The sequence below is a fragment of the Pezoporus wallicus genome, unplaced genomic scaffold (genome assembly GCF_028554395.1).
Source record: "Pezoporus wallicus isolate ANWC-B61680 ecotype Strahan unplaced genomic scaffold, APGP_CSIRO_Pwel_v1 contig_3710, whole genome shotgun sequence".
Lineage (NCBI taxonomy): Eukaryota > Metazoa > Chordata > Aves > Psittaciformes > Psittacidae > Pezoporus > Pezoporus wallicus.
This window is the reverse complement of record NW_026640315.1, coordinates 957,384-1,245,741: the sequence shown is the minus strand read 5'-3', so window position 1 is coordinate 1,245,741 and position 288,358 is coordinate 957,384. Positions and strand designations below refer to the sequence as shown.

The window sequence follows — 288,358 nt, the reverse complement described above, 5'->3', positions numbered from 1 at the left end:
AAAAACAGTCTGTCATAAAGATTACTCAAAAATGGGGAGACTCTCTCTGCACAGACTATAGCCATTGTGCATCAGCAGGTGGCTCTATGAACTATGAAACCTTGAAAGTAAATCCTGACCCGCCCCTGTACCCACTGATGTCCATGGAGGTACTGAGCACCTCTTGAAAGGCAAAGCACCTCTTGAAAGCAAAGCACACCCTGTCTATGACTTTTCCACAGGCACATCTTAGGGTTGTCACTCTGCACAGTATTTAGTAGGCAATGAAAATTAATCAGTTACACAACAGTGGGCCAGAAATGCAAAACCAGACAGAAAAAAAAGAGAAATAGAAACAGCCTCACATAGCCACATGAGGAAATTAAAACTTGACTGGAAAGGAGCAAAAGTCAATTAGAGAGAAGATAATCAGAAAGAGAATTTGAAACAAAGGCTTTCATTTTCTCTGACATTGATTTTAAAATCCTGAAAGGACAAGCACAGTTTTAATGAATGTTATTTTAAAATAATTAATATATCACAACCAGGCATGTCAGAGAAAGATGAACATTACAGGCTCAGAAGTATTTTCTTCACTCCCTGCAGAGAAGTGCTTGATATGAAGGAAGCCAGAGCTGGAGGAAACTATAGATGTGTGTGTGAGATACTTAATAAAACAAGACTTTGGTCTCCTAAGTTTAGGTGAGATAACACAATACAAACGTTTGCCCTTAGAGTGCAATGACAGTAATAGAATGATATCTGCTTAGTAATCTCCCCAGAAAGAAATGCAATTTGGTTAAGGGAATTTTATGCACATATGATAATTAATTTCTGTAACTTTAATGAGTTGAAAGAAACACTAAAAATAAGATACTTGCTATGTACTTCTCAGCCCACCAAGCAAAAAAAAAAGGTTAGGTTCTCAAAGCAATAGGACAGGACTATGCTTAACCACTACCTCCTGAATGAAAACAAACCCCCAAAGCATCCTGAAATGAAAGAGAGGAGAGGGTGCTGAAGCAGATATTGCCCAGCATGTTCCCTTTGAAAATCATGTATCTGCTGTACAGTTGCCACCAGACACCAAAGCAATAAACACACTGGTAAGACTGGGATTAGTCACAGAGCTTCATGGGAAATTTGCCACAAATCACAAGAGATCTCAGTTTCATGAAAAGGAAAGATGAACTGGGAGGGGGGGAAGAAATGGAACAATATTAGAGAGCTGAAAATAACTATTTAAATATTAAAACCCAAGAAAGTGTCTCTTGCAAATAACAAACCCCACATAAATTCAGTAACTGGACTGAGGGAGGGTCAGTATTTCTCAGGCTATGGATAAATAAGCTAAGAATGCTGTGAAGACCTCAGGTAATTAGAGTATGCTGAAAAACACATACTCTTTTCTCATACAAGTTGAAATCATGACTCCTGAAATGAGTCTAAAAAGACACAGAACCAAGAGCTTTGCACAGGTTCCCATAGGCAGGAGATCAGTCGCTCAGACTGGGAAGGCAGCGACTATGTGGGATTTTAAAATGTTTTTCTTTTGTTTTTTTAACTCCTACCTTATTTCCATTTCCACCATGGCTGCAGGATGTGGTTCCACATAAATAATTCTGGAAATGGGCTGAAGAGATGACATCTGAGGTTTCGGAATTAACTGAATATATGCACAAAACTTTCCACTTCTCAGAGTAGACAGCATCGGAAGCTCCCCGTGGAGTACCTGTGAGGCATGAAGAGACCAGAAGCTGAATAAGAAATGTTTATAGCAGCTATTGTAGTCCCTTGCCATGCCAGAGGGAAAATTCTACCCTGTGCAAAGGACCAGCACAAGACCCTCAGCACACGGAATTTCCACATTAGCCCTACAACAAAGTGCTCAAGGGGCATCCTGGAGGCAACAGCCTGAAGATTTACCCCATGTTCCTCCTCCATGAGCACACGACCCACATTTACTAAGAACAGGCTAATTTCTCCCCTTCCTTCTCTCCTTAAAATCAGAGTGTTCTTTGTTCCTGGAAAAATACAGAATCATCAAGCAGTATGGATTGACTTAACCAGGGCAAAGCCACCAGATGTGATAGATAGCAATGGTCTCTGTCCTTAGGTACACCCAAAGTTATCCACCCCCTGTAGGTGCACAGAGTTCCCCCAGAGAGAGAAAGCTGTAGTGTGGAGGCTCCAGCAGATTACAGGTACCTATTAGAAATAACGGGTCCATATTTACTTGTGACCATAGAGGGTGCATCACACTCCGTATCTCACATTCTCCAGAGTTTAACTACTTGCATAGCAAGTCCCTAATTCAAAATATTATTGTGGTATATAGCTGCTACTCCTCCATAGCAATTCCGGTTCAGAGCCAGAAGTGCTTTACAGAAGAAATCCGCAGTGTGTCCATCTTGAAGGGAAACAGAAACCCAAGTGTTTTGAGTGGGGTCAGGATTAGTTAGCAGACCCACAAGTGTCAAGAACTATGTCACGTAGTTCTACACTCCTTCCTGTATTTTCCTAATTTAGAGTCTAAGTGGAAGAGCACTTCAGTTTCTCATTAGATCTCACAGTAAATCATACTGAAATATGGTATCAATTTTTTGTTCTCCTTGAAACACTGTAATAATTTCAAACTATTTTGGTACCACATGGGTTATCTTCCAGAACATGATGAGTGTAACTACTTCTGGATTAGAGTGTGTGTGCGCAAGTATCCTCATGCAATCGAATCTAAATTGCATCACTCACTGTATCAAATACAAGAAACCAAACCCAAAATTGTTCAAAAAGGAGAGTAAATATTTTACTGCATGGTTCACTGAAAACAAATACACACAAAGATAATTGACCTCTTCTAGATATTTGCAGAACATGGCTTAAAGACCTTATTACTGTTTTATAGGAAAACTAATTTTACTGATAAAGTACAGAACAAGTGTTTAACTGAAATCAGATCCTGCACAACAAGAAACACAGAAGGGAGAAGGAAAAGAATACAAATTAAGAAACAGGACAAAGAAAATTGTGCTGATTAATAGGAGCACATTCTAGTAAAGAAATAGATTTTAATCACAGCTATGAGGTTATGTGGGTTTATTCCAGTTTAAGACTGAGATAAAGCTACTGAAAAAATTCAGTCCTCTTACATGTGTTGAAGGTTTTAATTTTTCCAAGAGACTAATTGCTAGATGGCAGGAACCTTTTTGTATGTTAATCTCAAACTGACACGTATCAAAATAAAGTCACTTCAGTAGGTGGCAGGTGAACATTAATCTCGAGTGTAATGAAAAAGGAAGAACTACTCAAATGCCAAAGAAATGCCAAATCTGAGAAACTAAAATATTTCAAGGAGAAAGTACCCACACATCAATCCTTTCCCTTCACATTTATCCAGTATTTCTAGCAACAGTTGTACACCAAAGTGGAGGGAGATAGTTTCATAATATTTAATTCTACTGCATTCAAAGGAGCAGGAGAAAGGCATCCTGGCTTTGCATCGCTGTGCAGGTACCAAACCACGCTCCTGACCTGCAGAGCTGGTGGAGTGAAGCAGCGGGGAAATGCATTGCCTGTCCGCACACCATAATACATAAAGTTCGCTCACTGCACTGAAGCACATTCAGCCCTGAGGAAGCCACCAGTCTGCTCAGTATTTTCTCATAATTAAACCATATATTTTGCTGGATTGAAGCTGTGTAATTTAAGTGGGTCAGTTCACAGAACAACTCAAGTTGGAAGGGACTGAAGCTCCAGGAATGGTTGAAACCCAGATTTTGAATTAATGTTCATGGTATCCAACCACCTATTTACACTCTCTCTAGCTAAAGGTGAGCGCTTTCTAGAACAGGTCAGCTGCCTCTGCAGTTGGAGGAGCAGTGTGGCTTCAGTCATGGCTGTGTCATGCTTTCCACTGCTGCACTTCCTCAGGAGAGATTGAGTCTTGTTACAGTCTGCCTGGATTATCCACAAACATGTTCTTAGCAAGGTACCTAAATTCAAATTTATCTCCCCAAAGCAGATGGATGGAGCTGCTTACTCACAATGTTTGATCACACCCACAAGTGAACCCGCCAGGTCGGGCCTTACAAATTACTAACAGATTGAATCTAATACTGACAAGAATCTGCTCAATTCACATTCAGGTTGAGATAGAAGTTTCCCCATCGCTCACACAAACTGTAAACGCTGAAAGCCAGCTGTGAGTGCAGAGCCCTGCAAACATGCAGTCCTGCAAGCTTTAGGGTTTCTTCTGGATTTACTGTGGTTTGGTTTGGTTTGTTTTGTTTTTTAATATTCACAGTTCCCTCATTAACAGTTAACTTACATCATTAAACATTTAATCCTCAAATGTGTTCTTCTTACCCCAGGAAAAGTTAGGGTTTCATAAAGACTATTGCTACATGCACAGAATTGACACAGGTTTCGCAGCAAGCACATGCTCTTCTGCCAGGTGAGTTGTAATAATGATTACCAAGTAAAGCTGGTCAAGGTTTTATGCTTCCCAAGTATGTAACAGCAGAGGAAATCTATCTGCAAGACGAAAGAGTCTTGATATAAGTACAGTATCTCCAAAAGATGAAAGTGAGCAGATCTGAGCTTATTAGATACTTGTCAATAAAGGGGAAATGCACCTCATGCAGTTGACAGCAGGGAAAAAAGATGACTTTAATATTGCTCACCTCCCAGAAGCAATCCAGTTAGGCTGGGAGCAGAAATATTGGCACAAGCAGCAACGCTATGCACTAAGTTTGCCTTCAACTTTCAGCTTTCCTATAGAGTGCAGACTATTTTCATACTTAAGGCACATAATAATCATGTGATGCATGCTAGCAACAATCTGTAACACACATAAATATGCTTTTTGTTTGTAAAGTTCCATCAAACAATCCCCTGTATAAAGAAGTTGTACCTAATTTTGCACAGGCATTTGTGGAAATAAGCAATTCAAAAGCTTGAACATGAAAGGGGATTTTACAAGGCCTTTATTATTTTGGAGATTTTTTTTCGCAACCATTTAATCTTATATGTCTTGAGCTACTGGATGTTGCCCACTCTTGTCTCTATAAAGGCTCAAAACACTTTTTGCAGTAATATGAACCAGAATCTCCTGCTCCATAACTATTCATCCAGCCCTTTATTAATCTCTCCTTTCTAGTATCTTCTTTGCTCTTTCCAACAGTTTCTGTGCTGCTCCACTTCTTTAACAAGACAAAAAAAAAACCCCAAACTCACTCATTCTAGACCACTGATTTGTTTATGAGCAAAATTCATATGGTATTTTGAAGAGCAAAATGAGAAGACTTAGAAGCATTGGGATTTCTGGGTTTAATTTAAATAACTTAACATTTTAGATGTTTATAAACTGTTAGTGATAAGCTGTAGTTAGGCATATTACTGGTAATATTAGAATCTGTTTCACTTTCACAAGCATATATCAGTAAAAGTGGGGCTACACAGAGGTGTTGCTCAGTTACTCTGCACTCTGGTATTTACTGAAGATAAAGACAGTTCAAGAACCCAGAAAACAATTAGATAATAAATAATCTAGAAAAAAAGGATATTTTATATTTAATTCCACCGTTGTTTGTTTTCAAAGGCATTTCAAGCTCAACTTGAATGATTCAGTTTTCACCTCTCAGCAATGACACTACTTTTGTTCTTTCTGCCATTGCTAAGAAGATTTCTCTGTGAAAGAATGAGGGCCTTTCTGAATGAGTAACACAGTGATAGAAATTAGAGCTGATGCTTAAAAAAAAAGGAAAAACAATGAAAAACATTCCATTAAACATCATTACATTTTTTTGCCTTTAAGTGAATTGTGTTTCTTTTTCTCTGTCAGAAACCTACATTTGGAATTGTACAGTGAACGCTCTCTTAATTATGATCTTGCTCAAACTCAATTGAATTTCTCTCTGTCTCTATTCCTTTCTTTTCCTCCTGCTGCTGCTAATTAAGATAAATACGTCAGAAGTGCTATTGCTGAAGGGAAAGCTGTAACAAGTGTCACTGGTCCCTGTGATATTTCCCATTTTGCCATGAGCTGTCACCAATGATTTAGGACCCAGTGCCAAGGATTATATTAATCTTGATGAAATTAGCAAATGCTCTGTGATGTTGACACCCCTTGGTGCTAAATGACATTCCCTTGGCTGGACCATTACTACTAAGAGAAAAATACTCTTTCTTCCTCAGAGGCTAGTAAATGCGGGCATTAGGTGAATATTCCCTCTCTCCCTCCCCCTCCTGAAAGGTTGAAGGACAAATTCAAGCGTTACTTGCTATAAATGTTTAGGTTTTATTTTAGCATCACTGGTGAAAGTCTGTGACAGACTCTTCAAAGATATTAAAAAGCTTGTCTGAGGCTAATGGATGGAGGAAAAGAACACTATTATATTTTTGCTTGATAAAGGACCACTGTTGTATAAGGAAATACTGTGCAAGAAAGATTATACTCAGGGTACAATAAAAAGTTCGTGTTCAAGGCCAGGTTGAACAGAGCCTTGGGCAACACGGTCTAGTGTGCGGCATCCCTACCCACAGCAGGGGGCGGAACTAAATGATCTTAAAGGTCCTTTCCAACTCAAACCATTCTGTGATTCCGTGCTTAAAAATAGGTTGGGTTTGGGTTTTTTTCTTAGGTTAAAAGCTTCATTAGCTAGCTTCTAAAATCTTTTCTTTGCACCCATAGGCAGCTAAGAGGTCAACTTGAGGGATTTGCTCATCTGTGTGATCATCTATGATCATCTACATGCTCATCGACATTCCTCCAATGGGTATTTCTACCCCTAACATGGGTTTATTTGTGAACTTATACATGGCCAGAGGTACTGGGAACAGGACCAAAGATACCAATGTTTGCACAAGGTTTTGCATAATACGTTACACACTTCCAAAATTAACCCTAAACCTTTTAGTGTGATTTATATATGACTTGCCAGATGAATTAAACTCCAGTGAGCTAAGCTCCCCCCAGATCTTTATTCTCACTGAATAAATATGCTCATCTTATAGGACCAGTGCTTAATCCCTATGCTTAGAAGCATCTCATACCTTCTCCAGAGCTTCAGCTGGTTGCCTGTGAGCGTGCCCATTTGCAGGATCAGGGTTTGGGATTGCTGTGCTGATGCATCTTAGTACTGATGGGACCCTCAGTAAATTCTACAGTTTATGGATTTGCTGCCACTGCAATTTAAAAGCAGATGGTCCTCAGCAAGGTTGAATTAACATGTGTCAGCACAGATTTACACAAGGATAGCTGATAACTTCCTGGCAGGGGAGGAGGTGAAAGTTATTTTTAAATGAAAACCTGGGGGTTGTAAGGGAAATGCAGAATCAAGGGAGAAGGGCAGACACCTTTTCAAAAGGAACACAGCACTAAGTCTTACCTTTACATTTCTCATTTCCATCAGTCTGATAGCAGGAGGGATTCTGTTAGTGATTATCTTGCCAGTACCACCCTTCATAGAAGGTAAAAATGCTGTTCCTGCACTTGCAGGAACCTCTACTCAACTGTCATCTGTATAAATTGTTTTCCACTTCACATCTTTAGGAAACAATCTTGAATTATTCTGCATTTTAATATTAAATAGCTTTTATAAAAAAAGAATCTACATGTAGGTGTAGCAATACATAATCATAAAAATTCACAACACTGTAGTACTTGTAATAGTAACTTGCAATAATAAAATGTTCAGGAGCCTGAATAAATGGGTTTTAACATTTTTTGTTGGGGCTTTAAACATATAAACATACATAATGTCTGTAAAGGCTACAGAATGTGACCATGAAACCTAAGTTAAAGCAGATTCATCATGTTTAGTAAAAGTATCAGACATGATGGCATATTCTTACTTAAATTGTCAAATAAGACTCCGTATGGTATGTGAAACTGTCTGACAAGTAAAAAGACCCATGACCTATCCCATAGTTCATGTACTCTACTGAATAGCGGCTGATTTTCACTTAAAAAATAGCTAATGTGAAATACAGTATCTCACCCTGTTTAAGGCTTTCTGCTATGACTGATTAAGGATGCTATATTTGGTTCCTGAGTACATTAAAGCCAGTGATGATAATTCTTCTTAGCAATACTGCTTTAACTCAAAAGAATTGATTTTTCAAAGCTTTGCATTAGCATAGAAGAGAAATCTGTTCAAAACCAACAAGCAGTCAGGGACATTCACATACAGACGGAAATGTGCACATCAGTATTTAAAGTTCAAGTAAACTTACGGATGACAAGAAATATGCAGAAGTGTTTGAAAATATAATTATTCTATTGTCACACTTATTTTCAGTGGAAAAATGTGTGCATGCAGCTTTTATGATTCCTGGTCAAATGTGAATGAAGGGATCATCTAAGATTTAGATTTTGGGAGCTGGGTGATGCTGGAAAAAAAAATTCTTCCTAGGAAGAAATATATTCTCCATAGAAAATAAATGTCAAAAAGACGGGGGGGGGGGAGAGATTTAGGAGCTGACTGTCCATACAGAACCTCTCCACCAAATCCCACAGAGTGCTGCTCTATAGGATCTCCCATCCATTCAAGAAGACCATGCTTCACTACAGTAGGATTCAGCAGATAAATTGTCTCCAGTATTATGGTGACATATCTCAAGGATCTAACCCATAAGCAGGAATTTCAATATTGCATACTGAGATACTCCTAAGATTTCACAGCATAACTTTAGGTATTGCCACTCTAACACACAGCCACTTCAGAAGAAAACTTCCCATACGTCTGTCTTACGTTCAGACTATTGACGTTACTTATAAATTTCAATCCCAGAGTATTCCTTCTCCAGTGGACAAGATATAAAAGGCACTTATGGGACAAGTCACTTTCTGCCAAAAGGTCAATGCCAGCATATTAACAGGCTTTTGGAGAAAATCATCACATCAGCTTGGCAAATGTTTCCAGCCCTGGTCAGCATCCTGTATTATCTGAGCTCAGAAAGCAGCTGGACACTGTCAGGTATAAACTGTATGGGTGAGTAAGAAAAATTGTCACTTGTTCTACAGAAATATCAAAAATGTATTTAAGTGTAAGGATTTTTTCTTTGTTCTTGCATAGGAATGAGAGGTGATTAGAAGTTTCTCATCAGGAAATTGTTTCAGCAAAAGCTTTGCAATACATAGCATGGTTTTGTGGGAAGGAAAATGGATGCTGAAGTAAGATGAGGAAATAGAAAAGGAAACATTTGTCAATATATGAAGTTTTCCTAATGTCTGCAAGTGACACTGTGTCAACTGTTACCAGAGATTACTTAAAAGACATTTAAAATGTGCTCAACTCTTGCTATCAATACATCAGGAGCTAAATGCTTTTAAAAATGATGCTATTCCTTAACTTCAATTTTTGTCCAGTTCCGAACAAGACATTCCATCAATCATTCTACCAGAAGGAAACTCTAAGTGAATCTGAAGACACTACTAAGATAAAAGGATCTCATGTTTCATTCATAACATTAATATTTATACTAAAGCTCTCCTTGTACCCATGGAAAGTAATTAAAGCAACTAAAAGCTATTAGAAAATTCAGTTTATAAGAGAAAGTTTGTCAGCTTCTATTATGTCTTTTATCTGTGCAAGACTGCAACTGTCATAGAGCAATTCAGCTCATACTTCAGCACTTGGGGGACAATAGTTTAAAAGATACCAGTTATCTCAGAGGCTGCAGGTCCTCATGGAGCACACAGGTAGAAAGAGGACAGCTCCCACAGAGGCAAGTATGTGCATCATCTTTAGCCACTAATTAGACTGCACCTACCCAGGTAGTAGCTAATTCTTTAGCTTTCTCAACATCAGTCACTTCTAATTCTAGGCAGCAGCAGGTTGGTGAGCTGTCTAATTCTCCTATTAGTCTGCAGCATGTGCCATGACTGGCGAGCAGCACACAATTCACCGAGCAGGATCAATACTATCGATTGCTTACTTAGGGGGTGCATCAACAGTCACTCCCAATGAGGCCAAATCCACCTCCCTGCAGCAGCACCAAGTCCAGCTCATTCACAACACAGCAAATGCAATTTTGATGCCTTGGGGCACTGTGGTCGTAGATTTAAATTCTTCACACTGGCAAGAAAACCAAAACATACTGCAACACAGACACTCCCATTAAAACAACAAATAAGATCATTCTAATGATGCTGAAATACCAATGAGTTTATCATTAGTATCAAGAGCAATTTTTTTTTTCTCACAGATTAAAACCCGAGAAATTATCTTGCATGTCTGCCTAGTCTGGATATATTAAGAGTTGCAGTGTGCAAAAACTGTTACTTAGGTTTTGGATCATCAAGCTACCAACAAGAACCTAGAAACATTTAAAATGTGCTCAGCCAAAGTCCAAACCCAAACTTTGCAAAACTAAATGGGCTTGAATGTGGAAATCTGGACTGATCTACTGTAGGAAAGAATAACAAGTGGGGGGGAAGAATCACTTTGAGACTAGAAGCACAATTCAGTGACAGCTTTCAGTGTCAGAGCTGTGCTTTAATGTGGTTTTAGATTCTAATTATCACAATTAAGAGAAATCTACTAAGATTCCATTTTCATTTATAAAAAAAGCAGATCTCTTGCTGATTCACTTTGTTCTGTTTGATGCTGTGCTGGTGAGGCACAGTGAAAGAGGATAAGTAAATAAAACAAATGGAAGGAAATTTGGTTTCAAGCTTCTACAAAGAATTTCCAAGTGACATTTATGATTGTCACAACATATTTGTGGTTTTGATGCCAGGTTTTCTTTTGCTGTTTGAGTGCCATCTTTTCCCTCTACAAGCATCATCTTTCAGAATTGTCCATCTGAAGTTCACAATAAAACAGTACAACTGAATAAAGCCTGGCAGCTTTGTTTTAATACTGGATTTGCTCTGCAAAGACTAGATGAGCCCTAAACTCCATACAAATCCTACTAGGCACAAGCTCCACAGACCTGAATTGATCTGAAAAGTTCAAGAAATGTCACGTGAAGTGGCAGAACTGAACTTCACAAGTTGCTTCAAACAGCAGCAAAAAGGAAGGAGAGAAACAAAGAAAGAAAAGGACAATGACAACAAAGGAGATGCTGGTGCAACATCTGCCTATCACTTAGGGTACTTCATCCGCATCAGTTTGCAATACCCACCAATTTTGTTATTAATTCAGTCTAGAAAAACCTACTCCAGAAAGACGTTGGTAAAATCATCAGCTGAAGTTGCATGAACTAATAATGGCAATGGCCATCTAAAGGGTTGCACTCTGAACTTTCTTCTGTGCCAAAACCATGTTACATACACACCTTCACAGATTGAAAGCAAGAAAATGGACATAATTCATGGGTTTATTGGCTTAGTTTTAATGGTAGTAATCAAATGTCAGGCAGGAAAGAAAAATAAGCGCCATAACTTACTGATTTAAAACTAGCATGGATGGATGGATAGTATGGATACATGTAACTTTGAGGTCAGGTGCAAATCTTAACAGCCTGCACAGTCCCAAACAGCCTACAGCAACTTCCAGGATTTGTTCTTTAGAGATATTAACAAAGCTCCTAGCTGCCTTTCCCTCCCTCCTTGCTTCTCCTTCCGAGGCAATGGTCACAGGTAAAATACAGAACTCGAGTTCAAAGCACAGACAGCAGATGTACAGAGGGACTCAGAAGAGGAAAGACACTGCCTGTCATCTAGGATTTGGATCTGGTTGGACATTAAGGGGAATTGTGCAGCTTACCTGCTGGACTGACAAAGCACTTCATTTACACTAATGAATAAGTAGATGAGTAGACTATGAGTAGAGACACTGCCATGTTATTTGCCGTATTAGTGATTCTGTAGCGTTAAGTAGTTAAAGTACTTTTTAATTGTTCTAGGGTGTAATGACCACTTGTGAAAGACAAGATTTTGAGGTTTGTTTGTCTAGGGAATAGGGACTCATCAAAAATCAGTAGCAGCACAGAAACCAAGTCTACAAACAGAATAAATGTTAGAGCTTGGAGACAAAATTTAATGGGCATCTCTGCTACAAACATACCAAGTACCCAAACTATGAAGCGCAGTAGCGACATGACCAGTCATGCTAATGCTGCTGAGCTGTCCTGCAATAACAACCTTATGCAATGGTTGTATCTCTGTTACCTGTCAGACAGCAACTCCTGCAGATCTCAAGACCTCTAATTACTTAAATTTACTGCTTATCAGTTGCATCAGTGAAACTTTACAGAGCAGCCTGGATCAACTTGTAAAGTCATCTCTCTGCAAGTCATTCTTAAAGAACAATGAAAGTGCTTCTGCTTTGGCTCAGGGAACAGCTTTATCTCACTTTAGTTCTTAATGATTTCTCCTTTTGTAGTATTTTACACAATTCAACAAAGCCTCTGGTGCTTTTATTTATCCCCTGTGATGCAGTGCGCAATCATGATTATGAGCTCTATCATGATTGCATAAATAGAACACTTCAAACAGGTTTCTGGTATAATTCTACTTCCACAATTAACATTTTTCTCCCCATAAAAGAGCAAATATTTGCTTTAAGTTCTTTGCTTCTTGGTAATTTTGCTCATAAACCAATCTGCTGTAACAGGTATGAAAAACTATACATTTTTTCTTTTTTTAAAGAAAGTTAATGATATTTAATCTCTTTCACATACCATATTTAAAAAATAATCAGAAAACACTGCTAAGTTTTCTGAACTAAGTAGGACTGAAGTGTTCTCTTCAGTGCTACTCAATCAGACTGGATATTTCACCAAAGAGCAACAGAAAATATTGAACTACTTTGATTAATAAGATTAGACATAGTCATAAAATGAAATTTGTATTCCATAGTCAATCGTGTCATTTCAAAGTATCAAATCAGTATGAGAAACTCAAACTGGAATTAAGAACAATTTCTTGCTTAATCTCAAAAAGCATAAAATGAAAGCAAGAAATTCTGAAGCATTATTTTGGCTTTATTCTGCTGAAAATCGTCAACAATCTTCCAGAAAACATTTTTTTATTTGATGAAATTGCCATTTGTGATCAAAAACAGTTGTTAAAATTTTCAGCCAGCTCCAACAAAGATGTTTTCAAATATGTTCTCTGCTATTAAGTTCATTCCTTTGATTCTGTAAGATGACAGACAGTAAAATTTAACACAGATAATTATTTAAATTAGCCGTTAAAACTTAACTTGACATGCCATCATGGAGTCGGAAGAATATATTCAGCTATGCTTTTGAATCCCATCTACTTTGCCACTCAGTTTAATGTAGCTATCAAGCAATTAACATACCACTCGGATTATTCTGAAGTTTTCATTCATTCTACCAGACCTCTGCTGAAACATTTGATTAATTTACTTTACAGATTATCATTTAAAAGCCATTAAATTTACCATAGAAAAGACGGAGACCAAGTCTTATACTGAGAATACCATTAGAGTTCAACTAAATGCCACTAATTATTTTTGCAACAGTAATTACTATTTGTAAGCAATGTGAAGGGTTTCATAAAATTATTTAATTTTGTTTTAGGTGTAATTGCAACACAGCCACCAAGACATCACACAGAGCCAGGGGGTCCAGTATCATATGTGGGCACTAACAGACCTACCTCTTTTGGTGACCTCCCCAGTCCCATAAATCTTGCCAACATCCAGTTCTATCCTGATTCTCTGTTCTGTCCTTAGAATGGGTTTCAGTCTGTGGTCTGCTTCCAATCTTGGAAATCTCATTCTAAGACTTGAATGAAGAAAAGAAACATCACAATCTCCTATGCTATCTTCTTAGACTGGCAACAAATCTAAGTGGGCTATGTATGCAATTATCAGTTAATTAACAGGTATTCCTACTTTAGGCACACACAAATCAGGAAACTCCAGTCAATACTGAAGACAGAAAGTCTCAGAGAAGATAAGAAGCTGAAACCTATGTGTCAGTCTTATAGATAAACCAAGAGATAGTCTGAAACACATCAATTTGGACCGCTCACCCTCTCCCAATTAACATGTGATACAAGCATAACTTTCTTTAGCACAAAACGATAACCGGAGAAGCACTTCTGCCATCCAACATCTTTCAGAGAATGATACCTAGGAGAAGACTTAGAGGTAACTAAGACCCAGATGATGACTCTTGCTTTCCAAGGAATAATTCCTTGTGCACAGATGTGCTTGCCCTATGTATGCCCAGAGGACAGACTGTTAACTGCAAAAATGAAACTGTGAATATGCCCCATGGCATTTCTGAGGCAAATATCTTCTCCTCCTCCAAACGTTAGACACAAAGAAATGCAACTTGCTTTTAGAGAAGTTAAGAACCCTTGGAGAAAACTGTGTGGAACATCTGAAAAATCAAAACATTTATTTCAGTGTCTAAATTTATGTTTGTGAGGATCTGGCATCAGGCTTTATGTTTTGGAGGCCTTTTATTCTGGTTTTAAATTCTTAAACAATAATAAGTAAGAACAAGAAAAAGTACGTGAAAAAAGAAAGAAATTGTCCATTTCCTTCAGCTCTGCTCCACGAAGCAGGTAGCATGCTTTCTGATCACAATTAAAACACAACAGCAATGCATTTTTCACTTCAGCTCTATTAGAGAGAAGAATGTGAGAAAAGTCCCCTTAGGAAAACTGACTGGGAAAGAGCTTAAGATTTAAAAATCTTGAAGGAGGTGTTAAATCAAACCCAGCTTTTAAAAATTCACTTCCTCCATTATTTTTCTTTTAACTTGCAAACTCCTTTGCAAAACCACAAGCGTGTTGTTACAATCACAGCTTATGGTACGGTGTGATTTTACCTTTGAGACGCAGACTGTCATTGCTCGAGGAAAAGAACAAAGGCTCTAATTTTCAGAAGTGAACACACAGAATTTCTGCTGAAGCCAAGTATAGCTGTGGGCACTCCAGAACTCTTGAAACAAAATAAATCATGCTCAGCCACTGCTCACGGTGTTTTGCCTGTTTATGCATAAAGAAAAAAGGGCTATTCCCATAGGATGGACTAAAGGAAAATGTTCAGGTTTTCAATTATTTTATGTGAGGAATAGTCACTTCACCAAATGCCAAAGAACAGCCCCCCAAAAAATATCAAAACCCTCACCTTCATTCTATTTAGTCAAAAATAGGGAATCATAACACTGTTCAAATCCCATCTTCCTATATAAAGCCTCTACCCTTAACACTGGCTAATGCGCTGTGAGGATCAGCAGAGGCACTGGTTAGAGCTCACAGCTCAGTACCTAGGATGGGGCTGTGGATGTTCAGATCTGCACTCCATCGCCTCTGCTCAAGTGGCAGCCTTTGCAACTAGCATCTGCAACTCTCCTCTCCCATCAGCAAAGCACAGATGGAGACAAGTGCTATTCAGATTAGATCTGAGGCAGAAGTTCTTCCCTGTGATGGTGCTGAGGCACTGGCACAGGGTGCCCAGAGAAGCTGTGGCTGCCCCATACCTGGCAGTGTTCAAGGCCAGGTTGGACAGGGCTTGGAGCAAGCTGCTCTAGTGGAAGGTGTCCCTGCCCGTGGCAGGGGCTGGAGCTGGATGAGCTTTACGGTTCCTTCCAACCCAAACCTGTCTGGGATTTCTATGATCTTACCAGATCAGACAGCAAAGCATCACTACAGTTACATCCTTTTTCTAAGTGTTATTTAAGTGGGAATGCTTTTTACCATCACCCATGTATCCCAAGAAGCAGTGTCTAACCAGGGCACAAGTTTTTTGCAAATACCTTTGCAGCATCAGGTATTATTTCAGTAGTGACATTAGCAATTCCAGGTGTGTCACATATTAATTGGAAGAGGAGAAATAAGGTGAGGGCACTACATTCTTATGCTTGTTAATCTTCAGTAAGTAATGTGTGTTCCTGCAAGGTTGAATAAAACATAAGATTTGGATTTTAGATTAAAGTAGCCAGACAGAATCACTAAACCCAGACAATATTGAATTGGATCAGTGACTGTTTCTTGAAAATTCACCCAACGTAAGAGATTTCTCTGCCCATTAAAAATATGGGAATAAAAGATAATTTAAGATGAATTGATAAATATGATTTGTGTTCACCTACTTGGAATTATGAATAAATGCCTTATTTTTCTAGAGGAATACAACGTGACCTATTGGAGACAGGGGAAATTAGAACACTCCCACCCTTTGAAAAGGACTGTTTGAGGTGGGACAAGAGTGGCGGCACTATGAACTCAGCAAGATGTAAGGGTAGAGACTGGGTTACACAGAGGAGCAAGAAGGATCCTCCCCCTGCCTTTTGTCTCCTTTCCTTGCCCACCTCTCCTGCTTGCCACCTCAGAAGAGCACACGCTGTACCCCCAATTTAATGCGCAGCAGGAGGCTGAGGCAATTCTTCAAATTGAACCTGGCATCATTCCAGGCTGGCAGCAGGGAACACTGAAGTCTTTTTAAAAAGATTTGTTTATTTGTTCAGTTGGCATAAAATGAAGATACAAAGCTAAAAATAAACGTGTTGAGAGCACCACGTATAAAGACTGCAGGTAGTGCGCTGCTGCAGCCTCGGAACTGGAGGAGGATGCCTGGGGAATGATGCTGCTTCCCCCTCAGCATCATCTGGTACAGCATTACTCACCATTAAAAGGAAATGGGGAGGCAAGGAGTGAAAGTCTGTTTTGTTCACTGCCATGACAGGAATACTGTGCAGATAAGACAATCCTATTATAGAATTACTGCCATTCTCTTGAAGTCACAGTTTACAGAATGCCATTGTTCCCTGTAAGGGTGCTGAGGCACTGGCACAGGGTGCCCAGAGAAGCTGTGGCTGCCCCGTCCCTGGCAGTGTTCAAGGCCAGGTTGGACAGAGGAGCTTGGAGCAACCTCCTCTATTGGTAGGTGTCCCTGCATGTGGCAGGGGTTGGAGCTGGATGAGCTTTAAGCTCCCTTCCAACCCAAACCATTCTGTAATTCTAGGATAAATAAAACAGCTTTTTGAAAGAGAGTTGATAATATCATGTAATGACACTTTTAGAGCTGTTTGTTGCTGGCATGTGCTGTTGTGCATGAAATTCAAACGTTGGGTGATTATTAAAAAGATGATCAAAGAGACCTGTGTAAGAAAACAAAAATTTGAGTCTGTGTTTTAAGACCCTTATTAAATTGCCACCAAAGTCTAGGGAAAGGCTGTGTCCCACCCCCAACACCATCCATCCATCCCCCAAGAACACCTGAAATAGAAATAGAGGAGACTTTCCTATATGTGGGATCTTCACATTGCAATAGTTTGTCATTTAAAACTGTTGACTAAGCTGCAGTAAAACCTTTCCAGGACTAGGAGCCTTTCTTGCAGTGTGAATACTAACTACATCATCATCATGCCTCTGTTCACCATTGCCATAACAGCATTTCGTTTGCTTTTAGGACCTCAAATTTGAAACTGTCCCAAGATCTAAAAGAAAGGATGAATCAGGAAAAAAAGAAAAAGGTTTGAAAAATACTGTTTCTATAAATGTCTGTTTTCCCTCTTACTAAAAATAATTATCTCCAAAATCTTCTAATGTCCTCAAAGTCAACTTGTTCTGAAACAGAAGCCCAGATGTTTTATTCTGGCCAATGTTTTATTTCCATATTTGTTTTATTTCCATATTTGTTTTATTTTCAATAGGTTTTTCAAAGATTATACGATTTGATACCTCCAGATACCAACCACTTCCTCCTGCTGACAGGCTCACTGCATTCTCACTTTGGGTAGCCACTGGAATGGCTAAATCTAAGTATGGAAAGTTCTGATTATCTGTATTTGAACTGGGAGTTCACATAAACAACTTTTCACTTTAATTCATGGAGAACAGCCATCAACAAATCACTACAAGCAGAAATTGTAGGGGTTTTGTAACACGTCTGTAAGATATTTTCTGAGGGATCTGGGTCAGTAAATATTAGCAATTAATATGGAAGTGGCTGTGAAAGGCAAGTGGGGAATCAAAATATTATTCCAAACAGAAAAGTGCAAATCAGTAATTGTCTTATTTCATAGTATCCCTGGTGGATTTTTTAAGTTCAGTGTATTCGCACTTTCCATCTTTACCCAAGGAAAAGCTCAATATTAAATCCGTTCTAAATTATTTTCCTTTTATCCCCAGAATCCCAAAGTCTTAATGTTAGAAATGTGTAGATTTTTTTTTTCCTCTTTTCTTTTTTTTTTTTTTTTTTGTTATTAATGTGGGTGAGGTGCCCACAGAATTGCAAGGTGTCATCCCCTGCTGATCGCTTGGCTTCATAAGCATTAGTGTCACCTAGTAATCTTTCACATGGGTGTCATACGGAAGAGGATGCTGCATACAGAAAGATTAGGCTCCTTTACAAGGAGTGAGGAGACTGAGCAAAAATGGTACTTGTGCAGACGTGCATGTAAAGAAAACCCTTAATTTTATAGCTAGAAGCTAGTTCATGCAATATGTAGTAATGGGAACTGTCACCTCAGTATATTTTCTTCCATTACTCCATTTGCTTTCATAATGGAAGGCTTCTGCAGTATCAGCTTCAGATACTTCTCTCAGGTGTCAGTTTTCCTCCCTGCATGCTGATGAGCTTGGGAAGCTAAACCTAATAACTGAACTCACCCAGAAGTGTGCAGAAGTAACAAGAAAGGTCAGGTCCTAATTGGGCCTGTGTTTGAATAAGAACAGAACATGCAGTGTAGGCAACCTTACAGAGGCTGTGCACTGGGAGCTCAGTGTAGACAGAGCACAAGCCTGAGGGGTGTGGATAGCTTCTCCCCCAGCTATACCTGAAAATCCCTTCCTTCCAACCCATCCTCCTCTGGTTATTAGCTCATGCTATGTGTGCATACAAATACTAACTTAAAGAGTGATTTACTGGATCCTTGAAAATACAGGCATCAGGGTTTAAAACTGATAAAGTGAGGTCTGCATTAGGTTAAATTCTTGCTTGGGGTATGTCTGGTTTTCAGTGATTAATAACATTGTAGTGATTTCTCCAGTTCATCATTTGCCAAGAGATGAGGGAGCAAACACTCCTCACTGCACCATGTATAAGGCAAGTGGTATCCTGCAACTGCCAGCATCCCTGTCCCTTATGCCTTGAATTATGCCCTATTCAAAAAGGCACAAATGCTCTCAGCTACAGTGCAGATAGCAGCTAATGCAAAACGTTAACAAAGATGGCAGGGGGGTTGAACTAGGTGATCTTAAGGTCCTTTCCAACCCTATTCTATGATTCTATGTAATTTTATCTTGCCATACTAAGGGAAGAGTAGCAGAACCTGATTTCCAAAGGGGCTGAGACTGTAATGAACTCATCCATTTACTCTGCCCAGTTATGAACATTTCCATTGTGCCTTATTGAGACAGAGGATAATGTAGCAGTCTCCAGATCACTGTTTCGGAGGTCTGCTATTCAGTACTAACATTCAAAAATACATTTGTGTCAAACAGTTCTGTTGGATCTCAAAAATCTGAGACTGGTCCTGCTGGCAAGGGCCTTGTAGGATTTAAATTGATTTTTTCAGATATATGTGCCTTCCCAGCTAATTTATATTTTCTGCCTGGTTTGCTTAAGGGCTTTAGTTCAGTTACTGTGCAGTGTGCTCCAGAAATGTACCGTTTGAGGTGATACAACTGCATCATGTTGAGGAGATGATATTGTCTCCAATTCCCCACTCTGCTGGGAGCTGTTTTACACTGTTAGTACCACAAGCTCTCTCTGCTTTGTTCATGGGCTGTTTAGTACATTAAGCCCACCTGCTAGGTACTGCAGAAGAGCCAAGCAGTCACAGGGATTAGCTGGATAAGCCATACAAAGTCAAAGCTTGCCTAGACAACTGCCAGCTCCTGCTGTCAGACGTATCTCCCCCCTTGTGTCCTGTTTTTCTGTGAAGTCCTAAGAACCCTGATAGTAAATCGCGATCATTACCTCAGCTGTTTGCTTCTGGGGAGGTTTGGTAACTCTGGCTTTCTAATCTAGTTGAGAGAGCCAAGCTGATCTCCCAGTCTGGTACCAGGTGATTCTCATACAAGGATGGGATTTTTCAAGTTTTGGAGCTTCAGGTACTGGAGACTGGACATCTTTTTCTTTTCAAGTTCTACTTTTAGGCTAGATATGCACTGTCAGCCTCAGAAAAAACAACCACCGTGTTATACCACATCTGTCCATCTGCTGACTAAAGGTATGCCACTACAGAAAAAACAACAAAATCAAGCAAAGGCCATCCTACCATTTTTATATGACAACTGTGTTTTAATGGCACAGGAGCTCCTGTAGGTAAATGTCACCATTTCCACTAACAACCCAGAGAAACACTGATGAGAAATTAGCTGACTTCTGGTCATGAAGCCAGCTGGTATCCCTCCCTCTCCAGGTATCAGCCATCCCAGCAGATGCACACTGGGCTCAATGGATTTAAGGATTTACCTTTCACCTCCCAGACAGCCTGCCTGAAGCACTCACTGCCATGGTTTGTCCAGCTTGGTGGAAGGCCTTCAGGATCCAGAAATAGCACAGCAAGCTGTTTAACAATCCCTGACTTTGCACTCAAATATTATCAATATTTGGCAGCAAACTTCATTTAATTAACAATTTCTTACTTTAAAAGCAGATATATTCTTTTAATGAAACAACAGCCCTGTGGCTTTGAAGAATTCAGAGCAAGATGAAGCTGGCACCTAATGATAATTCTAAGCCTCATTGCACCTTCTTGCAAAGCTGTTCAAAAGCCCTGTTTCACTCCCTTCTCTGATCAGTGGATTGTACGCTGCTTTCAAGCTGTAATACACATTTTGCTTTTTGATGATGCAATGAAGAAGTTGATGTAAATAAGTAAAAGGTGATGTCTTAGAAATCGTACTTTTAGAGAAGGGGGAACTATAAGATCGCTTTGTAGGGAGCTGCAAAGTCTTTAAACTCTATCACGGCACACTTTTATAAAGGAATTCAATGTATAAAAAAAGTCAGAGATTAAGGTTTCAAAGTGTAAAAAAGAAAAGATGCAATTAGATTTGTAAAAATGTTTGTGAGAGATTATGCAGCAATGTCACTATGCTTTTTACTCTCATTTAATGTGTCATTAAGGCATATAAGATTCTTTCTTAGTCTACCTGTCAGCACTGTTATCTCTAGTATGGCAGGAGCCTTGAAAGCGATAGCAAGATAGCTCTGAGGTACCAGAAATCCTCAAAGACACACAAGCAAGTAAAAAACCCTACCAAAACCCAAATGCCAGACAATAGCTAGCATCACAGAAGTAAAACAAGTCTGGGTCATGAAATGCTGGTAAGCAAGAGCACGCTTTCTCTTCTTTAGATACAGCTATCAATATGGATGAAAATTCATTAGAGTCTAATCCTTTTAGGAAACTAAATTATCACAGGTTTCTGTCATAATCAATGTGGCAGATGGCTTGGTTTTCCTAGATAGATGACAGCATTCAAAACATTTTGAGGGAGTCATCTATTCACACAAAGCTCCAGGAGTCTTTATCTTAAAAAAGTTCACATTTCTTTTACAAGCTGCAAACAACTTCTCATAAAATTAAAGAAATTCATTATAATCACCAGATCTCTAAAGGTAAACTACCTCAAGTAACTGTAATTCCACTTTGATCCACATTAAAACTTCCATCTTGATGTTGATTTCTCTTAGACTCCACATGCAGTTTATGATTTAAAAAAAAAAGAAGAAATAATGACTGGTAATTAACAGTACATTGAAGTAGCTTAAATTCTCATCACCACCCACAAAATATTGCCTATATGTTAAATTATATTCCCGGAGTCTTAAGAGGTGTTTTCTTATGTACCCTTTGGAATAACCAAGTTTGAAACTGAGCTAAGCTAAACCTCGGGAGAAGGTCTCAGACTCCACAGACTCTACAGGCCACTTCCCATCCTGTTGGGGCAAAGCCAAAACGGTTAAACTCTGAAACACTGTTCCTCATGACTATCCTCAAGATCCTCGGTGTGTATAAAGTGGATGCAGTTTTGAATTCAGTTTTGTAAATCTGAATGCTAACACTAGAAGAGGACACAGACCCAGCCATCTGGGCTCTGAGTGTCAAATCCCCACTCACAAAACTGCTGCTCTGAAGTCAACTGCTGCCACTGCAGATGGGGCAGCAGCTATAGCCACTTCTCCTTTTCAGTTGCTTGACGCTGAAATAAAATGCAAACCCCCCTCTACTCATTTCAGGAGCTCAGAAGTGCGTTTCTCCCATGCAAAGGATTAGGATGGAAAGGATGGGGGAGAGAGAAGGGGAAAGAAAAAAGGGTTAACTAGCATCCTGTCAGCTCAACGAGGAGTTTGAAATAAACCTGTTTTCACCTCCCTGAGTAACAGATTCTCAGAGTTATATTAGTACAAGGATTTGCATAGATACAATTATATGAGAAGAGTTTAATTTTCAGCTCTTCCTAGAAAATTTGATAATTCACCCCACTTCCTTCTCATAGGTATTCGCTTTATAGTTCAATAATGTCAGGGCACAGGTCAGTCACTAGTGCTCTGCAGAACATTTACCATGAGACTGCTAATTAAATTAAACAATTTACGTAATCTCACTTTCCAGTTCTCAACCTGAGCACAAAGGCAAAGCAAAGAGAAAGAAATTAACTTCAAAATATGTCTCATAATTAAAGTTTAATTTTCATAAACATGAAGAAAGTTAACAGCATTCACTATCCCAAATTAAGAAGTCAGTCTATTCCCTTCGTGCACATATGCATATCAACTATTAAATTTTAATGTTGATGCAGTGCTAGCAGTTCTCTATGCGAAGACTCTAATCCTCACTCCAAGAATCATCTGCCCCAACACGATCCCCTCTACCAGCATTCAGTAAAGTTTGTGTACCCTTTACACTTGAGGAAAGCAGGGAAAGAAAATAACAAATTTAACATGGTTCAGTTCAGTTGAGCAGAGATAAAACACACCATTATTTTCAAACATTAATTCAAATTAAGAGCCAGCCTGCATCAACAACACATTTGCATTTCTTGCTTTCTGCAGACAGTATTGTAAGTCAAGAGATGAAGTTGGAAAAGATACTGAATGACAGAAGAAAGCATCTCTCCAAACCACAAGACTACAATGTAAAATTCAGGGTCCCTCACACTTGGACTACAAGTACTGCACATGTAAACATGTGCTGCCAGAGCGAGATCTTCTTCCAGTAAAAAACATGACCCTCAAAGGACTATACAACTCCTTACTGCAGGTAAAAGTCTGGAGTATCACTTGCTTAATCAACCAGCTCATGGTAGGATGAGAGTAAATCCACCAAATGCATTTTTCTAGAAGGGCAGTTCTGCTAATATGCTCACCCACTGGAACTTTCAGAATCAATACAAGCAGCCAGATACAGAGCTTTCTGTGGCAGATGGAGACTTGCCTCCCAGGTCAGAGCCATGACGGTGGAACAGAAATGAAATACCAAACAGCAGAAGAGAAGCAGAGTTGTGCAGGAACATTTTTCTTCTTGAATACACACAAGTCCTATACGCTTTGACACGGGAAAGACAAGCCAGTTTGCCTGAGTAAGAAAAACCAGATTCAATTAAGCCACTACTTTTCTTGCCTTGAGTTTCCAAAACTGTAAACATGGACCAGTGGCAACCCCAACCCCTTCAAAGATCAGCAGTGCAATGGGGGTTCCCCAAAGCTTTGAAATCCTCTGGGGGTTCCTATTTCAATACAAAATTGAGCAATGAAATCTAGAGATACTTTAAATAGTATATCAGTTTTTGCTTTAGAATGGAACAAGGAGACAGAGAACAACCTGATTTGTTTATGTGGTATGACCCTTTGAACTGTAGATCACCGCTGACTACATGACCATCAGGCTGCTAGGAGATGCAGCAAGGATCAGACCAAAAGAAGAGCATTTTTAGTGTTTTAGTTATTAGTTTTCATTACCCCCTAGTCAATTAGGGAGAGTTGGAACAAAGGTCAACATACTTCAGCATCGAATAGCTTGAGGTTTTATGCAAGAACAATAAGTAATTCCTCAAAACCTGACATAGAATTTACTTATTTCAACTAGTCAGAGCTTTGATTTTTTTGTTCCAGGTTGATCCATTAGATTCACACCATTTGTTAATAAAAATCTGTGTTCCACCCTTCAGGGATGCACAGTTATGTATTAGGAAATTATGCTGTAATGTTCCTTACTGTATGCTTCTGGTGCATCAGTCAGCCTTTTTGTTGCACTTTATCTTTAGTGTAACTACAGCCCCTGATAGAATTCTGCATGAGTCCCTGTTAAAAAATAGTGGCAATAAATTTTCTCCCCCAGAACGCAGGTAGGAATTTGGAGTCAGCTGTTTTAAAATTTATGAAAAGCAGCAGTAATTTAAACGTGAGATGGGAGCAATTTTATTCCCACTTCAAGTAATGATAATGTTCAGATTTTGCTTATTAAAATTAATTCTCTTCAATTATATTAAAATCAGTGGAATTGTGTGCTACTGTATTGATGGATAATAGCAATAAGTGCTAAGTATGATGTTTGAAACCAGTACTCACCCATAAGCAGGAAGCATAAATGCAACCACAAAGGCAAGAATAGAAAAAGGAAAACTCATCCCTCTCATAGACAAATGCAGAAAGTTACACACTAAAAACTGTACTACAAACAGTAAAGTTAGGTCTGCATTTTAGGTGAATTATGTCCTTTGATACTGATCTGATATTCAGGGACTTTCCAAAGCCTGGACAGATCTCAAACTTCATCTCCTACAAAATTTTCTTGCGTTCACCTTAAGACACAGCTCATCAAATTCCACTGTGCCCTTCCTTTACATAAAGCGAAGCTAAGAAGTCTGTTTTTCCTCCACTGTCATTGCAAAATAGCAGAGACTCAGCTTCACAGCAAATTGTATGGGTAGAGCTGAGGAGCAATACTTGGGAAAAATGTCTTCATCATCACAGTAATCTTTAAAGGAGCTCTGATTGATCTTATTTACAAAAGGCTCACATGGGTCTAGTTTTACTGACGACGGGAAAGCATGTAATAGGAGACCATAGAGCTAATGGAGGTAAAATTCTTCAATACCATGATCAATTACAAACTACCTTACATTTATCACAACTGACTGATTTTCTTTGAGCTGATTCTAAGCCCTTTATCTTTTAGATTTCCCTTCTTACTTTCAATATGTTTATTGAATAATTAGAAAAACCTTCAATAGAACACAGAAAAGAAATGAGCTGGTGGAGTACTTGTGCAAATCCAGCTGAAAACTGAAGCCCCTCTTCATAGATGAAATGATCCTCTGCAGTTCTGACATGGAACAGAACTGAATAGACAGGAAAGACCTGCCACAGACCTAGTTAGCCCTGAGGATACACTTTATTCATTGACAGCTGTAATACAACATGAGGCACAGACAGTTCGAAGAGTATGATATTATGGGCCATGTAGTCTCATCATCTATAGCATTCCATCTTGTTACCTTTTGAACAGCAGCGCCCATAGAGATCCACATTACTGTGAGGTAGGAGCAGACCCCTACAGAATTTACCAGGAAAATGATCACAAACCTTAGTAGAATACTTGCAGTTTAGCTGTTGAGCAGGTTTTACATGACTTAGGAGATCTCAGCCCTATGAATCAGGGTGCTACAAAAGTACAGCCATAGCTATATGTACCTTCACAGTCCATCATCCATCCAGACCAAGCAGCAATTTCTCAGCTCTGGTAGGTCACAGCAGTTCACTGAGCACACTGCACCTCTTCATCACTGCCTTTGCAATATGTGAAAAATAAACCCCAGGATTACTGGATTCAAAGGCAGGAATGCTTACTATCTGCAGCTCCAGAGACACTTGAGTTGTAAAGACACAGAACCAAATTGTGACAGTTCAGTTTACCCTTGAAAGCATGCTAGTACTTGAAACATGCAGAATTTAACACTAGTTGGAAAGTTTTCACTGGAAGATGACAAAACAGGAATAAACTTACAGATTGCATGAGCAACTGAGAACTCTTGCATGTTTTCATACGCTTGCAAGTAAAGTAAGTAAAGACAGCCTTTAGGCAAGGTAGTAGTCCAGAAATTAGAATTTCAGAGCTTGGCATTCATTAACTGAATTGTGGTATTTAATTGAAAACTAAAATGTTTAGATATGCAGGCTGTTCCTAAGCAACATTAGTCCCTTAGTCCCTAAAGCTGAGAAAAGACCTGCTAAAATGTACGTGTCCCCTTTGAAATGATCATTTATTGCACAAGGGTTTTCAGGCATGGTAAATTATTCCAGTCTTTAAGTTCGCATTTACCTCTATTTATTTTTTTTTTATTTGCATTTTACTTCTTCATGGTAGCCTTAGAAGAGTTCCAGTGTTATAAACTAATGTAGACCTTTGCTAGCATTTTCATTTACTTGCAGTGTGAGTTATGGACCCCTTCAATGATATTGAATGGCCAAATAATATGAGGTCAAACAGAGTTTGCCAAAAGCTAATGCATATCATATGCTAGACTGCAGAGGAAACTGAACTGCTATCATTCTTGCACCATACTACTATTTTATTTTTAATTATTTTTATCTTCTACCTTTGGAGCGGACAAGACAGTCAATAATACTGTGGGGGATTCATCGCACAATAGGCAGGCCTTTTTTAAGTAAGGAGCTCACTAATGAAAGCACTGCAGAATGATCTGTACATTTTAATGGACCTTGAACAAAGATTTGAGCTTTCCTTTTTTATTTTTTTTTTTGGTAAAACATCACATGAATTTTTATTAGTATATTACTCCAGCCTTGTTTTGAATACTTAAGGGTCACCTTCTTTGTCGGAGCCTGCATAATGGCAGAGGGCAAAGTGGAGTGGAATGACTAAATAAGGAAAGATGACATTGTAACTTCAAGGATAAGAACTACAAATAAAGTTCTGGGGGTTGTTTGTTTTGGGGTTTTTTTTCTCCCCTCTCAGTTTTTAGGCTTTTATTTTTTTATTTTCATAAAGTTGTCAACACCTCATGCACTATTATAAATGGAAAATATCTGTCATACTTTGGGACTAATCATTCATTTAGGTTTTTTTTTAGTATAAGATTAAATTTTGTTGTCAACGATAAGCAGTCTTCATAATTCAAGCTTTAAATTAAGTTTGCCTAAGGGTACCAAATAAGAGCTAATAACAACTTAATTACAGATGTGATTAAACATTTAACCTTATCACATTAAGTAAAGCCCATCCAACATTCTTCAGTTCAGCTGGCAACAGTAAGCCAAGAGAAAAAAAAACACTGCTTGAGTATAAAGCTCAATATACCCCAAAAGAAATGGGGGGTTTTGCAAACATAAGCCAAGCTCTACCACTGATACAGCCTACAAGTGCATAAACTTGCACCTTTGCATCTAGAAGGATCATGTAGAAATATGAGTCAACCTAAAAGGCCAAAGTGCTGAGCACCCTTGACTACTGCTGATGCATGGGTAGGTTAAGGTCACCCTACAGAATGTGCAGGTTGATCACACCCCAGAGAATGAGCTCCTGAGATCATAGGTAGGTAAGGCTCCGAGCTAAGGTACCACATGCTCCCTGACTGAAAGATTCCTTCAATGGGAAGAAATATTAAAGAAGGCAATTCATTTTCAAGAGCATGTCGCACTTTCAGAGCTTGATGGGATCTCAGGATCAGGAAAGAGGAAGGAGGAAGCACACAAGGAAGTGCTTTGGCTTTTAAAATATTAATCCAGATCGTTAACAGCCCGGTTGTCTCCATGACAACTGAGCTGGATTGCTTTTAAACGCGATTGTGGGATTGCCAGTTTTTAACCCTCATGAATAAAAGGGCATGGGAGAAGCCCACTTATGTGCTTTCAAATCTGGTTTTCCACAAGGAAGTGATTTAATGTACACGTACTTTTACAAAATCACATAAAAATTACTTTTTATTTAGTGCTTGAACCAATAAATGCAAAAGAGGTACTCCCAAAATGCTCAAATAAAACACTTTTCTGCAGAACAACCAGCACTGGAGTGTGAAAATCCCAGTGAATGTGGGCTTAATTGTAACTTTTCAAAGAGTTTTTAGAAAGTCATTTTGCAGCCACCTAAAAAAGCAGCAGTTCCCCAAGATCACTCATTACTGTAGTGAACAAAGATCCACAGCATCACACCTGCACAGAGCACAAGAAGGGGAAGTGAGCCCAAATGAAGCACCTCTTATTACAAAACACTCCTTAATAAAAAGAACAAGATGTGGGCTGTGGTACATGTCAGTGTTGCAGTAATTCTATCATGATTTTATTAAGTTCATATTAGCTCAAGCCACATTTTCCTCACACTCCATCATCTGGGCCAATAGGGGGAATATAGCAAACTGAAAACATGCTATAGGCATGCTCAACCTTAGCGAACCGAGATGAGCAAATGCCACTCTCGCTTCGAGAGGTGTCACAAGTTATGCTCTATCTAGACACACTACTTTAAAACACTGCCATCACTACATGACAGCCTCTCCTTTTATACCACTTATAAGCAAAACATCCTTTGGCCTATGCTGAGCGATGAGCAGCTGTAAGGGTTTGTGCTCCTCTTGTACCACTTTCAACTCCACAGAAAGTCTGTCTCTATTAAAAGATTTTAAAAATCAAGCCTACTTGATTTTCTCAAATGAATTTGCCTGAAAAAAAATCTACTATTAGAAATAATTGAAGATGCCACATAGAATTATTTAAGATTCCATTTCTCTTTCAATTACAGTCTGATAGATTCACTTTATATGAAATCTACGGACAACACTAAAAACCATAATTTTCATCAAATACCACCTTAACGTTGATGGAGCTTAATTGGAATCCATGCTGTCACAAATTACATAGTACTTGCCCTAGGAGTAAAATTACCCTAAAAACTGAGAGATGGCCATATAGAACTGCCAGAAAAGCTCCACTTCTTTTAGGCTGCAACACCATCAGCTCACAGCTGTTATAGATTAATCTGTCATTTTAATGGCAGCTTTGCATATTAATTTATGGTACTGATCATGCAGAGCACTGGAGTATGTAAGGGTTATCTTTGAAAACGAAATCCATTCAAAATATTTTAGCAATACCTGTCACTTTTTAAATTTTCACTGTACTGTCCAGAGTTGTTGCTCACAATATCTATTAGTCTGTTAGTTTCTGCTATGACTTATTCTTACAAGTGTCTTAGAGCCATAAAATAGTATCACATCCCACACACAGCAGCTTTATAAAGTCTGCTTTCTAATCCTGCTCATCAGGAATTACAAAGATAAGGTAAAACCTCATGTAAAATGTCATCCCCAATTCTTTATTTGTTTTCAAGTGTCTTTTAATTAGACATTGAGGTGTGAAAAATGTCAGAACCACCTGAATAGATCCCTGAATGCACTTGTGATTAAAATGATAACTATTTATTTAAACTTAAACCAACAGCATAAACTCCTGAGAGCTGAAGCAGGAAGCAATCCGTAAGACACCCCAAACACAATGAGTACTTCACAGGCTTCTTAAGAATGCTGCTGCCAGAGTAATCAGACCAAGCAGTAGAGAACTAGAAGTCAGCAGCTGAAATGGTTTGAAGTTGCTGGTAGCTTGTTCTCCAGAAGCTATAAGTTAGTATAAGTTTCACGGAATATCTACTATGTGCATATCCTTGTCAAAATATCAACTGATTACTGCTTGAGTCTGCCAGATGTTTCAGGTTGCTGAGGTATAAATTCACATATCCATCATAAAGAGATACGTGTATATATATATCATTTTAAAGCTGTCAAGAAGACACAGATTTAAAGAAAAGCATTATTTCATTCCCAGTAGATGAAGGAGAGAAGAAATAGCAAAAGAGGAGTCTTGTCTGCTATCACAGGTGGGTAGAGCTTGATGGTATTCAAGCCCCCACAGCTAATTGCCATAGAGATAATTAGCAATTCAGGGCAAAGGTGACATATGAGCAGCAAAGCTGCAGGTACAAATATACATTGCTGACTATGTGCACAGGACAGTGCTAGGTGCCGTTTTGCCCAGCCATTCACTAGCTCTCGTGTACAGTCCCATACCATAATACTGCAATAATCAGGCAATTTTTCAGATGTAACCCCCCCATCACTCATTATTCTACAAAAAACATTAAAGCAAAGAGCAATCAAGTCAGTCATGTCTCCTCTATGAATATACGGTACTGCAGCTTGAATATAGATATGCTAAAATTTAGTCTTGTAGCATTAGGATTTAATTCTAAAATGATTTCTCAATTAATATTAAATTCTTGACAACATGAGCTCTATTCCAACTACATCTATTAATGCTTCCTGTATGAATGGCAGAGGAATTATCAGTGATTAACTGCTGATTGTTTTGCCTATTCTCTTCATTTTGTTAACATGCAAAACCATTCAGCCTTATTAAAGCATGGTTTTGAGTCTCTAACTTCAGTCAGTAAATCAATATATTGCTTTTTCTAGGACCAAGGAGTCTGAATAGTAGTATCAAGCAATTCTCATGCAAGCAAACTAAGCGTAAATATGCTACTAAAGCAGACTATAAATTAAAGGTATGAAAAAGCCCTTTATTAGGTCCAGTTTTAATATTTTTCAGTTGGCTAGAACCCTAATAAACAAGGCAGGTGATCAGTAATTCCGTTTAAGTGACACAAGTGCCATTCTCTTGCTGTTATGCTTGCCCACAAATAAAACAAATATACTTGTAGATGGATCAGACAAAGGAAATGGTGTTCAAAAGCACAACTTTGATAATCAGAAATGAATTAATGCTCCTACAGTGCTCTAGAAAGCATCCCACAAATACTCTTAAAAATCAATTGAGCTGTGTTGATATGCAGTAAGCAGAGCACTTTGAATTTAAAATCACCGGTGCCCATTCCAATCCAAATGACTGCAATTAAAAGGGTGTTAAGAACAATCATAATCTGGTTCAGAATTAAATCCACCTTCATACCTTGGTTAAGGATTGTAAATTGAATAGAAGATAACTTCGTATTTGTAAGATTTGTACTGGTACCCGTTCCATGACGCATTTAAACCGATGAATTAATTCAGCACAAGGTTAGAAATGCCCTGAAATCCCACTCACCAGATACTTGGTGTAGCTAGAATGTTGCTCTGTTACAATGAGAAATACCAGCATATCCCAAGGTTGCACACAGCCTTCCACAGCACCCTAACCTATAGTAAAATAGGCCAGTAATTTACATATAACAGTAGTTAGAGAGGTTAATAGCTCTTCTACATCTGATAAAAATAACAGAGCAAGCTGTCATTCTTGCTGGGAAAATAAGATGAGGTCAAAATAAATTACTCTATATAAAATAGGTCAGAGCAGCCAATCCAAATGGTCTTTCTTGGCCTTAGGATCTATAAATTTTCTCATGCTTAGATTCAGTTTCCTCTGGCCTGTATTCAAGCTTGCTTGTAAACAGATTTTTACTGTGTCAATGATGACACTGATAAATGGATACAGTGCACAGGATAAGGTCTGAAACAGCTTTATCTATAAGAGTCCACAAGATTTGAGTTTAAGTAGCCCAAGATGCTTAATTATCCACACCAAGATTATTTTCTTCAAGCAAACACTAAGACACTGTCAGAGATCCACAGGACACGCTTGCCTCCTTCAATCAAATGGAGCATAAGTGTCTTTAGATGCCTAATTGAATTAACACTAATGCTTTGATTAACATTCCTTGCAAACGCAGCAATCCCACTGTTCTTGGACCAGGCCTGGGATTGTTACGATAATGCCATAACCTTGAAAGCAGCCAGAGAAAGTGGAACAGCCATTCTGAAGCCAGACCCTTTGTCAAAACAATGGCTTTATACTGAAAAAAAAACCACAAATGAGCTTGGGTCTTTATAGTATAGTTAGTGATTCTGAGAAATATTGGTCCGAAGCAGACAGGTTTTCCTATAGATCCATGACAGATGTGAAGCAGAGGGATGAGGAAGGCATTTCCTGAATAAAAAGGCAGCTGGAAAAATCAGTTCTTTCAAGTCTGCTTTATAATTCTGTATCTATGGGGAGTAGCCTAATCTTCAGAGCACACTAGCCAGACCAATTAAGACTCCATAAACATCACTCTGAAAAGGAGACTGTCTCCCTAGTAAACATCTAGTCTAATATGATCACATTTCAAGGCAAATAGAGAGGAATGAGAAAGGAGAATGCCTCTGTTTGATACATTTATAAATTTAAGTTTTAAACAGCCCAGCATAAAAGGATGTAGCTCTACAAAGAATTTCAGCAGTAGGGAACAAGCTGATGTACAAAACCTTTCATCACTGCATAGCTAGGGGTCATAAACACAGAGGCCTCAGGCTAGGGCATTAATTTCCCTAGCTGTCTAAAAGTGAGAAATGTACAAAATAAGCTTTTCACTGCATGTTTGAACAGTGTTAAGAGTCTGCACCAGGTCTGTGACTTTGAGTTTTAGCTTGGAGGAAGGTTTGGGGTGTTTTTGTTTGGTTTTGGTTCTTAGTGATCCACTTTTTTTACCTACTGGAATATGTCCTGCATTCCAAGGCAGCCTTAATGCAAGTCTGACAAAGTGCACTACTTTGTGTTGCTGTTCACAATAATCAAGCTCAGAATTTATTGAAGGGCAAAATGTACTGCTCTTCCTAGCTACATACAGGAGGCCTATAAAAGCATGCACAGCATTTCACAGCCATGGGACTGCCCATTATTGCTACCATGTATCTCTGGCAAGCAGTGCCTGCTGTTCTACACTCTTCATAAAGCTGCTCCTCATGAGTGTGGTATAAGAAAATTGCTACATGGAGACACTTCTGCTTTCTTTCCATTTAAGCTGCAGTAACAAACCTAACTGCAAAAAGTTTTTAAATTCACTTCCATAGTTTGCTGTTCCAGCCTCTTTCCTAATGATATTCCACTGAGACTAAAGAAAGGCAGGATTCAAAGCTGTTAGAGTGAGAGGTTTAAATGTCCAGTAGCTTGCAAATTCTAAAGATACAGATACAGTTCCCAGACACCACTGAAAGGGCAGGATTACCTTGCTTTTTGGCAGACTCACTCAGCATTTCACCTTATTCCTAGAATGTTTAATGGCATTACATCTTAACACTGGACCATCATTAGGCAAGGAACAGCAAATTTTTAAGGTTGCTATCAATTATCTTCCCCTGCTTCTTAGAAATGTAAAGTTAGGTTCATTTGCAATGCAACTTAGACAAATTCACTTGGAGCATTAGAAGATAAGCCAACATGGAGTTTGAAGTGGACCCAATATTGATATTGGAGAGAGTGCTGCCTGAGAATGGCTGCTGGACATGCCCAATTTGTACATGGTAATAAGACTATGAAGAAATTTAAATTCACTGTTCATAGAAGTAACTTAATTGACATTCTAAAGTGTTAAATCTGAACATACAGTAAGTGTAACTGAACTAATAGGATATGGCTGGAAGGAACGTGAGAATAATCACAGACTTGTTTAAAAGTAGCTGCCAGCACTCCTATGAAGAAAACAATAGCTTTATTCTATGACACATAACTGACATAGGAGAACAAGAGACTATGAAAACTAATGATTAGGTGATGTGATTTCCAGGAAACTCCCCAAAACAGTTTTCCTTTATAACCCAGTTCAGCTTTCCCTGTAATATTTACACTCAAAAATGTCAAAAGAGGTATAAAAATTAAAAATATATATATATACATATAAAAAAGAGGTATAAATATTAAAAAAATAAATCAGAAAAGTAGGAAAATGAGAGTTCAGGTTGTCAGCAAATTGGAGTAGAAACAATGCCCAGTATAAACAGCAGAGAACACAGAACAACACAAGACTGAGTATTTTTTAGGACCTAAATCAGCAGAGGTATTTACACTGCCACTAGTCTTAACACTTCCTTTAGTGAATTCTCTCTCATTCAAAAGGAATTCCAGCAAAAGAACCACTAAAAAGAACTGTTAACTTCTGTTTAAATGCATTGGTGCACTCAGATGCAAAGCAGAGAGTCAAGCTGTAAGCAAGAGCAGTGCTAAGCAAGTATAAGTGAAAGATGCTTACTTTGGAGTAAATGACTTTTTAAATTGCCCATCTTTCAAGAAACTTCAGTGATGACAAATTCTCCAGTATATTCCTCTAACATCCTTGCCCTTGTTAATTCTTCAGAAACATCAAGACCAAAGGCTGTCAAGTGAGCCAAAACCTGACAGACAGCTCTGTTGTGTGAGTCAAATGGCATGCTACTGCCATGCATTTGTCCCCCTACTGCATCTGTATTTGTCCCACAAACAACATACAGACTTGGGGAATAGCCATTCCTATGATGTAAATGTAGGTACAAGCATTTATTGCATTTTGTAGGCAAGGGAAGGAACAAAACAGCTGAGCACAAACACTAGTATTGCTGCCTCTAAGTGCTAGACCACCCATACCCAGATAAATATGGCACAGTCTTGAGTCATTGCCTTACAGCCTACTTGGCTGAACTGGTTCATTATCATAGTTTATTAGAATTCCTAATAGAATTACAGCACTTATGAAAGGTACCCTGTATTTATGCTTCTCATGGAAGTACCTTTTTTGGTCCAAGAAAAGGCTATTTTACAAATCCTCATGACAACATGAATGTAAAGAAGGCTTTTACCATTTGAACAGGATAAAAACATGTAGGTAATTTTGTCAGGCTTTCAAAAAAAAATAAAAAAAAAAAATGATGCTCTTTGAGAAATAAGTTGCAGTGATGCTTCGAATGTGTTGGCCAATTGAGTGGGTTTGCAAAATAAAGACAGATGGCAATGGATTGCCCAAATGTTTCATTGTGGGAAGTCAGCCATTTGCTGCGCTTCCAACACGATTGGATTGCTGTGCCATCCAACATGATCTTATTCCACTCGAATCCTCTACAACTCACATACTACCTGCTGCCCTGCTATGGGGCTATGTGGTATTAAGGGGAGTGTTGCAGGTGATCACTGTTCTATCAGCTATGGGAACAGAGTGGTGTGGGGAATCCTATACATACAGTTTTCAAGACTATATGAGAGTATGAGTGGTCAAGTCCCATTTACTCTGAAGTCACAAGAAGTTCCTGTGACTGAAATGACTGATTTGAAGAAATTTTTGTTTTCCTGGGTAATTTCTGCTTTTTTTTTCCTCCAGGCATGAGGTGAATCACGTGGACAGCAACTCAGAATTCTCTAGAAGCCCTAGTGTCCCTGATCTTTCACTCATCAAGTGACACCAGTCTGGAACCAGATTAACCCCAAAGTGTAAAACTACAGTTTGTACCTGGCTAAGAGACAAAAGAGTGCAAACGACAGCAGTAATGAAAGAAACTTTCCAGGATTCCCATCGATCAAAAGGCAGCTAATGCATGCACTGTCTGGGAAAAGAAACTCCCAGGCAATGCCATTTAGGGAACTAAACTCTTTGTTGCTGCTCTAAAGCAGCTTCTTTAAACAAATGTATTTTCATAAAGAATGAATATTGGAATATCAGTTCACAAATCTGGTTCTTTTCCAGTGCAGCACCACAGAGGTTCATTCCTCGATGATGGTATAATGCAGCTAAAACTTTTGAAGTGGACTATTCTTCCCATCCTTCTTTCCTTTATATACACAGGAAAAAAGAGGAAAAAGTTCCCAGGCTCTAAAGCCACATTTTATTACAAAATACGAAAAAAATAAAGTAGAAGATAAGTCCTTAAATATAAAGGAGTCTCAGGTCTGCTGTGGGAGACTAAGTAAATACAAGACTCAGAAACAACCCCCTCCAATAGCACCAGGAGGGATGCCAGTTTCTTCCTTTCTTGCTTTGCAGCACACCTTCCCTGTAGGTTTTGCTTTAGGTTGGCTTTGTGACCTGAGCTGACACCCAAGTTCCTCTTGGGGGATCACAATCTCTCCTTCCGGCAGGCTCCTGTGTAACACTAGTTCCCCTCCAACCTCCCTCCTTCTCCTTTGCCTTTCCCAGATCTTCCCTTCTCTCCTTCCCCAGGGGGACACAAAGCTCAAGCCAACAAGACAAAGCAAATAAGTATTTTCTCTCTCTGCCAGCTGCACCATCTCTAAAATATACTTATGGGTTAGTGAGCTGTGAACCAACCACTCACTATACCAGTAGTCTGAGACAAACTTACAATGTGATTCTACAAGAGCATGACAGACCTCTTCTCCTCAAGACTGCATGCATTTTACCCAATAATTGAGATTTCCCCAATAACTGGGTTTTCCCCAATTATTCCGCACAAGCCCATGTTGCCAACTGTATGCTTTGCCAAAGCTGCTGCAGTCAGATTTGAGATCTTTGTGCGCCAAATTCACCCGTAGTTTGTTCTGCAGATTTCTTCCTCTAACATGGCTCTTACCATCTTCAGGCAACACTTTATTTTTAGACTGCAGTCCATTCTTCATCCGCTTTCTACAGCCAGAATAGGCCACACTCTGGCATGTTTGATTTCTTCCCCATAACACCGAATAGCTCACTTATATGCTTTAAAATACTGTAGGCTACCTCAGGTTTTCCATTCTGAGTTGTGAACAAACCACTTGGGACATGGATCCCTGTCCATTGCTATCTCCAGGTTACAGCAATCACCTACTGATGAGCCCAGGGAAGTTCAGGGAAGGTGGTATTGCTGCTCCGCAAGCCAGGGTTGTGTAAAACACAACCTGCCATCCAATAGAGCTTTGTGGGAAAATGGCAGGAATCTATTTTTATGTGTGCTTGTACAGGTAAGCTCAGGTGGTTTCTATCTTCTTTATAGCGCTAGTATTTCTACACTGGATACGCAGCCTCAGTTCAGGCAAAATTCACACAGACTGGTACCCCATTCTCTTAGTTTTTCTTCCATATAATAATGAAGGACAAAAGAAGAAATGCAATCAGGAAAAAACAGCTTTTCATTTCAATTGCTTTTACATATCATTAGAATTGCTTTGCAGATGTCTCTCTTGCAACTTCAGGAAACCACGTAAATCATCACCTTCTCAGAGTAGTAATTCAGACATTGCTACCGCCAGGAATCCCTGGTGCAACCATCCTTGCATTAAACCATGGAAACTCAGAGTGCTCAATTTTGAGCAGCTAAGCTGTAAATCTATTGTTGCATTAAGGGATTTCCTTTTAGAAAAGAAGAGGTTTGTTTCTCTCTGTGATACAACTGAGCACTGGGATCCTTTAGTCTAGATGATTAACATACCAGTATAAATCTATTTTTTGCCAGCGATTTTCACTCGTGATCCCTGTGACACAATATGATGACCAGGATATTTCAGAATGAAACTGTCAGCCCATTCAAACAAACAAACTTTAAAGAATTGCAGAACAATAACGATGTTGAATCAAAAAATGATTCTTTTTCAAAGGAGTTCTGAATGTGCAAACATTATTAAAGATAGCAGATGTGCAGCTATTTTATGACACATATAAAACATTTTGCCTTTGACAAGATTAATGCAAGGGCTGAGACTTTCATACAAACAAGACCAAAAAAACCTTCCTATAAACATGTCACCTGCACTGCAGGAACAACCAAATATCTGAAATAAGCTATTCTTTAGGGAGAACAGGAATAAGTTGAAGATACTGAATTAACTGTTGCCAGCTTTGAATGTGATGGGAGGGAAAAGCAACAGCTTTCTCATGATGTTTCATATTTCACTGGAGTGTGCCCTGTGGAATCTGGTCATGTAGCAAACAGCCACATTCAACTCCTTTGACCTCTATCAACGGTATCAGAGGCCACATTACTATATTTTCACCGATGTTGCAGTTAATCAGATGAAATGAAGAGGATCATTAGGTTAATAAGGAGAACAAGGCTTCCTAATAGTAATAAGCAACAGATTGCACAGAGCAAGCTTCAGTGGATAAAACACAGTGGCAGCTATTGGCACGGAGCATCCACAATTATTTAAATCAGCCTCAGCTGAAGAAAGAATAAAGTCTGGTCTAACAAAGCACATAATGCAGAAACAGCCACCCTGACCTCAATACTCACATGCCAAATCAAAGTCTGACCTGAAAAGGATTCTTGAAAATGAACACAAATGACAACCTTGTTCTGCAAACATCTTCATAACTTGGAGACACTTCCATTATATTTCATAATTGAAATTTTTAGTCCAAATTTATCTCAAGGAGAAATTAAAAGTTGCCTGATTTACTATGTGTAGCTTAGCCTTGACTCAGACTCTATTCTTGATCATCACATTATGCAAACTACTCCATAAAGCTGCATAATCCTCTTAATGCAGCCCACACTGCTTCAAAAATTAAAAATCACTATTGTTTCCATTATCCTTTTAACTGGATGATGGCATGACTAATATACAGTATAAAAGTCAACTATTTAATCACACATAATCATCCCAGTTTACATTTTATTCATGCCAGGTATTTCTAAATTCAGATGTTATATTGTCAATTAACATAAAATTTATAGCTTTCAGCTTTTCAGACACACATTACCTCTGAATCAGTCAAATATTGAAGCATGATTGAAATGCATGGTAGGAATGCAGTCTAAGAATCAATAATTGCATACCAGAGACTAGATGTTCTAAACAGTTCATGTCAGATTGTTGTGATTTCTCTGTGCGTGTGAGAGAGAGAGAACATGATGAGCATTAGCCCTCTTAACAAGGCTTGCTGCACTGGCATCAGCTGCAACACTCCTGGGAAACCCAGGCGTTCTTTTCTCTACAAGAGGATGAAGGAAGAAAAGAATGAGAAGAGCTTCTACTCAGCAGCACATTCGCACCTGCCTTACTAAGTGATTTGATGAGCTGATTCCTATGCTAAACTGAACACCATATACTGTTGCAGAAAAGGAAAAGGCATCAGAAATGCCTCTAGCAGTGCTAACTCCTCCGGAGAAATTCTTTCTTGCTGAAACAATTCCCCCATGCAACATTACATTGATTCCATAAAGACATCATCTGGTCTTTTATAATATTTAAGTGACTGACTATATAAATTGTTTGGTTAAAGAACTAAAGCTACACATCCATTGTAGCAGACAATATGAGAACTGTACAAAAATACCCAGGATTAAGGTACACAGGGAGCTCTTTCCAGACTGTTAAAGGAGAGGCTAGACCGTAAGTTCTAAGTTAATGCTCAAGGGTCTTATCTGAGTAATTTTCTGAAGCATCTCAACCACATCTGCTCATTAATTTTTAAATAATTCTTAATACCTATTGATTTGCAAATTCTATTGTGGAAACAGTCCTGAGGTTTTTGTTTTATCTTTTATTGTTGTTCTGATGAATTTTCTGTTCTGGCAGGAAAAATTCCAACCAAACAAAACAACTTTAAGTTGCTGAAAAGTCAAGTTCTGACAGTTTATAACAACATTCTGCATTTAGACTTCAGAATTATGTCTTTGTTTTAAATGCAAGAGGTCAGTATCTCAATGAAATGTCTTGATTAACACAGTGCATCCTTTTATAGATTCAGTTCACAAACCATTCAAAGGTTTGAATCTTCTGTGCCTCCCCTGAGAAAAGAACTATTTTTCTAAAAGCTCAGATGTTCATTAGACAGAAAAGCCTTTTTATTACTCATCCAGGTTCCAAGCCCATTTTCATATTCCCCCTTTAAAGATCCACTTGCCTATTTTCCTCATGGTGAAATATTCATGGATTGCAGTTTATGCGATGGAATTAATTTAAGCAGGATGCGTCAAAGTTACTATAAAATATGGTAAACTATTTGAATGGTAGAGAGAACACTGAGTCTACAGAGGACTCATTTATTCAGGAGGAAAGTATATAAAACATCTGAAACACTCCGGTATTTAATAAGTTGAGATTTAAGTATTAAAATACAATTTGGAGTGAGGGAAAGGTAATATTTTTCATAATAAAGTGAAAATAAATTACACACAATTGAAATTGTAAAGCCATTGCAGAAAGCAGTAGTTATTAATATCTATATAACTCTGTTATTAGAAAAAACAGTAATTGACTCTGTTATTAGAAATAACTAGTAATTAGCTGAGCTAGAAAATTCCAAGGCAGTCAGATGAAGTCAGTCTTCTCCTACATGAAATAGCTGCCACCTACAAAACAGATCCAAACCCACAGATGTGTGGAATTGAAGTGAAATCTGAAACAAAACCAGAGGAAACCCGAAATGATCTACTGAGAAAATAAGACTGCTGAAGACCAGAAATGCCAAGAGCCTGTGATCTTTGACAAACTTGGTTTCTAAAGTTGTCCATCACATGGAGAAATACTCAAAGCTTTGATGTCACCAGAACTGACAGAATCAGCTGTCATAGATGGAGCTGCCATTTAACAACAACAAATCAATTGAGTGTGTTAGCAAAAACAAACAAAAACCTTGACTGGGTTAAGCTTACCCAAAAAATAAGTATTTGTAAGAGAAACATAGGGGTTTGGTTTTATTTTCTGCAATGATTGCACTGCATGTGTAGCTTGGTTTTGACAGACTTTCTACAATTAGGGAAGAATGGCCTTGTGAAGAAGAGGTTTATCTTTCACCTCTAAGATATTGTAGTTAAAATCTGGCTATAGCTCTTGCAGAGGCTGTGAAATTTGTTATATTGTTTATGCTGTAGTTGTCCTGGAAGTTATAGGCTGGTTCCAAGAATTACTGTGCTTACACTTCTGTAAAGCAGGACCAGCATATGGTAGCCCACACTCTGATAACTGCAATAATAGGGGATTATATTTCTGCAAGATACCAGTGTTGTTTACAAACTAGGCTCAACAGGCAAGATTCTCCTTTTCTTTGTGATCCAAGTGCACAAGTTTTCAGGTGTATGTGGACAGAAGAGAGCTCAGGTCAGGCCCTTTGGTTCTGAGGCCATGTCAGAGCAACCAGCCAGAGTTTCCCATCACACAGTGGTTACAAATGAGCTACCTTCCATTCTGCCCTACCCTCTGAACAGAATGAAGGGAGAAAAGGGAATTTTTTTGTGCTTCTGTCTGCACTCATTCATTACCTCCTCAGCCTGGTGCACTCCCTGCTCTCCACATTCCCCATCAACTGCTTTGATCAACTCTCTCAAAAGGGAGGTGAAATAATTGAACTTTTGAGCTTTTGTGCAGATCGCTGCTGAACACCCCCCAGCAATGTCCTCCTCAATGTAAAGGCATGATAGCTTCCGCAAAGTATAAAAACCCAACCACAAACAACCCAAAACCCCAAATCAGATCTGCTGCAACAGGGTGCCTGTCCTGAAAGCAGAGCTACAGAAGCTTAGATGAATATTGATGCAGTGCTCGAGAAGGAATAAAATCCTTCCCTGAGACTGAAACAAAGGAATGTCAGCACCACTTTGGCATAAAAGAATATATAATTTTTTGCTCCTATTTCCTTTCCTTTAAATAGGTGGAAGGTGGCTCTTAGCATCCTTAAGTACCTTTGTATACAGTTTCTATTTGCTCATTTGATTTTATAGGTATGGTGGGTTTTCAAGCTTTAATGTGTTTTGTAGGTGTAATAAATCCAAATAAGTATTCATAAAGAATTCTGTTTCCCTTTTACATGCCTGCACAATCTCTACCAGCATAATTTTACTTTAATATCTTCTGTACAATGCTACCACATAGTGTTATTGAAGAACTACATATTATCATTGACTTCTTCCCTCCAAACTATGAGGAATAAAATCAGCATGGTGTTGCCCATGTTGAATCACAGACGGCTTAAACCTGGATCTTGTTGAAAAGACACCTTTTCTCACAAGTTCTAGGAGTTATTAGACTGATTTTTTTTAGCTTGACAATAAGAACAGATTCAGCTTCAAGTTTCAGACACTGTGTGTTTGGTAGGTTTTAATTTTGTTTTGTCAAGAGCAATTTAAAAGTATGTATTTTTATTTTCTAACAGTTCACTCTGTAGAACTTTTCCTTTCTTTTTGTTTCTTGCTTTGCAGAGTCTGTTGAAATGAATAATTGAACTGTTTTGAGTAAGATTTTCGGTAGGGAAAAGATAATGTAGAACAACACAAACAGTTAAGTACAAACAGAGCAGAAAAATACACCGAGTTCGGTAAACAAGCACTGAAATCAAGTCTGCCTCAGCATGAAAAATACATGTGAGTTTCTAATAGAGAAGAACTCAAGATTCCCCTGTTTATGTAATATAAAGACAATGCCAAAGAGAAAAAGAGAACTGATACCATTTCAATGTACCAGACAGCACCCGCAACTCTTAGTGCACATTTCAAGCATTCTAGGGCTCCTGTGGGCCGCTGAACTGCACGTCTCACGAGTGATATCACATCAGCAGTCCCGCTTGGAAGAGCATTCAGACAAACACCTGAAAAGCCACCTAGCAAGTAACTCATCATATTGAGATAAAAAATAATGTGGGTGGCTCAGACGTGCCTTGCCCAGGTCATTCACTGTGAATTCAACAGGTTATTTTTGTTTGGTTTTAGATACTCTTCCATGCCCTGTGCTCCTTTCCCTCTTTCCTTAGCCTGGGGCAGGCATTGGTACAGTGTCTCAGCACTGCTGTTCCTCTGGGATTATTCAAAGAGTTTCCCACATAGTAAATATTCACATAAATTTAACACATTTCTTATTATGCTCAGCACCAGTAAAAACATTGGTCTGTTTTGCATCCCCCTGCCTTGCTAGCTTTCTAGATGCTCTTTCATTCATTAAGATGCCATAGACGTTCACAAGTCTGTTTTCAGAGCTAACTAGAAAATATCATTTCTTTACTTCTGAAGCTTCAATTCACTCTGGAAATTTCTGGTACCATTTCCCATAAAGAATCAGGAGCAACTAAGTGTGGTATGGTGGATTTGCTTCTATGAATAACTTCTGTGAAAGCCATTAAAATGCCAACAGAAAAGTCAATGTTTCCTATGGTATGCCTTTGCTGAGGGAGTGCTTCTGTTTCTACCACAGAAAAAGGAAAGGAGAATCATGCCCACCTCTCAGACTGGTATTTTCAAAAAGGGCCTTTCTTCAACTGAAAGCAGAGGACTTCTTTGGAAAGAGCAGGTTTGAAGTTAATGTCTGCATTTTCAGAGCAATAAGGGTTAATTTTTCTATTGATTTCTCAAGACAAACTGACTGCTTCATGTAGGGGATGAAGACAACTGTAGAAATGTTGTTACTGAAACTTATGAGGTGCACCTAAGGGCCGGTCATGAATAGATACCACTGTGCCATATATACAGGGTAGTGAGGTCTTCCTGCCCTGAAGATGTTCTGTAAAGAGGGAAAAACAGAAGTACATGAACTGACTCTGAAAAAAATCATCTCTCAGGTGGAGGGAGGAGTTAGTAAAAATCAGGTAAAAGAATGGAGAAAGCAAACAACAGAAGAGACGAAGTGAAACAGAACTGAAGGAAGAGCTGCAGTATGAAATGAAAAATGCTAAGGAAATGCTCAAGTACACAGCCAGGAACAGGGTAAAGTCCTGTCTGAGCTGCAGGAGGCCCTGCCTGGCTGCTCCTGCTGCTGTTCCTCCCTGCTGGGGACTGGCTGGCTTTGCTCTGAGCAACAAAATTAAGAAAATAAAACAGTAAAAAGGGCACAGCACAGCCTCCTCTGCAGACAGGATATTACCCAAGTTAGCCTTAGGAAATCACAAAGCATATACATGATGAAAATATCACATATGGTCCTCTTCTGGTTTATAAGCTATCTATCCTAGTCAGAGCTTGAGTAGTAGCAGCAGATTTTAAAGAAACAGCTTGGCTGGCTTCCCTTCAGAACTGCAATTGCCCAAGAGCCTTCATTCAGGAGAAGGAATTGCCAATTCCTTCATTCAAAAGGAGAAAGAATTCCTCCTACTTTGCCAGGCATGATTCAAACCAAATAATTCAAGAAAATATACATATTATATGCATCAAAAAGATATCCATCTCCTTCCATGAATCCCTAAAGCACCTGCACACCGAGTGTAAAACCCTTTCTCTCCATTCCACAGGTGGATGTTTTTGTAAGCCAGGGAAGCCTCAGCCACTTGCTAAAGCAGTAAATTATACAGTGGGAAAAAATGAGGGTGACAGCATCCAGCTGTAACAGCAGGCACACAAAATGTAGGTAAACAGTTTAATTACCCAAGCATTGTCAGCTCCACAGAGAAATTGATGAAAGATTAAATTTCCTTTTTAATCCCGCTTATGTTTCCCCCTTGTGAATATTTTCCTCCCAGAAGCACAACTCTATTGTTGAGGTAAATAACCACAAACACAGCCTGACCATTCTTCCTCAGCTTTACTTCGCTTCGGATCATCCCTATACCATCTCTAGTATTTTTCCTTTCCTTTTGGATGAACAAATGTGTTTGAGGTAAATCAGATTTCCCTTTTCTGGTATGCAGTCATGTCAAGGGAAAATAATTCTCTATGGAAGTTCTTTGCAGCTCATAAATAGGAGTTCAAGGCTTAAATTATCATGCATCCACCAAAACGCAGAAGTGCTGTGTTACCTACAGCAGCCACAGGCTTAGATTTGGTTTTGGTTATAGGGCTCAAAGGCTTCTAGCAACTTCAGCTGAAACAATGTCTTCCACTGTCCTTGCCCCTGCCAAGCTACTGCCACCCCAAGAGGTCCATCCCTTGTACATCTGGGCACTCGCTGTCCTCGCTTTTCCACAGCTCCTATCACACAGCAGCAAGCTGCATGCTGTAAGTAAGCGAAACCAATTGTTCAGAAGAAACAAGGCTGATAGCAACGCTTCTGCCAAGCTGAAGAAGCAGATTTTACTATGCAAATGGCAATTGCAGCAATCTTTAAAGAGAAGTTGTTGACAAGCTTTAGGCAAGGTAAAAACAGACAGAAGAAAGCAATTAATTTATTATTTTCCCCTGTAAAGAACAGTGTCTAGGTAATGGCCCATTGTAAGCATGAATAATACTGAAGCTGGAAGCAACATGGCATAATTTTAACATTCTGCAGCCTTTTTTAATCAATCTTATTGATGTTCACCACATCCATAAAGCTCAAAAGAATGGGTATACTAAACTTAAGGAAAATATAAGATCTCATTTTGCGCCTTTCAATTTCTTCATTATGTTGCCATAATGTCAGTGTAATATATTTCACCCTTTTGCCTCTCTTTTAGCATTAATTTTTTGATTCTGCTGTGATCATGTCTGGTTCTTGGAAGCAATAAGATGAGTTATGAATACTGCTTTAACTCCACTATCTGGGAGAGGAGCATGATGTGCTGAGAGGAAAAAATATTACATGCTTTAGGACTGGGAAGTCAACATTAAGCTGCAGGGTGCCTTACCATCTGACATACTGGCCTAAAGGAGCTGTGGGACACAAACAGTAAGAGCAACAGCTGGAACTGACAGAAATGGCTGAGTTCTACGTAGCTTTGAAGAAGACTTGAGCCAAAGATTTGCCAATTTAGCAACAGGTTACACTCTGCTTAATTGTGCAGTATAAAATGAGATCAAGAGAACTGCATTATTTCTAGGACAGAGAAGTCATAGAACATATTACATCTACAAACCCCAAACACTGGGGAAGAGCTATTGAACAGCCAGAGGGCTGTTCCTGTGGCAGTGTCAGGAGCCGGATGACTACCTCTGGACAAAGACTGCAAGACAATGTTTATTTAAGCCATTTTTTCCACAGGAGATACGCAATGTTCTAGTCTAAGGACAGGGTAGATAAGCAAGCTGTAATGGGCAAAATCAACACTGCATGTTCTTCTGAACATCATTGAACATCTGAACATCACTGCATCACTCTGTAGTTGACAGGTTTAACTACATTACCCACAGTGGAAGAGGTCCACTGGAGGCACATAGATATTTTGTTTATGGATGGCTCATTCAAAAGAGCAAAGCCCAAATCCCTACTCCAAATCAGGCACAAAAGGAATTTAAACTGGGGACCCCATATGCCACTGTGCTATAGGTCAGAGATAGAGTCTGAAAGACACTTTGCTGAAGTGCATTTCAAAGCTGGGGGGAAAAACAAGAGACTTCTTGTTATGCAAGGGCTCATCCCACATTCTCATGTATTCTTTCCATAAGCTACCCTCCTCTCACAAAACCAGGAGATCACTGCACAAAAGCTGAGATTTAATTAAGAAAATAAAGTTTAAGAAATTAAACATATCGAATATTGTTAAAGTTTTCTGCATGAATGGAATATCAGAATCATTTTAGAATTTCCTTGCAGTAGATGCAATAAAAAGGGAAAGGGACAAAACAAAATCAAGACACACACGCAGGGAATTGCTGATCTGATGGGTTCTGTTTTACTTGAAAAGTTTGTGGTTTACCTGCAAAGTTTTCAAAGTCATCACTGAGCATCTTATATGTAATTATTCAGGAGTTGTTCATAACCACACGCCTGCCCTCAATCTGCCTCATCTTAGTTTGTAATTCCTTGGGGAGAATGACACTTTTTTTTTTTTTAAACAAAAAAGCAGAAAACAATGGTTTGGAATCTTGCCACTCTCTTATTAAAAATGAGTATCTACGCCCAACTGGTTGTATGCAGACAAAAAAAAAAATCTGTGAATACATAATTTGAAGCAGAACAGCATGCAAATATATTCAACAATTCATCTTGCTTAAGAAGCCTAAGGAAAAAGGCACACTAAACAAAGAGCGTGTGAAGCATTCCAAAAGCATCCTGCTATGTTTGCAGTGATCGCCTTAGAGGAAGTGTAAAGGATGAGAATTAGATTACCCATTTCATAATGACTTTGGAAAACAGTGATCCAAAGAGAATGAGACCACACTTGGATGTTCACCATCAGTGCTGCTTACAACAGCTTGAGCAGCAGCTGCCCTACCCACCCAATTCTCCAAGGCTCTGTACATTAATCCATGCAGTCCCACCAGGAAAAGCAGGCTGAACACCTCAGGGAAGGAAGAAAAAGGGAGGAACTGTTTAGCCTAGCAAAAAAAGTTCACATGTAACTATAGCCTAACAAACTACAGATAAAAATTAAACCTTTAAGTGCACATCTGAATAATTTAAGTCCTCCAGACCTTCAAGTCAATATACTCCCATATACATTTACATTAATAAGATTAACTGCAGATTTTTACCACTTAATGAGTTTTTAAAAGAAAATGTGACATTTTGAAGGTTTATTTTTTGGGCTAAATCACATATTTAGTTTATTTTTCAATAGATAATACAGACAGGTAGGATTCTGTTTCCCATATTAAGCAATTAAGTTTTAAGGATTAGCCTTCCTTGCACTAGAAACACAGTTACAACCCAGTGTCTTTGGTGTAACATACATTATCCAGACAAAAAACCCGAACACTTACACATTTCCAAATTATTAGGTGCCAAAAACTAGTGCTTATCAAAGCCCAATTAGAAAACTAAGCTTTGGATCCAGCCTTAATAGAAGCTGTTTATCTCCTGTCAAGCTTTATATTTGCATTCAGAAATCCAATTCTTGTATAACATTTGTATACCTGTTACCTTTAGTAAGTAACCAGGTTAAGTCCTAAGAGACCTAAGCAGCAGTGTTCCAACATGTGCCATATCCATGTTCTCATAACTGCAAAGGAAAACCAAATGTGACAAAAGCCAGGCAACTCCTATCACCTTCTTCTGTAGCTTATCATATGGTAATAAAATGTTCCCAAAGCTTCACAAGAACTGTTCTTACTTAATGTAAATACATTAGTTCCCAAGACTTCAGTACTCAGCTTAGGTTTTCAAGAAATCTTTCTCATATAAGGCAGATGTTTGTAAGAAGGTTTTTCATTTGGATAAAGGTCACTAGCTACAGTTGGACAGGTCATTCTGTGCCACATAGCAAATTGTCTTTGACTCCACACAAGATTTAATATCCTGTGAATCTAAGCGTAACACGCTTTTTGTTTGCTTACAAAGAGCTTTATCACAAGCACGCACCAGCAACTACAGACAGGTGCAGCAAGACAGAAAAACCTCTTTCCTCATGAGCTCCAGGCAGTGGGCAGCATGTACTAAGGAGTCATAGTGTATGAAATAAAAGGGATGACTTTGACCACTTGCTCATAACATCCATCGATCCTGCTTTTGGCCCTCTCGGTCTTTTCCCATTTCCCTGTCTCAGTAACCAGAGATGATAACAGAAGTATCAAAGGGCCAGGGTATGTGCTTTAGCCAACTTTTCTCCTTCCTTCACCATTCAGTGGCTCTAACCAAAGAGCACCATTCACCATTTCAGTGGGTTGGGATAACTGAGTCTACATAATACAGGTGAGATTATAACCAAGCACGAGATTTGTCTTGCTTGGTTCATGACCTTAATGTATAAGTTTAGTTAGCCCTGCAAGACAGAGAATCATAGTAGGTTATGTACATAAAATGTAAACAGATTTCACATGTGCCTGGATATTTTCCAGTCTGAATTTAGGGAACAAGATGTATTGAATACTCCACAAGAAACTCTCTACTCTGGCTGTTACTGTCAGGATTGCACTGGCAGATTAGCTGAGAACAGAGGACAGTTTATGCTGCTTTTCTACATTATCTCAGCACTATCATCTGTTTCCATGAATCAATCTTAATTTTTCTTACCTTTATTGGATGGTTATATGGAGGGCAAGACACTTCTCTCCCATATCCCCTGACCAGTCTGAGATGTATTCATGTGAACATCATCAAACAAATGAGTAAAACCCATGGCAGTGACATTTGTGGTGTCAGAGGAAGCATATAGGACATCAGAATTTGATCTAACAACTCCTGACAGGTGTGGCTAGTGAAATGCTTAACCTCTCAATTTTTTTTTTTTTGCAGTCAGTGAAAAATGAACACGAGATCCTTGATAACAAAGGCAAAAGACAGAACTCATCGCCAGGTATTCCAGAGCAAGGGAAAACATGTAAGCTTCCATGATCATTTACTACCATTTTTATCCTTCCTTGGTCTTCCACACCCACCAAGAGCCCCTGTGCTGTTAACAAACCTTGTAAAAACTCCAGGGAAAACACACCAGTAGAAGAGGCTGAGTCTGTGCAGACAGAAAGGCCGTAATCCTAGATATGGTCACTGAGGTGTTATCAAACCCTGATATCCAACCCAAATGTTACTGCATTTTGATAGAGAAGTGAAATCTAACTGCAAGAGAAGGCTTTCTAAAAATTGCCTGATAAATGCAGCAGGACCTGTTTATCAGCAGCTGCAAATCCCACACATGTAACTGCATCTCCCACGACACTTATTTTAGAGCCCATAACTGTGAACACCAAGTACCAGTTGTGAAGCTGAAGGCCCAGAGGTTTTCAAAAGCAGTAAGCTGAAAGACACCTCCTTTGACTACTGCTAAGTGCAATAGTGCTGAAAACCACATCAGTGCACAAACAAGGCAATGGTTTATAGCAGGGTCGCATACAGAGTTTTAGGAGCTCATTGGCCATAAATCATTTAATCACAAAAACCACCTGGAAAGTAAAAGAGACTCATAGTTTGGAGCAATTTTGCAAAAGGCACTAAGAATAATCATATTATTTAATTAGGAGTGGTCTTTAATGAACTTGTATTCAATTTCAAGGTCTTATAACCACAAAGTATTCTAGAAGCCTCAGCTACACTCAGTCTTCAGGCATTTCATCTCAGACATTTTACAAGCAATCACTGATCTGTATTCCACTTGAGTTATTCTTTACAGCATAACGTACTTAAAAGGTATCAAAGTATTAAGTGTAGTACAACAAACACTGGAATTTAATTCTGTTATAGAAAATATTTTCATCTCCAGTCAAAAGATAAAGCAGATAGCAATTATGATAATAGTGCAGATTATACACTAGAGCACCCATAATTTACCTGCTACAATTTTACCAAGGCTAGTATTCTATAAGTCTCCATACTGCATGTCTATTTGCAAATTCACTGCTCAGCCTGCCCTGTCTGATGTTAAATGCATTTACACATATTCAAATGAAAACTGAGAAGTATATGACCATGACTGCCTATTAAAATGCATGTCTCAGCACAGTGAGCTTTTGGTTATTAGTATTACAGGGCACTATTGAAAAGAGGAGCATCGTTAGCCTCACTGTTCTGGACAGGTTCCAAGGCTGGTAATTGCTTTCTGCATACTAAAATCATCCCTGAATTTAGAGTCAAGACCTTGAGCTCCCAAACACCGTTAGCTAAAGAAGACTTTCCACCAGCTCACTGGAGGGACTATCATGTATTAAATGACTTACTATATGAACAATAGAGAGCAGTGTCACAAACCACTGTAGTGTATATACTGTGGAGATCAGGACCCTCTAAGCATGATTTAAAGGTGGCAGCCTGCAATAGATTTCTAAAAGGAAAAAAATGAGAAAAAAAGAAGAAAAATAAAGAAAAAAGGCACCTTCAGTTCTCACAAAGAGCCATCCTTAAATCTGTAATATTAAAACAGAAATACACCCACAGAAAAAAGGGCTTGGAAAAAACCACATGCTATCCTTAGTGACTTGGCTGCCACTCATCACATTGGTCTTGCTGACTTATGCTCTTGATTAGTTTAGTTTCTGCATAGTGGAGGAAAACTAAAGGACAAGAGCAAGATTTCACACTTCTTTTTCCAGATCTCTTGTTAATCTTGAAGCTTTTTTATTTTATTCAGCAACACTGAATATTCCTGAATTAAGTTTCACTTGAGCTAAAGATTCTACGTATTAAGAAAAATTCACTACTCAAAGGAAAAATTTCATTACTGTCTTCACATCAGCCCATCTGAGCCATCTGCTTGTCAGTGTAGGATGGTTCAATGCAGCTCATCTTGTCTAGGCTCGTCCTAGAAGTCAGGACACCTCTTCCAGAAAGCAACAGCAACACCATAGCTTAATATACCTAATGCAATTATTAAGGCTTTCTTGCATTCCATGTATTTTTAAATGATCTTTTTCCTCCCTGGTATTTGCTGTGATATTTTTATTATTTCTACTGCCTCTTTTGAAAGGTTTTAGAATTCATAAGTTCACTTATGGTGACCCACTGGGTTCACACATCAGACATCTCCTGTAGGGCCACAGCATTAGTTCCGCAGCAAACCATGCTGACCTCTCTGCTGATCTTACTTAGTCAGCCTCAAACGAAGTAAATCAGAACACTAAGGAGACTTGGTTCCCTTGTCTGCAGAAGGATGGGAATGACAGATAACGTTAATATTTTCTGACAACGTTTGTCTTCAGAAAGATCCTCTCCCACTCCTTTCCAAAGGATCTTGACTAGATCCCAGGAAAGGAAAGAACTACAAATACAAACCCATGAATTAAACAAACAAGCAGACAAAACCCAACTAAACAAAAACAAAAAAAACCCACGATACCCAACAATTTCTTTGGGAAACGGTGTAAGCCGTGACCCTCATCTTTTACCACCTAACATTTCCACAATGAGCTAAGAGGTGCGCAGGCCATGCCATTTTGAGTGGCACTGCTTTCAGAAAAATTACAACCTCTTTCAGACCAAGTATCCAAACACCTGCAGTCAGTTAAAAAACCTGAGCAGTGCCTATCTTGGGGAGCTCTAGCACATGAAGGAAAACTAAATGCTCTTTTTTTAAGTACACTTCCTGCTTATCTGGAGCTACACCTCTGAGTAAGAATAGAAGGAACTTACCTCATATTTGGTTGTACTTAAGATGATTCAGTATGCATATTGACAAAAACTATGCTAGACACACGTCCCTTCCATTACAGGGAGAATTATTGATTTTCCCCTGATTTGTTTCATTTTCTTCCAACTTTACAACACAAAGTAAGCTATTATCCAAGCAAGACAGCTGCTGCTCAGAGCAGCCACTGGAATAAAAGCATCTAATTTGGTACTAAGTATTCAGGATGATAACAATCACTGTAGTCCCAGCACATCTTGCAAGAGGAAAGAAAAAGCGTGTATGTTGTGGGAGGGCAGAAAATGCACATACTGACTGCCAAAATGTAACATCAGGGCAGGAACCCGTAATCATCAAAGCAAAGATGGATGTAAAGTAGCAGCACAGCTACTGTTAAGCTCTTCTTACCTTCATGAGATCAGAAAACACAAAAGGCTCTTTATATATATGCATGTATATGTGCACACAACTATAAAAGCTCACTTACTCTTCCATGAAAGCCTTTGCAGCCCTTGTAATCTAACGCTCCCTGTCCCCCCCCCCAGCATCTTCCTCCTTTTATTTTCCTGTTTCAAGTAGGACAAGCTCTGAATAGAACAAGCAGAGAGCATCACAGGGAACTGCACACTTCACAAAGCCTCCACAAGGACCGACAGGGCCTTTCCCACAGAACCAACCATATGGTAGCATGCAGCTGGGCGCAAAGAAAACTCTCAGCTCTCTGACATGCTGCACCAGAATTCAGAGTTCTCCATTTGAATTGTGCACTCTCAGAGTTCAGTTACCATTTTTTAAATGTGAAAATACACATTTAAAGAGGAAACCACATTTAATGGGACACCACAACCATTAAGACAGATTACTTACAAAGTAGCACTTCCTCCTAAATAGGAGCTTTTGAAATACCTGTAACAATAAAGTGTTGAGAAGACCATGCATTAGGTAACACTGCTTCCTCCCTGCCTCACCCACAAAAACATCCTGCTTAACAGCTTGCATTCTTCAACCATTAATTAACTTCTTATTTCCGGTTACCCATTGAGCAATGCAAAAGCAGAAAAGTAGAAATCCATGCCAGGACACCAAAAGCCAAAAACTTAAACCACCAATATCATATATGCAGTACAGAAAGTGTTCAATACAGTTAAAAAATAAAAGACAGACCCAAATCTCTCCTGGTTTCCACTTTCTGCTTCACTGACTAGATCAGTATGGCACTGAGGACCCAGGTGAGCCCAATCAAAACCATTAGCAGCTGCCCCAATACTTTGCCCTGAGCACTCCGTGATGGGTTTGCACTAGGGAAATACTGGCCCAGAACATTAACGCTGTAATTGCCACGCTACTGAGAAGTGTGGCACCAGCTTTTCGTAAAAGCTTCTCTGCTATGAAGAACTGTCCCATTTCACACCATGCAGAAGGCCATGTAGGACTGATGGTTCCACTCTCCCTGGTCGGCTTTGGAAGGAGCGTTTTACATTTCCCAGGCTGTATTTTTAACTTATGGTGTTGCTGAGCAGAAAAAAGAAGGACTCGGTGCAATTGATACATTCTCTTTCCCAAACACAAAAGTAATTGTCAAAATATTGCCTTGAAGTTTAAAACTCAAGTTTCCTTCCAGCACATTCAAAGGAGGCACCTACCTATTTCATGAAGAATAAATCAAAGATTGATATTTTCTTCTGAAATACAGAAATTGAGCTGTTCTCATCCATTTTTGGAGTGTTTTTTTCAGTAGTAATGAGACAATGACAAACTTAATGGCCATGTCTCTGTCCTTATGCCTCATAACATAGAGAAAAAATCTGTTTTCCAAGAGAAAACATCAGCTGAGGGGTTCATATGAATGAATTCATAAGAAGAATGGTTACAGAGCTTACAACAGGTCCAAAAAGTACACAGAAAACCAAATCTGATTTTATGGCTATTGATTGTATATGCACTGATAAACAGCTGAGTTTTAAACACACGTCTAAACTGGAAACTTCTAACAACAGCATACAGATGAGCCAGTTACAGCATTCTCTTTTTAACAGTAACTCAGTTCAGAAATGAAATGGGACTAATATGCAGAAAGAAGTACATGCAACATTTCGATGAGTGCTCACCCCAAAGCTTCATATTGCAGACCATTTCCAAAATCTTACATGACAGGGAGGGCTCTATTATAAAATGACTTTTGGAATATTTGCTCTGTATCTTTAAGCATTGCAAATAGTGAACGTGAAGTTTAGACTGCCACAGAAAATGAGCCTTCTAAGGACCTAGGTGGGCATTCCCTTGGGACTGATGAAGCCACACAACCATGTTAGGTGCCTGACTCTACTGGGAGCAGATTCCCAGACTATTTATGCAAATTGCACAAGGTGCCTGTCTGCATCTTTTCATGTTTTATAAACACCTCTGTGAATTTAGCCTTGGTTACAGTACAGAAAAAAAAACAAACAACAAAGCCAATTACAATAAGGCTTCCAGGTGGTGTTTTAGTTTTCTTCCTTTTCACATAAAAGTGGAAGATATAATGCTTTACCTTCCTTAAATGAATGTGTTCTAGAAGGGCAAAGCACTGTATCCTACACTTTTATTGGATTGGATCTCAGGCCACTCTCCAACAATAATTAATGAACATCGCCTCACTGCTCTTCTTTAATCTAGATAAGCATCAGCAATATTTTACACAGGAGGTGTAAAGTGCCTTGCCCAAGGTCGCACAGCCAGGCTACACTGGAGTTGGGAATGAATCAGTTCTCCTTTGCAAGACACTCATCCACAACTAAAAACACTGCTGAAGTAATGCTGCTCCTCTTAAAATATAAAGCCCTGTAAGTCCTTATGTGCAGCCTGTGAACAGCTTTGAAATCATTCCAAAGGGAAGACCCTGCATTTAAATGGGATGATCCCCCGAAGTGAGGTGCAGAGCTAAGGAGAAGGGGAAGTTTTCCAGAAGTTTTCCAACAGTGCTGCACCATCCCTTTCTTGCACCTGAGCATTTGCCTTGGCCCAGAAGATATGCATGGCAAGAAGTGTGGTTCAGAGGAAAATGAGTGTGCTAAAATACAATATATCACAGCACCCAGTAATCCCTCAAACAAAAGAATTCTGGCCCGCATTCATTTTCTATCACACCATTCTGCTCCTGGGTCTCCTTTCTTAAATGTGGTATTAATGGCCCCAGAGCAGTGAAGGGTCACTGGAAGTTAGGAGGAAATGGCAGATTTGGCGGCTTCTTTCTTGTGTCTATTTCTTGGAAATGAGAGATCAAAGTACACCAAAAGGGGAAAAAAAAAAAACAAACCCCAACACCTGTCTGTTTTATTTCCTCTCTCCTAGACAGCTTCATGATCTATATTGTTAATATAATGACAGAGCTTGTTCCATTCTTCAATTGCTTGTCACCTGAACTTGGCAGACTTCACAAGGCCAAAACCAGACAGAAGGCAGCCAGCAATTATCAGAACCAACCCCACTATCTTGCTAGTAGCAGAAGTAGCAAGAACAAATTATCAAATATCTATCTATATATTGAATTAAAGGGCTACAGATTAATGACAATATGCTTCTGCTATTATGTCACATCAAAAGCTACTATAACCACCAGTTTAAATCACTATTTTTCAAACAATAAAGAGTAAGTAAGTGTATTCCTTATGATCTTCCAGTCATGTTCTTTGTTAGCTGCACTGTCCCGTTACCTGAATAGTGCTATATTGATGTTGGGTGTGTAGCGCAAATAGGGTGAAAGCATTCTGCCATACAAAGGTAAAGCAGGAAGGCTTTATCTGCGTCCCAGCTAGTTTCTGATATCCAGGTTTATCCTTTTTAGCAGTTCCATGATATCATTCCACAGTTCCTTAGCAAATAACAAGACTAATAAATATCACTATGAAAATTCCTCACCTGCTAGGGGGAGAAATTTTCCCAAATAACATGGAAGTACTCAGTTTTCCACATTAGAGTTTTCAACTCATTTGAGCTGGTATAGCTGGAACCAGACTGTAGCTGTTGGCATTATTTACCACTGTTTACCACAAGCTAAAACTTTATTCACAAGAATAGTTCTTCATAAATACAAGTAGAGATGCAAAAAAAATTAGATTTAAGGCCCTATTGCCTCTAAGTGGGCTCTTTATCAATAAGGATTACTCACAAGAGCAGAAGGTGCCCAAGGAGACCACTAAGACTCAAACCCAGACCAAAGAGAAGAACAGGAGCAAAGTAAACAGAGCAGATATTTGGAGCTGGAGGAAAGTGGTAACAGAGGGTAAACTGCACCTCCTGCATTCTCAGCTCTCTACGAGGAATCAGCTTTACCTTTTGCTGGTAAAAGAGTCAGATTATTTCCCTGTTAGGACTGTCTCATGCTCTCGTGCCTTGTCTCCTGCAGAAGTCCTTCAGACAAGCTATCTCTTCACATGCATGTTAGAGGTAGGTGAAGGGTGGCTGCAAAGAGCTACTTCCAGAAGCTTTATGATGACAGAGATTTTCTCTTAATAGGAGAATTTCCCAGTATATTTCTTAGATCACCTTAAACAGATTTTGCATTGTGGGATTGCCACTAGCATGAAGGAAACTTACATAGTAAATTTAATAATTTGGTGTCGTATTATTGAAAAGACCATCAAAATGGAATGCTGAAAAGCCTTAAGGTATAGAAGACTAAAAACAAGGCTTGTCAAATCAAATGGGCCTACAGATGTTAACATTAATCTATGTGACATGGCAAAATTCACAGAAAGTAAATCCTGCAGATGTTGGAAATGTGATATCTAAGAGGATATTTTTTGACTAGTGGTAAGGAGATTCAAATAAGAAAAATGAAGTTAGGGTAGCTGCATTTAATGATTCACAGTTCTATTGAAAGTAAAAGTCTACAAACTGACCTTGTAGCTGGATTAATGGGACTCTGAGATATAATGAACACAAAATGCTTTCTACAGATTTTTACTCATTACAAAGCTCCCTTGAATCTGAGCGTTGACTAGTTAAGACGCTACAAGAAAGTGAAGCGTGAGAGAGGACTATGTAAAGTGGTATGCTGCTGGCCTGTCATCCAGGCTGATAATATATCACATCCACTCTCTAGGCAGCACATCTTAAGGACAAAAGAGGCATGCTTCACAATGAGAATAGTCTTCCCATAGCCACTCTGGAAAACTTCTGAGCAAAGTCATGGCTCTTGCTTTACTTTTTTATCTGGATTTTCCCCTGATGAAAACAAGGTCATGAAGTGGAAAGAAAGTAAAAGCATGTGGAAGCATACCTGGGCTTTTAAGTTATGAGATATTCAGGTAAGGTGCAGCTAATGATAATGCATCACAAGTCAAAAGCATTAAAAGAATGTATATATAACATATCTGGTAAAATATTTAATATGACTTTACTAGAAACCCTAATGACGTGTGGATAGTTTAAAGTGAACCATCCAGATTGTATACTGACAATTAACCAGCTGTGACTAGGAACAAAGGGAAAATAGCCTGTACTAAGGAAGAAACCACAATGGCATTTACATAATTTATATACATTCTGATTATTTGTAAATCAGGATCAGGAAATAGCAAAGCTATTAACTCCAGATAGGGTCACTGGGCAGTTGTGCTTATATCCAACGTTTCATTCTGAAGCAATATAAATCAGCGTAGGTAGGACTGACAGTCATCCAGAATTTAAGGAATAAGATGAATGACACAAAAGAAAGCAATCTTATATTTGCAAGATTCAAAGTTCCCCTTCCAACTGTAACCATCCAGACACAATGATTTGTTTTGGTTATCTGTGAAAGGATTGTATACTGATACTGAGCATGCCATGAGAAGATTTATAATCAGCAATGAATGGTGATTACTTCTCATTGGGACAATTCAAAGAATCGTGGTCAGTAAGGGCTTACCAAACTTTGACTGAAAGTGTAATCAGAGTGGAACCACTTATCCATTCTCTATAATGAATGTTTCTTACCTCTCATTGGCTGTCCAATGTTTGATTTAAAGCAGGAATTCTTCCTCAATTTGGTTTGCAAAATACAGTTGGCAAGATCAAGAAAGACATTTTATTCTTTCTTTTCTTGTGGAAACTTTCAGCCTTTGTACCACCTTCAAATACTGTAACATATTCCTTTTACCAATTTGTAATTCAAATAAGGTACCCTTTCTTCTCTATAGGCTTACACTGCAACAATACACATTGGTTAGAGATGTCAATGTATGTTTTATTACAAAAGTCTAACTAGGCTTTATCCATAATTTTCTAAATCTCATTAAAGGTTCTTTCATATTGCAGATAGGATAAAGTAGCGCTTTAAACTTTATAAACCTATTTCCACTAGTACAGGGAATCTATTGCCATCTGTAGTTACAGTATATGACAAAGGAATGCCTTGGGGGTGAGTCTGTTCAAATGCAGATAAGGTGCCCTGCAATGAATCACTGTCCTCTGGAAGTGACTAGCTTGTTAATAAAAGGTCAGAGATCATAGCATCACTATTTCTCCCATTTCTCCAGCAGAAAGAGCAGCAGTGACTGGATTTTCTTTATCACTTCCTTTCCTTTTCTTTCCTACTCACTGAAGTACTCTCAAGTGTCTGTTCTTGTTCCTACTGTCTCTGTTTTGCAGATGAGCACTGCTTTTTGAGACAGCACAATTGCATAGTATATTTCTAACTAGGTAAGGCAACTGTAGAATTGGGCTGTATGGATTTCAGACTTCAATGCAGGATGTGATTCAATTTCACTTTTGTTGCTAAGAATATGCATTTCTCAGTAGCACAAACCTTCCTTTTTTTAAATTAGGCTAATACCAAAAGATGTGCCTTGGAGGACATTTCTAATCAGGGATTATCCTCTAGGCCTGTCAATGACAGCAGGTTTATGGCTCCTGACTAATTCCACTGAGTTTACTGAATGAAAATATAATAATGAAAGTTTCTCCATATAAGTTACCAATTTATATGTGGCAGTTAAGGTTATGTTTCCATTTAAAACTTGCTCAGCCTCAGGCTCCACTTCAGTAAAGAACTGAAGATCATGACTAAGTGCTCTGCAGAACCATGATTTTGATGGGTGTATCTTGGCTCAGCAGTCATTTCACAAGCTAGAATTCTGTAAACACTAATCAGAGCTAGTTTACTCTTCTCATAAAAGGTTGTATTTGACCAGAGGTCTGGGTATACCCCAAAGCCCCAGGTATATTTTCATCATGTAAAGTTTGCAGTTAAAGACTCCAGGGCAGCCATTCATATTTAGACTGAAAAGGCAATAAGGCTACAAAAGGTCTAGCTAGCCAGGAAGTATTTCCCAACAACATAGTACAAAATTGATATAATCTTGTTTAAATTTATTAAATACATTCTAGAGACCCTGCTCACAGAACAAACCAACCCAGAACAGACAATGAGGTCCCAGAGATATTTCTTATTATTGCATTTTACAGCAATTCTTTCTCAAAGTGATCCAAAACCAGCAGGGTTGCAGAAGTCAGTATGATAAATGGAAACCTTTCCCTAAGAAATCTTGTTGATTGACAGGTGAGAGAGAAGGGGAGATACAGCAAAGCTGGGTTTCCAAATGAAGCAGCTGGTCAGTCCTTAATGGGTTTTATCAAGAGTGGGGAATTAGATTTCATTAACCTATACAGACACAGTAGGTACAATTCACCTGAGCAGAGCAATACATTTTATATTGTAGCAGGCTTACAAGATTGTCAGTGTTGTGTGAGTCTTGTCCTGGTACGAATTTCAGTGAAGAAAGGGAGATAATAAAGGAGAATCTTGAAAGGTAGTTTCTCTCACCTGCCTTTCAATTTCCTCGTTAGAAACTTGCATTACATCCCCAGCTCCTCTGACCTCATCCTACCCTAGAGAAATCTTATGATTTTAAAAGCTTCTTTCTAGGCTGGCCATCTATTTATTATGTAAGCAGAGAACATACTCCACACGACATCTGATCCTTCTGACACCTAAGAATTGCTGCCACAGAAGGCCAGCCTTTCTGTCTAGGAAGGAATTGCAGAGAATCTCTCATTAAAGCATCCTTTGATCTCAGTACAACTGTTGGATGAATCAATTGGAATGCTAGCTATAAACCCTTTGCAAGACAAAAAGGGTTAACTATTTTGGGACTGTGCTTCTCCTTTCTTAGTTTCCTCTAGCATTTTGGGACATTCCTCTGAATTAATACGCACCATGAAGGATATCACAGTCTGAGTCTCTTTTGCAATCATAGCTGAACTCGGTGCAAAATTTTAACAGTACAATTTTGCAGCACTTTCAGCACCTTTGTGCCATACCTGTATGAGGAGTAAAGATGTAGAGTGACTCTGAAATACTCATAGTTTCCATACAGGGAGATATACCTGACACTTTCCTTACTTAAAGTTTTAGAATGCATTTGAAATTCAGAGGAACGTGCAATCTACTCCACACTGAACTCATTCTCATTTATACAATGCTCCATTTATACCAGTCTGTCAGCTTAAAAGACCTTTGGAGTAGGAGTAATTACAGTTATGCACACTTCATGGCCCTATTATTCTGACAAAGTGGCATAAGGAAGCTCTGATGCAGAAGAAAATCAGGTCTACTTATTTTTTAATACAGTGACCTTAATATGGTTGTGTTTTATCTTCAATTCTGTCTCTATATCTCAGTCCTCTCCTGTGCTTTTGTGTGTTATTTCTATTGCTTGATACTATACTCAGTCTTCTTGGAGTATTGCATCTTCAATAAAATATGAGAACATTAGGGGTGAAGAGCAAGCTCTTCATTCAAGTCACATACTGAGTGACAGGTGAAGGAAAGCCTGTGTGTTTTGAACTTATGACATTTTCATCCTTTCAGATGTGCTTGTGGTTCTGCTCTGACTACAGGTCTGTTCTCAGTACTTTATTTATCAACAGCAATTCCATACTCACTGCATGATGAGTATAAAGTTGCTCCATCACTGTGTGATGCTCTTAAGTCAGCTCCTGTGACATCTCATAGTTTTGAACTGATTTGATTCTCCTTTCTGGCAATACTCCTTGCTTTTTGTCCTCCCCAGTTTTAGTAACTAGTAAACTAAGAAAAACAAATCCTTCTTACAGGGATCAGCCCTGTACTTGGTGGGAAATCTTTTGGACTTTCTTTAGCATTCATTCCATCATATTATATTTGGGAAAGCTCCCTAAAACTGCAAGAGAATATGTAGGTGTGCTGGAACAGGCTGTAGGCAGTCATATCAAGGGATGAAGATATCGAGGAACAGGGTTTAGGTAGCCATCTCAAGTAGTGCTCTAAGTCTCCTTGGGGTTTTAGGTAACATAGCAGGGATTCTAGGTAAACGTGGCAGCAATACCAGATCCATGAGTTCTTGGAAAGCCATTGGGAAATATCTGAAAAGCTCTTAAAAAATTCCTAGAAAGCCTAGATCAGTGAAATCCTAGAAAAGGTCTACAGCTAGAAAAGCTCTGGGGAAATTCTAGGAAGATTTTGTACTAGGAAGATCCTAGAACACATGGGGGATTCCCAGAAGGGTTCCACAGAAAGGAATTCCTGAAAAAAAAACAGTGGGGAATTAAAAAATAATAATAAAATAGGAGGGAATTAATCTTTTCTGTATCTTCAATAAGCACAAAACCATTTCTGGGTTATGCATCTTTAAGGAAAAGGGGAAAGTTATGCAGCAAAGAGACACAAAAGAGTGTGGAGCAGTATTTCTTAAAGTAGTGGCAAATGATAGTAGGGCTCAGCTGTGCTGGCCTATGGATATCAGAGCCTATCACCCAGACAGACCTCCATGCAGGCAGATGAAATAAAGCACAGGGGAAAGCACTGCCTCAAATGAGCAGAGCAAAGATGCCATGGGAGCAAAATGCAAGCTGGTTCTGCAAAGCTGGGTTATTTGCTAAAAAATAAAATCAGAGGTCTTTTCCTTCCGGTTTGCCATTACTTTCTAAAGAAGAGTGAGACCCTGTGACAGAAGCCTATTAATAGCAACTGTAACTTCAGTATGTGTAGAAAACAGGATTCAGATTCACAAATGAAGGGCATGAATTCTACAAGGCATATTCATAAAATCATATTTTTGTGATGCTTATGTAATGCATATGAAAGCTTGGATCCCTGCAGCATCTAAGGGCTCATATCTGACAATTCTGCTAAAGAACGAGGAAATTAATTATCATGCCAGAAAATACTGCAGTGGTGCTCCCCTTCTGCAGCTCCTGTATGCGGGCAGTTTCCACTCCAGCTGTTCCACTTGTCCCTGTACAATATTTGACTTTTTGTAAGTGGCCTCCCAAATATAGATGAATATTTCAGATTAAATAAAACTTGAAGAGAAATATATTGTTGAAAGGCCACTGTTTAGAAGAGATTTCAGGGTAAAATGAAGTATTAAAGTTACCTTATGCTGTATGAAGAAATAAAGCTTCTTCCTGTGTCTGAGTTCACTATGGGTTCTCTTTTCCAAAGCTTGCTAGAGGTGTTCTGGGAACAAATTTCCTCCACAAGATAGCTGTCCATGTAGCTAGAGTTAAGAGGGTACAGTACTTTCAGAGGAAGATATATGATAATATATATACACATATATCTAGATATATTCAATTTTATAAGTGAGCAATCAGATCTGCACTCATGGAATGCCACAGAAATCTGTTTTCCATGTGTGTTTGATAGTTTCTTATTCTGACTGGCCTTAGGTCTCACAGTTCATTAAAGTATGTAAATGCTCTATGACTTTATAGGTACATCTTTTAATACTCCACCAGCCCTGAAAGCACATCCATAAAGTAATCCAGTGAGGAACTGGTAATTAAAATAAAAAAGGCAAAAAATTATATTCAGATTTATTTCTGTTAAAGTGAATCTACATAGTATATTTACTTTGATACATATGTATATTCCTAGAATACACATAGTATTACATATTTTATAACTATATCTTAGGTAGTAGAAAATACCCTCTTTTCCATGTGCAGTTTGTGTGTGTAAGGCTCCTTTTTTTTTTTGCAAAAAAAGAAAGGACTCACCTATGTACTTCTGCTATAAGATTTTTAGACCATCCAGCCAAAGGCAGGAAGATGGTACATCTGATTCAGATCTGTATTTCTGGAAATCTGGGGTTTGATACTAAGTGAAAACTGGGTGTGAGCTTTAGTAGCCACAGCAAGCCAGTTCCATTACCCAGGAAGATTTAAGTGCCTAAATGTCTGTTTTGTGGTGTGTCATGAACACTGTTCTCACATCTAAACTGTTTCTCAGTGCAGAAAAATCAATATCAATGGCCTTGATTGTAGACATTTCAACAGGAGTTTGAACTCCGGTCATTCCTTCTTAGGCTAATAGGAATTTGTAAGGAATGAGCATGTTAGTTTTAGAATTTCCTATTCTGCTTAGGAGGTCTTGAATAACCTCTACTGTCAAGGCTCTGGTGCTCTACACTGCTATGCTACTGTAGACATTTATCAGCTAGCAGAAGAGAGGACTTGAACAGAAATGTATTGTTGAAAGGCCACTGTTTAGAATTTTAAGAGAGGAAATCAAGGGAGGAACCAAGAGATGACTTAGTTCAAAAGATTTGCTAAATGTGTCAACTCTTTAAAGCAAATTTAGTAAAAAAAAATATGTTTCCAGTTCTCCTTTGGATGACTTTGCAGTTTGCTGAACCACGCCATGCACGACACATTTAATATGTAAGACCAAAAAAAAGACAGGAGTGCTGAACAGGAGCCAAAGGATTTGAAGGCATGAATCATACTGAAAAAAAAAGTTTCTATTATGGTAAATAAATCCTCTATTACCTGTTTTCTTTTTTTCTCCAAACAGACTGAATATAGAAATGTTTCACTTACTCTGGCACTATTAAAACACATGGGTAGAATAACAAGTTACCTCCTTGCCTTGGTCTTCCAATTGTCCCCTTCTTTACCAATTCTTGTCACTATAGCTCAGTTCAATCGTTACAGAGCTTTCCCCATAATATTGTGATTTCAGAGTAATTCCTGACTACATCCATAAATTACCAACCACTACACAAGCTTGTGTATCTCTGGGGGAAACTAACCACTGAGTTTACATAAAAACCCTTTGCACAAGGGAAAATGACTGAAACAAATAGATGCAGCTTAAACTTGTTGGTCAATTCCTTTTTTGTTTTATGTGTCTGAGCTCTTCAGCTCAGACAGGGCAGCAGCTGCAGGCAGAATTTTCAAGGAGAACTCCCTGTTCAACATCTTAAAGACATCCTTTCTAACCTCGACGTTTACTTTTGCATTGACATTTATACCAACAAAGGGACTTGTGACAAGGCTGTAAAATGGATTATTTCTGTGTAACATGCAAGTAATGCAGAATATGTCTTATATGGTATTTCATAGAACAATACTACCATACAAATACACATTATGAAGCTGTTTTCTTCATGGTGGCAAAAGAAAGAAATCCTCACAGTGGCAAGATTGTAACGTCAAGGCATTCCTAATGAGCGTACAGAAAACAGAAGAAACGGAGAAAAACTTGGAAATAAATGTGAAGATAGATTTATTGCAGTGCTAACAGATTGAATGAAATGTGGTGGAAAATGCAACAAATTGGGAAATAAATATTGAACTTCTCAGCTGCTCAGATAGATATGACTAATATTTATAAATTGGAAATGTATGTAATTTGAGTTAGCTAGCAGAAAATGAAAGCCTAGAAAAGAGCAGGTCTTTTAGTGAGATCTTTACCAGTTAGCAGGCCACTCTGGTCCCTGAGGTCTTTTGACGTGATCTGCTAACTCACAGACTGCTTTGACTTAGGATTTTGCTTTGGTTTACATTCTCCTAGTGACATCTTCTATTTACTTAATGGAGAGGTAAAGTATGCAACGGTGACATCATAAACATTCAAGAAACAGAGTTTCACATTTTTCACTATATGAATTTAGGAATTTTAATAAACTCATTTGTAAGTGATTGTCTGTAGTGCTATGGTACAATGCATATAGAAATCTAATTGAGTCTAAGCACTTCCACTGTCAGTCAACAGAGCTGCACTATATGAAATTATTATGTGTGCTATTTGCTTTATACACAAATTAATTAACATTTTGGATAGTTGCTACCATGATCCTTTTACAGACTGCACTTAAAGTAAAACACATACCAAATGGAATTCAATATAATTGAATAATGTAATACTAGCCTCAGTCCATTTCCCCCCAATCAAAGATGTAATAGGTTTTGTAATACTAATTATTAATGGCTTGCAATTTGTAGAACAGATTTTTAACAGCTGAGTTGGGTTCCCCACCAGCCTGTGATTTTCAAATTATCTTTTAATTTACTGGGATTATAGATTTTAAAATGTGATGAAGTTTCTTTCCAAACACCTAATGCACTTAATAAATTTTGGGAATACATGGCTCATGTATTTTGTACCTGCAGCTCTACTGAGAAATTATCTTGATTCTATTCAGTAACATGGCATTAAAATAGTAAAAGCACCTCTAAACCCCAATAAAACTCCAATGGTTTTGCCAAAAAATATGCCCATTTATCTGAGCAAACTATGCAAGAGTAGTGGATTGATGGCTCTTGGTTTTTTCAGCAAAGTGCTCTAACGCATGCTGAGCTGAACCAAGCAGTTTATAATCAAATGCTTAATTTTAGTTGTATGCTTAAATACTTTGCTAAATGAAGACTTGTACTGGGGCACAAGTTAGTCCTTACAGCTCCAACACTTAGTTTATTTTATCACTTATTACCACTTTTATTATTTTAATGAAGAGGAAAAATTTCACACTATTCCTAATGAAGTGATTTACAATATCATGCATGTTTTTCTAAACACTTTCCAAGTATTTTGCTATATACCTATATAGCAACCTATATAGCATCTTAAATGAGGGGATTTGTTTTAGTGATACATAGCGCTAGGACAGAAAGCAAATTGTGGGACACAAAAATCACTTGTTCATGAAGGAGTTAAAGTATTCATCAAGAGGAGCACTTTGAAAACACAGGAAATTCTGATCCATCACTTAGCTGTAGGCTTATGTGACATTTACAACCACCATGTATATTTTGAGATAGTTGACAATGACATCTTTATGTTTTTGTTATCAAAGCTTCCATCTTACAATCCCCTTTAGTCCTGAGCATTGTTAAAAATGTGCCAGGGTTATGGCTGTTCATACCTTTCCTCTTCTAAGTGGTACAATGATCAGAGAAAGGCAAAGTTTTATGATCCCTTCAAGGTATTTGAAAATGACATTAAATGGCGTTTATAAAGATTTCTAAAAGTCACAAGAGCTTTATTTTCTTTTTGAGGATTTTTTTCCCATCCTTTTGAATTGTGTTAGATGCCAATTTCCTCACTCTCTTTCTAGAAAAATACAAAGCGTAAGTTTTGCAGGTAACGTAAACCTGCTGATAGCACTTGAAGATCAGCCATCATGAATGGTTTTATAAGTAACCGTCTTTCTTACCTGGTATTCATCTTCAGAATTTCCTGCAAGCAGAGACTGTTATATTTTTGCATCCTTGTGAGGAGCACCCCCATTTTACCAAGGAAAAGTGAGGGAGATGGAACCAATTTAGAACCAGGCACTGGTTCAAGTAATTTGCCCTGGAACATGGAAGCATTAGAAGGCATTCGGAGAAGACTATTTTCTCCTGACCTGTTGCAAATGATCACAAAAGTTCATCTCACACTGTAGCTGAAGAAGTGCCATTCAGGCTGCAGCTGTTCCAATCTGTTGGCTATAAACTGCAGTTGCGCTGTATGGGAAATGGTGCCTCTGGAAGACTCTTCCATAAAGACTTGAGTGCATGGTCTCTTTCAAGCACATGAATAATTTCATTTGCTCAATTACTCTTGGGAGAAGTTATCCAGCTGGTGAAAGGCTGAATTGAGGCTTCATTCCAGAGGAAATGCGTTAAAAATCAAAGGATGAAACTCACATTCACTTTAATGGGAACAAGCTCAGGCCCGTAACTGGCTGGACATTTGCAACGTGAAAAGTCGCAGGGAGCAACATCTAATGCTAAGAAAAGCATATTAATCTATGGTTTTGGAATACTCATATTAACCGATTTCACCTAAAAAGAAATACTGGAGAAGTGGGGCATTTTCTTGCAGAATAAAGATCTGTTTAAAGAAAACCTTGATCAGAAAATGCAAAAACTCTAGAGAGAGACAAAAATGATACTACTTACTAAGTGTGCTTCCTCATTTCTTAATTGCTACTCATAATTGCACAAAACCACAGCAATGTATTTCCAAGAAAAAGCAAAATGGTTCATGCATTAATATAGAAAAACAGCAAACATTTTTAACAAGATTGTGCCTTGCTGTCTACATGTGCACACACCTAAACAATGTCCACATGCAAAGAAGCCAGGGCATATGATTTTTTTGTCATGGACATACTTCCTTTAGGTTCAAGCACAAAGCTCAGGAAAGAACAACTTCTAACGAGTTCACTGGGCAGTCACACACACAGAAACAACGTTTGCTCAAGAGTTCACCTCCTTCCTACCAAATCCCATAGTGGCAAATCTTAGCACAATGGAAAAAGTGCTCTGCAAGCAGATACCTACTACAGCTTAGTGGGAACTTGACTTCACAACTCAGTCTACACTTAGAACAGCATAGACTGAAAATTTACAGCATAAATGTGACTCACACATACATAATGTTAACATGATATTGCAATCACCATTACCCTATGTGGTATGAGGAATTATATTAAAAAGGCACCAGGTGACAACTAGCTGTCAAAATCTGTAATGAGGAACCAGTAAGATCCATATGAGAATAATTTTCAAGATGAATGTTCTTTTCTTTGAGGTTGAGATGACAAGGAATCTTCAGTATTAAAAAATACACGTTGCCTAAGAGAGAAGAATGGAGGCAGAAAACCAGAAAGAAGGAAGTTCTTTCCTGCTTTGAAGCTACTGCAGGTGGCTTTAGAAATAGCCAGAAACAGAGGGTGACTTTGCTGAGGTACATGACAGTAACTTTCTGTCCCTTATACCAAGTAAAGTAGCCTTGAACGTGGCAGAAATGGTCTTGCATGGATTCTGGGGTGAGGTCCAACTGCAAGCAGTGTACTAAGCAGCCCATGTGTGGTTGTTAGGCCAAATGTGCAGATAAATGAAAGGGGACACAGAGGAGGTGTCAATACAGACCAAACATCCCTTGTTGCCAGAATGAACCTGCTGGAACACCAGGAGTTTGGCACAACTTACATCGGTCCATAGAGCCTTTGACTTGAGTCAAAGCCAAAAGCTGGATTAAAAGAATGTCCCTTCTTATCATCCACCACTCTTGGACTACACTACAGTCAGTTTTTACAAAAACAACCCCCCTACAAATCCTGTCCTTTTATCTTCTGAATTATTTTTAACAGGCAAGCTCACTAATACACTGCCTGGCTGTGGGAAGTAAGAATCTTACAAGGACTGTAATCACTGCACTGCCTGAAGTCAGTTTTATCTGGTGACTTTGACACTGAACATGCCTACTCAGAAAAACCTCATTCTGTGGGTGCAAAGCTGCCAAGATTCCCAGAGAACCTACTGAGGTTTACTGAGGAACTTCAAGATCACATGATGCTTTAAACACTTTGGTGACTAATTTCTCACTTCCAGAAAAACTAAATCACTGCCGTTTACATATGTCTTTTTGAATTAGAAGAATGTTATTTCCCAAATACTTGATGTCTTAACACTGTTTGCTGGAGTTCAGACATGAAAAAGGGATTTGGACTGAAAATAAGTCTTTATGATAATGAACAGACTGACTCAGAGGAAAAACACATTGATTGACTTAATAGTTAACTGCCAGTCATTTTCCTTGTTCCTTTGTTGGGGGTGTTTTTAACTTCAAATAAATTGTATCATTATCTCTACCAGGAAAATGTAAATTCCATTTCAGTTTTGATAAAGACCATCAATAGAAAAGAATTACCTTAATGTCTGTTGCACTGATGGATTTTTAGAGGCTATAGTTTTACAACTATGTGTTAAATTTTTTATCAGCTTCCTTAGTGAGGTCAGCACTATTTATAAGCACTGAAAGTATTCTCAGAAAATACAAGAAAGTGTGGCAGTAACAATATATGGAACAGGAGTGCTAGAAATTAAGTGGCAATAGTATTGCTTAGTATTTATAGTTATATTCTCAGCAACTCACCTGTGGCTGTCTAATATTAAATTGCTTAACCTCTGAACCAAGAGGTGCTTAAAATGAGACACATGACTATGAGGACTGAGTTCAGAAATAGACAAATAGGAGTTGTTGTGGGCAGCAGACTGCTGACAATGATGGCAATCCAACAACGCTAAAGCAGAGCCTTTGAGCCCTGTCCTCCTTTGTTCACCTTGGACCAGCAGCGCAGCATGCCTCAAGCACCAATAGAGCTGAGCAAGGGAAGACTGAAGCTGGCCAGGTCCTGCCACTTGCTCCCCACTTGCTGGCCCAGTGCTGTTACATAGCCCCAAAGGAGCTGGGGCACCTCTAAGCTATTCTTACTGTCAAAGTGGCAAAAGTCAACATCGCCTTTCTTACTGTAAATTGTTAACCTGGTCTTACTGAATTCCTTGTGGAATTGTAGCCCATTTTATAAATGCAAGATAATGAGATACAGGCAGCTTGTCAGAAGCCACATAGTCAATGTTGGCACAAACACAACTATAAACTCTTCACTAATCCATACTTATTCCCTGAGATTATGGTTCCTCATACAGGAAATAAAGACATACTAAAGTTTGTGCAGACAAATTTTCACTACTTATTTTAAAAGAAATTTTATATTATTTCTTTATAGAAAAGAAATATGTACGTAATTCTTTATCATAGCTTCAAATGTCTGCATGGGATGCACAATATTTTTCTGGTAGGTTTTTGCATTTTGTTATGACATGTTACTGCCTCATATGAAGTTACTTGGAACTTGCATAGAAAGACATTCAAATGTAGTCTAATCACAAAAGCCCTTTCCGTCTTCTACAGACAACGCAGTTAATCGCACTACAGAACTACTAGTGCAAGTCCCACCGTGAATGTAAGCGCAAATATAGAATAAACTTGAGACAAGGAGTAACAGTTTTGAGTTTATGTGGTTAACAACAGCAAGGTTCAATGCTGTCACTGTGATAATTTATTCCAACCAACTTTCATCTCATTAATGGTTCAAGTCCAGTTCTGGTAAACAGACTGATTAAGTTCCCTGTGCTGGACACTAATAGGATGCTGCTTTTGAAAGATCTTCAAATCCCCATTTGGATTTTGAGACCCTTGAGTTTTCTTCCACCTGAGTGAACTGCAGCATTGACCCTTTCTTTGATTTTGATATAAAATTGATTTTGGTTCATGCTTACATCCTAGGCTGTTCCCAGTGGCAATTCCAAAGCTGACTCACCAGTTCTGCCACCATCCCTGCCACAGGGCTAGCAGCCCCTGGGGCAAGGGGAGAACAAGCAAGAGCAGGAACTATTCCCACTCTGCCAGCTTAATTGCTGGAAACATGTCAGAAGCTTCAGACAACTTCAATAGCAGGCCTCTGCTGATCTGGCCTACTTCAACAGAAATGAGCTAGGGAGTGCACAGGTAAGCTGCTGAACCAGGCCACTGTGAATCTTCTGCAGTGTCGTGGTGACGAATGCTAGCAACCTCTTCTGTCGACATATGGTAAGACACAGTTCAACCAGTTCTGCTCAGAAGTTGCCCAGTTCAAAACAAGCTGATGTTTTCTCATCCAACCTAATTTTGAGTCAAATGAGTCAAAAGGCTGGCTCCTTCTCTGAGAAGGTACAAAGCTTAATTCTGCTTTACTAAACTGGAATGTGTTCTGTTGGTATAAAAACCGTGAAGCATGTGCATTTTGTGAGTATTTTTGAACTCTGTTCTCATAACTAAACCAAAAAGTCTTTCTCTGTAAATCTGGCCTGAAGAAACTAGGTGTCCAGCTTGTAATGAATATGTTAGGTACTCTCAAAGTCTGTCAGAAATCCCAGCTGCAGCGTCTAGATAGTCAAACCCTCACAATTAAAAAAATACAAACATGCTTCAGACACCTGTTTAAAACCACTCTGCAGTCATTTTTACCTCCAGGCACGTGAGTAGTCCAGTGACTTCAGAGCAGCTTAAAGGTTGGCAAGTTTAAGTTTAGCCAACTGTATAAAAATGAATGACACTCAAGTAACTGCAGAAATATCAGTCCTCTTCATTTTAGTGAGTTACAGAAGAGTTTTGAATGGAAGCTCATACAATAAGAACCTGATGCTGCAGCCAGCATTTTTGCCTGGTCAGAATGTACCAACAAGTACAGGAGAGTTATATTCTGCTTCTACCCCAAATACACACTACTATATTAAACAGTTTCCCTTGGGATCAAACATACTGTGCTAAATTCTGCAGTAAAAGCCCGACCTAAAACTAACTGAGTCTGCAGAAATATTCCAATTGATTTCCATGGGCTTTGGAATAGGCCATATTGACATCCATTCAACTTTATTGACCTAAGCTTTCCTGTGGAGCTGCAGCAGCCAATATGGCCATAATGACTTCAAAACCAAGCTTTAAGGCCACTGCCAGTCAAATAACATCTCAGCAAGTAAATGACAGCAGAACAAACTCATTATTATTTATCTAGAGTTAAAAAAAAATGCATGGTTTTGAGCCCATTACTCTATTTTCTAGATGAAGAAAACTTTGCTTGAAAGATTTTTCAGTCTGAGTCACAAACTTCTTATTTATCACTGAAATAAATATAAGGTTTGCATGAAGATGATAAACATACCATACTAAAAGATGCAGAAAATTATTTGTTACTTTTGCCTATCTGCCAGCAGCCAACATCAACTACCTGATTTCTTTTCCTGCCATTGCTCTCTTATTAAGGTTCCACTGACATCAACAGGAATTAAACCTGAGCTTGCTGCTTAGTGTTTGGCATTCTCTCGTCACCAATTCTTTGCTGACATAATGGACAACATATCCTTTTATGACAGGTCATCTCACTTCCTTGAGACATTTATTTCCCCACATGTAATGACACGATTTCAAGGAGACTAGTTTAGGAACAGGGATGTCTGTGTAAATATAACAGCTAAGGTCACTGTAAGGGTTTATGTTCTGGATTGGGATGGTATTGTAAGGAATTAGTTGGGAAAGCCCAAAAGAGAATTTACAGTCAAACCCATGGAAAAAGTTTAACTGTTTGAGTAAACGAGTTTAGTAAATATCAGTAGAAACATTTGCTGAAATGCATTTGCTAAAGCGTGCTTAAATACATCTAGAATACAGACAGATGATGCCACTTATGGCTTTTCTAATACCAGAGTCAGGGATATTAACCTGGATTTTAAAAAGGAATAAGAAGATAATTTCATATGCTATTTTGCATGAGTGAAAACGCAGAACACTCAACACACAAGGTCTTGAGTTCAATAATAACTGTGTCTTGTGTTGATCTGAGTCTTCATTTGATAACATTCCTTAAAGGAATGACTTAGAAGGACTCTTTGCAGTCCTTATTTCATTAACTTTTCAAGAACCAGATGCAAATTATATTTCAGCATCTTTAAACACCTATACGAGTTTGGTGCTTCTGCACAACTCATTCAGCACCCAAAGACATATCTATATCACGGCACATATATCATATACCTGAGGAATGCCTGCTCACCCCCAGGCTGCCCTAGTTCCCTAAATTCTATGCATTTCATTTTGCCAAGAGGGATAATTCTCAATTGCCTAAGCATTCAAATGACACTAAGCATTCTGCAATCCTATCAAGGAAAGAAATCCCTTCTGCTGCACAGTTCCTCTGTTTGATGAAAATCCATTAAAAAAGAAAAAAAATTCTTTAAGTTATTTGTCCCTAAAGCCTTTTATAGCTGTGCCTCAGGTCCAGCCTCCCTGTTCTCACTGGGCAGATGATGGCAATTAGTTTGTTAAAATCCTGAGTGTCTTTATAACTCATGAGATGCAGTAAATATCAGTAGAGACTGCTGCAGTGCAAAGAGCACTTACGCTACCCTGAGAACTAGCAAAATGAATACAAGAATCACATTGACAAAGTGCCTGCAGCCCAATTCTTCCTTTCAAATAGTGGTGATTTTAGTCCTGTCCAGTTGCTTTGAAGCACTCAAGAAATCTGATCTACTACAATTAAATGCCATCAGGATGACTTGAAACCTATGACTCCCACACATTTCTCCGAGCTGATGAAAACAACAACCTAGCCTGTGGTTTCTTCTCTTATAGATGCCCTCCTTCCCAATTCAGAGATCCAGGAGTTCTCATTTTGCTAGAATACAGACAAAAGTGTGTTTTAGAAGTATGCCCTGGGCGGGAGAACTGCTTATAAACCAACCTATGTTCAATCTATTATGCATGCATCCCCCGCTGAAGTATACGTTATACGACCTCTGCATACCTGCCAGGAGCTGGGTGTCCGTTTGGAACCCGGAGCATCTCCCTCCCTCCCCCTTCCCTTGCCTCACGGTGATCAATGAAGGCATCCGCAGTTGCATGATCACCTTTTCACACCTGCCCTGAGCAGGGATTTCTGTCTGCAGCCCGAAACCCCTGCCCCCTCCCTTCCTTCGTGGCAGACGAGGCCACCCCGCAGGGTGCTACAGCCTGGCCAACCCCTCAGTCCGCCGGCGCTGCCTTTCTGCACCCTGTTTCCCTTTCCGCGAAAAGGGCACCCCGGCCTCTCCCGCGCCCGGTGCCCGCGTTTTTAGGAGGGAAAAGAATAATAAAATTGGATCCACATTTTAAACAAAGTGAGCCCAGCTCCGGAATGTGCCTGGGCAGATACAGCCAAGACGCCCGCCTGGGTTTTCCTCTCCTCCCTCTCCCGGCTCCCTCCGCCCGGTCCCAGCCGCAGCTCCCCCGCCGCGGTGCGGCCCCGCCGCCGCCCGCCCAGGACCCGCCTCCGCGCGCGATCCCGCGTCCGTGCGCGCCGCCGCGCCGAGCCCCGCGCTGCCGCCCGCAGCACCGACCCCTGCTCGGGAAATGGCGAAGTAGCCGCGATTGGGGAGGAGGGGGCAGCGCCGGGAGCTATGGCACCTCCTCACAGCTGAGCGGCTCGGAGCGTGACCTCGATTGGTTTGGGACTGCGGGCTGATCCCATGAGCTGAGGAAAATCCAGAGCAGGAGGATTTGGGGTGAGTAAGAGATAGCCCCAAAACTGGCACCGACACGTCTTTTTTTTTTTTCCTTTTTTTTTTTTTTTCTTTTTTTTCTTCCTTGGGGGTGTCTCTGCAGAAGTGCTGTGGATTGGGGAATGCCGGTAGCTGGCATTGCAGCGCAAGTACTTCGCCAACTCCGCGCTGTATACCCTCGCTGCCCTTCACACCACCGCCCCCGCGAGAACTTTGGGGCTGTTTTTCTTCTTGTTTAAACAAGTTTTTTTTTCAATACTGGTATTCTCAGCGGAGCCGGCCACGCACGCGATCCCCCGCTGCTTGCGGGCTCCGGCACTTGGGATGCTGGGGGACGCGACCGCCGCTGTACCGATGATGTACCGATGTACCGCAACCCCCGGGGCCGTTCCCGCGGAGCCGTGCCCGCGGCGCTGCGGGGCCATCCCGGCCGGGGCAGGGCGGCTCCGTGCGTGGGGCAAGCACGACCCCTGCAGTCGCGTACCGGAAACCGCCGCGGCTGGCGGGGCCGGCAGAGCCCCCGGCGGGGTTGGGGGGAGCCGGTGCTGCGTGCGCCGCGCCGCGGGGGCGGGCGGGGTGCGGTGCGGTGCAGCGCGGGCATTAATCTCTTTCCGCTCATTCTGTAGCAGCAGGAGAGGAGCCCCCCCTTCTATCCATCCATCCCGCCCTCCTCTTCCCCAGGCCTGCTGGCACTGCCCCGCTGAGACGTGCGGAGTTCGGGGGTAACTTGGACCTGGGCGCCCTGGAATAGAGACTCTCCGGACCGGATCGGTTGGGGTTTGTGGTCTATGTCGTGTTGGGAAACGTGGTGGATTTTTTTCTCGCTTGTGGAGGAAGAGCCCGGTGCTGGCAGTTGGCTTCGTGGTGTTTTTTGGAGGGCAAAGGAAAGGAAGGGATCTCGCCTGAGCCGTGCAGAGAGAGAGCTCGGACATGTGTTGTCAGCACATCTGGGGAATACAGTCTGCAAGTCCGAAAGGGAATTTGCTGGGATCGTTCAAACTGCGATATTGATCTTTGTTATTTTTTTTCGCTGAGGGATGCACTTGGCATGAGAATCGGAGGATGGAAATTGTTTGGGAGGTGCTTTTTCTTCTGCAAGCGAATTTCATCGTCTGCATTTCAGGTACGCAGCTAGCCCAGCAAGGGCAGCGGGGAGCTGGGGGGGGAATACCATGAGCTTCCCAGGCTTCCCCTTCCTAGGGGCAAGAGGTACAGGTAAACCCAGATCAAAACAGGAGTTGAAATACGTGAGCGATGTGAGTGGGTCGTGACAGAAATCAACAAACATCAATTCCCCCCCCATTCCAATACCTGTGTAGTCATTACGATACATTGGTTGTAATAAATAACCAGAGTGTAGTGATTAAGCAGAAGCTTGTGATTCCTAACGTACCTGATAGTGATAGTTAATTGCAACACTGCAGCAAACCCAGAATTTTGTAGCTCCTGAAGTTCCTGAACTTGGCTGATCTGTAGATCTTACAAGGTTTACGATTCACTGGCGGAGCTGTCATGTTCTGGTGCCACGGTTCAGGATCTGCAAAGGGAGGAATAACACTGAAGAACATGCCTCTGCTTTTTAAAAGGAGCTTAACTGTGGCTGTGCTCTGAAAATGAATTTAAAAAACATAAATAGCCCCATTCAAAGAACTCCTTGGTGGCTGGGATGCCAGCTTTAGGCTTCTTATTTTTACTTACAAAGATCTCCCTCTCCTCCTGTATGTAGAAGTTGGATAATTTCAGTTGCCACCAGAGCTTGTCCAATTAATGAACAGGCACAGCTGGGTTTCTAGCATAAAGGATTGGAACAATTTATTCTTGGGGAAAACACTCCCTTCTACTGCAAAAGCCCTGGCTGCCTTGTTAATTTGTCACGTCGGTCATGCTGGAATAATTATGTTGGAGGAGGCAGGAGTGGGGAGGTGGCCAGTTTTCTAGTTTGGGACACTTCAGGGAGCCCCATGGGGATGCTGGCTGCCTGCATCTCCTGCTGCTCTGCTTCTCTGCAGGCTGCTCTGCCCTCGAGCCATTGCATAAGTCCAGAAATGGGAACACAAGCAACGCATGCATGGTGCTGCCAGGGGGACGTAAAGGGTCCCAGAGGGCATCTCAGTGTCCAGTCTGGAGATGCTTAGGGAGAGGAAGCTCCATAGCTCCCTTGGGATGATGCAGATTGGCCTGGGCCATCTCCCTGCTGCAAACCCCAGCCAGCAGCACCAGCAGCATCTCACCCTGGCAGCGCCTGCCCCCACTGCGCTTTCTGCAGCTTCCTGGCTGAGCTGCCCTCGCAGCCTTTCGGCTGGCAACATGTACGCTAACATTTGGGGTGGCGGCATCTATGTTAATTTGTGATGCCTGCACCTGCCCCCAGACTTTCTTATTCCAGAGCAAATAGCATTGCTATCAGCCCGCAGGGTATGCCAGCCCTTCTTTTATTCCTACAGACTTGCACGATCTGGTATCAGGCACCCGGGTGACACTGGCAACACCCCAGGCTGACCTTCCACTTGTGCCCATTGGTACCACCAGAATAATTCACTTTCTCACTCTTTAGAACATCAAAACCTGCTGCCTCTTGTCATTTAAATCTCACACTTATCTATTTAGCTCAGCATGACATGCCACCTGTCCAGTTCCCTTCAAATTAGGCGCTTCTTAAAGTACCACAGTGAGAATGGCAAAATGAAGTTCATCGCTTTCTTGGCCATTGTGACAGTAATTTCCGGAGACAGAGAGAATCTGTCCCATTCTGTGCAGGTCCTTATGCCACACACTTAGCTGCCAGTGCTTCCTTATCTCCCCCCTCCTTCCCTCATCTGCAGACATGGGAACCCAGGCTTCTGAAACCAATGGTGGGGTCAGTCCTGCAGGGGCTCTCCTCGCTTGCTCTCCGTCTCCCTCTAGCACTAAGAGCAGACTGATACCGATCTCAGTTTTTTCTCTTTTTTTTTTTCTTGTTCTTTTGGGGGGGGAATAAAGTGATTAAGTGGGATGCTTTTGCTGTGTGGGTGAAGCTGTGGTTTCAAATGTTTTAGTTTTAACCACACAGAGGATGTGTGCTGGTTTTAGCCTTCTTTTATTTTTTTTCCCTAGGGATTTTTATTAGGAATCAGTTTTTGTCATCTTGGTAAAAAGGATTAAGATCTGTAGATATCTGACTGGCACTAATGCTTTGTATCTTTCCTCTGTCATCCTTTTTACACTGTCCTTTGTAGCATATTATCTAGCTGTGGTGTGTGGATAATGGTGTAAGTAAGAGAAGGTGTAATGAAGCCTGTTAAGGTTTGCCTCAACACTGGATTCCAGAAACTGCGTATTTTTAGCACTTCAGCACTGGTCATTCATTCAACATGTAACTTAAAACCCCACCAAGTTGAGCACACTGCTGCAAATTACAGGCAGGTGAATTAAGGAGTGTGGTAGCTTTTTTTTTTTCTTTCTTATTAAGTCAGTTATTTCAGCTATGAAGAGACAAGACTGGTCTGAGCATGGATCTTTCCTGAACATCAGTAACCGCTTGATTCAGTGCCTGTTTAAACCTGTGATGACCCTCCTACTAATTCCAAGGGTTATTTGGATTAGGGCCTGTTAAGGGCTGCTGTTCAAAGGGATGATGTCAGTCACTGAACTGAATAGACTATTCAGTTAGTTTATTATTAGTAGTAAACTTATTTATTAAACATAGGTTCAGTGTTATGTCACGTCTTTTGGTATGTGTTTACATGCCGTTTAAATATAAATTATGCTGAATGTAGCACTAATGCTGTGTTTCTTATTTAAAATAAATAATGAAGTTGTACAATTGGCTTTTTGGTGTCTCTCACATGCATTCATTTTTGTGAGACTGTATATGGAGAGTAATTTCACCTATTAAAAAGAGGCATATATATATTTTCAAAATATTTTATATCTAACAGATTTTTTATCAGTCAGTTACCTGGGTGTATGATGGATTGCTTGGTTTGGAAGAAATGATACTGAGATTTAGGAATAGATATGTTTTTTAATACTGGTTCTTGTGTTTGGGAAAGAATTTATCTGTGAACTTTGTAAAGTATTTTTGTTTTCTTGGCATACCGACTTAAGGCTTTTGCTACTTGAAATTGCTTGTTTAAAAGAAGAATCTAGTTTCTCTGTGCAGATGCAGATGAGAAATAAGAACAGATTGAAGGACCACAAAAACAATTTCTATCCTTTAGAAAGAAATGAAAACCTTCTCTTTCCCTCAAAGTCACGATGTATATATATTCCTTTAAGTTGTAGTCTCTGAGGAAAAATAGTCATGATTTGTGTTATGATGTTTGAGATTTTGTTCCTTTTAATGATTTCACAGCATAGAGGGAACACAGGGTAGTGGATGTGAAGATGTCCTCTAGACAGAATGCTGAAATAAGACTTCTCTGGTGGTTGTTCATTTGAAGATGCAGATAATCATGGCACTGGGATCATACTGTTTATACAGAAATTCTAACAGTTGATGGTATGGTGTCCCTAATTTCCTTCTTGGATAATAATACCACCAAAGATTAATTAGCGTGAGTGTTGTCCTCAGGTGGGATGTCGTTGATTCCATAATGGCTGCCACCTTTGCTTGCATAGTCATTTCTATAAACCATGAGCAATTTTTTTGTGATTCTAGATTTTAACAGTTAATTTCAAGAAAAAAAAATCAGGATGCTGTTTTCAAACCCTTGCAGGATACTTAATTTAAATAACAAAATGTTGCTGTCATGGGCACTGATTAAGAAGGTTTCTATGTACATTTTCTGTTAATCTAGCAACACAATGATTTATAAAACCTGAATATTCAACATGTTAGTGGCTTTCTATGAAATGACACAGTACCTTTTGCTCTTTTGGCTTGTGGGGACTAATACATCCAATCCCTACAGCTCTCTCTTTATTTGGAAATATTTTCATCCTTTGCCATTGTACTCAAGTCACATAGGGGCAGATCCCTGTTATGATGTGACTTCTTTGGCCTGTTTGGCAGCACACAGGGATCATAAACCATGCATCATGAACAGCTAAGATGGCATAAAAAATATTCTGTCTATCAAGGAATTCCACTGTGTATTGAGCATCTGATGTAGCATCTCCTGGCACTGAGGACTATGAGTGTATTTGGAGCACAATTGCCCTTCATTTTCTGTCTTGCTGCTCCTACAGTCTCTGAGCTCTTATTACGTGGCATAACACAGACTTGTCCTATAGGAACTCTAAATTATGCCAGGGCTTGAATTATATGTTGAATGATGGTCTGCAAGGTCTGATAACTCTTCTGCTCCTAGCATTGTACAGCCTGAGATAATTTAAGCTAAAGTAGTGTTGCAGTAGAGAAGAATATCAAGGCTCTATACAGAAGAATATCAAAGCTCTAATGTCCATTAGTAACTAACAATAATTAGACCAAACTTGAAACCAAGTTAATTATTCTCAAATAGTGTCACATAAATAGCTTTTTCTGGCACTTGTAAGAAAGAAATGTAACATTCTAGGGGAAGGAATTATTCATAGTACAGATATATATATATATATATATATATGTAAGTGATCACTGGGCATGTAGGAAGTTATAATATGCAGCCTGGTGCATGTGGTAACGGAGAGCTTTTGGCATCCAATCCATTACAGTATTCTTGCCTGCTCTATCCCATCTTCACAGCTTCGTGTGTGTGGGCAAACCTTCATGCCTGCGTGGAGTTTATTGATGTTACCAAAAATCCACGTGGATTCAATCCTCCTCAGATTCATACTCAGGATGGAGGCAATAGGTTGGATCCAGACTCAGTGCCTTATCACTTGAATGTTTTTTTCACTTCAGATATGTTCCTGCCTTTTCAAAAGGTGTGAAGATGTTTCTGCTTTAAAATAAATTCTGTGGAAATAGCCTTGCAGTCTCCTATAAAAGTCTGCTTTACCTTTTTTTTTTTTTTTGCGTGCGTCCTGTATTTTTCATCATTCTTATTGTTAGTTTTACAGCTACAGCATGACCAGATAGGTGCTAACATACCAAGACAACACACATTTTTAGTTTATATAAAGGTAGTAGAAGGGAACATTTATGAATAGTTTAGCACATGTTATGCTGAGATATTTTCCATCCAATAAACTGATGGAAAGAAACTGGTAATCACTGCTATTCTTTTCCAAATCTCAGTGATGAAGATACCCAGTTTTCAAAGGGGCCTCTTTGCCTTGTTGTGTTGCCTCCTTGTTAATGCACTTGGAACTAGATTCCAAGCCTCCAAGACAAAATTATTAAAGCCAGGAATAAACCCCCAAATCAAATAAGCATTCTCAATTAAAGGGTAGTCTTTAAATCTTTCAGATACCACTGATGTTCTAGAGAAGTTTTGCCCTTGATATTCTTGGGAAGGTTTCAGTTTTTAAATCTACAACAGCTAGATTTTAAATTCAGCAAGGGTTGAAATGGCTTTCCATTGGCATTGTCAGTATTCCTTGTATAGCAATGAGCAAAGAATTCCTGCTTACCCTAAAAGGCTGTTTTGCTTATTTGTTGCCATTGGTCTAAGTATCTCTCTCTTTCTTGGTTGAAAGGTTGTAATTTAGCTGAGGAGGGAGCTGCCATTTTCCTCGTTACTGATTGTTTGTGGCTAAACTTAACGTGGCAAAGACTGAAGTGGATGATTGGCCCATCTGGGCTGTTAATAGAAGACTATATAAAACTGTTTTATCATTATCTCATTACTAGCTCAAGCATCAGACAAAACTAGATGACAGTTATGGACAGCGCTGACATACTGTGCTAAGTGTTATTTTGCTTCTGTCTTGTTTATCTTAACTATACATCATGTTGGAAGGAATAAGCTTCTAAATGACTTGTTTAGAGGCAACACTATATAGTGCATTTCCATTCTAATGCCATCAGAAAGTACAAAACCACTGGTCCATACAGTGGAGAATACCAGTTAGCAAAAATAAAAAATAAAAATCATTGTGATAGATAAATTGAAACATTAATGGTAAATAAGTAGGAAATTTTTTTTTTAAAGGATAATAATCTGCCACTTAGGAGCCTGACCTGTTTTACAGTTGAATTCAAAGTAGTAGAGTATTTTACTACTGGTTTAATCAGTGATGGTTAAGAAGATATCATGGGTCTTTTAATGGAATTTCCTGAAATAGAAAGTTATTATTGTCATAAAAATAGAGGACTGAAACATTCTAGACCTATATTCTGTGTGGTATTGTAGCCTTCTGGTGATGTAGACAAGTACTGGGTGGCCATAAGTCTAAACTTACTTGTCACTATGGGAAACATTTTCATACAGTGCTTAGCTGTTGATAGTTAAGGTAAGAAATCATAAGGCAACCTATATTTACACCAACCGTAAAAGACCTTGGAACTCCAAAACTGTTACAAATGTTAGTGTCAATGAGGTTTGGGCCTTACAAATTGCAAAAAATTAAAGCTTGACAATGAGAAAAGCTTTAGCTAGCAAGTCTTGGTGCTCCTGGGGAGTGCCAGGTACAGCCTAGCTAGCATTACAGCTCAAAAATATTCAATTTTCTTTTATCCATCTTGAAAAATGAAAGGTGATCAGTTCAGACATCTATATTATACTGAAAGCAACTGCCAGAACTAAGGAGAATAAATGCTTTCATTGTTTGATGTATTTTTCCATATGAAAACATTTCTGGTTTAAATTCATGGATATGTAACATTTATATTTCTGTAGTAAAATTAGTATTAAACTTTAATGCCCCACAGTTTTATCTTTTGTAATACTATTGCCAGAAAAATATCACAGCAGCTGTAATTCACAAATAACTAATTAGAATGCACTTTTCTGTTCATTTCAACGTTCTTTCTTCCTCCTTGTATCATTAGTGCTTAATTTGATCAAGCTCAGAATACTGTGTTTGTCATCTGGCTTTTAAGTATGGAACAGAGTTCTGCACTGACTGGTGGCCTAAAGTGGTTTCTAAGCACATGGAGGGAGGAGGAAGCTAAGCAACGTTATCCTTTTTTTCCCCTCTAAATGTGTGAGATCTCTAGCTTTGGAAGTAGTGTTTGAATAGATAGATTTAAAGGGAAACATAGGGTTTGAAAAATAATCTTGTCAATTTTGTGGGTTGTTTCCAATTTCAGTTCTTTCCTACTGTTAACTACTATAGTGCCCTGTTCTGCTTCAAGAATCGTCATCAGAATGGAGCTTTTCTGTTCTGCCATGGATAGAAAGACTAGCACAGCAGGACTGCTACAGCATTTGCCTTATTAATGCTAAAAGATAATGAGTAATAGGAAAGGTCTGTTCCTATGTGTGACGATGGAAAACTGCACTGTTTGAAGTGATGTTGGAATGACTGTGTCCTCCAGCAAAGTCTGCCTGATAGCTGTCCTCCTGGTGGGATGGCGCTTGGGTCACTGAAGGAGCAGGTCAGGAAGGATTGCTGCTGCCACAGCTCAGTTTTGTTTGGCAAGGTGACATACTTAAGCTGCTAAAAAGACCATTCATTTGTGTTTGCTATTGTGGCAAAGAAAAGAAACTTACTTTGGGGAAAAAGTGCTGTAGATTTGTACTTGCTGGCAGAAAAAGATAACAGTACTTCAGTAGTGTCCCCTAAAAGCAAACCTTTGTGGAGAATGAGCTATTTCCTCATATATAGGTGGAATACCATTAATTTCACATGTGGGAAGCTGCAGTTATGGAAGGGAAGAGCTGCTGCTGCTGGAAAGAAATTGTGTTTGATTTACCTTACACTGGTCCTAATCCTGCTTGAGGGAGTGTGAACAGCTACTGGCAGGAGATTTCTCTGAATGGAATTGTGTGGTCTGGATTCTTCTAGGAATGAAAGGTATGAATGAGAAGAGCTTTGTGCTGTGTTTCAGTCAAAATGGAAGAAAGGATGAATTTCAGAGGCAGAACTTGGAGCAGTTTGCAGGGACAGTGTTGGCCACACTCTAACAAATGGAGAAACTGAGGCAAAAAGTCAAGTGAAAGGTCACCCAGCAGCAATTTAAGTAATTACAATCTAATTTTACTCTCATTTCTGCCTTGCAACACTAGGATTACTCTTATACCTTGTTTCTGGTCAGGGTATGACACGGACTCACCTCACTGAAATGAAGGAGCACGAGGCCGTCATGGCGCTAGGGTCAGTGGAGGCTTCCCGCCATGGCAGGAAGGTTCTGGAATGAGTCTACAAGCTCTACAGCTTCATACTCTACCCGAGGGTCTGGCTGCTCCATCCATGTCAGCCCTGGTCCTGCACAGCTGCGTAGCCTTAGGTCAGGCTGTGCAGAGAACTGAGAAGCCATCTCTGTTGCCTCAACGGCTCTGATCTGCCTTTAACTTCAGCCCCTCGCCCGCCCTCACCCTTGTGCCCTGCTGCTCCTTACCTCACTGACTGGACTGACCACAGACCTGGCGTCCTCACCTGAGGACGTGCTTCCTCACCACAGCCCTGCCTGCCGATGGCGGGAAAGTGGCTGACCTGCACCGGCTGTGTCCCACAGGAAGGTGACGGCCCTTGTGGCACTGCCTGCCTTCACAGACTCCTCACATCATCGGACAGTGGTGTCTGTGAGCTATCTGCTAAGCTGCCTTTGCGTTTGTGACTGGAGAGGGCATGGCTGCAGCTGGGGACACTCGACAGCTTCAGTGGATGATGGAACCTGGCAGTCTGGCCCCAGGAAACATAACCCAACTGTTTTTAAACCCCCAGAACTTGAAGCCCAGCTGAGCAGTGAGTTCGTGGTCATTTCTGCTCCCTTGCCTCTTGTCTTCGTGCAGTTTGCCTCAGGTAGATTTATCCTGTGCTTAAACTCGTTTGGCTTCCCAGGAAGTGAAGGGTCACCGAGTGGGGTCTGGTGTTATCCTCTCAGAGGTTGGATCCCTCCTTCTCCCTCTGCCTGTGGTATTTTTTCTCTTCATAGTAATAAGAGTGAAGTTATCATGAGGTATAGTTATGGTATATTTAAGAGTTCTATAAATTAGTGTTTAACTTAGATTGGTTTTCAGAAGCTAATATGAAATTAAGTTTAAATTCAGACCCACACAAGGTTCCTCCATGAATGTGTGGAGGATTTTTGTTAGTTTGTTGTTTTTTTTTGTAAGTTTTTTAATAATTACTTATTTTTAAATGCTGAAGTTACTGACATTCAGTCATTTGGCCTCTTTGTGGATTTATTATGACTGTGACGAACAAATAAGTGCCTCAGAGTGCAGTACTTAAGCCTGCCTCATGTTTCACAGGATGGTTTGGGTTGGATTGTTCTTTGTTAATTCTCACTTCATGGATGCCCTGAATGAAACAGACACCATTTGTCACAGCAGGAAGCAGATTTCCCCTGGACTGAGGTAAACAAAACAAAGGACAGAGAAAGCGAAACAGCAAGAGATGAGTGGTAATACACAGTGCTTTACAGATGTGAACTTCTGTTCCACTTCTGCACTATTTATAAAATGCCTGAACAAAGTTCTACATTTACTATATATTTATATATTTGGGCAGTGTCTACCAAAAGGCATAGAGCCTGCAAACTCTCTCTTTTCTCCCCTCCAGCCATTGTCTTTCTTTGGCTCTATTTGATGCTTCACAAACAGCAGCAAGTAACTCTCATAACTCATGCTTGTAACTCACCTATTTTTAGTTCCTTACTCTGTGTAACTGGGACCTTCTGTGTCTACTGTCTTTTTAACTACTTGTTGTCTTTGCAGTAACAAAAGAGCACATCTGACAAGGTAGTCAACATCTTCCTTTTAATGCTCTTGAAAAAGAACATATGACTTAGATTCAGACCACAGTAAACAACAGATGGATTTAAATCCTTTTTGAAAGGTCTCCTTTTCAATGGCTTCTTTACTGATACCCTGCTAACTGTTGTGGGGGACTGAATGATGAAGTGTGTCTCAATCACATAGTATCATCACGTTACTGAGCACCTGTGACTTGATTCTAGTCACTGAATACTCCAGAACTTAAAGTCTTTGAAATAGAACATACTTATATAAAAAACAGAGTATATCACATAATGCTACTGCATTATTTTTAAAACTCTTAAGTGGTTTGGATATAACATTCACTGGTATTATATAAACTGCACAGAAATAATCTCCTGGCATTTGCTTGGAATGACAGTCATCAATTCCCACATGTTTATTTAAGATCTTATGTAGAAACACAAAAGTATTTGTTTTGCAAAAGTTTATTTTGGATATTTTGCCAGGAAAAAAAAACCAAACCCCAACTTTGCTAATATAGGCTGAAATAAAGTGTAAAATAAAATCTTCAAATAGGCACTTAGTTCAGGGATGTAGTGTGCAGTGGAATTACCCTGCCAAAAATGTTGGTGTTTAGTTAAGTATTAAGCAGTGGTTTCTTGGTAAACAGTCCCATTAGAAGCACTCTGTGACCTCTGCTGCTGGGATTCAGGTATGTGAGAGAACCGTGCTTAGGAGCTTTACTAGTCATGTGGTCAGAATGATTTTCAATCACTTTGGTTATTGCTGGATTAAAATTGAGGCTGTAGAGATTAATGGTCTGTTGTTACTAATCCACTAAACCCCTGTTCCTAGATCTTTTAAATTGACCGAACCTATAGATAGGTAAGTTACTGAGAGATACGGATTTGTAATGGTTTTAACTATCTTTCTTGATGTTTGGTGTTAGCAGTATCCCATTACTTGCTGCTCTTTGAGTTCTTAGCTGTTCTTGAATGGAAGTGAAAGTCATACTTTTTCTTCATACTATTCTATAGCACAGTAAAAATGTGTATCATTTTAAATGGATGTGGATAAAGAAGCTTTACTATGTATAAATAGAGCTGGCATTAGTAGAAACTCAAATATGAACAAGAGAAATCTTATCTTTACATTGTTGCTAGAAGTGGTGGCCACTGTCCGTAACTGTCAAAACAGGCACTAACTCCCTTCAGTCCATATGCCATTAACAGTGTTGGTTGTCCCCTCAAATGGATTTACTGACATTTGAAGATGTGCTCCAAAACAAAATGGCTGTTCAAGCTTTTGGGAAATTGTGTTTTCTAAACTGGTGCAGTATTTGGTGTATCAGGGCTTGAGCTATTCCCAGAGATCTAGCACAGTTAGACATAATTTCTGTACTTAATTTCTGTGCAGGTGTAAGGTTTTCCCCAGATTAAAAAAAAATAAAAATCAATCTATGAAGAAAAAAAAAAAAGAGGAAAGAAATGAAGAAACAGTTCATCCATCTACTGAGACATGAGGAGACTTTGAGCACAACAGTTTAGTGTTTTTTTCAGCAGGGATCTGTAGACAAGATGCACAAAGAGAGTTTTAACAGGCCTCCATCAGTATGGTATGGAAGACATGGAAGTTAAGAGACAGGGAACAGCAGATGAAAGAAATTAGAATGTGGTTATATCTGGGAGAGTTCTGGGGGCATTTAACCTGAGTGGATAACTTTATATTTGTGAAGAGAGGGATGGAGGCCCTCATGTAAGTGTTTTGGGCTCTATTTACCACATCTGTGCTTAAGGTTGCAAACTGTAATAATTTTGGCTTTCAGGTGCTTGTAATTTAGTGAAATAATCCATTCTAAAATTAAAGAGAGAAATTTGAAGGAAAAGTGTTTGATTTTGAGTTCTAGAAGAATGTAGAATTGTCTTTTAAAAATTATTTCCTTTGATGAAAGGAGTTGAGTGCCTGGTGCCTACACAATTGGTGTGGACATAGGCAATGCCTTACATCTTCTGTAAGAAGAAGAAGTGAGTTTGATTAAATAAATAATGACAACAGGCTAACTCTGAACATCTAGGTTTTGGTGTTTGTTCAAACTGCAGTGTGACTACCTCTTTAATAGAAAGCACGCTTGAATTATCATCTGATTATGTCTTGCTCTGAATTGGTTTTGATTTCTGTCATTATATGCTGTAAACAAGCAGAAATTCATTACTTTTGTATTCATTGCAGTTGTGGAAGAATCAAAGGAAAGTACACTTACGTATTTTAACTGCGCTTGCATTAATCTGCTTGGGGAAGGGCAGTAAGCTGTATTTGTAATTTGTATAAATTAATAACCCCTTTGAAGCATTGAAAAATAATGCATTTCTGATTTAAAGGGTCACGTGTCATAAAATTTTATGATTATTATATTACTACAAATGTATTCTACATGTTTATACTAACATACAGCAAGATAATGTGGCTTTAACTTTATAATTGACCTAAACCCTGTCAGGGAATTCCAGTGATTCAAATAAACCCTTTATTTCATGCAGCCATCTCTGTTTCTGCATCCTGGAGAGCTAGCTTACTCGTTTGCCTTCTGTTATCTCAGTAATAGTATGTCTTGATTAAGGACTGCAAGGACCTTTTACATCTGTTCTTGTCACAAAGCTATGTAGGCTAAAGTAGGCCAAAGATAACTCATGATGCAAACTATGGACCTCCAGTTATTTCTTTCCCTCCAGATTTAGTATTGTATTCAAATAAAACTGGGACTATGGAAGTAAACCCAAAGCATTTAAGTGGATTTTTTGTGATTTCTCGGAGCTTGCTTGAGGAGGAAGAAGAAAATATTAATGTAAGACTGAAATGTATATGACTGGATGAAAAAGATGAAGTTATTGTCCTGCCAGCTATCAGGAAATACAGTCCTTATTCTATAGTAAATCAGAGTTTACTGTCTAAGAGAAAATAGCAGTAACGCTTACTGAGGTGAATAGATCAATGACAGTAGTGACTGTGAAACTGGAAGGAAAAAGTTGCTTCATTTCTTGTTTATGATAGAAATAACTGATGCCAGCTAAACACGAGTCCTGTCCTCAGGTCACGTTCTACAGAAGACTAATTTGTGAGAACTAGATGCTAATTAAACTTGAAACATAAGGGAGTTAGTGTTTGCAGCTTCACAGACAGGCTTTGAAGCTTCAGCTGCATGTTGCAGATGATTTGGATCTGAGTCTAAATTAAAGGTCCACTGTAGGATGGAAAACAGTACCTTGATCTTTAGCTAGCACTTAGGCCAGCCGCTGAGCTGTTACTCCTACCTAATCAGGTTCACACTGCAAACAAATGAAGCATCTACTGAGAAGAGAGACCTCAGGTAGTTTCTCTGTATGCTTATAATGTATTTGTGACTGCCGGCTGAATGGCTTCACAGAGTTATGTTAGGTTGCCCTAGCCAGTGGATGAAAATGTACTATGCTGTCAGACTTAAGCTTTCTCTGTTCAGAGACTTCAGTGACCAGGGGCTTGACTGTCTACTGTCTAGCATCTGAAGCAGTTAGTTATAAACCCACCGAGTAAGTAAGAAATACTACTGTAATTGAATGATAGCAGTTTTTACCTACTTGGCCTGAGTGTAAAGTAATAAGCAGCCAAGTACTGTATTTACATAAATCAGCATAACTCAAAAGATCTAGTTTGTTAGAGATGGGAGCTAGCCCACAGCATGAGTGTGCAGGATCAGGCCCTGGCATGTGCCATTTTGCTGAGTTTGGCTTTTGATCAGAGCTCGCTAGCTCTGTTAACTTCAATGTTTATTGCATGGTTGTAATCCAGGTTCAAGACTGACGTAAATATTTTAACAGTTACAAAATAAACATGTAGTTTGCTCATCTGGGGGAGATTTGGTTTTACAGCAGTTGTACACAGAGAACCCTATTATCCATGGTCCATTTTTTTACAGCTTCTGCGATCTCTCACACTCTTGGTATTGCTTTTTTCTTCTCAGTTGCTCTTAAAGGCAATATTAACAGATGGCATGCATTGCTCATTAAATCTGGATCTACACCTCTCCAAGGACTGCAAAAATGTTGGGAAACAGACCATGTTACTGAAGTAAGCTCTTAGAAGCTTGGAACTTACTGTGCTATTCATGAGCAGTTTTCAGTCTCTGTGTGTTTTGAGTGCTGTAGCAGTAGAGTCACAAATACATTGGTGTAATACTTCTAATTTAGCGAAGTCCAGTATGTGCCGTTTTCTCACAGATTGGCTAAAATGCCTGTGTTTGTTTCATACTTGACATATTTGTGCTTTGGTAGTGTCATAGTTGACATCTTTTTCCTTTTGCATAAACATCTTAGTGCTGGACACTAAACCTGTATATCTGTAACACTTCATTTCCCACCTCCATTTACATGTGTCACCTGAGGTATGTTTGTTTTCCCTTGAGGTCACTTTCTCTATAATGCTTAGCTCTTCTTTTTGTCCTGTCTGCAGTGATGACACCCTTTAAATAGCATAGATATATAGATGTTATGTTTAAGCTTTCTCAACTTGAATGTATCCTTGTCTGAAGAGGCAGCAGTTTGATGTGCAAATTGGAAGGGCATTATGCCAGAGTGGAATTAACTTTCTATATGAGAGATGCAGAAATCCAACTAGCAGATAAGAATTCTCATTTTGGCTTCTTTATTACTCTGATTTGGAACTGGTGGGATCTGACTAGCAATCCCAAAGACATCAATATAGCCAGAAATAGGGCTCTTCCATCTTGTTTCTCTTAAGCTTTTCTTTTCTTTATGAAGGTGATCAGAAAGGTTAAGTCGTTGCTGATTCCATGGTTCATCTAAGGTTGGGATGTAGTTCACATTTCTGACACGTGTTAGGGCTAAGAAAGCTAAAAGCAGATGTTACGTTAAGTAGAAGTGAGATTTTTACAGAAACAGTACAACCCATCTGTGTTTGAGCTTGTCTAAATGGGCACAGTGAGGAGTGGACATTCCATAATCTCTCCTAGTATTTTGTATTTGTATTTATGATTTTCTATTGACTAGAGATATTTCACATCATGTTCTAAAAGCAACATCTAAATAAAAAGTGTTTTTAAATAAATCAGTTTCAAGAAAGGGCACCAAAAGTTGTACAGGTGCTCCTAAGATGAAATTAACCTGGTTTGTATTCATGTAGATTGTTTATTTGAACAGGCTAAAGTGAGCCTAGGAAGCACAGTTTAAATTTATCTAATACAATTTCAGAGCATAGGCAGGAAGCTTGCCTACCGCACATGCACATTTTGTCCATGTGATTTACAAGAGGGTAATGTTATACTCATGCAGATTTGCAAACTGAAGGGGTCTTCTAAAGTAGTATGAAGGAAGCAGGAGATTTTTTTAAGTAATGTAAGAAAATGAAAAGAGTGGGGCAGTCAGGAGTGGGACAAATTGATCTGTCATCTCCTGTTGATGGAAGTGGTGTCCCTAAGCATGACAGGATGTCATTATGTTAACTATCACCATGCCAGTGGTACTATATTTGTCAGTAGCACAGTAGGACTGATTCTGATCCATAAAGGTGCAAGACAGTAAATTTATCAGTGCTCCATAATTTAGTTAATTCTACCACTAACTTTACCAAAACTGTACTGCAAGAACAGCAAGAGACTTGCACCTAAGGTATTTCAAAGCTTAGGCAGTCTGAGGTCATTTGCTGTATTTCCTGAAAAATTTTCTTCTCCTCCTCATCCTCTCTCATTGCTTGCATCCATTCCTTAGTTCTGAGTTAGGAGAGATGAAGGACAGTGGTAGACCAGTGAGGGGAATAAAGAGTATTTGATTGTAAGGGGTGAAATAAAAGAAGGAATAGATAACAGAATGAGGATGTAGACTAACAGGGAGGACGCTGGCAATGGAAGATAGCACTGAGATTGAGTCTTTCAGAGTGCACTTTGACAGAAACGAATGAGGAAAACACTGAGGACAGTCCACTTTCCTAATTGCTTTTGGTCTGGTCCTAAATAGATAGGAATCAGGTTGGTAGCTTCCATAGGAACTAGACAATCTTTTTGTCTGAAGAACCACAGAGATATAGGGAGCTTGACTGTTCCATCATCAAATCTTGATTATTGGTTTAAAACCTTTAACTAGGAGCACAGAAACTGATAGAATTCTTGAACACAAAATTGTTAGTAACTTAAACACTGAAGTTCTTCATTATGTAGCTGTTGACCTTTGAGGAGTCTGACTGCTTACTGAGATTATTTTATTAGTATTTGCACATTGACTTCTTGCCAAAAAGTCAATCTGCTTTTCCTTTGTGTGATTTTGTTATTTTGAAGGTCTTCAGCTGTGGAATAAACCCCACTATGTAACAAAGATCTGTCAAAGCTGGAAGCTTTACAATAAAAGCCTTTTCAGGTTAAACTCTTGTGATGCTGAAATATTACAAGTGTTTTATGTGGCCTTCTTTCACCTGTGTCTTACCTAACAGAGTTGTTCCTAAAGAAGGACAACAGTTAGTTCCCAGTGCCCCCAAGAGAATATTCTGTTTGTTATTTACAGGATGGAATTTATACATCATTTGAGCTTGGAACTTGGACTTTACTTTCATTCTTTTATCAGCCTCAATGTTTTAAAAGATGTTTATGATGAGCTTAATGATCCTTGTCATAAAGTTGATCAGTTATGATGCAAGAGACAGTATGGATCTCAGATCATATTTAGGTGCTTGGCATTTCTGCGTTGTTGAAGATGCTTATACAAGCTGTCTAAAATAACATGTAAATATCACAGTGAAAAAAGCATAAGGAAAGGCTGTATGAGAAAGGCTGACTCAAAAGCAGATTAACTATCAGTGGCCACAGGGAAACGTCAATTTCCTTCTGTTGCAGGATAAAAAAGGAGGAAGCGGGATTTATTCCATGTCTTTTTTCTCTTTTTCCCCTAATTTCCTCCCCAAAAGGAGAGGAAGGTCAAAATGTGACCTGAAAAAGCTGGATGGAGCTAGCAACTTTCTGTAGGCAGTTAAAGCTGTCTGAACTATGAATGTCCTATTTACTGAGCCTGCAGGGCTGAGATCAGACTTTTAATGATAGAGAGATTTGATGAGCCTGTCAAACACTTAGAGCCTGGAGGAGGGAGGTATGGTTTATACCTTGTGATTAGAGTTTGAGTTCTATCCTGTGGTATATTGGCAAAGGCTGCATTTCACAAGGGATAGACTTACAATAGAATAAAGTAACAGGCTAAAGTAATTCTCATGTTCCAGTCCAGCAAAGTAAGCAAACAGCTGCATTCTGCAAATGATGCAGATTTGGGATCAGTTTCAAGGAGAGCCCAATTAGAAGCACATGAAGGCAGCCTGGCCTGTCTCCCTGGGATAGGGCATGCATGACTGTAGGTATTCATCTAGTGCCTGACAGGATGGAGCTCTCCTAATTGGAGTTTTGGATGCTCCTCCAGCTTAAATGATACTGTGCACAGTAAGTCAGCACAGCTCCACTGATCTCGCTAAATACACATCAGACTTGCTCTAGCTGTAGGCTGCCACTTCCTAGAGATGAGCACTGTGAGCCTTATTTTGCTCTGCAGGTAGTAAGGGAACTTGAAGCAAGCATGAGAAGATAGTATGCTCAGTTATTCCCAGGTTAATAAAGTAGAACCTTTAGCTCAGGAGATTCCTAAACCTCCAGCTGTAATGGCTGGAAGGTTTTAGATTAAGGATCTCTCTTTGCTGCCTATTTTTGTATCCTTTTTCCCAGCACTTTTACTGCTATTTCTGCAGAAACAACAGTTCCCAAACTTGTTTGCCCCTACGTGCAGGGTATGGGATAGTGGGGGTTAGAGCATCTCTGAGAATCCTCTGCCAGAGAAGGGAGAAGAGTCTGAAAGATCTGGAACAAGAAGTGTCCATGTTAGGAGTGCAGAGTTTAACCACTGCTTCGCAGTCTTCCCCCATTGGGATTTTGAGACCTTTGCTAAAATGCAGGCACTCAGCTCAATGCCTGTGGCCCCTGGCTCTGTCCTTGCTGAGTGCAGTGCCAGCCCCTTTCCTCAAGTTTCTTTTTTACTACTGCAACTTCTGGTCCAGACTCTCACTTCCTCAGACATATCCTCTGTCCTACTCCCAGAAGCTCTTCAGTAACCCACTCCTAAAGGAAGCACTCAATTCTCTCCTACTGGGTTTTTCCCAGGTTGTCTGATCTCATCTGCTGTTGCTCTTTCATATAAATCACATTCACATTCATTCTGGTTGCAAATATTATGCACATTTGTACACAGATGTATATGACATCACACACATATATTTGCATATATAAGCATGATAAAAATGGAGTCAGCATCTGAGGGAAACAGATTTCCTTCATAGCCTGAAATAAGTTACAAAACCTGCATCTTTATCAAGTGAAGTGCTTTGGGCTGGATTTTGCTATCTGCTCTAACTGGGACTCACTGGCTGAGTGAAGACAGCGGTGGTAGGTGCTGGGGTGGGAGGACAGGCAGGCAGTTGGTGCGGAGGAGATCGCGCCTGAAGGAGGTGCTGAGGAGGGGTGGAGGCAGAGAGAGAAAGCCAGGAGAAAATTAGGTCTGAGAGGCAGTGAGGTATGGAATGAAACAGAAGAGAAACCTAATGTTGTAATCACTTCGGTAGGTACAAGAATTGTGTCATTTAGTAGGGTTATTTTTAGTTTTAAAAAATAAGAGTGGGGAGAGGCAAGTGTTCATACACACTCACAATCTAAAGTTATCTTAACACTTCAGAAATACCAGAAGAATGATTGCTTCTATGAGGGTTGTGTGGGAAAAGACACTAATTTAGCACACTCTCATTTTATTGCAGAGGTTGTGGGACACAGGGAATAAAGGAGGGATTGCAGGAAGAGAAGAAGGTAGTCACAGAAGAATTAAAGACTTCTCTAGAGAGTACAATTTCATCACTGTCTCTGCTAGAATTTGTGTTGCTTGGCAACAGACTTCAATCAAACTTTTCAAGGGTGGTCACTAATTGTATGTTCCTTGTTTCCCCTAAGGCCCGATTTGCAGAAGTGCTGAGCAGCTACAGCTAAAACAGGTCAATAGGAGAAATGTTTTGTGTGTATCAGATGCTCTGCAAGTCTAAGGACTGTTAAAATTGTACACTGGAATTACATACTGGTTAATAAAAGGGAGTGAGCATCTTTCTCTGACTAAAACTGATTTACACATCTGTGTAAAAGGGAGACCACCTCTTCAGGAATGCTCAGGAATCCCAAACATTTTGGGAGTTTGAATCATGTGCTAAAAATCCATGATACTTTTCCCTTGGAGTGCTAGGAAGACTGGCTGAAGTGGCCTTTCACAGCGCTGCCTGCTTGGCTTCAATTAGTGAGCCTTTGAGGGTTTTCTTCTGCGCTGAGGATTTAAGCAGCCATTCCTCTCAGTTCCAGGGATTGGACTGAGGGAAAAAGACCCTCAAGTAGACATCTTAAGGAAAGCATAAGGCAAAGCCAATCCCCTCCTTTTACTCAGCTTTCTACTTCCAAGTGCTGGCCCCACGTGAATTTCTACTAAACTATCTAACCTAAGAACCATTAGGTTCCTATATAACTGTTGGTCTGGTTTCAGATTCTGTTCTGTTGAAGTCATTGTGCAATTTGACCAGACTGTAGTGGAGGAGAAAGAAGATCAGACCCTTGAAAAGACAGCTTTTGCTATCCATGTGGAAGGAAGCAATGCGCAGAGAAATCACAGCTTTGTAATGGCAGCAGTCCTCTTGTCTCCTGTAGCTTAGACTGGAGTTTGGAAGTCTTTTCCTTCCTAAAGCCCAGATGGGTATTTTTAATATCTTTTTGAGGGGAAAGAGCAAACATTAAAATTAATCTTATTTTTCTCTTGTTACTATAGGACCAATGTGACAATGCGCCATAGGTAACGAAGTGGCTGGCTTTATCCAGCTCCTAATGTGCTTAATGTGTGTTTTGATGATCATAGACCATCTAGCTCTTCTAATGCATGGAAGACTGCTAAAGAATCTCTATATTAGCCTTTTATAAAAGGATACAAGCATGTGTAGGAGGTAAGACATGTCATGTTTTAATCCATTAGGAGTGACTGTGGTTTTTAATTCAAAGCCTAGAGAAATATAATTTATTTAAACAGTACTTTCTATTTCTATAGTACCTTTTACTCAAATATCTCAAAATATTTTCCACTAGTTGTTACATGGAAAGAAAAGATGCTGCTGCTCAGTGTGTAGAGCCCTCTTTGGGTAGGTCAAAGACTTCTGACTCACAGTTCACTGCCAAATTGTAGTAATAGGGCTTTGCACTGCATTGCACAGATAATTGCTCAAACTGTAAAGCAATGAAAAGCTGCCTTGAGGGTCTTGAGGCTTCTAGGTCCAAATCTTGTATCATTCTAATGCAGATTTATGTGAGGCAGTGCAGTTTACAGCTGGTTGATACTCAAAATGCCAATGATACTTATAATAGTGTAAATGATGCTAGTTTATTTTTTAGTCAAACCCAATGCACATACCTGTGTGTCCTGGGTTCAGCAGGACCGGCTGGGCTTAAACCGTGACACTGTTTTAGAATTTTAAGTGAATTCTAACCTCACTGATGTTGATTTATGGTTGAAATTGTCTTTACAGTTATGATGCTGAACTAACTAGTACTGTACTAGTTTCTGTTGACAGACTTCCCATGCGTTGATGGAGCCCCTGGGTTTGCAGACAAACTTTGCCTTCTTTGGGAAGCAGTGCCAGGGAGAAGGGCCGGGGGTGTTAAATGATGAAGAAGCAGTTCTAATACAAAATGCCTTTTGAGGGTGGTAACTGCCCTGAGGGAACAGGCTCAGTATAGATCCCTCATGTCACTTGGTGCTGCCAGCCCTGCTTCACCACAGCACTTGTGCACATGATGCCACGCTAAATTCAAGAACGTGGCTGAATGCAGATGGGAACAAAGTGGTGCTCTGTTTAAGCAGGCATTGGTGTTTAGTGTTTAATATTTTACTTAGTCTATCTTTAGCATTTCTGTGTAATTTTTTTTAAACTTGGGATGAGTGAAAAGTTGTTCAAGGCAGAAAAGAAAAATTGGCACTTGAACTGAGAGGTGACACGATTTGAGAATTGTGCTTTTTGAGACAGTTAAAATGTGCTGAGCTTCCGGATCACTTGACACTTCCTCAGATTATGGTGGTGTTATCTGTGGAGTACTGCTGTGTGTAATAGCAACAGAATAGTTAATGCCTAACGTTTTCATGTGTGCTTAGCCTCCAATCTGTGACAAGTCTCTAATTGTGTATTGAAAATTCTTTAAAGATATGTGATGAAAAGTGATTAGTGATTGATTTAATTTCCAAAATGGAATGCCAAGTCTCTGGGGGTTTGGGGTTTTTTAATACTCAATAATGTAGCTTGACAGTCCACAAAACCTTACATGTTGGATTTTTCTACTCTTAGATGTTGACTAGCGACCAAAAGAATTAAAGAAAATGTTAATGTCCTATACAGTAAAAGATAAAAGGTAAAGATATAGCTAAATATTGCCCTATGACTGCTAGCATAAATACTGGGAATTACTGCATTGTCTTTGAAGAAAATCATATTTTAAGAAAGCATGAACCCAGAATTGATGATTTTTCAGTAGTCTTCTGGGTTTTCTGGGAATAAACAGACCTTACTTCTTAATACCAGAGACACTTGGTTTGCTTACTGTCCTGACATCTCCCTCACACTCAGGCTGCTTTTTAATGGCAGAAAAGAGAAGAAATAGTATTTGTAAAGTAAATATTATCACCATTGGGTGAACCTGCTGATGGCACAGCCCGTATCTATATCCAGCTCAGCCGTGTGGCAGCAGGACAAGTCCACTGCCACATTTTTCGTATCTACCTTGGGCTGCAGCTGGGGAAATTACAGTTAAAGAAATGCATACCTAAAATAAAGACTGTGATACTGATGGCTCACAAAAAAATGTGTATTTGTTCTAGAGCCATACTCAGTGCATATTTGAAGTCATGAGAATGATTCCTATCAGTTTAAATGGTCTAGAATGTGCCTAGCATCTCTGTTATGAAAGCACCATTTATCAAAATGCTGTGTTCTGCAGAGCGCTGCATCAGTCTTGTTAAATCTTATTAATCTTCAGTCTTACAAGAAAACTGAGTTACATGGACTGCTTGCATTACTAAGAGTTACAGACTCAAGCTTCTTAATGTATTGGTGATATACCAATAAGATGGCCATAAACATGCATGAACTTAACCAGAAGGTAAAAGCAGGACATGGTCAAACACTTAAATGATGTGGTCTAAAGTCTGAAGGTCAGTAGGATAGTTTGAAGCAGGTGCTATGGTTAAACTGTTTGTTCTCCAACTAAATAGAGGGGTCTCTCAAGTTTTGTTTCTACCATATGATCTCTACAGTGTGGCTGTATCAATTCCAAACATGAATGGAAGAGTGGGGATCAGTCTGACTAAATTGCAATAAGTTGGCATCTTCTGGTACTGAGCTTAGTTTTCTGCATAGCTGTGTGAAAACCCGGCATTAAAGCATACCAGCTGCACTGAACTTGGCCTGGCATGAAGTTCAAAGCTGGATGCAGGACCCTGATGTAAGATCCTTTCTATGCATCCAGTTTTGTCATCAGATTTTGACCTTACATGTCTGCCAAACAGGGTTCAAAATCAGGTCTAAAGAGTCAGTAATACTGTTCATTGCAGAATTGTATGGTCACCAGCTGAAGATGGTGGACTTTGACTTGTGTGCATTATTCATCAGCCCTCACTGCATTTTCCTCATGGCTAGTGCACAGTTTCAGAACAGCTAGGCAGGCATTTAGGCAAAGAGAAGAACTAAAACATGCAGAATTCAGTCAGTTTCTCCTGGCTACTACTGTGGCAATTTTACTGTCTCTGAAACTAATGTCAAACTTCCTTAATTTGTTTTGGACACAAGTTTGTTTGCTTTAGATTCAGTATTCCAAATGTTGTTGGTTTGTTGTTGTTTTTTTTTAACCCCTGCAATCTCTTGACTAGTTTTCTTAGCATTCAGGAGGGGTTATTTCAGGTGGACTTAAAGTTATAGAATAGCTGAGATGTTATGTGTAAAATGAATTGTGTTCCAGCGGAAAGATTAAGGGACTGGAATTAACTTACTCCCTAGAGAGCTGGACTTCTCCCATCTGTGTCATCACTGATTTCTGCATGCCTTTCTACTCAGTCCACACCTACTTGTGCTCCTTACCACCCAGACACACACCAGATACGAAGCTGCAGCCGTGGGACCAAGTTAGCCTCGTACTGTGTGCTGTAAGCTAGTAGGACCTGCTGAAAGACGAAGCAGTCTATATCTGCCTGGATAGATATGCCATGGGTGACATCATGCAATACACAGTCAAGGAGATAACAAGCCGGTTGTCAGCAGAATGTGGCTGGTACTTTCCTTTCAGACTGCTGATGCTTTGGAGGGGGCTGTGCCTTTTTCATCTCTATTTTCAACCCTTTCTGCATACAGAAGTCAAAGGCTAAGTGGCAAAGACTGAAATACAGGAAAGGAGGCAGGTACAAGATACAAGAACATGATTTTTGTTAGAAACCGTGTTTATAGATCTATAGCTCTGCATATCCACTGTTCTCTTTTCCCATCTACAATGCTCAGCATATGTGGAAGACTCAGCAGGCATTTATTTGTGGATAATCAGGTATGGGATGCCTGTGTCTCCAGGGTATATATAGTGTGTTCTTTAGGCAGCTGCACAGCAGTGAATTTGCCGGAGTTATCCTGAATCGTTCTTTGAAGTATTCACTGATCAAAACTGAATACAGTAAGAATCTTAACTAAAAGAAAAAAAGCTGCTCTGGATTGGCCTGAATATTTCTGATATTTGTGATATTTTGAAAGCTGGTCTTCTGGGATGCTTGGACTTAACTGCTGCTGGAGTATATTACTTTGTCCTATTGCACTGTGGTTGTGTTTTTTTAAGTTAAATATCTGTACATATCAGTAGATGGACAACTGTATTTTAATAAATTAAATTATGACCATGACAATTTTATGAACTAAATGATGCAGGCAGTGAGTATGGCTGATGGGCAGGGGTTTTGTACTGCCAGTTCTGAGCTGGCTTTACCCTCACTAATAAAAATAATTTTTCCTTCAAGAATAAATGACTGTCTGAAAGTTCTGTGGATTTTGACTTTGAAGAAACAGGACCACATGAAAAGAAGGAAAGCGAGGAAATCCCTGATGAAATCTTGGCAGTAGCTTATTTCTCCATACACATCCCTTTAAATTCTTACCTTAGGTGGTTTTTTTATTTTGTCTTTTATCTGTGTCCAGAGTCTTACCTTTCAAAAGACAGGGAGAGCCAGCTCTGAACAACAGCTATGTGGGATTGCTGTATCAATAATTTAGTAATGATTAAAATTCTAAAACAGGAAAATGAAGCAGGTACATGCATCACAGCCAGCGTGAAATACCATCCATCATAAGTTCAGAACTAAATGAGAGAGAGGAAAGAAGCACATTCATATCACTGCTTCTGACTCATGGCTAAAGAAGTGTCTGAGAAGGATGAATAGGGGACACCTTTGCAAGGACCAAGAAGCCAAGAACTGCGCTAGGGTTCAGAAGGATAAGCTGCTCTTTACAGTCACCCAGGGTAGACAGAGCTGTGTCGTTTCTGGCCAAGAATATTGGTGGTGGGGTTAGGAATAACAGACCAGCAGAGTCCCAGAACAGCAATGCTGTCCAAGGAACCAGTCCAGAGTCTTCTTTCAGTTTCAGTGGATAAACACAACTATAGACAGATAGATGATAGAAGTAATCTCTGAAGGATATTTCACAGAACTGCAGGGAAGCAAAAATGATGGGGGGAAGTAAGGAAAGTAAGTTGTCTCTTGTCAAGATTGGGAGCATGACAAAGAGGGGAAAAACCCAATAATCTCGCCCATCTTTACCTGACAAGTGGGATAAACAAACAATGCTTCCAAGCTAGTAACATTTTTAGGGATGTCTTTTGCAAATAGTCTAAAATAAGCTAGTAAAAGCTCACATATTCATACGGCTGTCATCACTGTAATAGCTAAGCAGTAATTAATGAATTGGCATGTTGATAGAATACAACATGGCTGCATCTGGGATCAATGAGACATGTTCTTTTCTCATCTGTCTTGTCTTATCCTGGCAGCTCATCTGACTGGAATGATTTTTTCCTGTAGCTACTCCTCAGTTCCTCCATTTTCCACAATTATTTCCCATCTGTGAATTTAGAAGTCTGGAAAAAAGCTGCTTTTCTTTGCTTTTTCCTTGTTTGCATAACCTTTCACCTTAAAATTGATGGTTACTTAGGGTAAACAGGTGGTAGTGAAATATATATACCCCATTTTATTCATTTTACTCTTCCTCATTTGGTTATGAGAACATAAGTGCATTGAGGTGTCAATAAGACTCCTTTATTTTCTTCTCCCCTCAGCTGCCTCTTATGATGTAAATTAAATTTATGAAAAGTTAATGCTGGTGATACACAGTATTTCTGGTTATCTGGTGTCCAATTTAATACAAATGGGGTTCTGAGCTGGGCACTGTTTTACTAAATGATTTGGGGTTCATTAATGCTGTAGTGGGTAAGTATAGTGGCACTTTGCAACCCTGGATAGCTTTTTATAGTGCAGGGCCAGTGTCTGCTTGCTTCTGGAAGACTCAAAGAATCACTTCTTGCTGGGAATTACTCTAACTTGCCCCAAACATTTCAGAAGCAAATAGCCTTCTTTAGTCCTTTTTCTTGCCTCCAGTAATACAGGTTTCCACAGGTTTTCCAGAAGTGTGAGTGAAGGGAACATACAGAAAACCCCTGTATTGTTAACATGGATCTTAGAGTTTTTTATAGCTCATGGCATCTTATTGTTTGGTAACACTGAAACAAACCCAATGATCCTAACCTTTTTTGACAGTTTAAAGGGAATTTAATTAGTTCATTGCTTTTTAAGATTCTTCTATACTTGCCATGTATCCTAGTGGGAATATGTGTAAACTGGGCTCTTATGAAAATCTGCATGATGTAGAAACATTATTTAAGCAAGTCAAGATCTATTGTAGTCTTTATGTTGAAAAATACATCCCAATCTTGTTAAGAGCGCTGAAAGTACTGCAACTTACTGGAAGAAAAGTTGTCACCAATTGACAAAACTAGCTACAAAGTTGGTTTATTTTCCCCTGTCCCCTGTTCAGAAATGTCTAGTAACCAAGAACCAACAACTGAATGCGAAACTGCTAAACTGCAGCGTGAGGGGAAAGAGCCAGTACAATAAAGCTACATTATGATGGGTTCAGTTTTGTCATGATTCCACTGCCTGAAATGGATCCATATCTTGGCTTATCCTCTGACAGTAGATTTCTTCTTGATACTAGCAAAGCTGTTATTACATGGCCAGAAAAACAGTTTTTTGACTCTGATCTCAGAAAGCACCAGGACATAAAGTTTAAGTGCTGAGGATCTGCATAGTTCAGTGAGCTGTGAGATGATCTGGGTTAGTGCCCTGACCATCAACCCCAGGGTGATCAGAAATCTGGGTCTCTGAATCCAATTCAGTATAATCAAAATAATTTTGCCTCCCCTTGGCTACTAGCTTTTGAATGACATTGGTTTGTTTGTTGCAACTGGATTTGGTTTTCTGTAGCTCTGTTAGCTGGGAGAAAATGACTCTTTCTATCTCAAGACCATGCATCATTTTGTGCTGACTGAAGTTAGAGTAGTATATATAGAGTACAAGTCCTACAGATTGCCACTCATAGTTCTGAATTTTCAAGGGAGAACTCTGCCCTCTCTTTCAGGTATGTCCCTTTGTTAAGACTGTGGAAAATGCTCATATCACTGTGGGATCAAGCACCTAATATTGATGCCATTAGTCTTGAGGTTAATTGGAAGACCTTTAGTTTTTCCCCTTGAGTTTGCCTAAGGAGTGATGAATACGTAAATTCTGGGCACTGCTCCCTCATGGGAACACTGCTGAAGAAGTAATTTCTCTTTCCTGGAGCCAAAGATTTGGGAAAATGAAAGAAGAGATCTGCCTGTGGCAACTAGCAAGACAGTCCCCAGGTGTCTGTAACGGATGGGTATTCTGTTTAGAGAATAACTGGGGTCAGAAACCCAGTAAGATGTCAATATTGTATGTGCTTCTGAGGAAGGAACTTAGTGGTTTCCTTTTAAAGGAAGCCCTATTAATTTAGCATTAATAATGTATTGAACTGTAAAGGCTCAAAGATATTGAGGCAATTTCTTGGAAGTTGCTGAGTGTCCCCAAACCGCATTGAAATTAATGGGAGTGGAGGACAGGCAGCGTAAAGTAAGAGCTATTTGAAGTTAACATCACAAGATACCTTACTGCTTCTTAGTGCATTATTTTACAGAGCTCTTCAGACTATATCTAGACATGATTGGACAACTCATTGCAGAGGAACTACCCCGTTAAGATAATGGAGAGTTGGCTATTGTGTATGCTGACATTCCTATCAGAGACCTTCTAAAACACTGAGACAGTCTAATTGTGTTAGTGTGGTTTTAGGACTCATGGAACCCTAAGCATGCCATCAGTGGTTGGGATGAAAGGTGCTGAATCTCTGGCAATTTCTTTTGAATTTCCACACTGCTTGCAAACCATATTATGTTCTAATTGCTGCAATACAACTATATAGTTTTTTTCTGCGTTAATCGCTTTGTTTTCTTGCAGTAGTTCAGCTTTGCTGCACTTTTGACTCTTGCCAGAGAAGGAAGAGAACTGTACCTTGTTCAGAAGTAAAGTGAGTCCCATAGATATCTCTGGGGTTTGAGGAAGCAGAGGCTCGCATCCCTAATTGTAGGAATTTGTGATTAGAACCATCAGCATTCTTTCATATCAAACAAAGCTGCCCAGCTTTCCTGGCCAGCAGAGAGCTGTCTTGAAGTTCCCTCTCAATGATTTCAGAAATTAAATTTTGCAGAAGAAGAAATTACAGGGAAGTATTGTTTTAAAAATTGAAGCAAATAACATGAAAGGTAACACTGCCTTAATATTCCAGCCACATTAGCCAAAAAATACTTGGAGAGGGCGAATGTACTATCTTATACATTATGTGGTTTAACTCCTGTACATGTGTGTTAGTCACATTAAATGAACAGCAGCTTTATAGGGACATTTGATGTTCTACAAATTGAATTAGGAATAGTACTCAAGAGTTTCACGTTAAATTGGGTGCAGTGACAAAGTAATTCACCCTGCAGTGCAGTCCATCATTTACATTGGTGTACTTAAGTGCTTAAGGAACAGTGAGTCAAGATGGTTTTAACTTTTCCTGACTAAAAGCTTTTGATACAACCTGTGGTGTTTTGTTCATTTATACTAGAACTTAAAGAACAGTTATGTGAGTGGGCATATATGCTTTGTGGAAGAGTGCTTATTACAAGTTGGGACCCACCACCCAAAAATATATATTTATACAGCTTCTTTTAAAAGCATGATACAGTGTGCAGTTACCCAGCACGTGCATCTCATGTTCTTCATAAACATTGTTGGGAATGATTCCCACTTACACGTCATCTTATTTAAACAATTTCGATAGCATTCGGAGGTCAGAAAACACATAAGTTGTTACCTGACTATATTACCCTTTCTTGAAACCTTTCTTGAATAATAATTATATTACCCTTTCTTGAAAAGTGGGATGATAACTGTATTACAAGCCAATTACAGGTAGATAAATGAAAGTGCACGGCCACCTACAAGACTGATAGCAGAGGAAGCCCTATCTGCCAGTTCTGGGCAGCAGCCTTTAAACTAACCGTCATTTGCATTTTCCGCTTTCCTCGCTTGTTAGGATTTGAAATTCTTCAGTGAAAAGGTTCACAAATACATGGAAGGGATGAGAAAAGTATCTGCACAAGCTGCTTCTCTCTGCTGAACAGAGCTGAGCCTTATACATATTTTTTACTTCCTGCAAACTGAACTGCAGCTAGATACTACCAAAGTCCTGCAAAGTTCTGGGGAGAGAGTGCTGTAAGCAGAATGTGTATCCTAATATGGGCTTAAGGACTTGTAAACATCTCAATTTATGGTTCTTCAAGCAGCATTTAGTGACTCTGGACACATGGAGGCTCACATCAAAACCCACCTGCACAAGGGCAGTAGATGCAGCAGTGAGTTATGTCTTAATATTATGCCACATTCTTTGTCACTACTATTTGTATACGTATGACTCTGCTTATATGAAGTCTCACCCTTTGGCCTAGGTTTTTAATTAGAATCTTATCAAAAGACAAAATGACAGAAAATACACAGAATAGACAAGTCTCTGTGCCATGGCAGAGTTCCCATGATAGCGCCTTACTTTTGCCCCCAGATGCGACAAAATCAGGTCATGTCTGTTTTGCTTGTGTTGAATACTGTTTGGAATTCACAGCAGCAGTGAGGGCTTTTACACATGGGGATGGTGGAAGAAGGATTTATGGAATTGGAAAGTATTAACTTAATGAAAGAGCATTTGCATGTTTCCTGAGCAAAATGTTAAGGGAAAAAGAAAAAGAAATTGTCATAGCTGATGAAAGCATTTTATTTATTGATCCCTTTATAATCCTTTGTTTTCTTTTTTCTCCCTCATCATATGGGGATGCATGCAATGTCGGCTGTAGTATTACTAAGCAGGCTAACCTTCCTTGTCCTGTAACTATTCACTTGTAAATGATGGTTTATATAGTGCTTGAAGTGTGTATTGTTAGGTTCTTTTAATATAAAAAGGCTGCATAAAACCATCTTAAATAATAACTGCAATTAGACAGACTTCTTTTAAACAAACTGAATGTTCATTAGAGAGGGCTGAATCTTCAGCCATTGCATCTATTTAATTCCCCTGCTGTCAGGTCCACTTTATACATGTATATTCCTTTTGCTGTAGGAGGCATTTGTGGTGTGAGCCAAAAGCCAGTACTTGTATGACTGCAGATGTTGAAAGTGATTTTTGAGATGGAGTAAGTCTTGTGTTCCCTCCACAGTTTAGGCAACTCACCCTTGGGTTTAACAGTGTGCACAGTATCCACGTGAAGTGTAGTAACTAAAATTATTTAAAATGAGTACAAAGTATGAGGTTCTGCAAATGGATTTAGCAAAACAGATTAAACTGTTTCTTACAGGTTTTTGGTTTTATTTTTTTTAATCCATCCTGCACTGTTTTCTGTAGGGCTGATTTTCCATAAGAGCACATGATCTTCTGAAATACTACAGGAAAATGTCTCTGGCTTTCATTTCTGCCACATGGCACAGCTGTCTTGGATTACTTGACAGAAGATACCCTGAGAGTGATGAAGCTACTCAGAGTGAACTATGGAACTCTGAATGGAGAATCAAGTAGTATGCTGGGTGGGAGAGAAGCAGGATAAGACCTATAAAGCCTGTGTCTGTGGGACACAAAGAGCGGATATAAGTGAAGATCACACCAGCAACTAATACCTTATAAATAAATCTTTCATTTTCAGTGTTCACCATTGTAATACCAGATTTGAGGGTTTATTTTTCATGTAATAGACACTATGGCAGTTTTCTGAGAGTTTCATATCAGAGTATTAGAAATGAAATAATGCCTTACACTGAGTTTCTTATGAAACTGATGGCTCATAGGTACAGCTGGCTTGCTTTTTTATCTCATAACAATGCAGAAGGGGTAACAGTGATAAAAGTGTTATCATGTATTTAATGCCAGGGCAATGCTAGCCAAGTTACCACAAGCAAGACTCTTAGGATGTCAGTTAAGTAGGGATAAGCATGCAGAATGATTAATAAAGCAATCAGAAAAGCTCAGATCAATAAAATTAAAATGAAAAAAAGATTGTTTCCCTAACTGCTGTGAGCCTCATTGTCCAGTCTAGCATTTTCATCAGTGTGAAATGGCAGTAAAGTGAATGGAGAAGTCTGAGCTGGCAGGATTCTACTCTTGGCTCATGCTCAGATGTGAATGCCATAATTGATGGCATCAGATAGAAGCCTTTTTATCTTTTATTTAAGTGTAGAAAGTAAGTAATTTTAGAATGACTTGTTTACATATTGCAAATAAGCATATTTACTGAGGGGCATTTTGTATTAATTACAGCATTTTATATTATGTCAGCATTCCAACAAGATGAAGACTCTGCACTGCAAATTGTATGCAGGTATTTCAGCATCTGCACCATGGTACCTGGTATCTGATACAGTGTTATCTGATGATTTTTAAGTAGTTTTACTGCCTGAGCAACAGCTTCTCTTAGAAACATAAACCTATTCATTTTAACCTCTAAGCTAGATACAGTTAACTGCTGACTTAATGGGGCAATAGCATCTTTTGCTGGTTGCATTTGCTGTACATGTTTATGATCCAGTCCAGTGTCATTTCCCTATATGTGGAAGTCACTAGGAAACAAAACTGCACAACATCTTGCAGAATTTAACCTGTAATTTTATGCTTGACAATGACACATACCTACAATAATCTGACAAAATGAAAGCAACACATGTCATATCAGCTTCAAATAAATATCCTGTCTCTACAGCAGCTGCACTGAAAGAGAGCTGACGTAATGGTGTTATATCAGCAGAGCTACTAATCTCAGATGCTAGTGGTTTCAGTACTGAGGGAGAGGATGCTGTAGCAAATGGAGGTCATTCAATATCCTCTAGCACTTTGGACAAGCATGGCATTTTGGACTATCCCTGTTGATGGCAGAATACAGTGCTGATGCTAAAAATTGCTGTTTCAGAGCCACTTGTGCAGGTAATCTGCTCGTAACGGCAAAGTGTCTGTTCAGATGGGCCTGTTTATTTTGATGCTTTGCAGAAGCAACTGTTTTTCTTGGAAGCTAAAGGCATGCTTTAGGTTTTAGTGGTAAAAAATGTGTCTGAAGTAGCAGAAATATGGGTTTTTTTTTAGATGGTTAACCCTGTTCAGGCATACAGAATTGCTTTCTAGACCTTTTGTCTCCTTGGTGTCTTACATGACTAGTTTTGCCAAAAAATGGAGCTACCATGGAGGAGCTGCAGCATTCTGGTAGGAACACAGGATAATCAGAATCCATGCAGCAAGCACATGTCTTTTTCATAGTCCTCAAGCGGGAAATAAGAAGGATGCTGAGAGAATTTTGCTATTTTCAGTGTCATGAGGTGGCACATATGAAGAATCCTTTTCCCTGGCAACAACTCCTGAGCCATAAGGCTGAACCTGTTTACCCAGGCACAGTGCCATTCTGTCAGATGGGCACTGATACACCAATTGTAGAGACCCTGTGTTGTACATACATCAGGTGTAAGTGGCCCAGATAGGATTCCCAGCAAGGATTGTCCATATGTCTGTTCATTCTAATTTTATATTCCCTTGTTCCATTACAAATCCAGGTATAGGTCTGATGATGTTTCAAAAATAGAGAACAGCTTTTTTCTCCTGTAATAAGACCTCTTGCTCACTTGTATAACAGACTGAAGTAATGTTTTAGCAGGAGGTTTTAGAAGACAAACTTTCCTCTCTGGCCTTTCCAAACCCTCTCCTCCTGCATTCAGAGAAATGGGATCTTATAAATCTTTTCCTTTCTAAGCGAAGTCTCTGTAGTATATCAGAGTATATCTAGTAAATCTTTGGCACCAAGCTACATTTCGCATGCACAGCAGAGTGGAAATCTCTGTTCAGCCACTCTCTGCACTATTTTACAGGATGTTTTGCCTGAACTGGTATAAAACATTGAGGTTTCAGGGTTCAAGAAGAAGCACGGCACTGGGGATTGTCTCCCTAGCTGCTCTCTCACAGCAGCCACCTGCCTTTACTCTCTATTTCCTCCCCGGTCTTAGTTTTCTGTAAACTATCAACACCCTCAGCTTTGCTCTTGCTCTGTCTTAGATATTTTATATGGCTATGGTGCAACATCTGATTTTGCTTATTGAGCTTCCTTCTGTTTTATTTTCCTGTGTGTTGGAGAGATAAGGATCTGGTATCTGTGGAATGTGCACAGTGATGCCAGGTCATGCTCTTCTCTGATAGCTGAAGCAGTTGCACTGACATCCAATTATTTATTACAAAGCTTTGATAACCTAATTTGCTTCCTCATCTCCTGCAGTCTGTGCCATACTAATGCAGCAGATTTGAAAAAAAAAACATGACATAAATCTTAGTTTTCCTTATAATCCTTTTGGAATTAGCTTTACTACGTGTTGGGGCTAAGGTAGAGCTGCAGAGCCAATGTCTTTTGATTTTGGTTTTTAATTTGAATGCTGAATAATGGATTATATTTTTCTCCTGGTCCTGTCACGTATCGTTTACATTGGCTGCATAGTGTGCAAAAGCAATATATGTTTTGATTGTGTATGTTTCTATGAATGCTGAGAGTAAGCAGTTCAAATGTATGAAAATACCCATCCTCCTTGAAGCCTTCCTAACTTGCCTCTATCTATATACATACTTTTTTTTCACTCAGTTTTAAAACACAGCTGCCTCTGGTTGGCTGACCCAGCTTTAGCTGTGTATATAACTACAACGTGCACTTTGATGCACTGTAATTTTCTGGGAAATTATAAGTAAAAGAATGATTGCTGTGCTTTGTTGCATCTCACTTACTAGTATCCTCTCCTACTGCTAAAGCATCCTGAAATCTTGAGGACTTCAGTTACAGAGCATAGATCATAAAAGCAACCTGCATAAACCAGTGCTTAGATCCAAAACAACTGCAGTTCAGACTGCATGTGGATAGTTTGCTGCTCAGATATTTTGATTGTGGGTTGGGATTTGCCATTTTCGAAATGTTTGTATAGTACAGTCCAGCATGATACAGCCATACACATTTGGAGTTCTCTAGGCAATGATATAAAAGCTAAAATAATGAAGACTGTCTCATCTGCAAACTGTAAAGAGTGCACAGTGGAATACTCCTTTCAGTTTAACATGTCACCATTCAGTTAATGGAATGAACATCAGTACTGCAAGGGGAAATCTGCATCCACACATACCTCATTCCATTAGTGCGTCTGGGTTTCTGGTAAAGCAGAGTGTTGGTCCTTCTGTCAGTATGTTTAATTAACTTCAGCTTTACTTTTGTTTCTGTAATTTACAGTCAGTTAAATCATAAATATTGTTTTGTGACTTATAGAACAGTATGTAATGGTCCTCATCTTGTATCCTTTTTAGTCTGAATGTCAGATCCTCTATGTAATTTTTAATGACAACAATTTTTATTATATTGCTGGAACTTTGCCCAGGGTAATTTTGTCTTTTGCATATAATATGTGATCTAGAAATGAAACTGCAACAGAAAGCTGCTACATCCAGCATCTTCTATAGCTGCATAGTTATGTTAAAAAATTCTTGGACCTAGTGCAAGATGACCTGAAATTGAAGTTAATGATACACAAGGCAGCTGAGCTTTCTGTAGCTCAGCGGAAGAGAGTTGCTCTAAGTATGAATATATCAAGCAAAATACAAGTGAAGGCAGAACATGTCTGCATATGAGCTCTGATCTGCAGTCATGGAATCCTAGAATGGTTTCTGTTGGAAGGGACCTTAAAGCCCACCCAGCTCCAAACCCCTGCCATGGGCATTGCTCCAAACCCCGGCCAACCTGCCCTTGAACACTGACAGAGGTGGGGCAGCCACAGCTTCTCTGGGCACCCTGTGCCAATGCCTCACCACCTTCACGGGGAAGAACTTCCCAGGACATAATCTAAATCTCCCCTCTGTCAGTTTAAAGCCATTCCCCCTGTCCTGTCCATATATGCTCTTGTAAAAGCCCCTCTCCAGCTTTCTTCTCAGCCTCCTTTAGGCACTGGAAGCTGCTTTAAGGACTTCCTGCACATCCTGATTTTATCTCTGAAAATTTAAGTTTAGTGACAGTTTTACTGTATGAGAAAGAGGGACAAGGTTCCCTAAGATACACATGTGTTAGCGTAATTCAATACACTGAATAAACGTCACTTGGGAACTTGAGAGATGGCTCTACTGTGGAAGATGATACACCGAGGAGAGTTTCCAAAGTTCTTGTAATCAAGTATTTCCTATTCCCTGCTTTAAGTTCATGATTTCTTTCTTTGTTTCTTTCTAGCTCAACAAAATTCACCAAAAATCCATGAAGGCTGGTGGGCGTATAAGGAGGTGGTCCAGGGAAGCTTTGTTCCAGGTAAGTGTAATTTAAAAATCTTAGTTTTTATTAAAAAGTGTTTCACTGGAATTGCTATAGTTGGGTTTGGGGGACATTTTTTTGGTTTTGTTATTTTGTCCATTGCAGAGATTTGAAGTACACAACTACTCAACATCACAATGTACAGAAGCCTGGGAAGGTTTTTGTCAATACATCCTCCAAAGACCATGGCTGTTTTCCAGGAAAGAAACCACTTTGATGACATTCCTGGTTTCACTCAGTAAAATTAATGTGATGCTACTTTGTCAATGTATGTTCTGTCTATGGAAATATGAATGGGAGAACTGAAAAGCAGTGTTGTTACCTGGATGAATTTACTTATCTGATGCAGCACTTCTAGATAACGTATACAAATTTAAGAGTGTATTAGGAAAGGAACTTAATTGAAACATCAGCCTAATATGGAGATTTCATTCTTTTTTGATTTGGAAACAGAAAAGTGACTGAAAAATGAAATCCTAACCTGGCTTCAATAAGATTTAGTAGGTGGTAAATAATCATTAGGTAGCTAAAAGGATCTAAATAAGTAACAGCAGTGGAATTTGATAGGCAAAAGCGAAATTCAGGCTAGCAATAGCATGTCATTGCTCTGTACCGGTACAACTCCTCCAAACGAGTATTGTTTATCCTAATGGTATAGACCCCTTAAGTTTCAGCTGGTCTGAGTAGGCCTTAGCTTGTTCTTTTAAGCTCTGGATCTCTCTAACACATTTCAGATTCCAGCTGCCTGAGACACTCATAGTTCTCAGACTGACAATATTTCGTTTTTCACCTACATTTCACACCTGATCTTTTTGTGCTCCCTTTCTCTAAATTATTTTATTCTTCCTTTCAAGCAGAATTACTTTGTTGGGTCTTCACTGTTCCATTTGACTAGATGTTTCCTTTAGGAGAGGAGTCAGGAAACTTTAGCAACCTCCATTTTCTGTTTAGTTGTTGGGCAGATTTGATGGCACATTCCTCATTCAGTAAACTCAGAAACATTCAGTGAGTGTATTGTTCAGTATGTTCTCAGTGCAATTGAGATGAATATGCATTAATTTCTGTACACTAGCGATATATTGTAAGCTGAAATAGTGCTTCAAGTTCTATCATGAAAGCACCATGAAAATAGCTACATGATCTTTGTTTCCTCCAAGTACTAGAAAATACTACTTAGCCATTGTGTGAGCTGTTCCTAAGAATCTGTAGATCTGATCTATCATCAGGTGTTTTGATTGTTGTGACAACAGTTACAATTTGACAGTCATTTGAAATACCCAAAATGCTGATTATCTTGATAGGACTACTACTGCAAATGAGATGAAATATTTCAACCCACAAGCTTCTGGCACTGAAATTCTTATGAAAAGCACATAAAAAACCCAACATCTACAAGCCTGGAGCTTAATTACATATTGATGTAGCATAAAGTAGCTTTTCAGATTTACTTGACACTGGTTTGGACTGTCAGAGGCACTGCAGTGTATTGTTATGCTTGTTTAGCTCCTAATGTTGATAACAGGGGAAGAAGCCTGGAGAACATAATCACCTGCTTTCAAGAAATGTCATTTTCCTGATCTACACGACCCAGGGAGATGCCCAGTAGAAACTGGGTGAAAAAAATATTTACTTAGCAGACCTTCTCAACATTTCAGCTTAAAGTTATTGAGGGAAATAATTTAATTGTCAGCATGTAAAGGAACATACATGATCAGGGAATGCTTGTGGTGTTTTAGTCTTAATATAGTGAGAAATTTGGGCTTGGGAACAGTCATGACTCAAACATCCAAGAAGGAAAACCTCTTAGAGTAGTGTGAGACAAATCTCCTTAATGAGAGAGCCCCGAGTTACCCATACATGTTGAATATGGGACTAACCTAGCACACATCCTCAGGAATGGCTCCAGAAGGGCACTCCTCACTGAAGCAGCCATGAAGCAAGCAAGGGAGATTTGGGAACACCTTTCTTGCAGACTGTCAGATTTCTTTCAAATTCAACTGCAACCTGTAATCCTCAGCAGAAGAGAGAAATCCCATGAATTTTTATAGAATAAACAACTAATTTTTTTCAGCAGCACCTAGGTTTTCAAGTCTTTGAAAGCATTTAAAGCATGTTAAGGATGCATTTTATGGTTATGATCTCAGACTAACACATCACAAAGGATACGTTAGTGCGTATTAAGTTTATCCGCAATGTTAGCAGTCACATATCAGATCTAACAGAAGATGCTAATTAGCACCTGAGAGGTGATGGCTGCGAGGCAGTCTGATGAGGTAGAGCTGAAGTTGCTGACTGACGTGCACTGAAGCAAACAGCTATGGCCATCTGCTGAGATATTTCCTTTCCACAGCTGTTTGTCCTTTCGCAGGGCTGGGAGTTACCACACCCAGAGATGTTAGAAAGGAATATTTGTCCAAGACTCTGTCACTGTAGTTCAAAACTGACATCTAAGCTACTATGATTGACATGAATACAGCTCTTCAGTTGCTTGGGGGAGCAAGCACAAGCATAGAGATGACTAATTGGGAGTAATAGCATTGTAAAACACTCCAGGATGAGTTGCTGGAGTTTGTCTGTCACAGCTTTGGCTGTGTGAATACTTTTTTGCCTACTTCAGAAGCAAAGTAACTGTCTTTCTTTGAACTATCACTTCTTTCATGTTTAGTTGTGTAAGACTGCATTTAGGAGTGTATCACAACGTGCCTAGGTTAGAGTATGCCATTCATAATTTTTTTTTTTTCTTATTATCCTGTTTTGGATGCATTTAAGTCAAGTCCTAACAAATCCCCTTCTAATGTAATGTGTTCATCTGAACACAGGTTTTTTCCACTGAAAACCTGCTAGGAGATGATACAGAGAAGAGGGACAAAACCCATAGAATCATAGAATGGTTAGGGTTGAAAAGCACCTTAAGATCATCCAGTTCCAACCCCCCTGCCATGGGCAGGGACACCTCACACAAGACCATGTCACCCTGTCCTCGAATACTGCCAGGGATGGAGCATTTACCACTTCTTTGGGCAACCTGTTCCAGTGCCTTATCACGCTGTCTTTCCCAACTTCCCTTTGCGCATTGCTCAACAGAAAAGGGAGCAACAGTGACTGACAGGTTCTCTCACTACAGTGACTGTCCTCAGGTCTTAGTGCTCAGCCTTGCAAGTGAGGGTAAAGGGTTCTTGAGAAAGGTGCATCAGCAGGTGGATCTGTATGTTCCTGATGCATCAAATACCCTCCCCTCTCTCACCTTTGCTAAAAGCAGAGAATTGCTTCTATGATTTAAATCATGTAGACAAACAAAATAGCAAGTAAGTAATGCTTTAAAATGTTAATTGAATGCAAATTAGGTTCCAAATTAAACTTCAGGGAATGCTCAAGGATGAAGAATGAATGCTTTTTTTAATGCATACTGATTTGCACAACAACCAAATAATCTATATTCTTACACACTTTTAGTACATAGACTTTTTCTGGTATGGGATGTCAAAGTAGTTCACGATGGGTTAAAATACATGTAAATAATCTTTTTCATACCTTTCCATTTGCTGTGGCTATGAGTATGTATCACAGAAGTAGTGCAAGTGTTTTCAGGATGGCAAAGGCAAAATACTTCAAGCTATTCTGTGCCATTTCTTATATTTCAAATAGATGCACATAGCCTTTGATACTCTCGTGTGTCTGATTGTATTGATGCTCTTCATATGGCTCCTGTTTTTTTCATAGCACCATAAAAGTAGGGTTTGGTAAACATAAAATATAACGGTGGTTAAATCTAATCTGTGATTATGGAATTCACTTGCCAAAACTCCATCCTGTTACTGAAACTTTGGACTACATGTTAATGGGAAGGCAGAAGAGTTTCTTATCTAGGGAAGTCCCCTGTTAACAGTTCCTTTCACAACTCATTTTACTATAAAAGGGAAGACTGCTAGAGATTGATAATGCTGCTCCTGCCTTTTGCAAGGATCATGTTGATGAGATTATGCATAATTTCCAAGAAGGAAATGCGTGAATTTAGTAATGATTTTCAAGGAAAAAGAATCCTGAAACAATTGACAATCTTGGTCATGGGTGCCAAAACCTGCTTTTAAATTTCCTTCTGTTACCTTCTATCTTTTATTGTGGCCCACACAGGCAGTTCAGATGTCCCTACTTTCTCTTCTGTGGGCTTTAAGATTTCTTTTTATTACAGTTTTAAGATTTCTTTTAAAGTACAAATTTCTTTATGCAGATGTCCAAAGGTAACCTTTGACTGTCACTGTAAGAACCATGAACTTTTTGTCCATGGCCTGAAGCTAAGAAATAAGAAACTTCAAACCTAACACGTCTTAAACTTTCTGAAAGGCTCATGTATTATGCCACTCTCCAATATACAGGGACCTATTTCATACACTGAGACAGGTGATCACTTCATTTGGCTGCCTGAATAATACAAACAATAACCTGCTGATTGCTCCTCTTGCATTGCTCTTATACTATCTATAAAATTTCTCCTAGTCTTATTTTGGGACTTCAGGAGGCTGCAGCATCACTCACCATCTGGTGCATTTTGCTTGTCAGTGAAAACAGTGGTGCTGTCTGAGCTACAGCAGTGTTTTAAACAGTCTGTGCACAGACACTCTTCAGAATCATTCTGTCTGGTGCTGATTCTGAACAATTAACCAGCCATATATGATTATTTATGGAAACAATAATAGCAGTTTTTCTTTTAGAAAGCAATATATTGGAACACTTCATTTCTTCAGGCTGATAGAGCACAGATTCTGGAAATCATTCACTTATTGATTCAAACTTAGGTTAGTATATATAATATTTCAATTTTGGTTGTCACAAAGATAGCTTGAAGAAAATCTATTTTGTACCAAATATTTTTGTGGTTTCTTGCTTCTTTTGGTGATTCTGCAAAATCTGTTTACAATTCATGTAACTAGAAAGGAGTTAAATATAATTAAATGTAGAAACCATTGTCTCAGTTTCCAATGCATTGTTGATACAATTCATTATTTTAAAATAGCAAGGAACAGATGAGTTGATTGCTTTTAATTTGGAAGAAGAAATGAACACTATCGAGGGGAGATGTTTGATGGCCTTAGTTATAATACAAATATGGCAATGTTTGCTTGTCTTTATATGAATTGTAACCAAATTAAAGCACTAAGTTTGAGAGACATTCACATTAGTAGTAGTTCTGAACTAATGAGGCTATTGGAGTGAGTCTGTAATTCTGAATCTTCCATAAAAATGTAAAGAGGCTGCTCACCAGTGATTCACACCTCAAAGGCTTGATTTATCCCTGAATTTAAATATGAAAAAAAGGGGAATTTAACATATTAGGATCTGAGGAGGGTTCTATGTAATATTGTACCTTCAAGGATGTACAGTTCCACGTGTTACAACTTGGTGCCCAGGCTTAGCCAACAGTCAGCCTTATTAAAAGACTTTTATGGGGACTGTGCCTAAATTAAAGCTGAGTTTTCCAGATTAATGATTTCATGGGTTGGGTTTTCCTGAAAAAAACTCCAATGCTCCTGTTATGTGGATGCTCATACTGCACTGGGAGATGAAACGTCCTGTAGTTGCAACCATTTTGCAAACAGATCTCTGAATACTGTTTTCCCCCCTAAGTTTCCTTCACTCCTTTAACAAAACAAATAAATATATTTTAGAGAGCAAGCAATGTGAACTGACCACAGTAAAGAACTCTGGAAGTCTAAGATTTTAAACCTTGCCAGATTTGTGGCTGGCCACAGTTCTTCGCTAAAGTGGCCTCAGATCCCCTTTCCCTTAACAGCCTGATTATCTTTCTTGGGTGTGTTTAATATCCACAGAAGACAAACTGCATGTAGCAGATGTATCTCGGACTTACTTCATTACACTGACCAGACCGAATGATTCAGGTTGTGTTCCTGTCTATTTCTAGCCACAGTCAGGCACTGACTGCAAAGGTCAAGCCTTCCCTTTATAACAAATTCCACGTTGAATAACATGTTGTACCTTGCTGTGTTACCAGCTGCCTAGTACTCCTGCTGAACTGCAGGTTCCTCCTACTAGGACCAAGCAATACCACTCTCCTACTTCAGGAATGTACTAATATGGAAGACCTTCGAGGCAGTAATCCGCAGATCCTTGTCAATCATTGTACCTCACACTTTGCTGGTAGATTAGACACCAATTTTAGGGATAGCAGTACTCTGATTACTTTCTGAAGTTGAAAATCCTCTTTCCCTCTGTCCTGAAGTGGCTGTATTTACCTTGCTTTGACACTAGTATGGGTTATAAGAAAGAACAGTTAAGTACCACTAATTCTTTGAGACAACTGTAGCTGGTAGGGCTACCATGAACTGCATGGATGACAGCTGGGAGGCAGCTTAAGAGATGGTGGTTACCATTTGGGCATTTATATCCTCAAACAGGAGAACAGGGAGCAGTATCTATAACATCTGCTGTCCAGACAATGTGGATTTACAATCATTATGGGATCTTGAAGACCTACAGTTAGTTACTCTTGGCTAAATGACTGCTCTTTCTTCAGATTTAATGCAATTTGTGTTTTTCAAATATTATCCCAGTTCACTTTGAGCTTGTTACAAGTGAAGAACCCAGCAAGCCCACCTCCGTGATCTTTCAAGGGTTCATCATTCCATGATGAGCACATCCTCTTAAGCTTCTGCTTAAAAGAAGGATCATTCCTGTGCAGGACCTTAGATGTATCATCAAAACATTGGCGATTGGAATAAAAAGGCAAGGCTAATATTAGGAATCTTTCTCAGGTTCTTCACTATGACCTAAAAGCAAAGGAAGGAATTCTAAGTATAGATACTGGTATATGTAGGAAAGGATTTATCATGTTCTTGACAAGCTAAGTATAAAAGCACTTGAAACAATGGTCCATGACTAATACTGAAAGCTTGTAAATCCTTACAATGAAAGGTTTTTCAGGATGGTTCTGAGTGCCAGACAGCAAGGCTCCTGTGTGTTGGTGGTGCTGAGTTTATGTATTGGTATATTGGAGAAGTTTATCTTATCTTACCCCTTGACAGGCTAATCTTCACACAATATCTTAGTTCTTGTCACCCTTTGGCAGTAGACCCTTTGATGGTATCCATGTCTTACAGGAGTAGAATCAAAGCACAGAGAAATCTAATAGATTTCTGATAGTGGCTGCTCAGAGACCTACGGAAATTTTCTGATCCAAACTGAAAGTGAGTAATGACATTTGCTGTGGTTGATTATGTAAGGAAAGGACTTGGAGCTTTGGCTATTAATTACTTTGTAGTAGTAGTCCTTTTGTGTGCATGTGTTTTTATACAACTGATAGTAGCAGTCATCACTTCCCGCATTAAAAAAAAAAACAATCCTTTCTTTACAGTTTTTTGTTGTGTAAAATAAGTTAGCGTCTTGTGGAGAAAGAAGTCACTGAGAATAACAAGGAATAGGATTTTTCTGTGCTGATAATGTAATTCCTTAGTGGTATGTAGTTGGGCTTAATCAGAGAATAATCATTCTTCAGCTTATGCTTGCTTAGATACTTCTCCCATAAATCTGTATGGGAAGAGATAGAACTGGAAGGAATCGCAGTACAGTGGGGAAATAGAGGTAACGAGTGACACTGTGAGGCTGCCTCTCTTCTCCTCCTGTCATTATCCCACTTACAAAAAATACTCTTGGGAAGTGCTTTGATGAAAAGAATTATGTTTTAAGAGTACTACAATTACAGTTTACAATTATCAGTTAGGAATCCACCTCTTATTTCACTAGGACTATTTACATCGGGATACTATAGTGACGCGGCGGAGATTATTCCTAACTGTTACATGGTGAGGAACCCACTCAGCACTACTGAAGATTTTATATGAATACAGCATGCAGTTTTCAATTTCTACATCGCATTAGTACAGTTTAATGTCTAGGATAGAGTTTGCCGCTTCATACAGAGGAAAATATGGTCACTGCAGCTACACACTTATCTGTGGTTCAAATACACCCCTGTGAACTAGGATCACACCACTGCTCTGTACATGGTTACACAGAGTAACTCTGCTTGTTCTTTATTATCATTGAAAGCTTTACTGCTGCTCACAAGGAACTTGCCTGTCAAACCCTGTCTAATGGAGAAAGAGGTCAAAAAAGAAAAGAGGTTGTAGATACATCACATTGCATGCAAGTATTTTCCTCATAGACTGCTATGATTCAAATTGTAAATACAGACTCAGAAGATTGTTTTATCACAGTATTTATTCAGTAGCCTGTGAGAACTTCATTTCTGAAAGTACCATGTGTGCGTGTGTAGGATTACTTAGGCTCTTGCCTAAGGGCTTGCTAGTGACCTGATAGTCTGAAACCACTCATTTGTACTCAGTGAAAATTCCCTTCTCTTGTAACACGTTTTTAAAAAGGTCAGTTGCGAATTCACTGAACCATGAATCCATTGAACACACTCAGGAGCAAAATCCCTGCTCATCATTTACCATGTCTGCCTGCCTGTAAGTACATGGAATTATTATTTGGAGAAGTTTTACTGCTGTTACTTACACACATTAAAATACAACTACTGTATAACATCACCCCACAATGGCATTTCTGGGCACATGCTATTTGTGGTCATTGAAAGAGTAACTATCTCTTACAAAGGAACTCACTATAAAATAGTCACCTACTTAATGCATTTCCGGCTACCTGCTGACCCTGCTCAGAGCTGTAAATTGCATTATAGTTAGTGACTCTGGCCAAAGGAGGAAGCTTCCTGAATGTTATTGATTGGGGGTTGTTTTACTACTGAAAATACTACTTTAAATTGTCACTTTTCCCTTTCTGAATAGAGTGTGGGTTTATATTAGGGCACTTTTTCATTTTGTGTTTATAAAATGTACAAAAATGCATTAGTGTGTCCAGACCAAGCAGTCACCAACTTTATAGTCAGGACATAAACCCTGAAAATAACAGCATAACATCATAATGGGAAACCTGACAGGTCATTAACTACAGCTGTGCAAATGGCACTGCTATAACTCACAAATGCTTGTAGGCAACATCACAGCCTCCAGCCTTTCAGTATCTGCTTGAAAGAGAAAAATACTAAAGTACACAGCACAAGATAACCAGGTCACACTGGAATTGTTCACTGACTCAGGGGCACAGAGCTGATAGCTGTTTCACCCCAGCACAGAGAAGGGTCTTTTGGACCTTTTTATGACCTCCCCCTAATTTATCTTTCCATCTTTAGCATCAGTTATGGGGCTTAAGTGAAGAATGAAGGTCTTTACACAGAGAGGTCATTTTACAAATATGAAATGAGATTTTGGTAAAGATGGATAAAGTGAGTTCAAGACAACAGTGTGGAGGCTGAGAGAGAAATAAACCACCAGTTTAATACCTGTGTCATCAGGCCAGGCTGCCCAGTGTCCCTGTGCTGTTGATCAGAAAAAAAGGCATTCTTGCTGATTCTTTGGAGAAACCCATGTCTTTTGGCTGACTAAAATGAAGCGGTACAGCTGCCCCTACAGAGAAGCAACAGTAGGCAACAGGATGGGCACTGTGGACTTGGCATGCCTGCTTCATGTACATTACAGATTTTCCATTTCAAAGGCTCATTTTAATAGAGCTGAACAGTGTTACAAGATTATTTGCAGTGGAATTTTGGCATTAGCTCATCCTATATGTTGTAACTTCAGATGTGAGGAAAACAGAAGAGTGGAGGTATGCAGGCCAAGTAATAGCCAATTGCACAGCCACTGTATTTCAGTTGAAAAACAAACCCAAAGGTTGAAAAGCACTAGCATTTAAAAAATGACTTTTCAATCAGATGGTGAGGAGATGGAATTTTACTTCCTTGCTTACAAGAAATACTTTGGTCTCATTGGGTTTAGCAGTGTCTCTGCATTCCAGGCGTTACTTTGTTCCTATACTAGAATAATTAGAAAGCAAGTGTGGCTGAAGTAGTCCCTACAAAAGCCAGCCACTGCCTGTTCTGAAAATCCTAGGTTATTGTTTTTGTCTGAAAATAGGTCTCACTGAAAACAGCAGGATTTTCTTGCTGAGACAAGTGCTACATCCATTGAATAAGGACAGCAGAAGCTGATAAATCAATATTTACAAGACTATATTCCTTTTACAATGGTTTTGTTTAAAACTATCTCTTTCCAACTTTAACAGGAGAGAAATTACTTACACAGCTGTGCAGTGTAGGCACCATATCTTTTCTTCTAAAGAGTTTACAATGCAATTACATTGATAATGTGCTTTTTGAGGATATCATGTTTTAACAGTGTATCCTTCGTGTCTCGTGGAGGGGTGGGGCTGAACGGAAGAAATGGAACTTTGCATTGGGACGGTGGTAGTGTTACCACAGCACTAACAGCTATGGGATGAATAGGATGCTCAGCTCTGAGAGGAGCTGCTCCTTCCAATATCAGACAGATGCAGCTCAATCCATATCATGCGCCAGCTGCCCTCCAACATGCAGACAGGAATGATGGCTAATTCCCAGCTTTAATCCCAATTTAGAACTGCAGAATTGAGCTGTTCTGTATGACTCAGAGAACATGGCATATAACATAGGAGAAAGCGTCTTAGATAATGTAGTCAACCTTTCTGTATTTTCAAGCTAGGCTACATAGGCCATGGCTACTACTCATTCACTATTGATTGTCAGGCCATTTCCAAGGAATGAGTTCTGATTCCATTTTGCTTTTCTTATCCAGCAGTTGGGCATTTTCAAATGGCTTTTCTTCCTGGTCTTAAATTAGGCTTTCTTAAAATAAAGAAGAAATAAATGACTGAAGTATAATAGGATATGGCTGAAACACATTGCACAGTCTCGGCAGGCTCTATTATCCACATACTGACATCTTTAGAATTAGCCGGTATTTTAATGTGCATTTAAAATTGGTTAACAGGAGTATAAATTAAAGTAATAGAGAAACTAGAGTCTCAAAACTTTATTGCTTATTGTAATTTCGTGTTTATGGTCTTATTGCTTTGTGGCAGGACTTGTGGCTTTTTAGTTCTAGTGAGTATAGTAGTAAGAAGATGGTGCCTCACTCAGAGCTAGGTGAAATCAGTGCAAATCTGTCCCTGTCTTAGGGCCATTGTCACATTATTCTCACTGCTGACTGGTTGGATTTAGTTTCCCAGAGGAAAAAAAAAGATGCAAATTATGTATTTGTTGAGATGTGAAATGAAATGAGTTGTGCACAAAGGTAATGACTTTCTTCCTACACCTCTAACTCAGCGTAACCACAACAGAATTCTGGAGAGGACCAAAGTAAAATTACTAATTGAAGTGCAAAACTGAACTGAATTGAAAGACATGAAGCTCTTCTTTATGATAAATGATGTAATGTAGTATTGATACTCATGTTTCTGCCTGGTTTACCATTGTTTCTCCTTTCCTGCTGATTCTAGGACTACTCTTTCATAGCCTTCTTTGAATTAATAGCACACTTGGGCAGGCACAAATCATAGAATCATAGAATACATGCTTACAGAAGGATAGAGACCTACAAATGGTATTTGTAGAAGGTAACATAGAAGTTCTCCCAGCTTGTTACATCAAGTCTTAAGTATTTATGTTTGTGTCTATTAATTAACAAGCACTTTTTAGTTGCATAGCTATTCCATCAAAACTCTACCTAAAACACCATTGGATTGTAAAGATAGACAGGAAGGAGCTCCACAACATTAATATTATAAAATAACTAAAGAAAAACCTCCTAGATACTCTGTTTCATGAAGTCCAATTTGAAATACAGACTCATTTTTTCTAACAGTTTTCACTTTCAGAACTGATTTAGTAGTATAAGTCCCAGTGGCTTTTTAAGATTGATGGCCAGATCTACAAACTCTGTTTGAGTGCTTTAAAATGCAAACAACTGGCCAAAGAAAAGGAACCAAGTACATAAGACAGAGTTTTTCCTAAAAGGCTCTGAGAATTGGGCATCCAACTTGCTCAGGCAAAAAGATAAGAAGATCCCAGCAGGCACCCGTTGTATCATTTAGTGCCTGAAGACCATCATAATTCTGACTGTAAAGTTCCAAAGTATCTAAATCATCTTTAAATAAGAACTTTAGTGCCTGGAAGAGAGTTCTCTATTCTCTTACAGGTTGAAAGTGGGGTAAATGACTGATGTATAAATTAATCCTCCACCTCCCAAACACTGCCACATATTAAATGGAAAGAGAAGAGAAAGTTAAATGATATCAAAGCAGTATAGGCAGAAGAAATGGGTTCAAGTGAAAGATGTTCTTTCTTCTTGCCTGCTTCAGGAAGCTGTTACTGAGATACTGACATTTAATTTTCAATTTCCTGCTTAACCTTGTTCTGCAGTATGAGTTTGTGTTGGTTTTCATGCATAATGTATATAAAGACACCTTCAGCTACTTAGTACATAATGCTGTTGCGGGGCCATATATTTACAGTGAGAATTTTGCAGAGCATGCTGTTTATAATTGGAGAAGAGGGGATTCTTAGTCGCAGGCTCTTAAATACAAAGCTGTTGGAATAACATCAGCTGGTTTTAATAAGAAAATATTTTCACAAGTGTTTTAAAGATGTGTTTTTGCTTACCAATCACATGCCTACAGTCACACTTCCTAAGCTCTGTTAAGCCACAGAATACCATCCTCTGTGTAGCGTCTGCCTCTGTAGACAAACAGTGCACTAAATCATGTAACGTACCCTGTCTACAAACGCTATGTGGGATTGGGCTGTAGGAGGGGGATAACAACATGGTTCTTTGCATTCTCTATTACTCTTTATGTGTTATAGACATAGTAGTTGTCAAAACCCCTACCTTTTGCTATCCCTGGATAGAGAGAGTGAACTATCCTGTCATGTTTTTCTGTACTAAAGGCAAAAGGAATGGCACAAGAACTGCTGTCTTGTTTTGTGTCAGTAAAGGAAAGCCTGTTTTGTGGCTTGATAGATTTGCTCTTATAGCTAGAATCTGCTGTCAGGAACAGTGTATTGAGCAGTCTAGCCCAACACATACTCTTCTCTGTTTATGAGATAAAGTTTACTGATGTGAGTTTTGAATCTGTCTTGAACTGCACAGGGGTCCATAATGTAGTGTTAAACATGCAGGCAAATTCATATTTTAGTGAAGTACTTTCCTCATTGGCTGTCTGAGCTAATGCCCAAATTTGTTCTGTTAGTGTCTGAATTCACTATAAGCTTAACAGAAATGATCAGATTTCAGCCTTTTCATGAGTTCAGTTGGCTTTTTCATCCTGAGAGCCCCATAGCTTCAGCAGGGACATTGATCCACCTGGCAGAGCTCCACAAAGCTACCTACTCAAAAAGAATCTGCAGAACTAGCTGTATCTTTCGATATTGCTATAGTAAGTGATCAAATTCTGCTTCTTGTATTTCCTCGATCTAGAACAACCAAAACTTCCAAACAGACTCAGCTACTGGTAGTGCAAACCAAAATGCCAAAGACCAGAGAAGATGATTGCAGTAGCCTCTAACATCTCAAATTGATGGTTCTATTCATACTGATAATAGGTTTCTATTTCTTTTTTTCAAGCATGCTTTTCAGAAACATCTTTACTACCTGGCTCTCCAGTTAAAGGTGCATAGTGACATGCGTGTGTGTATATGCATCTATATTTATACAGAGTTTTAATGTTTTTAACATTTAGCACTCAAATGTCTGATACACAAAAAGTTTATGTACAGCATTGCTTAAATAAGCTGTGTAACAATAGCAGGAAATAATACATCTTTTGTAGAATTTCATCTGGTAGTTGAAGAACAGCAGATGTAAATTATACTATAAGACTAAGCTTAATTCAGTGGATTTTTATGATGTGTGGAGATGGATAAAGTGCTCCTTGAATGCTAACTAAGATCTGTGCATGAAGATGCACAAAGAATTACAGGTTGTTGGGTTTTTAAAGTTTATTATCGCTTTTTAGAATTGAAACAACAATTGGGATGCACAACCTTTTTCTCCAGCACTCTCCTGGCAAGGGGCATTATTTATGTATTCTTTTATGGTTTTTAATGCTTTACATTTTTCTGTGAAAATTTTTTCTAAAAGGATTTGGGCTTTTAAAAATAAGGTTCTTAGAAAAAAAACACAGGAAATCAGCATGGTAGTATATAAATTTACATTCATATCAGCCAAGCAATATTGGCAAAAGCCTGTTGTCTTATTTTTAGATTCAAAAAGATGGGTCATCTTGGAAACTTGCAGTGGCTCTCTGGCACTTTTACCCTGTTTCTCAGTGTTTCTAAAGAATTCTTACTGTGTTCTTTTTTGTAGTTTCATCACACCTGGGTACCAGGCTGCATGTGATGCACAGCTCTATTTATCTTCACATACCTTCACAATACTAATATTACTATTGTAAAATACCTTGTACATTGCTTTTTGCACATAATCTGGAGTTTTGTAACCAAACCATGTTTTCAGTGACATTTGAATTGGGGATGATTTTAAATTTCAAACATAACATGAATCGCTGAACCCCCAACAGCAAACCAGCCCGATTCTACCTTCACCTCCAAAAATACATCCCAACATTAAAGTTGTGCACTATGAGAAATTTTGAACATATTTCTATTATTGAATCTCCTGCAAGTAATTAATTTCCTATAAGATCATAGGAGTTTGGGTATTTGATTCTCTCATTTCTCATCTAACGAGCATCACAGTGTTCCTGTGTAGACAGGATAGAGAGTTGCTGAACAGCAAAGGAAGAATAGAAGGTTTTGGACAGAGGAACAGCATATCCATGTTGTGCAGCGGATCACAACAGAAAGGAAGAGTTACCATTTTCACTCTGGTTTAGCAATGCAAGTTAACATGTGCTTAATCAAACGTCCTATCCAGCTGCCGTATCTAAAATCAGGAATGTACTTGTAGGAGGACCAGCAACCCACAACGAAGCATCAGAATGTCAACAGACTTAGCTCTGATTGCTGGGTCCATGAGCAATAGTTTTATGCAAAATTGGGTTTTGCTTTGACTGAAATAAATGGAAAATTTTATTTAGTACAAACAGTAAGCCCAGAATTTTTTAACTTTCACCAAACTGGCAGCTCAATCCAAGAACATATGTCCAATTCACTGTGTGGGCAAGGCACTTCTACAGAGCTCTAAAAATAAATTGTTGTGTATGTTTTCTGAAGGTGGGAGTGACCTTCTGGAGGTACTTGAGCTTTTAGGATTCATCTTCAGCAGGAAATGAATCACCTGCTGAGTTCACGGTGTTCTGTAGGTATTTCTCATTCTAAATTCAGAGTCTGGGGGGCTAAATCTCATCTTACAATATAAAGGTGGTGGGGAATAATCTGGATGTGGGGAAGTGGTTTTGGATTCTACCACAACCAGAATGATAGCAATATGAGGTATAAAATAAGAAATTATCAGTGAAAATTACTACCCTTTTTGTCTGTAGGTGCACGTTATGTATAATTATGTAAGACTGGTCTGTAGCTCCCATTCTAATCTCTATTTTCAAGCTGATTATAAATACTTAAAATGAAGAGTTCCTTGTTGTAAAAGCATCCCAAAGCATCCCTATCCAAAAGCACTAACTAGCATCTTGCATCTTTAAGGTTTTCAGATACCTTCTTGTTTCTCAGCTCTGCATGGTGTTGCCATTCAGTGCGCAAAGTAACAAGGCAAAGTACTGGAAGTACTTAAGGAGTGTTGAGCTATTTAAAGGCATCAGCAATGGAAGCCTGTGTGTATTTCATGTCACTGTAATCATAATCTCAGTAGTGTTTTTGCACTGTCATGGCCTCATCACAAAATACTACACTTAATGTGTGTGGTTTCTTGCCGCGTGGTTTTGTTGAACCTAATTTGTAAATATTGCACCTAATCAACTGATTGAAACCTACTGCCTACACCAGGGCTCTCTGCTGGGTTACACTACCAAGACTTTTCCAGCAACTTTCCTCAAAGCAGAGAAAGGAGAAAAACCACATTCAGCTTAGTTATGGGCAAGTTCACATCTGGTTAGTTCAGTGAGAGTTCAACAGGGTTAAATGTAAGAGTAAGCAATAGATAGTGAGCCTCAAGATTCAGTTCTCTGCAAGAAAGAAGAGGGTTCTGTGTACCTCTTCTGGAGAAACAGTCCTATTTGATAGAGAATGGAAAGGTAGCAGTCAACATGAGAAACCATCATCTGTCCTCACAGTACTGAAGAGATTCCAGGATCTGCAAGACAATGTGAATTAGTAGGTATTCTTCAGCCATAGTCTTTGGAATAGGTCATGTGGAAGTGTTCACATAGGCAAGCCAAAAAGGTGGGAGAAAAGGCACCAAGCACTAGGTAAACACTTCTAGTGTTTGTCAACAACATTCCTAATGAGACTCATCCTGCCATGCCCCTAACACAGCCAGTCAAGAGAAGCCCTAGAAGTCTGAGCTTTGGAAAGAAAGCCCACTTCTCATCAGCTTTCAGTATCGAGTGGTACTTGTTTTGGGATATATGCTATGATTTCATGGGCAAGCTTCCCAGAGATTGTTTGACAGAACAGTGAAGCCTCATGGCAACAGGCCAGCTGGCATCCTCCACAGCACTTCATGATCTCTGGAGCCCATGAGAAAGAAGCAAAGCTTCCTCCACAGATGGCTATCAGCCTCTTCTTCATCCGTTCCTCATCTCTGACTCTGAAATCAATATTTTCATAGGCAGTCCAAAATTCCAGCTGGACCTTCTATGGACATGCGCTTCTCCAGCCTCTACTGGTAACCATTTATTCTATTTTTACATGGGCTTAGCCAATAGCTTTTGATGTTCAGTCTTTACCCTCAAGCAACAGGGTGAAGTTACTGCACCATCCAGTCCTTTTTGTCTTCAGGAAACCCGTTTCTCCTCCTAACATTTACCAGAGCAAAAAAAATTAACTTTGCAATGGCAAAGTGACTTGGATTCTACCTCAAAGAACAAATAATTTTCTAGCTCCATTTTTTGTATGTTTGCCCTTTTTCCTCGTTCTGGGTTCTTCGAACCCATCCTTCAAAGTACAGAAAGAATCAATGTTTCGGAGAGGGACCTCCTGTCCCCTGTTGATTACGATACTTCATCTTTCACAGTTCTGTGAAAGCTGAATTTTCATTTTAGTCTGGCTGTGGCACCATCATATTTGACTAGAAGAAAAATCAAGATTAATCGTATCTTGTAACTAGATAATGTTAAGGACACCTTTCTTGTTATTCACTGTGAAACCTTCTGGGTTTCACTGTGAGCTGAGAAATTTGCCCCTAGCTTAGATCAGATTCAACTGGTTTTACACCCCTCCTTACCCAGATCTTTCCAACAGTCCTAACCCAAGGCTGTCTTATCCCCTACGTGAGAAAGGACTCGCTTCAATCCAGCGTATCATTTCTGTGTATATATGATACAAATGTTACAAAACATCATAGGTAATTAGGAAGAAACTCAAATGTTGTGGGTTTGGGAGCTCCATGCTCCATCCACAGATCATTCCCATTATTCACAACTGTATGTGCAAATCACTGTTATCATGCTAGTTCTTTTGGGAAAGACAGCTCAATACTAAAACATAAACTTGTATCGTGAAACAGGGTTTCAAATGCAGTGTTGGCATTCATGAAATTTTGTTTTAGAACATCATAATTAAGAGAAAACCAAGGGAAAAATCATGTCAAAGCAATGAATAACCTTAATTAGAGGCTGTGCTGTAGCCTCTGATCCTAACTGATGGTGCTCTTGCAGTTTTAATTAAGAAATGTCTGATTCACTTTCATTAAATAATATTTTAGAAGCATTTCCTTCCCTGTTTCTGGTTATAACACCAACTTAATTATAAAACAATATTTTCATAGGGCACACAAGTGTAAGCCGTGGAAATAAAAATTGAAGTCATAATACATGTATACAAAGCTACTTGCTTTGGGCTTTCTATTCTCCAAAGATACTTTAAAAACACTTCCTCAGCTGTCTTTATGAAATCAATGGATTATGAGGCAATATGTAATAGTGAAAATGTTGAATTCTGTGGTTTGATATGTATTAGAATTTGTTATCCTTGAGCTCTGCTACTATTCAAATAGATTTTCTGGATTCTGTCACTGTCACTTGTGCACTCCTGTGTTTCATTTCATTTCACTGAAAACATCCTACATACGGGCAGGAATAGGACCATCACCAGGAAGCTTTTTAGAACATTACAAGGCTGATCATGGAAGGGCTGCGCATCCTCTGCACTGAAAATAACAGTTCTTTGTCAGACCTCCAACACTGTATATTTTAAAACTACTTATTGTTATTTTTATCTATGGAAGCTTGTGACTTCATACGCTTTGCATACTGTATCCCATATTCTTTAATATGTATGTTAGTACTGAATTTCAGTGAACATAATTTCAGTGTTTGCCCACTCATAGTGTGTCTTCGTAAAGGATGAAAGAGCTCTGAGATCTGGCCTTCTGACAACATGGTCCAGGAGTAACTCCTGTGTCTTGTCAATGGTGAGGCTTTAGGTGGTGTTTTTAAACCATTGCCACTCTCTAATTAGCTTTTGTCATGTTGTCTTTGAACAGCTAACTAACTGAGATGTCTTCAGGTGTCCTGTCATTGAGATTAACTGTAAAGGTCTGCCAGCTGGTGAGGACAGTAATCCTTGTAGTTGTTCAGTAAAGTTCCTGAAAGGATATTGGTTTCTTTTCTAAAGCCTGGCTTTACAGTTTCTTTGGAACCTGGGATTTTGTGTCTGGATTTTTCCTTTCCCTCATTAACAGTGTGTCTCTGGTGTTCTGAGCAATAATTTAAGAGTAGGAAAAGGTAGAACGTATAAATCAGCAACAGAATAAAATGAAAATAGTCTTTCCTAAGACTCATCACTCAAAAGGATGTGCTATGGGGAATCTTTTCCTATTGTCAATGAGAAAAATTAATTGGAAGATTTAATTGAAGCTTTTCCTATAAGGAATGTAAGTTTTACAGCATCACACCAACATTTGGGTAAAGCAGAAGTATTACTTTCAAAGGCCAGTACAAGCAGAAATCGATGGGTACATACAGAAGCAACCTGAACAGATGGTAAAAAAAAAGAGAAAGTGGATGCTGAGAAAAGGTCCCTCTGACATTCACTATTAGAGACAACAGTGGCTGTTAATAAAGCAGAGTTAATTCTATAGCAAGGAGTGAAATATTTAATCAGCAGTACTTCATACATAATTCAATTAACTGCCTTCACTCATCAGTATTAATGAGAGCTGGAGCTTAGATTAATGTGGTTGAGCTTCAGAACAGCATTCCCAGTCTACTTAAATGCTGCCAAAACTTAATAAAGCGCTGCCAATCAAATTACCAGATCTGAGCCCAGTGCATCAATATGCTGATATTACAAATCATCCTCTGCTCACATCATTGTTTGCTAATTCCTTATTTACGCTGATCTCCGCACCAAACAGTTTAATTAGTGTACAGTGGTAGAAAGAAGTTACATTTCTTATCACTTTCTTGATGATGTCTTTAGGATCAATCAAGTTGTTGACCAGTAACTATAAATGACGTATTCATGTGTTTTCAGACACATTTTTACTTACTAACTTTAATCACAGATTGACATAGAGGTATTTCTATTAGTCAGAAAAATAAGGATTCTAAATTCATTTCTGCTTTGGTTTTGAAGAACATTTTCCTATTGTGGTCAGTGCTTTTCTTGGTGTAACAAGGATCTCACCCTCAGTTACAATGGGCAACCCTAACTGTACCATTAGCTGCTGCTAGTTCTCCTTGTGCTTTCTCTCACTCCAGAAAGAGACAAGAGACAAAGGTTTCCAAATTTTTTTCCTTTCTGCAGCTGAGGGATTTGCTTCTCAGAAGTTGAGAAAACAATGTTTGGTATTATATCACATTCATTGGAACCTGTGGCCAACCTCACCTAGGAAACTTTAGAAGAGCCAGGCTCAACCTTACATAACTGCTGAAGGGGGAGGCAGCCTGATGCTGCTTATTCCACCTTTAACTCTTCTGAAATAAATCTCTGCTGCTCCTCAAAACACTTGGCCATGTTTCAGCTGGGAGAATTGAGGCCAGACTGTGACACCCGGGAGGAGATTGAGCTGTTGAAAAATTCTCTGAAAGTTCTGGAAGCATTACAAGCTGTCAGAAGAATCCGAATAAGATAAATGATGTTATAAAGCAACCAGAAGAGCGTGCTTTTTGTATAGATTTTTTTATATATTTCTTCTTAATCTTAACAGAAGAAAATAAATTAAGACATCAGAGGAATACAGTTTTTACACAGCAAGGGCATGACAATTTCAGGAGTCCCAACACATTTTGTTTAAAAGGTATTTAGAACTGTAGATGATTCAGAAACATGTACTGGGGGACAGAAGAGCACGTGCAAGTCACACTGGACTCTACCTGAATAGGCTCTGTTCTTTACTTTGCCTTTTGAAAATTATTCCTATTATCTGGAGTATGTGAAATCCAAGGAAATAAAAAGTGAAATAACCATTCAGTGCCCCAGTTCACAGGATGAAACCAGCCAAGGCTGATTTCAAAGTGATGTCATTGTGTTGGGGAGCTCTAGCACTGAATTTGTCACCAAGTCAATTGAGGACAAGTGGGGATTATGAAGTGCAGCACAATACATGAAAGCAAAGAGACATCAACCAGAAGTTCTGAGAACGAGAGAATCTGGGTCTATCAAGCACTATGTAAGGAGGAATGATATTTATGCTGTATGTTCGCCAAAGAGTGCCATCTGAGGATTTAGCAAAAAGATATTAGATGGATAAGGCTAAGTTGGACTTTAAAAGCAGTAAATAGCGCAGAAGCAACCCATCACTTTTTAAGTAAGTCAGCACAACTCTGCTAATTTAAACAGAGCTTCACCAGTTTGGAGCCTTTTCCTTAGAGTTAGTATTTCTGCCTTCCATGTTTTTGGTAAGAGTTTTAACAACAGAAAATGGCACAATATAATTAGTTATCAGAACTGGTATAAGGGTGGCGGGTTTTCAGGAGTTCAGTGCTGTGCAGATGCCTCACGGGTGGTAAAAGTGCATCTCTTTAAGGAGCATAAAATGAGTTACATCCACATTGAAGAAAAACTAGTTTAAAGCTGCTGATAAAGTTTAAATCATACTTTATCCTTTGACCTTCTATTTAAAATAAAGTAAAGATCATCTGAAAGGAAGAGTACAGCGTCTGCACAAAATCTGGTTTATAAGAACAAAGGGGCACTCAGGCTTTCAGCCATTTTAAGCACTAAAGTCAACAAAGAGAGAAGAACCGCTTTGTAATTCAGTATCTCAGATGCTGTTGGTGACATTCAAAATAAAAGATGGATCAGAAAAATGAGCAGACAATACATGATGTGAAAAGTGCTAATGCAAGAAGTGCTTCAAAATGGAAACAGAAGACTTAGTTATGAGGATAGTTTTCAGCAGTGACTGGGTTTGTCAATGATATGAAAAGCTGGCAGCAAACTGTTGACTTATGAATGATCTGGGCATACTCAAAACCAAAAGAATAAGTAGTTCATGCAATTCACTGTAGAGAATAGGGCACTTGCAGTGAGGAGACATGTAGAAAGCGCTCTCATTGCCCATCTGTACTCCTAATAGTAACATTGGCAGAAAACCCCTGTTGTGTCAGAAGTTTTAATGGTAATCCAAAAAATGCGAAACAGATCCTCCTGACGACCTTTTCTACTTGTGAGCTTTATGCCCTGCACAGGAGGAATGACATAAGCTTCATGCTGAATGTCACTGTGGGCTATAGCTCCAAAATCAGCTGTAAATTCACAGATCTCAAGGCTAGGAGATGCTGCTGGATAATGGGTATGGATTTTCTGTACATCATGACTGTGTGTCATCTCCCTACCACCTGTACTGAACCTAATAATTTGTGTGAATAAAGCGGTACTCCATAAACTTTACTGCTGAGCAAACAGCACGCTGTTGGCAGCATCATACTTTGCTCTCTTTTTCAGCTCATGGAAAGATGACTCAATTACCATTTAAGAGTTTATACTGCCTATGAAGTCAAGGACTGTAGAATTAGTAGTCAGCTTGAATGTATTTTGAAAACAGCAAATGTATCTTAATGTGAAGAACTGACAGGCTTGCGTGTAAGTGTTAAAGGACAAGCTGCAAGCAAGCATTGGTGTTAATTTTAACTAGCATGATGTATACAGTGAATAATGGGCAGATGAAAATGACAGATTCTGTCAGCATTTAAGAGGGGATGATCATTCTGGTAATGAAGAAAGCATTTGAAGAAGCCTGCCTAGTTTCCCCAGCATGGAGTCACCCAGATTCAGAGATCCAAAGTAGAGGAATTTGAAATCATGATTTCTTTTCCTTCTGGAAAAGTCAAGGCAACAGGTGAAAGTGATGATTAGAAACATGCCTGTGAAGGTTTGTGTATTCTGCTCTCTAAAAAGCCATGGCAAGTATTAGGCTCTAAGGTGCTGTTCTCTTACAGCAGAATTTCAGAGAAGCTGCCTTAATTTTATGTCTTCTTTAATGTTGAGCTTAAGCCCAAAATGTTGATATCATCTTGTTTAAGGAGTGTAAAGAAACCTGATTAATTTATGTATTGTGTCCGGTGCATCCTGCTCCTGTACAGTCAGTGGCCAGAACAGTCATTGACAAATTCAGGATCTGTGGAACTTGTTTTCTAATGCAAAATTTAATAGGGCTTCTTTACAATTGTGTGATGCTGATGTACAGGGGATGGTAAGAACTAGGAAAAAGAAGAATTTAAAAACTTGTTTGACAAACTCAGGAATTTCATATTTTTTAATTAAACCTCATTAAGGACAAAATAGGGAGCTAAATGTGCAGATTGAGAAGTTTAATGTACTTCTGAGTTTCCACACTTCCATCTCAAGACTTTTTTATCTCATGAGCGTGTTACTAAATGTTAACTACAGAGCATCCTGTCAGTTACTACTTTTTACAGCTGAGTTAGGGAAGACACGAGTATGTAAGTATAAGAGCAGACAGAACTGCACAAGCTATCTGCATTCATCTGTCAGAGTAATGCACCAAAAGTTGCCTAATAGATGGTTTGTTACAGTCAAATTCTCATGCACTTTAGATACAAAAAAAGTTAAACATATAATATTAAGCTTAAAAAGAAACTAAATAAGAATATCCTGTGTATCTTGTATTAAGGTGAGTTTTCTTCTTTATACTGGCTAGCGAGTTGCAGAATTCACCCAAAATTTTACATGTTACTTGAAAGCAAATTGTGACAGCGATCCAGTGGGAGTTCATTTCAGATCTCTGAAATGGAAATTATCTTCTCCTAGGTTTGGGTGTCCTCGTTAGGCAGTTTTCTCATTGGATGGGAGTCCATTGCTTTGCAACACCCAAATGAGTTTTCAAGGTCCAGGGTTTAATCTGCAACTGGTTTTACATGAGTGTGAAAATCTGAGCAGAAGCATATTCTCTTCTGTTACAGAGGGACCAAGCATGATTTTACCAGGAAGTGCAACTCATGAGCAGTTAGAAGGAGATAGGTAATGGATGTGTTGAAAAGCCATCTCTGAAATGCACATAATTTATAACTCCCAGGAGAAAGACTGAGTCCATCAACACGTATTGGGGTTTTAATACTGTTAACATCTGTTTTAAATGTGAGTTTTCAGCCTATGAAAAGTAGCGGTTGCCTTGAAGTAATGCAGAAAATGAAGTTCATCTGCTTAATGAGTTACAGAGTATTTTCAGACTTTTAAGGAGTTTTGAGTGTTACTTCAGGGAAAAGAGATCATAAGGAAACTTCACTAAGCTACAAAAACTGTGCTTCCTACTTTTTCAAAGATCCTAGAACTGGAGACTTCATGATCGATGGAGAAACCCAGGCAGGTCCACAATGACTGCTGTGGACTTGTACGTTAGGCAGTCCATCTGAACTGCTTTATCCAGACAGCATTTCATAAGAACTTTTGATTTAAAATGCATCACAAATTCCTTCCACCAATGGTGGCAGCAAGAAACTTCAGATGGGATTTCCCAAAGGTTACAGTTTGTGGAGGCTTTCATCCTGCAAATTGGAGTGTGTTTTTCGAAGGAAGAGAAACTGAAAATGGGCAAACTCAATTGTGTGAGCAAAAGTACAGATTCTTTCTCAGCCATCTGCAACTTTGTTTTTATGTGCTACATAGCAAAAATTGAACAAGCATGAAACATGCCAAAAAGGAGAAGTTACTTTTGGGCGAACTTCAGGGGTTTTAAAAGACATGAAGCATAAATTCGGAATTAGATGTGATAATGCATTTTTTGGCAAGTGATGTGTATTCAGACTGTATCTAATTCAGGGAGGCACTTGACTACAAGCACTAATTGTACTTTAATATAAATGTTTCAGCCAGATGAGAAAGGCATAACTTGGTAACTGTGGCTTTGCTGGGGAAAACAAATGTGAAAGAACATTTTACTTAAGAAATGATGAGAATTTTTTGAAACACACACAAAACCAGGAGGGAACTTCAGATGATCTAAAACTGGATGTTTTTCCACCCAAAAAACAACCTGTAAGACATCCATTCTGAATCACCAAGAGTAAACTCTTTTCGGCAAAGTCAGATAATATGCTGTTGTTCGCTACTTCTTTCTTGTTAGGAAATACTCAGTGCTCAATTTGTTTCCTTTTAAAGCTGTTAAGATTTTCAAGCTTGGGATGTGTTGCCACTGAAATCCTCACACTGAGGTTCAAAAGAGTGATTGTTATGAAAAATGACAACGGTAACATGGTCTGGTGTGAGGTGTCCCTGCCCATGGCAGGGGGTTGGAACTGGATGATCTTCAGGTCCTTTCCAACCCAAACCATTCTATGATTCTGTGACAATCGTAGCAAGTCAGTGGAGTAACTTGAACACCAGTCACTGTTCTGGTGCTGAAATATCTCACATGCAAATATAGCAAAACTATAACTTCACATCCTACAACTGAAGAGCAAATCACTGGGCCAAGTCCCAGGAAATGATGTATAGAGACCATTTTGTTATTAAATTGGCCACAGTTAATGCTACAGAAAATAAATTAATAGTCCTCTTGTACATTAGGTAGTAGGCTGGTTATAAGTGCTCCAGGAATTGTCATTATACTGCTCTGCTGGTTTCCTTTGGCAGCATAATAGATATATCCGTTACCCTGGCTGACAACAGCTAATAGTGCAGAACAAAGGAAAAGCATCACTATTGATGTAGATGAAGCTTCCAGTGACAATCACCTAACTGCGGGACTCAGACTTTACCCTTTTCTTGTGCACCACAATTAAATAGCTATTACGAAGATAACAGGAATTAGGAAGACAATGTTGCTAACACTAGCCACAAGAAGTATTGTTTTGTTTTGCTAAGGTCTTGTGATTCCTGTTCAACTTTTTACTTAAATATATCTGTAATAAGCACTTTCCATATTCAGTCTTTTCTGTTAAAGAAGCTAGGCACACAGACTGAAATAAGTTTAGTCACTGCACACAGCTTGTTGCTAAGCCACTGTTGCTCTTCTGTTAACATGAATGCAAACCAAGAGGGATTTTTATTTCAGCGTGGACCGTTACAGTTCAGCAAAATTTATACAGCTGCTTGAAATGCAGGCTAGGAACTGAATTGGTTTGATTCTTGAAATACCTTTCTTAAAGCTCACACAGAAAGGTCATTGTATGTATTGTTGTGAGAGATCAAGATAGAAAGCTTTGCTTAAAGGAAAAAAAAGTAAATCCTTTTTCTCCTATCATGTCTCCAAAAAATCATTCCATTTCCTGTGTGGTTGGAACAGTGCAGAACCTCAGGTAAGTAAACTGGAAAGAAAGACAATTTTGATTGTAAGCCTGGTGTTTACTTTCCTTTATTTGGCCAGGTCATACTGGAAAAACCCACTGAGAGTAAGCTTCATCTACAGCAAGTGGGTATTTGTACACGGCAATTTTAATAGGATTTATGGTTACTGACTTAGCTATGGTAGCTTTGTGTTAGAGGATATTTAAACAGAAGCAAGAACACTAAAGATAGCTAATCTGTACTTACTAAGCCTTCTGGATATTATTTCTACCAGAAGTGCATAAATAATGCTAAAGCACGTTGCCATATACCTGAAACACATGAGGCTGTTATAGATAAGTGTTGTGTTCATGACTAGCACAGTTTGTGTTCACTTTTTCATTAAGAGCACAAACTTTGTGTTTAAAAACGCATACTCTGGTTTTTGCTAGTGTTAAAGCCAGCCTGGTGCACTGATGGAAAACACTGGCCAATATGTAGAACTAGTTGGTTATAGTTCTAAATGACATTTTGACGGGTACAGTTTCTTTGTTGGGTCAGAAAGAATGTCTACCTCAGTATATTTATTCACCTAATTCAAATTAAAACTGAAATATCAAATGGAAATTTAAGTCAGAAGAAATGTTTTCTTAAAAAGAAAAATAAAAAACAGGTAGGAAAGGTGAAGAACTGTTAGTTCCAAAGCCCAAGGAATTACCATGAACTAGTTCAGTTAGTCCTGTTTCCAGGATTACTCTGTTCATATTTTGATTTCTAGAAGTGTTATCAAGCCTGCACCACAGAGGTCAACTTATATTCTCAGTTATAATGAGGCTGCAGATTTTCCCTCTAGGCAAAGGGGCTTTTTTTATTATCAGGTGTATTTGATAATCATATTTGTAATAAATGTTAGGATTTAGGAGCTGGGATCTTTGAGAGGGTACTTTTAGTCTTTGCAGCCTTTTCCACATGCATAGCCGTAAATGTCCTACTCCATTTGGATGTAGCCATTTAATACTTTCCTTTGGAAACCTCTTTCTCAAGGAAGGTGTGATTTTATTCTTCTACTGCTTGAAAGACCATCAAATGCTGTATCCACAGGCTGAAATTATTCAGAAAATAAGGTGTGTTCAGTTCTGTGTGAAGGTCACAAGTAATAAAGCCTCCAAGGCACTATCTTCCAGTGAATCTTTGCTGCCAGAAAGGCAACATACATTACCTTTTATACATCTCCCTTGGAAACAATTGATGTTCATTCCTTCTGAGGTGTTAGAATCTCTGGCAGAGAGAAATAAGCTGTTGGGAGTGTTCTAGAGCTGCTGGCCCTCTGTTCTCTCTCTGACACACTGGGAAGCAGATTATGGTCTTGTGCCTCTGTTAGATTTTACAATTCTGTGTTTTGTGCATTACATCTCTGACTGGGCTCTAACTGCCTTGCTAAAACAGTGAGTGCTGCTGCAGTGGGCTTCAAGGTGGAGCCTTGCATATTGGATGATGCTCATGCACTGATGTAATTCTCACATAAATGGTGTACTTGCTACTGTCATTTTTCACAAGATGAAATAAGTCATTACAAGCCACAGAAAGAAAATGGCACATGGTTACTGCCTTACAAACTTCTGCCACCTGCCAGCAGCGGTCAGATGAGCACATTTTTTGTCCTCTGTGATTGGCAGTAGTATGAGACATGCATGCATACCCATAGCTTAAGAAAACAGCTGGCTAAGGAAGGGTTCTGGAAAGATTACTGCTGTGCTAAACACCTTTTCAGTCATGGTTTGTGGAATAGCTAGTTGGAAATAATAAAGGGTTCTCCTTGCAGTGGCTGTTTGATCTAACCTTGAGTACACACCTGACATTCACAACTCTGTTATTCCTGTTGGCTTTCCACATCAAGGCAATGCGCTTCTATTTTCACGCACTGATGGCAGCAGAGCAGCGCATTTCCAAACCCTATCTTACATCAAGAGGGAGAGTCCACCCCTTGCCCATTACCTGCATCAATTCTTGCTGATGCATTTCGCGGGGCTGGGAGAGTGGAGGGGTTTGAGGGGGGGTTGTTTGCAGAAAAAAACCAGCTTGAGAACCTTCCCAGTTAGCCTGTCTGATGGGATGCTGCAGAGCATTTCTCTGTGTTTGACTGCAAATGCACAAACTTCAAAGTAGATGAGAAAACACTTACTGGTATCATTAAGCACACATTTACGTGAGTATTTAAGAACCTTCACAGCCTTGTGAAAACCAATATATTTGCAGAATGTTTCCTCACTGACAGCAGAGCTCAGCAGTTTCATTTGCTGTATCTCTCTCCAAAAGCAGCCTCAGCAAGATCAGCAAGGTTGTTGGGAAGCTCAAACTCACAGCATAATGCAAAACTGAATGCATTAATGGAACAAAAGGTGTGAAACATGACCTTGCCATTAGACAGAATTCAGGCTATTTGAACAACAGATATGGCAATTAATCCAATGGGAGAGGAGTTCCTAATAATGGCAAGTCCATATTAAATCCAGAAAGCTTGTTTGAGTAATAGGTATGCAAAAATGTAAGTGTGTAGTATCTGCCTTGCATTTGCCACAAAAACCAGTGGGACCACGGACAAACCCACCTGCCTGTCTCTAATGAGCAGAAGCAGGTTTGGAGTTGGAAGAGGGAGGATGTGTACAACACGAGATGTCTCCCCAGCCATTTGGTGAAGATGAATAATGTCATTTCTTCTCTGGTCTGTAGGGGTTGTACAGATAGTCCTGCACCAGTGCAGTTTCTTTCCTCTTTAAGAATGTATTCAGTATTTATGTTGTTTGTATGGGATTTTCTGGACCAGACACCACACTGACAGAATTTTCACATTATGTAAGTGGCCCAGTTTTTCAAGAAAAAGCAAATCCTTTTCCATCTCCCTTTATTTTCACCCCTAATTTCAGAGAATCCAGAGAATGCATTTCAGCATTTCTGAAAACCATAATAATACCCAGCCTTACACTCATCAGTTACCACCTGGCATTTGGCTAATTCATAACGCAGGAATTTGCTGGATAGGAAACCATCGCATTTCCTATGCAAGGTAGGTGTGCTGTGGTGTGCACACAGAATACAGAAATCAGATCATGTGGCATGAACTAAAAGAACACCTTGGCACTCAGCTATCCACTTACATCTCAGACAGCAGTTCAGGTGCAAAGAGTTTGTCATGTTTTGTAGAGAACAGCAAGATACAGACAATCAGGAGGAAGGGTGAAGAGAGAAAGTGAGAGTCCTCTACCTTAGCTACTGGGACTCCCATGCAGCCAGGTCTATCCCAAGTCAGAGGGACCACTAAATGTGTTCTACTTCTGCCTGTTGTACACACAGGGTAGCAGAAACAACCCAGAAGTATTTAAAATGAATCATTTGGTACTTGAGAGCAAAATCCCCCCCCCGCCCCGGTAACGATCAGGTGGGTTTCTGTGCTCAGCAGCAGCCCATCTGTAAAGACGGTGTGCCACGAACTACATGTACAACCTGTTAGCAAGGATGCGGTGATTGGATTCTTTCAAAACAGATATGCCAGCTCATGAGACTGTAACTATCATTAGGAAAAGCAGTAGATCACTCACTGGATAGCTGAATAATTTGATGCAAGAGCTGACGAGAGGCCAGGGTTTCTTTCCACTCCAAAATATTTTGTAGTAATGCATCTAAACTGTTTAGAGTTGTGGCTTGGCAGCACCACATTGGACTTCTAAGACATCAGCATTGCCCAGACAACTTTCTTTCCAGCCTGTAAATGCAATCTACTCAGCTGTCCTAAGGACCTCTGGCCTTTCCAAGAACAATCAAAGTTAGAGCTTTGGTAATCTCACTGTGGAAACAGCATCCCCAGGCAGGGGCAGAGCCCGGTGGAATGAGGTCAGGGAAATCTGATTACTCTAGAAAATACGAGAGCACAGAACATCAGTGTTTCTGTCTTGGACTGTCATTACAGATACGAACTGCAGCGCGCAGTAGTGAACTCTCTGGCTGCTCCTCACTTGTCTTTGCAAGTCAGGACATTTCTGCATTATTTGCTGTCATTAGCTGTAAGAGTCTTCTGGAAAACCAGTGTAGTACAGAGCTACAAGAAACTCTCAAGAGGCTGCTGTCACACACACAAGTGCTTTGGAGAATGGGACTGGTTAACCCCTACTGGGTGCTCCTTACATGTAACTCTCATGCTACAGTGCCTGCCTTGTCCAAACTGAATCCCTTAACGCCCTGCAGTTTCAGAATGTGATGCTTTATTTTATTTATCCTAACAAAGGAAGTTCTAACCATATGCAGACCTATACTGACTTTTACTAGAAGTAGTTAAATTCCAACTCACTACCTGAGAGTTATGTTTGGTTTAGTAACAGCATGCTGTGAAGCACTGGGATAGCCAGAATGAGCACTTCTGATAAAATAAATATGCTGTCTTCTGTAGGTTGGTTTTTTTTTTCCTTCTTTCATTTATACTTTTCAGCAAAAGGATCAATAGTATCCCAAAGACATTAAAATAAAGCTGAATCCACAGAACAGAGCTCAAATTATCTGCTGGATAGGCAGTCTTTCTCCTTTCCTTAAAACAATAAGTTTCAAATTACTTCTCTCTGAACAACTTTCTCCAGTGTTCCATTTCATCTATGTGAAGTTTTCTTCACTGTCCTTCTGGATCTTCTTTAGAACCTTAGATCTCACTCACCCTGCCTCAGAGCAGTTAATAGTAACAGCCATAGTGCCCACTTTCACATCATGAACCACAGCACAAACAGAAGAGCAAAAGATGAAGAAACATGAAGAGGAAAGGTTACTTCCAGGGATCATACAATAGCTCAAATCTGGGTTTCCTGCATGTCAGTGCAAAGCTGTATTTAAAGGACAGAACCACCATCTCAGCTCTTTTGCATTTCGTCTTTGTCCCTTTCAGTCTACATTTAAATCCAGGCCAAACTCTCCCTCTTTTCCACCCCACAAATTACAATGAGTGTCAGCAAACTTCCTCAGCTGTGATAGCCAACGTGTTCTTTACCCACTTTGAGGGGATTCTGTTGAACCCTGGCAGCAATTGATGACTGAGGGCCTGACCAGGCTTGATTAGAAACTGCCAGCTGATTGGCAAGTAACCGATGCATCCTGTTACTCATACAGGCATCCCAAGCATTGGCAGACATAATAAGGGAGCCCAGCATATGGCAGATACAGGCACTGATCCAGCCCCATGTGTATGCTCAGTGCCTTGGGTGGAGAAAAGAAGAAGCTGTTGCCTTCATCCCCTCCCCTTTTTCGTCTTTATCTCTTTTACCGAGAAGGATTTCCTTTACCCAGGACCAGCATTCCAATGAGCAATCTGCGCCAGTTCCACTAAACATCCCAGTTTCTTTTTGACCCTTAAACCAAATACGCTTTAATTGGTTTTCATTTCCATTTCTTGAGATACATTTATGCTAAACCCATCAACATCAGCAACATTACTAACATGACACAGGAAGAGAGTTTTCCCCAAACTCATTCCAATCAAAAGGATATACAGAGAGAAAGGAGTACATTGTATTTGCAGAACAGTAGTAACCATGGCCCCAGAAGATCGTTACTGAAATAGCTTAGTTTTAGACCTGGCTATACCTCTGCCTGTAGATACACCCCTTCCTACTCCTGCCATACAAATGATGCAAAATGAAGGGCTAATATGAAAAGCATCTATGAGTACCTTTTAAACAGCTGACCTATATTTTGGGGAAACATTAATGTAGTATTTGAGTGTAGCAGTGTGGGAGAGAAAAAGCTAATTACATACTGTTGTATAACTGCTCTTTACCCTAAGATTAACGTAATTTATAATAGTGAATGAGTCTGGTGGAATCAGTGTAATGAAAGAAGTGGTAGTTTTTTCTGCACTGGTATCCCAAATGTGTGGATTAAAATAAGGAAAAGCTTTGCAAGGTTAGTGGTCACTAATGGTGATTGCTAAGTACTTCTTTCCAGGTAATACTCTTAATTGAAGAAAATGTTTAATTAGGCAGAAATAAGCATCTATAATTTTAAAAGTAAATTGAAGAGGGTATTGCAAGATGTTTCTGTTAAAGGCATAGCAAGAAACTAACACGTTTTGAGAGAAAATCTCTCCCCAGAATCTTAACTTCTCATTTCCCTCTCTCAGTTTTCTGTTCTTTCTTGTTTAGCCTGTGCAGTTGTTGAACTTCTCCTGTCATTGAGAACCCTTCATACAGAGGGAAGATGACATTTGAAAACTATGGAATGAGCAGTATGTAACAGGATGCTGCTAGAGTTCTTCACAATTTTCATTTTTTGATATGTTTCAAGATCTATTTTAATAGTTTTTAGTATTTTTTCACTAATAGCGATGCTGTCTTACTCTGGAGGATATACTCCAGCTATCAACTTTCTGCTTCTTGGAAAGAAACCAGAATGCTTTCAGTTCTCAAATTTGAAACCATTGTGATACTGTCTAATATTACTGCAGTCTGGAGATTTCTGTGACCAATTGCTTACATGAATGCCATTCTGTACTCTCTTATTTCTTTGGTGTTCCCAATTTATCTCTCAAAGCTGCTATGACTTTATGTTTGGCTTTTATGTAGAAGCAGAGCAGGTCGTGTGGTTATCCAGAGGCATTAGTATGGTAATTTTCTTCAAGTTGAGTAGGTGGAAATAATTAATGGACTGCTTTATTGATGTACATAGATAGCTGATTCTCTCTGTGGTTTCAATTCCCAGCTTCAATAAAGTAGCTTGAGATTTTATCTGAGGGACCAGTAATTACACAGGGCAAGAATAATTGCTGCACAAATACAATCTGATTGTGTTTTATGCTATCGCCAGGGCTGATGCTAAAGCTTAAATATATAAACAAGGATCTGCTGCATGAACAAGCTTACATGAACTTTAGAGTAACATGAATTCAGAGAATCTGTGCTCTGGGAAGTTGAGCAAACTTCAAAGAGGAAGTCACAGTCTCAGTGCAGAACAACACAAATAACTTTACTGTCTTGACTAGACTCCATCTGCTATTATTGACACTGACCAGTAGCAGATACCTTGGGAAAAATAAGCACCTATAAAAATAAGCACCATAAAAACTGGATTCTAGCTACAAACTCTTCATGGCTTTGCTAAGACCAAGATGGAGAAACAGAGCATGGGACAGAACTCTGAGACATTTTTATGTAAATAAGCCCTCAACAGCCAGACAAGTTATGAGGAGATACCGCTTAACCATCCACATCCCTTTCGCGACCTGGACCTCTTGAGTCTAGCACCATTTTATTTCTTAGATAAAGTCATTAAGATGTACACAGCATGCACCTCTGATCCCATGCTGGGAAAACTACTGCCTCCTCTCCCAGCATGGATGCAGACTTGTCCATCAGCACACGCTACAGACAGTACCATTATGCTTAAATGCAGGTTTGCTGTACCCACAGGAGGGCATCCTTAAGGGACAGTGTTCACGCACTGCTTTTCTCTGGAGAGGGGAAGCTTGTGTTTATTTTGGCAAATCCTTGGTACTCATCACTAGGAGAACAGCATTCAATCTTTGCTTTATCTTCTAGCTGCTATTATTTCACTGTTGTTATGCATAGGTTTGGCAAAAGCCATCAGAATCCCTCATTCTATTGTGTCGTGCTGATACTAGAGCATCTTCATACATCTCAATATAAATTGTTTCCAGTAAATTGAAAAAAAAAAGAGCAGCTGCAATAAGATAGAGGCTGAATAAGGACATCAGAGATTTTTGTATAGGTATAAAATATAAGCAGTCCCCCTCATCGTATCACACAAAGTTTCTTGTCTGTCGTGTGCCAACAAATAGAGGAAATAAAGTTTGGATTTATCCAGTTTTCTTTCTGTTATGAGACGGTGGAAGGCACGACAGTGATCAGCCAAAAACTTATCACCTTATTTCTATGTAACATGTTTGCAACAAATCAGCTCTCAAGCAATATAAATTTACAGGGATTTATTGACGAAGGCAGAGATGACATGATCAGTATAGAGAAACTTCTGGTAGTATAACCATAGCTAGAGAACCTTGTTAAATGAGATTGTAAGGTAGTATGTGAGCTGCATGCCAACTAGTTCCTGCACAGCTCAGGAGCAAGGCTTCTGCCTAAAATGCTTCAGAAATACACACACACAAAGATGCAGCGTATTCCCATTTATACATAACTAGATTTTAATGGAAACCCAACGCAATCGTGGGGAGTGAGATACTGTTTCATTAATGACTTGACCCTTAGTGGACTCATGTCTGTTAGCTAAGCTGGAATCATAATACATGTTTTAATATGTTTTCCTATGTTCAGTGCACTCATCTGTTTAGACTAAACAGTTAACTAAGGCCATGTGTTTAATTTAAGCCTTGGTTTCCTACATGAAGCCTTCTTGGATTTTTCCATTATGGTTCTGAATACTTTTCTATTACTTTGAGCATCTAAGCAGCAGCACTAATTACATTAATTAAACGTAATCAGATATTAATATTGCATAATATCCCCATCCACTGGTTAACTTAGGTGTGCAATCAGAGGTCAGTCAGCCTTAATTAACCTGCAGCTGAAGAAGCATAAGCAAAGTCACTCCAATCACCGGGATAAGTTTTCCATTGCTACACTTCCTCTTTGTTTAGCCAGACATAACAGACCTAGCAACAAGCACACACTGGAGACATTCTTAGCATGAGCTCCCTAGGCATGTAAGAAATCAAGGATTTCAACACAGACTTACATGTCCAGGTGACAAGTGTAACCTTTGCAGCGCAGCATCGCAGTATTGGAGCTCCACCTTCTTGACTTCCTGGCGCTCAGCTGGTGTGACAGGCAGTGTACAGAGTGCAGGGGCTCCCTGTCAAAAACAGAAATACCATTGTAAAACATGCCGACCAGAAGGAAACAGGGCAGGAAGGCCAGGAGGCCTCCATGGATGGATAAGGGGCTGCTGAGAAAACTCAGAAGGAAAAAGAAAGCTTATAGAAGGTGGAAGTGAAGACAGATGGCTTGTGGAGAATACAGGGGTGTTGTTCATGAAGTTAGTGATGAGGTATAGGAAAGATAAGGCCCAGTTAGAACTGAGTCTGGCCAGGGAGGTCAAATATTACAGGAAGGGCTTCTATAGCTTTATTGCACAAGGGGTAATGGGTTTAAACTTAAGCAGGTTAGATATAAGGAAATATTTCTTTACTGTGTGGGTGGTGAGACACTGGGTGTTCCAAAGAAGTGGCAAATGCTCCATCCCTGGCAGTGCTCAAGGCCAGGCTGGATAGGGCTTGGAGCAACCTGGACTACTGTGACATGTCCCTGCCCATGGCAGGGAGGTGGAACTGAATGATCTTAATGATCATAAGGTCCTTTCCAACCCAAACCAGTCTGAGATTCTGTGATCTTCTCACAGCAGCTATTTTCCAGTAAAGCTTTTCCGGGACAACCCAGTTGCATCACAAACTCTTTAACTCGTATGAACTTAAACATAAGGGACTAACCTGTTTAACTTGCCATTTTATTGCACTTACCCGATCGAGTTGGTTTATTTTTAAACAGCTTGCTAAAGAATTGTTTTACCAATATCAAGAGTACTTCTGCCCGGATCTTCTTTAATAATACTGGAAACCATTCAAGACACAGATTTCCCTTTTAATGTTTTCCCTCTTGAACCCACAACTCTACAGTTTCATCATTCATTTATTTTTATCATTAATTTATCTTTTTTTAATAAAAACACAGGGGGATTTATCCAGGGAAACCAGGCTGCCTCAATTAACCTACACTTTTATTTTAGGCTTCTGCATAAACAGGGATTTTCTCTGACAGAAACTGAAGATCCTGTGGTATTTCTCTGAAGAAAAAGCACAAATAATTAAGCATGCTCTGCTTTATTTTTAATTGCACTAACGTTTCTTTATTCCCATTTCAAAGCATTAGCACTATTATTTAGCACACTCTGGGAACTTCTGTAGTCTTGCAAGTCCCCAGTGGAAGTGGGAATTCATTGGGAGGGTAAACAGAAGCCAAATATATTTTTAAGACCATGCTGCCTGTTCATTTTCCTTATCACACAAGGCTTTGCTTGATTTAAAGGCCTCCCATCTGACCCTCTGTGGGGTGGATGCAACCAGGGTTTATTATTCACATGAAAGACTACTGACATGATTTGATGTGGGCATCTGCCATTTTAGCCTTTTGGGGTGCTATAGCAAATAGCTATATGGGGTGCAAAGCTGCTCTTTGCTTTCCCAGAGTCATAGAACATTACACTGTGATCCCTCACAGATTTCCTGCAGCACATGCAAAGAGTAGTCACCCTTCTGGGGCTCTGCATGTGAGCTGATTTGCTTGTCCATGTCAGGTGTTAGAAAAAGGTATTTCACTGGTCAATTTAAAGTATTAATAACACATGTTTACTTCGAAATTGTATGCAAGGAAACTAAGTTTGCTAGCTGTAACATGTCAGTTGTGGCTGTATCGCTTGGATCCCTGCAGGGCTGTTTGTGTTCACCTGCAAGCGTAGCACCTGTAGATGCAGACAAGCCAGCACAGGGAAAGAGGCAGCTTCAGCCAAAAACTGAGTTTTCAGATACTTAGGAGTAAAAGTAGTATCTGTGGACAACAGCTTATGAACTTCAGGCAGATACTCAACAACTGCAGAACACTTCCGTAGCTTCTGTGTAGACACTCATGCTGAAGTTTTGCCATGCAAGCAATAGCCTAAAAATAGCCTTAACATTTATTTGCTTTTGTAGAAATCTTACATGAAGCTATACATTAACCCAACCAAAGTTTTATACCTGAGTACACTCAAACTTTGAGGGCAGAAAGAACTGAATTGTCCTGTAAAACACAATAGGAAAACACTCACCAAGATGAGCCACTTCCACCTGTCTCTCCTCCAGGGACCATCTTCCCATTGGGTTAAGTCTACTACAGCCCAAAAGTTCAAATGCAGCCAAAACTCTCTGTAGCTCCCATTAGAATAGCAAAAACTACAAACAGAACCAAGCAGTCACACTGCAGAACCCAGCACACAACCAGCAACAGCAACCAAAAAGCTTTTAATGAGCAGCTGATGGGTTGTTTTCAGCTCTGCCCTCTGGGAAAAACACCTGAGCCCCTGCCCAGGCATCAGGCACAACCCATTCCCCAGCCTAGATCTACAGGCTTTGTCACATAGTTTGTAAATTAGAAGAATGGTTTGAGGATAAAGATGATGAAAACTTCTAGCAGCATGTAAAAAGAATAAAGCGAAGAAAGGCATCAACATTTGCATCACTGAAATTTCCACCTGCCACATAAAAGTGCAGAATAATCCTGATAAAGTCAAAGTTACCTTATACATTTCAGACAGGGACAGTGTAGAGACCTGAATATAAATGTGTCCTTTGTGTACCTTGTTACTTGCTCTTTACTCATTTAGTAAGAAATTTTTTCAGCACCCAAAGAGAAGTTCAGGTTGTACTTGTCTATAAATTGCAGGTCCGATGCAATATAACTTTCAGCCTGCAGGTACCTGATAAGAAGTAGTATAGTGTTGCATCACATTTTTTTTCCAGTTAGGGGTACAGAAAGTAACTCACTTCCATGTTCCAAGCACGTGTAGGGAAGGAACTATCCTTTACCACCAGAGTATGGCTTTTCCAACAACATTTTTTTAGATCAAAACTTAGACTAAAGAAAGGTTTAGGTGAATGGAAGAGAAATCAGTAGAACCTGTCTAGAGAGCAGGCCTGTTCTCTGGAACCACGACATATGAGTTTCCCTTATAATAATACTGAGGGTTTTAGTGATTTCTTGTAAATATGAAGACTTTCAAAATGTAGAGTAGAATAGGATGGTTTCAGTCCATGGACACGCTGAATGTGTGCAAAATTAGCAAAAGGACTAATGCTATTGCTCAGTAAATATTCTGTAATACTAACAGGAAAGGAGCTACTTATGATTGGATGTGGGATTACATCTAGATACCTTCAAAAGAAAAAAAACACAATCAACCTTCTATTTGGATACAAAACCATATGAAACAATATGCTTTGGTCTTTGTGCATGAAGTTTTACATTTCAAATATTAGGTGATTTTGCCTGTTTTCAGTTTCAGTGTGTGTGAGCAGACAATATGACAAGTTTAATTATCTAGCCATCTGCCTTGCATGTATTTCTCTCATCTTTCCAGACTTTTCTTAAACTTGCACTTCTTTATATTTTGCAGTTCCCTCCTTTTGGGGTTTGGTGAACTCAGCTTGGAATCTTTGCTCTGTTGGGAAAAGACAGTCACCTGTCAATATTGAAACCAGCCATATGATTTTTGATCCCTTCCTAACTCCACTTCGCATAAACACAGGGGGAAGAAAGGTACGTGTTCTATCCTGCTCTGGTATAAAACCAAGAAGTTACTAGACTTACAAACATTTGCTCTATTTTATGTTTCTAAAGCATGTACACTTTTGTCTCAGTCAGCTGCAAGGCAGAATAACAATGTAGTGTTTTACAAATCACACGATTTCATTACTGATGGAGAAATAGCAACTACACATTTCTGGTTGTCTTTTTCATAGTAACCATTACTTGAAACTCTGCTGTCAGAAATAATAGCATCTCACTTAGAAACTCAATATTTATAATTAAAATTAATGTTCATCCTGAGTAGCATTTTAAAGGGGTTATTCTAAAGTCATAAAAATACCAGGTTGGAAGGGACCAGGTTATTTAAAATGGCCGAGACCTTCTTTTGGTCATCCAAATTAGGATCGCGTTGCAGTGCCATAACATAAAGGGGTAGGAAGGCATGAGCATCTTTATGTTATGAAAAACTCATCTAAAATCAGCATGGTAATTCTTGTTGAAAAGTGGCCACCACTCCTGACTGGTTTATTAACCACTGTTTCTGACCAATAATATTTTTTAAATCATGTATCTAGAAACCTTGTTACCCAGATTTGGAAAGTACATCTCAATGAACTGAGCTATGAAAACAGAGTCAGGCTGGGTTAGGTAATGTGTCTACTTGTGGTTTGGGAACCTCAACTTCTAGGCTAGGACGGTCCTCAAGTAATGAAGTTATCAATTCTGTTTGTTCAACTGAAGGGTTGATACTTTTCAATTGTAAAGTTATTTTGTATAATAAAAACCATCTTGAAGCTGTTGGCACTCTTGGAAATAGTCCTTGGATCATTGTGGTTTTGTTTCCCTTATGTGCAGGTTGCTTAAAAGGGGTTTTTAAATATTATGTTGCTTATTCCATGCAGGCGGTTCTCTTTTGTTAAACCTGTAATACACAACAGTGCAGATGAAAAGGCACTGTGGCTTACAGCACTGGAAAAATCAAAAGAGTCTAACAAAAGGTTATTCCAAAATGATTTCTCTTCTCCTGTTGTCTTGACAAATGAGATTGCTGCTGGAAACAGTGTGAGATGTTAGAACTTCGATCCATACTTCCCATTGAGTTTCTGGTGGTACATGTGCACATTACTATCGATGTAAGCTTCATCATGGAAATGATGAAATGGTGGTGTTACTGAAGGACTATAATGCTTTCAATGATGGCCCAAATTTCAGGGTAATATATATATTTTTGTTTTTAAACAGATATGCATTGAGGTTTTTCATCTTGATACAAAAAAAGAGTTTTATTGACTCTGCAATTTATATAATGGTTGAAATATTTCACATTATTTATGAATTACAGTATGACACAATATGACATAATGTGACAATCAAGGACAAAAGTAAATGGAAGTTGTCAGTGAGTAAAAGCCAGGTGTTTTAGAATATTTAATGTCTTTAGCAGTCTTAAGGATTCAGCTGTTTCTTGTACCAGCTGAGGGTGAAGCAAATGTCCGAGTATTAATAAGGTATCGGAGGCACTGATAACCTGGGATGCTCTATCAGTAATGAGGTGTTCCTACCACACTCACAAATGTTATCCTGCTTCTATCATGTTACAAGAACGTTGTGCTTCACCTGTTCTAGAGAGGTTTCTGAAATGATTGAATCAAAATCCTCCTTTGAGAAGATTGCAGTTTTAATGCCTTAAACAAATTCTTTGCTCATAGTTGAGGCTTCAGTGAGGATTTGATTTGGCAGGTGGCGTATTTGTGTTCAATTTTGGTAATGTTTTTTTCTATGTTAAAAATGGAGGTGTGTTTCATACGGGCTGAAGCACTTCAGTTTTCAGGGCAACGAACCAATTCATATAGCAGCCAGGGAATTTCTTAGACAAGACTTCACTGTGATTATGCTGTACATGAAAGGATTTTATGGAACTGATCCTAAGAAAAATGGTGAATAAATAAAAAAGGGATTTGAAACAGTTTCAAATCAAAGTTATAATAAGCTAGCTCCCATGCACAGTGAACAAGAGAGACAGCTACTTGCACACAGAATCAAAATTATACACCTCTCTTGAAAAGGGAGCTGGGAGGAGAGTCAAGCCTTAAGAGACAGCTTGATGGAAGGAAACAGTACAGTTGCTCTTGGCACAGTAACTTCAGATTTTTAACAAAATGTTTTGCTATTGAAGTAGAACTTGGGTTTATTTCAGCTGCAAAACTCAAATAGTTATTTTGGAAAACAACATTTCTGCTTTGTGTGCTTCACTTTTGCAATTAACTCAAGAAGGAACACAAAGGGCTCACCCACAGGAACGGAATCAAAGACCAGTCTGAAGAAATTCAGATAACACGTATCTGGGTGATACAATCACTGCCTTAATACTTCCTCCTAACTCTTTCATTCCTTACCACTCATTTCTCTTTGGCCTTTATTATTACAGGGAGGGGGAAGCATTGCTTAATTTCTGTAAGCCAGTTATCCGTTTAGTTCTCAGCTTCCACCTCAGCAGACTAAAACTATTCCAAACGATTCCATTACAGAATTTATGACCAAAGATTCCACCTTAAGAACATACCTTTCTAACCGATTCTGTTAAGAGAGTTTATTTTATTTCAATATTATTAATGGTAGGCATCACTGAGACTATCCTACATTTTTTAGATCACTTGGGAATAAAATAGTAATTCTCTTTTTCCTAAAGAAAAGGAACAGTCTGAAAGGAGAGTGTAAAGGACATCATCACTGTCATCTACCCTGCAGCCTACAAGTAGTAGGGGCCTGGTGAATAAATAGTCACTTCTGATTTGAGGCCAAGAAGAAAATTCTCCCCATTCCGTTTAGGAGCAAAAGGGATGGCAGCACAATCTGCCAGATACTTATACTTTGATCCAGTTCTTCACAATAACATTCCAGTGAGCAGTGATACACTGCTCTATGTACTGCCCAAAGATCGCAGGGCGGTATCGGGTCGTGCGATTTATGATTCCAGCACCATCAGATGTTTTTCTAAATTGTGCTGTTATTTTGTATGTTTGTGCTTCTCCATTTCCTGAGAAAGTGGCTTCTTAGGTCCTGGAGGCTGAATAGCACTGGTACAAATAATTGGATTTCAGGATCCAGAATCTCAGCCCAAGATGTTTAATGAGTTTACACACAGACAGATTCCCCAGAAGAAATGTTGCTTTTGAGGAAATTCCCCAGGTTTCAGTTCTCTCTCAGGCCCAGCTTTGTCTCTGGATTACCAATTCTAGTGAATTTAACATGCAGTCCATTTCAGATAAAGTTCTTTTTAATAAACAATACAAACTCTTACTAATATGCAAATCACACTCTCCGCTCTGGAACTTCTTCTGGGTTTTTTCTTTAGATTCAAATAAGCACCAAGACAGTCAGCAACAGGACAACAGAATGACTCTACTGACAGACCAGTGTAGTCAAGTGACATACAGGCAGCAAACACTACAGGTTTCAGATGAGGCTTTGAGCAACCTGGTCTAATGGAAGGTGTCCCTGCCCGTGGCAGAGGCTTGGAACTGGATGAGCTTTAAGGTCACTTCTAACCCACTCTATGATTTCCAGACTGTCATGGATGATAGTAGAGGGTGAACAAACCACCTTACTTCCCACTGAGCTAGTTCTCTGCTGAGTTTTCTTTCTCCATTCACAAGTGCTGGCAGTGTCTCTACTCCAAGAGCTCTGCCTTTACTCCCTCAAAATTCATCTATCTGCCTTTGATCTCCCGATTCTCTGTGGACTTAAATTCAAGAGCTATGTTTCCAAAATTCTCTAAGACTGAGCTACAGCCCTTGGCCATATTTCTTTTTTCTCCTCCTAAACACGTTAAGTAACAGTATTTGCTTTAGACACTAAGCGCATCCCTGACAGTTAATTAAACCATGTCTCATAAGCAGCTGTCTTACTAATCATTTTAGGTCATGCGCAAGGACTTAAATTGTTGTCTAAAGCAGGTAAAGTTCTGTTTAGAATCCCTGTATTTTTAAGACAGGGAAGGACATTGGACCTGCTGTTGACCTCCTGGGAAATAAACAAATCGATGTCTGCTGGCCAAAGGCTGCTACATACATTCTCTAGCTCCGTGTGCATAAATAAAAGTTACTCGGTACAATCCATAAGTCTGCCTTCTCATATAGATATTAATGACTGCAATCACGTATTATTTAAATTAATGTCTTTATAAATAATCGGTTCATTCTAGGCATCACAAGATAATGGCAATATTTAGCAGTTTCTAAACTAAAATAAGAGAGGAGAAAAGAGATTTATGAATTGAAATCAGTTAAATGGTTTCTCTGCCAGCTAGTTCTGATTCCATGCTGTTCAATCAATTCAGAGTATTACTAGCATTTTTCTCAAGAGTGTAATATATGACAACTGCCAAGCTTTGCTTTGGTGATTACTAAAAGGACAGATATTGGTGCGAACCATATTTCAGCACTGCAGGAATATAAAAAATGAATTGTTAGAAATGGTCCAGGAGGAATGGATAGCAATAAGACATCAATGTCATCTGTAAACTGACTTGTGATGAATTTTTGGAGAGCTTAATAATATGCTGGTTTGATTTAGAGCAGTTTCAGAAAGTCAAAAGTCTGGTGCAAACATCAAAAACTTTAATGAATAAAAAATGAAATATAGTATTGCAGCTTAAATAATTGTTTGCCACTTCTAATAGTGGTGCAGTATTGCATGTTCTCAGATGTGTGAACATAAAATGAAGCCAGCAGGTTCAAGTAGCTTGTTTGTTCGTCCTCATCACTGACTTCAGAACAGGAAAAAATGCTTATTATTTCAGAAATGCTTGCAAACTTTGCTGTTTGTCTGTCTCTGTACTGTTTCCTTATCACTTCAGTGATAATCTTGAGATTGAATCAATATGTGGGGACTCAGATGTGCAGCTTGATGTGTTCAAATTTCCTGGTTGTCTGTGCTAGTGGAGCACCACTGAAATCATCAAGGAGTCCTGAGTGGGCACAAAGATGTATTTTTACAGCTTCTTTACAGCATCAAGGTTTTCTTGCTCCAGTATAACTGCCATGCTTGACGTTTAATCTTGTCTAGTGTCGTAAAACAAGCCCACTTGTCTGCCATGGGAAACTTCTGAGCAGATCCCAAATTGGGCAAGAAGTGACTCAGCAGGTTTACACCACAAGCTTTGGTGTGCCCTGGTTTGGAGCTCAGGGTATGCTCTCATTTTGGCAGCAGTACCTTTCCAATTATATGCTGTTATTATATATAAACCATATCTCAGCTGCAGCTGTGTAGTAATTAAAAGCAACCCTGGTACCCTTGCAGAGGGGGATGTGCAAACCCTGGAAACGCATTCAGTGGGATGTTATCTGAAACATCAAGGGGGACCACTGTTATGGACACTGGGGAGTAGATTAGTTAGAAGGTTAAAGGGTCTGTGATATTGAAGCTGGGCTAACTGATACTAGTCAAAGGTCTTGTCCATTGCTTGCCTTTTTACCTCCTCAACTATTTATTTCAAAAAGCTCTTTTCTTGTTTTCAGTTTCTAATAACGTAGCTTCAAAAAAACGACTGGAGCTGCAGCTGGCCTCCAACTACTGATAGTTTGATATATTCAAAGGGATTTTCAAAAGTACCAGCGTTGCTCTTAATGCCCTTTTCCTATCTTCTAATATGCGTGATGCATTGTTTTGATAGTATCTTATTTGGATTTATTTCATCTTGCCCTCAGGTCAGTTTATAAACCTACATATTTATTTCAAGCCTTCCAGAAGTAAAAGTAACATACATCTTGTCTTTGTACTTGATTCTGTACTTGGGGCTATAACCAGTGATATGAAGAGGCTGAAGATTTTCTTTTCTCTCACACTGATGCTGCTGTCATAGTAAAAGTGTGCAAGTTTCCTAAGACCATATGCTTTAAATGGAGTATAATTTTGTATTCTAACATTGCTAAAACACATTTCCTGCTCTTAGAAGGATGATTCAAGCTTTGCTTTTTTTTTGGTTACAAACATAAAATAATAAATGTATCACATATTGAAACTTAGTAAAAGATGATAATATTTTCCTGAAAGCGGGTATTCTTGGCACAATATCAAAGGAATGTTTTTAACTGAGAGCCTGCTGGAATGGAGGGGGATGTTCCATGTCATTTTGTTCACAGAAGTTGAATCATATTACCCAAATCAAGATATCTGGGGAAGATGCGCAACAGATAATAGTTTTCTTGGTCACATGTCCCTGTATCATTTTACACTGAATGTAATGAGGAAATCACCACACGTTTGGCAGGGATTTCTTGCAGCTGGAAGAGGTACTTTATAACAGATGCATGTCAATTCTGATAGAATCTAGAAAAGATGGGGATGAGTAACCCTGCTGCCAGGGTGAAATGCACATTGCTGTGGCAGTCAGATGTGCCATTCAGAATAATGGGTAGCAGCTTGGTGCTAGGGAGAAGTGCAAGTTCACTTTTCTCCTGCCGGTACTATTCAACTGGTTGTTGAAGACTGAAGCTTGCCTATAAAGGTATTTTAGGATCAGATGCTAGAAAGCAGCTTAAGGGGAAAAACCTGAAGCAGTGGTCAGTGAACTGTGTCTAATAGTCAAAACCAGCACCTCCTCATCAAACTGGGATCTGGATGGTACAGCAGTGGGGGGATTTAAGCTGCATGTCGCTTAACAGGCTGAGTAAACCATCAGTAGATGATGCTGGAGCACAGCAGGAAAACATACATAAATTGGGGGTAGGAAGCTGTTCTTACTGTAATGGACTGTGTATTACAGGGGACTGCAGGTCTTGCAATAAAACTGGAAAGAGAAAATAAGCCTTTTATGTGTACCCTTTTTTTATCTGGGATATGTTGTTCCTGTACAGAAAGTGATGAAAAATCACAGCCCATAGTAGTATTGCTCAGATGTGTAGTAGCCCCTGTGTCACTTGGGTAGGTGTTTGAATCTGTAACTCTTGTTTGGTTTATGTAACTTTCAGCTGAAAGCAATTATTACTGAACAGTTTTACCGCCAGCTTCTTTATCAAGCAATTGCTTGTGTCCTTGAACAAGGAACCGACCCAAACTATCAATGTAGGTCTGACAATGGAAATTTTAGCTTTCAAACTGAAAAACTAGGAAGTTAAACTTGACCACCAAAAATCATTGGGGAGTTTGTTTTAACTATGATTAAGATAAAGAAACATTTCCTTTTGTAAACTTGCATAGAAGGATAGAAATAAAGCGTAGAATCTTGATACATCAGTAGAAAATGACCAATGTGTTACGTCCTTTTCTAGGATCCAGTTCATCTTTCCTGTCTCAATTTACAACAATTTCCTTACAGGAAAAATGTTTGTATGTTTGCCTTTGTGTGCATGTGTATGACACTCTTAGCTTACCTCCTTTTTCTAAAGCTGTATCCTATCCTTCGTCATTTCAGCAGTCAGACAAAGATGAGCGAACATGTGAGGTTTGTTCTGCAGTTTATTAGCCAGAATTTTTCAGAAGCTGAAAATTCACTGTAGAATCATAGAATTGCTTAGGATAGAAAAGAGCTTTAAGATTACCAAGTCCATCTTTAAACCATGTCCCTAAGTGCCACACTGACACATCTCCTGAATCCCTCCAGGGATGGCAATTCAGCCACTGCCCTGAGCAGCCTGTTCTAATACTTGACAACCCTTTCAGTGAAGACTTTTTTCTGATATCCAATCTAAACATCCCCTGGTGCAACTTGAGGCTGTTTCCTCTTGTCCTGTCACTTGTTACCTGGGAGAAGAGACCGACCTCATCTCACTACAACCTCCTTTCAGGTAGTTGTAGAGAACGACGATGTCTCCCCTGAGCCTTCTCTTCTCCAGGTCCCTCAGCCGTTCCCCATCACACTTGTGCTCCAGGCCCTGCACCAGCTCCATTCCCTTCTCTGGCCCCGCTCCAGCACCTCAATGTCTCTCTTGGAGTGAGGGGCGCAGAACTGAGCACAGGATTCGAGGTGTGGTCTCACCAGTGCCCAGGACACGGGGACAGTCACTGCCCTGCTCCTGCTGCCACATTAGTGCAGATACAAGCCAGGATGCTCTTGGCTTTCTTGGCCACCTGGGCACAAGCTGGCTCATGTTCAGCTACTGTTGATCAACACCCCCAGGTCCTTTTCCGCTGGGCAGCTTTCCAGCTGCTCTTCCCTAAGCCTGTTGTGAGCATGGGATTGCTGTGAACCACATAAAGGACCTGGCACTGAGCCTTGTTGAACTTCATACAATTGGCCTTAGCCCATTATCCAGCCTGGTCAGATCCCCCTGTAGAGCCTTCCTACCCTCAAGCAGATCACACTCCTGCCCAGCTCGGTGTTGTCTCCAACCTGAGAATGCTCTTGGTCCCCTTATAAGTAACTGTAAGACACTGATTAAAGCACCAGTCTGAATAAACAGAATCATGTGTAAGGGAAGTCAAAACAATGTTGATTTTGTGAATTTATGTTTTGGCTCCATTGCATCAGCTCCAGCTCTAAATAGTGCAGTGAACAGGTAAAGGGATGGCTTCTGTAAAGTTCTCTTGAACTTTAATTTGTGTAACTTGCATCATAACTTGAAACCATCTGAAGGAATTTCATACGGTGCTGATGCACCCTGAGGGGATGGTTTCACAGGCACTTGGAGCATCTGAAGTGACTATTAAGAGCTAATTCTGTTTTTTCAGGAAAGACGTTAGGAATGCACAAGGTCTGACTAGCTCAAAGCTGCTTTTGGAATCAAGGTGAAAATGTACAACAGATACATATAAAAGTAGTGCTGATCTCTAACCTGTGACATCCTGCTCAGGAAAAAAATATACTGCATGCTGCACTCTTCAGTTATTTTAACAGCTCAGTGCCACCTGCCTCAGGGAAGCTATTCAGCAGGAGAGGGTGCTATGTAGAATGCACTAACTTACATGGCATCTTGCCACGTAGATACATTTGAGGTATACATATTTGGTGAGGAGGAAGGGGAAGAAGAAGAGAAGATTAATAGGGCAAGAGTTAATAAGGACTAATTGTCCTTATTATTGTCCTGGATGTGTAGCAAAAAGGAATGAGTATACCTTTTATTCCCTTTCTTCTATGCCCTGCCAGCAGCTGGAGGCAGCGTATCAACATCCTAATTTGCTCCTGATAGTATTAAATCCCTGTACTCACAATCTGCAGTCCTCCATTCCCTGCCACACAAACAGTGCAAAGAAATACATCACAGATAGGGCTTTAAATCACAGCATCTTCCAGGGCGATGCCAAGGGCAGCACAGCAGCGCTGAGGTAGCACTTAAAAGCTCCTTTGAAGATACTTTGCCTTAACTAAGTATTTAGCCCTAACTAAGTATTTTATCTAGTCCTATTTCATCTAGAACTATTTGAGACCTCTACCCAAAATACCGTTCAAATGGACTAAGCAAAAAAGCTTAGCAAAAAAAAAAGGATTAAAATGTGAATTATTTTTAATCACACAAATGTACTTTTGATGACATCACAGCCCTTCCAAATAAATGTACTTTTGTGTTTAGTTTGGTAAAGCATGTTATTTATATGATGGACATTAATAGCTAGTTTTGACTGACTTAAGCTTTTAATGCAAATATACATTCCTGATCTTTTCTTTCAGTGTTTCATTAAAAACGACAGGCTGCCATGGTTTCAGTAGCCTGAAGATGGATTGGGATGTGGAGCTCTGTTTGATACATATGGGGCTATTTACTAGGTATTGCTCAATTACAAGCACAGAAACACCATTAAATGGGTCTCCTTGTTTGATATTGCTCAGAGACAAATTTGAACACCCAGGGAGAGATAAGCTCTGCACCTAGAACCTCAACACCAAGGTGGATTTGGCATGGAGAGAGGCAGTGATATTGGAGATATTCTCAGATTCATCAGCCACCCAACAGTAAATCCATGCCTCTAAACCTCAAGTTTAGGCTTTAGCATTTTATCTTTTCTATTTGAAATCTCCTCAGAGCAAGTAAGCCCACTGTCTATCCATCACCAGATGGATGTTGTATCCAGGCTTTTTATAGAATTTACACTGCACTCCTTTTATATATATATGTATTTACAGAAGGATATTGTTTGGAAGCACAGGGATGTATGCCAGCATCTATGATCAAATTTCAGATGGAGTGATCCTTACTCTTGTGCAGAATTTTGTGCCATCTACTTAACCATTTGTCACCACCCAAATATCTTCAGTCCTTGAAGTAGCTACATACTGGTTGTAAACTATTTTTGTATCTTTTTTGACCTTTGGGGAGGCCTCTGTGACAATCTTCTGTTAACACAGTGTTCCATAAACAGAAGAAATAGTGCAGCCTGGTTTCCTACAGAATCTCATTTTAAGCTTCTTTATAGCTTCTGTTCCCCATTATCACTTCTCCACTACTCCACAGATCCCCTCCATTAGAAGACAAAGGCAGAAAATGCTGTGGTTATTTCCAAGTTCCTCTGTGCCCTGCAAATGCACTTTCTGATTGTCCAGCTGGCTGCTGCTAACAGCAGTCTGTAATGCCTGAGTTTTACCTGCCTGTTCCTCAGTACAAAATCAGTTTGGTCCTTTCTTCTACCCAGTTTTCACAAAACACTGAGATACCTGCTTCTTTGTCAAAGTTGGATAAAACTGGCCAGCAGATACTGGAGTTAGTGCACGGAAAGCAGGGAACAACCAGCTAGTTACTACTATTACAAATTATTTGCTGTATCTTTTGTCATAGACATCTTTTTGCAAGTAGTGTGTCTCTGTGAAGGCAGCAGCTATCAAAGTTTTTGTAACAAACAGGGAATTTCAGGCGTAGTTGTATATTTAAAGACAGAAAATGCATATCCTGTAGACTGCCACTGTTAACATCACTGTTTTGCACATCAGTTTTTGGCTGCTGTTTTCTCCAGCAGATATGCATCATTTTCAGTAAGCATCAGAGAGCACAGCACTAAGAACTAACATCATAAGCAAAATAAAATTAATAAGGTAATAAGAATATAATAGAGCTTGGATAAAAATCCTAATGTACCCAAGGAGTGTCTCACCCAAGGGTTTTCATTCTTCATGTAGAAAATCCAGCAGTATTTGAACATAAATAGTATGCTGTTTTCTTACCACTGTGATGAATTCAAGTTAGGGAGCTAATCATCACAAAACCTCATGAAAACCAAGGCAAAATGCAATGCAAGGCCATGTGTAAGGACTATTGTACTGAGCAACATCACAGCTAAAATCCCCTTCCAGCAATGTGGTCTCACAAGCCGAAGGTGCACTACAAGAGAATCTGCTCAGAAGTATCTAAGGTAGCTCAGAGGAGAACAAGCAGAGGTTATTGGCTTGAATTGTGAAACCAGGGTATTTGAGCTGGCACTGCACAGCTGGTGAGGAGCTCAACCAGCCATGGTGGGCAGCTCTGCATTCCTCTCCATGGTTTGGGTGAAACTTCTGCCTGAAGAGCTCAGGATATTTGAATGGACTGATATTTTTCCAAATGTCATGTTCTTTAAATGCTGTTTGAAGTTGAAGGTTTACTCAGTTCCCCTTAGAATATCACTGCAAATATCACCAAGATGTTTATATGTGTCCAGCTGCTTTAGCACCTCCTGTTCCTACTCTCCCAAAACAGTGCAGGAGAAGAGGAGAAACTGTTTAGCAGGAAGAAGCCTTAATCAGCTTCATAATGAATGCTCACCTCTGCAAGTGAAGGCATAACATCCTCATGAAAGGGCCGACACTTCATTCTCAACGACTCTCATGTTGTATGTATTGCTGCCTGGACTGCTACCAATTGCCTGTCATACTCTACAAATAAGCAAAAAATATGAAATCAGAAGCACAGTTATGAATATATTCTTCACCACAGACTCCACAATATGTTTGTTCATTGAAGGTTGTGCCAATGAAAACCTCTACAAGGCCCTAGATAACCCAGGGATCATCACAAGTCAGGGAGTATTTCACTTGCATCTCCATCATTCTTTGAGTAAAAACCTGTTTTCTTTCCAGATCTCTGATAATGCTGTCAATAATGATGTATTCTTGGTCCAGTCTCATGCCTCGGTTCTGGGCTCTCTGATTATCTCATTGAAAGGATTAAGTATTATTTTGGCCAGTGGATTTTGCTCATATCCTCTTCCATTTAGACTGGTCTTTTCCTGAAAGCCCTTTAGCTATAAAACCATGTGCCTGTTTCAACATCTAAAATCCTTTGTCTAGTAATGTTTGTCTTTTTTTTAGTGCACCATCGTGCCCTGCGTAACTAATCACAGGAATAAAGGGATGTGCAATGAGCTATATACTGAAGAGATACCTAAAAAGAGCAGCTTCTGGGGGGAGCAAAATGCATGCCAGCACTTAAACTTTTCTTCCTGCCACTGCCAGATACCATCTGTTATATCTTTAGAAGGTTTGGGACTGTCGATTTCCTGTGAGCAGCAGAGAGGTGATTACTGGAGAGCTGTGCTGCTGAACCAAAAGCCGGCGCTGCACGGTGTGATGCGCGCAGCAGCCTTTAACCAATCGCTCCATGCATAAATTAGGAGCAATATTACAGCATCTGGTGTATGTAATGGGAGAATAAAGCAGCTGTGCTAGATGAAATATTGAGTATGTCAAACTATTACAACAAACTTTATAAATATTACTGTTAGTCTGACTGCAGTCATTTTTTAATGGCATGAGAAGACAGAAAGAAAGAGGAGCTTTGCACATCAAAAGCCATGAAAAAGAATGATACTACTGCAGAGAGCGTAAGGACCAGTACACAATTAGGACAGAAACTGGCTGAAAACAAGAAGGAAACTGGAACAGCAATCCCGGAGTGAGGATAGTGCTCAAGATCTGCCATGCTAGCAAGAGACCACAAAGCATTAGAGAGACGTATTTTGCAATTCTTTGCAAAATGAAAGTTACATTTCATTAGCTCTTTATGGTATTTTGAGCCCAATCAATAAGCTTTACGACCTGCATCCTCTATTGGCTCATTGAAGCTAACTGGGCTATCAGCTTTCTGTCTCGATGCACTATAGATAGGCAATCACACTTTATTTAACGATTGAAATGGACACCGTTGGTGAAACTGGATTCTTCAGTGAGATATGTAATTGTCCCTAGCTTATGCAGCTTTTATTGATTATTATTGAAAACATAATTTCATGCTTGGTTAAGTCATAAATTTAATTCATTTGCTAGCAACATACGGTAACAAATATGACATTACCAGTAGTACTTCTAAGAAGGGAGAGGAAGTTCTGTGCAGCTAGCCAACAAATACAAACTATCTAAGCACTTGCTGGTTAGTTTTTCAGCATTATCTGCTGTTTTAAAAGCACAGGAAAAAACTTTTCCATCTGAAGGAGGGTGGCTGTGACTGAAAGTTGTCACTTAGCTGTAATATGTAAGTTGAGTCTTGTGGGTACATTACTTAGCTTTGGTAAAATGGAATTGCTGCTGCTGCCGCCTTTTGATGGCTTCAGGATGGGGCATTGACTGGGGAAAGGACTTGTGGCTGCTTATGGGATTTCAATAACCACAACTGAAAATTTAGCATCATCCTTCATGTAGTTGTGTCTGCATCTGTGCCACATTTCCACAAATGCACACAAAAGGCACCAAGGAAAGGTAGGAAGTATCCTTTGTTACACTGGATTCAGTGAGAGATACTGAGCATGGCCTATGTGCAAGGCACACCCTCTTCTTCCTTTTTGACACAAAATCCATGAGAAAGACTGAGCCAAATAAAGCCATGGATTGCTTTAGGCAGGACTGACAATACTGCTGCTTAGAGCAGACTGGACTAGAAACCTCCAGAAAGCTCTGTCAGCTAACACCGCTTTGAGTCTGTCTGTTGAGCAGATTCTAGTTACTTTAATCCTAACTTCTCTCCAGAAAGGTTAACTGGTATTCATCTGCTGTAACACAGGCATCTGAGAACAGCCTGAGGAAATGACTGGTTTTTTTGGTAAGGAAAACCTATTTTTTAGATGCTTGCAGTTTAATGAAATTAATTTTCCCATTCTTTCTTGACTATAAAGCAGTTCAGAGTGTTTGACACCTCACAGTAAATGTGTTGTGAATTCAAGGTAGCTAGGCAAATTTGCAGTGAAGTTGATGAGATGAAACGGTAAAGCATTCACTGGAAATATATTTTTTCATGATAGATTGGAATTTATAGAAACCTGTACTGATTTCACGATTACACCGGTTATTTAGCATCTGCAACACTACTTGCTTCAAATGCCATCAGTTTTAGCTTACTAATTCAACTGATCATCTTATAAGCATAGTGAAATAATGATGAATATCCTGATTTATATTTCTTAAAACCCCAAGATTAATTATTTTTGCAACTTTGCATCCCTAAAGTCAGTAGCACATTGAGTGGTCTTTTATGCCACAGTTACCCAAATTATGTTTTCTTAAGGAGCCCTACCTGCAGAAACCAGTAGTAAACCAATAGGATTGTTAATCTGGCCTGTTAGGGTTTGCAAGCAACTTTAATTCACAACTTCTGGAGTCTGCTTTGTGTTTCTGCATAACCTTTTGAAGCTGAGGATCCAACACTGGCCTACATGTTCATCTGTTTTCATTAACCAAATTTTGTTTGATTTGCTTTAACACAGAATCTTGCTGCATTCAAAGGAGTTGCTTCTGGTAATCAAAGGGATCTATTTGGAAGGGGATAGCAAGTAATACTTGGTTGTAGTTGAGGAATCAATGGATATTTTAACTACTTATATACTGCTATGGAGTAACAAAACCTCATTTTGCCAAACACATTTGAAATAAAAAATAGCATAAATGGGTGTGCAACAAACTATTGTTTTTAGCTATTAAATCTATGTTTTTACAGTAGAACTCATTGAGTGTGGGTTTGAGAAATCAATGGAAGTTAAAAAATTCTTAGAGTTGAATACAATAATTCAAGAAATTAGGGGAGAAATGGAGAAATGCACACAATGCAACAAAAGCTCAGTTAAAACATAAGAGAGAAGTGAGAATTTTCCTGGCATGGAAAGGTCTTTTAGCAGCCAAAGTTCTAAATAAAAGGAAAATAGAGTTTTAAAAACCCACACACGGGAGCAGTAAATTCATAATTTCTACTGAGTAGGAATTGGCAAACTTGTCAACAGCTGTAAAATGCCTTCTGGGTGGAAATACTTCAGGACATTAAAGGCAAGGAAAGGTATTTGGCCCAATGCTTCTGCCTCCAACATACAATTTATGTCAGCTTTATCTTTCCATTTTGTAAGACCCTGGGGAGGGGTTTTCATTTTCTCTGTAAAACATGACCACGCAGAAGTCAGGAATTCCAGTGAGATGAGGCTTCTTTTGAAACAAGGGCATGTATCACTGTCACTCTGTGTTTGATGTTATGCTGGTCACCATTTTGTATCCTTGTTACCAAACCTGGTAGCAACATGCCTAGATATTATGATGTTCTTACCCAAAGTAAAAATACCTGCAAGAAAATACGTAACGGTCCCTGAACGGAATGCAGCCATCTCTCTATCTCTGCCTGTCGCAGGAGGAAAAACTACTCTTGTCTATTAAAAAGCCTTTGATTGTTTGTTCCTGGTCTTGATATCCTTTTAGAAAGGGTTCTTTACATAGTCCTTCTCTATTGATAACAGAAGTGCTCTGTGTAATACCACATATTCTCATTTAAATACTTTCTCAGTATACTGCTTTTTTTCATTATATTTGCAGCTGCTTTACAGCACCTTAGCTGAAGCCTTCAGAAGTAAAGCACACACAAATGCCCTTTATTAGCCTTTCTGGCTTTGTCTAGCATGATCCCTTCATAATTTTCTTTGAATGCATACATCTTTCTTTGACAGTCATGTAGGAGATTGCCAGCGTGGCTCTCAACAAACAAGGGTGTATTTTAAAGGATAAGCTGAGTGCCTGTGAAATCATTGCACTGTGTTACTGTAGCTTATCTTTCCCACTTTCGTGCTCTGCAGTCCTCATATAGATTTATTTCATCTGTGCTTGCACACAGCTTTGATAGTGCCGTGTCCCCTTGCATCATTTGGCCTGCTTAGACTCACCATAAAGCCTTATACTTAAAGGATAATGTTCATGATGGGGGAAGTATACAAGGCAATAAACAGCTTTCGCAGGTGATTAAACACACTGAAGCAAAGCTGAGGCCTTTGAAAACCCCAAAAGCTGTTTATTGTAAGCACGGGGGCACATCAGAAGGAGAAGCTGTGCTCAACAAGCCAGAACGTTAAATAAAAGCTTTTGCCTTGTCTTGCAAGGACTGGGAAGTTTCATAGTGCTGCCGTGGTGTCACCGAATAGGTCTTTCCTTCTCATTTTTAATAGTGTGGGTGGCTTTCATTGTGTCACATTCTGTGCAACAGGAGATAGTGCCAGCGTAATTGCTTGGGATTAAAGCAGCAGAATGTCTTACTTCAAATCCCTGTGGAGCTTCCTGATGATAGTCCTTTCCTCCTCTCCCCGCCCCACAAGAGGCCCTCTTTATTCCCAAGTCCTTTTCTTGCTCTTGTTACTACTCCCTTTGTCTACATTACATGAGTTTTTGTGGTTGTTTTCCTTCCTGTCAGTGGTATTTTCCTCTCTATTTTCTCAGCACTTCAGAGTTTCCCTAACAAGAATGCCTGATGCTGAAACATTTAGCCACTTTAAGGAGGAGGTTAGAAGCAGGAGTATGATGAGTCACACCATTTTTAATGCTGGGGAATCTCTGTTACACAAATAGTACCGCTTTTGTAATGATGAGTTATCTAAAACTGAACAGCCTTTTTTAGTAACTATAATTCACTAAAACATATGATCATCAAGAGTATTTTTTTATAAATGTGATAAATCCTTAATTCCAACAGAGGGCCATTTGATAAAATCCTGCAGCTTTCTGTGGGGTTTCCTATCAGATGCAGTGAATAAAACCACATTCGTTATTTTTCAGCCCCATTTTCCTGGCATACATAGTAGTAGTTAGCTATCACCATGCCTATTTGTGCAAGTTAGACACTCAAGTGATACTACAGTTAACTGCTGGCACAAACTGTATGGCAGAAAAATCAGTCATAGCTCAATAACCTTCCTGGAAGACTGTAATTTTCTATTAATATGAATGAAGGAAACTCATAGTCTAAGGAAAAAACATTTTGCAGTGGTTCATAAAGACAACATTTTTGCTGTTTATTGCTGACAATTACAGCATAGTCTTTCTCACTTATAAATTAGACCTTGAGGCAATATCTTCTCTGAAGATATGAAAGGCATAATAGAAGTTTGGTAACTAGCTTGACTGAAACCATATGCCGTAAACCAGAATTCATCAGAAAAAGCAATAGTCAGGAAAAAATCTGGTTAGCAGCTCCAATTAGTAGTTGACTGAAGGGTTTTTTTCTTTCATCTCGTCCTTTAATCATCCCTCCAAGAGCAATGTGTTTTAGGGAAACTAATATTTACTCATTTATGCATACAAAAACATTCCAGTAATGCTGTAAAAAAACCCTGTGTACTTCATAGTCTCGTCTCGGATAAATACAAATCCAGTATAATTCTGGATTTGCACCAGTATTACTGAAACACAAATCTATCCTTGAATATCTTTATCCATTGTGCCCTGTTAAGTTTATCAAGGCCAAATCCCAAATCACTAAAATCATGGCTAAACAGGGAGAGGTGGCATTCCTTAGCCTCACTGAGACCTACCACGAGCATCCACATGGCAGCCCCTTGGGGACTTTGTAAAACTGGATGCAAATGAATACTCTGTGTTGTGTGAGTCCTTGAGAAGGAAAACTTGGAGCAAACATTAATACGATAAGGAGACAGACAGGGAAGACGTATTCCATCTACAGTCACTGGAACACATTCAGAGGTAACTGCTCATCCACAGATTGTGCTGTACCATTTTGGGAAAACAGGCACATGTTGTGTCTGCACAGGGCGGAAAAGATGAATTGCAGAAAGAGATGCCAGTCCCTGAATGTGGAGAAGTGCAACTGACAGTATCTGTGTGGATTCTGTGGGAGGACAGGTGTCATTTGAGATGTGATGAGGATTTCAGCTGTCCCATTTGGAGCAGGAATTAGGGCTAATGACAGTAAACATATTGACTTTGCTTGAGAAATCTCCTTTCCCTCTAAAAGGAAAATGCGTTGTTTGCTCCCAGTTCCGTTCACTCAGACTGATCTGCATTGTTTCTCCCAAAGAAATCCTCAAACACTGTTCTCTATTTACTGTTGTCCTGTTAACAGCTGTAACGAATATGAAGAAAACATACTCGGGGAGCGTTATGTATTGTATACTTTTGAATATACTCAGAATATCATCAAGAAATAGTTTGAAGGAAATATAATAGGTCACTTGCGTTTTGTAAGTTTTAAATTGTTTTGAGTTAACCAAGACTGATTTTGTACATGGATTTTCTCTGTTTTGCCAAAAATGTAACAATTGCCATGCATGAATTTGACTGCTGGGTTATACATAACTGAAAGAATGCTTTCCTGACGAGTAGTCAGAAAACCCAGATGCTCTTCGTGGGAGTTCTTTGGTTGAAATCGCTTTGGTAGGGCTTTTTTTTCCCTACTGCACTTTCCGTCAAAATGTTTGTTCCTCATTTTAATTAAAACCATTAATTCTGTTATTTTCTGCACCATAGGGATAAACATCACAGTAAAGAATGCTCCAAGAGAGACAAAGCTGTTCCATTAACACTTTCTTCTGAAACATAGCGCCATTTCCATGACAGAATTTTCAGAGGAAACCTTGGAAGAGTTCTGGGACCATATTTTTAACATAGTTACAAACCTGATGAAGATTTACAAATGTTCTGAGCCCCATCTTCATCAATAGAACTTAGTGCTAGAATGAGTCTGTGTCTTTCAAAGATGTTCAGGTGTCTATTTTCATTGTGAGAAATGAATTAGTTTTAAAACTCAGACTCCCAGACTTCTGTGAAGTAAATGATCACTTAAAACAGTGTTGTCCTGCTCTAGATTAAAGAGACTTCTAATACTGTATCTTCATCTGAATATATTTTCACTTCAGCCGCAGTTAGTATGAAATATACTATATTTTGTATTTGCTGCTTGAAAGGAAGATTGATTTGTTTCAGGTAGTTTATAGGCTATTTTATTCTTCACATCAAGATCTCATCTGTTCCCTTCACATTCTTATTTTATAGCACATGATTTGACCCAACACATTGATGGGACCTTTGCCATGGAGGCTGCAGACATATAACATAGATCATTTACTTGATTCATTTCAAAACTATTTACCTTACCCTTGGGTTATTTTGTGACCTTCTGGCCTTTTGGTTCTGACCAGATTAAGCAGGCAAAAGCAGGTAAAACACAGGTCCCCAGGGATCAATGCCTCATTCACTAACCTACATCATTGCATTTACAGATCTGTACAACATGACTGTATTCATACCAACAGAGCAAAGCCTTCTGAGATTAGACCTGAATCTGTTTTATATCCAAAGCACTTCTTGGTGCTTGTTTTTCTCTGTCTGGACTGCTAGGAACAAATCAGGTGTGGTGTAAATGATTTCATCCCCACTGAAGTCAAATGAGAAGTTCTGCCGCTGACCCATGCCTAAATTTGCCCCTTTTGTGACACCAAAAGGTAAGATAAGTTTTTATTCCCAAAAGCCTGGTGGTTTGTCTGTAGTATCTGAAGTAACTGTGGTTCTGAAGGAGAAGAAGCAGAGCAGGTAGTGGAGGCAGCAGCAGAGCCTGGATCTCTGCTCCCACAAGCAGACATCCTGCATTATCCTTCCTCAAGATGAAACAATTTAGTACTGTATTGTACTTGAAACATGCACCAATCACTTAGAACCCTTATGAAGCTACTCAGAAATGGAGCCTACCTATAAATTCACTTAATATATGATTAATTGCACTGTAGTGCTAGCGTATGCTAAAATTAAGTACTAGAGGAATTATTTAATACAAAATACTGCTATTTTCAAAGGTATCATAATCTTCTAAATAAATCACATGCCTAACCTTAACTTCAAGATAAAATTCATCTGTCTGTGTTATGACTTTTAAACTGTTGATTCACATACTTAGTCCTAGGTTAGTTAGTTAGCACTGATTGGGATTGCTGCTCCAAACTGGTGGTTTATAATTCTCTTTCTAGATCAGGCTTCTTTCTTTTTCCTTTTATTTTTTTCTGGAAATCTAGGTGCCGGAGTACATTCTTCAGCCACCCTTCCACCACAAGATAAAAACCTGATGGTGACTGTCTGTTTGCTAGCTGTTCTCTTCCTTTACAAATCATACTTGATGTTAAATCGCTTGTTTCATGCTAGTTTACCAAGGTGCCAAGACTGCTTTAGATCTCAGAGAAAGGGAAAGTAACGTTTCCAAATAACAGGTTAGAACTTCTCAGCCATTTTGTAGTAGATTTGCTGAGGGTGGATCACTTCTTTCTCTTTGACAGAAACGCTTTTAGCATCTGGCTTTTGCAAACAACAAAGGCCGTTCCAAAATGATTGTATTTGGGCTCTGACTGAAGCTATGTGGCTTTATATTTACTGTCAAATAACAGTCAGAGTAATTTGGGCATCACGGGAAATAGTGGGAGCGATTCTAGTGCTTTCTGTGAAAACCTTCAAATTCCCATTTCATTAAAAATTCCACTCTGCAGCTGGTCGCGGAGATTACTGGGTTTCACCATCTGTGCAGATTAATGTTTCCTAAAGGAGACTGAATGCAACAGATGAGATGGCTGGCTTTTCAGATCAAACAAAAACCCCGAGCAGAATCCCTTCCCTGCCTCTTGCATCTTACACCTGTTTCCTTTTAATCACATGACTGAATTGTTCGAGACAAACAATTCCAGCTTTCCTTAAAGCTGATTAATTTTAAGATTGCAGATCATCACGATGCCTGTGGGCTTGTAACAACGGAGAATTAGTGATGGGAAGAGTCAGGCTTTGTTACAGACTGGTTGAACACCTTCTTTAGATGTTATTCTGCTCATACCCAAGTGCAGTGCCTCCACCCGAACACACACCATGATTTAAAGGCATCCCGGTACGTACTACAGGCTGGATTAGCAGTGGCAAGCCAACATGGAGAAGCTGAATTGTTTCAAATCCACACCCCTGTTGATTTCAGTCTTCTCACTTTCTTTTCTACTGGCCATAACTAATCTTCCCAGGGGAGTAAGCATGTGATTCATTTAAATTGCATTTTTAATCAATCCTGTGTCACTACATATCTTGCAATGTTATAATTTTCAAATTACATTGGCTTCACTGCGCACCAAACACTGAAATAAATTCTTGGCAGTGATCACTGTATTAGGATTAATCAGTAAAATTAATAGAGTTTCTGAGCTGGCCAGGAAATGGGATCATTAATTTGATTACTTCTTGAGGGCAAAAAAGGAAAGCACAATAGGTAATTACGGTGACACTGAAGGATCCACTGTGCTTACCAAGCCAGGTGTCAGTCCCTGCCTGGCTTGCCTGGTGTACGGGCATGTATTCCCTGAGAGGAAAGATGGTTTCCTCTGTTCTTAAGTGTGCTGGCCAACAGCAGCCATCTGAGACAAGGCAAATGGCAGCACGGTGGGATCAGCAGCTCATGTAGGGGTGACACGCAGCACATGGGGAGAGGGACACCCGCCTCGCACAGGGGCAGGTCCTGCCAACACCTCTCCCCTCAGCTACGGAGTTCCATGGTTGTGCTTCAAAAAGATAGTTGCCCATATGTAGGGGACAGCAGAGGCACAGGGTATTACCATCCATATGGATTAAACATTAAAAACCCCAGAAACCAATTACTAATACAAACATGGAAGCGGATAATTAAACTCACTGGCAACCTTGGTCCTTGCTCTCCCTTGCATTTTGCTTTTATTGAAACCCAGCTGTTCTTTGGCTGTTGCCAGGGGTAACCAGCAGTGACATTCAAGGTCATCGATGGAAAGCAAGCCTTTTTCCCATTAATATTTCCCACTTTCTCAGAAACTTTCACCTTAGGATAAATTCCTTTAAAACAACATATTTTGGTCAGTAAAGCACTTGGGGCATTTTGGTTGTATTTCCATTCACCATGCTTCTTTGGTCACACTGTTACTGCTTTTCCATGTGAATTGTAATGGGCGATATTCCCAATAGCTCATTGTTGAAGTAATTTCCCTCAGAAGCGCATTACAGAGCTGCCCTGTCCTCCGTTAAGGCAGGTTGTTGACTCCATAAGAGTGTACTTGTAAAGCTCCCGGAGCCAGCAGCCCCTCAGAGGTGGGGTGGTACCAGCAGCCCTGGTCCCTTTGCATATATTCTACTTGAGCAGCATCAAGTCTATTCATTTTGGTCTTTTGCATATGTTAGAATTTTCTTGTCCCCTTTTTCTATCACTGATTCATTTTTTTATAGTTTTCTGCCAAGTAAATAGTTTATAGAGTTCATTAAAGCACTTTCAGAGGAATAAAGTCAGAGTTTCATGGGAAGATAGGGGAAAAACCCATTCTTCCAAATGGGAATTTTGTGCTCATTCATCTTGCAGTTCTACTTTATATGATTCTGAAGTGGTTAGAAATATGCTGTATGATTTAAAGTGGGGTTTATTCTGTTTTTCATTTAACCCATATTTGTCCATTGCTCATTTTACACTCTTTAGGTCAATAAACTGCCTGACTGTGAACTAGAGAGAAATGAGTATTTTCAAATATGTTTCATACTGTGTGTGAGTTTCCCAGGCAGTTTAAGTATTTTGTAAGCTAAAGATGCTGCTTAAGAGATGAATAGGTGGGAATGGAGGTACCAAGCTACGCTTTGCTTAGGAAAACATAACTCCTTCCAATGCAAGTGGGAATTTCACTTCTTTATGTGGGTTGTAACGTGGAAAAGTGCATTTGACACCTAGTTCGACCCAGGTTTTCCTAGACCATTTTTGGAAAACAGATGGAACAAACACAGCAGCTGGCACCTGACTTGAGACCATGGATTTCGTAGTGATTTCAGCAATGTGAAGGTGAAGAGAGACCTGTCTGCTCACCTAGGAGGGGATTCTGTCTCCCAGACTTAGCACAGCTTTCTCAGAGCGGCTTAGTTGGCATCTAAAAGCCCTGGAAGTGATTTAGGCTGGATTATGGGAAGTGCAAATGACAGTACTTACCTATTTTACAAGCAGATTATAATGATTAAGTAGTAATTGCTCGCAGTGTAGGTGAATAGATTTTAAAACTCACCAGAGGGCTTTACAGCTTTCCCGTGAAGCCTCCTCCACAGATAAATGTCAGACCCCATCTTAGCAGAACAATTGTCACCATCAAAATGTTGCCAAATGCTGGTGTGACAGCTGACATGGCAGGCAGCATGCCTGGATCCGAGTGGGGACTTGAGCTAAAAGAGAGTTAGCTGTAGGGTTATCCGGCCTGAAATGTCTCTGCACTGGAGGGTGTCGGCAGAGGGATGAGACCTGCATCACAGATGGAGCAGTAGGTAAGGGGCTCATACACACAAACAGAACCCGCAGCAAGAGTTTAAGATGGATGGGATTGTCATACTTCAGGGAAAATACTGTCCTTATTTCACCTTCTCTACATGCATATTCATAGTTAAGTGCTAGGGACTGCCAGGTGCTTATGAAGCACACGCCTGGATTCGGAGAGAATGCAGAGAAAGATGTCTGAAGCTCAAAGCAGCTTTATGGATTGTTACAGGAATTCAGAGTGTAGAGCTTAATTGGAGGAGGGTTTGTGCTTCACTGTGGGAGTCAAGGCTGCTCTTCCCCTTTGTTTTATCTTCCTTCCTTTCTTCATTTCACAGTCTAAATACCTGCAGTGGTTTCGAGTTAATTTGCATCCTGCAGAAAGTAACTGGCAGAAATTATTTCTTACATTACTGCATTAGAAACGACTGGTAGAAGTTCTGCAAGGAAATCTTGTCATTCCTTATTCTATCAGTAGGAAGACATATTACTCTCAGATATGGTTATTAGCAATGCCCTATAAGGTAGCTTTTCTCTGATGGGCCTCATCTTCCACCTGGGTGACGTGGACTTTTACACCTATCAAAATGCACTTCTTTCATGCTATGAAAAATAATTAGTTGGACAACAGAGAAGAGGCTTGTTGCTTCACATTTGCATGTGTGATAAATCATCCCAAAGCCTTTCTTCCTGCACAGCTGTTTCTGGGATTGAGCCCTGAAGTTGGAAAATGACTGGTAAATACTCATTTTTAAACACCTACAGCTTCAGAACAGTGAAGGCTGCTGAAATGGATGCACCTTTCAAAATGGTAATTTCTTTACATGACTGGGAAATGAAAGGAACAGCAGCTTTGGATGGCAGGCAACATCTCCTGTGTGCTCCTGAAATTTCTGGAAAATACATGCCTGTTCTAATTTGGTTTGCTTATAGTTCCCCCATACACAGTTGGCATCACTGGTAATATGTGTTACAAGAATAGGTTTTGGAACGGTGGTCCAAAATTAAAGTCAATTAAATCTAGCATATTTTGATTTGCAAAAGATTAATGGGTGCACATAAGGCCCAAAATACCTTTTTTTCTTATATAAACTATTGCATCTTTTTCAGTAAATCTTTCAAATGAATAATGAAATATCAGGACATGACCCAGAAACATTTTGCAGTTAGCCTAGTTAGCTAAGAATGCAATTCATTCAAATGCTTTGCTCAGTATTACAGACTTTAAGTAGAGCTGAAATCTTCCTGCAGGACATCCACAGATGATTTGACACAAACTGAGCCTCTCTGCTGACTTGTGAAACAAATTGTTTGCACATATAATGCCTTTTGTGCCACTGCCCTCCTTTTAACCAGATTAAGAAATCAATAGTTGTGCTGTCAAGAGAGTGTAAATATTCCAAAAGTTACTGTGGGGTGGTTTTGACCAATACATAGTTTCTTCGTATAGAAACTAAGCGCACGCTGACCGTACTTCAGGTGCCTAAAGACTTGGACCCATTTAATATCTCTGAAATTCAGGAAAGAAAGTGTTTAAAAAAGAGGCTGCACATAGCTAATTAGAAAAGAATTAAAACCCCATAACATGAATGAAGCCTCTTTGACAAGCCACAAGTCCAGACATTTACTGATGTAAATCCAGGGATATGCATCTACAGTTTTACTCTGACACCGTAAGTTTTACCTTGTTCACTGAACTAATACAATGCTAAAAATTCCCAGTGCTGATACATTTAGAAGTGCTCGAGCTAAACATGTCATATTACTGAGCTGACAGACTTCAGCTTTGTTGAATATTCACAAACCAAACCTATTTTCTCACAGCTGTCTTAAATGCCAGCAATCTGTGTTTTCAGTGTATTCCCATAAGAACCTGCTCCACTTCTCTGTTCCTCCTACCTCTGACTAGATCAGTTTATGCTCAGCTTCTCTTTGGTAGACAACTGACTGATTAGTTAATCAGGGAAATAGTTACAGAGGTGCCTTCTTGGAACTGCAGGTGTTTGTGGAACAACGTATTCTGTCCTTTTTATACTTTTCCCAAATATTCCAGTTTAAAATTGGTAAACCTGATGCACGTTCCCCCACTTTATCCCATTTAAAATAGTCATGCCATTACTGTATCTCATAACAAGACACATTTGGAACTTCCTGTATTAAATATGGGGAAAGTTATGTCAGTAATAAATGTGTTCAAGAGGGGACGTGTTCCAGGCTAGAGAAAGAAGGACCATAAAAGAAAGAAGAGGATGTCAAGGGAGTGTTTAGATTTCATATGAGAAGGCTGAGAACAGATAGAGTGAAGGGAAATGCAGACAAGCAGGAAAGAGATATGGGGTTTTAGATAACTACAGAGAAAGCTGTTTGAAGTGGCCATGCTGACAAAAAGACGAGTTCCTAATGGAAAAGGTCTTCTGGTTGTGTGGAGACCTGTACTCTGAGCGTTTGCAACTGCCTCTCAAGGCAGAAGCTTGGCTAGCAGAGTAGTCTTATGTACAGCTTCTATATATGTATCTGGCTCCTCCTGCCCTTGTGTGCAAGCTGTGCAGAAAGTTGTCATTATGTAATGCAAAGTCACTTCAGCACTTAGGAGTGCAGACCTGATGCCAGGCACAGTGAAATGCACTTTAAACGTTCACTGTGGGGGCTGTTTCTGCTGTTTCATCTTGGATCAAGGTTAAAGGCACAATACGAGTCTGCAAAAGGCAAAGTACTCCCTAATCAGTAATTCAGCCTTTAGAATTCTGGCCCTGAAAGCAGGAAAACATAAAGGAGGTGCTACGAAAAACAGAAGGGAAATCACTGAAAAGGAGCAGTAGACAGATTTGGGAAAAGGGGGCTGTTATCCACCCTTCACCCATCATTCAGGCTTCACTGGGGCTGCATCTTTATCTGCTGTGTGAAGAAACATCAGGAGAAGCTCAAGGGAAAACCCATCTGACAAATGATTGTCTTTTTTCTTTCATTTCATCCTTTCCCAGAGAAGTTTACAGACCCAGCACCAACACTTTACAAGTAAGAAGCTTATCCTTATCTCCATTCATTTTGAGAACTGGAAGGCAACTGCTGATCTGTAATCATGTTCAGCCACATAAGGGGAATATAACTTCTTCCTACTGCCAGAACACAGGTACTGGTGAAGAGGTTATTGAATATAACTCACTTGTAAACCTTCCATCCAGTTCTCAGTCCCTTTGTCCACATAGGAAATTACCAAGTCTCACATCTGAGAATGTAACACCGTACAAAAGACTCTAGTGCTAATAGCACATTTCCCACCTGAATAGATGGACATTCAAGATACATTTCTTAGTACCACTGTGTTCTCAAGTACTTCTTCAGACATCCTGCCATAGCAGCTGAGCCCATCATAATCAACTATAAGAACTTTTTACCTGCATGATCAGCTCCTTATAATCCAACCAAGCCAATACAGTTTCTCATATTTATATAGGGAACTTTTCAGAGCTGAGTTGGAAAGGTACAGAACACCACTACAAAAGATTTTCACCATGAAACTCCTCAGTTCAGGAAAATCTCAGAGTGATAAAATAGCAGCTGCCTTGGTCTGGAAGGGTGCTGCTGAACTGAAGCCATGGGTGTATTATCCTTGGTTTTGCCATGCTCATGACAGACATCAGCTGAATGCTCTTATTTTTGTCCATTTTAAAAGCAAGTATTTCCTCCATGAAGAGCAGAATTAATTGAAAGTCTGCACATTTAAAATGACAACAGTCTGATTTGCTATGCAAATAATTTTTTCTTAGTGGAGCTGGATGTATGTTGCCTCTGTGAACTCTTATTCCCTTGTAGCCCTTCCAGTTTCATCTAAACTTGTATCAGGCTCTTTGTGATATGCTCTTCAAATACCCAAGCAGGTGTTTACAAAGGAAGCCTGCATTTCTAATAGCTGGTTTGAAAAGCTACATGCACTTAGCCATGTATTTTGCCCATAGCATCATTTGTATGTATTTATCACTACTTCCTCAGAAAGCTAGTCTGTGCTTATCAAGGTTATTTTTCAGCATATATTTATATTGGGATGCTCTCCTATCCATTTGTATAAGTATAGGTTCTGTATATATTCACAGTGTCCAAAATAAAAACACATCAAAAGCAGCCAAACTTAATCATGATCTCAGGTTTTGCAGTGCTGTAAAGTCACAATGGTCTTGGCAGCATTGCTGATACCAGTCCGATGTGTTCAAGAAGGAAAGGGGAACAGAGCTGGGCACCAAAAGCACTAGAGGCTCAAATCATGTACACATTAGTGCATCCAGTAAAGATGTTAAGATTACTTCGGGTTTATAGTACTAGATGTAAAAGGACAGTTTTCAATTCTGTGCCCTTTGTGCGCTGCTCTTTGTGCTCATCTGCATGCTGCTGGCATTCCTTAAAGCAGTCTGTAGCATCAGTTTGAGCAATGCATTTCCAGATTGAGCTGAGATGGCAGACAGCTACAGGAAGGATTTTAACAGTTGTTTATAAGAAAAAGATAATGGAAGCAGTCTCTTTGGGAAATAGCTTTACATATTTCATAGCACCTGGCTCAACAGCGGTGATGCCCAATCTATGTTAGTGGTCCCTAGACACAGCAGAAACAGAAATAGTGAACAGCTGCATTGTGGAGACCACAAACACATCATCAACAGTGAAAAAAGGGTTCAAGGATTGTATAATGGAGATTTACAGAAGTACAGCAACATTTGGGCAGCTGTGGAAAATACTCACAGTCAGGCTCCTTAGATACACTTCTTGTCCTAATCTGATTCCCATAACTTCTTGAGACAAAGCAGAAGAACACATAGAAAGTACAGGGCCATATCCTGGGAAGGCCGAACAAAATTTAAGGGTCACACTGTCTCTTTTGGAATCGCGACTGAAAGAGGGAAATACATGAGAAAAAGCCATCCAAAACTTTTCACATCATTTTTCCCAATTCCCTCTTACTGGTAATGAACACAGAACCTGTTCTTCAATCCCTTTTGAATGTGAGACTTTATGAATGATTGGGGTTTTTGCTAGGAAGACCTTTGGAGATACTCTCCTTGCATCTGTCTCAGAAATTCCTAAACTGGGGTAATCTGCCTTCTCTTAAAATAGAGTCAAATGTTTCTCAGCTCTGCCTGCTCCTTCTGTTTCATCCTGCATCTCTGAAGCAAATTAGTTGAGATAACAAAACTGAAACACAGCAAGCACTATAACTTCCCGAGATAAAGCATCACTGTTTCCAGGTTGCACCTGCTCCACCGAGTTGTAAAATACAAGCATCAAAGCAATAATACTGTTTATTGCCCTGAGGAGCATTCCTGCCTGATGCCTGTGCTGTTCTGTGAGGGGAATGGGAGAGAGAGGAAGAAGATGCATCAGGAGTGTGTGCAGGCTGGGGGGAGAGCCTGGCTTGGGGCGTCAGCTTGATGGGCTGACATCCTCCAACCTGGCAGTAAAGTTTTACAGTGGAGAATAACTGCAGTGTGAAGAAGATTCAGTAGGAAATAAAGTGCTGATGAAGCACTCAAGTTATGAGTTTGGGAAGCAGAGTGGCAATAGTTTGTCTGGATGAATCTGTAGATTTTTCTCTTTCAGGCTTCTACCATAGGTTAGAAATTAGCTCCAAACCAAATCATCCAAATTAAACAAGCCAAAGTCTAAATGGGTTAAAATCAAACTGTCTAGCTTTAATAAGCAAAAAGTGTAGCTCATCTTTACGAGCATTTTCCTTTGCTTTTAGTTTAACGAGAACTGAATTTTAATGGCTTTAAACTGACAGAGAGGAGATTTAGATTAGATATTATGAAGAAATTCTTCCCTGTGAGGGTGGTGAGACACTGGCACAGTGAAGCTGTGGCTGCTACATCCCTGGCAGTGTTTGAGGCCAGGCTGGACAGGGCTTGGAGCAAGCTGCTCCAGTGGAAGGTGTCCCTGCCCATGGCAGGGGGTTGGAACTGGATGAGCTTTAAGGTCCCTTCCAAACTAAACCAGTCTGTGATTCAGTGGTTTATGGGACTTCTGACATAGTTGTCTTACTTGCTTTTGAGTATGGCTAAATAAAGAATGCTTGAAACATGCACTGGAACCATATTAAACTTTAATGAATAAAGTGCTAGAGTACCAGAGGTTTAGTGTTAGGCTGAAAATGTTAGGTCTGAAAGAAGAGACCAGATTTCCATTTTTATCTACAAATATAAACACTAGCGTTAATAATTAATCTAAGATTCTATTAAGGAATTTTTTATTGGTCAAGGAAAGGAGATAAATGGGAGCGCTCTGCAAAGGGTCAATGAGATAAATGCGACATGGCATAGACTTGCTTAGTCACCACAAAACCAGCAGCGTAAAGGTATTCCTCATACTTCAGAAAAACATATTATTTTTGCAAAAAGAATATTTACAGCTCTTTGTTCATTTTTAATGACTGACTTATATACCTTGCCAGCAGAATGAGTAATTACTACCATTCTGCTCTTGTTTGTATTTCCTTACAGTCCAATGTATTCTGCACCATCAAGATGAGATTCAAACACCAGGAATAAATTAAAGTAGCTGCCATGGACCCTTTATTGTTTTCTGCAGATTGCATGTGTTGACACTAAAGGGATGGTACAAGATAAAGAAAAATGCCCAGGTTAAAATCCATGAGGGGGCATCTAAAACTTCCTGAGCGCCTGAGTCTGACTCAAATGCTGATTCAGGTTTAAGTCAAATTAATTGTTACTTGTCTGCACTAAGCCGTCCCAATAGCTCCAGATACTGCTGGTTAGTGGCTTTATTTCTATGATGTTCACCTACAGCTCTGAAAAGGGGAACCAGAGTCCAATTTAGCCCTAGGTGTGTATTATAACAAAAAATTCATGCTACCCATGGGCAGAGTTATAGAGAAAAGATAGTGGGTCCTGTGCCTATCACTACATCCTTGCTCAGAGGGGTAATATATAACAGGTTATCTTGCCTCAGGTAACAATCCCAAGGCATTGGAATGTCTTTATGTTTCCAATAGGTAACTTGAGTATTTCCTTAGAGAGTTTTGCAGGTTGTTAATTATAAAAAGGCAGTAAAATTGTAAAAGGAAAGACTAAGGCTGTGATCCTGGATTACACCACTGGGCCATGAGTACCATATAACTAGAGTTATGGGAAGAAATTAAAGGAAAATTGAAGCTGAATATCAGGAAAAGTTTTCCAACAGTGAGAGCTATTGACCATGACATGCAAAACAGTAGATGCTTTTCTTGAGTTTCAGAACCGAGCTGGACAAAGTGTTCTACAAGTAACAAACCTGAAGAAGCAAACTGATCTTTTTTCCTGATGTACCCAAAGCACTTAGAGAGAACATGAAAGTCGTCATGGCCTTGATGAGAGGCCCCTGTTCCTTTGCTTTCCTTGTCAGTGATGCTCCTTAATTTTGTTATTATATGAGGTTAAAAATACTCAGTTAAAATCTTCAGCTGCTCTCACTGTAGCAGACAATGGTTGCTGTGAGAGGAGAAGGCCCCATAAACATGCAGGTACATGCTGGTGTCCGTTAGACACAAAGGAATGCATTCAGTTTTCAACCAGAAATTTCTCTCAACCCTGCTTTATTCCTTCTTCCTGGTAACAGAAACCTTGTAACATTCATCTTCAGTATTTTAATCTAAAACATTTAAGTAGGCTTCATAGCATTTTCCAGAGCAATTTTTTGTTTTATTAATGACATCCCAAAACCAGTTTATAACCATCTATATGCATTTCTTCCAAGTCTGTTTTTCACAGGTCTAACGTACGTAGCACAGGATGTGACAGTTTCTATCTGGTTTTATTTTCATTGCTGAATACAAATGTAGGGTTTATCTGTGAATATTACTCCTGCCCTGCAGCTCTGGTAGTTTTCTTATGCTCTTTTTAATGGTTATGTGTAGTTTTTCTTCTAAATGCCTTTTCTGCTGTTTACTGGAGTCGTGAAGTATTCCCTGACTTCATGAGATGCAACCAATGCATGAGGAGACAAGGGGATTTGATTATTTAAATTGCATGGAAAAATATGCAGACTGTCAAAACAAAGAAGAGCGTAGGATCTTCTCGTACGAATCAGGAGTAACTGCACTGAAACTAGTGGACTGATGGCACTGCAAACCCAATTTAAATACTAGTAAAATCAGGTCTAGCATATAATAGAATACTTTGGTTTTAAAGATCACATTTTATTGTGAAAACCATTTACCATTTCCTTCCTTGCTGTCAGCAAAGCTAAAAGTCATTAAAAGTGGCATAAAATATTTTCCAAATCCCTGTTAACTTTTCATCCATTTGATGCTTCTTACAATCAGTTTCTCTCACTTTACATGGAATTTTTTGCAGTAGTGATAGCATTTTACTAATATTGCTTTTATTTTCATTAATGTGAACATGAAACTGCACAAATTGGCAGGAATCTCAGGAAATATTTTCATATCAAAGCTGGTTTGAAACTTTTCTGACGAAGCTGTTTATTTCAAGTTGATTGAAGTATTGCTAAGGTCTGGATTGGCTTGGGTCACACAACATAACCCCAGCAATGCAGTTGAAAGCACTCTAGATTTATACTAGTGCAACTGAGTTAATAATCTGATTCCTAAAGTGGGATTCATCTCCTGTAACGGAGTTACACTAAGGCTACAGCACTGCAGAGAGAGGGGATTTCCAGAAGTAAGTCATCCTATTTTAGCATCGTCATAAAAGATAAGTGAACAAATTATGCTCTGAGGCACCCGTCAATCACTCTCCCCTAAGTATAATGGTAGACAAGACTGTTAGTAAAACAAGGTAATCAGGTATTAAATAGCAAAAGTAAGACAAGATGGCTCTGGGGCTAACATCTGAATAAACTGAAGAGAACAAACAAAACAAAAACACCTTTTCACCTTCCTTTGGCTGATATTTCTGTAACTGCATTTAGACTGCATATGAGGTCATTGCTGCCCGTGGTTACCTTTGCTCTGTCACATCCCAGCCGTTGGGCTGATGTGGACACAAGAGCACTCACTGCACAGTGCAGCATCAGCACAGCCTGGGACATGGCTATTTCGGCTGACATGACTCCCACTGCTGTATGCTGTGGTGCTGGTGTTCCTATCCAGCCTGGATTTAAATCCTGATATAGAAACAGCTCTGAAAAATTATGCAGCAGGGGAAAGGACCTGTGATGATTTAGTTGTTGGGTTTTTATTAATGATCCAGGTTTTGCTTATTAATAATTTTATGTCATTACTGATGTACAATGCAGCTTATAAGAAGACAAACTATTAATGTTTTCTTACAGTATGTCAAGTTAAGAAAATATAGCGTTGAGGCTCATCTGATTATATTATACTTCTGTAGTTTAAAAGATTTTCCAATTTTATCTATTTATAAAATTACTTGAAGCTGAGGATTAAAGAGAAAGGTTTAAAGCAGAAAAGCTGATTTAAGACTGAAGATCTTTCTTAGCAGCATCCATTTAAAGTTAATCTTTGATCATCTGTGAAGCTGATTACCTAACATATAAAACCTATAAAAATTATCCTCTCTTTTATTACGCAATACAAATGTTGTATTCTTTAAAATGATCATGAATCATATTCAGAAAATCTGTTAACAAAACAGTGGGTATAAACGTTACAGAGATACCCAAGCAGACCGTGATGATGGAGAAGGCAGGAGGATCATGGAAAGCTTTGTCATTGTCACTCGCGGCAGTGAAATAGAATCATCGGATCACAGAGAGGGCTTGTAAGGCAGAGATACAGCTCTCCCAAGACAGTGAAGGGCTTCATATTTAAACATACTTGACAGAGAACACACAAGAGGTCCATGATATACTCTTACAATATATCTATTGATTTCACATGCTCTTCTGTTTGGATGTGATATACTCCAGATACTCATACACACATCATTACCAGCATTAAAATATCAGCTATGTTTGGCTTGCCAGATTTTCTTGTTGGCCTCTTGAATATTTGCCTTTGTGCATTCACCTCAGTAACTGTGTGATGCAGCGAACTCAGTTGCTCTACTCCAGCTACTACTAACAATAGCACAACACCCACCAAAGGAAGAGACCAACCACACAATTTCTTACCAGCAGAGCTAACCTGCTATACTCTGTGCCTCTGCTGACCACTGCTGTCCCTTGGGAATACACTTCATCTGAGGAGGCTTACACAGCAAGTAGGAAAAGTTTTCCAAAGTTTTCACATGTAACTGTACTGTAAATGGGGGGAACTTCATATAATCTATTTATTCCCACAAGCCAAGAGGAGAAGGGGGGGACAGAATGGGAGTCAAGGACAACACTACTGATTATCAGAATCCAGGCAAAACTCAAGCAAGTTATGAGTAATTGCTCAGTTTATAACTTACTTTTTGTCCATCTCTGCACTTTTATTTTACATGTTTGGTTTTAAATTATGGAAGAGCCTTAGTCTTCTCTGCTCCTGTCCTATTTGTACTCCAAGGGTTCGGTTAACCATACTCTATGCCAAATACATGTAAGTCCAGAACAGTTAGGAAAGCTGCTTGGGCATCTTTTTCTCTATACCTTCAGAATGCTTATCTGTTGTTTTCATATACAAAATAGAGTGCATGAAACCTAGGCTTCAGCTAAAAAGCAAATTCTTGCTTGCCACAGATCAAGATTTTACATTACCTAGTTATGAAACCTCTCCATTTCATTTCTATATTAAACTGTGCTAAGGTGTTTGTTCTGCCTTCTGTCACACAAACCTGTCACTCATGGGATTTGGTTTTTGTGTCTATTGTGTTACCCCTAGCTTGAAATTAAGGGCAGGCTTAGTTTAGGCAAGCTCTGGATACACATTTTGAGGAAAACAAAAAATATCTATTTTCAACACCTATTTTGGACCAAAAAGACCACATGTGGGATATTTCTGGGTAAAATGTGTCACTGGCAGACCAGTAATAGCATTTGTAAAGGGTTTTCACGTTGTCTGAAATTGCAGCTGAGGAGATGGTTCTAGATGAAACCACTTTGCTCATTAAGTGGGCCTTCACTGGTATAAAATCCTGTCCTGTGTAGTGCATTTGCTCAACTCAGAAGAAATTAAAGAGGTTGCACTGGTGCAGAGATCCCGCTGAGCGAATCTAACTGCGGGATGTGGTGGCAGTGTGGTGTTCTGCTCACAGAACTTAATCCACTGAAAACACAGAAGAGGGGTAATTCCCAGGCAGTACTTCTGGTTTAAGAACTGAGTTTTCCATATGAGTAGGTCACTTCTGCTGTTTGCTCATGCTTGAACTTTGTTTGTTTACAGTTTGGAGGCTTGGTGTCAATGAGCATTAAATTCAATTGCATGGGGTTTGTAAGACCTATTTGCTCAGAAAGATGCTACTCAATGCGTAAAGCTACTGGCACATCAAGAGCAATGATGTCCTTTTAGTGAAAATATATACCTGTTTTCTAAAGGACTTACACTGTTTAAAGAGCTTGTGGTTTAGATAGTCCAAATAATACCATTTGATTGCTTAGAGAAATCTAATTTATAGTAATTAAAGCACATTAACCTGATTAAAAATTATCTCCATCATCCTATACTTAATTCTCAGCAGCTTTGCTGCCGAGACAGTTTATGCTGAGAAGGGATTGCTCTGTCAAATAGGCACATTCAGCAGCAAATAAAATAGGGGGAATTGTAGAACCTGAAAGTGAAAAAGGAGCTGGTGAATTTAGAAGTGATTGTTTAATTTCCTCTGTGTGTATCAGACCATCAATAACAGGAGGAAAGGAACAATATCCTTTAGAAATTACTTGAAGTACTGGAGGGTTTTTCCTCTGAGATGACAGCTCAAGAAAGATTCTTGAGAATGACCCATAATTGGAGCAAAGTACTGGAGGCTCAGAAAGCTCCATCCTGCCCTGGTAGAGCTGGTTCACAGTGACATACAGGAACACTCAGTGCCTTTGGCTCCAACTTGCATATCCACACTGACACCCAGTACAAAATAAAAGTGACCTGGAGTAGTGACAAGATTTTCAATGTGGCTAAACCGCTGAACTCCAATAATTTAAACCTGTTAAAATGTGATACTGCTGGTTTTAGCACTCCTTTTTGTAAGGGGAACAAGCAAGTGGAAGATGTGAAATACGGCCCTAGAATAGTACTTCTTTAGATACGAATAGATCCTTCTGGAAGGAAGCATACCTAAACCTGTGGGTTACTACCATGTGTTAAGTATAGGACATATGTTATGACCTACTAACACAAAAAGTTTTATGATCACTTCAGAAAGAGAAGAGGTATTAATCTTTGTTATTTCAGTGGGGGGGGAGGGAACCTTTAAACCTTTCAGATTCACATTCTGTATTCCCTTTGGGATTTAGGAGTTCGGCATTTTTCTCCTTAACACTAATAGGAGTTGTTGGAGCAGAATCATTACTATACTACACCACATTGTTGCGTGCAACCCCATATTATTCTTCCAGAGAACCAAAGCCTAGGGATTACACCTTGCAGTGACCTTACAAAATCAGAGGCATTACAAATCTCTGACTGAAATTCAGTCTACCACCTCAGGAAGTTGTTCAAAACTCTTCTTGGTGGAGAGACAGAAATAGGTTGAAGATATTTCTACCATCTACAATTATCTAGTAACAGTAATTCATGGCTCGTGTTTCAGAGGATGTAAATTATGCATTTGGAGTGGATTGGGAGTTCATTAGTTAAGACACAATATGCCATTTCCCAGGGTCATAGATCCTATGTAATATAAAATGTATAAAGACATACATCATGATCTCATAGGTACCTATTTTTATTAGATTTCAGTTTCCAGTGAGAAAAAAGGAAGTGCAGTGTACTATTATACCTTATAAACTTGAAGCATATTAAATATAAATCATTCTCTTGTATCATATGTTACTTTTTAAATGAAAATATGCATTAAAAAGATCTGCTCAATCTTAGGTCTGCTTTCCAGCATCAAAGATCAATGTGCAGTCTGATTAAGTTGTGCTCTATAGATTTCTGCAGTCAAGTTCATCAAAGAACCCATTTCTCTTCCTTTAATGAGGCTGAACCTAAAGTTCTTCTCTGAAGTACTTTAATTTTCACTTGGTCATTACAAGAAGACAGTGACTTAATGAACTGCAAATAGGAGAAGTAAGTAACATAAATCATTTTTGCATCCTTTTTTGTGGTATTAGCATAACTCTTCTTTCATCCTTTTAATGCCTCCAGAGATTTCTCTACATATGATGGTAAAAATTAAACTATAGTGCATTTTTTGCAATCCAGTGTACCAATAAAAATATAAAATCATTAGAATAATCAAGATAAATTAATGGCAGCAAACTGTAATATTATTTTACATTGTGCCACAGTAACTGTTAGAATGAGTTTCCTGCTGAGATAAAAGTCACCAGGCATTTATCATAAATAATCAGCAAAACAACTGTTCTTCTGTGAAGACCTTCTCCAAGAAGCTTATTTAAAAGAGCACAAGCCACTAGTTTCTTGCCTTAGTGCTCCTGACTGAAGGTAATATTCAGGACCTAGAAGTGAGATAGTCATTTAAGATGTTTTCTTTCTGGCTTCATGTTTCTGGCTTCTCACTGTGCATAGTTTTGTATAACCTTAAAAGTCACGTTGACAATATACTTTTCTAAAAAAGAAGACTAAATCAGCCATGAAAAACAATATACCTGAACACGTAAAAACAAAATAAATGCATGAATCACATCAAAAGGTAGTAAAAATAGTAAAAAGCAGACTGAAAGTACAGAGATAATTGCTGGTGTAATTTTTCTGTTTAGTACACTTACAATGCTCTTGAATATGTTCCACTGCACGTGCAGTTTGGAGCTGCTGAAAGTGAGGATACTGGAGGTTTCCTGTTGCCTGACAACAGTCCAATATGCTTATTGAAGCAATACCTAAGCAGTAGAAAACCACCACAGGTACTTGGCTGTTTTGGTAACCCCACCAGCCCCAGCTGCATGTACCTCCCAGGTATTTTCATAAAGAAGCCTTGTTTCAAAGTCATTAAAACTTCCGTTTTGTGTGAAAATCTGTAGTAGTGGCAATAGAGGAAAGAAAATGCCCCCATGGTAAGACAGCACTGCAGAAGTATTGATACCGATGCAATATTAAGGGTGTGAAGCAACTGCTGTTCATGCAAAGGGTCTTCCTTGCTCTGCCTTGTTAGCAGCTGCTACTTCCAGAGCGAGAAAGAAGGTAGCAAAAAGTAATTACAGGTTTTGGATTTGCACCAGAATTTGCACTGGGCTTTTTCAGAATTACAAAGTTTGTTCAGTGAACCACTGAACTAGGCAGGGCTTTTGGTGCTCAGCTGTGTAGGTGGCAGTCATGCGAGGAAGTGAACAGACCTTCTCTGCTCAGAGATGCTTCAGCTAACTCATACTAGTGGAAACAGGACAACATCTGAGCATACCACCCACAGCACAGGCCATTTGAAGAAGTAGTGCTGACTGGAGGTTTTCCAATTGTTCAGCACATGCATCAAGAGTAAAGCAAGGAATTGCTCCTGAGGTGCTCAACAGTGGCTGGATGAAGCAGAGAGAAGCTCAGAGCCATGCCAGCACACAGGCCAGGATTTTGTATTTACTACAAAAGGTACTGCGCGTCCTGAAGGAAGCTAGAAAGAAATCTGAGCATCTGAAAGGAGAAGCAAGTATTCAGAATGCATCAAGCGGCTGTTTGCAGTCAGTAACAGCCACAGGCAGCACTAAACCAGAGACTCAGTTCAGCCACTTCCACTCTGCCCTCACTCACCCTCCCACCCCCTTGGCGTGCTTAAACCAAAGGTAAAATTTCCTCTGCAGTCTATTTTAATGTTACCCTATTTTGCATTTTTGTTTCTACACTCTGTCCTTCTGTTAATGAAAAAGAAATAATCTTGAAAAGATTGAATTATTAGTACATTCCCTGTACCAGTGGGGTGCTTGGTTTTACTCTTGCATGTTGATTATAGGCAATGAGGTCCTTGCACTTGCCATGTTCCTGAAAGGCTCTGACATATATGTATAAATATTATTTGTGGTCACTGGAGCCTGTTAACCTTTTAAAAGAATTAAAATCTTTAATTAATTGCAAATCAATGATACAAAATCATCATTTACACTTTTGCAATGTAATGGTTTGAAAACAGTGAATATTTTTAGCATAAGTGCTCAGTGGAAACTGAAATCACTGCCTCAAAAGGGATCATGTGTAGCTTTTGGAAAATAAGAGACTTCTGCACTTGGCACTGCTGTCTTCAGTCTGTCTGAACTGCATGTGCTTCCAACACTGATGTTCCTTACAAAACCAGGATGGAGTCAAACTCACTGCAGTAGCTGTGCAGATAGGTCCCCCAGTGGCTTTAGGCTTTCATTATGGAACACGAAGTAACACTTAGGGTACTGAGCAACTTCAAAATGAGGGCATAAATCTTTAACTCCTTGGGCAATCACTTACACAGGTAATACTGCAACAACAGGAAGTTTAGCTTCATATGCTTTAATGATTTTTATGCTCTTTTTTTTAAATTTATTTTAGAAAATAATCTTATTTCAGCAGTTGCTCCAAAGGGAGCTGTTGTGCAGCATTAAGCAAGAGGAGCAGCTTAGTCCTGGTAACACACCTTTAAATATCATGTGGTATTTTTGAACAAACACAAAGCTACTAGAGATTTCAATTCAGCTTTATGAAACTCTGTAGTAAATACAGGATAAAGCAGTTCTTTATTAGACTTCTCAGTTACAAGAGCCAAATGCTGTTATTCATGCCTACCACATGGGATCTGCTCCAATAACCATCAGTGAAGGCAAAGAAGATCTTTTTCCTTTTAATTACACAATTACACAGAGTCCCATATCACTGGCATTATCTAGCTGTGTTTAAAACTGGAATTTAATCCTAAAATATTATTTCCATCATTAAAAAGATTTCACTGTACTTTTGTGCATTTCATGCAAGGGAAGACTGTCCTTCAGCTTTAAACTTTCATTTTCAGCAATACATGCACATGTCTAACAATGCAATTGCTATTATTTATTCAGTTGTGATTACTACTCTTAGAAACACCAGTTAAGGAAGTCATAGTGCTGTGCCACTCTACACTCATTATAAAGTTCCACCTCTGAAATGCAATGTGAAGTGGAAAGGGTTCAGTCCCGGTTTAAGCGTATCTTACCAATTCTGTACCAGTTCTAATTACAACATCAGTGATTTATTCCTGAGCAGCCCATCTGGTGAGCTGGCAGGCCTCTGTCAAACCAGAGCCCCAACTTATCTGTTACAACACCACAAACACTGCCATGGGCTGTGTACACTTGATTCCTCTGCCATCTGAAACTGAAGAGGACTAATATCTTCTGGCAGTAATTCAAAATATAATGTAAGGAAAATGCACTTGCTTATGTGTAGTTGAAGGCACGGTTTGTCTGGCCAAATCTGTAGCTTCTGCAGTCACATGGAAGAGCAGAAAATCAGTTAGGTGCTGGGTCCTGTCTAACATTCTTGGCTTGTTCTAATTAAAATACTGTTTTGCAGACAAACAGATGACAGCAGTGAAATGCAAGATGGTAGAATCCCAAAACGGCTAATGCTATCAGTGTTGTAAAAGCTAAAATAAATTGAATAATGCCGCTTTTATTGTCATACTTCAATACTGCAGTGTACACCCTTACTTTCAAAGCTTCTCAGATCATCCTAACAAGTACCGAAAGACCTGTTCAGAGAATTCCTAGCTAGGATCACCAAGGAAGGGAATAGATTTCTCCTCACTCTCTTATGTCTCGCTTGTACCCTCATCAGGCAAGCTAACAGAAGTTTTGAGTACATGCAAGTCTCTCACTTATTTTCTGTTCATCCTCCCTGAGAAAAAATCCCAACCTCCTCTTCTTTCTGGGGAATAGAGCTTGCATTAATTGTTGCTTCAAACAGCATATACTTAAACATGGAAATTCAGCCTGAGATAAGACAGTAATGGAAATCTTGCCCCAAAAAAAAGGCAACAACTTTTCTCATAAGGATTCCACTGCAAAAGAAAAGAGACAGAGAAAATATGCTACAGGGCACATAAAGAATCAATTCCAAACAAAGTGTGTTTCAGAGATTTCCCACAAGGCATCAGCAGCTTCTTAATGCAGTTCATTCACAGATTCCTCCAGGGAGCTCAGAAAATAAAGGCAGCTGATTTCTGCTTCTCTGCAGGCCCATGTGAAGGAGCACATTGAAATGCACTTGAGGATTCAGAGAGGTGCTTGGAGCTTCCAGAGTGGCTGATACGTGGTTGACCGCTCATTGGCTTTAGTCCTATCAATTTAGGCTGAGTTAGGGTCAAAAGTCCCTGGTGGAACTGGGTACCATTTTCTAAATGAAATTCAATGGCAGCTGAGTAACTTGCTCCCTTGATGGCCAAATCTTGAGTCAAAGATGGCTAAATGAACAGAAACAATTCTCATGGCACAGTGCTCTATTTGTACCTCTGCAGCCACCTATCACTCTTGTGTCTGAACTCATCTAAACCATCTAAACTCAGTAATGGTAGCAGAAACCCTGATGGAGTTCAAGGGCTCTCCAGCAGCACCTCATGTTTCTGGCAGCCAAAGCCAGCTTATGAGCAGGAACTTCAGATCTGGACAAGGTGCTTTTCTGGTTTTTTTCCATATGCTTATTAATTCAGGTCTAATGAGAAACTGTAGGCATAAGAGTGAATGAGAAGGGGAACAACCAGAGCAGCACTGAATCCAACTGCATTGAATGTGACATTCTTTCTACAACAAATGGCTATTTCTGTTGCAAACTATGGAGCAGAAAACAAGTGACTTGGCAAGGTCATCTACAATAACTTATAAAAAAAAATGGAATATAAAGAAAAAATTACTTGTGATAAACTTCCCAACATGAAAACCCAAGAGATCTTTCCAAACACTTGTTTCTGAGAGGTTCCCCAAAATACAAAACCTGTCCCAACTTAATTGAGAACACTTTACAGTGCAAAACTTCTGGAGAGATAGCAACAAAAACATCCATACAATTTCAAAACACAACGGTTATTCCAGACTCTTGTGATGGGAGCTTGATCACCGCCACACTTCTCCTTACAACTCTCTTACAAATTTAGGCTACAGACTATAAAAACTGTTTTTATTCCTCACAGTACTCTATATAGGAAAATCACAAGTGAATGTTCTGGTATATAGTGTCTATATAGGCATAAATATCCTGAATGTGCTGTTTGTTGCAGAACAATAAGACAGTGTTTTTAATGCCAAGCAAAGATGACAAGGGGAAGAAAACTAATGAACATTCCCAAGTCATTGGAAAGGTCCAGTGCTGGTCACTGCATACAGGTCATGGCAAGGGTTTACAATCACGTCTCATGCAAACAAGGTTAATGTGTCAGCATGAAAAAAAGGTTTGTGAATTATATGTAAAGAAGTGCAAAAGGAAAAATCACTGCAGGAGAAACAGTGATATTGGAAATGTTCTTTATAGTTTGCAGAACACCCACTGAATTTATCACGTCTGCCCTGATGCTTCATAACGTGGTGCTTCTAGGTTATTGTAAAAGTCTATTTTTAGGATAAACCAGATGCCTCTCTCCAGACATCTCAGTCACAAGAATTCACACGTTTTAGCTAGTTTTCTGTTCTGTTTTTTTGTAAATTAGATGCCAAATCCCTCCTGAAGTTCAGTGATACCTGATTTCCTCAGGCTCCTTTGAGAAACTCAGCCCTGCTATCTGTGAAATTGGTTAGCAGTTCTAACACGATACAGAGGTAAAAGCAATAGAAGACTCACTGACTTCATTGGGTTGTCACTAACCACCTCCCTTCTCCCAAAAATACTGGAAAATCACTTCCTGATTAGAGAAATATTCAACAGAAAGCCTGCTATAACCTCCTACCATGTTCTCAGAGGTCAGTAAATAAGAGGAGTTGTGAGCAGTGCTTAGAATCATAAAATCGTTAGGGTTGGAAAGGACCTTAAGATCATCCAGTTCCAACCCCCCTGCCATGGGCAGGGACACCTCACACTAAACCAGGGCACCCAAGGCTTCGTCCAGCCTGGTCTTGAACACTGCCAGGGATGGAGCGTTCACAACCTCCCTGGGCAACCCATTCCAGTGCCTCACCATCCTAACAGGAAAGAATTTCCCCCTTATATCCAATCTAAACTTCCCCTGTTGAAGTTTGAACCCGTTACCCCTTGTCCTGTCACTACAGTCCCTAATGAAGAGTCCTTCCACAGCAAAAAAACATGGCTTTAAAAAATCACTTTGTTTTTATGGAACCCTTGTCCTTCCACAGAAACACACATTCTGAAGACTGTGTGTGGTGCAGGAGCAGCCACTGTTTGCCTTTACTATTACTTAAATAACAGGAGCTGGTGGTCCTGAGAAGCTGTGCATCACACAGATGCTGCTGTGTTCATCAACAGAATGAGCTGCCCCTGTACTGGAGCTCCAGATACACATGACCACAACGCCAGACTGGTAATGCACTGGAAAAGTCCCCTTCGGAACAGGAAATCTCTCTGCACTGACAGACTGCAGCCTGGTCCTGTGTGACACCAGCTCTGACTTGATGAAATTGACTGGCCAAAGCAGCAGGCAGACGCTGGGTATTCTAGTAGCATCTGACTGCCAAAAACCATTCTGTGGTACTTCTAGAGATGGGCAACCAGCTGTGAGACATGGATTCAAATGACCTGGAAAGCAAATTTGGCTTCACTGAAATCGATGGCAGAAGTCTCTTTTTCTTCAGTGAAGCCAGGATTTCATTCCTGGCAGTTGCAAAGCTTCTGTTTATACTGAATTGTTTTCCTACTGTCAAGTGTTGTTAGGTTTGGGGGAGAGGAGGCTGTTTCTCCTAGAGCTGTCTCTGTGGCTGAGCCAAGATCTGAAGAATTTAGCTCAAGCAAACCACTTCTACTTTGAATTTTCAACGAAAACTTGCAAACTTTTCTTGCCTCTTGCCAAGGAAATGAGACTTCTATTTTAGCAGAAACCCTAAACACGTACACAGTTTTGTAAGTCAAAATGAGATGTTAGCAATAAGGGCTTCAGAAGCAAGAGAATTTATGAAGCTGTATATGCTGAGCAGTAGACAGGCCCTACGGAGGGGGTTTGCAGCAAAACCTCAGAGAAGTCAGGGGTCAGTAAGCTCATCATTAACCCACAAACTCCTTCCTGACTGAGTTATTGATGCAGCGTTAGAATTTGAGAGCTCACAGCGTGCAGCTTCACATGCTGGTCATTAAAGAGCTTCGCTGCTGCTGCGGGCGATCATGCGTGTGGTATTACACCTCCCGGGCTGTGCGTGGCTCAGCTGCTGCCCTGTATTTACATGCACGGAAAGGAGCATCTTGGTTGCACAAGTGAAATGCTGATTGTCTCTATCCTTCTATCAGCCATTCTGCAGTGCAAAGATAAGCAGAGCTCACACGTGAAGAGGCAGGTAGATATATTTGCAGCGCCATAGAAAACAGCTAAGTATTAAGAATAAAATCCTGTTTTCTGTGCTAGTAAGAAGGCAGAGGAGCCTGTTGTCCCCCAGCGCAGCTGGCAGTCTTGCATCTGGCTCCCCTTGGCACTGGGAGCAGCTGCAGCTCCAACCACATTACAGCAGAGATGTTCCAAAGCCACAAGGAAGAATCACATTCCTAAGAACCCTTTGAAATAATCTGGCATTGAATACCCTTGCTCCCTGCTGGAAAAGCCCTTTTTACACGTCAAAGTGGAATTGACACAAGACTCAGTGACCACAACCTGCTTTTGTACCACCCATGTAACCTACCACAGCTGGTAATTTAGCCAAAAACATCTTTCATGTCCCTTGCTCAGTGGTGTTAAGGGGTTTTCTGTCATACAGGTTTAGACTCCGAGTGATCTTCTGTAATTCCATTTTTTAGTTCTTTCAGTTGGGCACAGATGAATCCCTCTGCTATTTGAGGAGGTTAAAAGAATAATAAATAGTTTGATACCTATTTTTGACTTCTTCGCAGTGATGTTGTATAAATTGACTCCATCAAAGTAGCACCTGATGGACAGTAACATCACAGACAAAGGAGTTTTGGTGTAAATCCGATAGAACAGGGCACATGTTTGCACTAGTGTGTTTTAGTGACATGTTCTGTATTTAGAAAAACAATGGTTGTTTTGGTTCTATCAGTGCAGCTGTGTATAATCTATGAAGTCAAGTGCTGAAGCTGGAGGTACGATTCTTTACCTGGAGGATATTTGCAAGCTCTAATCTCTGCTACAGTGGAAAGAAAGATTAAAGCTCAACATATATAAAGCAGAATTGCGTGGATTTCCCATCCCAGAAGGCCCAAAGCAGCAGCCTCACTTTGCATGTCTGCATTAAAAGTATTAACATACCACTTAGTAGAAACTGACATCATTCCACTCAAGCTTGGCATACGTTTTATATCTAAAATACAGACTGGAAGATGCATGCTAGATCTGAATAGTAACCTAAACACAAGATCTTTGGAGGCATCAGAAGAACTGATCTTCCCAGATGAGTTTTTCTGTATTGATTTCGTCCTTGTGTCACAGTATTTAGTGACTGAAACAACTATACACTATTGGAAAGCATTTCATCTGCTTAACTCCTAATAGTCCTAATAAAATAACTCCTAATAAAAAGTCATTTTTAATAGCCCCTAGGAACTAAGCCTGCATCCCCCTGCACTGGAAAATTCTGGGTACTCCCAGGGGGTGGAAAGTGCATGACAGGGAACCGAGGTGAATATATACTTTATGCAGCCTTAGTGGGTATTAGGATTTCTCCAGTACTGATGACTAAAGCCCATAATTCTAGAGTGCAGCAGCCTGAAATGAACAGTTTCCTGAATAATGAACAGATATTATTTTAGAAAAAAAGGTTTCTTTTAACTTTGTAGACTGTAGTTGTATTGTAAATAGGCTACTTTTCCGTATTTGAGTCTTAATCCTGCAAATATAAAGGCTATTTAAATAGACAGGAATTTTCCTTCTTTATGTTCCTGGTCTCTCTTTCATATGCAGTTTCATGTCTCTATGTAGCAATTCGCAAAAAGAACACTGATACGAATACTCATTATTCCAACAAATAGGATATCTATTTCTGGATAGAGTTACACAGACCTAGTAGACCATGTATCAGACCAAATCACTGGGGTTGACTCTACTTTTATTAGTGTATTAACCTCTGAGCTTTCCATATACCATGTCATTCATGCTGACAATAAAAAAGGAGAGTTTTGGCCCTTACACCTTTATTTAGTTGCACCCACGGTGTATTTTACAAGAATGTATTTGCTACTGAATGCAGTAACAAATCTCCGAATTTATTGAACAACTTAGGGCAGCAACCGCTCTCCGAGGGAAATAACCCTCTATGGAAAAATCAAGCATGAGTTTAGAACACATGAGCAGTTGATTGCAGTGCTCTAATGCTTCAGTTGTCATTGGAATAGTAATTATCATTCTAACAAAACTGACACCACTTGAGGGTATAGGAAAATTATTTTAAAAGCCTTTAAACATTATTAATCTGGTGGAGCATACCCTGCCAGTGATTTATGTGGTTGTATTGCTTTGATATACTACATGCGAGCAGAGTATAGCAGTGCTGGTCGGTGTTATTTCCTTTACTTGTGGCTATTTGCATAAGGGTTGCAGACTATCTGCAGTGCTGCTCATTTGGCACTGAAATTTATTGCTCACCTAGCTCCTAAAAAATAATCTAATTTTTCAAGCCAATAGGAAATTGTGTGAATTATTCACCTTGGTTCATTATTATAAGATATTTTATGGTGACACCACAGAAGTCATTATTTATAACATATGGGATCATCTTTTACCAAATGTTTTCACCTTTATCTTCTTGTAAATGTCTTGGAACTATGAAGTAAATCTCGACTCATCCAGTCAAAAGTGCCCAAGAATGATAAATAGTTGCATTATGTGCACAGGATTGCAACTGTAATGTTTCTCCCAAGACTGCATATTAGCTTTTACTTCTGAAAAACAAGACTTTTGATATGAATTTTTCCTTAAGTGCTTCACTTTATCATAACACTAAATACCTTCCCTGTGGTTTAGATGTGGATGGAACAAAAATTAGGGTTCAGGAGACTGTAGGCTTCTGGATGCGAGAGTGAACTAAAATTAAAACACAGACTTAAGTGTGAAGGAAAACCTATTACTTGCCAGCTGGAGTAGCAAGAGAGACACACTCTCTGTGTGTTTGTGTGTGTGATAAATTGTGGGAGTGAGTTTAACTGCAGCAGTCGGACTTTGGCAGATTAATTTAACAGGGGGAAGGTGACTTCTAAAACACCAAACCAGAATTTTTCTTCTGGAATTATGGTACAGCACAACCAAGGATGCTGTGACTCCAGGCTGGAAATCTCATCTTATATGAGGACAAAATGCTTGCCTGATATCTTACTAGATGTGGCCCAACCAAAAGAAAGATGGTTAAACCTCGGTGAAATAGTCTCATTTAATTGTGTCTGTAATCCCCATTCAGATAAGATCAGAACTTTCCCAGTCTACAAACTACATTTTCAATTAAATACCTGCTTAGAAGCATCATTCCATGGGGTTTCAGAAACACCACATTCCTCACAGTGTTAGAGGCCTCATCTGAAAACTGACCTGCCAATCCAGTTGAGCCATCCCCAGTTTGTAAGTAGTTCAGCACCTTGTCCCATTCTTTCAGTGCCTTCACAAAGAAGCCTAAATTATAACATGTTTCTGGTTCAAATTTTGAAAAAGATGCACTGGCCAAAATTAAGCCCTTTTTCATGTTACATTCTATTGCAGAATCATAAAATAGTTTGGGTTAGAAGAGGCCTTAATGATCATCTGATTCCAATCCCTAAATCATACAACTCATTCCATCTTGTTTTCAGCTTTAAGATCCCAGGATGAAATCAGTAGGGATTTTGTATTTATTTTGAAACTAGGATTCCTTTCTTTGAACTTCCTGCCTTTACACACGCCCCTAGACATGGAGAAAGCCACAACATCACTGTTTAAATCAATGTTACTGCTCTCTGAGAGCAGAACAGGGTACTGCAACAACGTTCCTGTTGTATGGGTATGAAACGTTCTAAAACAAAACCAGCGGAGCATAAATAAGAGCAGAATTCAGTTAATATTAGACAAAATAATAGTCTTGCAGTAAATGATGAGGTGATGTCTAGCTGATTTATGTCTCTGAGGAGCATCGAAGTTGTAACACTCTGTACTATATTGACGGGTTCATGTAAAAATCAGTGCCGCCTGCTACCCCCTGGCAGCCATTCTCTGCAAGAATGGATGTGTCAACCCTCACCAGCAGCGCTGGTGGCCAAGCAAAAGACGTGCCTCAGTGCTCCCGGAATTCCCTCTCAAACAGGCTGCCGCGTGGGTGCTGTAACATCCTTGTCAAACAGACAGGCGGCTGGTCAGGGCGGAAGGGCTTTCCCACCGGTGCTAACGCCGGCAGATGTTCTCAGTGTTCCTTGCAAAGCAGTGACAGGTGAACTGAAGGGAAGAGACGGCGCGATGAGCACCGAAACGCATTCTGCACACCTCTGTAGGTGATGTGGGAGGCTGGCAGAGCCGCCTGCTATCAGTGCAATACTAGGAAGGATGTAAAGGCAATATTCCTGATGGATCGGAAAGAAGATTCCAAGCCCAGACCAGCCCATTTCTAGAGCTACTATTTAGTCCTGCTTCCTGATGAAACTCCACAAAGTGAACAGAGCATGCAGCAAAACAAGACCTTTAATTGTGTAGATTTTCTCCCTCAGTACCGAAAAAGCTTTAGTTCCAAACTATTTTTTAAAGATGCACTAAAAATACCTGCCTCTTCCAGTTACCTTCCAGTAATCAATGGGCAGGAAAGCAAATTACTGCTTCTTCTCTTATGTCTCTGCTGTTATGGTCTCAGTGGAGTGAAATTACTTTACAGTTAATTAGATTTTAAAAAAATATAGGATGGCTTCTGTATAATGCCCTTGGGTGTTTCTGTACCTCCCAGCCTTTCCAATCCATTTCCGGGAGATGCAGCATTGATTTCGAGGAGATTTAATAACCCATTGGAAACTGTATATCTACCTGTAGCTGCCATGCTAGCATTGGCCAGACTTTCTAATAGCTAAAAGCAGCAGGGTAGTGATTTTAACCAAAATATGAATGTGTTTTCACAGCCAAGTCCTATAAAAATCATCTGGAGATTTTAAAATGAGGAATCGCCCAAGAAGATGGCACAAAAAAATCTGAGTCACTGGGGGGGGGCAGCAGAATGGATGAGGATGTGGAGGGTATTCAGGGATATCTGAAAACACACTTGTCACAGTAAGATCCTCCCTCCAGCAACCAAAAGCTTAGGATATTCAGAACAATGCATCTTTTCACCCAAGGTCTCACAGTTAAGGAAAAGCTAAAGATAAATTTCAGAGGCATACTGAGAAAGAGAGCAGAATAAGTTTTACAGTGTCCTGAATTCTCATTTTTATCCATCATCAATCTATTGCTGACGTTTTGTCTGGGGTGCTTTGGTTGGTGCCTGTCCTTGGGCTTGAACTTTATCCCATGGATAAAATACAAACTGAAACAAAATTAAATATAACCCCCGTGTGGAGATACTTGCTGCTGTGGCTGGACAGTTTTCATTGCCATCTTCTGTGAGCTCCCAGCATAAACCTACAGTTTGTAGTAGAGATGTAGTGGAGATGTGCCCTCAGTTTTCATCTCCTGTTGTTTCAACCACTTTCCCTTTTGAGCGTGGGGTAAGCTCTTCCAGTGGGCAGTGTGCAGCAGCACGGAGAAGTGGCATGCAGTTAGCACATCTGTTGGAAACATTTCTCTGAATACTGTCATTACACTTTGGTGCGGTGCAGTTTGAAAGAAGTAGGTAGAAAACTGTGACTTTCCAGGGTGAGAGACCACCATGGGAAGTGCCTTCCAAATACCTTCAATCTTACGCCGTTTAGTGAAGCCTGTAGCAAAATATTTGTACCTCAGAAACCCCTTTATAGGTAGCAGAGAAAAGCCTTTAGCTGCTAAGCAGAGTAAGCATCTGGAGCATCAGAAACGCTGTCAGCATCAGGGAAATCATCCCAATCTTCCCTTTTGTTTGCACTGACATTTTTATAGGGGCTCTCCTTTTAGCACATCATTGATTGAGCTTGAAATAGCATAATCAACTCAGTGGGAACTACCAGTAATAGATTACAGCCATGTTCTACTTCCCTTATGGCTGGCTGAGTCCACATCATTTTGCTGCAGTTACTGTGTGTTTACCTTAGGGTAACACAGATCAGAATCCTTGAATCTGCATTTCCAAGACAGCATGATATTTATAAACCTTGGCTAGTTTAATTATTCACTGAACTTCACTGTTTAGGTTGTTTTCCTCCCAAACTACCCATTGTTGTTAGTTAATCAAGATTCTACTTTCTGTCTGATTTTATTGAGATACTCGCATTTACACTAAATACTTTCAAAGCAAAATTTGGTTTCCTCACATTGAATTTTAATGTATGTTATAGCTTATTACCACTTTTCCTTCAGTCTTTATATTACTTTCTTTTCTCATGTGTAGTTAATTTAGTTTTGCTGAGCTTGGTTCTTTATACAGAGAACTATGCTCGGGTTTAAATGCTTTTGCCTCTCTTTACTGACTATAATTAGTGAAGTTGTGCTTCAAATACATGGGGTTACTATTCACATTCTTCAGATTTTTATTTTAAAGTTATGCCCTATTTTATGGAGAAACTTCCCCAGCAATATCTGGAGTAATAATTGGAATTTTGGGGTTTTATCCCTGCCTCAGTGCATGAGCCTGATTTTCAGTGTGTGCTGATGACAGGGTTTCCCAGCTCCATGTGATTGCTACAAGTCCTGCAGGTGGTCTAACCAGTGGATAAATACAAAATGAAGCCTTTGCTATTTTTAAAGTGCTTATTCCCAATGGATATGTGGGAGAAAAAAAAAAAGAAAGAAAATATGGGTCCTTTCCAACCCTAACCATTTTGTGATTGTATGACATGAAAACAGTGAAACTTGTATGTTAGAAAATGAATCACTCCATAAATTTCTTAAGCCAGGCTCATTATTTCAGCATGCTGCTTGGGAATTTTGAGCACTTCAGGGTCGCCAAAATAATGAATAGAATCAGTGATAGCTGCTTAACCATGTCTTATTTTCCCTGAATTTAATGTGAAGATGAGCCCTTTACATTTTTGAGAGTTTACTATCTTCAGCAGTCATGCCTTAACAGATATTTGGGATGCATTTGGGTTTTGATCAGATCTTCAAAGTAGTTCAGTTCCCAGTTAACAAAGTATGAGAACCATCACTCTTTTTGAACCCCCAGAAGCTTCTGTTCTCAGTTTGAGTTCTTGGGTTCAAAACACTCCTGAAGATACAGCCCCCTTGGGCATCTCTCAGAACTGATCAGAATACAGCTGATGTCCACACACTGGAAGACATGAGCAGTAACTGGAACGTGCTATGCTGTCAGCTGAACAGAGATGTGGGTGATGAGGCAAAGGTGTAGTTCCAGCATCTGAACTCTTACCACATGAAAGAGTTTGAGTGGCGTAGCACGAATCTGCTCACTTTTCCTGACCAGGCTGCCAGTGGTTGCAGTAAATAACAAAGCGCATGCAAAACCTGACCACGTCTGTCAGGTCTGTGACTACAGGATGTGCAGGTCTGAGCTCCAGAAGCAGATGGCAGCACAGCAGGTAGATAAATGCAAACCTCACCCTCAGTGAGCTCATGACAAAGAAAGGGCAAAAATGAGACTGTGAGAAGTCACCAGTAATGCAGACCCTGTGCCTAATGACACCAGGGGAGAGGAAACTGTCTTTTCTCCACAGATACGCTGTTTCCATATGATATTTGAGCTATCAACATTTATTCCGGTTTTAAACTACTTTAATACTGACTGACATTTTTTTTAAGTTGTAACTTGTGCAGTTTCATGATAACCTTTAATTTTCTTCTACCCTTATAATGCAATGGGAAGCCTCAAAAATAAGAAGACCTAAATTGCAGACATTATAAATACTTTTTATCAGAGGAACGCATAAAAGTGCATTCATGCACTATAGTGGGAGAATTTGAATGCGTGATGCCTTTCAACGTTTTGCTTGCCTACAGTAACAGCTCTTGGGCACTACGTGCAGGATTAGAATTCTTATTATTGTACAGAGCAAGATCTCTTCTAGCCCAGACTGATGACCTGGTTGTTAGAAACATGATGAATTTTAGTGTCCTACTGACCACTGGAAACTGATGATTCTGAACTTGCTTTTAAATGACCAGACTGTTCATGAGTAGCCCCTTTGCCCATTTTGTCTGTCCACACACAAGAGAAAGGAACCCTGTCTAGTAATTTTTTTATGGTACAGAAAAGCAGCCTGGGTCACTTCAATATGTTTGATGACCAGAGGCTTTTGGGTCCCTTTGTTTAACAGTATAGTCCAGAAAATATTCTGCAGAATTGATTAAATATCAACTTGAAATACAAGTGTAAGTGCTTTAGATTCTAGTTTTCTTAAATCGTTTTCATGTTTGAAAAATAAATCATTCTTTAATGTGGACCCAGTACTTGCAAACTCTTTTGTCTTTTCCCCTTGGTCCAATTTTCATGTGTTGTTTGGATGCGATACACTGATCTTGGAGAGTCTCAGGAACCTGTGGCTTTGGAAATAAATTCAAGCACTGGCTACAGTAACTAAATATTGCTGCTTTCCAAATTGTGCTACTGGTCCCATCTCCCATTCTAAGTTACATCTCATGAAAGACTTGCAGATAAGGAAGGAGGTGACAGTGAAGGTGCAATTCGAAGAAGCTGCTCAGCAGTTCAGCTTTCACTTCTGCATTACACTGCACAAGGAGGGAACTTCACAGTGGGGAAGGTTTTGATTTTTAGGTCTAATGCCGTGGCCTGGCTGAATGAACTCTATCAAAGGAGATAATTTTTACCATGTGTGCATTACCAAGGCAAATACCAGCCCATTTCTGTTTTAAGCCTGTTTTATTTTGGGCAGTCAAGTCGTACCCCAACTTTCTCAAGCACTATTTGTTGGAGAAACGTTGCTCAGGAAGCATCAGAAGGCATTTTTCTAACTGACAATGGAATGACTGTGATCCCTTACCGTGAGGGAAATTCTACTGAGCAGGATTTGGTCAAAGGACATAAGAACTTTCTGTTACTCTGTTACACAGACTGCAGGTCAGCCCGGGCTGAAATTGTAACCATTCAAAGGCAAAACTCTGAAGACCTTTCTTGCAGATGATGTTAGCCACAGAGCTGTCTCGTTCTCCATGCTGTGATACAGCAATGCTGGCGTGCGGATTGGGGTCAGACGATGTCTACCTGATCAGGCTGATGTCGTAGCGCACTAAGGTCACATAACAGCTCTGTCCTTTTAGCTAAACCACTGAATTAAGCAGTCTGTATACACAAATAGCAGTATGATTCAAATTGGTTCATAGAATCAATCAGTTAATGTCAATTTGCCTTTCATTTCCTAGACTGGTATGAGCATGTGTGTACGTGGACATGAGTTAGAGGTTAGAACATCAGTTAGAGGTTAGAACATCAGTCAGGGATACAAAGATACTTCATATGAGTTGGTCTAGACTTCTTCAGACCTAAATATTTTTCCAAGAACCTTGATTCCATCTGAACACCTACATGGGCCTTTTACTACAGTCTGCAACATATTTAAGGGTCCAAAACATTTAGCAGACTGCACCCTTACCCCATCTGCAGTGGAACCAAGCCCCTGGACTCCAGCTGTAGCAGCATGCCTGAGGACTGCACTTCTTAAAGATCATGAGCCTTCTCTGTGTGTTCTCACTGCCCAATTGAAAAATGGGGCCTCAGTGGCCCAGAGCAAACTGGCAGCAGAACTGGAACCTCTCATCATTCATCTGTATTGAACAACAGAACAACTTTGTCCTGCAACAAAGCAGGTGAGGTGCCCGCTTCTCAGCCTCCATGCACACACGTTCATGTGCTCTCCCATTCCCTCACCCCCATCTCACGTGTAACAGTATTGTGCACACACATATTTATAGCCTCCTGTAGCATTACTGCTTCTTTCCTTGCGCACACAAGCCTAATTAACAGCTATCACTCCATTCATTCTTGATTTAAACATAATTAACAGTATGCTTAAGTAATGATTTTGCTTATGTCTAATAACTGAAGCCAAACTTGTCAAACTGTTGCTCCATTAATTTAATTCTTCTTCTTGATTTTGGGAAATTCAATTATTCTAATGCAGTTAGTCATATAGTAAATGTTTTCAAGTTCTCTTCTGTTGCTTAGACACTTCAGAGTATTTTCTGGATTATTGTCATTTGTTGCCTAGAGAGCTTATAAGCAAAAAATGGTATCTATAAATTGTCAGATGTACCTGACTGTTCTGTACAAGTTCTGTAGCATACAAGGCATTTGCTTCAATTTTAAGTAAGCTACCAAATGTCGTTTCTTCTACAGTATCATTTTACAAGGGGGGAAGAAAGTGATCCAAATAATTGTTAGGATTGATGGTCTTGTCTGCGAGTGTCAGCCCAGCACACGTTAGCAGGATGTTCCACAGAGATTGGAGATTGGCAAGGAAGAGGAGCATTCCTCCAGAAACAGAGGCTGGACTTCAGTAGCTGAAGCTCCAGTGGACTTTTGCCCTAGGAGCTACATGTCAGTGCACAGGGGGATCTTACAGGCTCCACCTCTGCACTGTGTGGAAGAGCAGGGATTCCTTAAGACCCTTCAGTTCTGCCCCACACCGCTGCTGTTACATGCACTCCTCCTTGGCTGTTTCAAGCATATGTTTATTTACATTTTTAGCCATATTAAAATCATGGAGTTGCAACTGTTCAGATCATTAGTGAATTCTGCTCCCACATTAGCTGGAGGAGAGTCTTTCAAGTATGTCACCTTAGCTTGGTAATATGCTTGAAGATACAACAGCTTGTTACATATCCTGCTTACTGACATCCTCTGAGTGTTTAGGAATAGAGGCAGTGTCCTTGAGGTCTCTGGGAACACACACTATGCTACACTGCATGACTAATGCCAATCACTTTGCTAGTAAAATTCTGATTCTCTGACTGGTTCTTTTAGCTGCATTCCTCTATTCATCTGCCTGGAACAAAGCAAGACACAGATGCTGTTATGATGTCTCGCAGGACATGAAAAGATAGCCCAGTAGCACTGTCTCTATTGATGCAGAGATAGCTGTCTTGTGAATATTGCTGGCAGTTCAAAATACACTCTGAATAAGAGAATGGGTAGGAAAGGACCGTGTTTCAGAATCCAAGCACAAACGGTCTGCCTTAGAGAGCAGTGTGCTGTCAGCTGCCAGCTTTTGAAAGGTTTGTGGTCATTTGGGGGGAACCTCCAGCCATCTATACTATGACGCTCCAGCTCAGGGAGGCTCATTTTATTCCATACAGCTAAGGACAAGGGCCTGCATTTTCTGAGTGATCAGCCTTTTAAAATCTCCCTTGATAAATAAAATAAACGATATGTAACTCCGCTGCCACCATTTGAGTGAAACAGACCTGGCTTGAAACTTCCCCGGCTCCCACTGATGCTAACAGAACTCCAGATCTGAGGGTCCTTGTCTGTGCTGCAGTTTGTACCAGTTTGTTTCACAGCAAATCAGTTTTGTTACACAGATACAGCCCCTCTTAAACCATGATCTATCAGCCTTGTATTTAGTTTCCCTATCAATTAAAAATAAATCTGTGTAAACTACGACATAGTTTCCAGATAAAGACTTGAATCAATTTAATGAAACTGATCTAAATGTAACCCAAGACTTTTGTATATACACAAACACACACATATATTTGTATGTTATATATTAGGAATACAAAAATGGTGGGAGCCCACAAGAAACAAAACAGAAAGTGTTTTTAAGACAACTCTAATTTGGCAGGGTGCAGAAGGCAGAGGAGTGTTAGGCAAAGGGAAATCAAGCTGTGAATAAGATTGCTGTGCCAAGAGTTCTGATTAAATGATGCCTTACTGAGTTATGTCCTGTGAATACCTTACCCCACCTGGTGCACCCTTCCCACCCGGTACAGATTTCTGCCAACATGAAGCTAATTTAACCATACAGTGTTCTTCATACATATAGTTACACATCACAAGCTAAGAACAGTAGCTCTATTACACCTTAACCCAAATAGGAATTTATTTGTATGTGTAGCACCTTCTGAAACTCTAAAAAGCTCTAGTATTTGAATATAATTCACATCAAGACCCCATCAACCAGGCAACAGCTCAAGGCCTGTCATCCTCCTTGACTCAGAGTTGTGCACTTTGTGATGTCCTACAACAAGTACTTTATCGGAACCTTTGCTGATGGTACTTAAGCTACTCACAAACAGCATGGCACAAGAAGAGTCACAGCTAGTTGCTGTCTGTGGGCTTTTGTTACTGAGATGACGTGATGTCATTTCAATGTAACTGAAGAGGTCTTTCTGTCAAAACCAAACCAAACCTTTAGCTTTGCTTACAGACAAAAATTTCACAAGAAGTTGAGGTAGGGTGGCACTGCTTTCCCCAATAGAAATAGCCTAATTCCAGCTGATCTTGCTACAGGTTGAAGTCCAAAATCCTGGATGTTTTCAGAGGATAACCTGCACATTAGTTAGCTCGTTGTGAATTCTTAAACACTGCATATACCTGCAAAACTCTTCTTTTGCCAGTAATCCTCAGCTCTGCTGTACTGCCAGGAGACACTTTGTCATTTCATCTGAGATCACCAAGGACTTTGGAGTCTTAAAGAAAAAATATTTGGATGCAATGAAGTATTTCATTTCAAATAATGCTCTAGGTAACTGGAGCACATTGCCAGGTGACCTCCATAGGTTTTACATGAATGCATTTGCTTAAATTCCTATCTTGTGTGTGTGTCTGCTGACATGGGGTGAGTAGCCACTTGTACAAGTAAATACAGCCACCCTTTTTGAGCCATGTTACCTAGGGCAACTTGAAAATTTACCCTAAACCTGATTTAATATCTCCTAAGCCTGATTTATATATGCTCTGCTATAAATGATCATTGACTGAGTATTCAAAGCAGAAAACCAAGTGAACTATACATACAGAATGACTGCTCATCTTTGCAAGGCATCCTTCCCTGTGCATACTGAATGCTTCATCTTCTCAGTGGTCACTTACAAATTCTCAGCTATAAACTCTAGATCTGATTCTCCTCTCACAAGAGTGTAAATCAGAAGTAGCTACACTGAAGCCAGTGGATTTATACTACAGGAAATCCAATGTGAGCGAAGAATCACACCGTTTCCCATTGACATCAATAAAAACACTAGGCTCCATGTAAATAAATGGCCAGAAGCTTCCTTGAGTCCATTCCAGTTGGCACAAGATATTTGATAAATGAATTTTAATGAGGCTCTTTTAAGCTGTGCTGTATTTCACCTGATGTTTGTATGGTAATTCTTAGAAACTGGTTTACTGCATGAAATATAAGATACTTTGATGCAGTCATTATATGTATATGTGACAACAGGAGGTTGGGTGTGCTACATATGGAGAAAACATACAATTTAAGGTTCCCAAATGGCATCTTTACATAATTGTTACAAGACTTAGCGGATGAATAGCTGGAGTGGTAAAAAAAGAAACAGAATCATAACACTAATGCTAAATAAATATTTGCACACACATGCCACACAGTAATTACTAATTTAATGTCAGAAGACAAAGAGGAACAGCTGCTAGCTCTAGTTTCCATAATAAAAAAGTTCATGCGAATTTAAATGTGGTACTGATACAGATTTAAATCCCTTCCTGTACTTTGCAGGTATTGTTAAATATTCCTGAAGTTATCCTTTCCCATATACCTTTAGTAATCAGCAAAAAGATTTCTTTTTAAAAGGATGTGGATTCTGTGAAATGACAGGGTTTGCTGTAAGTAGGGTTTTGCTTTAGAACAATAAAGAGAGAATTCTCTACTTCTCAATCCAGCGTATTGCACAGACTGCAGGTACCTTATATACTGGGGCTCTCTGCAAAAATAACCCCATTTGACAGCAGTTTGAAAACAGACCTCTTGCAGTCAGAGAGTGCGAATCATGGCTGCACAGGTTTCAGCAAAGACAGTTTTTAAACCACTTTCTAGTCTGAGCTCGCTAGGTCTCATGGTGTTCCTGGCTGCAGGGCTGCCTCTTCAGCAGCAGCTCCAGGTTCCCTGATTGGGAACATCAGGCAGTGTGGATGTGCTCACCCTTGATCTAATTTTGTTTCACTGAAACACCACTGTTTAAATAGAGGCAGAGTGAATCTGGTACCAACACTGCATGGAAACCCAGCCTGAAGGCTTCAGTGCTGAGGTTCAGAGTTGCAGATGGTGATCTGCCCATCTTAGTGACAGTGAGTTAGGCAGAGGGAAGAGAGAATTAAGGTCTTGTGGGATCTGGGGAGTGTGTCCCGTGGATGCAAAGCGTCTTGCTTTATCCTCCAAACACTGCAACAGAGAAGTTAGAAGAAATTTTCAGTCCTGCTAAAGCAGCCTGTAGCAGTATGGAAATGTGGTAACCTGCAACTGAAAATGGAAATGTAGGCAACTCCTGAGATGTATGCAAGGGAGGACAGGCTCCTCAGGTGAATTTGTCCTGGAAAAGGGAATGTACTAAATACCGCTGAGCATGGCAGCTGTGTGGGATTACTCATCTATTAACATTTTGTAAAACAAAACGAATGCTTTGATTTTTGCCTCAATTCATATTGAATCATGTTGCATCCCATTATAATGACAGTCATTTCCAGATACCATTAACATTTTTAGAAGCAACTACTTAATATTCAGGGCTTCTTTTTTTGTCCGAGTTATCAGTGTCATCAGTGAAGCAGGAGGCTTTAGGGGGTGTTGTTTGCTTGTGCTAGAATGCACACAACCAGTAGAAACCTTTCTGCTTGACAAGTCAGCCCTTCCCTGCTCATTTCTAGTTTCCATTTGAAACCAAACTATCTAATCTTTCTCTAAAAATTGTTTATGGTTCTTTTATCACCACTTGCTTTCATAAATGCTGTCAGTGCATGGGGTACCCTTTCTACTTCAGAACCTGCTTATAGCTGTATAAGGTGATAAAATACATTTGATTTTCACTGAAACAAGCTTGAGGGCCCTGTTTATGGAGTATCTCGCACAGTCATGCAGTATTAATTCCATTTGTGTGGAAGTTAAGCTGCGAATTCCAAACAAGATAATAATCCTGCCTCGCTGGGGTGAAGGTTGAATTTCAGAGTATAATTAAGTTCTAGGAAAAGGAAACACCCCATGTCATAAATGAGAAACTGTTTGCATAGTAAATACCATAATTAAAAATTATTAATATAACTAGAATTAATTAATATCAATCAAAATTAATTCTTCTCTGCGGCATACTCTTAACCTGAAAGTGGAGCACAGATAGTTTCAAAGTGTGTGAGCACACTGCAAAGCTTGAGTGAAACTTCTTATGATCTAATGTTTTTTCATGTCAGTGTCTCGCTGCCTGTAGCGAGTATCTGTACTGTAGGCTGCTGAACCAGCCAAAGATGTCACGCTCACAAAACTGAACCCAGGATAAATTTTGCTGAATTTTGGGAAATGGAAGAGACTGATCAGAGTGGAGCTCATATCTCCACACAGTTTCATTAGCCAGTCCTTGGTTCTGACCCTGTCCCTTAGCTGGGGCTATTTCACAGCTCTACAGCTACCTCTTAAAGGTGCTTTATCAACTCCCTGTTGTAGTCCTGCAGCAAAGCAACATCCCACGCCTGTCCACCACCGAAGCAGTGCTTGCTCGTAGTAGTGTGAGCCCTGAAAGTTGAGCTTTTACTCTGCAGCTCTCCCACTGATCCCTGCAATAGGTCTGAAAGTGTGGAACTGGAAAATAAACCCCAAGCCACCAAGCTACAGCTCTTCCTAAAGCATAATGATAATCCTTTGTAGTGTTTGTGATTTGAACTATCACTAACAACTGCATCAGTAGCAAAGACCCTGAAGATAGGCTGGTCACAGATCAGAAGGATATCAGGAAACATGAAGAAGCTCCTTAATTAATTTCTAATCCTTTTTCAGCCTTAATCTTCTTTTTCATAGTAAGATCTGGCATTATACATTTTCTGCACACATGCTTTCTAGATGATGTAGATTAAGTCTTAGGTCTCCGATTTGCTAGAAACAGCATGTTGGCAGGTTACTGCAGCCTCATACTGGAACAGTGCAGGATTATTCTGCCTTGGCTGATATATTCAGCTAAAATATTCATTAAAAGTATGTTTAATTGGTCCAATCATCCAGGTTTTTTGTCTATACTTTTTCTGTGCTTCATAAGGGTCTGCTCGGCCTTTTTGCCATTACTGGAACTGTTTTATTTGTGCATTTATCCCTGAATTAGACTTTGCATTTAGCAGTGCTAGGTGGGTGGTGGGAGGAATTCCCAGTGCTTTCTGGCTGGGGCAAGGGGCACATTTCCAGAATAGGAACAAAAATACTGCGGATTGATATTTTGTCATCAGAAGGTGGGTTTTTTCCTTGGTAGTTAATGGTGTAGTGTCTGCAAATTTATGATGTCAATACAAAAACCAAATGGATAGGCTTCTTATACTAACATAACAAATACTGATGCAAGAGCAATAGTCACTACTGTCTCCTGTAGCAGAATCGGAAGAATATGAAATATGTTATGTTAGACAGTTCTGTCCCCATAAAATTCTGTGGCAAAATAGTTTCAGGATCCTATAGAGGGATCATAATGGTGGTTTTTTCAGTCCTTTCTAACGAAGTTTCTGGATTTCCCTACAGTTAAACAGGAATTTTGCATGAAGACAGGGAGGTTTTTTAATATGGAGTTAGCCAAATTTACAGCTATCTGGACTATCCTCCAGTCTTGATTCTGCTGATTCCAATAGGAGCAGATGAGGCTGTAACTACAGCAGAGATAGAGCATTCATCCTTTCAAACTCAGAAACGAAGGTAGGTCAGTGCTGACAACGTGTTTTGAATTGTTCTCGTGTGCACTTACAGCACTGCCAGATCCACATTTAGATAAGACTTTATAATCTGTCCCTCAGCCTTGATCAGGAGAAAAAATGTGTTCACTTGCTTGGATGAAGCCTTGCACTGTGGAAATGAAAGGCTGAACATTTACTGAGCATTTTCAGCTGGGTAGAACACACACATTCCTGTGCTTCTGTCAGGATTTGGGTTTCTTTCAGACAGCAAATTACAGAAAGCATTCAGCAATTCTTCTGCAAACATCACAGAGAATAGAGATGCAGAACAGATGAAGGTTTTACCCAGAGGAGCAGAAGACCTTAGGGACCTTCCCACCTGTGCTTAACTTGCTGCAGAGGTTCACAGGAATGGGCAGTACAAGAAAAGCACTTACAGTTTTAACTGTGCTGACTACCCATAGGTATAGGACAGGAAAAGGAAGACCAAACTAACCAAATCATTGAAAGACGAAGGGGAAAAAAAAAAAATCACTTTGCACAATTTGCAGATGAAAACATTCAGATTAACATTTTCCTAATAGACTAAGGGATATATTTAGGATGCCTAGGATTATTAAAAGCAGCCTTCTCTAGTAAAATGTTATGATTGACAGAATTCTGTTTACGCAGCACTTCTGAGAATGAGGCCATGCCTGCTAAGGTGCCTCGATGTGCATAAAGTTGACCTAAATGAGCATTTCTCAGACTTCCAGCATGTGTGGACCACTTCTGGTTCTGTCTTCATGTGTCTGCAGGTCCCCCCAGTGTTCTCCTCTGCCTTGCAGGCGTTCAGCTGCTGCCAGCTGGTGAAGGTCATTGGCAGTCCCCACGCAATCTAGGGCTTAAGTTACGGACATTTGTCACTCTGTGCCTCCTCATTTCAGTGTGACAGCATCATTTGAGGAGCACTGTGCATAGAGCAGAAAATTTTTACCTTAGAAGCTGTTGGTTTGATAGTGTTTTGCTTTTGTGTGACAAGGCATACGAGGAATGAAAGACAGGGATTTAGGAGCATTATCTTTATATACAAATGCAAAAGACAACAAGCAACAGTATTTAAACCAGAAACCTGGAATCCCTTAAAGGTGATTTGCCCATAACATTTCTATTCAGGTTGTGACTCAATACCTATTACTATTTTGTCAATTGTCAGCTTGAATATATCACATTTTGTTCAGTAATCCCTTGGTGGTTCTGTTGTGCTTTATCGTCTATAAGTTTATGTTGCAAGTCTTCCTTGTGCTAGGAAAGCATAAGCTGATAGGACAAAATTAAAGAAAAGGGAAAAAAAAAGAATGCTTCTATAAAAGAGCTGCATTACACCCTGAATACGTACCCCTGACAAGACGTGCAAATAAGCACCTGTGTATGTGGGTAATTATGAATCTGCTTTTGGTCCCAGAATGGATTTGTATATGTGTGTGTATATATATGTATATAAAACCACAGTCATACATAATACACGAGCTACATTCACTCTTGAGGTGGAAGTTAGAATACCAAAAATGCTTTTCTATTTTGACCTGACGCATTTGAGGATGTTTGATCCTACATGTATTATAGTCTAAATGTGTGCAAGAATTTTGTAGTGTTTCCATTTGATTTGCTTGCTTAGCAACAGGTATGCTATTACCATATAAACCTTCTGCCCATTTAACCACAGAGTAATCTCAATAGTCAGTCAGGTATGTAAACCTTTCTCAGTGGGTAGACTGAGTGTTTGAAGACACCAGTATATTCCTTAACGCGTGCAAAGCTTTCATACATTCAACACAAAAGGAAAATGAATTTCAACAGTGATGGCAATTACAGGCAACTTTGTAAGCACTGCACATTGATCGAGCCACTGGGTTCCATCACCTTCCTCTCTGAGTAATGTGATTAGCCATAATGTTACCTGGAAGTATTATGTGGACCATCTCTCGCTATCAAAATGATCTAGACCAGAGGTAAGAATGTGTCTACCTGTTGATGGTGAAGTTGCTCAAGTTATTCTTCTGTATGTGAACAAATTAGTTGTTGGATACTCCTTGTAATGAGAAAAACAAGCAAAACTCCTTCTTCCCTTGCCGTGGTGGGTCATCTCCGACTTCAGAAATAAAGCATTACCTTTCTGCACACCTCCTATCTTTTGTTGCCTCCTGCACAATGACAACAACTCTAACCAAAGCTCCAGTTAAACAGTTCCAGCCCTTCACTCAGGGGCATGCCCATAGTTAGGGGCGGACGTTGTTATTAAAGCCATATGCGTAATTCAGTCTGGTGACTGAAATTACCTCTAAAAAGGAGAAATCTACTGCAGAAACTTCTAGGTAGCCATGCCTGCCTGGTTTTTGTATGCAGCAGATTTGGCCCAGTGTCCTTATTGCAAGTGAATGTCAACAGTGGAAGGATAATGGATTAGAGTTCTAGCAAAAACTTTGTGTATAAATTAAGCCATTTGCCAAGTCAGTTGATGCCCTGCTTTCAAGACTGTCATAGCAAGCGATTCTGAGCAGTCTCTGCTTATTAAAAATGGAGTACTAAAATCAATACAGCAATATCTTGTTGGAGAAAATTCAATTTATCAACAGGTTTGTCGTTTTAAAGATGATTAAAGGACTTGTTTATTAGGCATCATCTAGACTTTAGAAATAGTTGGTATGAAAATAATACGACATAAGCCACAATAGACTTACAAATCTTTCAATTACATCAGGGAGTGGGTATTTTTCTCTAAGTGAAGCCCTGGAAGCATCTCCTATCTTTACTTTAAACTACATCAGTCATCAATTCCATATTAAAAACTAATACTGCTCACAGGTTTCAGTAGCTCAGGGGAAGACCCGTTACTCAATCTCTGCATTTAAAGTAGTTAAAAATACAAAGCGTGCTGAAATTTTCATTACTGTCTTGGAAGAAATACTGATTCTGATCGGCAAGAGTTAATTTTTGAAGGCTCCAGTTTAATTTCTGCTGAAGTCCTACCTAGTTATTAAGAACATAAGCACATTTAAAGTGTTTTCCTCTACTGCTGGTGAAAAGAACAAATCGGAGCATGAGAACAAACTCCAAAACTCATCTTCCTCTACGATAAAGAGAACAAGACTGCCTCTACCCTTTAAATAAGATGCTCAGTACTTTTCAGCTTTTCAGCTATAATTTCTCACAGATAGGAAAATGAACACTAAAGTGCACGTGCAAACACCCAGAGTTAGGAAAAATACCATTTCACAGGCATTTGGGAGCATCCAGCTTCTGGTTTGCATGCTACAGAGAAGGAAAAGATATAAAAAACAGGAGGAAGAGCAATTGCTACTAAACAGGAAGGCTGATCCATAACTGAACTTTAAATTATTATTCCTGGGAAAATAATAAAGATAAATTTGTCAACATTATTGCTTCAACACATTACACATTCTTGAAGCTCTTTAGAACATATATATAAGAAAACACTTCTTAAAAATGAATTTGTCTTATATATGGAAAGTGAGCATCCTACCTAGCCTAAATTGCATTCCTGTTGGAAAAGCATTCGGTCACATGCTGACCTCTAGCTAACTTTACTGCATAACCCTTTTCACTTTTCCTTCTGAACCCTTCTGCAAATACAGATAAATCTGCATTTCGGTAAGCAACAGTGACCAAGAAAAGCAGAGGAGAACCGATGGTAAATTGAGATGATACAAAAATTGGTTTTCTAATAACCTTTTCCAGAAGAGTTCTCACCCTTTCTTTATGATTTGAGCTAGGGAAAAGTGGCTTTCGCTCTGCAGAGAATAAAACACACTTGGGAATGATGTAAAAGGAAAAAAAAAGTACTTCTTGGTTGGTGTCATTTTGATTGCTTGTAAAAAATACTGATTTACACAAGGCCAATATAACCAAAAGATACAGTCCAGAATACATAGAGCTGTACAGAAGATTAGAATAGTGAACAAAGAAGCAGCTCTTCCTCCCCAGCCATTCAGTCCATAAACACAGCAGGTAAGGGGAATGGAAAGTGAACAAACAAGGGAATAAACACAGAATCTCTTGATTTTAGCAGAGAAGTGCTCATGAAGTGAGGTTTTAGGAATGTTTCTCATTGAAAGGGGTTTGCGTGTACATCCGTGGCCTGATGACACAAATATGTAACACCATGTCTAGAAGCATCAGAGGAGGTGAGCTCTGCCCCTGGGCTCTCATGTAGCCTGGAGCTCAAGTTTGTGCTATAGCTCAAATTCCCCAGTGTTCCATCCAGCTTGTGCATTGACTCTCAGACACACTGGAATTAGAGGCATATCAGAACACAAAGATTCTTCTAGTTAAGCTAGAGTTGATAATTCTTTAAGGAGTTCTGTTTCTAAAGAAATGCAGATTTGTGGGGTTTTTAAAGTGCATTGTCAGGGAAAAAAAGAAGAAGAAAATAAGAGTTCTGAAATAGAGTGAAATGTCAGGAAAAGCAAAGAGAATTTCAGGACAGGGATGGTTTGTTTTTCTTTTATTTCTACCACTACGGCAGCTCCACTGTGTTCTCAACATAAAAAAGTACACAAATGCTTCTGAGGCAGATAAAATGAGACAAGTAAAACAGTCCTCTGTAACAGGAACAGTAATATTCTGGAACAGGAAAGCCTCATTTATTCACCTTCTTTAAAGAACTAGAAGCAGAGCAGGACAGAACAGCTCTTTGCTGCTGCTGAGAAAACAGTGAAATATGCCACCAGGCAGAATAGCTCATGATTTTTGCACGCCACTAAGGATTTGCCTTGACACCTAATGAATTTTGTTGAAGTCAGATTTCAGGCTCTCTAAATACTGGTTTCCCTCCAGAGAGACAACGCTCAGGAAATTATTTTGCAATAACTATGCCTTTTTTCCTTGGCAGTGATTTGGGAAGCAGTTTGATATTGTGCAATGTACTGCTGTAAAAACTTGTTACACTGCTGCTAAATCACCTGATAAAACTTTTGTCCCTTTCATGGCTAAAAAGCTGAGCTTTATAGATTCATCTTTTCATTCCAATGACTTATATTTTCAGTAAAGCCATTACCAGGCTTCTCTGGTTACATGACGACTCAGGCACTGTGATTTCCCTTGAGCAGGACTGAGTACATTGCACTGCCTTGGAATTTCATGGCTGGAGTGGCCAGGGAATTTCAGAAAGCAGCAGTGGTCACTTCATTATTTTTGAGGGTTTAAGAAAATTTAACAGAAATTCCTGGCAGCAAATGAGGTAGAGCAATAAAGAACTACAGCAAATGAGGTTTTCTGGCTCTTGTATCATTAACCTTAATAATGGCATGTTTTGATTGTGGTATGAGAGAGATGAACTTTGCACATCCTTTAGCCTGCTCAGAAAACTGAATGCTGCTCACTCCTTCAGACAGCAATCTGATGCTCTGGATACACAACAGCAATAGGTTGTACTGATTTATTAATCTAGGCCTGTGTGTGAGGACAGATATTTATCTTGCTCATTCTATTCACAAAAGTTAGTAAAAAAAAGATTTTATTTCTATATGGATAGATACAGATATAAGTGTATAAAGATACACAGATGTAGGTAAAGTGAAACAAACTGGTTTCAACATACATCCTACAAATTTCCATCTGCTGTGGACTCCACTGGCAATCCTCTGGCATTTCAACTCTGAAATCCAGGCAGCTACCAAAGGTCAGTGCACCTCGATATGACTCATTATAAAAGGACTCAATTACACCCTCAGGATTTTAACATATTCCATTTTACATTTTAAACCCATGTCAAAAATGGAAAGAGTCATTTTTCATTTGTCTCGTTTTCTCACAAGTTTGTAGCCTTCTGTACCATTTAGAACCTTCTGAAAATTTATGTAAGCCTTCTGATTTTAGAAAGGCAGCTCTTCTGCCATCCCCTTACCAGAGACAAGAATTATCCTTAACACAGTTTCTAATGCAGATTCTTCAAACTAAAATCTCGTTACAAGACTGCTAGACTGTATTAGGGTAATGAGTTCTCCAAGCCCCAGTTATTCTCACAATTACTTATTGACTTAGCCCAATTCTAAACTAAGGTTAATCAACTAAAACGAGCACGCAAATATAATTTTTCCCTCTTTCATGTAACGCTAATAACTATGTCACAGCCCAGGATGAGACTTGTCACCAGTGGTAAAAAGGTGGCTACAGACACACAGGCGTCTGAATTGCTGAGCTTAGTTCTGCAATCCCACAGCTCTAGGTTAGCTTAGAACGCCCTGGAACATCCTTTTTAAACACTAGAGCATGACACCGGCACATGACACTTCACAAGGAGCTTGAGTTCTCTGCTAATAAACCAAAGTCAGTCCAGAACCTACCACAGTGAAAGCCTTGGTCTTCACCGAGCCATGTCTGAGCTTGGAGAAGTAATAGTATTTATTAAAAGAAACTAACCAACAGTGGTCTCAGCATGGAGACCAAGTCCCATTCTACATACTTGGAACTTCACATCATCCCTTCACCATTTTACCTAGCTGGACATGCCTGCGATTGTTGCTGCCTTATGTGCTGGGTAACTGCACACTGCATGGTTCTTGCTGTACATGAAGTCCCTTGAGGTCACATTGCAACGTAACTTGTTCTCACAAGTTCCTCTTCCACACTTCAGTTTGCCTGCAAATACTCAGGCTCTAGGTTTCAAGATACTATGAGGCAGAAGTGGTGAACACTGAGATCTACTCTGCTTTCCTACAGCAAAACATTCTTCATTCTTTCTTTTTTTCACCCCAAATGGCACATAATGGGTCCCTCCATGCAGGAAGCTTTCAGCATCAAGGTATGTCCCCATCTTAAAAATCCTTACTGGTCCCTCAGGCCTTCAGCCAGCACTGGTGGAAGCAGATCCCTTGCCCAGTCACAGAAGCCAGTTTTTCTGCTTGACTGTCTCAATATAAAAATTCAATGAAAGCTCCAGGATTAAATTCACCTGCTACAATATGTACTACTAGTAAACATACTACTAGTAAATGCATTCCAACTACTAAATGCAGTTGCAATGTTCTAGATTAAGGACAGCACGATTTCACTCTGAAGCTAGCATCAACACGCACAGCAGTTATTAATGCCAGACACAGTAAATTTGGCTGCATCTAGATTAGGCTTCCTAGTTACTAGCAGCCAAAAATCACAGCATTCATGGAGTAGTGGGACCACAATAAAGCACTTTATTGTGCAGTGTGTGGCATAGACTCTGAGCGGGCATTACCAGGCCTAGGAGCAGTTTCATTCATTCACATCCTGTGACATACAATTCTCTCAGACAAAGCACGACCTTGTAGGCCCTCTATTAAAAGTGCATTTTGGGCACAGAACAGCGTATACATTTTGAAACACATTATTTTGATCACTGAAAACTGACATGTTGGGCTCATTAGCCAGGAAGCCCGAATATCTCATTTATGAGCTTTGCTCCAAGTGTTTTTACAGGTCAGTCACTAAAGGAAGTAAACAGGCAAAGCTGCAGAGTAGTGAGTGGGGAAGATTCTTAACTGAAAGTGGTGCTTTAAGAAAAAAACCCACATCATGCCATATGCTGGTACATGACACATTACATCAGGCACGTAAATGGGTTAATTGGACTCATTAACATCATTTCCTTCTTAGAATTTTTCAGCTAAGAAGATGAAAAGATGATGTTAATCTTTACACTTCTCTTACATTTTACATTCTTCACACAGACCTTTTTTAATCAAGTATTGATGATAATGCCCTGTTGTTCTTCAAAGCCCAGCAATTATATTGCAGCTCCCTCCCAGTGAGTGGCACTGTATCAGACCTCTGGTATTTCCTTATCTTTATTTCCCTCTCCTCCACTTTTTTTGTTTTAGAAACGCAATATAAGATCTATTGGATTCTTGCCAGAAAAGGCACTTTGGTATTTTCCTTATCTGATGGCACTCAAGCAACCTGCTGAGCCTGCATCCCTCATGTGCTCACTTGTAGGCTTGAGTGATGCAACTTACCCCACGATTCCGTCCCACAGCTGAAACCGTCACTTCTGAAGCTAAAGCCATGGCTTACACTTGCGTCACGCAGAAAGTGATTGACTTTCTGCCTGGCTATGGAAGTCCTCGTGGTCTATAGGTACTAGCCACATGGGATGGGTCAACAGTGCTCTCTGCTGGCAGTAAGAAAAGCTTGCAGGAATACAGCTGCAAGTTGCTTTACAATCACCTTCAAAAATAAAGCCCGAAATACTTTGAGTATGGGTCTGTGTTAAAGTCCCCGAGACATTTACAGGCTAATCTATGGATGACCGTGATTTACAAGGTCAAGAAGCATGCTGTGCATTGCAGACATGATTCGGAGAATAAAGGTGTGCCAGCAGCGCTTCCACAAATTCTTTACATGCTGTTCCATACAATGGTTAAGCATAAGGATAAAAAATTAAGCATAAAAGCAGGGGGAAAGTATTATGAAACATAACTATTCAAATGTACAAATGCTCATCAAAAGCACTTAAACAGAACTGAATGCTCTGTAGAAAAAAGTGACTTAAAAACCATTTAAAAATTCTTATCTACGTATGTACACACAGAGAGGCTACTTTAGGATAAGGATAGAGCTCTCAAAGTCTGGAAAATCTATAGAACAACTGTCTCCTAGTTGATTAGATCAATCTCCTCTTCAAAACAAGACTTTAAAACCCAAAAATGCCTGTTTTAAGCAACTATTAAATAACTTAGAAGAATACCTCTGTAAAATAATGTTAGTTTCCAGCTTGGGTCCCCTCTAACGAGAGCTAGAAAATTAAGACAGCAGCATAAAACTACTTGTAAAACTAACTGGCTGTCATAGGCACAATATTAGGAAAACAAATGTTCTTGTATAGCCACTGCTCTGAAATAAGGGAATGTAATTCTGCTGCAGAGAGCCAAGCCTTAGTCAGGTTACATTTGAAATTCTAGTTTGGTGCAGTGCTTTGTCACAGTCCCTAAAGTCAGATTTCAAATTGCAAACTTGCCCTGAAGTCTACGCAGACTTGGTTTTCAATCCCTGAAGCAGTCTCTGCTTTGCACAGGAGAGATACAAGGTACTTACTACAGTACGATCCATTTAAACCAATGAGGATGGTATTTTATATCACAGAATATGGTCTGCTTGAGATACTATGAACCACCACCAAGAAAACATTAAATGATAAAAACTTGCCCAACGCTACCCACTGCTATTGCCACATGGATACTGAAGAGCAGGAACCAAAGGCGATGACAAAGTATGTGGCATTAGGAGTTCAGGAGCTGCTGAAGTGCCCACTCCTTGCGCCTGCAGCACTGTGTTCCTGTTCTGCTGGAATACAGGACTTCAGGAGGAAAACATGGAAGCTAAGTAGCAGATGATCAAAATCTGGTTATTGCAGGACACAAAACTAGGGCACTATGGCACCTTAAAAGCCCTCTTCAGTCTTTGTTGATTTGCTTCCCTACCAGCACTAGGCCTTCTTTGGGCTATATCTATTTTTATCCTAAAGAAAAGAACATCCAATATTGCAGATAAGATCCAAGGACACTGCAGCAGGCAGCCATACACAACTGATTTTCTTGCTTCCTTACATTCAGCGCTGCTCCGGTGGCAGGTTCTGATGTTCTTGGAACTAATGTTCAGACCACTCTTAGTGGAATAAATCCAAAATGCACTATTTCACTGTTTGTAAAGGCCCCTATGAAGCAAAGGACCTGCGCTACCCCTTGAAGAAAGCTGACACTGAACTGCTAACATAGCATGGGATTGAAAGGCAAAGAATTTATCTCAGCTCCTTCTCTTTTCCTCTTGTAGTCTCTGCTTCTGTTTCTAGCATGTCTTTGCCCTGAAACAGACTTCTTTTTCCGTCACTTTGAGCGCTTACGGGTTTGAAGGCTATTTTAACACAGACTGTAATGTAAAGATGTAGGCCACAAAGGAAGTTCTGAAAATACTTAGTTCAGGACTAGTTGTGGAATAAAAGATGAAGGGAACAAGATACACAGTTAAGTAGGACACAACAAAAATGCTTCCACAAATGCAGGGTGTTAAAAAAGCTCATTAGAAAAATGTGGTTTGGGATCAGGTTTGGGTTTGAGGGTTTTTTTCCTTTCCTAATGGTCAGAAAGGTGTGCAGAGTTTCAAGCTAAACCTGCATCAGAGTATGGGTTTAGTAGGTATGCATTTTTTGTTAACTTTGCTTGTGTTTCACCTTTCAAAGAGCAGAATTGGGACTTCTTTGTGATTACAGTTACAGACCACCAAGTTATACACAGATACCACATGAGTATTCAGATCTTACTTAGAAACGTAGCATAGAATATATTAGTAATGTGTGCCTGTGTGGCTGTCTTGCATCAAGATAAAGGGAAAGAATAATGCTGCTGGGGAATTATGTGCACAAAGCTCTGTGAAGCAAGAATTAAAAGTAATGAGATTAAATAGAAAATAACTACATCAGGAACATGTTAATAATTTAATTAAAGTCTACCAAAGTTGAAGTATTTCACAATTAAGGTTGAGGCCCATCAACATGATCTGTTCTACTTAGGGGTTTTGCCACAGGTAAAATTACCTTTTGGAAAAAGTTTCTCAATGTATGAGGTGAATGGGATCAACTAAAACTGTGGCATGACTGACCATGTTGGACTTTGCTGGTTTACTCAGACTGGCTTTTACTGACATTTTAATACATGTTTACAGCAGTCTAATTTCTAGTACATAAGATAAATGTGAATACTGATCCTTTTGAAAAACAGGAGGACAAGATTTAGTGCTCTTTTTTCCCCCAGTTTGTTTGCTGTGTTTTCATCTGTATAACTTTCAAGTCAAACAGAAACGGAGAACAAAAGGGTTCCTTAATAGCAGAGCAAGAAGCAACACAAATGCCATCAGCGTGAAGGACTTAGCACCAAAGATTAGTCTGACACATTAAAGAAATAGGTTTGTAGATCTTAACAGATCTTTTATATTATCCTTTTAAACTACTCTATAACATTTTATCCAGTCCACAGAATGGTATAAAAAATAAATACTATGCTTTCTGGAGTAGCAGATATTGGTGGCTGTGCCAGGCAGAGCCAGCATCTTCCCCACAAGGCACCCCAGTCTCCGTACTGTTTATCTTGTAGGAGGATGGACAAAATGCAGAATACCCCCTCACTAACTCCTGTGCCTGTGACCTTTTACAAGACCACATGCAATTCAATTTTCACAAAACCAACTCATTTTCGTGTTCTAAAATGAGAATGCACCATCACATTAAAGGCTGAGTACCGTAAAGTGTGGAAAATACTTCCTGTATCGGTAGGTTTGCATCTGAACCTTCTTTTTCTCCAGTAGCACACAGATCTAAAAGGCAGTACATTGTTTTCTGCCAAGACCAAGGGAAGACAAGCCTTTCTTTCCTTACAATGTTTTTTGCATGACACTTTCCTACTGAGTATAATGCCTTTGTGGACCTGGAGCTCGCAAGCAGAAGGTGACTGCACTTACGTGATACCATGTCCTAACAATTGAAAATGGTTATACCTGAAACGTACACTTTTAGAGATGATATAGTACCGGGTTTGTGTATAAACCAGACAATATCCTGAACTGCGTAGCATTATGGGGGAAATTCCCATAATCAAGCACAATCTTGGCAAGTCAGGAAGTCTTTCATTCAGATATAGAATGGTTTGAGTTGGAAAGAACCTTAAAGCTTATCTAGTTCCAGCCCCTGCCACAGGCAGGGACACCTTCCACTAGACCATGCTGCTTAAAGCCCCATCCAAGCAGGCCTAATCTAAGCAGACAGCAAACTTCAGATACTTCTGTTTTTCTTGTAATAAGCAAATGAGCCTAGGAGGCATGCCCAATAAAAGATGCTGGTAATGGTGGTGTATGTTGACACTCTCAAGAACAGAAATGGCCATGGGCATGTCCTGAATCTCAACTGGTATCTTGGTCACACATTCACAACAAGAAAACTAGTGCTTCACTTAAACCTAAAACAACAGATAAAAGGGCAAGACCTTGCATTTTTTGTATTGAAGATCCTGGGTTTTGTCCTTCCGGGTGACAAGTCTGAGTGCCCAAGCAGGAGGCTTTTTATAGTCTCCCTTGAAGTGTTCATCCCTCCCTGCAGCTCAGAAATGAAGTGTGTCAGCTACCTCAGTTCGTTACTGGTGTTCTTCATCTGCAGCTACGCAGGGAAATTCTGTTTCAAAACAGCCAAGACAATCTCATTACAAGCACTGCATTTTTATGAAGGGGGAAATAAGGAAGACAAATGTACTCCTGCTCATGAATTTGCCTCTTCTCATTTCCCCTCACTGCTCTACAGAGTTATTTGATTCATATTAGGAGTTATTTGGGTGACTTTTACCTTGAGAGAGAAAATAATGGTAACCTAATTTGAGATTTGTACCAATTTAAGTAAGAAAATGAATTTGGAATATTTTGCATGGTTGCTAAATTTAACTGAGTGTTCAGTGAAGCATGAGCTTCCAAATGTGAATGAGTAAGAGGCTTTAAGCCATTTTCCCCTATTTGTTTTTAAACTGCATTTGTTACTTACGATTAGCAATTTTGTATCATTCATATGCAGTGTACTGAAACTGAATTCAATAAACTGACCTTCTTCCCCCTATTAAGCTCAACTTGGTATTTAATTATTATGCATGCAAAATCAGGCAGAAAAACTAAGGAGCATTTATAAATGAGACCCTTGTGGTTTACGTGCACTGAATAGGAATATTTGTGTTTATTACTTTTCATAAGAAAATTATTACTGCTTATTTTGAATGGGGAATAAACCCAAAAATAGAACATCTGGATCAAAGTTTAAAAGCCACAACAATCACAAATTGAATCAACAAGTTGAATCTCATCCGTTTAGTTCTATCGCGCAGTCTGCTCCATGTAACTTTTTACAACCTACTGTGCAAGAAAACAGGTCATTTAAACTCGGTGATTAGTATTACAGATAAAATGGCACTGCAGCAATGTTAATTACTATAGTACTGATGTAGCATAGGATATAATACATAATAGTGGTGTCTTTAATATTAAATTGAAATGCAACAAAGCATATTATTGCTACACGTCCTCTTCTGAACGTAAATGAATGTTATTCAAGTGCACCATTTGTATCCTTGCAGAATGTTTTGAAATAAATCACAATTCCACTTTAAGTGGCATATTTCACTTCCCAGTGGCATAAATTAAGGAACCTTTTGCATTAGGAACTTTTCCTATGACAGTGGAAATTATGACAGAACTATATTCCACGTGAAAAATCTCCACCATCATTTTCTTTGTCATTCCAGCAGCTGTAAATCTGTTTGCCAGTGAAGCACAACATCCAGTCTTTTTAAAAATAAGATGAATCTCAAAGAGCGCCGCAGCTATTTGAGGTGTAGTAGGAACTAGGGATACATGATCAGATTGGAATTAATCCTGCATTGCTATAGCGAAAATATCTCGCAACTGTAAAGAGACTTGTGGAGGAAGATAGTGACAGTTTTCACCTGCAGCTCCAGCAGGAGCAGGGCTCCCTGTTTATGAATAATTAATTATAGCTCTGCTCTTTGCAGCACCTTCACTTTTGGATAATGTTATAAATATGAAAAGGAAGGGAAAAAAAGTTAAATTTCAGATTTGCTCAAGCTCACTTAAATAATTTATGTCAGCTGAAATGTTCCCATTTTCAATGCAGGAATTCTGTAATGAAGCCATTATTCAGACCTTGCATAAAAAAATACTCTAAAAGCCTACTTATTTAGAAGTGTAATAATCCTATTCACTGCAGTAGCCATGTGCCTCTGGCTAAAATGTGTACATACAGATTTAGCTAAATATTTGAATATACAGTGTCAGACTCAAAGCAGAAGTTGAAGTATAACCTCAGGTTGTGTATTTCATCTCACAACAATAAGATGTGTCACTACATTTGAATGAAGGGGTGTAAAGAGCAAAATCTTGAAGCACATAGAATTAGTTTCTGGGATTTACAAATTCTTTTAAATGCTTTTGTTTAGGTCAGTGGGACGATGTATAACACAGGGAGACACGTATCTCTACGATTAGACAAAGAGCATCTGGTCAACATCTCTGGAGGACCGATGACATACAGCCACCGCTTAGAGGAAATCCGGTTACACTTTGGAAGTGAAGACAGCCAGGGATCAGAGCACCTCCTCAATGGGCAGGCTTTCTCTGGGGAGGTATGTCAACCTACTTGGAGTTACAAATGAATTACTCGCTTTCCATTTCTGCCGGAAGGTATTTGCAAACTAATTCGTATTCATAAAATATTGTTTCCCTTTTTCCATTCTGAAAATCAGGGAATTGCTTTCGTTTTTGTTTTTGCTCCTGCACTGCAGACTGTGTGACTCACATCTAAAAATGAAACTGTTGTATGTATTGTCTGCATAGACACCCTATATTCTCATATATGCTACTTACAAAGTAATCAAGTACCTTTGGGTGGGTCCTTTATATCTGCAGTAAGCACAAAAGGTTAACCACAAAGTAACAGTAATAGTGCTTCAAATTCTTATAAAAGTGCTATTTTTGCTGCTCACTGGTGTAATACACTTTATAATGAGCATCATCCTGCTTTTGATTCATGTAAAAATAAGATGATAATTAATTTTAGAGATGGTTCCACAGAAGTCTGTTGGTATGCTCAAGAAATAAAGATAACTGTACAAGTTAAGCCCTGGTAGAACTGGTACTTGCTTTGTACTTTAAATACAGGCCTGCAGTTGTCCCAAGAAGGACAATCATTTTATCATCCTGATAGCTAGTGCAGGATGGCCCATTACTCTTGCTGGATATATTTAGGCTCACTTATGGAATTTTTTTTCAAGATGTGTAGTAGTTTGCAGACTTTCTGATAGACAAAGCAGACCCTTTCCATTCTTATCATGTAGGAGCATTTTTCCATAGAAGAGACGCATGAGGTTTGTGGTACCCATCCTTGTTCAGCACGTGCCACATCTATGAACTACCTAGCATGCAACCTTACTCCACAAACCTTAACAGAGCAAATAATGCTTCAGAATAACTGTATATTACTGTGGGGATTATCTTGAAAGACACCCCAGGTATCCCTGTTACCATTCTTTCAGAAGACCAAAATGAATACTTTTTCATAATAAATCACTTCTTTTCTTGGAGATGAATAATCAAATTACCATCTGTACTATCACAGACTCTGGTGATGAGTCAGTTAATGCATGGCATTTTCTTTGGCACTGTGCAAGAGCAGTTACTTAAAAGTAGGAAATGAATTGCAGAGTTGTCAAATGATGGTAATCATTTGTTTTGTTTTCTAAGCTACGTAGATGTATCATATACGTATATATATAATAACAGCAGCTTTTCCATGAAATTAAACAACTGGCTTCTGGTTGCGTTTGTTGAACTCTATGATAAGTGAACATACAAGGTATAACTCCTTTAAGAGCTGAAAGTTCAGGATGCTGTAGTAAATAAGGTCTTTGCTTTCCTATTCAGATTTACAGAAGAGCAATATTCAAACAAAAGCTGACTGACCAAGAAAGCAGAAATTTGTTTGAAACATACCACTGCACTTGGTATGATGGATCAGCATCATCTCAGATCTTTTTGAAAGAGTGATAGATTTGTCGGTTGTAGACTGTAATAAAAGGTAGAAATGTAAAGCACTAGTTTGTAATATTCCATGTTAATACTTAACTAGGCTCTTCTGGTTTTGACAGAAGGAGTTTTGAAGTACTATTAGTATTTGTTATTTGCTAACAGAGACCTCAGGTTTTTCGTAATAAAAGCAGAAAACCTAGCTAAGTGGAGCCGCTGTCAGTCAGTTGGTCATGCACAGCTGGATCTGCATATATGCAGGGTTCATCCAGTTACCCGAATTCTTCCTGCAGTGAATAGGAAGAGGTTAGCATCTTCAGAAGATGAGCATTCCTGATAGCCAAAGATGCATCTCTTAGCACAGGACAAATCACTCTATGGAGATACATCTCCCTTGACAACAGAGCAGAGACAAACAGCTTAGACTGATGCCTGCCTTTCAGGTGGCAAGATGGATTCTGTCCTTTGAGGATGTGTTTTCCAAAGTTTCAGACAGCTGTTTTGGACAGCTGGACAGGTAAGTTCCAATAAGGTCAAGTACTAATTACTAATTTGAACCTGCATCTGCACAGTTACGTCTTACTTATAAAACACATGTCATTTCCAGAGTACAAACACAGATTCAAATTACTCATGCTGAATAGATGGCTGCTGAATAGGAGGACTGCAGCTGGTGTATTCTTGATTCACCCGCCCATACAAGTGTTGTCTGTATAAACAGGTGATTTTCAATAAGCTGTCAGCAGTGGAAGATGTAATGTCTGCAGGTTCTAGCTACTATAGTAAGAAAACTGTAACAAGCTCACTGACTTTATGATAGAATACATGTCTTTGTAATGTCACGTATGCTTTCAAGACTGTTGCTGCTAATTACTGTTCAGTCCTGCATTGGATAATGCTGTCAAAGGAGATGGGATAAAGAAAAATAACTGCATAAGTGCATTAGTTTAATTTAGCTAGTGCAGGTAAGAATAGCAATGAGTATTTGCTGCCTTGGGTTTTAACAAGCATAGGCAACCAGAGAAAAATCATTGCAGGGATTACATTGTCTTGACTGCTAATGGCACACTAACTCCCCTGACACTGCCTTGTTACTGCTTCTCTTCGTGTTGCCCAAACCCACTGTGGGTTTCACTGTTTCACTGTTTTGCTGTGGAAACAGTTCTCAAGGATGAAGTTTACCAAGAATTGTGATCTGCTCCAGTAGATCACAATCAGATTATTCCTACTCCTCCTTCCCTCCACTTCTGTCCTCGCATTTTCACTAGGCTCTCCAATACATGTTCAAGTCAGCACACTGCAGAGAGAGAAGGGGAACCTGGGGAGAGGGCAGGGGAGAGAGCAGTACCTGTCCCCCACAACACTGGCAGACTATTAGATTGGTTCAAACAGACCAAAATTAAATCCAAGCACACATAAGGCAAAAGCTTTTAAGCAGCCTCAGTGTATTTTGAATCAGCTGCAATGTTCTTTGCACATCTGGAAATCCCACCTAACATCCATACCGAGCAAGAAGTTTGCTCTTAGGGCCTTCTTTTGCCTAGTGAAGATGTTCTGTGCAAGGGCAGGCACTCAGAGCACCAGAGTGCCCTGGAGTGGGACCCTCACATGAAAAACAATCTAGAAACAGTAAATTGTTTCAACACATACTGTGGTCTGAATGATACCGAGAGGGGTTCTAATTGCCAGGCTCTAACGTTTAACTAGGTGTTAAAGACTGTCAAGAGAGATCTCCACAATAATCTGGTTACCTTTCAGCCCCTAATTATCACTTTGGTAGGCAGAATAACTGAACTAATGCTTGGACAGTTTCAGTGTAAGGGCTTTAAAAGTGTGTATCAGATTATCATCGGTATGTTTGGCACTGCTAACATGTAGAGAAAGGCAGGCTTTGGAGTGATTAAATAAATAAATTGAGCATTCCCTTGTCCCTCTGATACATACTTGAGTGTGTTTAATTCCCTCCTCTGTTTATAAGCATCCTACTGTATTATAATGATTAAAAGAAAATCTCTGCTCAAGCAAAGTCTCCAACTAAGACCAGTCATATGTGTCTGCTGCCAAATGTCTCTATGGAAAACAGCTTTAAATGCTTCAGAGTTCATATCATTTAATGAGAAAGACCATCTTTCCTTTCAGACAGCAGCACTACAAAATACAGCGGAAATTACCAGAGTTCCGCTGTTCAGGCAGTCTACCTTGTTAAAAGAAAAGGGTAACAACCTCCAAAAGGTTCCTGATGAAAATGGGACCCTTTAACTTTACCACGTGGCAAAGCCATAAAAATCTGTACCATTTTCTTTTCCTAAGCAGAAAAAAATGAGAAATGTGCTGCGGGAGACCTGCAACCACTTTATGGCTGTGCACTGCAGCAGCCTTATCAGTGCAAAGGCAGGAAGTCAAGGAGCTTAATTATTTGGAGTTACTTTTCACTAACTCAGTGACTGAAGACTTTGAAACAAGAGACCATGGTCCACAATGCATGAAAAAATAGATTTCTTCTTCTCTGCCCACCAATTCAACCTTTGGAAACAGAGATTATAAACACACATCCATTTCATCTGCTGCATAAGAAGTAAAATGAAAAGCAGGAGAGTGTCTAGATAAATGAATACATATTGCAAGCTGTACCACACATTTTGGAACTGAGATTTACTTAAAGCCACTAAGAAAACCTAATAAAGTACAAGAAAGTGAAAATCAAAGGGGGAAGCTGGAAAGTCTGAAACACCATCCTTCTACTACTGCGGTTTCTTGGACTGCAGGCATATTCTATGTGAGTGGGGAGCTTCTAGCGATAGTAAAGGATTACTGATCAGAGAGATCAGTGTTGCAAATCCAACTTGGGATATTTTTAGAAGCAGGCCTGTCACATAGACAGCCTATGAGAAGCATCCAGCCAGCTGGAGTAATTTAATCCAGCCTGCTGCAGAATTAGTCTGAATTGTTAAATCAGAAGCAGCGGCTCTGTCACTGAGACCTGTACACCTCTGACTGGCCTGCACGGTTCCACATAGCTTCCCCCCAGATCCTAGTGCTGGTATTACTAGTACAAAAAACCAAACCAACAAACAAACCCCATTTTCACTGGAATGGAGCACTGTGCATGTACTAGGACTTCAGTTATGTTGGCAAAACAGAACACGTCATGGCAAATCAGGGTGCCAGAAGACATAGCAACAAGACAGCCTTCAGCTCCACTCCCAGGTGATGTTTGGCTCAGGACTCCAACCTGCTTTCCTAACCTGCGGGTCAGTTCAGCACAAAAGCCCTTGTTTTCTCTGCACAGTTCCCTACACATACTAAATCTTTAAATTCCTCTTCCAGGTATGGTTTTCTTGTTCTTTTCACTACAGGTACAAGGATTTGTGAGGCTAACATGGCTTTCCATCGAATTGTGCTAGCACATAGTCCTCCCTCTTCCTCAGGAAAGGAGCGTTACAGCAGCTAGCTCTGCCGCTGAGCAGAGGACAGGATCCTCCTGCTTCTTTCATAAGCACATTCCTACAGGTGGTTACAATGCCAAAGCAGAGGTAGCTGATAGCCAGCCCATGCTATGCACTGTAATGCTGGCACTCCTGCAACAACTTGCCAAAGGAAGTTTGAAATGCAGGTCTTTCAGGATTATATTTTGGAGACTTTGTTGGAAATTATGCAGGTCACTTGTAAGTATTTCAGCGAGAAGTTAAGTTTACTGTACTCCAGTGCTTATTAATGCTGAAAAATAAGCCTCTGAGGAAAGTACCAGATGAGGGAACACATGTCTAATGAATGGGTGGTTTAGTAAAATCTCTATAACCTTCAGATTAATGTTCAGCTTCAGAGGAGAAAGTCAATAGGATAATGAATTAAATGGCTATAGGAACAGAATATAAATCAGGAAGAGGTAGTGGTATTGTCATTATAAGGAGATGATTCACACAAGTAATTCCAAATCAGTGGGAGATGAACATGTGCATTAGTTGCATGAATGCATCTCTGTCCACCCTCAAGTTTACAGGTGGCTTCACCCAGAATTTTATATCCATATCCACAGAAAGCAGAGCTAAAGTCCGAAAGACACTTACTCATCAACACATGCTTATTGTGTTGTTCTAAACCAAAATCAATTTTATATTTTAAGCTAAATGGGGTTTTATTGCTGCTTAATATAACAGAAAAAAGGATTGAACAGTTTATTAGCACAGACTGAGAGATATTCACACCTGACTCTCATCTGGTAATTTAAGAGCTCTGAATCATCCATGGGGAAATGCCTTTCCACTCTATGTTGGTTTTATAAGGAAATGAGGCGCTTTAATGGTGATATGTTTTAGTAGCAGGCTGCCTGCTCTGTCTCCTCTCTAAAATGACATGGAAATGAAATGGCTGCCTCTCCCTATGGGCAGCAGAGCTCTTTGGATTGAAAAGCATGGTCCATAGGAAAAAACAAAAGCATTGTCCAAGGAAGCTCTCTGCTGAGATAATCCAGCAGCAAAGCTTGCAGGGAGGTGTACATGGAAACACAGTATAACAGTATCACAGTATGCCAGAGACTGGAAGGGATCTCAAAAGATATCTAGTCCAATCCCCAAAACCTGTATTACTTTGTAATGTCAAACTTACTAAAAATGTTTAAATGTTTCCAAAATACTTGCCAGAGAAAAATATGATTGATCAAGATTATAAGCAAGAGTTTTGTTGACTAAAGAGTCATTAAGGTGCTCAGGCTAATACAACTGCTGTACCTGCAGCAGCAATTAAATAGTAGGTGACAATAGCAGAGTAGAAATGCCATAGGGAGATAAGAGGTAATGCTTTAATTTACTGTGTATTTTGCTGTCATACATGTATCAGATTGTTCCAGAACCACTGCAGGAGGTAATATACAACAATTAACTAGCTTGCAGGGCAGCCACTTTGCTGCAGCCCTGCAGGTTTGCTCAGTACCAGCCTTCTGCCTCTGCCTGAGTCGTTACAATGGAAATGAAGGACAGAAAAGTTTGGGGCATGTAGTGACTGAACAAATAATCCCCCAGTGGCTACATAGGGATATATAAAGGGAGAAGCTGCAAAATATGAAATATCTTCAGGTTTCATGAGATATTGCAAGTAATTTTCTAAAATCTAATACTGAAAATCAGAATGCCAGGGTTTATTTCCCAGATTTCTCATATTATTTGGTTCTGCCCCTTGTGTACTTGTATTTCTTAAACAACTCAAAGCATCCGAGTTAGGCACATTTAACTGTTACTTCGCTGATGGGTAAAAAATCAGGTCTGCAGATAAAAATGCAAACTAATTGCTGTACCCAATTCCATTTACCTTATTTCATGTTCCATCAGCTTTTTGTAGGGTTTTGGGTTGGGGTTTTTGTGGCAGATTTTCAGCATTATATGCACTTACATGAATTATGGACTGCATTGTGGAGAGAGGAGACGACAGAGTGATTCCTGGAAACCAACAGCTGAAGATGGGAAAGCCAGGCAGTAACTGAACCGTCTTAACATCCATGGCTACATGGCAGCCATAACAATTGTAAAGTACCAGTCAGAATAATGTGCTGACATCCGGATATTTTGTAAGCAGCAAATGGGCAATATTTAAAATGCGATCCATGTTTCTTATCAAGGAAGCCTCTCCTTTTGAACTGCTGTATTGGAAACCACAAGAAAGATTAACTTTCCAGGAATATGGAACAGAAATTTTTGTGCTGTATTTTACATCAAAACGCAGTAAACTTCCTACACGGGCTACGTGCTAAAAATGCATCTTAATCCTTAGTGACCTTCAAAAGCAGTTTCATCTTTAACACTTTTGAAGTGGAAATAGTTGACTTTTAACTTATGTTCCTGCCTGTATTTTTTTGGCTAGGCAGTCGTCTCGAAGTCACGGGTAATATACGCTTGTTAAATAAGAAATCCCAAAACTCGATAGCCAGGAGAAGTTATAGATTCAAGTGAAGGTGCAGCAGCTATAAATCACTGATCATAAATACATAAATAGAAGAAATACACGGCAACTAAAAAACATTTTTATGGGAACGGCTGCATGGCGAGGCAGCACCAGGGTATTCATACAGTCGCAGTTTTACTTTTAGTGCTCTTGTAGTCATACAGCCATTTTTAAAGGAAAATTAGATTCTAGAAATAGCCTATTTTATCTTTCCCTTAGGAAAAAACCTTAATTACACAAATCAAGTTATATAATGTCCAGACTTTATATCAGCGATAAAGAATTTTACTTCGTGTATAATCAGCTTCTCATATCATAAATACCATCCACGTTATTTTTTCCACCTTTCTACAGCTTGATTAGCAATGGAAATACAAATGAGGGGTTTGACTTATTTGTTTTTTTTGCAAGGGGAAGAATTTACAGTTCATACTGTAGGTGCGAGTGTGCATTTTATGATAGCACAGATAAAACTGGAAAAAAATAATGGTTTTATTTAAAGCAAATTGTAATAGGATGTTTCTCTCAATAGATAAACCTTAGAAGTTTAGTAAATGCACCAAAGGGGAATCAGGATTGGACCTAGACATACAGCTATGGCTCTTTGGAGAATTCCAACTAAGATATGTGGGGAGGAGAATTACGGCTTTACTTCTTTTACAAGAAAGACTAACAATAACATATAATTGAAAGGAACAGTCATTTGATTTTATAATCCCAAGCGATCATTAGATACCATCTGGAGTTTGAATGATGCTTTAGAACAAGTGTTGAACCACTTCTAAAATTTGAGACTGAATTTCAGGTACCCAAGAGCAGGATTTTGCTCTTTGTTTCAGGCTTGCACTTCCTCATTGTATCAGGTTCCTGAGGTATTTGTAAAGTCATTGCACGTAAAAAAATGCTTCCTGTCACATCAAATAAATGAAGGACCTTTACAGAATTATTTTACTATAAAATCCTTCTGATTATTTAGCTCTGGTAAAATTGCCTGAAACAAAAACCATTGTCTTGTGGAACAACTGAATTCATTAACATTTCAGACAACAAACAATGTAGAAATCACCCAGTTTCTGTAGATTATTAACTGAGTACTATAAAGAATTAAAATCCTGCATATAATGTTTAAGGGTGTGAATGAAAAGCTGTTGGAGTTACGGTACCAGCTGCTACATGGCACTGAAGTTCTCCTTCATTACTGCCACTGACAAGCAACTGGACTTCTGCTTTCAAGTGAGTTACAGGAGGAATCACAAATGATAAGCACATGTTTGCTTTTTTATCACCTAAGTCTGAAAGCATCCAGATTCCCTAGATTTCTCAGTGCTTTACTGAAGCACATTATTCTTCCCAGATTCTGCACAGGAAATTCTAAGTGCTCGGTACGAGCTCAGCATATTTTGCTTCTGCTTATTGCCTTCTGGAGACTCTGATACAAGCTCCATAGATGCTGGGTGCTATAGACTGAAATTTAAGAAACTCTGCAGGAAGGTTTTTAGGGGGCTTGGGTTTTTTTCCCTTCTTTTTCATCATCTACACATATGTGGGTGCTCCTTGCCAGAAAACTTTCCGCCTTGGTAAACTACTTCCCTGAATCTTCTGAACTGTCCATCCATTAGCAGAACCGTGGGAGCTGCCCAACCAAATGGCAAGCTCCGTGCCAATGTCAGCTTATATTAATGTAGCATGTGACACAGCAAAATAGCTGCTGCAAGGAATGATAAATACTGAATCTCTTAGGTACTGAGTGAAACAGATCCCTTCAGTAATAAATATATTTTTTGCCCATGTTTACTTTTCAGTTACCAACTGTTCTCTTTCGGGGGGGAGGGAGAAGTGAGAGTGTCAGTGTACTGAGAGCACAGTCTGTCACCGACTATAATCTAAATCCCTTCGGTGCCTCCATTTTAAAATCCAGCATCATAAAGCAATAAGGTGGAATTTTTCTGCTTAGAGTAGCAGCTGTAGGATTTGCTCTTTTAAACCACTGGGAGTCTGAAACATTCAGCACTAAACCTCCAGTGTCACTTACCACGTATTCACTTTGCCTCGTTCCATATTATTATCATTTGCTTGGGGTGACTTGACTTGCTACCCGATGATTCTTCTTTAATTAAAGAGTAATTTACGTCTGCGGCCAAAAACCCTGTGCTCATTCTGAAACGGGGTTTGGTGTTACTTGGTAATGATTTCTCCATTACACTTGTAAATTTTAACTTTGTTCCCAAACCTATTCAAAGCACCGTTGCAGAGAACGGAGGAATCAGGCTCACTACTTATACAAAAGCTCTTGCAAATGGACAATCACAAAAGGAAATAAAAAGCAAGCATATGTGAATATTCATTATTTTGCAATGTACCAAAACAATAATGAGCAATTACTGTAAACATCACCCTGGACAAAACTCTCATGAAGGCAATGGACTTTTGTCTGAGATTAAACAGTGTGGTTTGTTATTTATATCCTAACCAGGGGCATCAGACTGCAAAAAAGCACAATACCCTCTCAGCCCAGTCTCTCTGGGCTCTGGTACACTGCCTGTGTGCTGGAGGATGAATGCTGGCAATCAGACCGTAAAAAGGAGCATCCAGAGTTAATAGCAGATGAGATACAGCACCTTCAAGATACTGATCCATCACCAGCACACACAGTGAAGTTCCTCAGGCACTTGCATGCTTCATTACTTGTTTAATGCCTAAGTGGAGTCAGATCCAGCTAGCCCTGAGAGCAAGGACAGCCCTCCCAAGAGCATGGGGATTCACTCTGGAGCAGTCTTCTTCAGTAATTTTTATGTTATTCTGTACAAATAGAAGAGCTTCAGACAGCATATGAGACCCTGATTTTGAATGGTCTAAACTTGTTGGTACAGCCCTTCTGTGGGAGGCAGAGTTCCTGGCTCATACCCGCATGCAAATCAGGCAAAGGAGGCAGCCAAGATAGCAGGAAGGTCCTTCCACATCCTGTACCGATGCTCTGGTCACCGTGACTTGGGATCTGTGATGTGGGACCACATACTCATAGGTCTGAATTAGCCCAGGAGGAGCTCTGGCACAGAAGTCTCCCTCCTCCCTGACTGTTTCCTAATACACAGTGGCAGCTGCAAACCCTCAACAGTAGCTCTCTGACCTTCAGGTTATTTCTGTAGCTTCAGGTACTCCTTTGTTAGATCTTTGTCCCTTACCTTCTGCTTAATAGTTTCTTAGGAGACATTTTAGTATTTTAGTAAAAGCCAACTAAATTGTGCCAGTTGTAGCTGCCTTGTTATTACATTTTCAGGGAGGTCACAGGTACAGTTTTCATTTAGCATACGGACCTGACCTTCCATCACTGCTGTAGACCTTTCCTTAATTAGAAGGACACAGGCATACACTGCCTCCCAGAAAGGCAAAATACTTCAAATTTGAGCTATTTTATTTTCACCCTCTAGGTAACTGATACTTTAGTAAAGACTGAGAAGGAAATACTCCTAAATCTTGTTTTCTTTAGACAAAATCTTGATAGGTAATACATTAGGATATTTCACAAACAGGGGAAACTTACAGTTTTGATATCATTTCATGTCTTTCTAGAATTATTACAATTAGAGCAGTTTTTCAGGCATAACTACCATTAAAATAGCAAGTGTGCAACACCAGGCACAATAGCATCAGCATTAGCACCGTGGAGAATTACAGTTGACAAGGTTAAACCATGTTTCTCAAAGTCCATTTTCTTTCCATTTATCTTTTAATATCCCACCTTTACCTGTCTGCACTCTTATCTCTGTATAAACTAGGTGGACATCACTGCATACACCTGCCTAGATTGGCTGGTTTAAAACTCAGTCGAAATTCATTCATTCTGTTCAGTCATTTTGCAGCAGTTTTGGTGGTTGTTTTTAATGAAACTGCCATGAAAACATTTTCTAACTGACAATTTGCCATCGGCACATTAGAAAAGCACCATATACAAGTTATTACTCTGAAAGCACTATCAAAGGCAAAGGGAGTTCTGATTTTAGCTAGAAAGGCCAATTCCATTACTGTCCATCTCTTTCCATCATCTCAAATTTTATTTACTCTTTCTTATCAAAATATGACCATGCTACTGCCATCTAGTCCCTGGAAATTCTGCTTATGACAGAACCAGCTGGCAACACAGTCTTTATCTGCTTAACCTTCAGTGTTGGGCTGATCACAAATGGCTGTCACATTCTCTCAAACGTGTAATTCCTCTGAACAAAGAATAGATATTTTTCTATTCTATTTCTAAAAAACAGATATTTTTCTATTTTTCAAGGCATATTCGATGCAAGCAGTATACTTTGGCATATTTGTTATGTGAATTTTTGCTCCTTTCACCTTTAGCAATTTCTTTCCTGTTTCCTCTGACAATCTAAGCACAAAATGATCAAGAACTGAGCTATCAATCTTTTAAAGTATCTCCAATAGTCTAGTACTTTATGTCCAAAGCACAGCATGCAGGTATGGTCCCAAGAGGCCCATCAGTTTTTGTGCCTATGCAGGACTCAGTGTTACAGCCTCTGTAGCTACAGGAGTTCAGCCACCCAATTCTCATTACCTCCTGCTTTTTCTTTTGGCTTGACACCATGCGAGTTTGAAAGACCCTGGTGAGGTTTTGTAGACAAAGTTTCTTGCTCCTGCTTCAATCCATCAAACTATGAATGAAGTACATCTGCTGCATTAAAATTTGTAGTGAAGGAGTATGGCTTTCAAACTGTGGTTCTGCTGAGACTCTCCAGAAGAAGCAAGAAACAAACCTTTATCCTATTTCTCGTATTTGACAGAATTAGCATAGTTGTCTGAAATAAGGAATTCTGATTCAGAAAAGGATAAAAGACTTCTTAAGTATTCAGTGTGATACTGGCAAGTGCCTTGAGAGAAGATAGGTTTGTTACTTGCTGTCTTCACATAAAAATCAGGGATGGGTCAATAAAATATCATAAAAACTTGCTGCCAATAAAAGCATAATTTAAAATACAAGAAGTATGTGCAGAGCAATCCATCATGGGTGAAACCTAGAGTCTTCTTTACCACACATTCCTTTAGCAGGACATGTGTATACTTCAGAGACAAAGAATCAAACAGACAGAGCTCTGGTTCCAGTTCTGGGTATTGTGGCATTACTTGGTGACTTTGAGGATTGTGGATTGTTTCTGCAGAGTGCTGCGGCACTGACCTATGGAGCCAGTTTCACCTGAAATACAAATGACTACACCAAGGTTGCTCCAGTTAAGCTGGATTCTGGCACATTTTGTTCCATGTTACCTTCAGAACAGTGATCATAGTGAGGTATTTCCAGTGAGGAGGCTGACAGACAAGCTTGGAAGAATGATGCTGCTGTGGTTGTAAATGTTACAGTCCATCCCGGACCATTCCTAGTTTAGGCATTAGTGCTAGAAAAGAGGCATCAGACAGGAATATTTCTATGCACATCCAAGGCTGCAAGTCACAGCCTAACCCTAGGAGTTGTGGTTTAAGGCTCCCTGTAGGAACCTTAAAGCTCCTGGGCTCTGGGTACCCACTTTGTCATAGAATCATAGAATAATTAGGGTTGGAAAGGACCTTAAGATCATTCAGTTCCAACACCTCACACTAAATCATGGCACCCAAGGCCTCGTCCAACCTGGTCTTGAGCACTGCCAGGGATGGAGCATTCACAACCTCCCTGGGCAACCCATTCCAGTGCCTCACCACCCTAACAGGAAAGAATTTCCTCCTTATATCCAGTCTAAACTTCCCCTGTTTAAGTTTTAACTCATTACCCCTTGTCCTATCACTACAGTCCCTAATGAAGAGTCCCTCCCCAGCATCCCTATAGCCCCCCTTCAGACACTGGAAGGCTGCTCTGAGGTCTCCATGCAGCCTTCCCTTCTCCAGGCTGAACAGCCCCAACTTCCTCAGCTTGTCTTCATACGGGAGGTGCTCCAGTCCCCTGATCATCCTCATTGCCTCCTCTGGGCTTGTTCCAACAGTTCCATGTCCTTTTTATGTTGAGGACACCAGAACTGCACACAATACTCCAGGTGAGGTTGTCCCTTTTACAGTCTGCCGTACCCACAAACAAAACGCACAGGAAAACCAATCGATTAGTGTAAGGTAAGGTAGAGTGATGAAGACACCTCCAGACTCTTGGCTAAATCACAAGACAAACTGGCAGGAAATGAGGGAGGTTCTGATAACGTCTGCTCGTGTTTCAGCAACATTTCTTTGCAGTCAGGTTCCCTCCACGAGGTACTTTGGTTTTGACACGTAAGCATTTTCCTAGCAAAACCCTGTTTCAGCAAAAAAAAAAAAACAAACCATCCCTACTAGTTCTGCTTATGATTTGTGTAAGGCCCTGTTCTGTGTAAAGCCCAAGGGTGTATTCAGTTAAGAGGATTTTCACTGTTTGATGTGTAGCTCAGAGCCTCCCTATCTACTGTTCCAAGTCACAAAAGGTACACTAGAGGAGCTGTGCTTCCTCCTAACTGGTAGAGCTATTCCCTGGGGTAGTTAATTAGCAGGCGGGGGAGAAACACCCTTATTATTGCAGATTCTAATGAATGCCTGTTTCATTCTCATAGGATTTTCTTTCAGAAATCGAGGAAAATGATGAAAGGAAAAATGGCAGGGAAAAAAAAAATAAAACTTAAAGATTCAGTGTCTGAAGTTCCAAAGCCTCCTTCCTGTGGCCTGTTTGAAGATACGAACCTGCTTTTTGGATATGCTCAACACTGGCGAAAAATACCTCAAAGAAAGTTGGAAATCTTTTGTTAGCATTCTGAGCTTTCTGGCAGCACATTTGGGGTCTACCCCCCAGTCTCATAATACATTAACAGCCCTGTTGATATAAGTGAAACCATGGGCATGCCTACAAATGTAAAATAAGGTGGGGTGTGTGTTTACGGTGCAGTTGTTACTGTCAGAAGCACAGTACAGTGGGTCACAGCACAAGGAAAGGAGGATGCAATCCTTAGGGTTCAAAATCTTTAAATCTGTCTGAATTTAAAAAGTTCTGGCTGCACTGTGATCGTATATAGGAATTTCACATTCATTTTTATTTGATGTATATAAAGTATTACTAAATAAAGTGTCTTGAAATCGCTAAGACCGTAGGAATTATAAAGCGATTAGAGTGAAAACAGAATGTTTTAAAAGCCCCAGTCTTCTTTAGTAGCACCCAAAACCACATCAGTTTGTGAATGCCATCCATCTTTCAAATGATCTTGTAAACTCATTGATATTTGGTTGGGAACATCAGACAATCTTTGGGCAGCTTGAAGCAGATCGATTTCACCTGTGCACTGCTAAATTGTATGCCTTATTTTGTGCTCTGAAAGTGGCAGCTTATAACTCAAAGTGAACAACCGTTATTAAATTTAAAGATGCACATCATTTAAAATAAAAACTAAAAAAAGGGAATTCTGGAAACCCAACAGAATTACTGAGCTGTCCTCTCAGCTGAAAATCTGCCCTTTAGTGATTGTGAAAAGGAAAATAAAAGTGTAATAAAGAGCTGGAAGAGACCATCTGTCTCCTTTTAGACCATTGTTTTGTTTAGAGTTGAGCCTGAACCAAAAGCCTAATTCAGACATGGCCAGTGTTTGGAAGCGGTCACATCATCCCCTCACTGCTGATAGCTGCTCACAACAGACACTAATGACAGCCCTTTTTGTCAAATGCTTTACAGTCATTAACACGTTCCCCATTAACTATCAATTACCTCGAAGTATAATTATGTTGCTGGTTTTACAGATGGGTAGACTGAGACAGAGAGGCCGAGTCAATGAGGACAGCAGTGAAGACCAGAACGTGAGATTTCATGGTGATTTCAAAGTCACGGAGATCTTGGTATCTCAAATAGGCTGGTTTTGTCGTTGTTTCTAAAGCGACGCTTAATCACCCCAGTACACACTGCACTGTGCAGGCTGCAATATTCAACTATATTAAAGGACAATCATGACTTTCCCATCATACACACACAATATTCTGCCACCCAGAAAATCTTTTATCAGCTATACCTGAACCTGTCTCTCTCACCAACAACCTTTTAAAGTTCCAAACTTCTAATGTAAATACAGCAAGAGAGGCAGATAAAAACAATACTGAAGAGAGAGGACTGTAGTATAATAAATACACCAAGCTAAATAAATCTGGAAGTACTTTCTTCTAAATTGCAGTAGGGCTGTAAGCAGTGACAAGATTAAAAGTCAATGAAGCAGTGAAAATAATTTACAAGATGTATCCTCAAAGTTCATGGAATGTCGATATGGTAAATATCTTTAAATGTCTCTAAATACAAAGCAATTTTTCTTGGGATGTATAGGCTCAGATTTATTGAGCCATTAAATTATTTTGACAGTCCTCAAACTTTGAGATGTTGATTGATTCTAATCAGTAGATTTGTAGCTGAATCACTGTTTGCCAAATTGCTGCTAATGAAGCAAATAAAGCAAATTTTCCTTAACATGCACACATTTCTTTTGTATACGTTCGTACACCATTCATCTGTGTATAAAGCAGAGCCTTACCAATTTCTGCAACACAAACTGCACTATGGTAACAGCAAAGCAACCTAGGCTTCTTTTGCAATTTTAATTTATAATGGAAATCTAATTTACAGCAGTGGCACTGTGTAAAAATAAGAAATCCATCTCTGGCTGCGTGAACACCTCCAGCTGCAGACAGTAAAACTGCTGCCAATAACTTGAGAAGAGCAGCATGGCCTTTGGAAGCTGAAGTCTGACCTGCTGCAATGCATCAGCTTTCAAGTTTCTGGGCCAGCTATTCTGGAGTGGTCAGCCCAGCACGAGCTACACTACAGATAAATATATCTGTATATGTATATGTAGAGATACGAGATAAAATCAGCAGCAATTCTGAGCTGGTTTGAATCTATCATCCACTATTAATAGTTGGCTAGGCGAAACACACTTCCTTGCTTAAGAGGCTGTCTTCAGCATTTTGATTCATGGGAAATTTTCCTCCTCCTATTCTGAAGCAATGCGAGCAGCTCGTGCTTTGGTAGATTGTACTGGGAAATTGCTAAAGGCTTTTTTGCTTTAATTGCTGCTGGTAGTTTTACCCTTCTCCCCATTTGTTATTAACAGCAGAGGAAGCAGAAGGAAACGGGTGCCTGAGTTGCTGGTTGCCCCTGTCTTTGGTCTGTTTGGCTCATTGGCTGCAGATGAGTGTGTTGTGGCAGCAGCATCCTCATTCTTACCTTTGTTTGCTCTAAAGTTTTGTCTGTACTGAGATTAGAGCTTGGTTTTGTAATATGGATGGACCTGTATTGTCAAAAGTACCATGTTGAAACAGAATTCCTGGAAAATACAAGCTGATACTGCAGAATCTTCGGCAATTGAGCAGTTCAATAGGATCACTATTGTCTCATCTACTCTGCAACAGTGACCTGTAATTGAATCAAAGGGACCACAGTATTTTATCTGGGCCTTTTTAAATAGTCGGAATTACATTGTCAAAGTAGATCTATTTTTATCCATTTTGAAACTGGATTTTCACCAGACTTTCAGCTGGCTGAGAACAGTGTAAGTGTGATGAGGGAATAAAATTGCAGAGAGCTGTGACCAAGCTACTGCTGACCTTCTAGGCCTGCATCATAACTTGTCCCCCTGATGTCAGGAGAATTTGTGGTGGTTGCCAGATGCCAGGCCCACCTCCACGGTGTTCCTCTACTACCGAGTACAGAATGCTTCACTTGTAAAATACAGCAGGAGCATAAAAGATGCTAAAAAATGAGATCTCTTCTGTTGTTCCTTGCTAAAAACTTAGAACTTGTAGCCAAGACAATCAGGATATCAAATCATTAATCAGAAGTACAAATACATTACTTTCACATCACTGCTCAGAGTATGAGCAGACTTAGCATGTGCCTGTTCTCCCAGCTATGTTCTGTGTTAAAGGCAGTTCTTGCATTGCCCCTTTTTTGTACAGTCCATGTCCTTTGTAGTGCTTCAGATAATACAGAATAAACTTTGCTAACAAATTGCAGAACACGCTCCGAAGGTCAGAAATGGGAACAGAAAAGCAGGTTGTGCATCCATGAGGTTTGCTTGCCCATACAGTCTTTTTTTTGCCTCCCTTTCTACTTTTTCATCTGATTAGACACAAGGAGAGATCAAACAGGGTGAATCAAACAAGTAATTCAGAAGGTTGTGGAGGTTTTCTTCAGCCACAGCATCAATGCATCTAAATTGCAGCATCCCTCTGTACATGTAAGCTGTACATTAATGTTGCGCTCCTTGTATGGTAAAAGGCTATAGAATATGTTTTTTTAAACACAGTTGAGTTAATGCAGCATTTGGGATCTTTTGCATTTCTAAAATGTAGTGATTCTAATTACAGAACATCAAAGCTAAAAAAAGCAATGCTAAGATGCAGTTTGGCAGCACAAAGAAAAGGGCAGAGCACCTGAACTGATCTTCCTGTGCCTTCAGAAACACTTGCAAGAGCAACCTGTGACATCCTCAGAGCAATGTAGACAGCAGAGTAGCAGTGCTGCCCTTTCCCACTATGATGGCCTTGGAAAAGCAGCAGAAATATATTCGCTAACCTCTGAACACCACTGCGAAAGGAAGCTAGGGTCTATTTAAGGACCATTTTGCTTCTCTGTGAAATGTGCAGTGAGGAATGTCACAGCTGGGTAGCAGCGGTAACATGAGAGGAATGACAAACTCTAAGTGACAGGAAAAAACAGGACAGAAAAGGACAGGGGAGAGGTTTGGTGTCCATAAAAGCAGGGGAATATATGGCTTGGAATATGGGCAAGGAAAAAGTCATGTCTTGGGTAGTGCAGGCATCAGTATAGGACAGTCTGAAAACGAGCATGGCTCCAAAGGAAACTGGGCCATGCTGGGCACATTCACCCTCTAGCATGGCTTTTATTTCATCTTTTCATCTCCTGGCAGTAACCAAAGTTGACAGGGGCTACTGGAGCAGAATTTCAGTCTATTAAATGAAGGTGGGTATCCTCAGTTCTGCACAGAAATACAGACTGAGTTGATAAACCAGCTGAGTTCAGCTGAAATTACAGGGGGAAAAGCAGATAAATTGAAATTTGGACTGGAGCACAAGAGCCAAGAGCAACTCTATATTGTGGTTGAGAGATGTAATGCCCTGAAGTACTAACAGAGGTATTTTTACATCTCATCCTGAGGGTCCTACGGATTTTTTTTTTTTTCCCTGAATATGTCCTAAAAATCCCAACCTTGATGTTCAAACTCACAATTATTTTGAGCAAACCTGTTTCCCTGGTGAGTTGCCCTCTTTTCTTCTGCAGCAAATTTCTTCTATTTGACTCCCAGTACTGCACAAACTGATTTATTAGAGAGGCTGCATTTCTTTCCCCCCTTCTGGAAAGTGTCAGTTTCTGCACAAGATCAAATAACATCCTGTGCTTTAGTATTGACTAATTTTAATTATTAAAACCTTTCTCCCAGGAAAAACTCTTGATGCTGTTTCCAGCAAATTTTAATGGAATTCAGGAACTTCTTTTCTTGAGGAGATCAGGAAACACCGGAGACAGAGTTCTCACTTTAAACTGAGCTCACAGTTCAATCAATTGTTTTTTATAAGTAGGAGGAACTAGTTTTTTCCTTTACCTTGTGTCTATCTATGTGTATCCTTTTAAAGTTGCAAAAATGGGTTTGCAAATTACATACTATTACTCCAGCTTCTGCAAGCCTGTTGTTGCAAAAGCTGGAGTAATAGAAGCACATAATTTGTTACGCAGTAAAACTTAATCATATCTATATTTAAATGAACTGTAAAGCTAAACACATCCTTTGCATATATACTACACTTATTAAAATCAGAAATCGATCATTTATTACATGTCATTTTAGTGCTATACAGTCCCCATTGCTATAGTTTTATATGGGGTCCTTTCCTTGCAACAGCCTCACGCACTGGTATTGTTCAAGCGTCAATGAAAGCAAATAATAGCTACATTTGTATTAGAATTTCTCACATTTAAGCTCTCAGGTTTTCGCATCATTGACAAATAATTAGGTGTTCTAGCAAGGTAATAGGATAATTACAGTGTTGCTCCATAACTCAACATCTACAGACAGCTCTATCTGCGTTTAAAGTGTAATGCAACTTTGCCTACAGACATCACAAACCAGCAGATCTTACCACAACAATAAATTGTTTACTGCAGTATAATGATATCAAATACATGCTTAGTGGTGTAAGCTTGACAGAGTAATAACGTAATATGTACAATCAACATTATCTACAATTAGGTGCCTACTTTGGTTGAAGTGTTCTTAACATTACGGTTCAAAGAGCTGGATTTTTATCTGCTGTAATTTTCAGCTCCATTTCATCTGTGCACTAAGAGAAAGATTCCCTTTTGCTGTGCAAGAGCAATTCCACAGGATAATGTACATAACGTAGAAATTAAATAAAAGAAGACAGATAACTGCAGAAACTACAGCTGGTCAAATTCATAAAGAGTAATTTCATGGGGGGAAAATAAGACAAAACCCAGAGGAGACAATGTTTGTATGAAACGGTCTTTCCCTGCACATCTAACAAAGGGCAATACTATTCCAGTCACTGTGCACCAGCGTTCATAAATACTTGCGTGATTTCATGAGATTCATATGAATTCAAATCTAACCACAGTATTAGCCTAGCACTGCAGTCATACTGTGAGCATGCAGCTCCCCAGGCGCACAGGGAAAGCAGGACCCATGACTGACTCTTTAAAACCACCCTCCCAAGAATGCCTGGGCAGGTGGAGTGGCTGCTATTGGGGATGAGAGAGGGGCCCAAGGCACCACAGGCTCTCTGCCTCCCCTCCTCACCTATAACCAATAGTGTCACTGAAGGAAATGGTGCTGTGATGAGAAAGTTGAAAGACAGAGGTTGCAAAGCTGCAGCTGCCTCTTTCACAGTCCCTCACTTCATTCAGATGTTAACCCCCATGGAAGTGGTGCTGCAGATCCCCAGTTAGTGTTCTAGAGGTCTATAGCTCTTCCAGTAGGAACTGGAAGCAGCAAGAAATAAGTAGTATGTGGTATTTGCATGGCAGCCAGAAATATTCTGAAGGCCAGACCCTTTGCCAGCGAGAATAAGGAGCTGCTTTCACAGCCTGACTGAGGTCAGGCTTTCTGCCAGCAGGAAAGAGTTTACTACATGGACAAAACAAGTTCCAAAGACTTTCATTTGGATCGTGACCCAAATTCACATTTTCTGATTGTGGGAAGTCCAACAGACTAAAGATTTTTTCAAGCTCCAGCATTTTGGAGCACGGCACATTCCCTGGATTTCTTTCATTAAGGGAAAATATCCATTTGGCATTTCAGGTATTTCCACACTACTGTTTTCAACATTTCGGCTATGTAAATTAACCTGCAAATGAATACTGTCCATGTTTTCTAATAGGAAAAAAAGGCTTTGACTTCCATTGCCTGATGTAGAAAGACTGCTGATGAAAACTGCAAGCGTGGCTTCACTGCTACCCCTTTCACCACCATCACGTCCAAGAGGCTGCTGTCGCTTCACTCACCAGCCTTTCCAATGAAGAGCTGAATTACCAGATAAAAGATTTCAGATTCCTATCGCGTCAGATGAGCATGAACATTCCCACACAGCATCTCCAAAGCACTCTGTGCTCAGAACCTCCTTTCCACAAACCTCAAATCCCATTAGGCAGATCTGCTCCTAATGTTAGAGGTGATGCACCATAGCTTCACCTTCTGTTCAGTCATCCCTCTAATTCCTAATGGAAGCCCTATTTGATTTTTACAGTGAGGCTGCATAAATGATTTTCTTCATCTTTTGTCAATTTAATTTTCACATCTTACTACTCAAACAGCCCACAAGAGACATGGCAGGTACCGCATTTCTGATGGAGTTGCAATTGGTTTTCATTATTTTTCACTGCCCTTCTCTTATTGACATAAACTCTTGACTAAAAGTGTATTCACAAAGGTACTCTCAGCTCTACTTCCTGATGTTTAGATTGGATTTTCAGATGGTTTCTTGCTTCTAAGAATTTATATTCTACAGACAGGACAAACTGTAAAGCAGAGGTCATTGATGTTAGGTAGTCTGCACAACAATTACCAGTGAGTTAGGAAAAGGTTGCTACTGTGCTGAAATATGTAATTAGAAAGTTTCTGAAGCAAGTGGAATAAGAGGAGTTCTTTTCTTGTCCTTATGAAGCCAAGACGCTTATTTGTTGTGGATGTAGGGAAGCAGAATTGAGGGATGGTATAAAACAGGGAATTGCAGAAGATACCTTTAACAAAGAGAACCATTGTTAATCCTTGGACTTCAACCAACTGTGGTGTAATTACGGCTACTGGAAAGGTTTCTGTGATCATCTCCTGTGTGAGTGACACCAATCAGCACTGGTGTGGCTGTGCTGAACTGATTTTACCGTGTGGCACTTTTCAGGGCCCTTTACAAGGTACCCAGATGAATGCATCCTTATGATAAACAGATGCTCTCTGTGTAATTTCATGCCCTTTCAATATATGCTGTACTCATTTGTTGAGTAGTGTCTGCTAATATCTGACTTTATTTCACCAAATCTGTAGATAGAGCTGAAGGGCTTCCTTTATAAAAAATAACTGGCTTAGTTACAACTTGTGAGTGTCACTTATCTTTCCTACTGAGTGTAATGTCATTCAGTTCATTTAGAAACAAGATCATTTTATATTTGCCTGCCTTAAGCTGCAGTATCTTATATTCTTAGATAATTCCAGTCCTCTTGGTTTGTGCTTGTTATTTCTCAACTTCAAACTTACCTTTTAAACTACAAACATGAAACTCTCTTACCCAATTTACACAAACAAAAAGGCAGTTGTATTTCTCATCACTTTAAAAGAAGCTTCCAGGATATTCTTGAGCCCAAAAAAATAAAAACTCCAAATAAAACCCTCCTTACTTTCTTTGTGCAGGGTAGATCTGTGCCTTCCTTCCTCTCAGTCTCTGCACCTTAAACAGGAAATCCTGGTCACCATTTTTTTCCTACTATATTATAAAATGAGGACAAAAGGGGTGAGGCCTAAGTCAACAACTAGATTTCCACTAGCCCAAATTCTATTAGCATTTTCCCCTCATTCTTTTATTCATCAGTCTGTGATATTTCTCTGTCTGCTCTTGCCCAGCATGCCCACCCTTTGAACAGAAACGTAGCTACAGATGGCACTTTGGCAAGGTAGACTGAGAGCTCTAGTGGCATCACATGTTGTTAGAGAAGGCTTGAACTGCTAATGCATCCCTGTCACACTGTTCAGTGACCTTGCACGTGTGTCCTTTTCACTCAGTATCTCAGGGTAAGACAGTGAACAATAACACTAGCGTCAATGGCTACTTCCACCACACTTTTTTTGACATGTAGGAACAATTTTCTGCTGCTTTCTGGACTGACTGCTGAAGAAATACAGAATTCTCCCAGAAATTCACAGCACCATTATATAACTGAATCTCCCAAATGGAGCATTTATACTGAATTCATCATCGTGGTGTCTGAGCATCTGTTGTATTTAAAATGAGAAAACAATTTGAATGTAGTGTTTAGTCAGAAAATCCTGCACAAAGCCAGAGATAGGCTCATCTAATAGCTGTTTTTCCTACATTGCCCCTCTTCTCTCTTAAGATGTAACTCTTGTAGATGATGGATCGGGTCAGTGCCAAATTGTAGGTCACAATGAAATTTTGCATCAGCCAAGGCAAAATCAACATTAAACATTTAAGTATAAGATTTCATTTTGATCCTCACACAAAGCGAATTGCAGAACTGTTTCATTTATTTGTGTTCACCCAGCTCTTGCGCATCTGCTAACAGTGAATGACAAGAGTGGTTGACTGGCAGGTCAGCCAAAAATACACCCCGTGTTTAGGGTAATTGGCAGTGGAATGCTTCCACAATGACTGCCCTGTCAAAAACTCTCCTCAAGTCACACAGCGATCAGCATCAGGCGCATCTGTGTACCTCTGGGGCTCAATTTGGGTTTTTCCTTCATTGTGTTTCCTACTATCTGGAAGAAAGTACAAATGATTGTGACACTTGCAACAGTTCCAGCAGCATTTGGATGGCAGGAATCCGTCACCCTTCACATTTATTTCTTCTGCCTATCATTTACTTTACTTTTTGGTGTTAGCACAGAGGTGAAAATTCCTAATATCAAATTCTGAGCCATGCACAGCCCATCTGACCTCTGAAGTAATTTGTTCTTCCTGTAGTCCCGTGGATTCTTAGAAGAAACGTCAAGTTTTAAGTATTGTCTGAGATTACCCCTGTTCCTACTTGCAAATGAATTAAAGACTTATAGAGGAAATGAGAAGATGCAGAAATATTCAGAAGAAATACTTTAAAATCTGCACTTCATTCAGATCATATTTTCTAGCTGCAACAGCTGCATATAAACAAGTAATAAGCGTGTTTTCCTCTGTTAGTAGCCTCACCAATGTAAGATACCAGGTCAGAAGCCAAAATGTCTGTTTCTGTCCTGCATCCAATCGGATCCTCACCATCTCTCTTCAAAGTACTGTTAAACACTCTGAGTGTCTTAGAACAGATGCCCTAGAAAGCTTAAGACTCTCACCTTTTGCTTATATATCTGCATCTAGAGATAACTACTTTAAACTTCAAGAGTCCATAATAAATGCTCAAAGTACCAGAGTGCTAACTACATACCAGGGAACCCTGGCTAGAGCAGTCTGTTGAACATCAGTTGTTGAACAGAGGTATTGCCAGTTAGTTCTTATTACCAGCTCATGTAATGATGTGTTAGACACCATTTGCAGTTTAAGTGCTAATTCCTAGCTTAACATTTTTTTCTAGTAAAGTGGATTTTGCAGCCAAGCACAGTTAACCCTTGACTGCATTTCCACTTCACTGCATGATGCACTACTGCATTTCTCTGCATGATTTTATAGAGCTGTCTACTCAGAAACAGCAGAAAACTGAGCTCCTTCCTTGCACTCTTAGTCTTAAGTAAAAAAGAATTGCAACCTTTTTTATTTACCTTGGATACAATTGCTGGTGTATTGCTATAAATGGGGTGACAGGCGTTTCTATTAACCACTTTTTTACAGGCATTTCTTTGATCACAAAATAACTGTGAACAGCAGTAAAAAAAAACCCAAGAAACAACATACCACATTTGTCAGCAACAGCCCAAAAAGCATCAGATTTAATAGAACTTCAGAGAGAGAGAGACAAAATCATTTCAAACAAATGGGGTTTGCATTTCTCCTTTGTTATATTGAAGTTAATCTTTTTAACTGATTTTAGTATGAAAGCCGTAGTAGTTTGCTGAAATGCCAAGTAAACTGCTGGAAGGGTAGATTGCCACGTAAAATTTATTTTACCAATTTGCCAACAACATGAGAGTACCTCAGTGCTGTGGGCATATACCTAAAAAACAACAGACGGGTACATCTGTGGATTAATTCATAAGGATGGGGGTAATACCACCCTGGCAGAGCCTAACATTTCATGGCAGAGGACCCTGTTCATAACAAAATGGTGGTTTCGTTTTCCAAAGACAGTTACTGTGAATCCTAATTTCCATCTTAAGCAGCATCTTGTGAGCCCACTACCAGCTCGGTTCTCCAGCTGTTACACTGAGCGGGCTCACAAAGCAAAAGAGACAGAGAAGTGGACCACAGAGTTGAAGTCATTACCGTGCCTGACTTGTAATGACTTGTGCCTTGAGCAGGAGTATCCTTGCACATGGGTGAGTGTGTGTGTCTACAAAGTTTGGTCATGGTAAGAATTCAGAGAAGACAACATCCAGCTTCAAATCCTCACCAATTATAAAAAAGCCGCAGTTGACTTTTTTCTTTCGTGAATAGTCAATGTGATATTTAGGCCTGTTTTTAAGAAACACAGCATAAAAATGCTTCATTATTTGCCAAAGATTGAGAAGTTTCCACCACATCATTGCCAGGTATTGGTCTAATGAAACAAGACAGCTGAGGACCACAGGTCCTGAGGAGCCTGGTGCATGCTCTCACAGGTGATGCCGTATTTCCACATGAAGCAGGAGGTATGTTTCATTTCACTTAAGACAAGCCTAAAAACATTTCTGTCAGCCACACAAATCACACATCCTAGAACCAGGAGACACCTTAAAAAAAAAATCCTTGCTTTCCCCAAGTGAGGAGCTCAGATCTCATTCTTGTTCATATCCGCAAAATTAATACCACAAATAAATCTTTGATGATATGGTGTTATTGCTCTTTACAAAAGATCTCTAAGAGCAAGTATATTTTAACTGGAATATCAACTGTTGCTATGAATGGGTTTTAACTCATTCAAATTCTGCTCCTCGCTGGACACCTGCCATGCAGAAATTATGTTCCTTTTGCTGTTGTTATTAAACTTTGGATAAACAAAAATGTATAATTTTTTCCCTTAATGAGATCTCAGCTGTTTTTTACCAGGACTGTGAATCAAAACAAACATTTAACCTGTCTTCTTGAGCAATTTCATTTGCTTTTGTTCCCTGCTGTGCTAGAAGCATGCGTTGTGCCTGCTCTCAATCGGGTATCCCAACAGTTTATCAAGCAGCACAGCATAATACAAATATTATAGTTACAGATTAGCTGTTCTCTGCTGCCATTCACTTTGTGGTTTAGATCCCTTGTCATTTACAAATCAAAATGTTTATGCACTCAATTAGAACACTTGCAAGTGAGAATAAAGGGTATGTCATTACCCCCAAGAGAACTATGGAAACATTTGCTTGTAAAGCACTGTGTTGTTCTGTATTCCCTCAGTTTCACATTGCTCCATGTCTCACTGCAGCAGAACATCTCACGGTGATCTAACTTTGATAAAAGGGTTATGCCACGCACAAGATGAGCACTCTGTAATTCACACAATGCCTTTCTCCAAGTTAAAAAAACTGCTAGCAGATTGCTCAGAAACAGTCCCTGGAATTTTTGGCACCTACAACTCTCAACACAGCAAACTGCCTCCTTTTGCTTAGCCAAAGAGCCTTGGGCACATGCCACACCAAAGATATCCTGCAGCTAGTTCTGCCCAAAGGTGCACATTTCCCCTCGGTGAAGGATCAAGCGAAACAGCAAAATGCATTGCAGAGAAAAACCAGAACAAATGGGATGCGTACAGGGCTGAACGCTAGCAAATTACAGGCAAAGAACAGGTTATTACCATTGTGAACACACATGCATGTGTGCTGGGAAAGGGAATTGGATGTTTTCCACACAGTGGCCAAAACATGAGCCATAACATCAGGCTATCTATATTACGTTGCCCCAAAGACACAGTCAGACAAGCTGAGAGGAGTGTGCTCAGCAAACCACCCCAATGTCCTGTCATCGGTTCCTGCTGACATTCCCAACATCACCAGCCTCATGTGTCTAAAAAGTGCTGCATCTGCTCCTGGTCCAATACATGTTCTTGGGTGATGGCACAAGGGCACATTCTGGTTTTTCGTCAGCTAAAAGGGAGTAATTAATCTTAATTCTCTTCTCCTCGCTGAAAACAGAACTTCTATAGCTTGAGGAAAACAAAGAGCAATCAGTTGTTCTGTGGCAAATTAATCTTAAAAGGGGAATCTTCCAAAGAAAATCAATGGTTTATAACAAGATTCTGTATTATGTTTGAGCCCTGAAACTAGAATCGAAGGGTACTTTCAGCATTGCAAGTTGGCTCTTGTTCTGCTTTGGTTTTAATACAGTGGCATTGTTTGAAAAAGTGAGTTTTTCACTTGTGAGCCGTTCTAGTTGAGCGTGGCTTCACCTTCATGGAAGACTGCAGTAGTATTTAATACAGACTGTAAGATGACAGGTATTTGAGCCAACTTTAAAGAAATTATTCTCAAAAGAAGGAATTTCATAGGGATTTGTATTTTTATCCTGTGTGTAATATTCTATATCTAAGACATCTTTATTCATTTGTACCTTTCTAAATTAGTCTGTTCCATATGAGAAACTTTGAATATGATGCCTCCCTACATAATCAACCTTTAAAAAAAAATAAAACCCCATAAAATTTAACCATGGTGCCATGGAAACAGCTTTAAAATTAATTTGGGTGCAGGGAGGAAGGATACAACACAGAGAAAGTGACAGGTTTCAGAAGGAAAAATGTCTGTCTGGATCGTTACCCATTCCTGCACTAGATATTTCGGTTTATGAGATCATCTAAATTAACCTAATTCATTGTTAGTGTGGGACTTTGCACAACAGGAATTCTGGTCTGGAGCAGATTTCATCTCTTACTTCCTTGCTAATTCACAAGTTTGTTTGGCTGCAGAGAGAACAGTTGTACATAAAAATACGTTACTAAGCCTAAAAACTGCACCTAGTGCACAGTCCCCACAACCACGATGTTATCAAAGTTCAGTAATACCACAGAGCGATGACTCATGAGCCTATAACCTCTCTGTACTGTGGAATAAATGCTCTCATTAATTCTGTACAAGACCTTTAGAAAACATGCTGCATTCATGCTGCCTCCTCGCTGTCAGAATTTAGTAGATGACTTCATTGGCTGCTTTGACATTTTTACTTTTCCGTTCCAGTTTGGTTTGTTTGCTTGCCTTAAAAAGTGCCTATGGTGTGAACTGTAACAGGGACAAGCAGTAGTTTCAGTCCAGACAGGACAAAAGTAACTGAAATGAACACATTATAGCAATAATTTTGACCCTTAACTCATTTATTTTGGTCTGTGAACATAGTAAAGCTATGTGCCAACGATCTTCTAATCTTACTGATGCAAATACCCTCTTTCCTTTCTGAATTTCCACTACTCCTTTTTCTCGTCAACGTCCAAGCACTAAAACAGCATTGCTTGGGTATTTGGGAGGTGGAGGGAGGCCAGTGCGTGATGGATTTTCATATTAGGAAAGCTCGTAAGATCTGATTCCAAGTAATGCACTTGCAAGAAGAATCCATTTTGCAGTCAGGGCAGAGTGTAGGAAACAGAACTCTGAACACTCCCAGAGTTTGGACATGTCATTTCTCAACTTATCATAGACTGAGATAACAATGATGCAGTTTACACATAAACGGGGATACTGTTATAATTCAGAGCACTACTAGTGCACATGGTGGTGGTCATACATATATTTGGATGGCAAAGCAAGGCTTTGTCTTTGTAACTTGATCGTATGCGGGAGGCCAGACAGGGAACTCATGGTTGCAGAAAAATCCTTGCACTACTGAAGCACCAGACTTTGAATTTATCCAAAAGAGAAAGTCCCCAGCGCAGGCACTGAACCCCATTTCAGTGGGGTTTGGGGTGGGTTTGGTTTCTTCCTGATCATAAACACAGAAAGCACTCTGTGATGAAAATCCTTACTGACTGCATTAGTCTGCAGCTATTTGTATGCTTAAAAAGACTACCAGATATAGATCAGCTTACTACTGATCTCATTCACAATATGCAAGTCCAGAGATTTCAGTGGACAGCCTTTAGATTCATGCCAGCACATGGAAGACACTCCTGGTTTTTAAATACAAACATCAGGCTGCTGCAATTCTGAGAAGTGCCTGAACAATGACCCTACTTTCCTAACTGACATCTGAAAACTAAGAAAGATATCTTGAGGCTAAATAAAGCTACTAGCCTTAGAAGCGTTTAACTGCCTGGCAAGTTTGTTAAAGTCATTCATCTTCAAAAAAGAGAGCTAGGAATTGTAATATAAATATAACAGTGTCCAGTGATCCCAGACAAATCAAGTACCACTGTTCTGGGCAAGAAATTTACACATGCTGGGAGAGAGATGAACTGTGCCTTTGTAATTTAAGAGTTCCAGCAACTCATAAAACTAAAAAGCAGAAGGAAAGCTGCAGGAGCTAAGGAGAACCTGGTTAGCAATAATACTGAGTGCCTAACTGTAGGAGCTTTTGCAACCGAGTTTGTAAAATGTGTAAGCAGTGAATATTAGTGTTTTGAATTCTGAGAGTGCTGGTTTGAACTGCTCCAAACCCATATCCCATGTGTTTCTTCAAATATGTTAACCCCTGACTCCTCTGTGTTTGGCTTGAGGCTGAAAAGTACAGATTACTTGATGCCCATGGCAAGTGCTGTTGCAACAGGGAAATGATGTCAACCCCTGCAGTGCAATTCATAACTCGATGTGGATAAATTCACTTACTGGCAATTTAGAAGAAAACACACTGGTGCTGTGCCAGCTGGAGCCAGATGGTGACTGAAATTATTCAAATCATGCGTGCTGCAAACCTCTGAAAGACTGCAAAATATCCCAAGCATGGATGGGATCCTAATACAAACCAATTGGTGTATAGAGAGTATTTGCAAACAGCGTATGCTATGATTTGCTACTGTTTAATTGTAATCTTTCCTTTCCCTGTTTTCTAGGTTCAACTAATCCACTATAACCATGAGCTGTACACAAATGTCACAGAAGCTGCAAAGAGTCCTAATGGGTTGGTGGTAGTTTCCATATTTATGAAAGTAAGTGTTCAGTATTAGCAATACCTAATATACAGACAATAGACTTATTTTTCCATGAACTGTAAATCTAGGAGTTGGACTCCTCATTATCCTACAGCAATACCCAGAGGCTTTGATCTTGAATCCAGAGACACCATCATCCTAGGAACTGAACACATAATCTCTACTCCAAAGCATTTACAGTGTAATGCGAGAAAAATGGAAAGGGATAAGGGAAGGGGTGGGGGGAATCCCTTACATCATAAACATCCATCTTAACACTTTAATGGCTATGACAAAAGCTACTGCTTTTGCAGATTGGGTATTTCTTCACGAAATGTTATTCATTCAGTTTAAAGTAAGTCTCTCCCAGTAGGTTGCGGCCCTGGGAAAGGGCATGTTTGAACACATGCTGATGTTTCAAGTGAGCAAACCAAGTTCTTTCTCAGAGTGTAATTTAAAGCATCTTAAACTATCAAAACTGAGAGAATATTAAAAGTCAATCTTTTACTATCTTCCATTTCACAGAGCTAGAAAGACCTGTGAATACTCTGTCATATTTTGGGTTCCATCCGGTTACATTCAAGTTGCATAATTAGGTCTATAAATTGCAGTGATCTAGCACTAAACTCCACATCACAGTTTACTCAAACCTCCTTAGTTTTGTTGGAGAAACCTTTTTTCTCATTTTGTATGAAGAATGCATTTCCCCCCAAAGTGGTGTCATATTCTGCCATTATGTGTCTTTCATCACTCTAAAAAAGCACGTATTTCTCAATACATACTTCATGCTGAAATAGCTTTCATCAGACTTCATGCAGTGGATATCTCTCAGTTCCCTTTAGGACTCCTCAATCCCATTTTATAAACTTCCTGACAAAGCATTAACTTCAGAATTAAAATATGCATTTCACAGAGCATATTGAATAATTAGATATAAAAGGACAATTTTCATGCAGATCTAATATTGAAGAAAGATATTTAGGATACCTTTTTTCATCCAAAATACATTGTATTACATCCCAACGATCTCACTTGAATTTGCACAAAAGGATACAATTGAAACAAGCCTTCAAAGTGCCCAGCAGGCCAATTATGTCTAAATAACACATTGCTCGTGTGCTTGCTGAGTTACACCTCCTCCTGCAACAAGCCACAGAATTTAGTATCCGCTTCACTGCATCTTTCTCTAGGCCTTCTCATCTAAGCATGTAAAGGTGTGTGGTATTTTAAATGTCGAGAGTAGTTCAAAAACCATTAAGAGGAGAAGTAACTATCTGAATTTCCATAAAATGCAACCTGAACACAGTTTTCCTGAAGGCTCCCTGTCAAACTGAGCTGCATCACAGCTTCTCCAATAGCCCACTTATTTTCCTAAACCTTTATTAAACTTTCTGTGAAGTTTTCCATTTTCAAAATAAATTGATTTCTTTCTAGATAAATGCTGGATGTGTAACAGCAGCATCTGGTGTCTCAGGAAAAAAAACACAGAATATTTGAAAGATAAGTGGGATGGTTGAAGGTACAGTTATTAAAATGCCTCCATAGCAACATGTGACACCGATTTGTTTCTACACAATAATAATTTTGCCATTTGCAGTGCAGTAAAATCTCTTGTTAAATTACTGTTAATAATCAACAATGATTTTTTGATACAGTACATACAACCCCCAAAAAACCCCAACGCCACAATACAACAACAGTGCCCCTAAGGCCGCTATCGTTTTCCCCTCTAAGTCCTCTTTAGGTATGGTATGTTTGATGTAGACTGGACATTTTCTGTGTCTGTATATGTGTATGTACACATATTTGTAAGCACCTGTGGGTGAAATTTAGGGATTTCATACCTGTATAGAAAACAAAGAGAAGACAGCTTTTATTTGTAATTTAAATAGGCTGCTGCAAGGAAAGTAGATTTCTCAATAAAGAGAGGAATAATCAAATACTACATGAAAATCCTGCCTAACAATATTAAACCACCTGCAAATCCCAAAGCTGTTGGGGAATAAACCTGTACACAAGTTTGTGTTCAAGCATTGAGTTATATTCATTCTGTATGCAAGTACTCACACTTGTATTCAGGCACTGAGTTACATTCATCCTGTGTACAAGTACTCACACTTGTATTCAGGCATTGAGTTATATTCATCCTGTTCTCTCATCCCTGAAGGGGGTTTTTTACTTATTTTTAGTACCAACTTCCTAACAAGTTTGGTTACAAAAATATCCAAGTAATTATTTCCTCTTCCCACAGCAGTGCAAAAAAAAGACAGAAACAGTTTGGAGGAACGTCAGGAGAAAGAGAATGAGAGAGTGTGTGCGTGCACATGAAACAGCTACGCTTCCAAAAGGGAAATGGTTGTGAACAGGTTTTGACATTGTACATTTTCTCTTCCGTAGGTATCTGAATCATCAAATCCATTTCTAAATCGTATGCTCAACAGAGACACCATAACCAGAATAACGTATAAAAGTAAGTTGGTTTAAATATACTGTGGCTGACAGCTGTATGCTTTTAGTATCAAATAACACATTTAGTGATGCACAGAAACAAGAGGCATCTCATTACAAGCAAAAATTACGAAGTTTGCATTGCCAGCAGCTCTGCATGACAGACTAGGGAACCTGAAAATCTAGGATGGTCATCCGTTCAGCAAATGAGTTTTGAACTTCCAAGACTATTTTATGTTTGAACAAGCAATAAATTAATGAAATTATACTTAACAAATACATCTGCTGTATTCACACTGAACACTCAGGAGAAACTGCCTACTCTTAGCAATAGAACATACAGGGCAGCCAGGATTAAATCAAATCAAGTTATGTCAAGATGCTGCATCGTTAACTGTGGATTTAGTATTCATTAATGCTTTTTGTACCGAAAAGTGATGACATTTCTACTCAACTATTGATGTATTTAATGCATATGTAAAGAGGTCATTAACATAGCATGTATATTTGTTGTATTCACACTTGGAAAGCCTTTAACAGATAATGCTCAATAATACCATGTTAGCATATTGAATTTGTGGAAATCTGGAGCTTAAACGTCAGTGAAAATTAGGCTAAAATTAGAGAAAGTAATGAAAAATACATATCCCTCAACAGAACAAATGAAACCTCTTCTCCTGAAAACCTTATTCCCTTTGTCAAGTATTCACTTAAATTCCAAGCAGCCATTAAGTTAATAAGTTAAATGGTACCAGAATTTCACTTTCAGAAAGTCCACAGCAAACTGAAAAAATAAGGAAAATGTCATAAAACTCAACCTTCCTCTGTTCCTGTGAATGTCTTCACATTTTTTATAAACTTCATTGGGGTTTTTTTGCTTATGAATGCTAGGAGAGACTTGTTCATGCTCACTGGAATGGGACTGCTTATCAGGACTCCAGGGTTTGGTTTACAAGTCTGCTAGGGTTTGCCTCAGTTTACCTCTAAATGCAGTAGATTGTACTATATACCCTGCAACAACATAGTGTTACTTGGAAGACTTTGTGTCTGAAACCCCAGAGATCTCAAATATCCATGTAACTTCAACAAAAGTCACTGAACTTCAGGTTTATGATGGAACAGTTTGGAGAGATCCCTAAAGTACACACTCTGATTGCTTTGCATGGATTCCATCTTTCCCCCTCCCTCCCTGCAAAGCCAGGATTGTAAAAAGTGTAGGTCTGAGAACAATGGAAATTAAAAGCAGAAAATTTACCCACTAATTCTTGAACAAGAGAAAGATTTTGAGTCTTTCTCAAATTCAGAATTTGAATGGAGCCAACCCAGCCCCATTCTGAAATAGATATTTCTTTGCCGTTTCCTATAACATACACCTTTCTTCCTACTGAGGTTTCTCTAATTTCACTTTGCTGCTAGCAAATCTTGTTACATCTTCGATCCAAGTTAGAGGCCTTTATTATGATAAAATTCTATTCTGCACGATACCTGTAGAGAGGAAGGTGGCAGAACATTTCCTCCAGATTGTTCTATCTGTATGAAATGTCTTGTTCTCTGCATGGAAGCAGCTGAGATTAACCCAGTTTTTAGGCTGCCTGACTCAATTCCTTGCAAAAACACAGTAATACTGGTTTGTATAAGCTTCCTGCCTACCAGTGCTGCTGCGGCATCCTGGAGTCAGGAAACTGTCATTCAGGCTGTATGTGCTTTTACAGGCTTTCACTCCCAAACTACATATTCCTGGCTTCTCTCTAGGGACCAGCCAGATCTCTGATGGTACCACTGAGGAAGCTGCTTTTCCCCACGGACACATACACAGACCTGTCAGTCTCACATGCTGAATAAGAGAAGAGTCTTGCCACATTTTTTCCATCACATCAGCTCTATCTCATGCGTTCACAGGAGTGTCGCAGCCTTTTTTTGTACTGCTACAATGGCTGGTGGCCAGCAGAGCAAAAACAGGACAACTTGGGGTGGCTAAGAGCAGAGGAGATGCCATGATTAGGGATGCCCCTCCAGAGGGTGGGAAGGCACCAGCAGCATCTTTCCCTTGTGGCATGAGCAAGCATGCAACCCTCACCCAGCTCAGTGGGCAAGAACATGTTCCCTATACAGGATATTCTATGTGTACTCTACACTTAGGAGTGGGCACTCCTCCTCTGGAGTTGACAACATCCTACAACCCTTCCTTGAATATTTTGCCTCCTTGAAGGAAAATGCAATTCCAGTCACACCTAAGTTCGGGTTTACTAAATGAAGTTTTGTATGAAGATGAATTCATAACAAAATCAACGATCAACAGACCCGTTTTAACCACTATTATCACCACCAAGTTTATCTGTTATAATTAAATCCTTGGTAGACACAATGCACATCATACTCCACAGGGCACTGGGTTACTTACTGTAGTAACAAGTATTGACCGAGAATTTTAGTGCAAATTGGGAAAGTGAAAGCATTATTGGAAGTAATTTTGCAGTTGTCTTGCGTGATGGATTATAGCATCATTGCTGAAAACTAATCTTACCTCTTTGGTTGTGAGGAATTCTAGTTTGCCTTTAGCAGCTGGAGCTTTCTAGCTTGTGCTTTAGGGGTCCCCTCCTGAAGTCAATACTCAGCAGGCTGCTGACAAAATGACCAGTCCCAGTGTGCTCCATAGGAGCATGGAGCAAATCGTAAAGTAGAGCATAGATTTAGAGTCAGGACAGTTAGTAACATAACTGAAGTACTGCTTTGACAGAACAGCAACAAAACTAAGAGCTATCTATGCTGTTGCTGAAATTTCCATGAGCAAAATGCATTGAAAGGGAAATTTTTACTCTTGGATATTAATGGCTACACTGAAGTGGACCCCAAGGAATTTTTAAGCTGATTTTAAATGCTTACTGTATTTTGTTATCACAGCCCAAAGAATCTACTGTGAACTAGTTGAAACAAGCTGAAACAAGCATCTTTCAAGCAGGCTTTAGTCAGAAGCCATGTGAATACCTCTAAAGAAAATCTGAGGGGATAAGTTAGTTTTCTTTCACAGAAGTTACGCTATGTTAGCTTTCACCCAGTGTTTGCTTAACATTGGAAAGAAGCAACATTGTAGATTCTCAAAATTCCATATAAAAGTTCAGCCTTGCCATTCTCCGCCAGAGCACAGCCACATGTTCAGCTAGGCTGGGTTTCCTCAAATTCAATCTTCAGCTGGTTTATAAATAATGAACAAGTGAATAAAATACTCCAGCTTTAAGAAATTAGCCTGGAAAAGCTTAAGATTCGGGTTTCGGGAAGTAAGAGACTATTAATTTCTCAAGGTTCACGTTTCAGTGAGAAGGGGTCTCAGAAGGGCTGAGCTCCTGCAGCTCCTGTCACAAGCAGTAAGAGCTTGGCAGTCTCAAACCAAGCCCAAAGGGATTGACCTCAGGTATTTGAGCTGAGCCTCTGTCAGCCCGGCTCTAAGCGACTCGTGAAGGCTGGGAAATGGAGAAACTCTGTTTCAGCATTAAAAAGCTGAGGATCTCTACATTCCTTACTCTGTACCTCTAACGTGGTTACAGCTGTGCTTTCCCCTTTTGGATTATCAGGTTGTGGACTTCAAAATCAAACAGACCTTCCTTCGTTCAGTAAATAATGTATTCCCTATAAATACTACTGGTTTAAAGAGAACATACATAGACTTTGATGTGAGAGCAGACCCCACGTGCCTATTACAAACCTGGGGATAAAAGAAGAGGATTCCCATCGTTTGCTAAGAAACTTTTCAGAGGCCCAGCCTTTATTTAAATGAATATGAAATCTAATTTTTATAGAGTTTATGAGTTCAGAAATCACCCCAAGGCACCAGTGGATCAAGATAAACACAACGTGGGCTGTAGAAGGGAATGAGGATGAGAATATAGTAAAGTCTAAATGAGTTCCTTAAAGGAAGTTTCTTACTGGCAAGAGATCACACATAGAGATTTTGACCATTTTGAACTACATACTTAAGACAAGACATTAAAGTGTTGCAGCCTAATATTAGTGCAAACCCACCAGTTCTGTTTCAGTTCCAGAATGGGAAACAGCTGTTCATGGGAAAAATGTTGAGCACCGAATGCTTATTCTGTAGTCTTTTCTCAGGTCATTCTCATGGAGTCAACTGACTTCCCATGGGAATATAACCCATATAAAGGCATGAAAAAATACTGTTTTTGCTTGACCAGACTCTTTTATTACTTCATTCACTACTATTTTCCCCTTTCCCTGAAGTGACACTTTCCTCCAGTTTCCCATTAATCACAACTGAGATTTTAAGTCGCTGTCCCTCCTTAAACATATTCCAAGTGAAGACAGAGACAATGAACCAGGTTTGGAGATATTTTGCTGCTGGGTGCTGGTGGGGCAGGTGGTCACCCATTTTGTAGGTCCTCAGTTTGCAAGCAAGGTAACTTAAGCAGTTAATCTGAAGCTCAATAGGGCTGAGGAGAGCATCTCTCCTGATCTTAAGAGCACTGGCATATGTCAGGCTTGGCCGAGTAAGTAGGTCCCTGTCCCACTGTTACATGCCATATTCCACCCCTGGAGCATTATGTTCTGGGAATTACTAAAGACTGTAAATCCACAGACAAAAGTTAGAAGCCCATGTCAAAATAATGAATTACATTGTCTATTAAAGCAATTGAGGCGGCTCCAAACCCCCATGATTGCCTCCACTAATGCCAGCAGTAAATCTGTATCTGTATCTTCCATTTGATAAGTTGTCCTATTGTAATAATCCATGCACTGTTCTGAATACAAATTAGTCAACTACAATGTGGTACACACAAAATATGATACATATCTCATCACTATCCCTCATCTGTATTAATCCTTAGTTAGCTTTCCATCTCGTAGTAAACATTTCAAGGTAACTTCCACCTTATTTAAATCATTTTAGCCCAGCCAGACTCAGTATGGATGTGAAAGCAGATTCAGTCCTTAGAGGTTGAAAGTATCTATTCTGACTGACTCCATGCCATTTGGAGCTAACACACCACTCTCCATGGTTCATAAATAATGAACAGGATGTTCATGTGGGAAAGGGAAAAAAAATGTGTGATGACTCATTGGAAACAGGCACTGGCTTCAAAAAATGCATTCATTCTTTTCTCATGTAATCCTAGCGAAATTACTGCTGCCCTACAAATAATGTTTTAATGAATAGGACACAGGTGTATTCAGTCAGCTCTAGCTGTTAAAATTTAACAGCATTTGGACTCTTATATTAGGGCAATGGTTTTGCACTTTGTCTGCAAAATTGTGGCTTTTGAAAGACTCCGTACCCCAGGACCAGTGAAGGCTGAGCATGATAAAACAGGTGACAGTCAGCCACCTACAAGACAATAACAGTACTTTCCCCTCTGCTTGAGGAACCAGCTGTATGCATGGCAATTAGCCTGGCTTGAAGTGCAGTAACATGGCAGAAGGCTGCATTTCTGACAAACATGAAAGGACATGCCTACATTATATTTTGTAAAATAACATTTAAAATAGGAAATAACTAAAGCACTGATCAATGTGGTATGAATGTTACACTTCAACTGATGCGTTAGCTACTAATATTGCTACCCCAGACACCTAGATCATGTTGACTGCACTATGTCAAAATAAAAGGTCACATTCGGTTTGAAAGAATAAAAAAGAAATTAAAAAAACCCACAACTTTATAAACTTACAGCAAATAGTACATGGAAAACAGAATCCAACTGAAATGCCTGAATTCTTGACACTGACATAAAAGATGCACTTTCAACATTTTACTTTAGTCCAAGGAATATCCTCTGGTTTATTTGCACTATCTTCCTTGCCTTTCATTACAGTCAATGCCAATTCATCTTTTGCATTGAGAGGGGAAACACACCTAAATATGCATTTTTCCTTGCCCACATTTTAGCACTCACTCTGCAGATGATCCATACTGAACACATTACATGCAAGTGAAAGCATGCAAAGAGTTTTCACATTACAGCTCACAAACAGCCCAGCTTTCTCCAAGGTACATGACAGCAGTAGCATATAAGAAGTAAAGGGTGTGTATTATAGAGTATTTCCTATTAACTCCTACAGCCTAAGATTTGGCAGGAAAATCTGAGCTCCAGTTTTGACAGCACTGCCAGAAATATTGTAGGGCCAGCAGTACACCAGGGAAATAGTGCACAAAGAGTAGAAAAGGCTGAGGAACTTTGATGCATTTTGAAAGATATAGTTATATCTCATTATATTTTGGTACATGCCCACAGAGCGAATTCTGGTGCAAAAGGATAGCTCATTAATTCCAAAAGCGAGACCCTAGTAAGCTGCTTTCCAGCATACTCTTCCACCACGATTTTCTCATTCTGAGTGAGTTTGCACTGCATCCACCCCCGCTGTGCACATGAAAGCCAGCAAGCTTCACTGAGCAGCTTTATTACCATGCATTAACCTTAACTTCCTCCTGTGGTAGAAGGGCAGTTAAGTTTTAACACTTTAGCCTTCCCAAGGCTTTGTTGAGCAAAAGTTGTTAATCGCTCCAAAATATGGTAAGTCCACATTCTCCAAAGACTGCTCCGTCTAAATAACAGCAACTTCAAGTAGCTTTTAACTCCACTTCTTAAGCATGATTCAGAGTGTCACTGCAAATGTTGTGCTAAACCCACAGAAGGTGTGTACGGGCATCTAAGAGGAGAACTCAACACAAGGATTAATGGATTCATGTTAGTTGTTCTTGTCCCAACTGCTGGAGCACTCAGAAACGTGCATTCATTACACCTCACGTTTCAGTAAAACTCATGGTAATGTTCAGGGGTAAGGACCATACACTAAAAGGGTGGGATATTTTTTTTGTGAAGGTACTGTTTTATCTCAATTGTTTTCCTTCCTCATCCTCCAGATGATGCATACTTACTACAGGGGCTTAATATTGAGGAACTTTATCCAGAGACTTCTAGTTTCATTACGTATGATGGGTCAATGACAATTCCACCCTGCTATGAAACAGCAAGCTGGATAATAATGAACAAACCTGTCTACATAACAAGGATGCAGGTAAGAATAATTGAAAGGTTACTCAATCTAGTATAACTACAAAAGAATAAAGTTAAATACTTGGAGCTTTACTTGCAAAATTAGATTCAACCTTTTATTCAACCTCTGCCTGAAATTTATATAGTTTGCAAAATACACACACACACACACTTCAAGGTGGGCCCTACTTTCAGTGAGGGTTTGAACCAAATGGTCTCCAGCAGTCTTTTCCAAACTACGTTATTCTATGATTCCATGAATAAACACATGGGGATTCTAAAACAAGTATAGCAGTGTTGTACAAAAATAACTGGGGTTATTAAGTATGACAAAGGCCATTTTTAGGTGAGAAAGAAACAGGCGAATTGTGAATGACACTTGTTGCCATCTTAATGCCAGTCGATAGCACAGTAATGGGACAGAGATCCAACATATGGGGCCTTCTTGAGAATAAATCAGGTAGTGTTTTCTGGAATAGAATAAGGTGACAGGACAGATATTGCAAATATCTTCAGAAAAATCAGCTTAACAGATTGAAGCCTCTATTAGAAAAGAACAGGATAAATTATGCAAAAGAAACCACTGTCCATTTCATACTCAAAATTAATGCTGCTGAGGACACACCAGTGTCCTTCACACACCAGTGGAAGAGTGGTAGAGATGACCATTCTATGCAACTTCCTTGCAATCCAAGGCCTAACAACAGAAAACAGCAAATTTAGCACCAACTTCAGTCTTCTCCAGAGCTTCCATCAGTGAGTTGCCTACAGAACTGCAAACTGAACTAGAATCCCAAAGGAATACTTGAAGCACCATCTGCCTGTCCCAGGCATGCAGCGGAAGCAATCTGGCCCAAAAACAGAAACAAGGAATGATAGAACAACCCTAAATATTACTTTGGGATTTAAAATCATTTTGACATTGTAAATAAGATGACTTTAAAAAGCCTGAGAGATGTTTTATCTTTGTGATATTCCTTCTGTCCAATTTTGTCTTGACACAGAGAAAGCACTGCGTTTCCTTTCTAAATGGGTAATTTGGGAGAATGACACAGCTGAGCACAGACATGCTGTACATTCTGAACTTATCAAGCAGGGGACCCAAACATTTTCCTGCAAGCTACATTTCTAGTTACAACATTAAAGTACAAAGCAAGAATTAGAATATTTCTAACGTCTATGCTAGTACCTGCGAGTTATAATCTCATGATACTTACTCCTTGTCATGCTTTACTGGTTACTTACATCCTCCATTATTACTGCTGCAAATTGATTTCGTGGATTACTTACTAATTACATTGTGTGCTTGGACTGAAAAAGTAAATGCACAGCTCAGGCTATCCATGGAAGCTGGTATGTCAATCCCAGGTACTGGAATTTCCCATTTAAGCATTAAATGCCACAACAAAACCTCTTTAATTGTACACTGATATGGAAAATGTTTTCTTTTTATCTTTTTAAACCAAAATATTTTGAAGGTTTCTGATTTACAAACTGCAGCTTTTTATTTTCCTCTCTCCAGTTTCCTATACAGAGTTAGGAAGGTTTTGGTTGACTTGAACCAGTTAACATGCTTTCAGCACAGTTGCATAGTCGTCCTAAGAACCAGTGCTGTCTGCTTGTAGTTTGCATCCAGCCACTGCTGGGCACACTGACAATCCTGGATGATTCAGCAGTTCCCTCTCAGCTGATCTGTAAAACCATCTCAACAGAAGGCCAGAGTCTGCCGTCAGAACATTATAGACACAGCACAGACAATATCAAGACAGACCTGTCAACGGAGAGAGGATTTCACTTTTTACATCATTAATTTCATGACTTCAGCAGCATGGCTGTCAGTTATCTTTTCCATCCTGACTGCCCGTACCTGGTTCTTGAGTACCATCATCCAAACCCGTGTCTTCTCAACTGAAAGCTACACTAATGGCTGCAAAACTTAGAAAATTAGCTCTTGTTATTCATCAAGTTCATTCTCTCTGCACCAGCTGCTGACATCCAGTACTGGGGATTCCGTTTGCTCCCTGATCAGCCAAGGACTCCTCATACCATTTTCATTTGCTTAACACACAAGCAGTTACTTTGGTTTAAAATGGGGCTCAGAAACAGGACCACAGAAGGAATGGTTTTACATCAAATTAACTCTTTCAGCCCACCTCTGATTACAAGCCACTGAAATTGTGTTTGGTTTCATTTCTGAAGTCTATTTTATAGTGTTGTATGTAGTTTACTTACAGGAAAGCCTAGCACTAAATACCCTTGTTCTGTCTTTTGTACAGATGCATTCTTTACGACTGCTAAGCCAGAATCAGCCATCACAGATATTTCTGAGCATGAGCGACAATTTCAGACCAGTCCAGCCTCTCAACAATCGATGTATCCGAACCAATATCAACTTTAGTTTACAGGGAAAAGATTGCCCAAACAATAGAGCACAGAAACTACAGTATAGAGGTACGTTCTACCTGCAGAATAATCCTTTCTATGCTTACACTGAGCTCTTTTCTTTGAGAATTGAGTAATACATACAAATAAAAACAGATGTAACTCCAGATCTGGGGGACTAATGGTATGAATCAAACATTACATATTTGAAGTGGATGAGGAAACTTGCCCAGAAACGTGCAGGAAAAGCATGACAAAACACAGTCTGGAACATCTAATGTTTTTTTAAAAGGAGACAAGACAGGCCTTCAGTTTTCTAGCCTCATTTTAAAGACTTTTCACTTTACCAAGTGCATTTAACTTCTACCTTGGGAAGAAAAAGGGGGATGAGTTAATCTTGAAGGTCTCAAACAAAAGAGTAAATTTCACTTTAGGGATGCACCACGGTAACAAACACCCAAATTGCAAAGTGGTGTATTATGCAATGGGTATTATAAGCCAAAACGCAGACACTTGCTGATGAGTCCTAAACGGCCACAGCCAGGGCTTGCAGCTGAGCTGTAATGTATCTTACGCCTCTTTTAGCCTATGCCCGCACAGTTCTATTGCCTGCTATAATGGTGTAAAAGTGCTTTCTTATAAATAACATTACAGGTATAAAGGAGTACTACTGAAGGGTAGAAGATATTCAGCAGCAAGGCTGATGTCTGAGTTGTAATACTTCAAAGAAACAGAGTTAATTCTTTTCCAGAAAGAGGAGGAAACAACCTCCTGGCTTTTCAAGACATTTTAAGTGCCTGATACAGTTAAATCCAACCAGTTCCCTATTTGGTAAAGCATAATTGGTTTTGTTTTGTTTCTCTTTCCTTTCAGTAAATGAATGGCTCCTCAAGTAAGAAAGACAGAGCAGGCAGAACCCATAACCTCAGTGGAATGCTACTACTGTGAATTGACATAATCTAGAATGCACCCAACGTCACTCTCTTTGGGTTCGGACAGCACTGGTAACGTGCTGTAGGAAAAGAGCTGCCATGCTGGGAACTCAACTCAAAATTCATTCATATGATCGGTGGCAAATAAAAAAAGTAAAATAAAATAAAAAAAAGACAGTATTACAGTAAATGTGATTACAATTCTCCTGAACTAATTTAGCTTCACAAAGAAAGACTTTGCAGCCTTTGTACATAGGAAATTCTTCCTCTTTTCCCCCCTCCCTCAAATTAAAAAAAAATTAAAAAATGATTAAAAAAAAAGAACGAAAAAAGGTGGCTCGGTACAGCATCAAAGTGGAGTTGTGTTCTGTGTGCCAAGTAATCCTTGGAAGCTCTCATTTCACTGTCATTAATGGATACTGACAAGACAGAACAAGACGACTGTAGAGGAAACTTATTTCTGGGTTATGAACTTTCTGTTAATTTCATTTCAAAAGGGGCAGAGATAAGTATTGTAAATATATCACTGCAGAATTTAAAGGAAACAGAACTATTTCCCTCTGTCACATATCTGTAGTAGGATTTGCCAAAATCAGAATTGATCCATTTTCTGTTTCTCATTTTACAACAGGTCATACGTTGTGTTGGTTACTATTAACAACTCAATAAATGTGTTTAACAAATTCATTTAGTAAACTTGCTATGATTTATTCTGTTCCTTTCTCAAATAATAAGCATCTACTATTTGTGGCTGCATTATTTGTTGTAGTATTTTTTCTTTTTTTTATTTCCCCTGTTTATTTTTTTACTGGATTTATTTGTTTGCAGCCAATTTAAGTGAGTTAATGGCCATTGGAAATGCACTCAAAGCCAGTATAACTTTAACTCCACTTTATGGTCCCTCATTAACAGGAGCTGGGCTCAGAAGCAGAAAGCATTTGAAACCTATCTCGGTTTAAAATTGCCGTTTCCCCTGCTGAATCCATTATCGGGACAAACCAACTCAATCCTGGAAACTGGTGGTGGAAAGGGATATCTTTTCTTTACAGCTAAAGCAGGAGCTGACCAAGTAAAAGCGAATGCCTTTTTTCTTGTTTATAATGGTCATTCACTGTGTTTGGTTACTGTCAAGAACTCAATAAATGTGTTTAACAAGTTCACATTGCCCATGTTTGATCTTCTTGCATATTAAGGGAAATATTGAGGGGGCAGAGTTCATGCTATTCCATTCCTGATGCTCACTTTATAACACATAACATGTTGGAGTTCACAGAAAATAAGATGAAGCTACAAAGTACTGTGCCTGACCAATGATTTGTGTGTACCAAGTGGAAAACCGGGCATTACAAGAAGTGAAAGGGAACTGAACCACTGTCAGAAAGTTTTAGATACTGCAGGTCAACCAGCCTCAATGTAACACGTGCATCATTTCATCTCTGGCTGAAGAGGACAGTGCAGGTGACATCAGACAGCAAACTCTTGAGTCTATGCTGCAGACAGCAGTTTGGAAAGACTGCAACTTGTGTGACCTCACCTGACGCATAAAAAGATACCAGCACGGTGAAAATACGCATGAGATGGCATCGAGGAGACTCTCAAAGTAGGTACATGGATGCAGATGGAAATGTGGAAGGAACCTGAAGTTGTCATTAGCAATTCAATTGCCCAGTGAAAGCTGCAGGAAAAACACTGGTGAAAGAGTGGAGGCTGGCCAGGGTGGGCTGACACACAGCGGCTGCACTGTTTGTAGCAGGGTTCTGGGCTGATGACCCTGGCCCAGGATGCTATTAGCACAAATAATACCTGATCCCCGAGTTATTTCATTTTGAGCATTTCAAATGACTTCCACATACCAGCGTAATGCTGTGCAGAAATGGCACCCCGAGTATTACCCTGTGGATTAATATTGTCAAATTGTGCAGCTGAAATAAAGCAAAATCATCACCACAGATTTACCAAGGTGATAAAAACTGAAAAACAACACAAGTCACACATTTAGTATTTTTGAGTTGCCATAGCAATCTATAACTTTTAAGCTTATGGTGTTAGGATTCTTTCTGTTGCTTGTTTGGGTGGTTTGAAGCTTCTCCTAGGATTAAGTGTGTAAAGTTACTGAGAGCATGAAACCCATAATGTTTCAATCTATATTTTTGGACAAATACCCGGCAGTCGTTGATGCAGGTTTGTCAGTGGCAGAAGGTAGGGAAGATAAGCCAGGCCTCCAGTATAAAACTTTTAAATAAGTAATAAAACCTATTTTCCATTTTACTGAAAACTGATTGAAGGGATTTAAGAGGAGGGAGAGATATGATAGGAGGGACTAGTCCAAGGAAGGAGTCACGCTGTGCTTTGGATTAGGTGAGGCTGCAATACAGAAGCCCTACAAATAGAGAAATGAAGCAATTATGGGGCACTGTAAGTTTATTTCCAACTCTTTTTTTTGTAAACTAATCGATGCCATCTCACCATGATTTCTTATGGGGGTTCTTTTAATAACAGATTACAGGAGAAAGAGACCAAACTAAAGCTTAGAATTAAGTATCTTGCACATTCCTCACAGCTCAAATCTAGACATCTAGCTCCAGTTTTTCAGATCAGGCACATGTATCTGTGTCAAGAAGCACCGAGCATCCAAAGCAAGCCATGCCTTATCGCAAAGCCTTTAAGCGAAAAGCCTCAGTATCAAGCAGCTGGCCCAGTCTCCTGTGTTGCAAGTCTATGCAGTACAGCAACACGGGCACAGTGTAATCCCTCCAACCCTTTGTGTCCACAGTGCTCACCACAAGTCTGATTGCACATGGAGCTCAATACTTTGTAGTAAGAGCTGAATTTGTGGCCTCAATAACACCCCCCTGCCCAAGCCATTCAGATCATGAGTGAGATTCTTTGCTTGTGATAAGGCTCAGTGCGGGCATGAGCTGCCTGGCAGGGAATATAAACCTCGCAACGCTCAGTAATGAACAATCCCCACCACAGGCAGGGCCAGGTTGCCATGCCATGATGATAACGACTGGGAGGAAATGCTCAGGTTTGATCTTGTGCTATCGCAGTTAAGACTACGATATCAAACCAGGTACCAAACTTATTGAGCTCATCTGATGACAAAAAGCAAGAGAAAAGCAAGATCTAGAGTACTGCACAAGCCTCTGTTTCAAGTAGTATTCAAAGTACAGTAGCTCATTTTTTCCTTTAAGTTAATCAGAAAGAACTGGCAGGAGAAGTGTAACTGGTCAGTATATCTTATGGCAAACAGCAGAAATGCAGCAAGAAGACATTTTGCATGTTCTGCTGTACATCTCAAAGCTCTAGTACTGGACACTACCCAAAAAATCCCAGCTGTTTGGTTCTTATACTCAAAACAACACATATTTTTCAGGGAGCTCAGCCATAACTGCTCCATGTTTTGATTTTTTTATTAGATTTTATTCCCTAGCTCTACCAGCTGACAAACCAGAGAGAGTTTGCTGTAAGAAATGCTGATTTATTAGCAAATGGCTTGCTGCAGTTCTCACCAGCATACCGTAAAATTATTCAAGGAGCCTGCTTGCACGGTAGAGAACAAGAACCATTTATAATGTGAAACTAATGCAGGCAAACATTTGCTGTTTCCTACAGTGTCAGGCTTCTATTCTAATAACTAAAGATGTGTCAAACACATACTCAGCAGAGAAAATGAAAGATGGGATAATAAGCCTTCCAAGGACAGGAAAATAACCCTTAGTATTTAAATAGAGAAAAAATTCCTTCAAAGTATTAGAAAAATAGAAAGAAAACTATACACAGTTTATGAATTTAGGTAGATGCTCCCACCCTGGAAGGGAACAAAGAGTCAAATGTAAATCCAAGGGGAGCAAAGTTACAGCTGCAAATACAATAGTTGCCCCAGAATGAAGGTTAAGGCCTTGAACTTCAGCCTTGGGTGCTGCTCCCAGCCCAAAGGGGCAGTCAACACCCAGCAAAGAGATCTCATTTTCCAAGACATCCGGGGATTTGCACGCAGGGCATATGTTCAAACGCACGAGGGTAGGGGGTTTGCTTGACCAAGGGAAAGCAGTGCCGAGTCACACTCACAATGTCCTTCCTGATGCCTTGACTGCCACTCTGGATGTGCCTCCTTGGTGCTGTCTTGGGTGATTCTGTGAACCTGACCCCAGGGCTCTACAAAGAAATCGGAGTCTGCCAGAAATAACCTCGTTCTGCGTCACTTACTGTCCTGCTGCACACCTATGCTTAAGTTGAGGCTACTTGGAACTTCATCCATGGAAAGCTAGTGTCCCAGGGCCAAATAAGACCTCGCTTTTATTACAGTGGTGGTAGGATTAACTGAGGAAGGAGAGAGCAATCAAAGCACAAATCATGAAGGGCTTAGTTATGAGCCACTGTAAATACGATTGTTGCACCCTGACTCACCTGCATCAGGGTTGTGTCTTATAAGGCACACAGAATGGGCTGCTGAAGGTGCCTCACCTCCAAGCTTCACCCAAGTGCCAGGATTCAGAACGCTCCACATTTCTGATAGTTTAAGGTTTGTCCCTGCTATTTTTGTTCCACCTTAGTGTTGTTTTTCTGATTATTATTTCAGCTTTCTGCCTTCTCTCGGGCATAATTTAAAGCTTGACAGCCATATGAGTGACATTTTCAGACATTCATGTCAAAGTTTTGCCATGATAGGCCTCATTCACTAAACATTTATCTATATCTGTTCTGTGAGCTGCAGAAAGCTTTACAGAAATGGAAGTCCATTGACAAACATTTCACCCAAGTGCTGTCCACATTCCTCCACTACAGATGGCCAATTGAAATGCTTCTGACAAAACCTAAGTCACCGAAACTCTGCCGTACCGTAAGCAGTGATGTCAGATTGCCCAATGCGGCCTCTCCTTAAAGCATGTGAAGATGCTAAAGCAAATACCTCTTTCTGAGACCTTGAGTCACCTGGTCCAACTCACAGACCAACAGGACTTCGGCTCTTGAATGTCTCAAATCCCAGCATAATTCAGAACAAATGATGAAATAGGTGCAGAATAATTCCAGCCTTCACCTTTTGGGATTTACTTTTCCCCCACCTCCTGCCATGTCACTTGCCTTGCAAACAGAGAGAAATTCTTCATAGGGGACATACTTTCCTGTAAGCAGGGAAATGCCGGAGGATGCAGTTGTTATCACCCTAAGGTAAGGTTTCTGTAGGGACTCTAAATGACCTGGGCTGACATCAGTGCAGCTCCTTGGTGGGCTGATACAGCCGAGAAAGAATAAAACAAAGCAGGTGAAATTCACCAAGTCTTCCAATAATGAGGTTCTTTCTACTAAAGATCTATCCTTCAACTGTGTCTCTGTTTTTTCATCACACTGTGCTGGGCAGGCAACACATGAAATGCAATGGCATTTGCGGGTGTACAGCCCTGGTGTTGGCTTTCAGCTCAGAGCCCATCTGCCTCCATTCCGTTCCTGTGTCATTCTTGCTCAGCCAGCTCTCCAGTTTATTAGTGAGCCTTTCAGATTCTTCTATACCCACGTACTTTCCATGCACAGCAAGATAATTATCCCCAGGGCAGGGATATTTTTTCTCACTAGCCATTTAGAGCCCTGTTTTCTCATCCCCTTTTAAAAAGTATTTATCCTTTAGAGGCTGGCTCATAAAGCAGTTACAGCACTGCCTGGATTTCCACTGCACATGCAAACAGCGGCCACCTTCACGCTAAGGGCAAACTGCAAGCTCAGTTCTCTGAGCAAGGATTGAGAATCGTTCCATGGCAAGCTACCGGCCCGCCCTTGCAACTGGCTGGTTGTTGTGCTTTTGTATGAGTTACATTTCACAGGAGGCTCATCTGCACAGAGCAGTGACCAAAGATGCAAGCCTGAAAGCGAACAAGTCTCCAGCAGCCTGACTGCATGGCCCGCAGAAACACATCCAGAAGCTGATATATGGATGTGCTGTTGTGATTCATTACGTTGCTACACTACAACTCAAGCAAAACAGCAGATACACCCACTGCTACTGCCAGGGCACAACACTAGGAATACGTGACATGCCTTTTGTTTCCCTGCCTCAATGCATCCATGCTAGTTTTCATCACATGAGTCTCAATATCAGCTAGATCAGAAAGGAAAATACATGAGCTAGTTACTAGTAACCTGTCCTACTGTACACACCTAAACCATGTATTAGGGACAAGCAAAGTAGCTTGGCCCTCCTTAGCTCTGTCATAGTGTTCATATGCACATACCAAGTTTGTTTTCCAGCACAGAAGCGTTTCTGCAATATTATAGACCATATATTCAATTTCAAGGGATGATTTTCATTCACAACCATGTAAACAAAAGACATGGGAAATCCAGGACCTAGCTCAAGTTTGGAGAGCCTGCACTGAACCACAACAAACCTATTTGAGGTCTATTTATATCGACTTGGTGCAGCACTGAGATTTGGAAAGAACTGATCTTGCTACCCATGTAAAATGGATGAGAAAGGAAACAACTATCTAGGAGGCAAGAATGAGGTTATATTGTTCAAGCTGTAGCAGCTTGCTTTATTATTATATTTGTTTGCATGGCTGCGGTTTTTTTATATGGTTTTATTATTTCTTCAATTTTAACACCTCAGAATTATAGCATCAGGTTCTTTTTCCTCATATTTGTCTTTTACTTGCAGTTTTATAATAAATTTTCACAAGTTAATGACAGTTGCTTGGGGCATTCAAGAGAAGAATATGTCCTATGAAAAATGATATTAAGGTTCCTTACATAAAGGATTCTTCAAAGTTAGACCATACAGGAAGAAGGGAATGTATTTGATATCATTTTCATGCTTCTCAAAGCCAAAAAAAATTGAAAGATACAAACACAAAGCAAAGAAACTTCCCCAAACTTTACAGCCTTAAAGATATATTTTCTTTTAAGAGAATTTACCTTTATTTGATTTACAAAACAGAGCACAGGAATAAGGTTCTCTGCAAGCAGCTCCATAAATCTTGTGAAATGACTAACAAGAGACACCCAGCAATGGAAGTTGGTTGCTTTTCTAGGCTAGGATTTGTCACTGTGAATCAGAAGGTATTGTGAAAAAGTAGTAAAGTTTAGTGAGTGATTGTGACAGGCTTAGCAGGGGGAGCAACCCCTTTGCATTTTGGAGTGGGCATTTTATCATGATGAAATGAAAGTAAGAAAAGTCAGACAAGACTGACTTCAAGATCTTTCTCTTAATGAAAGTTTTCATGTCAACAGTCATTCCAATGCTAATATCAACACTTCCGTGGAAGAACAGCGCCGTGTAACATTCATTAGGGATGTCAGAAGCATCCCACAACATATGGTGTCTCAAATCCAATTACTTTTCCATTCAAACCATGACCTTGAATGGGTTTTTAAGAGGAGAAAGAATGCAGAAACAAAGCCCCTTTTGCTTATTTTATGGTGTAGTGGCATAGTACTAAAATGCAGAACTACTTTTGTTTGGTTTGTACCATGTACATAGAAAAGGACATTTTGAAATATTTTTGGATTTGGCTTAAAGTATCTCTCTTCAGAAGGCTAACACTGAAGCTCTCTGTATCCCACATAGCCTCAAGCTCAAATTCCTCTCTACATTGTGAAAACCCCACACCCAGAGGCTTCACAGTCACCAGGTTCTCTTCAGTGCAGTTGCCAACTGCGTCATTTCCAAACATCAGTCTTCCCAGTTCAATCCATGCAAAAAAGGACTGAACAATTTAGAACAGTGTTTTTCAGGCTGTTATTTAGGCCCTACATTATTTCCTGCCTAATTCAGGAAACCAAAGAAACCCTTTCCTCTATATTTACCTTTTGAAAGCTCTAACTTCCCACAAGAATAGGGATATCATAGTGCTGCTACACTGTGGTTATGGAAAGCTTACAATTACTTGCTATCTTTGTGCAAGTTCTTCCAAAACCAGATTACACTGTTACAATATGAACACCCATGCCTTTAATGGTACAATTAAATCTGGAGTAATTGGCGTAGATACTTACCACAGCTCTCCACTGAGCTTTGCTGAAATAATCCAAATCATTCTTGCATTTTAATGCACTAAAATATGTAATTATGTTTAGCATATGTCCATTTATTATGCACAGTCACTGGAAATCAAGTTCTCTTTGAATACATTTTCCAATTGATATTTAGAAACACAGCAGACAAAATAAGTGCTGGACCTGGGTTATCACACAGATAAATACACTGACATAAGCCTCTGTTACCCTGTTAAATGATGAGGAGAACATTAATTCAAGACATTCACTCATGAAAATATTCATAATTTTCCTTCTAGCTTTAACCTACAAGCTGTGGAAAGATCAAATATGATTAATATTTTAGAAAAAGAAACCTTGATGAAAGAAAAATCTAGGGGGAAAAAGAGAACTCGGGGTATATACCATGCAAACAAATGAACTGAAAGGGCTGACTTGCCTCAATAGCCGTCAGTATTACTCATGGGAATAGGGCTCAACAAGAGAAGCCATCTTTTAACATATTCCACATTTGCAGTGTTATTTATAATGGGAAGCAAGCAGAATGAGAAGCTGACAGCACAGCAAGAGGAAATATGGTCATTCAAGAGAAGTAGTAATCAGCTTTCTGGAACGTCCCCACAGCCTGGGGCTTGCAAGATGGTTGTTTCACCAGTGGCTGTAGTGGAAACCTGTGGCAAATCACTGCCTCTGCTTACGTCCCTGTTCACACCTAAACAAATGAGATAAAACCTTAGCACAGTAGGGGAGGGTTCATATAAGAACAACGCCATCAACAAGTCCAACACTGCAGTAATGGAAGCCCTTATAACGTTTTGGATAGATTCTCAGCAGGCACAGCCAGAACAGTGCACTATTGCCTATCACTACCTCCAGGGATACCGAGAAAGAAGCCTAATCCCTATCCAGCGCCACAAGAATTGTTAAATCTGCCTGACCAGCAGGAATTGAGCTTACAGACTACTGGTTAGGTGACAATATTTAGCATTTAGATAATTATGCTGATTTTCCAAATGCCCTGAAAATGACATATCATTCTTTCTAGATGAGGAACCTGAGATGGGCTTCAGAGGCAAGTACAGGGCTACTCAAAGAAGTCATTCCGCCCAAACACTAAGTTCTGTGCCCAAGCTGCACCTCCAAATAGTTGTTTTCCATTTCCAGCCCATTTCACTGCTTGCATATTTTCCTCTGCAACTTCTCACTCCCCACAGTGAGCACGAAGATAAGCACACTGAAGAGCTTGCTGAGCAAGATCAGATAGCGTAAAAAAATATGTAAAAAATAGAAATCAAAGCATACCAAAGTCTGTTCTTCAAAGCTCAGAACAGGCTTTCATAACATGCACAAACAGCAAGATAAACAAAGCATTATGAGGAAATGGAAATGTTACTTTACGAGCAAAAATGTAAGGGTAAGAATGAAGAGAGGACAGCAAAATGCAACAAATGCAAACCAAAACCAGTCGTAACTATTCTTATGTCATGTTGTTCAGAATAACTACAGTAAGATGGTAACAAATGCTTCTATTAACACTGAACCCTGTCCTTTTGCTGTCTCATACTGGCAAAATATGGGGAGGACAAAAGCACTGATAACGTCTGACCCAAAGTCAGTGCCTAATGACAAGTCCAGTGTTCGTGATGTGGTTTGGGTTCATTAGCAACACCTTTAAGAAATATTCATGTCTACACAATTTTTGGAAGGGGGAACACTTTCCTCAGAGAACTGAAACACAAAAGCTTGTGCGCAAGGGATGTTCTATGTGTTGTGACACAGAGGAGTCTCTTCAGACCTCTGGATCATCTGTCACTGTGCTCAAGAGCCGTTGCCATGAGACAAATGCTGCCAATTTTATTTTTATGTACTTAAAGGGCCAAGTTCAGCAGTGATTGATTTTTAATGGTGACTTTACAGAGACCACACGATGTGCAAGCACAGTAACGTACAAATTACAGAACAACACTTACTGAAGAATTCAGCATATGAAGGACCGTACTCATTAAAACACCTCACTGTGAACAATCACTTCATTAATGCTCTAATCCCTAAGCATTATTTTTATTATCTTTATTATTTACTGCATCCTTTACTTAGAAAAGCCATTAGAATATCTCATGAAGTGTCATAATTGTTTTTTTTCTATTTTCTGTCAGCAGCTGCACAATAACTGTTGCAGTTCAAGGCTGAAATCCGTGTCCTAGTATTTTGCTTTCCCTTCCCATCACAATGGATGAAGTAACTCCTTTCTCCCAGATACATTTCAGCACTGCATCTGCATTTGATTCCACTGGGGAAAATCCTCTCTAATTGGCAAACCATTTTATGCATCATAAGAACAGAAGGTGATACAGAAATGCAAGATGTAGGGGCTTATCAGAGAACACTCACAGCCCACCTGGATATGGTAATGAGAAAAACAGGCCCCAGACACCACACACAAACATACTGTGAACCTACAAATGCAGGGAAAACAACAAGCTAAAATCAGTGCATCACATACTTTGCTGTCACTCTTGTTAACTAATGAAAAACAACCCAGGATCTTACCGCTGGCACTGACATACCCTCTATCACCAAAACCTTGCAGTTGATACTAGGGCATTTCACTGCCCACACTGTCCTTCACATACCTGATACATTCCATGACCTGGAAAAGGACACATAAGCACTGCACTCATCTTCATTACTAATATCAAATGCAAGAGAGAACTCAGGAAAGAGTTCCTTATTCAAGTTAATTTGTTTGACATTTGAAACTAGAGCAAACAAATTCAGCACATTGCTTACATTCATTTACAAGGTATCATGGATGGACAGGTTCATGAAGGAGCTTGCTGAGACTAGGAGAAAAATATAAAAAGCACGTTGAGGTAGTACCGCCCAATGCACACAGTGGCTGCGTTACAGACCAGAACATCTCAAACCTGCTATTGTTTTCTTCCCTCGGGTTTTCATGGGATATCTGTGGTCTATCCCTGTAAGACAGGCCAATCCTGGGCCTGCCCTTTCTTCCAGAAGAGGCCAAAGAACAAAGGCATCGCAACCTAATCATTACCCTTCACAGAGCATTCTCTAATTCCCACCAAAAGCCTACAGCAGTAATCCTGATTTGATCACAGAGTATCATGAATCCCGATTTCAAAACTGCTGAAAGAAGCAACTGTACCTGCAGGGACTTGAAACCTGTTGAATCAGCATTGCATTCTTCACTTTGTATTGCCTGGACATGAAGGAAGATCTCTTCAGCTTTCTGAAACCTCGTCATCAGAAGCAGATGAGCAGAAGTCCTAGAGTCAGAAACAAAAAATGAATAGAGATCAGACAGAAGCACAGTCTGAGTTGAAGATGCATCACCCACACTTGAGAACAACCTTTTTTCTCCACCTTCATTGAGTCAGCCAAAACTTATTTCAAGAAACTCTCCTTTTGTAGGAGTTTCTCACCTACAAACTTTGCACAATCTGTGTGAACACAGAGACCTGGTGAAACAGAACATTGCCACATAGAACCACAGAGTATGCCTGTACTCTTGTACGAAAACCCAACAACAGTCCTGGGTTTAAAACAAAAGAGTCAGATCCATGTTGTGTTTTCACTTAAAATCCCTCAAGCCAGAGCACTTAAAGTTCAGCTGGATGCTCCCAGCAGAGTTACATTTATTCATTTCTTTAATAGCAAAGTTTCTTCTACTTTTACATTCAAATTTGTTTCTTAAATCCATCAAACTAAGCTAGCTTCCTTTGCACAATTTTGCATTTGCGCCATTTTAAACTACAAGATGAACATGTCTAAAAAGCCATTACATTATCTAGTGCTTCACAGTGTCAGGCAAGATAAAATTAGCTGCGGATTTCTCTTAAATCTGACTTCTTTTATATCCACCTGTGTGCTTATATGCTAAGGAACCAGTTTAATAAACAGATACCAATTCTTTTCTGTTCCTGCTGAACACATTATAACTTGAATTTCTACATAGTTTTAAGCACGCACACAGTGCCATGCGTGCAGCAGTCACCGATTATTCTATAACGGCTGGGCAAGTCATATATCACAGCTCTGGCATACAGATGTTATTGTCTTCATCTTGTGTTTTCAGAGCCCTGAGGATTTTCATTTTTTAGGTTGATACCATAATTTCTCATGTTGTCAGTTCCAAACGGGTATTGACAAGACTGTCAAGAAGGTGCCTTTTGTGCATTTATTTTCTCTCCCTCAGTTAAATCAAAGCTTTTCAAATTACAAGGAAGATAATTTATTCTTTAAGGTGCAAATAAATATAATTGAGAAAACGTGTTTAAATTTATTTCTGTTGCAGTACAATTAACGTTCCTTTCCAATGAAGCTTTATTTTCATACGGCCAATTGGCATTCAACTTTTTGGTTCAGGACTTGGGAAGATGAGAACTTGATGGATGATTTTATTAGATAACTTTCAATTCAGTTGCATGTTAGAGCAAAATTATAGTTGTGTATTATAAATACCATATTTTGGCACACTTAGTTTACTATTCCTCATCACAGATATCACACACACACAGTATGCCAGGGATTGGAAGGGACCTCAAAAGATCATCTAGTCCAATGCCCCTGCTGGAGCAGGAACACCTAGATAATGTTACACAGGAATGTGTCCAGGCGGGTTTTGAATGTCTCCAGGGAAGGAGACTCCACAACCTCCCTGGGCAGCCTGTTCCAGTGTTCTGTCACCCTCACTGAGAAGAAGTTTCTTCTCAAGTTTAAGTGGAACCTCTTGTGTTCCAGTTTGTACCCATTACCCCTTGTCCTATCATTGTTTGCCACTGAGTAGAGCCTGGCTCCATCCTCGTGACACTCCCCCTTTACATATTTATAGACACTGATAAGGTCACCCCTCAGTCTCCTCTTCTCCAAACTATAGAGACCCAGCTCCCTCAGTCTTTCCTCATAAGGGAGATGCTCCACTCCCTTAATCATCTTAGTTGCCCTTCGCTGGACTCTCTCCAGCAGGTCCCTGTCCTTCTTGAACTGAGGGGCCCAGAACTGAACACAATATTCACCACAATCAAAACTACTATGGGAGAATTTCTAGAGAAAGAAATATACATTCCTCCCTCCTTTCAATAATGAATATGTATCAGAAATGTACCTGATCTTCCCCAGAAGAACTCTTTAGACTCAGAATCACTCCAATAAATAACCAGTCTAAATATCAGATATACCAGAGCTGTAAACCATGTCATACTTGTGTAGAAGAAGCAGATGTTAGTGTTAGATGATCAGCTGGAAACGGGGGCTAGTCCTCAAGAAAAACAACAGTAATTCAATGAGAAAACAGCTTTTTTGTTGAAACCAAACTGATCATGACAACCACAAAACACTCATAATTGGCTAATAACCTTAACGTCGAACCAAAGTGATTATTTATTTATATTCAAAATCTCACTTGAGATGAGCCTTCACAAGTAATCAAGTCTTATTTTCCTTTATTCACAAAGGGACAGGGTAGAGCTCATTCAGACATGAAGCAATTTCCACGGAATGGGTTTTTCTCAACCTGAGAATAAAACTACTACAAAGAAATGTATCTTGGAACTGAATTTTCGTTCTCAGTGACCACATGAGGACATGGCAGCTCTAGAGCACGTCTAGCATTCCCTGGTCACTGCAGCACTCACCATCATTCTCCATTAAAAGGAAAATCTATGGAGTTACTGTGGATCATTTCTGACCATTTAACAACCAACCATCGTAGCCTTGTACACATATGCAAGACAGATCCTACCACAGATGGCTGTGTTTGTAACAAACAGCTGCTGATATTTATGAAGAAACCTCCAATCCATTATACCCCTGTGGTGACAAGGGTTTGTTGTCTTTTCAGAAGAAAAGACAGTGGACACCTTCATGTGAGTTCCTTTAGAGTAAATGCATTGAATTCAAGGGAATGATGTAGATGGTTTAATCTGAACAGGATGTAACTACAGCTAAAATGGCTGAAGTCCCCCCAGAATATAACAAAGCATACATTTTGATCAAAAGATGTTGAACACATCGCTTCAAAACACAAATTGTTACCTCAAGCACCAACAAAAACCCCAAACCATCTTGTACCATGTATATCACAGCTGGCACATGTTGTGCACCGCATTAAGGTAAAGTAGCAGCAGCTGATCCCATTATGGAAGACAAGAGGGTCCAAGCCAGGCAGTTTGCTAAGCTCAACATCTGCCCGAATATCTTCTTTTTGATTAAAATACCCTGTAGTCTAAGCTAACCCTGATGTGCCTTTAAAAAATAAGTTAAAAGGTTCCTTTAAAGTTACAGCTGTTGATGTCTAAATCTCTCCTTTCCTGATGACACTATGATATCTACAAGAAGAATTTCCATGCTCTCAGTGTAAAGAACTGATGTTTCAATTAAGGCTTCTAAATCTTATGTCTCCAGAAAGTTCCAATCTCTGCCACTAATATCTTTTTGTTTACATTGAAAGCACGATCAGTCTGACCTTCAATCTTCTTTGTTTCTGCACTTATCTCCTTTTCCTCCTTGTGATTCTGTATATATTCCTTCCCAGAACAGTTGATGTCCTCAATTTCCCCCACAGATTTGGTGCCCGTGACCTTTCTACTGTTATGGTTTGAGCCTCATTGGATGAAACCTTGATTTTCTGGCCAAAAATCTGGAGGCTTAAGAATCCCATTCCCCAGTTGGTTTCAAGGTAAACATTTACTCAGTTTTGTTTGTTTTCAAAGAGTGGGTCATGTAATTTCCGAGGAGCAGAATCTATCCATTAATTTCATACTGCTGAATTACAATCGCTCTTTCATTATAGGAACAAATACAAGCACCACAAAAGCATAAAGGCACTTGGGGAGTAAATGGGGGGGGGGGGGGGGGGGGGGGGGGGGGGGGGGGATCACTAAAGATGATTTCTATTACCTCTTTTAAACACACAAACATGCTGTGGGACATGCTTTTCAACTTGCTTTTCTAAAGGAGGGTTAAGTTCTCAGGCATTAAGCAGCAACTAATTATGTTGCCTTCATTCAGCAGCTATCATTCCTGTCAGACTTAACGAATGCTAAAAATGAGTGTTTTGATATTTCAGTGAGTGAAGAAGGAAACCAAACATATCAGATACTGTAATCCTACTCACCAAGCAGATCAGCTGAATAGCAATGGCCCATTTAGCCATTTAACCTGTAGGGTATTTTACACATTGTAGTAATACTTTTACTGTAGGAAAAGGGAATATCATGTCCTACCAAACCAATTCTAATGGTGTTTCCATTAGCAAATAATAATGATTAAGGATTAATACCTGAACAATATCAGTTATAAGTAAGATATGAGGGCTGGATATTAATTTTCACATTCTGAATGCAGTGTCTCTTGTGACTAAAGGATCTGAAATGGGCCATAACTTCAATGTATCTTTTATTAGTACAGTAAGTCTGACTGTGTGATATACTGAAGTTATGCTTGAGATCTCAGTAAGCATACAGGGTACTAACAACACAATTAATACTGAAGCCAACATTTTTTGATCGCTGAAGGGTTCAGTAAGTACAGCTGCAGAAGTGAATCCAACGGTGTTGTAGCAAAACTGACACCTTAAAAGCATATTTTAAAAGCACTAAAGTATTGCTACAAATGATTAGTGGAGAAAATAAAACAGTTTGCAAGGACGTGGTTGTTCTCTTCATAGGGAAGATGATGAAAGGGAAGAGTTTAAGGTATCCACGCACCCTTTTAGAATCACTCTTTAAGAAGGAAAATAATGGCGTGGCCTCAGAGTAAGCCAGCAGATGAGCCATAAAAGTCATGACCAATGTGCTGCTGGCTAAAACAGCTCATTTATCCCCAGATCCTACCCTTCAGGACAGAACAACGTGGCAAACACTTTGCAGAAAGAAATGCCCACGTTAGAGAAATACAAACCTGCCTGCTCTAAACACCGAGACATTTAAGCACAGAATCTCATGACCTGCTCACCCTTCAAGCTCCAGTTTAAATCCTGCACTCTACAGCATTAAAACTTAGCACATAGAATCTATACACACACATCTTAACTTTAACAAACTATAATCTAAAATGTAAAATCACTGTGCATGCAGAACTCAAGGCGATGTGCCACTGGAAAGCATTAGTTGCCATTCAAATATCAGGGGTATGTGAGCTGCATTTCTGTTTAATTTTGGGTTTAAACTGAAAGATTTTTCCAGCTTTCCCTAAAGTCGCAGCTTCAGCAATTATGAACAGTAAAAATAATATTTCTTTCTGAATCTTCATAAGCATTGACCAGATCCCAATTTTACTGAAGCCCTTATTCAGCTCGATGCAAAGAGTGTAAAACATACATTTTGGTCCAACATTTACAGTGCATAATCACAAATCTTTATTGCAAGGACAATGGCAAAAGCAGATTCACAGAAGAGTCAGTCAATTATATGGAATACTGGAGATGTGGTGGCTATGGTTAATTTAACCAAGATCCCAACTCTGAAGAATCAAAAGGCTGCTCCCAAAACCTGGTGTTTGCGCTTGTCTGCTGTCACAAAAACGCTTTCAAAAACTGATGGATCCTGGGTGTGGATGAGCTTAGCTTACACAAAGGCTACATTTTCATTTGCCAGAATTCCAGAAGAGTATCATTCATTCCAGCACGTCTGGAAACTCAGAACGGCAACAGAAAAGAAATCTGCGTATAGAAGAATAGGGCGGCTGCTGAATTACAAGCATAGATGATAGACAATGAAGAGAAAGGCATTTAAAAAAGACATCTAAAAGCCTAAATCTTGTCTTCACTTATTGACTGTGTCGGTCTCTTTCTGAATCCCTAAATTACCAAAACAAGTTTTTATTCATAGTGTAGCAAAGAATGCTCTTGGAATAAGAGCATCCAATTGTCTGTGACTGGACTTCCAGGCATGTTACTTTCAAGTCACTGTTCAGCTCATCATCTAACTCAGTATTCAGGAAGGGCAGCATCACTTATTTGCATTCAGCAAGGATGGCTTTTCAAGTTTGGTATCCAAATTCACTGCTCAGGTTAAAGCCATGGCAAATAATCCCAAAACAAGTAACAGATGTTAAGTTACATCTTCACCACAGCTGACAGTTTGTTTTCAGGCTGGAGTTTTCATTTATTGTTTACCCTTTTCAGGAAGAAAAAAACCATATAGATTTGAATAAATCCACTTTGTGCTAGAGAAAACCTTTCATTATTCCCTTTCAATTAAAAAGAAAGCCAGCAGGATTGTGAGGTAAGAGAAGAGCTGGGGAATTCCTATGGAGCAAGAAGTAAGTTCACAAATGCAGCTCTGTTCACTGTTCCCTCCCTGCAGGCACCTGATGTTGGTGTTTGTAATTATACAGCAAGCAGCGGCAGCACAAAACATTTAATTATATTTCTGACACGTTTATTTCCATACCCTCTGCTTTCCTCAAGTGCTAGATATAATCACCCTGCTGGACTCCAGCCTGCTATAAATCACTTGCTCACCATGGTTTATCCCTTCATTTATACCAGTCAGAAACCCCCAGTAAAGCTGGCAGTACCAGGCAACCCCCAGCAGCTACTTTATGCCCCTCTGCACACACTCAGGCATGCACCTGGGTGAAGTAAAATACCAAGCATCCTGCTGCACACACGGTGCCACCCAGAGCTTCCCTGGTGCTTGCTCAGATTAGAGCTGAGCACCTTCACTTTTCGCAGTATAAAACATCGGATTCCTTCCATGAGCATAGAAACCCCCTTTTTGGTTTTGTTGGGTTTTAAGGGTTCAGAGCTTATGCAATACAAGAATTTGCAGTCCTCATTTCTTTGAATTAGAACAGGGGAGGTCACACCCTCGAGGTTTCCACTGAAGATAAAACCTTCACTTCATTGCAACTAAAATGTAAATGCTTATCAGTTACTGAAAGGAGAATGTAAAAGGAAAAATACACAGCACTTCTTTCAAATACTTGAAACTCTGGGAAACAAAACCCTCTTCTTTCATAGAATGTTTCGATAAGTAGTGACCTAAGAGACACAAGGTGGCTGTTGTTGTTCATACAGATCCCAAACCATCTACTGTGTAAATCATAACTATCAAGGTTTTCCTCCTGCAGTCAAAACTGAATCTTATTTGGTGATAGCGTTAACAATTCTGAATTTTGTAAGAGCCAACAGTAACCAGAATCGTGTTTGGTATAGCAGGGACTTAAAAACCCCTCTTTCACTTGAAAACATTCAGCTATGCCCTTGAATTAACACACCCAACGCATATGTCATCACTCTGTTGCCTGCATCATAGAATCATAGAATAGTTAGGGTTGGAAAGGACCTTAAGATCATCTAGTTCCAACCCCCAGTATTTGACCATGTCTATATATATGAACAACAAGTGAATCCCTGAGCAAGTGTTCTCAGAAATTTAAATCTCGTGTGGGGCACCACTTCACATCCACTGATTTTGTAGCACTCAGACTGGCCAGAGAAGTCAAACCTAAGCCATCCCAAGTGGAAAATATATGTATCTAGTATTCAAAAACAGTAAATGTGGGAGATAGATACAGTGATTTGTACTGTGCAATATAACTTAATTTGCTATTTCAGAAGGGAATTCTTCACAGTAAGATATAGCTACTTAACAAGAATGGAAAGCTTCTAGTCCCCAGCCAAAAAGGCAAACAGCTCACTAACATATATAAACACTCCCCACTGTAAATTTTACTTCTGAACCCAGCTCATCTCGGCATTGAAATCCTGTTTCACTTGACACTCAGACAGAACGTGTTGTACAGGGTCCTCAAACACCAAAGTATTGGTGAATTAAGTCTCAACAGCCTGCAACATCCTTAAGATATATTTACCAAGAGGAGATTTGATACTGGCTTTAGCATTTACAAAACATCCATGTATGTATCAACACATTATATTATCTAAATAGAAATACCGGTAACTATAGCAATTGACTAGATCAAGTTTTCTCTGGTTTGCTGCAAGGTAACAATGCCTTAGTACATACTTATCTGACACTGAGCTCTTCCAAAAGCTAACGCAGTACCTTTTACACTAACTTTTATACCACCTTTGTTATACATGGTTATTTATACAAGTGTGATAGCACCCAGGATCACAGGAGAACAGAATAACGAAAGCTTGAGTGTGCTACGGTCTATATAATGTTTCTTTTGGCAGTACAAGACCAGCCTTCATGCAGTATGTGATATTGGAGCCCATAGTGCGCCTTAAATGAGTGGAGAACACAAGCAGGGCAACACACCAGTTGGCATAAATTACCTTACAAAGTGGGTAGTGAACGGTACCTACACCTGCCACAAAGCTGCCACGTGAGACTCCATAAACATGACATCCCAACTAAACATACCTAGGTATTTCCTATGACATTTTTCTGGTCCTCAATACACAACATGATCACTTTCTAGAAATTAGATCTCGCAAACCTGCGGCTGTAATTGCTTGCTGGGATTTTTGATAGCCATCTGGCTTCAAACCAGTGCTATCAGTACAGACAATTGATTGCCAAACTATTGCCTGTAACCATCATTTAAGGAACATATGCTTATACATTTCCAGTTTATCCTGAACAACCAGAGGTTATATTTAGCGCACACAGAAAAAGAGACATGAGCTGCAACATAACCCCACAAACACCACATGAATTTGATAGCACTGTAGCAATGTATTCAAGTGAACTATTGCACTGTTACAATCCAAACAGCTCCCACAAAAATACCCAGCTGCATTCATGCCTGATAAGTTATCTGCAGCATTTCTAAATCAGCGTGCTTAGTGTTGTTTATGAGCAAAACCAGTACAACAAGACAATAAACTTATATAAATCTCCATACTTTAACAAGGCAATTAATTTATAAAGTAGTTTATACAGCAAAGGGAGTAAAAATATATTGGTGCAAAGGGGAATTTAAATGTTTAGGAATAATTCAAAGTCTCGTTTTCTGTTGCATGCAATAATAATTTTCAGAGATGCTGTTTTACAAAGAGCATGCAGATTAGATTTCAGTGTAAGCATTGATTTGGTAGTTCAAGATACTGAAGTTCTCTTAGCACAGCAAAAAAGCTTTGAAGAAGGAGAAACTGATCAGTTCCAGCCATCAGGGTATCATTTCAGAGCTCTCTATAGTTCCATGCATAAAGCACCTTTAGCTTGTTTTTTTCCTTCTCCGTTTTTATCACTTAGATCTTTTTCACTCTGCTCTCGCATACAGATATTACTGTAGCTACAGAACAGACCTGGCCCACTTCAGCTCCTCCAGTTTCAATACAGTGGTTCTGAAAACACCTAAAACTGCATAAGCCAACAGTTAGAAGCAGCTTTTAACATTGATCACAGCCTTTTTGCAGTTACCCCTCCCCAAACCACTCAGTCTTGCTTCAGACCCTTGTCTCTGGAGAAGCATTTATGAGACATGCGAGTTAGATCAGGAAACCAAATTAAAATATATCCATTCAGTATATATATTTGGGTTACGCTGCTCCCTGAGTAAATGCCTCTACAGGATGGGGCAAAGCGAGCACAGCAAAGAGCAGAAGTGCAGCTTTCAGTACCTTGCAGCATTAGTGAGACTACAGCTTTGCTAATTTGACAGAAACAGTACACACACTCATTTGTTCAATTATGATGGCTGTGTGATGGGATTAGATGAAGCAAAGTACTCATTTTAGACTGCTGCTAAGCATTCTTCCATCTTCCTCAGGTATTCACACTGAAATAAAAGCAGAGTTTGCATTGACACAGGCAGACAAAGTAAGAAAGGCTGAGCAATGTGACCTAAATAAGATATAAGATGCTTAGGACCTGTAAGGAATCCCCAATGATAGAATCTTGTAGATCAGCAAATGCTAGGAAAAGGCAGGAAAAAACTATTAAGTCCTACTCTATTATACTCTTGAGAGTGTCATTACATTTCCCTCAGCAAATGCTAAAGTTGCTTCAGGTGCAGTTTCAGGAGTATTTTAAGTGCTTCTTGGCACCCTTGTACCGGTGCTGAAACAAACTGAAGTGACAGCATATTGAAATACTACATGATTCTGCCTTGACCCCTTTTCCAGCTAATCAGAGATCACTGGGAAGCTGGACTACATCCAGGATGTACTGGGGGAGGGTGGAGAGGGTGTAAGACAAACTTAGATGCAAACAAAAATCAAGAGACTTCTTCGAAAGTGTCAAAACCTCTGAAGAATATCCCATTTTGCAAGTTTCCCAGTACTGCTGAGCTCAGAAGCTCACTGCATCAAGTACCTGGGCTTGATGCACTGGGGAACATCCGTCTTTTCAATGGGGACAATGTCATACAGCTGTATCACAGCAGGGTCATGAGATTTTATTAACGTCTGTCAGGTGCTCTCAGCTTCTCAAATCAAAGACTTGTTTTAAGTGCCAAGTCACTTACAGACACAAAGTCGCTTGTTTTCTTCTTGTCTTTACTACAAGAAGTCACAACCTTTCGTAGCATTTCAAAGCAGCACCTAAGACAGAACCATATCTTTTCCAGCAAACATTTAGTCCCTGCTGTGCAGTTAAAGGTCTTTCCCTGCAATTACAAGTTTCTTCTTGCACTTCAAATAGCTCTGTATTTAAGTTCTCTTTCCATTCTTTCGTTCACCCACAGCATACACCTAGTAATAGAATGACAACAGAGAAGTATGAGCTGAACGTGTTTAGGTTACAGACTAGCAAGCTTTCTTTGCCACTATATTCAGCCTTTTAAGAGATGATTAGTTATGCACATAACTGGGTGCACAGCTGAAGGAGAAAGACATGAGGAGTCACAGCAGGGCTGGAACAATTTTCCCAGTTATAGATGCAGAAAGATTTACAATGTTCTTAGACTCCAGTTGTCTTCCAACCCCACCAATTTCAGAAGGGCTTCTCAACCCTTGAAAGCATGATGTTGTCTATAATATTAACTGCTAGAATGGCTCTTTATTCCACCATATATTAGAATTACAGCAGTATTATTAGTGCCCTCTTAGAAAGCGCCTGTAGTATTTAAGAGCTAGATGGGGAGTTTCAGGAAGGGACTGCAGCTTTCAGTGTAGGCTCTGAATATGTGTTTAGAATTGACTAGTGCCATTTTCCCCCTTTTTTGCTCTGTGATCTCATTTATTTAGGTAATTATGTTTAAAGCACACACAATCAGAACTTCATAAAGCCCCCCACTCACAAGATATATCAGGTATAGGCAGTTCATTATGACCATGCATATCACCTTTAGAGTTCATAGAGAAAGAGATTAATTTTATAACTTTATTCTCCATCATTTTCTCCCACCACCCACAAAGGCACACATATTTCCCATGGCAGAGATTTTGTCAGATGCATCTGCATTATCAGAAGCAGCACTAAAGGTGTCTTCATTCTGCAGTATAGAGCCAGTAGATAAATCTTGTACAAGTAGCATAACTGGAAACAGTGTTATGCAGCACAACGCCTCTGTTCTGTTTGCTTCATGACCTGAACTGTTTCTCTTCTTATTCAAAATTCTTACCAAGATATCACAGTATAGGATCTCTATCTGCATCACTTGTATCCCTGAGCATCTTTTTGACTGAATGTCTGAAGTGATGCCCTAGAAATACACTGAAAAAAAAAACCCATGGTCAACATGCAACGATTTACAGAAGAACTAGGGTAAAATTCTCATTCAGTTTTACATTAAGTTCTTTGTTATGTTAATCCTGTTTACAAAGCGTTTCCTGATTTATGTATATTTCACTTCAATAAACAGGACTTCTAGGACACAGGGTGCTCTACCCTTCTCTTGCTGTCCATCACACTCAACCTGTGAAGTGTGCCCCAGAAGACTCTGTACATGTCATCACAAAAATGGTATACACATTAAAGAATTGGAGTAAATGCATTTTTCATTAAAGATAATGACTTTTAAATCCAGTGGGTGTTAGATCAGATTGTAACTGCAAAGCATGGGAATCAAAGTTCATGAAAATACAGATTCAACTAACCAACACACAGCCACAAAGCTAACCACTAGAGAACTCCAACTCATAAAATCTTTTTTTGCTGAAAAGTTGATATTATTTATATATTCAAGTCACCAAGACTGAAGAGCATAAATTATTCCACCACATATTGGCAGTAAATTTACACTTACTCAACTGGCTTCAGATCTGATTGTTTCAGGTGGAAAAATGGGAAAATCTTTGATGTTTGACTAAATCTTACATTTTTGCCATCTGTTCTCAAGCAATTTGCCAACAGAAAGATGCCAAAATTCATTTGATAATTGTCAGGAGTTGCTCACTCTCTTATTGATTGTGCATGACCATAACACAGAAGCAGCTCATGACCTGCCTGGATTACAGCTGACAAATAACCAGACTCACACGTATAATTTACAGAAGTAGTCAAGCGGATAAAATAAATAGAGAGCAGCAACAATGCCAGCCCTCCCACATCCTCAAATAAATAAGCTAAAGTTTCATTCTTGCAGTGGAGCAAACTGAGAATCTACCTCTTCACAAAACAAGGAAATACACCAGCAAAGTTACTGACTTGCTTCTGTGAGTAAGGAACCGGGGCCATGAATAAAACGTGAACAATCTGAACCACTGAGCAAAACCCACTTGCTAAGTGCCTTACCGAACTGAATTTAATACTCAACTTAGCTTCCTTTTTTGCGATATAATGTTTCCTTTCATTCACAAACTCAAGTGAGTGTCATTCATGCTGGCTCTGCCAGCAGGTCCAACAGGAAAAAAAACCCTAAGAGATGACTGCACACTAAACAGCTCTATGTAGGATATGTAGATTATATGTAAAACTCCTAGAAAAACATGAAATGGGAATGCAGTCAATGGGGATGCAGTGCACTTGTTGAAAGTTTTCCTCATCAAAACTATTCAAAATATAAAGA

General features: G+C 39.5%; 1 protein-coding gene and 2 long non-coding RNA genes across 3 annotated transcripts; 1 reads left to right on the top strand and 2 right to left on the bottom strand.

Annotated features, from left to right (window-relative positions):
* Positions 1-73,327: 73,327 nt before the first annotated feature.
* CA10 (carbonic anhydrase 10) lies at positions 73,328-265,638 on the top strand. Its single transcript, XM_057418512.1, has 10 exons — positions 73,328-73,557; positions 74,181-74,677; positions 109,288-109,362; positions 147,284-147,426; positions 221,792-221,977; positions 251,635-251,730; positions 254,110-254,182; positions 261,032-261,186; positions 263,441-263,615; positions 264,420-265,638. The coding sequence occupies exons 2-10, from the start codon at positions 74,617-74,619 to the stop codon at positions 264,440-264,442; spliced, it is 987 nt and encodes a 328-aa protein (XP_057274495.1). The 5' UTR covers positions 73,328-73,557; positions 74,181-74,616; the 3' UTR covers positions 264,443-265,638.
* On the bottom strand, positions 140,656-146,004 carry LOC130604157 (uncharacterized). The gene is made up of 3 exons (XR_008973386.1): positions 145,940-146,004; positions 143,816-143,932; positions 140,656-141,287 (listed from the first exon to the last, which is right to left on the bottom strand). It is a non-coding gene; the product is annotated as an uncharacterized LOC130604157 (long non-coding RNA).
* On the bottom strand, positions 158,129-275,779 carry LOC130604156 (uncharacterized). The gene is made up of 3 exons (XR_008973385.1): positions 275,637-275,779; positions 159,087-159,196; positions 158,129-158,947 (listed from the first exon to the last, which is right to left on the bottom strand). It is a non-coding gene; the product is annotated as an uncharacterized LOC130604156 (long non-coding RNA).
* Between the last annotated feature and the right edge of the window lie 12,579 nt (positions 275,780-288,358).

Excerpts from the sequence above, each read along its gene's own strand:
- CA10 (XM_057418512.1), top strand. The coding sequence starts at position 74,617 with ATGGAAATTGTTTGGGAGGTGCTTTTTCTTCTGCAAGCGAATTTCATC. Across the intron at positions 221,978-251,634 it reads GGCAGGCTTTCTCTGGGGAG|GTTCAACTAATCCACTATAA; the intron begins GTATGTCAACCT and ends CCTGTTTTCTAG. Across the intron at positions 251,731-254,109 it reads TAGTTTCCATATTTATGAAA|GTATCTGAATCATCAAATCC; the intron begins GTAAGTGTTCAG and ends TCTCTTCCGTAG.